General features: G+C 45.8%; 8 protein-coding genes, 1 long non-coding RNA gene and 1 other non-coding gene across 30 annotated transcripts; 4 read left to right on the top strand and 6 right to left on the bottom strand.

Moving 5' to 3' along the window:
- Nucleotides 1-17,740: 17,740 nt before the first annotated feature.
- On the bottom strand, nucleotides 17,741-21,186 carry hbegfa (heparin-binding EGF-like growth factor a). 2 transcript variants are annotated; one of them, XM_003970447.3, is made up of 6 exons: nucleotides 20,922-21,186; nucleotides 20,041-20,283; nucleotides 19,752-19,950; nucleotides 19,505-19,660; nucleotides 19,297-19,383; nucleotides 17,741-18,832 (listed from the first exon to the last, which is right to left on the bottom strand). In XM_003970447.3, exons 1-5 carry the CDS (start codon nucleotides 20,962-20,964, stop codon nucleotides 19,311-19,313), a joined length of 714 nt encoding a protein of 237 aa, XP_003970496.1. In that variant the 5' UTR covers nucleotides 20,965-21,186; the 3' UTR covers nucleotides 17,741-18,832; nucleotides 19,297-19,310. The 2 variants fall into 2 exon arrangements, with proteins under 2 accessions (XP_003970496.1, XP_029703450.1); XM_029847590.1 differs by lacking the exon at nucleotides 19,297-19,383.
- A 707-nt stretch (nucleotides 21,187-21,893) lies between these two features.
- rufy1 (RUN and FYVE domain containing 1) lies at nucleotides 21,894-25,983 on the top strand. The gene is made up of 17 exons (XM_003970467.3): nucleotides 21,894-22,247; nucleotides 22,470-22,649; nucleotides 22,743-22,860; nucleotides 22,936-23,037; nucleotides 23,111-23,234; nucleotides 23,310-23,371; nucleotides 23,442-23,577; nucleotides 23,687-23,788; nucleotides 23,881-23,997; nucleotides 24,135-24,302; nucleotides 24,377-24,474; nucleotides 24,552-24,671; nucleotides 24,797-24,926; nucleotides 25,013-25,107; nucleotides 25,184-25,232; nucleotides 25,304-25,381; nucleotides 25,454-25,983. Exons 1-17 carry the CDS (start codon nucleotides 21,920-21,922, stop codon nucleotides 25,595-25,597), a joined length of 2,151 nt encoding a protein of 716 aa, XP_003970516.2. The 5' UTR covers nucleotides 21,894-21,919; the 3' UTR covers nucleotides 25,598-25,983.
- LOC101072936 (heterogeneous nuclear ribonucleoprotein H1) lies at nucleotides 25,984-32,057 on the bottom strand. 3 transcript variants are annotated; one of them, XM_029846956.1, is made up of 11 exons: nucleotides 30,680-30,889; nucleotides 29,903-29,998; nucleotides 29,638-29,793; nucleotides 29,415-29,558; nucleotides 28,481-28,619; nucleotides 27,612-27,790; nucleotides 27,386-27,489; nucleotides 27,176-27,311; nucleotides 27,006-27,089; nucleotides 26,813-26,905; nucleotides 25,984-26,624 (listed from the first exon to the last, which is right to left on the bottom strand). In XM_029846956.1, the coding sequence occupies exons 2-11, from the start codon at nucleotides 29,982-29,984 to the stop codon at nucleotides 26,617-26,619; spliced, it is 1,125 nt and encodes a 374-aa protein (XP_029702816.1). In that variant the 5' UTR covers nucleotides 29,985-29,998; nucleotides 30,680-30,889; the 3' UTR covers nucleotides 25,984-26,616. The 3 variants fall into 3 exon arrangements, with proteins under 3 accessions (XP_029702816.1, XP_011609050.1, XP_011609051.1); XM_011610748.2 differs by having other exon boundaries at nucleotides 25,984-26,620; XM_011610749.2 differs by lacking the exon at nucleotides 30,680-30,889 and adding an exon at nucleotides 31,777-32,057 and having other exon boundaries at nucleotides 26,526-26,620.
- Nucleotides 32,058-32,208: 151 nt separating this feature from the next.
- ankhd1 (ankyrin repeat and KH domain containing 1) lies at nucleotides 32,209-53,343 on the top strand. Its single transcript, XM_029846949.1, has 39 exons — nucleotides 32,209-32,667; nucleotides 35,572-35,725; nucleotides 38,954-39,110; nucleotides 39,255-39,417; nucleotides 39,877-40,024; nucleotides 40,175-40,408; nucleotides 40,523-40,617; nucleotides 40,942-41,103; nucleotides 41,519-41,600; nucleotides 41,688-41,879; nucleotides 42,049-42,158; nucleotides 42,344-42,431; nucleotides 42,653-42,780; nucleotides 42,863-43,006; nucleotides 43,114-43,216; nucleotides 43,347-43,609; nucleotides 43,721-44,005; nucleotides 44,086-44,494; nucleotides 44,580-44,719; nucleotides 44,816-44,927; nucleotides 45,039-45,184; nucleotides 45,271-45,413; nucleotides 45,599-45,812; nucleotides 45,895-46,070; nucleotides 46,142-46,304; nucleotides 46,393-46,488; nucleotides 46,603-46,719; nucleotides 46,945-47,113; nucleotides 47,207-47,406; nucleotides 47,490-47,842; nucleotides 48,028-48,180; nucleotides 48,981-49,130; nucleotides 49,447-50,971; nucleotides 51,068-51,257; nucleotides 51,348-51,473; nucleotides 51,835-52,086; nucleotides 52,171-52,355; nucleotides 52,452-52,619; nucleotides 52,727-53,343. The coding sequence occupies exons 1-39, from the start codon at nucleotides 32,389-32,391 to the stop codon at nucleotides 52,784-52,786; spliced, it is 8,034 nt and encodes a 2,677-aa protein (XP_029702809.1). The 5' UTR covers nucleotides 32,209-32,388; the 3' UTR covers nucleotides 52,787-53,343.
- Nucleotides 37,615-39,365, bottom strand: LOC115252302 (uncharacterized). The gene is made up of 3 exons (XR_003890711.1): nucleotides 39,228-39,365; nucleotides 38,894-39,076; nucleotides 37,615-37,852 (listed from the first exon to the last, which is right to left on the bottom strand). It is a non-coding gene; the product is annotated as an uncharacterized lncRNA (long non-coding RNA).
- Nucleotides 53,344-53,880: 537 nt separating the features above from the next.
- higd2a (HIG1 hypoxia inducible domain family, member 2A) lies at nucleotides 53,881-54,718 on the top strand. Its single transcript, XM_003970449.3, has 2 exons — nucleotides 53,881-54,116; nucleotides 54,290-54,718. Exons 1-2 carry the CDS (start codon nucleotides 53,930-53,932, stop codon nucleotides 54,454-54,456), a joined length of 354 nt encoding a protein of 117 aa, XP_003970498.3. The 5' UTR covers nucleotides 53,881-53,929; the 3' UTR covers nucleotides 54,457-54,718.
- Nucleotides 54,719-54,870: 152 nt separating this feature from the next.
- On the bottom strand, nucleotides 54,871-59,276 carry cltb (clathrin, light chain B). Of its 13 annotated transcripts, none has more exons than XM_029846957.1 (7): nucleotides 58,626-59,276; nucleotides 58,013-58,059; nucleotides 57,700-57,832; nucleotides 57,335-57,446; nucleotides 56,683-56,703; nucleotides 56,310-56,363; nucleotides 54,871-56,089 (listed from the first exon to the last, which is right to left on the bottom strand). In XM_029846957.1, exons 1-7 carry the CDS (start codon nucleotides 58,774-58,776, stop codon nucleotides 55,915-55,917), a joined length of 693 nt encoding a protein of 230 aa, XP_029702817.1. In that variant the 5' UTR covers nucleotides 58,777-59,276; the 3' UTR covers nucleotides 54,871-55,914. The 13 variants fall into 13 exon arrangements, with proteins under 13 accessions (XP_029702817.1, XP_029702818.1, XP_029702819.1 ...); XM_029846958.1 differs by having other exon boundaries at nucleotides 54,871-56,086; XM_029846959.1 differs by having other exon boundaries at nucleotides 57,715-57,832.
- Nucleotides 59,277-59,444: 168 nt separating this feature from the next.
- pdlim7 (PDZ and LIM domain 7) lies at nucleotides 59,445-81,976 on the top strand. 2 transcript variants are annotated; one of them, XM_029846955.1, is made up of 11 exons: nucleotides 59,445-59,597; nucleotides 61,574-61,672; nucleotides 66,722-66,873; nucleotides 69,599-69,626; nucleotides 70,414-70,610; nucleotides 77,345-77,397; nucleotides 77,610-77,853; nucleotides 78,029-78,209; nucleotides 78,322-78,442; nucleotides 80,032-80,147; nucleotides 80,401-81,974. In XM_029846955.1, the coding sequence occupies exons 2-11, from the start codon at nucleotides 61,577-61,579 to the stop codon at nucleotides 80,485-80,487; spliced, it is 1,275 nt and encodes a 424-aa protein (XP_029702815.1). In that variant the 5' UTR covers nucleotides 59,445-59,597; nucleotides 61,574-61,576; the 3' UTR covers nucleotides 80,488-81,974. The 2 variants fall into 2 exon arrangements, with proteins under 2 accessions (XP_029702815.1, XP_029702814.1); XM_029846954.1 differs by lacking the exon at nucleotides 59,445-59,597 and adding an exon at nucleotides 60,720-60,877 and having other exon boundaries at nucleotides 80,401-81,976.
- A 331-nt stretch (nucleotides 81,977-82,307) lies between these two features.
- Nucleotides 82,308-191,367, bottom strand: unc5a (unc-5 netrin receptor A). Of its 5 annotated transcripts, none has more exons than XM_029846950.1 (16): nucleotides 190,775-191,367; nucleotides 140,438-140,653; nucleotides 124,202-124,345; nucleotides 122,375-122,478; nucleotides 121,267-121,447; nucleotides 118,938-119,105; nucleotides 112,924-113,088; nucleotides 107,960-108,190; nucleotides 106,933-107,232; nucleotides 104,809-104,896; nucleotides 104,261-104,429; nucleotides 102,253-102,486; nucleotides 89,328-89,477; nucleotides 87,502-87,666; nucleotides 87,213-87,391; nucleotides 82,308-85,551 (listed from the first exon to the last, which is right to left on the bottom strand). In XM_029846950.1, exons 1-16 carry the CDS (start codon nucleotides 190,863-190,865, stop codon nucleotides 85,386-85,388), a joined length of 2,751 nt encoding a protein of 916 aa, XP_029702810.1. In that variant the 5' UTR covers nucleotides 190,866-191,367; the 3' UTR covers nucleotides 82,308-85,385. The 5 variants fall into 5 exon arrangements, with proteins under 5 accessions (XP_029702810.1, XP_011609054.1, XP_011609055.1 ...); XM_011610752.2 differs by having other exon boundaries at nucleotides 108,002-108,190; XM_011610753.2 differs by lacking the exon at nucleotides 190,775-191,367 and adding an exon at nucleotides 174,147-174,393.
- A 16,854-nt stretch (nucleotides 191,368-208,221) lies between these two features.
- trnal-uag (transfer RNA leucine (anticodon UAG)) lies at nucleotides 208,222-208,304 on the bottom strand. The gene has a single exon. It is a non-coding gene; the product is annotated as a tRNA-Leu (tRNA).
- Between the last annotated feature and the right edge of the window lie 5,950 nt (nucleotides 208,305-214,254).

Raw genomic sequence — 214,254 nt, 5'->3', positions numbered from 1 at the left:
CAGACCAAGGGTGGGGAGAATGCTGGTTATGCACACCAAATATACTATACACTATATTTGTGTCTCCCAACATCACCTTTTCTCAGTGCACCTTTTTAGAATGCGTGGGCATTCCTCCCTGTGCTGCCGGTGCACTCACAAAAAGTTCAATCGAGCATAATGAACGGAAACTTTTGTGCGTGCTATTATTTAAGCCAGAGGCTCCAAAAAATAACAACCCTGCGAAGATAAAGAAAAGAATGTGTTTATGCCATTGGGCAACGCAACGCGTTGTTGTGGATCTTGCAGTGTTTTGGAAAAGCACCAGTGACAGAGACTCTTTGAAGACAGGGGGGGAAACCTCTGCCGCATTCCTGAGCCGTGAGAGGAGAAATGGCTCAGTGTGACGTTGCGGCAGGTTCAGAGGTTGTGCTCACATACATGCCCAGGCACAGCCCCGGATGTCAACGCCTCACCGCACACCTTCTCTAAACAGGAACCTTATCATTTTGTCTGAGATTTTTGGTATCAGTGGTGGCAAACTAGAGAAGATTATATATATATATGATGTTGGCCTGATAAATGGACTGATGAGGTTTGTTGTGCGATGGTGTTCTCCTGAAGAGGATCGTTGACCTCATGAAAATAGGAACAAAAAGTTCCTGCATTTTAAATTTCAGAAATGCTTGTTTGGATGTGGCAAGAGTTGATAAAGCGGCCAGAAATGACAGGAGATCTTTGAAAAAAGGCTTGTTCAGCCTTGCAGGGTGACAAGAAGACCAGGGGGAATCCGTCACATACGTAAATTAATTGCGGTGTGATAGCAGGTGTCTGGTAACACACCCCGACTGACAGTGACGTAGCGATCTAATCAGATCCTCCATGAGCTCAACTGAGATTATTAACAAAAAACAAACCGCGTGTAATAAAGATCAAATGTGAAACAGTGTTCGTCAACATGATTCCCTTCGTCCTGGTGAGATCTGACTGGTCTGCCTCTACCAGTCCACTGGGAGGGTTAACTAAACAAAAGGTGCAGTGACACCGAACGAACCCTCACAGGTGCAGCAGAAGCCATTCTGCACCAACATTCCTGACAATAACAACACTCAGAAACACCGGAAGAACGATTTAAGGCTACGGTCTCCAAGACAACGAGTATTTCTGCACATTTTGAATTTGCATCAAAAAAGCAGTAACGATGCAGACGTCTGCAGCCAGAGAGTTAGCATGCAGATGCTGTTAGCACAGCTTCAGGCCCTTTGTATATACTGTAGAGAGCAGTTTGCATGGGCGTAGCATCTTGTCTAAACCAGCCTGTTTGTTGGGTATATTTAGGTGTTTAAAGTGAGCAAATGTTGTGTAAATGTGATGTTGTGGCTCTGATGGGTGCAGACTATTTATAATGGCACCGTGACAGGTCTACTCTGTGACACTGTACGCTGTATAAAATCCAAGCGCTGTCACAAATCCAAAATGTCAGAGCATGAACGCTGACAGACAAGAGGGACCGCGGACGTGTTGTGTGTTGTGGGAAATTCTGTCTTCCCTGCTTCATCACTGTAGACAGCTCCTCTGTGTCACCAGACTCTCTGTCTGCTTGAATTGGTTTTCTTCCAGTATCGTTCAAGTCATGTCACACACACACACACACACACACACACACACACACACACACATGATTTACAAGCTGAGACCACCAGTATATTCCCTCCCTTCAGGGTGTGAGTGTGGTCCATGATAGAAAAATATAATAAACTAAACCAGCCTTTTCATCCTGGGAGGCATCCCTCAGGACTGACTCTCAGGAGGAGAGACCCGTCTTAGTCACCCCCGACCTGACTTTCTCTCCCTGCATGTCTCCAAATTGACCTGTCTGTTTCGATGCATCAGTTCACGCTGCTTCACCCTACGGTAAAAGAAACACACTGTTCCAATAAGAGGCTGCAGGGCGTAGAGACGGTGCCGATGAGGACAAATTAAAACGCTCGGTGGCCAAAAACACTGTGCTCTCAGGGATTCCCCCTCTCCCACCACACACGTGCACGTGCACGCGCGCCCATACATGCGTACACACCAACTGTGCAGAGACATTTAGTCATTCAAAAGCAGCATTGTGTGAAGGTCAAAGAATTGATCTCTGCCACTGAGCTTCTCTCAGTTAAACTTTGAGTTCCGTTCCGGTCCGTCTCAGCAGTGTGTTGTCACCGTACAGCAGGCCAGCGCTGCTTCACTCCTCAAAGAGACAACAGTTTATTTTGTACCAAAAAATCCAATATAATATTTTAAACACCTGTGCCTGCAGTCATCCTGGTTGCGCAATAGCACAAGTGGGGGCCCAGGTGTGGCCATTTGTGCTTCCTGTAGGTTTTCCCATTCAGAGGACATGTGATTCAGGTCTGTCCAGCCCAACCCAACGTTCAACTGTCGACCGACGCCGTGAGTGACAATGTTCTCAGCAACCGACTCGCCCAGCAGGGCCCGGGATAGTTTATGATGCTGTGACACTGCTGCACGAGCACCTTAACCTCCATTCACTGATAAGAAATCTACTTTCAACTGGGATTCACCATTGGAGTGTTTCCAGCAGGTTACAACACTGAAACTGGAGCATATTAAAATAGAATTAAATTAAAATACAATGGAAATACAGGCGTTCAATAGTATCCCCATTTTTAAATGGGTCATTATGGAAGTTTGTATTTTTAGGCATTTTTATGAAGAGTGAGTAATTTAATCAATTATAGCAATGGTATGTATCTATTGTCCATTATTTGAACATATTGTATGATCAGGTTTATGTACAGTATGGATTTGGATCTATAATAGATAAAACTGCCAAGTATTGATTAGGAATACCAGCCTTTCAACAGTGTTGTCACTGAAAAGTACAGTAGGTGAAAGTGTACAGCTGGGAGTGGAGCTATTCATAGCCGCTCGATAGCTCCATTTATTGCACCTTATCACTTGATCGGTAATATGCTCTTATATCTCGCATCTGTACCCTGTGTGTCACAGCAGTTGCATCACTTCAGGATGTGACACAACGGCCCAGAGCCAGCGGCTGACCCAGGAACAGCAGGCTTCCCTGTGATTTCGCTGTGTAAATACCTCACATGCGTTTACGAGATCTGAGGCTACAGGTTACGGTAACAATGTCAAAAATCCGAAGATTGTTTTGCCATCAGCCTCAAACTTCTTTCATCAGATTCTGATCTTTGCTACACCATTACTTACGTAAATGTAAAGTGGATGTTACCCATACAAATACTACATAACACTGGTACAAATATGATGTTTGTATCTGAGGCTATAAGAAAAACTTTCCACATTGGTCCATTTTGTGTTGTTTTGCCTCATTTCCATCTTAACATTCCAAGTCTTCAGGAAAATTCCGGTCTGAATACAATGGCATAGATCTTGCCCTCACTTAGGAGCTGAATTAAACCAAATAAGGGTTTTCCTGACTTAATTAAACACCAGCTCTGATTGTTCACACCAAGAATGTGCTCAAGTGTTCTGAAACAATTTTTTTTTTCATTCTCCAGGTGGTCCAAACCTCCAGGTAGCCTTAAATGGTGGCGACATGCTTCTCTCCATGTGTTGGCCGCCTTGGACAGTCAGGACACACGGAGGAGCATTAAAGGGATCAAAGCAACTGATGCTCATTCCCTTTCATGTAAATGCCATCAAACACAAGCCTTGAATGAGAGCAGTGCCAGCGGAACATTCCAGGGAAGGAAACCTGATCAGCTTGAAAAGAAGATTTGAGGTCACCTGAGTTCCTCTGCCTGGTTCCACCTTTACTCACGTTACTTCGGCTGGTTCTGCACAAAGGCAGCAAGAACACCTGAAGTGGTGTCAATCAAGAACACCTCTGTGACTCAGTTTACTTCACCGGCCCCGGGACACACTCAGCACACTTGACTGATGGCCCCTGTGCCTCATGCCTCATTTGCCTGACATCAGGGCTTCCTTTGAAAACTTGCGTTTGAACAGGAACAAAAAAAGCCACACGTCTGTCACAATCCACCCAGGTGGAGGCATTTAAAGTCGGAAACACTTTCTGTTGAATGACAGCTGAGGTATATGATGAGATACCGAAACGTTCGGGTGACGATGCCGTTGACACATCTGAAGTGTCAAAGCTCAGGCTGCATAACCTGTTGTTTTATTGCTCCTGTCTGGTTTTCTTGGCTTTTACCATCAATTCAGTGGGTCAAGCTGTTTGATGTGGTAGATCATGTCTGACCAGATGTGTCTATTCCCAAGTTTTTAAGAATCCTTCTAAAAATGAGGGGATCACAGCCTCTTCTGCAGCCTGCCACCAGGGGGCGGTGAATGTACGTTGTCCTCACGGGCCATTCGTCTTTACATAATCCCATTTGCATGTTTTTTCTAAGGATTGATGTCCCCGTTCTGGAGCTCATAAAAATTCTACAAACTCATGTTAAATTAAACCATCTTTCCCTTTCTAGTTTCAGTCTTAGATCATTTTAATTTGGGATGCATGGGATGTCATGGATGTTGACTTATTCGGTAGGCAAAAACACGTCATCAGCGAAACCCTGATGACGTGTTGTAGGTGGTAAAGGTCAGCCATAAAAAGTCACATAAAGCAATAACTCACACTAACTCAAGAAAATCAGCTTTCTCCCTGCCGGTAGCTCCTAACTGTTTAATTGCTTGGATTGCTTTTTTCCCTACCACATTCCTTCCATAGATCTGACCTCAGAGTGTGCCAGTCATGTATAATATATCCAGGTTTAAAAGCCGCGGTGCCCAGCTGTCTCCTAATGTAACAACAATTCATAGCGATGTTGCTTAGCAATGCTTGGCATGCCAGCGGTGAACTATATAAGCGTGCTTCGGACTATAGCCAGGCCCTCATGGGAATTTTAACACATATTCCAGTGAAACAAAGCTGAAGCTCATAAAGAAAGCTCTCTCTAACGGGGAGCTCTTAAACCTTTACAAATGAACGCGTCTTACTTTGGAGACAGGGAACAACCAGGAAGTGTTGTCTGACTGCTTTGTGCGTGCGTGGGTTTTCAAATGGTAGTGGTTTTTTATTCCATCGACTCATTCTAAGGTCAAGAGTTCAAAATAAAAAACCTCCAAACAATTTCTTCCGTGGAGCCTAGGGGAGCAAAGGTGATGTTTGCCCCGCGTTCTCCCTTATTCCCTTCAACAATTTGACTTCCTCACTTCAAACGCTGGGCTGTTTCAGCTTCTCTGTCTTTGCCCCGCTGCATAATGAGGCCGAGTCTTTGGATTTGACTGCTAGCTTGTTCTCAGCTCGTGCTGCGAAGGCTCGTGGGCTCGCACCACGTACCCATGTGGAGCCACCAGTGTTTCCATTGCCTCGCAGCAGTAGTCAGCTTACACTGCCACCCTCTCCTGACGTCTTTCTGTTTGTAATTGCTGCCATATTTCGGCCGCGTGCTCTTTTTTCTTCCGCCTTGTCAGTGCTCATCTGAGCCAGGAATTGGTCTGGGAGGAATGTGGTTGCACAGCGGTGCGATGACAGAGGTTGAGTACACCCACACGGATACAGCAGCTCAAAGGAGAAGGTGGGGGCAGAGTCAGAAAAGGTTGTGAGGGGACACGCGTGCATGCCACCAGGATGTTGGGACCGTCTCTCAAGGACGGACATTATTAGATTTTAAGGGAAAACACACGGTTGCAGTGGGTGCAGCCATTCATTGTGTGACAGTAGTGAAGGCTGTGGTTCAAATAAAATAAGGAAGCGGTTTGTGTGTGTTGCCTCCCACATCTCCAGATGTCATTTTTGTGAAGAACACAAAATTTGTGACATGTGAAGGCTTGTACGGTTTACAACTCGGGGTCCTGTTTGTGCTTTGAGGTTTCACGATTGCCCAAGATGGGAAAACTCTTATATGAGATGATGATGAAGAAGAATTGGTTTTTAATAACTTCCTACAGATTAGAGTTACTAACCCAGTGATCAAAGCTAAAGAGCACCGTTGAAGGTACATGGCCTGGTAATGCAGGTAAAGCAAAGGCCTCCAGCCACTTATATGAATATAGTCCACCCTTTGCAAAGCTTAAGGGTGGGGGCCGAGAATTCCAGAGAAGAGCAACCTGAAATGTTCAAGCTATACGTTCTACACACGGGAATGCCCAGATCTTAGCAACAGAGCTGATAAACATGAGCAAAGGTCAGCCAAGCGACCTGCATTGAAAGCGTTGTTTTTAAGGCCAAGATCGACCCAATAACTGATTTGAGGGTATAAATGTGCTCTTATAGTTTCAGCAAGGATGAAGAAAACAAAGGAAACATCCCATAATTTGGCCCTGTGATGGTGTATGTTGGTGTTATGACAGTGTTACTTATGAGTTAATATAAATAAAAAGTGAGTACAGAACTCAGAGGTCACATTTCCAGTGGACAATTTAGTTTAATGGGTCTTTAAAGAAAGAAACTGATTAACTAGAAATGTTTCTTTTTATGCCTGCAGCCCTAATCTGCAAAGTTGTGGAACTGGCACACAGCAACAGCCGGAAAACAACATTTCTCTGTCTCCAGCTATAAAAACTGACCTTCCGTGATAGAAACTGGTGTCTGGAGCACAACCACAATAAAGATATGAAGCAAAACACAGTCACAGGTTTTGGGACGGTGTTAAGGTCCGTGCGCATATTTTCATTTTCTATTGGACCACCCTGAAGAGACAGAAGCAGGTGGCCCTTTAGGGCAAAGCCATTTGTGGAGCTAGTGGACACATTTGCTAATCAAGTTGACAAGCTCACAGTTAAGAACTGTTCGCTGCAGAAAGTTAAAACCTGAGAAAAAAGATGTGGGAAAACAAAAGATGAAAGTACGTTTGAAGAGAAGACTTAAAAGACTCATCTGACCTGATTTCCTCAGGCAGATCACCCCAGAGCCTCCAGGCACGAACTACAAAGTCTCAGCACTGCTAATCAGCAAGCTGCCGTCGCTTTTACTATAAGACTATAAAATGTTTTGACAGACTCAGAAGTTAAAAAGAAATGGGGATAAATAAAACATGCTTGCACATACAGCAGGGTTATTTGGATCTCTGTCAATTTTGGGGGGGGGGGGGGATTTCTTGCTGTGGTATTTGATAAATATTTTAAATTGTTCATTCCACATTTACAAATGTGTCACTGAGCAGAGCTAGGGAAAAAAAGACGTCATTCTCATCCAGAGATGATTAATAAATTGTGACAGAAAAATAGGGTTATCTTTAAGACAGATAATCCACTGAGCATGCATTCGGATTCTTCAAAACTAGTTTCATTTCCACTTATATCCTCCCTGTTCTCTCTTTGGTGTATTTATAGCTTCGTATATTTAGTAATCATGGAATTACTTTCAGATACTAACGCCCTTATCCAAAGAAAGATGCTCAAAATAAGACAGAAAACAGACAGACGGACTGAAAATAGGGCGAAGCTGGTGAAAACCCGAGAGTGGAAAGAAAACGAAAAGCAAAGAACAATGTTTGTGTTGATGCAAAACGGCCCCGTTCTTGGGTGTGTAAGGTCAACGGCGCGTCGCCAGAGTGAGTGTGTGTTTGGGTGGATGTGCGCCTGCATGGGTTTCTGTTGGCGGTGCTGCGTAGTAATCAGCCAAAAAGGAAGAGTCTGTCCATGTGCAGACAGCGTATCCGCCTGCTGAGCATCCACCCGGCTTCTCACGTGGTGCAGAAACGCATGTCCAAGGAGGCCTGTTTGACACCTCAACGATAACGCTGAGCTTTAAATATCACCAGTGTTTTGGTTTTTTTTCTTCTCAAAGTTCCAGGAAGAAATGAAAATCGTCGGTAACCAGGCAAGATAGACAAGAGTGCAGCTCTGTTTACTATAGCATAAATAGACACAATGGTCCTGACAGAAGGGTTATTTTTACCAGCTTCGAAACAAACGCCATATCGAGATAAGAGAGTGGAAAACTGCGTTGGGAGGACAAACTGGAGAAATGTCACGGGTGATTGTTAGGGAGGGGTGAGATAAATGTCAAAGAAGCAAAATAAAAGCCCTGCCGCTGAAGGATAGGGGCCGAAAATAATCCCTATATATGGCAGAGCAAGATCCAAAATGTTACTTTGGTCTGCGCTGCTCAACAAGTCTTATTAGAGCCTTGTTCAAGGTTTTCAGTGGGAGGGCAGGGCCAAATCCACAGACCATCATTATGTTTCCTTCTTCCACAAGTGTGTGTGAGGTGTCCCATGACAATGATGTCATCATCGCAGTTACACTGTATTTACACTGCAATATCACCACCAGATCCCTTCTGTTTTCCAATGATATCTGACCCAAATCCAGTGGTCTTCTGCTTGTGGTGTCACTCTGGAGTGAATGCACGTGACCCATCGGGGGAAGAAAACCCACTCGATGGGTCACGTGCGTTCACAAGTCGGGTAATACATTTATTAAAAGTATCCTTTGATGTCCTGAGGATTAGTGCGGAGCGTATTTCTGTTGCATCGCCTCTCCTGGTTCATGCGACCACCCGCCTCTGCACAGGCGCTTCCACACAACACCATCGATTACACGCCTGACACCTGTTCTCATTATCATGTGCTCAAGGATTTTGTGACCTCCATGGCAACGGCTTAGACATGAGACCCTACACTCCAGCTCTGTCACTATGCACATAGCAGAGAAGCGTCATCAATTATTTAAGTCTTTTGCCGCTCCGGCATTGCCGTCAGGATCTAAGGATCATTGGAGATCAGTTGCATGTCACAATAGATTGGATTTGATTCTCAAATGGCATCGGGCTGTTGTATTGAGAGACGTGTGACTCAGTTAGCATTATCAGCTAGCCTTGTCTTATATCTGTCGCGTTTGTTGGTCTTTTGCCCCCTCCTTGACATTAAGCCATATATGCAATATGATATCGGCGCTCACGACCACGGTGAATTGAAAACGTAGAATTTAGCATCAAGGGTTAATTTGTCTGCACATGTGTGAAATGTATCCTCTGAAGATCCCACTTACGGTGGCATAAACACCACCGTTAACCCTCTGCGGTGTCTGCAGCTGCCACTGGAGTGCTGACGCTGCAGTGTGGCCCGAGACCGCCTGGTGAAAGTGACCGCCCGTAAAGTTTCCACTGATATAGACGCTGTGATAACGACCAAAGAAAACACCTGACATAAAAGCAACGCAAACAACATTTTATCTCCCGGATTGCAAAGGAATGGGGAGGGGGGGGCGATAAGAGGAAATATGAAGTTGTAAGAAGTTCCTAAAAGTAAATGACTAATCCTGACAAAAAAAGATTCGGTAACCTCACCCAAACTGTCTACTGTAAGTCTACTGTGACACACATGCACACATCTGCATTCAATTACTCCCACCCTCCCAGCTATAGCTTCCAATAATGACTGTACAACACAGCAGATTTGCCTTTACAGTGTTGTTTTCACGCCTGGGTGTTGCTTTCAGTAACTATAGCGATGGAGGGCAAAGGCTAGCGCTGCACAGAATGGTGCATGATCCAGTGATTAAACACACCCTCTATCATTATTTTCACTGTATTCTCTCTATATAAGGTTCTATTATCTACCACATGCACACTCACACACAAGAATGTCAGTCCTGGACAGTAGCCAGTATCTACTGACTCTGAAACCACTGGGCCCGGCTGGGAGGGATGTGAACCCACAATGAACCAAAACCGCTCAAACAAAGGCCTGTGGTGCAGCGATACAGCTTCCTGTAAGGCTGCAACCCCGTTTGAAGTGGGGTCTCTGATGGTAAATGAGGGGGCGGGGGGGATACGAGGGTGGATGGATGTAGGGTGGAAGACAGGAAGGAGGGCAGTTAATGAGCGCAGAGGCCAGTAGGATGTTGTGGATGTTGTGGTCAGTGGCAGCGTGGCTGCTCGGGTTCTGCAGCGCTGCTGTGTAGCCGGGTCGTCAGGATCAAATCCGCAGATGGGGAGGGAGCGTCGGAGGAGGGACGACTGTAAAGATGTCAGGGAAGAGTCTGTAATTACAGCGAGGGAACTCCCAGAGTTGCAAACACACCTGCAATCTGGAACAATCATTCCAGTGTGTTAGGGAGAACAGATGAGTGAAAGAGATAAAGATAAAGCCACAAGGTTGAATCCCAGTTCAGGAATTTTTATTATTTTGTTCTTTGTAAAGCATTAACAAGAAACATATTCCATGTGGGTTTAAAAGGGCAGCCTGCTTTATTGTTCTATATAAATTACTTTAACATTAAAAGGCTAGCTCTGACTGGTACCGGTTGAGTTTGACGTCACAGATTAGATTTGATTTAAGTAAAAGGGGTCGTTGAAACATTTTTTGGGTTCAATCTAATAGAAACTCCAGATCCAAGCTGCACAAAAACATTTGGGATGGTTCTCCATCAGCCTTGTGTATGTGTAAGGATTGAATGGAGAAGATGTTCCCATTTACTGGTGCCTGTGACATACTCTAAGTCCATACTGTGCACATCCCAAAAAAGCCACATGTAGAACACCATAATTGGGCTGATCCTGGGGGCCGCTCTCACTTATTTTGCTGACTTCGCTGTCATTAATGGCAACAGAAGCTCTTTTCTAGACCTTATTTGAGGTTTGTTGTTGGTCCCTTCTCTTTTCGGCACCTCCTACTCAATTATTTTAAACACAGATAACTAATACGGGGGCTATGTCCATACTTGGACCACTGACAAACACAAATGGATGGCTCACACGTTCATGGAATTGTAACCAAGTGAAGTCAGCGAACTCCAGGATGGAGGCATTGGTGATGTCATTTCTGCACAGTTATGACCTGGAAGTTAAACTGCTGTATCAGGTTCCAGTCAGACCAATCCGACAGCAAGCTGAGCTCAGCCGTCAAGTTTCAACATAATTTCTGCATGGCGTCAAACAAGCTAATTAAAAAACAAGCCAAAAAAAATCCGCAAATTATAGTGACAGAGATGATGAGAAATGTTTAAAACTGCTGGAATTAGCTTGTTCCATTACTTCAGCCCAGCGCAAGAGGGAGCTCATCATGTGGGCCAGTATATACGCAACAAACTGGGCTCATGGATCAACGGATTCTAGCCCAGTGGAAAAAAAATGGTTCTCCCATTTGGCAGTCGAGGTACGGGCGGCGATGCAAATGTGAACGATGGAAATGTAAAGATTCAGCTGCGGCTGCGGCCTGTGGCCACGACGGTGTGGGCTGAGTCCTGAGAGTAACTCCAACTCAACCGACTCAGAGGCAGAGAATTAGAGGATGTTTGAAAACTGCTCCCACAGGGATGTGTCACATTCAAAATGGAGGCCCCATTGTCCGCCGACAAAGCTTTGGTGCTCTCTGACATTCCCGAAATCCAGGGCGGGGAAGGGGGCTCGGGGAAGGAGTGATGTATCTCACACCGGCGCACAAAAGCCACAGAGCGTCGGCCTCCGTGACTCACGCAGGCAGAGAAGAGGCTGAGTAATCATAATAATACCCGCCATCGTCCTGTCGTCGCCAGGTTCTGCCTCTGAAGGGACTCTTTGGCCAGTCATTCCAAATCCGATCAGTCCTTGAGATGAAGCAATCTAACGGTTTCATCAGCTGTGTCAGAGCATTTGTCTGCTGAGTATGCTGCCTGCACTCTGTCACTAATCACTCCCATCGAGGCAGTAACGAGGCAGACTCTAGCAGGGAAATCCACGCGGCTGAGTCCACTAAAGTGGCCCCCTGTGGCCCCACATTACTGTCCTGAGTTGTTATAACAAAGGGTTTGCAGTGGTTCTGTGGACGGACATGATGCTATTTTGTGTGTAGAGGGGGGTCGGGGCGCGTCTCGAAGCTCAGCTCGCTCTGAGAGAGGCTATCCATCCATGACCTCATCCGAGGGAAAAATCCCCCCGTCCTGCCTTCTCTCTCCTCCCTGTTCTCCTCCGGCGGCTGAGCTCGGAGCGCTGCCTGTGCATTCCTCCCCTTAGAACAGCTCCCACTCTGTCTCCGGGCTGCAGCAGGAGACAGGCAGCACACAGTGACGGTGGGTGGACATGCAGACAGAGAGCAGCAGAAGGGAAAGTTTCGCTGAGGTCACAGACCCCGCTTAATGGCCTGTGGGCTTCTGAGGCAGACTCACGATGGAGATGTAAATTTGTTTGGGGGCACCAGCGATGGAGGCAGATGAATGAAGAAATTGAAAAGTCGGAAAATCATGGCTCGGTTTACTTTATATTTTCCTGTCGCTGGTCATGGGCGTTCAATCACACATTGAGCCAGGGGCAGGGTAACCCCCTCGCCACCTCGCCAGCCTGTCTAAGGACTACACATAAAAACACATTCAGATGCAAGCTGGGTCACTCAGCCCGTTGGACCTCTGGTCTGTTCCGAATAGGTGACGCTAGAAATTCCCCCTAATTTTTATGTTGCCAGCGGTTCTATAGAGCTTAAAGTGTGACAGTGAAACTTGACATTGAGAGTTAAAATGGGACAGAATTTACAGGCGTTTTTACATGTTAGAGTTCAAGAACATAACATAATAACATAAAAATCATAACAAATCATACATAATAATCAGGATTAATCTAAAGTCATTCTCATGTATCCAGGGGATACAGAAGAAAATGTCTTGGTGTGACAGTAATTATAATAATAATAAAATTTAACATCAATCAATAGGTATAATCGATGATTCGGATACATTTATGAACTCAGTGGGTTTGATTGATGGTCTTTCCGTGCGTATGAAAGTGTCCTGTGTGCATCCTCCCACCATCAGAAAGTGTTCTTGTTCGGGACTGCGACAGGAAATCAGAAGGAAGGAAGAAGGCATCGCCGAGAAGCACGAACATCCTGCGCTGTTATTTTAAGCTCTTTTACATTAGAAGCTGAGGCTCAACAGGAAATTACTTATTCATTTTTTAAAAAAGCGTGCCATTAAAGGGCCACTTTCACTCCCGAACACCAAATCTCCGTGCACTCACGCCTCCGCTGACATCTACATATGCACATGCGTGCGCTCCTCCTGATCCGCTCCTACTTAAAATACACATACAGTATCTGAGTGCACATGTTTATTTCAAAAGACATAACTTTCCCTCCATTTACACTCACTGCCCACTTCTTAAGAATCCTGAAACCGGAAAAAACTGCTGACCCAGTTTTACTTTGAGAAGTGTTGGGTTGCATTTAAGGTGATTGTAGCCAATTATACAGCAGGTGCTCATTGAATTGGAGCACACACATGCACCTGATGACTTGGTAAAGATGAACAGAGCATCAGAAAAAGCTTTCTGTTTTTAGAAGATGGAATGAACAACACAAAACCATAAACGCATCAAACCCATGATATATCTTGGACCTTTTATTAACATTGTACATACATTAGGAGCCTTTCAAAAGCAGTTACAGCTATTTAGATGTCAAAGTCTCCATGATGATGGCTACATCCAGCAGGATAATCTGTCAAAAGACGTGTGACTTGAGCAGATATGGATCAGATTTCACTCCAACAGAGAGTTTTCTTTATGGATCTGCCATAATGATTCATCAATTGCATCCATCACGTCAGTTTATTCCTTAAAGATATGAATACTTTCCAACGGACCACCGCTTTTTTTTCTGTGCACTGGTTTCAGTGCACCACACCGTTAGCAAGCCCCTGGATGCCATTTCATACACCAACTTTATCTTCCGTTGATAATTGTAAATCACCTGTAGTTTACGCTTGTTTTAAAATTCTGCCATCATTATGCTATACCGCCAATTCAATGTGTGATTGAGCCACGTGTGTGTGTGTGTGTGTGTGCATCATTATTATGGAAAATTCTGGCTAGCCCGTTGCTATATCCGGTATTTCGCTCCGCACAGGTCTGGATGAAGATTGTCTCTCCCTCTGAAATGAAACCACATGAGCGGGAATGTTGCTTTGGGCCCATTTTAGTATTTCTCCATAAAGGAAATCCCTACATTGTTTCCCAACAATGCTTTCAGGATCAAACTGGAAGATTGCTCAACTTGTTTGCTCTGGTAGGTGAGTGGCGTCGCTATGAGGGAAATTAGGTGTTTCTTTAGGGTTCGAACAACCACCAGCCACGGAGGAAATGCAGTAGGAAAGCCCGCAGCCCCCTCCTCATTGTGGTGACCGCGAACGTCGGCCTGCTGCCACCTGCTCCGACATCCGTGCCCCATCCGTGTCATAACCTGCGGCGTCAGCGAGCTCAACGGACCAGCACGTGTTGGACTGATCTTCTGAAACCACCAGTGGGTTCCTGCTCCCGCAATCACTCACCATAGCAGCGGAAATGAGCGGGGCTTTATTGTATTTCAGAGAACTACAGGGAATACAGACAGGGGTAAAGAAAACAGATGAGTCAAGCGTGCACTCATCCGGCCTTCCTGTCTGTTTGCCGCCATGCTGTTGTTTGTTATTATGTGTTAGAAGTGTGTGCATGTGTGTGCGCCTGTGTGTTACATCAAGCCGAGACCGTCTTGCTCTGCCTCTATCTTCCCCTCTTACCCGGTAGGTAACCTGATACCACATGAGTCTCCTCCAGGCCTAAATAGACCCCAGTGAGAATTTAATAGTGTGACCATGATACATGCACAAGTGTGTGTCCAGCAGGGTGACATCAGCAGAGGGGAATCTGCTGGTATCCCTGCCCATCTCTTACAGCCACGGGGAGCCGCTGGGCTGAGCCGAGCCGCTTTTTCAACCCCGCCAACGCGCAAAGCCACCATGTCAGCGATGACTCCATTTAGGGGGAGTGAGGCTCCCTGTTTTTCTGATCAAACCCAGTCGGTTAATAATCATTCTTAAATTACATCAAAGAGAATTTTGGATGGGGACGCAGCAAACTTCAAGCACATTCATGAAGATTTTATTACAGGCAGCTTTTACAGCCTTTTCAGCGTAACAGGGATTATGGATTCTATTGATGTAGGAATATATATCACATTTACATATAAAGCATAAAGAATGAATAGAGAAGATCATATGACAGATTAAAGACAGATGGAATCATTGAAGCTAAGCTTAGAGGATTCCTCTTAAAAGGGAAAAGTTAATGGTTAAAAACATGTAATAAAAAAGACAAGATCACATAAAGGGAAGACTGAGAAAAAGATCAACAGCAAAATATTATCTATAATTCATCATTATACTCCAAAAGGCTGTGGGCATCTCAGAAAACTAGATTTTCACATAAAAGCAACCTACCCCCCCCCCCCTTCAAGATTTCCTTGACCTCACACCATCACTGTGCACGTGTGTCAATTCTATGGGTAAAAATGGAGAGGAAGAAAAAGGAGACAGGAACAGGATGGGGAAGTGCACGGAGGAGGGGAGAGGGATGTCAGGAAGACAGGAATTAGGAAGGTAAGTCATAGGAGCGGGACTTAAAGGAGCAGCGAAAGGAGAGAGTGGGAGACAGTTACACAACCCCTCAGCTCCATCTTCTTTTTCAAGCTGCCAGAGACACATCAGCAGCAAGATCTCACCTCCACCCGTCCGTCTTCACCTCCCCTCCTCGTGACTTCGCCTCGCACGGCCTTATTTCTTCCTCCTCTTTAGCCGTCATCGCCACGTGAAGGGAGGGACGCGGTGATCGGATCCACCCCATCAGTCAGAGCAGCTGGGCAGCTACATCACACCCACATCCTCCACGTTTTCAACCGTATCAGCTCAGCAGAGTCATTAATATCCAATAATAATATGCTCCTGCTGATTATATCCGTTCACATGGTGATGATGTTTCCAAATGTTGGTGTAAGTGCTTTTATATTAGAGTGGAAATCACCCATTGTTGCTCCCCAGCGGCACAGGAAGCAGCTTTCACAACAGAGCGTCACCGTTCTGACAGAATAGCCGTGACCACACCGTCCCGTCAACGCGCCGGTTTACTAATCAGCTCTAAGGTCGAAGTGGCGAAATAGGTCAGTCTGTTGTCGGGGCCTCCAGCCCGTGCAAACAACCTTTCGCTATGTGGGACGTTCACCTTCTTTTCCTAAAAATCCTAAAAGCAGCAGTTCTGCCCCTTAGGTGGCCATCATTCCCGGGAATAGCAGCTATGCGAGTGTGACTGCATGCCACTATTTTTGTCCACGCCGCTACTTGACATTGAGAGGCCGGGATTAGGTGGCCCCACTACTGTAGATGACTATTACCCCCTGTCACAGACAAACACGCGTAAGCACGCACATATCAGCAGAAATAACTGCGCTTCTGCTGACTGCGCAGACGACTCACCTTTAGAGGGAAATGACTTAAAATGATTTCCCTGCTCTTCTTTATCCTGGTTCACACAAGGCCGCCGCGGCGTCCTGAGCGTCCTTCAGCGGTGTCCTCTGCTGGAGCGCGAGAATACTGTCCCGAGCGCTCCAGCTGCATCACCTCAGCCGAGATGCGACCAATGAAAATTTCATCTGTCCCACGGAAGAACCGCGAGGAAGACGCAGCGGAGCGTGCGCTGGATCTGTAATGCAGTACAGCGATGCATTTGACCCTGTGAACGCAGATGCTGTGTACGTGCGTCTTCAGAGGAGTGATCCTGTCGTGTACTGGGGTGTGCACGTGATACTAGCTGGTGCTTTCTACCCAGGGGAGGCCGCTTCATAATGGACGATGACACAGCGCCTTCACACCAGTGGATTTTTTTTATTACCCTCATCAGCAAAACCCCAAAATATCACAGTTCTGATGCATAATTCATCCCTCCATCCATCTGGAGCCTCATAATCCTCATTTGATAAATAAGCTGAGTCATTTAAGTAATGGCAGCAAGCTCAGCTCTGAGACTTAGCGAGCACGTGTGCGGGGATGTAATTTTATTTTATTTTTTCTTCTTTAGTTGCTCAGCAAATGGCATTAGCAGTTACTGAATCAGGTACCGCACCCACGCCTTTCAGCTGAACATCTGTCTTTAACTAACCGTCCTCCCGGCCAGAACGTGAGAGAGCGAACAGTCCTCCGTGGAGAAAGTATCCCAATCGGAACCACAGCCGGCAACGAATGTGAGCTAATTGCCAACACGTAAACAACAAGGGCTGATTTTTGCTTACCAATGCTGGGTTAATTCATACTTGTGGGGTTTATTCACAGATGCACACACACTCATAGTGTAACAACATCCGTGTAGGAGGCGACTTCAAGGGTTGACTAACACTTGGCTGGGCCTCAGCCTGCCTTTGAGTCCAGCTGGGTCCTTTGACTTTCTGCAGCCCCATTAAAGCGGCGTGCTGCGCACATACATGACACCATTGTTGCATCCTGCTAGTGTTTGCTGCATGTGGGCTCTCTGAACTCTGCGGCAACGGGGGCCGTTTGAGGTGTCAGATGTTCGACTCGGTGGCTTGTTTTTTTGGGGGTTTTTTTGAACGAGACATCTGGCGGTTGTGTGAGTAATGGCGTGCGGTGCTGTGGCGTGGCGGAGGCCTGCTTACTGTGCAGCAGCTCCGCTCATTAAGACTGATCTGTCAGTACATACTGATGTAAGGCCGACGAGGTTCCTGCTTCGGGTCGATCTCCCGTTCATTAAAATAACCACCAGTTTAACTTTAAGGCCAGAGATTTCTCTTTATGTGTGAGATCGGCCCGGATACAGGTGCCTCACACGTCGGAAACACAGGAAATCTAAATGTTATGATCACTTTAATGAAGGGAAACTTCACAGTGGGATTGAAACAGTAAGGAAGTGAACAGAAGTGGGAAAATAAACACGCTCCAAGTGATCCGTCAGCGCGTCCGAGAGGTTTTAAACGAGCCGAATTCATGGCTCTTTGAGACGAGGAAGCAAAAGCAGCCAGAAACAAATCGGATGAGCTTTTTTTCCATTTTATTTTGCGCTTAATATAAATTCACAATGATCATCACTTCAAAATTGCATTTGAAAGGGTGAAATGCTTTAATTCACATTTTTAACCTGCTTGACAGCTGAACATGGATCTGAAGGGAGTTTCTCCGATCGGGATGGGTGGACAACAAGACCTTACAGGTCGTCAACGCCGCGTCACTTTGTCGTGACGCTGTGCACCGATGACGACGGACCTGTCAGGAAAACCTGGGACGGGACTTCAATTTGGCCTCGAGGGTCTCCAAACCTTGAATATTGGGGTTCAAAAGCAACGCGCGCCACCTCCCTCATTGCCGTTCCCGACGTGCCTCCTCAACATCTGCAGTTGGAGCTGCTTAATGGTCTACTGGTCTAACTGGTTCTACTGGGCAGGTTCCACTGGTGCTGCAGCAATTAATGCGGCATCTTTTCAGATCAGTTTATGGATCCCAGTGCCGTTGATTATGGGTTGGACTCGGAGCTTCTGCGTTATTTGCTTTGACTCGTATCATAAATAAATATTTTATCTAATAAGACGTAAAAAAAACCTGTAACATTATTTTAAAATCGGTCAACGTTGGTTAAAATCTCTATAAATACAGTTAGCTTAAATAAATAAATTAAACTTATAAATATAGCGTTTACTATACACAAAATGAAAAAAAAAAAAGATGGTTTTGTGCAGGCAAATAAAAAAATGCTGTCTGTTGGAAAACACAACAACAAAGATTCCAGGTTGAGCTGTCTGAGGATCAATTTTGTCGAGCTCAGTCCCAAATGACCACTTTTCACACAGTCAGGAAGCAGCTCAGAGTCCAGACACATTCCTCTTCCTCCTCCTCTGCGTCCCACCGTGCTTGTCCATCGCCTGGGCCGTTAGTATTCCAGTTTCAGGCGCGCCCTCCTCGTTTGAGGCCTGCAGGAATATGTTCAGCTGCCCGTTTCCACCCGAACATCGAGCAGAGGGCGAGGAAGACCTCGGTTCCCTTCTTCATGTACGATCCTCGTTCCCCCAGGACCTCCTCTCGTGGTTCACGTCTCTTTTTCTATTTTGAGGTAGAATTTCTGCATCTGTGTCTAAAGATAAAATAAAAAACAACGCGACATGAGTAAAAGTTCAACCGGGTGAGGAGGGGGAAATGGTACTGGTTTGATGGTGGATGCGTTGCTATGACGCTCAGGTATCTGTTTGGTGCCTGAAATCAAATTTTAGATCTCTGTTTTAACAAGAGAAAACTAATTGGAGGTATATTACTTATATATTATAGATTTATGTCGTCCTCTAAACTTCTAAACATCAGTATTTACTCATTTCTTTGCTCTTCCCTGACAGTGAATGCAAACTTCTGGGTGGGGGAGGTCATGATTTGACAGCTAAGCAATTAATCAAGATTCTAATCTATTGATTATGCTAAAATGTGATAATAGACACTATGTTTGTGGTGATTTCTTCATTCAAAAATTATACTGAACAACTCAGCTGTGGTCTGAAAAGCCTCATTGTGTGCTGGTAGTTGATATTCCTGCTCCTCTCTACTCACCTCTCTTTACTCCTTCAGTGGTTGGACACTAAGCCTAGTTTGACCTTCTCTTCATTCTCTACATCATATGCTCCCCGTTTGTGAAACCTGGAATGAACACAAGATTTAGTTTAAGCTGGTATATTAGCTGAACCTCCATTTAAGCCCTTCATCTGTGCGTGTATGTGTGTGTGTGGTTGTGGGTGCAGTCTCCGAGTCCTTTCCTTACCTTAGCAATAGCAAAAGGCCGATGATGATGAGGCACACGGACGACAGCACCACGGCCACCACGGCCAGAGCTGTGGTGCGGTTGTAGCCGCCCTGAGGCTTCTCCACAGGTAGCGTGAAAAACTGACACCTGTCGCCAGAGTAATCCGGAAGGCACCTGCACAGACAGGCAGACGGCGGGAGGTTAGTATTACAGCTGACCTGGGGGGTGCCGGAGGGCGCGCAGGAGCGACAGAGCTTGTACTCACACGCAGGATGGTGCACGGACGTTCCTCAGGTACTGGCAGGTGCCGTGGATGCAGAAATCCTTGTATTTCTTCAGACATGGATTCCTCTTCCTCCCATTGCCTTTTCCTCTAGACCTCCCCTTCCCCTTCCTTCTCTTTCCTTCAGTTCTTTCAGCCTCCAGGGTGACAGACGGGTCTTTGGGTTTGCTTGACATAGCAACTGAGAGCCAGAGAAAACACAGAGAGATGTTTTTAAGCAGCTAAAAACGGAATTCGGACCAAACAAAATCGGCACATGCGTCCGCCGTACCTTGTGGAAGCTCCATCTCATAGTCTCCAGACAGGCTGTCTTCATACTCTTCATAATAGTCATCATCGTACTCCTCATCTTTGCCGTCCTGGCTGTACTCCACCGTGGTGGCACTCACGCTCCCGCTCTCCTCCTCTGCCCTCCTGTCTTTGGACGTGTCCAGGAACTTGAAGACAGCGCTGTGCCTCTGCCTGTCATTCTCGTGTCTGTCGACCGCAGCGCCGCAGACCATTCTGGACACCACTGAAACACAAAACAGGAAGAATTCCAATGTTAGCAGTCGCGAGTGGCTTTGGATTCACTTCACCGTAAAAAACAAGACCAAAAAGTCTATCTGTGGGGAAACGTCGGTGCTTGCGGGTTAGTGTGCCAAGGTGGGCCGAACCTCTGAGGACAAGTTGGAACATGTTGTGCGCGAAGAGGCTCCAGGTTGGCTTTTTTGGCTTTAGGTGGAATTTTACTGAACCTTGTTAGGAAACGCGCATCTATCACACACGCAGCGTGGTCGGTAGGTGTTCTTAGGTATGTTCCTTAACCTTTTTAGCCTGGAGGGACGTAACAACGCAGCGCAGAAAGTCCCGATATACCTCCTGCGTGCTAAACGCGCACTCAAAACGCATGGACAGACAGTAAGCTAATGTCGGGCAAGAATATGAGTTAAAAATAAATGTATCTAGTTACATAAAGCATGCTCTAAAATAGAGAGATGACCCCATTAGCTCACGAATAGCCTGACATCTTGAAAACACTTGAAAGTTTGGGGAAGTTTCTGATCTGACCGCGCAAGAGTGCGCGCAATGAATGGAGTCGCTGACCGGACGAACAGAAGAAAGCAAACATTACAAATTCGCTATTTTTATCTGACAGGTGGGAAAACTCACCCAAGGCGTGAAGCAGCAGGAGCACAACACTGAAAATCCTCATGATGCCAAACGATTCCAAAAGGGATTTGAGAAAAAAATAAAGAAGGCGAAAATTTCAGAATAAATAAATAATTCCTTTCACCAGCTCCGGATCTAAATAGTCCTTGGTTTCTTTTGTCGGTGTTGATGTGCTGGTGAATTAATTCCACTGGTTTGTGGCTCCTGGGGGCCTCTGGATGTGGTGCAGTGAGAGGATCGGAGGGAGAGAACGTCTGGACAGAGACGCAGCCGCATTTAAAGTGTTGAGCGCTTCACCACGCCCACAGATCTGCTGGATAGGCGCGCTCCACAATAACACTCTTTATTACACACGACCACTTGCTTTTCCATTGAGTTATTCTAATGGTCACTATGGTGAGGCTTTCCAAGGTTCATTTCATCCACAAATACGTAGTTTATTCTATAAAAAAAGACCCCATGTAAGAATAGCCTAGTATTTTGTTTTTATTTTTCTTATTTTGATTGTCATTTGTTAAAATCCATTTTGACTTTGTTTTCAATTGATTGGTTGATAGAAGCCAACATATCTTACACAGCTAAGTGCGCCATCGCGTGGTAAAGTGTGGACGCGCATTTATAGTCTTGGTATGTAGCGTTATAGTGTTGAAATTTAGCCAATATAATCGATTTTATAACGTGCGACTTTAAGTGAATGGTAATAGGGGTAGGATTTAAAGTAATCCATATTCAAACCAATCATTATGGTATGTTCAAAAATAGTGAAACAGTTTCTAATGGCGGCGTGTAACAATTGAGCATTTTAAAGGTATTTAAATTGCTTAATTTAAAACAAAATGCATAGCTGGGGATTAATATTTATACACCGTTAAATGTGTAGTTCAATCTTCACTTCGCCAGAGTTTCCGCCACCAGTAGAGGGCGCTGTGAGAGACGTGATCTAATCCAAAGTAATCCCGTGGTCACGTGACCGTTAAGGGTTGGCGGAGGGAGCAAACATGGCTGACGAAGCAGAGGAAGTAAACACACCAGCGGAGGATGGCAACACGGGACAGCAGCTACAGGGGACAGAAGTTTCCGAAGCCGAGAAAAACAGCCAATTCTGCAGCAGCGACAGGCCGGACCCCGGCGAGAAGCCGTCTCCGGCCTCCACAGAGCACAGCTGGTCGGCTCCTCTTCTGTCTTTCGCTCGTAAGGCCACCGAGACGATTAGCAGCGGAGTGAGTTATGCTGCCACCCCGAGGAATCCCGCACAGGGAGCAGCCGCCAGCTCCCCAACCAACTCGCTCCCCGAAAATGATATTAACTACACTTCACACCAACCAGGTGGGTTTTTCATGAAAGATCTGTCAAACTTGGAGCTACAAAAGCACCTTTGCTACTTCCTGTTTGACCTTCTGGATTTCAGCTGTCACATCACATGACTTTAAGTGTAAAGTCTTAATTTTACACTTTGACGGCGCTGTAGAGGCTCGTGATATTCATGGGGTTAACCCTGTATGTAATCCGCATTTTGTGTCACTTTTATTATTATTTTTCTCTTTACAGTTGTGCCGTTCAAGGACCACATGTCAATAGAGAGATCCAACCTGCTCAGCATGATGAAGCTCAGCATCAAAGTGCTGATCCAGTCTTCGCTGAGTCTGGGCCGGACGCTGGACTCGGAATACCCGCCCCTGCAGCAGTTCTTTGTGGTCCTGGAACATTGCCTCAAACATGGATTGAAAGGTGGGATGGTAGATTTAACAAGTGCTTCCACTGATCCAAATGTTTAATGTCCCAGTCCCGGCATGCACATTTATTTTACTAATGCATTTTTAGCCAAGAAATCATTTATTGGCCAGAACAAGTCCATTTGGGGACCACTAGAACTAGTTGAGAGACTGTGCCCTGAGTCTGCCAACATTGCCACAAGTGCCAGAGATCTCCCCGGAATCAGGTACACGTTCATATATTCTAATTAGCTTCAGTCAAAGGGACCCAACTTCTAGACTTGTTTTGCTTCGACTCTCAGGACGGGCCTGGGGAGAGGAAGAGCTTGGCTCCATTTAGCACTCATGCAAAAAAAAGTTGCAGATTATATGAAAGCTTTGCTGGACCGCAAAGATCTGCTGAGGTGAGTGACGCAGAGTATCACGCAGGGTGTTTTGCATCGGCACAGATCATGATAGTCTCCGTTTGTCTCCCAGTGAATTTTATGAGCCCGGGGCGCTGATGATGGAAGAGGAGGGAGTGGTGATGGGGGGCCTGTTGGTGGGCCTTAATGTGATTGATGCTAACCTGTGCATTAAGGGGGAGGATCTTGATTCCCAGGTGAGCCCAGGTGGGACGGGCTGGCCTACACATCGGTCAGAGCTCTGACTAAACCGCTGCTCTTCTCACCTTTAGGTGGGAGTCATCGATTTCTCCCTCTATCTGAAAGACCCAGCCAGCAGCGAGACTCCCAGAGAGTGAGTGGCCACATCCCAGGGATTCGGGAAGATACGCCGGACCTCTCAACTGTCACTGTGTATTTTTCAGTGACTCAAAGATGACCGCCATATTGGATCAGAAGCACTACATCGAGGAGTTGAACCGGCACCTCAGCGGCACCGTGACTGACCTTCAGGCAAAGATGGACTCACTGGAGAAGACCAACAGCAAACTTGTAGAGGAGGTCAGACGCTTCGCGTGAGCTGATGAGTGACTGTTGCTCCTCTGTGTGTGTGTGTGTGTGTGTGTGTGTGTGTTTGTGCCGGCTGAATGGCTTCTCCCCTCTTCCTCAGCTGACGGCAGCAACCGATCGGATTAACTCTCTGCGAGAAGAACGGGAGAAGCTGCAACAGGAGAATGACTCCATCCTGCAGTCCAGCCAAAAAAAGGAAGAGGTCACCGATGATCGCCATGCAGCTGCGACTTAACCCCAAAATAGATTAAGGAAGGAATCACTGAACTCTGGTTTTGTATTCTTTTTACCCAGGCAGCCCTTCAGGACAGCCAGGTGGAACTGGAGACATACAAACAGACCCGTCAGGGGCTGGATGAGATGTACAATGTGGTTTGGAAGCAGTATAAAGAAGAAAAGCGCATTCGGCAGGTCGGCTATCACCCGGGGATCGTTGTTGTAATGATGTTGTTATACAGCTGACTGTTGCTGCAGTGCTCAGATGAACATGTAGGTTGTGTTTGTCTCAGAGCAGCGCGTTGACTTGGTGATTTATTGGATGATTTCAGGACCTGGAACGTGAGCTGGAGCTCCAGGTGGGCCTGAAGCAGGAGATGGAGGTGGCCATGAAGCTGCTGGAGAAGGACACACACGAGAAACAGGACACACTGGCAGCCCTGAGACTCCAGCTGGACCAAGTCAAGACTCTGAACCTGCAGATGTTCCAGAAAGCTCAGGTAAACCCACCTCAACTCATACTTAACCCCATTAAGAGAGGACACACCAGCCAACAGCCTGTGCAACTCCACAGGACTCGGAACAAGAGGCAGAGAGGAAACATGCGAAGGCTGTGCAGCTGGAGCAGAGGATGAACGACATGGAGAAGGTCATTATGGAGCTCGAGCAGAGGTATGGATGGGGGGGAATCCCATGTGTTGAACTTCCTGTGACCCATCGACATCTTTTTAATTGTTTGTGCACGACAGACTAGAGAACTCAGAGCAAGAGCACAAAGAAAGTGACCAGTCAGACAAAGACATGAAGATGGAGCTGGAGGGGAAGGTGGACGCTCTGCAGAAACAACTGACTGACCTGGACACGCTCAGGTTGCCGTTAAATAGATGATCAGATAGGAAAATGCTAGTCAGTGTTTAAACATTGTAAGGCATGTGCGTGAGCGGTTCAAGATATTGTAACAATTGCCGTGTGATGTGGCTGCATCTGCTCTCAGGCTCGGTTTGGAGAACGATTTGCGCGCTGAGAGGGAGCAGAGGCAGAGCCTGCAGAAATCTCTGCAACGGGAGCAGGACAACAGCGGCGAGCTGCGCACGCAACTGCAGCAACTCCAGGGCCTGCACGAGGTCAGTGGGGAAGTACGGAGGGAGTCTGGACGCGCTGACAAACGCAAAGCTCTGTCCGACGTGTTCACTGTGGTCTGATGGAACAGGAGCTGCGGAGTCTGAAGGAGGAGAAGCAGCAGCTGCAGCAGAAGTGTGAGCTGCAGGAACAGACCCTGCAGGAGATGGGACTGCACCTGAGCCAGTCAGTGCTGCTGCCACTTCCTGTCACCAATTCACGTCCAGTTCTGTTATTTATGGTCCTCTCATTTTTATTAAAGGTCCAAACTAAAGATGGAGGACTTTAAGGAAGTCAACAAGGCACTGAAGGTACAATCACTGACACGTTTGGGGCATTCTACTAAACTGTGAGTGATTATTTTGCGTTTTGCTGGTGTTAGGGCCACGCCTGGCTTAAAGATGACGAAGCTACTCACTGCAAGCAATGCCAAAAGGAGTTTTCCATCGCACGCAGGAAGGTGAGCCCCACCTTTCAAATGTTACCTGTCCCTCGTAGGCATCACTGGGAACTGTCCGTGTTTGTGTTGCAGCACCACTGCAGGAACTGTGGAGACATTTATTGCAGCAGTTGTTCCAGCAACGAGCTGGCGTTGCCCTCCTACCCTCGGCCAGTGCGGGTGTGCGATGTGTGTCACACCTTTCTGCTACAGCGGAGCTCTTTTGGTTCTTCCTGATGAAACATGAGAGCTTCTGCTCTTGGTTTGAGATCTCAGCCGTCACCCCCAACGGGAGGAGCTTGTTTAGTTCATACTAATACTTTAAGAGGGTGAGGTTTGGTCAGGCTAACCACTATATTTTGGATTTATTACCTGCGAGCTGCTCTTGAGGATTATTTCTCTGGCTAGTTGATGACACATGTATTTTGCTCTAATTGTCATCTGCTCTGAAATGTGCAAATTTTCAGTGTAAATGACTGTAGAATGTTTAAATTTAGAATGTAATATAACAAGACTTTTGTGAAGCGCGTCAACTTCTTGAAATGATTACTACAAGGTTTTGGTTTTTTTTACGTCATTCTTTGATAAATGAATAAATTCCTTATTTGTAATGGTCGTTTCAATTTGATGTTCAAGACATGTTTATTCACTTTGTGCACAGAAAATACAAATAGCATTTGAAGCAGTAGAAACCTTCAAGTCGGCCCATTTCACACTCGCTTGCCTTAGGCACAGCGCTCACTCCGAGACGCTGTTCTATCAACGGTCACACCTTAAGAAAACAAAACATGTCCTGATGTGAACACCCATTTCCGAGTCACTGAAATTAAAAACTAAATTTGATATGCCTGAGTCTTCCAACTTGATATACTCAGACATGATTGTGAACACTGAGGAACAGCCAGGTGCTTCGAGATGAATTAACAAAAACATAAAAATTTAAAGCATCATTAAAATGGGTGAAATCAGGCAGAAAGGACAACAGTGATTTTGACAAATTGTGACAATGATATCGCTTCTGTCCAAAGTAATCCACTTTACAAAAACTACAAACCCAACCCCTCTATCTTGAAATACCCTTCCCTGTGTTTACTGTGAGACCTTCCAATCCTTTCAGCAAAATGCTGTTAAAACAAAATATTTAATTTTAATGAAAAAATAATAATTACATTCCCCATCCCCCTCCCAGTCCATTCATCGACCCTCTGCTTCCTCCTCCTCCACCGCCATAGTAACTGCTTCCCATTCCGCCCTGGTTACCTAACAAGAGAAAGAATACACACTATAGGACCACAGAGTTCTTATATGAAATACAGAAAGGATCAGTTCTGCCATTTAGGAAAGACATTTGAATTGTCTGAAAGGCTCCAGCTGAACAGAACTGTAGTGCGCAATAGTATCAGTGTTAATACTGTAGTAATGTAGATTTCTTAAATGAGAATTAACACTCACTATAGTCATTGTAGCCACCCATGTTGCCTTGGCTGCTATATCCTCCAGAATAACCCGAGCTCAGCTGCCCACCGCTGTAGGATGACTGGTTACCTGTTCAGAAGATAAAACCCACCAAATTGGAATCTTTAACCACTGAGTCTGTTTTGGGCAGGTTGCAAAATACAGGATACACATTCCATCCTGTACTTACCCATGCCGCCCATCATTTGACTGCCATATGAGCCGTTACTGCCACCTGCTGTTGAGTTCAGGAACAGCTCTACATAGCGGTGCTCTGAAGGGATAAGTGACAACTCGGTAAACAGCAATAATCCAAGTGCAAATGGAACAAGTATGATTCAGCACATTGTAGAAACTCACGCATGTTGGCTTTGTCTTTAGACATGGCTGCCACAGCATCTTCATGTGTTGCAAATTCGACGTCTGCCTCCCCCGTCACCCTGCCATCTGGGCCAACTTCAATGTGGACCCGTACTGGATTCAGCGGCGAGAAAAACTAAAATAGACAAATCAAGGTGTTTGTTTAAGATATGCAGCTAGTCATATTTTGTAGTTTGTCCTCTGACATACATTGTAGATGTCTGTCTCTGTTGCTCTGTATGGCAGGCCTCTCATATGGACACAGTGGCCTGTTGTACTCTGGAAAGAAGAGCCGCCGTCGCCATACCGCCCATCTGAATATTAAAGAGATTAGCAAAATTATAGGAGCCAAGGAATTACTTTCAACTCTTATTTATTCTACTCTTTGCATAAAGGCTCTCAAATACTGCCACAGATGACCATATCTGGCACCCACCTCCACCATATCCTCCGCGACGCATTCTGTCATAGGATCCCCCTCGGCCCATCATGTTGTAGCCTCGGCCACCAGATGGTCGGTCGTAAGGGCCAGGTCTCTGCATGCCCATGGGCTTCCGCTGTGGTTCATAATGGGTCCGCACTTCAGCACGGCTACTCTTGAAGATCTCAATGTACCTGAGAGCATATGCACGCTGCAGTGAGCACACTGGGGCGCGGAAGAGATGAGCCTGAATTGTCTAAATACTGAAACTGAGCTATGGTGACGCGGTCATAGTGTAATCCAGAGTAAAATCTGCACTTACTGATAATTATTTATAGAATAAGTTAAGAACCTACTGAGGCGACACATGAAGACCAAATTGAGAAGGGTCTTCGGAATATTTACGCTCGTCTTACGGCTACCTACTGAGAGGTTCACGAGGTGCCCTGTATCGTTACCGTGATAGCCACTGTACTGGTTTTAAAGGGACAAAATGGGCTCCAGCCATTTTCAATCCTCTAAGCATTACCTGAAATATTGGGCTCCGAAACCATGAGTACAGTGGCCCTCTTGTTTTTCCACCTGGAGATTTCTTACCATTTATCAAACTGGAATGGCAATTAATGCCGAGACACCAATTCTGCTCAAACTGTGTAATTACATAGTTATTCATCATATGTTTCAATGGTGTCCAAGCATTAATCTTCTTTAAAAAATGTGAGTGGTGTTTTTTTAAACTTTACTGCAGTTTACTTACATTTTTGGGTCAATCTCTTTAATTAGTTGATATTAGCACAGTATTGGAATTTGCATTCAGATTAAATATTGAGGGTGCACACCATGAGAAAATCAACTTATCCAGCCAACCAACCAACCATCCCCACCTGTGCCCTATTCTTTCCTTGTGTTTCTTTAGAGCCTTTTCAGCTATATCCTGTGAAGCAAACTGCACGAAGGCCTCCCCCGTACTCCTCCCCTGGATGTCCACCGGCAATGTTATCCCATTTGGCACGATTTCCAACCCTTCAACCCAAGGACAGATAACCCCAGCAGGGGACATATTAAATCACATACCCAATCACAGAGAAAAGTTTCTCTAAAGAGAGAGAGAAAAACTTATGGAAAACTCTACACATCATCAAACATACCAGCTCTGTTTCGTCCAGTGACTGGTCATTTACTAACATTTGTTCTAGTGGGGATAAAATAGAAATGAGAGGAAAGAGGAAGAATATGGACACTGTTTTGGACATCAGGATAGTATTGGTGTGTTGATGAAGAGAAGAGGTCTTAGTGATGACATGCTTGCCCATTAGGAACTAATCACTTGGCAGAATATGTATATAAGAAAAGGATATGTAAAGACAAGGGTTTAAGGAAAAGATTAAAGGACACCGCTACTGGAACAGGACTTGTGTGGTGAAGTGGGAACAAGTCCATCACTGTATCCTTACCACTACGCAAAGACAACTTATCCAGAGTAGTTTTCAAGTGGCTTTTCTTGTGAACCATATCAAGGAATGGTGTGAAAATGGGCTTCAGATGGATATGATGGGCAAAAATAGGAAAGGCATTTGAATGGCAAATTAAAAGGTCTTTGAGGAGTAGCACAAATCAAAGTTACAACCAGCGGTTTTTTCAGGTGCCAAACAATAACCACACATAACTAGCTGTAACCAAATACAAATTTGCATTGTTTTGCCCAGACACGAGCTGTTGAATAATTAAAGAAGAAAAGAAAGACGGAAAAAATAATTTTCAATAAGTAAGACTACATTATGGAGGGTCGAAATGTAACTCTGCAACATTTGCATTTACCTGAAAAAAACTGTACTATCTCCTCCTTGCTGCAGCCAAAAGGAAGGCCTCGAAGCCGGATGAGCCCATCTCCAGCAGTTCCCGGGCAGTTTGGACCGGTGTGCTTCATGACCCAGTCCATTTCAACGTTGTTGGACTTAAAAACTACAATCCAAGACAAAGAGCAACGAGCTATTATTGAGACCATCCAAAGCAGCACTTGTGTGCCAGCGGGCATACGCACCCTCGACATATCGGTGGCCCATGGTCTCTCTGTCCTTCTTCACTGCCACTTTGAGGTCTTCCTCTGATTCCATCTCCACAAATGCCTCGCCGCTGGGGCGCCCCTCTCGTGTGTAAGTAAAGTGGATAGCACCTCCATTGTTTATAATTTTGCAACCTGTATTAAAGATGTGGAAATGCTTTGTTTAAATGGGGGGGGGGGGGGGGGGGGGGGGGGGGGGTTTAAAATCTTATATAGATAGGTAGTATAGAATACGAGTGCTTACCTGAAAAAAATCTCTGTACTTCATCCACTGAGCAGGACCAAGGTAGACCCCTGATACGAACCACATACCCTTCATCAGCCATAACTGGTCACGGTCCTGAGAAAAGAGTAGCGACAGACCATCAGCTTGTATAACAATTTTAGTAGCTCTCAGCTCTAGAGGAATGATGAACGTTTAATAGTTTGGGTGTAACGGTGCAGTTAGTGCCATCTTGAGTATCCGTTACCGGGAAGTTGCATATAATTACAAAACCGAAATCTAGATTTTTTTCCCCCTGAAACTCTATCGTACAGTCGCCCATAGTTTCGTTTCAGAGTATTGCCGCTGAAATATCAGAACTAACCTTGCAGAGCATCGTCGCACAAAAAGAAACGGAACCTAAAGGTAGCAGCTAACGTGGCTAGCGGTACAATGTGCGCTCAGTACAGGAGATTTCCAGCGTTAAAAGAGCGTCCCTATAACGTTAACGGGTGACCAAATAAGCATTTTGCAATTATAAGTTATTCGTGAGAACATCTTATTTTCGGCTGGTTGAGATGGTGGCTGGGTTACACACATTCAATCACGTTACCGCACCCAGACACAAGAACAAAAGCGGCCCTTTCATTCGGCGCCATGTTATTAGCTTTAGCGTTTAGCTAGCCCACAGACTAGCATTCGCTTTCTGTATTAAAACTGAGCCTCGTCTAACTGATAGGCGCATTACATCTCAGTGGAGAAAATGGCATAGCAGTTTCAGGGTCAATATCTAAAAGATATGGGGTTTAAACCTTTTACCTGAATCAAGCGTAGAGAAAACACGCCGGAATGTGTGACCACTGGACCCTCCAGTACGTAAGAACACTACTGAAAGCGGGCAATTGGTTGCCAGAAAATCCTAACCTTCTGATTTAATAAATTTTAAAGCACTTTTAAAGAAGTCGCTGCTAATGCATGGTCGACCACAATAGACGTATTTAGCGTTTTAAAGTGAACCTTAAATCATTGCGAGTGAAGCTATATACACGGATTTTGCGCCAAATGTTTTTTGGACGTGTTAGCACAACTGGCAACCCCTGATAATTGACCAATAGGCATCAAGCGGCCCTCGGCCACGCCCAGATGCGATGACGCGCCCGCCAGGCCCTGGCTGGCCGTCTGTACCTCTTGGCTGGCCTAAACTCCAGCGTAACCCTATTTGCTATGGGCAATGACTAACTTGTAATGGGTAATCATATTTGTAAGGCGTTTACTATGATCGAGGCACCGGGACAAAAATATAGTGGCTCAATTTGGCGACGGAGGATCCAAATGAAGAGATCCTGTGTGCTCTTACTTAATGCCATTCTTCTTGTGATTTGGCTTCTACGACCATAAAGCTTTTACAAGATGGCTCGGCCAGGGCCAAAACATAATATTGAGCCCGTTTGTTATCATGCATGTCACTTTCGTATATCATTTGTATCTATATTTAACCTCTTTTGACATGTTGCTACTTTCTAACAATGGCCAAACTGTTGACACGGACTCTATCACGGGTAGTGACTCAGGTCCAGTGCATATTGGTAATTTGGATTAGGGCAAATTGGATTAGGGCAAAATATGCAGAGAAAAGGCATCTGTAAAATTTTAGAAAAGTTTTTCATATTGCAGTTTGATCTTGATGATTAAGCATCATTAAATACCTATAATTTTGCCATTTGTTATCTCTTTTTAGAAGTGACATGTAAAACTTGGTGCATTATATATAATTTTAATGTGCTTTTTTGAACCCCTGACAGATAATCGAAATTCATGTTAAAATAAAATACACGAGTTGAATGTCTAGTATATATTTACAGCAAAAATGCTACTGCACATTAAGTTTTGTTTTTTAAGAACCGTGATGAGTTTACCTGTCTTTTCTCTTGCCAGTGACTGCAGGTTGTCTTCAGTACTTATTTGAATTCTACCGTTTGCTCAAGTTTAATCAACAAACAAGCTTATTTACTATGTGGGTTTCTAGCAAATTGATGTCTTCGTACAAAACTCTTGAAGTAAGTGGCAAAAATTCAAAACAGATGCCCCTAAATTCACTCGGTCATCTATTTCTGGACTCCCAAACAGAGTTTACATGAACTAGTTTAGCTAGCTCCCAGTTAAGTTAGCCTACCATGTCATGTCTTGACGTTCGTCTACAGCCTCGTGATATCGGTAAACCTAACGTGACGTTGCGCTATATCACGTGAAAGACACTTACGCTAGCCAATTAAAAGCAGAGCCCGTCCCCGCTGGACCAATGAGCTTCCAGGGATTTCCTGTAGAGGCAGTCCTTCTGAGAAACAGTGCGTATCGGGTTAGGTTGTTAGAAAGTTAATGGCTGGGGGAAAGAGATCCTCCTCAACCGTCGCTTCGGGAGAGTTTGTGGATTCCCTGAAGTAAAACAAGCCAAATTCCCTAAAGGAAGAGCCTGGAAGGACGTTTAAGTCAACAGCTAGCTCGATAACACACGTATAGTGAACATAAGTATGCAGGATGCAGTAGCCGGGACGGCAATGCTGACGGACGGCTTCGAGGACGAGATTGACTCGGTGACTCCTCGCTCCCCAGTGGCAGGGATGGGGGTAGGAGCGACACCAGGAGGAGTCGGACTAGGGGGCATTGGGATTGGTGTTGGCGGAAAGAAAGTGCGTTTATACGGCGAACCAAGTGGACCTGCTGCAGAAAGACTGGATTTCAAACTGGCTGCCGCGGCCGTCCTCTCCTCTGGTCCGGGATCCGGCAGCGACGAAGACGAGGTTTCAGAGGTAGCTAAGCTACGCTAGTTAGCTAAGCCTTAGCAAATAGCTAGGCAACATTCCTCTTCCTCTTCTAGCACAGGCTGGCTGAGCTAGCGTTAGAGTTAGCTCGCAGTTGGCAACCACCCCAAGGCCGCTAAAAATTTGTAAATTTAACCCACATTTCGTGGGAGTAGCTGTTATTGACAGGTTAGGTGCTTACGGGGCGTTGTGATGTATGTCATTTATGATGAGACACAATCACTTGTCAACGCTGAGAAGCGCAAATGTTTTATTTATGCAGCGTAGGCTGCGACCACGGCCTAGTTCGGGTGGAAGCGTAGACGGCCTCGTTTGGTGATGTCGTCTCGTAACACCCATCGCAAGTTTGCAGCTCTTTCAACAGCTTTCCAGCTCACGAAGGATGCTTATAAGTCTACGGAGATGTACAACCATCCCCGTCGCTACGAGTTTATACATGTGGGACAATTACGTCACATTTTCAAAAAGCGTAAATAAACTGCGATCGCTCCCTAACTTTTGGATACGTTTCGATCAAGTTCACCCCGTCTGGCGGATCGCCACTCATCGTCCTTAGGTGTTGACTAATAAACCCGTTTTTGTTTCCTGTCTGTAATCAGCACAACGATCTGTTTGCTTCAGCTGCATTGCCACAGTTTAGAGTAACGATTTCGGCGTGCATGCGGTGGAAGCTGCTCATGGCCAGCTGATGACAACTACACCTGAACGCACTTGGGCCATTTTAGATTACACAGAACTTTTTATTTTCCCACAACACCTGTTTGACACGTCTCCAGGTATATTTTGTTCTCGGAGGCCGGTGTGATCGAGCGAGATCTGGACATTACACTTGGCAGATTCCTCGCCGTAGCATGTGATCACATCTAGCAGTGGGGAGTCCTCATATTAAATTGCTGTAGGGTAATTAAGGATTTCTGGCCGTTGTGGTCTAATTAAGTTTAGCTTATAGAACAATCTCAGCCGACTGGAGAGTGAAACCCATCACACTTTGTTGCTCGCTAAAAGGATTTGCACAAAACTGTTAAAGTTATTAGTCTAATAACACTTTCATGGTATGTTATGTACTTTATCACACCCCCCTCCCCCCAAAAAAGTTGATGTAGCAATTTACTGCCAAAAGCACTGTAATCGTGAAGTCATGGGTGTGGAGAGAAGTTGCTCTGCAGAGCAGGACACATTACCTCCTGAGCTGAGCTCAACTAATGCTTTACTCAGGACCACATGTCTGGCACTATAAACATGACAATTTAACATGTCAAAATGTCAAACGACATTAGTTTTGTACAGTTGCAGAAATATTGCAGTTCCAATAAAGTGGAAACAATGATTTGTGCTAATATAATCAAGTAATTGTGGAGAATTGCTGTCGTTGCTCTTCAGTTGTTGAGTTGTGCGCTGGTTTGGACATGCAACACATGGTTTATGGTTTAAGCTAAACTTATGTTCATTGTGCATGAATCAAAATATTGCCATTAAGTAGACATGACCTTGTTTTGCCCATCACCAGACCAGTATCCTTTCTTTTGCATGCCATGTATTTATGTGAGCAGACGCTGTAAAATCACCTGCTGGGCATAAGCAAGCACAATCATACAATTAGAGGAGGTTGCTGTGCCCACAGATGCACCAGTTCTGATTTAAACACTGGCTATTTCAATTAGTTTGTTAATGTCTGACCTTAGTGTCATTTCCATTATCACACAGACAATTAAAATGTAAAAGGGTATTTTTCCCCTGCGTTTTCCTCCAGCTGAAAACTCGCTGCTCCAGGCAGCAACTAAAATCAGAGCCCCTGGATTAAGCAAATGCCATTCTAGGCCTTTCCACTTCTCTGGATACCAACACTCGGGCAACTGTAGTTCATTAATGGTGAAGACTGATGCCCATTGTTGATTACAAAGGCCCCGGTAGAACTACGTTTCCCATGAGCAGCTTTGTGCTGCGTTCCTTTCGTACAGTTGAATTCCGCTGCGATGTTGAATGCTGACTGTCAACACATGTAGCCTGAGCTGCTGCTGCCTGCATATGCAGACATGTGGAACTGTCAGAGGCTGTTTTCAACATCCATTACCGACAGTTCTCTCAATATCTTTTAAAATAGGGCATTTTAGTACGTCAACAACTGCTGTGCTCTGTAGGGCCGAGGACGTTCATCGGGAATAATATATTTCCTTTTTTCTGCCCACATCGTCTGGGTGAACCCGATTTAAAAACTGCCAGGGTTAATTTAAATCACAATTTTCTAATGGCATTATTGCAGCATTGCCAGCCATGAGGTTCTGGAGCACAGCTGTATTTGATGCTTCCAGCTCACAGATTCTTTGTGATTGTCCTCCTTGATTGAGGAGAAAATTTAAAAGAGCTTCTATAAATGATAATTAAAGAACATTTTCAATCTTTCAGTAGTAAATGGTGGTGCTACATCATCTGAACAAACCAGATGGGGAGTGCTTGTTTCTCCTGGACTCTCACGCTCACAACTTATACTGTATCTTGATGCTGAGCGGATCTCTACAGGAAGCCCAAAACTCTTCTAAAAACTGATAGTTTACACTGTTTCTAATGGCAATCTTTACATCCAGTGGGAGGTGTTTGCTCCGTTTAGTCACTAGTTTCTCCTATGGGCGTTGACAACCCGGTAAGGCAGAATCAAACGGTCTGAGTCGACTTATGTGTAGAGGTGGGTAGATGTCAGTGGGCTTTAGTTTTTACTCCTGTTTCATCCAGTTACCTCTCAGCTGTTTTCTCACGTGCTTGGATTTTCTAGGGCTTTTTTTTTGTTAAAGGACTCCATAAATAAACAAGTGTGCTCCAAAGCTTCTTTTAGTCAATGCCTTACGAGTGGACACCGTTTTCTGACTGTTATCTGAATATTTTCCTTAATTCTTGCAGGTGGAGTCATTCATTTTGGACCATGAGGACCTGGATAACCCCATCATGAAATCGGCGTCAGAATTGCTTTTGTCCAGCGCCACAGATGGTGTCGATTTAAGGACTGTTGATCCAGAGACGCAGGCCCGACTTGAAGCTCTACTGGAAGCTGCAGGTACGACTACTTCATCTGACCTTTATAGAGACTTGGTTGACATTTGAGACTTACCTGATATTCATTTGTAGTTGTTGACACACCCTTTTTGGGATAGACTGCAGTGTGTCTCTCGCCCTCTGTTCAGCCATTGAGGGTGACGACACACGCGCTGCCTAAATCCTCATGAAGCCGGACTCCCCTGTAGTTTGTGTAATGGGGGCCCTGTGTGGGCCAGTGGTGGGTTTGCGGCTGTAGATAAGATTCATTGATGGAGTCCGGGGGCTTTAGGAATTTCACGGGAATAAAGTGTGCACGCCTGACCTGTCTTCCCAGAAAGTGTAAATTTAACGCAAAGCTGTGTAGGTTTCTAAGCAATGTCGGAGCCTCCCTCTGCCTATATCACATTGAGTTTGGATTGTACTGCGCTCTAAAATGGTGTTGACAGAGGCGAGTCTGGATTAACACAGATGACAGATTGAGTTTGATAACGGGTCCTTACACAGCTAGAACACATTTAAACCCTGCTAGCTTTGCGTGGTTTACGTCTGCACAAAATGTTAACAATAGTCAGGAAAATGTAGTGTGATTTAAAGTTCGGTTAACACTTTCAGCGACGGTGTTAGGCAGTCCATTTTGATCAGTCGATCGGGGCTGAGTGTCCCGGCCTTGTTAGGGCTTACAATTATTGCCAAGCAGATTATCGCCGCCACACACTTCAGCCTCTGCACTGTTAAAACATCCTGTGGTAAACAGCTAATGACCAACCTTCTATTGCCTTTCCTTCCCTGTTGGTTGAAGGTTGCCGGGTTATTTCACCTGGTTACTGTGAAGGAGAACAGTAATGTTGTGGCAGGAAGATTTAGTCGAAATAGTTTCAAATGAACCCCAGTAATACTACTACTAATGAAAACACTGATGAATGCAAGGTGAGGCTAATATTGTCCGGAGAGCAGTGTGTATGTGGCATCTGTACGTGTGCGTGGCTGTCTGCAGTCAGCAACGGTGTGAAAGTGTGTGGAGGGCGAGTTGCTGCCGAACACTGAGCGGGATATGCAGAGATCATTTGTGAGTGTGTCCCAGCGTGCACCGCCTGTAATCATTGATGCAGCTGTTGGACCAGTTCCAACACGGCACATTCGCTACGACTAAGCGAATGCTGAATAATGCGATGCAACATGCTGAACACACCACGGTGACGCGTCTGCTTGTAAACATAGTTTATTTTAGGCCAGCAGGTTTGCACTCGGCACGTTTTTTGTGGCATTTCCATTGGGTTTGGAAAAACGGTGTAAGCCGAAGCCGTCTCAAACTGTGTGTAATGCACTGTGATAGTAATGAATTAGTTGAACAGTGTTAGGAAGATGGTGTTAAAGAATGTTAAAAGCATCCACGGGTATGAAAGAGAGGGGAGGATGAATCCTTTGCATTTGCTGAGTCAGGAAAGCATGACCACTATCTCAGAGGAGCGACCAGTGAAGCAGTTTTTATCACTATTTTGCCTTTTTTGTTTTGTGTTTTGGAGAATAAATTGTATATTAAAATGAGCCAGCATGTTGCAGAAACTGTGGATTTAGAGTTGGTATTTTTAATTATTGGAGTGAAAACTTATTTTTCCTAAAATTCCTGTTTTCTGTGGTGGAAGAGGTCGGATTTAAACCCACGTGTGTCGAGTTCATTAAAAAACATCACCTTTATCTCCTAATGGAGCAGATAAAAGTGCACAATTAGCATGGTGAAGCAAATTAACTACTAACCCCTAAAGAGGATCATTAATCAAGTGGATCAAGTAATTATTAAAATTTGTTTGCAGCAAAATGATATGTTCAGGTGCTGGGACACACAGTTTATAGTTACAATCCATCTTCCTTTTTTATTTTTTAAGAAATTATTTTATGGCTGTATATTCCATTTCTAAAACATGTGATCTTGAAATTAGAACAAAGAACTGTCTTTGAAACTTTCTATGGCAGGTTTAGCTCCATATGTGCAGCAAAGAGCAATCGTCTGGCTTACACGGTGTAAACGGCTTCCTTCGACTCCTTTTTGTGTGACGTTTTTGGCTGGAAAAGGTTGCAAATCACAACGGTAGACATATTTGTGCTGAAAATCTGGTGGGCCATCCATAGGAGAGCTTAAGATTTTATTCTGTGAGAAAGAAAACACTGGTGTCAGCATCTGCCCTCCTTTATTTGTGTGTTGTCATGTAGGTCAGATATGAATGACAACCTGTTAGGTTAACTACCAGTGTGTGAGGGAAAACACATCTTATAAAATAATATGCATACATTTAATAGTAGCTAGAATTTATATGTAATTTTTGGGCTATAACTTCTGCTTCCTCCATGAAGTCTTAATAAAAGTAGGTTTCTATTGCTGGCAGTCTCAGCTTTGATCCACACATTTGTGTCTTCCCATATCAACTACAAAGTGATGTACAGTCCCCACTATTATCATGCATAATTGATCTGTAATCAAGGTGGAATACCCACTGAAGTTTTACACAGTAAATTGTCCTCAGTGTTTACAGTTGAGAAAGTGTTAATGTTAATTTGCCTTTTAAATCTTCAGATCATTATACATTGTTAGAATTTTAATTTTTTGGAACAAAACCAATTGAGAATCAGACTTTCTCACTGTTTTCTAAGTTCGACCATGTCTCTCCACTTTAAAGAACACAACATTCTGTTGGTTTTGGCCACAACTGGGCCATCAGGGTCATCTGCCTGTATAGCGCATGAACACATATGGTTTATATACAGTAAAACATGAATGATTTACCCAACCTCCTGTTTCCTTCTACTTTGAGCTCCATTGTGAAATGGTTGTCTGAAATGGTTCTATGTTTAGCTCAAGTCACGGGCTCACTGATGGAAAACTGGGAAGCCCTCAAGGACCAGTGGTAACTTATTTTGGGCCAGTAAATTTATTGAGGCCGAAGCCAAGATGTCAAGAGCCACCACGTTATTTGTTTTTTCTTGCCTACTTTTTACGTGATTCCCCCAAAAGCTGACAAACTTTAAGAGTTTAAGAACTTGCTATTCTGTGATGCACATATATGAATAGATGACATTTTGATTTTGTGTGGTTGTTTTTTTTCCTCTGGAGTCATGAAAAGAATGTATATTCACAAATGCGTTTGCATTTTCTCTGTTTCTCCTCCTTCTTTTTGGGTGCGCTCTTACTCACCTGCGTTCTACAATGGATCTTCTGGCGTGCTTCGCTGTCATTTGCCATCAAACGCGGCAGGCATCGGTAAACTCTCCACCGCCGATGGTAAAGCCTTTGCAGACCCCGAGGTGCTCCGGCGCCTGACGTCCTCTGTGAGCTGTGCCCTGGATGAAGCTGCAGCCGCCCTGACTCGTATGAGAGCTGAAAATACATTGAACGCCGGTCAAGCTGACAAGTATGTATCTTGCCTATACTGACACTCGCATTAGCTGTTTATCCTGCATGTACTTATATCGGTGTCGATCCAGTTGTTTGCGATTCATTGCTTAATGTGAGACAAAACTGTTCTCACCTGCCACAGTGGCGGTAATTGTAGCAGTCTGGTTATTTTCAGCCGTAGTTTAGCAGAAGCGTGCTCGGATGGGGACGTCAATGCCGTACGCAAGCTGCTGGATGAGGGACGTAGCGTCAACGAACACACAGAAGAAGGAGAGAGTCTGTTGTGCCTCGCCTGCTCAGCTGGTTACTATGAACTTGCACAGGTGTGTAATGTTTTTGCTTTTAATTATCGGTTCACCTGCAACCAGCTTTTGTTTTTTTCAAAGGATCGCTAATGATTATTCAAGCTATGGGTCAGCATCATCTATGATGAAAGTTAAAGGGCTTTAATCTTAAATGTTGCCGACTGCTTATATAAAATATATACTATAATATTAGTACTAGTTAACTTATAGAGTTCAACAGTTGAACAACGTATAGGAAGACGGCTCGAATCTCTCCAAGTGTCTTTCTTCTCTAATCCGAATCAGTCTTTTATCTGCCACCTCAATCAGCAATCCTTGCACAGAGGCTAACCCTTGAAACCCTTGAATTAGGGTATTTATTTTGAGTGTAAGTCACAATGTGTTTCTAGTTTAATAATGTTGTCGCGTGTTTATAGTTTTGTAAATGAGTCTAAACATGTTTGTCTTTATTCTAATGAGTTTGGATTTTATTCTTAGGTTTTGTTGGCCATGCATGCCAACGTCGAGGACCGGGGCATAAAAGGGGACATAACACCACTAATGGCTGCTGCCAGTGGGGGTTACGTGGACATTGTGAAGCTGCTTCTGGTCCATGGGGCTGATGTCAATGCACAGTCCTCCACAGGTAGAAATAAATATGTTGGAACTTTCTGTCCAGGTTTGCGGATGCACAATAGGAAATTACATTTTGTTGCACATAGACAACTGTCTATAAATAAACAGTATATCTTTGCATATCAATTTGGGCTGTACACAAATGTTTCACTCTGTACAGGAAACACGGCTCTAACGTACGCATGCGCTGGTGGTTTCATCGACGTGGTGAAAGTACTGCTGAAAGAGGGTGCTAACATTGAGGACCACAATGAGAATGGACACACACCTCTCATGGAGGCAGCCAGTGCTGGGCACGTAGAAGTAGCCAGGGTACTTCTAGAGTATGGTGCTGGAATCAACACACACTCTAATGAGTTCAAAGAGAGTGCGCTCACACTTGCCTGCTATAAAGGTCAGAGCTCTGGTTCTGCTGTGCTATTAGCAAATTATTCTAAAATTACATTGGGACCACCTTTTAAAAGGAAATAATTTGATGATTTCTGTTTTTTGACTTGGTCGTGTGCAGGTCATTTGGATATGGTGCGTTTTCTGTTGGAGGCTGGAGCAGACCAGGAACACAAAACAGATGAGATGCACACAGCGCTGATGGAGGCCTGCATGGTGAGCATCTGACCCAAACCATTCCACCTCAAACTTTTACTGACATTTTCCAGTCAATTCTTATTCCAAGTCAAACTTATTTTGTTGTTTGCAATGCTTCATGCATTCCTTTGGGCAGCAACTTAGTGTTTTATCTGTTAACAGTTGTGAGAAAGGCTCTCGAATGAATTCAGTGTTCAGTCACATCTGTAATCAGTGATGATTCGGTGCTGTGTTTACCAATGTCAACAATACCTTTACTTGGAAAAAATCAGCAAATTTGTAGGATTTTCATGTCTTGTCCTAACGTTATTGAGGTGCTTATTTCTACATTCTGTCTCGCTGTCCCAGGATGGCCATGTTGAGGTGGCAAGGCTGTTGTTGGACAGTGGCGCGCAGGTCAACATGCCAGCTGATTCCTTTGAGTCCCCCCTTACCCTTGCAGCATGTGGAGGGCACGTGGAGCTGGCAGCCTTGCTCATAGAAAGAGGAGCCAACTTGGAGGAGGTGGGTGATGAAATGGATGCCCAAATGCCAAAACAAGTTTCATCCCGCAGTGTCTGTTTGTTTTTGCTGTAATGAATATCCTTGAACTTTTTGATAGTTAACTGTCCTGCTCTTACTGAAATTAATTGCATTGAATGTCACACAGTTAAGTCTTAGGATGGCACAGTTTGAAACGGGTGCTAGGTTTCAATTTGCCTTGGGAATTTAAAGCACAATTAAGTAGTTAAACAATTTAGAATCTGGGAGAGTGAAATAATGGAAAATGTATAAATGTCTTTGTTAGTTTCTAAAATGCCAAAGTTTTCTCAGTTAGGAGTGGAGGAAAAAAGCAGACACAGGCCAATCGTGAGGTTTGCATGCAGAAAGTTATGCTTTTCTCCTGGTTTTTTTAACCATTGTCACTGTTGATGTTTAGGTCAATGATGAGGGCTACACCCCCCTGATGGAGGCAGCTAGAGAGGGGCACGAAGAGATGGTAGCACTGCTGCTTGCTCAAGGTAGACGTGTATGCATGTAAAGGTGCACACTAAATTTTGTGACATGACAACAAAGACCTAACCAAGGGTTTGTGTGCATTGTTACAGGTGCTAACATTAATGCCCAGACAGAAGAGACCCAGGAGACAGCTTTGACTCTAGCATGTTGTGGAGGTTTCTTGGAAGTTGCCGATTTCCTCATCAAGGCGGGGGCTGACATCGAGCTGGGCTGCTCTACGCCTTTGATGGAAGCTGCACAGGAAGGTCATCTGGAACTGGTCAAATACCTCCTAGCTGCAGGTGAGCAGAGAGGAGGGAAAGTGTTACCATGGGATAATGAAGGGTCACAACTGGAATTATTTACTGGTGTCTAAAACACGTGCACAGATACGTAACAGACCCTCTATAAATAAAAATTGATTGATTGATGTATGCTTGTAATCCTAATCTTTAAAATGTTGGTTTTCAGGGGCAAATGTCCATGCCACCACAGCAACTGGTGACACAGCATTGACATATGCCTGCGAGAATGGACACACTGATGTGGCAGATGTGTTGTTGCAAGCTGGAGCCAACTTGGTATGTCATGAATCCTCATTGGACCACAGACCTATTGTTGATGGTATTTTATTGTTTCTGTCACAGTAGAAATCTGAGAAATAGGATTTTTATTTTTTTTATTTTTTTAGAAATATGTTCACATTTTGATTTAGTTATCTCCTGTTAATATCATTATATATATTTGTATTTAATTTGCTTTTTAGGAGCATGAGTCTGAAGGTGGGCGAACACCCTTGATGAAGGCAGCAAGAGCAGGACATCTCTGTACAGTGCAGTTCCTTATCAGTAAAGGTGAGTCAATGTTTTGACTGAAAGATATAAAACACTATTGGCCTCTGTTTATTTCAGTAATTTAATTTAATTTTAATTGAATAATTTAATTTCCATTTGTCTGTAAAGCAATTTTAACTCCACGTACTTTTCATTTATTTCACTTTAATGGGGTTTAACAAAATTTTAATTAAACCAGAAGCAAATAAAGGTTAAATATTTATGTGTAATTTCTTGGCCAGGTGCTAACGTGAACAGAGCCACTGCCAACAATGATCACACGGTCGTGTCTCTGGCCTGTGCCGGAGGACATCTGGCCGTGGTGGAGCTGCTGCTGGCGCATGGGGCGGATCCTACACACAGACTCAAAGTACATAGCTGACCATCTGAAAAGAGTGTATATGCGTTGCTTTGTTCAACAATCTAAATTCCTGTTTGTTTCACCCGTGCAGGATGGCTCAACAATGTTGATAGAAGCTGCTAAGGGTGGCCACACAAATGTGGTTTCCTATTTGTTGGATTATCCCAACAACATTCTCTCTGTCCCAGCCCCTGATCTTTCCCAGCTAACTCCACCTTCACAAGATGCCTCTCAGGTGAATACATGGGTTGGAAAAAATCAACTATGTCCCAATTATGTCATTTGTAAGAGTGTGACAAATGTAGAGATCTGACTGCATAAACCTATTGTTTCTTTTGTCAGGTTCCTCGTGTCCCATTCCAAGCTCTAGCTATGGTTGTGCCCCCTCAAGAGCCCGACCGAGCACCATCAAACATCAGCACACCCCAACCTGTCTCCAGCAAAGGTAATCGCATAAGGTTTTGGGCTTAGTGAGTCTTGTTAATCTCTTTAAACTAACCCGATCTGCAATGATTTGATGTTGTGCTGTTAAGTGAGCATAATGATTGACTAGTATGTCTTTCATTCATTTTAAGGCATTTCTAAACAGAGACAGGCAGCCCTTCAGCCTGGCGTCCCCGGTTCTGTTGTCCGGGGGCCAGACGCCGAACCCCTGCCACCTTTCCACTTGTGCCAGCCATTAGAGTGCATTGTGGAGGAAACGGAGGGGAAGCTAAATGAGCTAGGTCAGAGGATCAGTGCCATTGAAAAGGCCCAGCTTCAGTCACTAGAGCTCATTCAGGGGGAGCCCCTCACCAAAGACAAAATTGAGGAGCTGAAGAAGAGCAGGGAGGAGCAGGTATGATTTAGGACCTGTGTATTTGATTTTTATGTAATATTTTAATGAAAGTATATCTTTACAATCAACTCCACTGTTGACAAAGTAAGGGTGATGTCTTCCCCTACATAGGTGCAGAAGAAGAAGAAAATCTTGAAGGAGCTGCAGAAGGTAGAGCGTCAACTGCAGTTAAAAACACAGCAACAGTTCACCAAAGAATACATGGAGGCGAAGGGTTTAAAGGAGGAGCAGGAAGCTGGACACAGCCAAGGCCCAGGGCCGGGACCTGGAAGTACATCTGCGACAGGGCATCTTCCCCCCACGCCAGGTTCTCTCGTCCACACCAGCTCTGACACTGATGAAGAGTTGAACAAGGAGGGGGAGAATGAGGACCAGCCACAAGATGACGGGGAGGAGGTGAAACTCTCAGTAACTTAGTTTCTTAATCACGATATGTCTGATACTCTTCTAAACTGCCTTTTTAAATACATTGTCAGGAAGAGGAGGATGATGATGAAGATGACGATGATGATGAGGGTTCAGAGGATGAAGCTATCGGAGAAGAGGAAAATTATCCCAAACTTCCTCAGGTGGGCACAATCCTGTATAGGGATGGGCCACAGCCACCGCAGCAGCCTCCTCTACCCCCTTCGTCACAGGCCCAGCCACAGCCTCCTCCCCCGCCTCTACAGGCTGCCTTCGTTCCTATTCAACCCCTACCAGACTACAACCCCACAGACTACCCAGGAAGTCCCAGCCCAGAGTTGCAGAGGGTACTGGTGGGGCAACAGGGGCAACAGTTGGCTGCGTTGGGTCCAGGAATGATACCTCAGCAAGCTCCAGATGGGCTTATGGTAGCTACACCTGCACAGACGCTCACAGACACTCTGGATGACATCATGGCAGGTAAGTGCATTTCTTGTACTATAACTGGGATTATTATAATTTCTCATTAACCTATACTTGACCTATATTTTGTTTTCTCTTGTAGCTGTGAGCAGTCGGGTGCCCATGCTAAACGCTACAACTTCCCCCACGCCCCTCTCTCAGCCACCCACGCAGATGCCCGCAAACATTGCCTCACCCCCTTCAGTCCTACCCCTCTATCCTTCTGTTGACATCGATGCACATGTAAGATTCAGTACCAGATTTACCAAAAAGCATACATGAACTTAAGAACATGAGCTAGTAAATGTAGACCCATTCATTTATTTTTTTCGCCCCCAGACGGAGAGCAACCATGACACAGCGCTGACGCTAGCGTGCGCAGGAGGACATGAGGAACTCGTATCTGTTCTCATTGCACGGGGGGCCAATATTGAACATCGGGACAAAAAAGGTAGACATCAAAAACCTTTCAGGATTTTACAAAGAACAGAGGAGTCTAAAATGGATAATTTTATATGATTTTAAACGGTTAAAAATAAAACCAACTTCATTTTCCCCCCAGGTTTTACCCCTCTGATCTTGGCTGCTACCGCTGGGCATGTAGGAGTGGTAGAAGTGCTGCTGGACAAAGGAGGTGATATTGAGGCTCAATCAGAGAGAACCAAAGACACACCTCTGTCCTTGGCCTGTTCTGGGGGACGCCAGGAGGTGAGTGTGACTTCCAGTTCACCTTTTACCATTAAAATAATGTCTCTGTGGCATAGGAAACTCAGTCACCCTCCTGTTTTGGTCAGGTGGTTGAGCTATTGCTGCTCCGGGGAGCCAATAAGGAACACCGCAATGTTTCTGACTACACTCCTCTCAGCCTTGCTGCATCTGGGGGTTATGTAAACATCATCAAGATTCTGCTCAATGCTGGAGCTGAAATTAATTCCAGGTAAGCCAAAAATAACAATGTTACCTAAATTGTGTAAGACAAACATCTTTTCCATACAATTTTTCTAATCTGTACAATATAATCATGAAAGGCTTTACTCTGTTGAGGTAGTCACTTCTCGGAGATTAAAAGATTTCCATGAACAAAATGAAGCTAAATGATCCAATGATTCTTGTCCTTACCAGGACCGGCAGCAAGTTGGGAATCTCTCCTCTCATGCTAGCAGCTATGAATGGTCATGTGCCAGCAGTGAAGCTGCTGTTGGACATGGGTTCAGACATCAATGCTCAGATTGAGACCAACAGAAACACGGCTTTGACCTTGGCATGCTTCCAGGGGCGGGCTGAGGTTGTCAGCCTGCTTTTGGACCGTAAAGCAAACGTGGAGCATCGTGCAAAAGTGAGGGTTCTGGGATACGTTGACCACTTAATGTTGATTTATGTTTTTAGGCCTAATGTATGGGTTTTTCTTTTTAATGTAGACTGGGCTTACACCTCTGATGGAGGCCGCCTCGGGCGGCTATGCAGAGGTGGGTCGAGTGCTGCTAGACAAAGGAGCAGATGTCAATGCCCCACCTGTTCCGTCATCCAGAGACACTGCCCTAACCATTGCTGCTGATAAAGGCCACTACAAGTTCTGTGAGCTTCTTATCAACAGGTAAATGCTGTGAACCACAGTAGAATTACAGGCACACTTGAGCCTATTATAATTTCTTGCTTTTTCCGCAGGGGGGCACACATTGATGTACGAAACAAGAAAGGAAACACTCCTCTCTGGTTAGCTGCAAATGGTGGTCATTTTGACGTGGTCCAGCTTTTGGTACATGCAAGTGCTGACGTGGATGCAGCAGACAACCGGAAGATTACTCCACTCATGGCTGCTTTTCGAAAGGTGCAAACTACGACCAAGTAGAATCTTTGCATGACATGCTTCACATAATTCCCAAACTCTGCTCACTCAGTTATGCCTAAATTTTCAGGGTCACGTAAAGGTGGTGCAGTATATTGTGAAAGAAGTGAACCAGTTCCCATCAGATATTGAGTGCATGAGATATATTGCCACCATTGCTGATAAGGTAAGTAAATGAATTTCATTTTCTTCATTGATTTGTTGCTGATACATGCCGTGTCTGGACTGATAGAACTGGTTAAGATATTTGCAGGAATGTAACAACTTGTTACTGTTGCAGGAGCTGTTAAAGAAGTGCCATCAGTGTATGGAGACAATTGTCAAAGCTAAAGACCAGCAGGCAGCTGAGGCTAACAAAAATGCTAGCATCCTCTTAAAGGAGCTAGACATGGAGAAGGTAATTTTTAATCTATAAAACTGTTCTCGAGACACAGACAATACACTGAAAATTAAGATTTACATATTTATCAATTCATTTATTCATTAAGGTCTAGTAGAGAGTGTCCACTGGACTGTGAAGAGTGCAATTCAGTTGACTCTGCTACACCTTAATGGATTACTGTGACCTGGAAAATGAGAACCTACCTGGTCTCGCTTATTTAGTCAACTTTTTCTCTGACAGTCTCGGGAGGAGAGCAAGAAACAAGCCCTGGCTGCTAAACGTGAGAAGCGTAAAGAAAAACGCAAGAAGAAGAAGGAGGAACAGAAAAGGAAGCAGGAGGAAGAGGAGGGGCAGAAAACTAAGGAGGACTTGGCTGAGATGCAGGAGCAGAAGGAAGACTCCGCTGATGGTATTTTTTTTAAAAACATTTGCTATAAAACACAAAATTACCAGTTTAAAGTAAATGGCCATAACCAATTCTGTATGACTGGACACCCACCAGAAGCAGAAGTTCCTATCGAGCCTCCCAGTGCAACCACCACCACCACCATCGGTATATCCGCCACCTCCGCCACTTTCACTACAGCTTTCGGTAAGAAACGAGCGAGCGTGGCCACTACCCCTGGCACCAATCGGAAGAACAAAAAGAACAAAACCAAGGACTCTTCGCCCAGTGAACCCATCATATTACAAGATCCGCAGGTAAGCTTTGTGTTTCTTTGTATCATCATGAGCTTTGTGGAGCTAATCACTAAAAGTCTAAAGTACCTGTGTGTGCTCTGAAGGTTGCGTTAGCACAACACAAGGCTGACAAGAACAAGATCCATGGGGAGCCACGGGGTGGTGGCGGGGGTGTAACGGGTGGAAACAGCGATTCGGACCCCTTGGACAGCACCGACTGTGCCAGTGAGAGCAGCAGCAGTGGGAGCAAGAGTCAGGAGCTCAACTACCTCCCTGACCTCATCTCCTCTGCCTCCTCCTCTTCGTCCTCGTCATCCTCTTCCTCAGTCCCATCCTCAGGAGCAACCCAATCTCATATTCTTTTGCGTGGCCCAGAGAAGAGACACTGTCCTCAACTGCAGACTGAGATCAAGATGGACAACAAGGTCACAGTTTCCATCTCAAAACCAACACAAAAGTGAGTCCTTGTTGGAAAACTGGTTGCAGATTTTTTTTGTAATGTTTGTGAAGTTACGGTAGGTTGAAAGAGTTGAAACATTTCATATTCATTGTAAGTGTTTGTAATTAGATTTGCCTTTGTGTAGCTGTTGTGAACTGATGGTGTGAACAAATCTAACCTGAAGTTCATTCACTTCTTCACAGAACCCCAGATGTGGTCGACTCCACCTCCAACTCCTTACCCTCACCGTTCAAGTCTATGGCTCTTCCTGTCTCCTCACCCAACAGTAAACTCAGTCTCACGAGCCCCAAGAGAGGCCAGAAGAGAGAAGACGGTTGGAAAGAAGTAGTCAGAAGGTCGGTGCTCTTTTTCGAAAGCCATTTATATTGAATGCTTTAAATGTTTGTTTGCAAGATTTATTATACACATATTTTAATTAGATGATAACCTGCATACACAGCAGTGTTGGCTGCATTTTAATTTCATTTTAGCTGTTCATATTTTTTCATTCAGTCATGGGATTCTTTATGCCATTAGTACCGTATTTTCCGGACTATAAGTCACACTTTTTTTCATAGTTTGTCAGGGGGTGCGACTTGTACTCCGGAGCGACTTATATGTTAAATAAATAAATTATTACAGAATTTCACATGCTCGTTATTTTCACACTGACAACCACAAGAGGGCGCTCTAAGCGTGTGTACTGAGGAACGAGTTCCTTTAGCGACGCAGAAGAAGCGGTGCTTCGTCTATGGAGTTAGACTTGATTTATTGGTAAACTTGCTCAAATGTTCTTTATGCTATAGTTATCTGAATAACTGTTAATATGTTACGTTATGTAACAAAGCAGACACGTACTCATTTCGTTGTGGGTCATGTAGCTAAATTTGTTACGTTAGCATACCGTAACCCTATTGCTAATCCATGCTAATGGATTGCTAATTGCCTTTCAAGATGAAATGATGTTCTTGGTCTCGGATTTTATCAAATAAATTTTCCCCCAAAATGCGACTTATAGTCCAGTGCGACTTATATATCTATTTTTCTTCTTTATTATGCATTTTTTGGCTAATGCGACTTAAATTCCGGAGCGACGTATAGTCTAGAAAATACGGTATGTGCATTAATAACGATAGTCATGTTTTATTTTTTGAAGATCAAAGAAGCTCTCTGTGCCAGCATCCGTGGTCTCTCGGATCATGGGGAGAGGAGGCTGCAACATCACAGCCATCCAGGATGTGACAGGAGCTCACATTGATGTAGACAAACAGAAAGACAAAAACGGGGAGAGGATGATCACCATAAGGTAAGCCCTCTGGTGGATTATAAACGCCATTGCAGCTGTAGATGTTACTACCTTTTTGGCACTTAGTTTGAGGCCAGTTGCTTCAATCTTTTAGTCCAAGACTAGATATTATTCAGCATATGCAGGTGGCCTCATTATTATTAAATCAGTATTAAATGCTGATCAGATCAGCTGAATTTCAGTAATGAAAGTGATGGGTCATTAATTACGAGAGAAGCAGGTCCAACATTTATTGAAAAACAAAAATGCACAGAGGGGTGTGTGAGTTGCTCGATTGAGAATCTCTAATCCAAGTATTTCTTTTTTTAAATTTCAGAGGTGGAACGGAGTCTACACGATATGCAGTCCAGTTGATCAATGCCCTCATTCAAGACCCAGCCAAAGAGCTTGAAGATCTAATCCCCAGAAATCACATTAGAGCCCCAGGCTCCAAGACCACCTCTGCTTCCTTTACCAGTACAACTGGGTCCACGAGTGCTTCATCCACTGGCCCTAAGGCATTAAACTCATTGGTCACCCCCACAGGTGTCTCCTTCCAAACGTCTTCATCCTCGTCTTCATCCTCCTCCCAGGCTGGAGGAAAGATTGGAAAGGGGCTATCATCAAATGTCAGACAGCCTTTCCCTGTCTCTCTTCCCTTAGCATATGCCCACCCTCAGCTTGCTCTTCTTGCTGCACAGACCATGCACCAGATTAGACATCCTCGCCTGCCTATGGCCCAGTTTGGGGGCACCTTCTCTCCTGCTGCGAGCACCTGGGGACCCTTCCCGGTACGTCCCGTGAGTCCCGGCAGTGCAAACAGCTCCCCCAAACATATTGGAGGAACCAACAGCAGCGCGGCAGCAGCAAGATCTAATCCAACCCATACTGATCATAGCAGTACGACCAGCTCCGCCACGTCGGTACCACCCACCAATGCTGCCGCCAACATTGCTGCTAACACATCCACAGCCACAGGGTCACCACATACCCCTAATCCTACCCCATATAACCCCCAGCCGGCCATCCCCACACCATCTTCTGTTAGAAAACAGCTGTTTACTGACTCCAAGCCAACAGGGGTCATCACATCTTCAGTTGTTGCTGCATCTTCTAACGGGAGCAATGCAGTACGAGGTACAGGGTCACCGGCACATCAGAACTCCTCAACGACAGCGATTGCCCCTCAGCAACCAGTCGGAACCATCTCACAACCCCCCATCCAGCCATGTAAAACGGAATCTAGTGCTGCGCCCCCACCTGGAAAAGACAAGCCCCCTCTTCCTGCAGAGAACCAGTCTGTATCTGCCACAGAGAGCATAAGTTCAGTGGGCTTCTCTGCTCCAGCTATGACCATGTCTGCAAAGGTGGAGCCTCTGCAGCAGTTACCACCACCACCTGCTTCACTGCCATCCTCTGAGGCTCCACCCGCTCTGCTCAATCCACAGCTAAGCTCACACCTCCCTACGGCTCCTCCCCCTGTCCTCTCTCATAGTGTTGCACACCCCAACAACACTGTACCCCATATCTCAGCCCCTGCACCAAGAGTCTCCCATCGTATGCAGCCAACAGGGCCTTACTATTCCCTCTCTGAGCAGCAACAGCAGCAGTCTGTGTTTGTGCCCTTCAGTCCTCAGCAGGAACCCACAAAACAGACCCAAATCCAGACATCCCAGCCCACCACTTTGCCTCCTCAAGCACAGACTCAGTCTCAAGGCTCCCTTCAAGTCTCTGCTAACCTTGGGATGATGAACGGATCACAGATGCATGTGGCCAGCACGGGCAAACCTCAGCAGATACCAGCAAACTTTGGTCCTGCGGGTCTCTTCAACTTCAGCAGCATCTTTGATAATAATAACCAGGTTGGTTGAGGAATGTTTGCTTATCAGACGGTGCACTGCTGTTGCATTTACGTATCCTAGTGTTCTTACTTGTGCTCATCTCTTGCTATCGCCCAGGTTGGAAACAATCATGTGTGGGGTGCTCTACCTCTGCCTGCTCGGTCACCTCCGGAACAGTCATATTCTGCGCCTCCAGCATATATGAGCGTGAGTCAAATGGAGAGTATGATGCCCCCGCCTCCTCCAGACAACTCCAAAGCCCCCGGCTGCCGCTCTGCCTCTCAGCGGATGGTCAACAGCCCAATCGGTGAGATAGTTTAATTTTACTTTTGACACTGTGATTATATGTATATTCTCTGGTGCTTAATAATGAACTGCTGCTTGTCTTCCATCACAGCTTTGACCAGCTTTGCCACCAGTATCTCTGGCAGCCCTGTGTATTTGCACGGTCATACAGGAGTTGGAACACCCTCGTTTAACAGACAGCACTTTTCCCCTCATCCTTGGAGTGCATCCACACAAGGTTTATTATTTTTTATTCTGCTCTTTGTATTTGTTAAAAGTAACATTTTTCTTATCTCGATTATTTCCAGCTAAGAATAATCAGGTATTAAATACAGCTGCTGGAATATAGAGACGACGCCCTCTGTTATTTATGGATTTGTAGAATTGCATTGACAAATGGCTTCAGATAAATACCCCAGTTTTTTTCAAAAACGTGGGAGACTGAAATATGTCAAATTGATCATTTTAAGGCTTAACTGATATGAGAAAACACAATGTGCATTGCAAGACACACAATTGGTGCAATGATTTGTATGGCATATGCAAAAGAAGCTCTCAGCTGTCCTGACAGTTACTCTTCATTATTTCTCTATGAGCAGGTGAATCACCGGTCCCACCTCCCTCTACAGTGTCTTCCTCTTCCCTTTCCACATCAGCTGTTGCCCCTCCTCCCCAACAAAAGCCTGGCAGCTCCTTGCACCAGGACAGGAAGGTACCACCACCCATTGGCACGGAGCGGCTGGCCAGAATAAGGCAGACCGGTTCAGTCAATCCACCTCTGCTCACCACCAGCTACACAGCATCTGTTGGACAGGGAGGAATTTGGTCTTTTGGCGTGGGCAGTGCCTCTGGTGAGGGTGAATTCGGTCGGTGTATTTGTCGTACAAGAAGGAAAGCACTTTTCTGATCTGACTAAATTGTGCATTTGTCTGCAGAGGCCATGTCTGGTTGGTCCCAACCCCTGATAAACAGCCACATGATGCACCCTCAGCTCCAGGCGGAGCAGTCGGCCTTCTCTCAGCACCAGCCAATGGAACAGGATGACACGGGCATTGCAAACCCCGCTAACAGCTACCATCAGCCTCAGCATTTGCCCAACAGCTACATGGACTTCCCCAAGGTACCCTGACTCATCTGTAGATGAGAACCTTTTATTTCTGTTAATGGATAATTAACAATTTTGCCTTTTTTTTTTTTTTTTTTTCTAAATGTTCAGGGGATGCCCATGTCAGTGTATGGCGGAACCATGTTGCCTCCTCATCCTCCCATGGCTGAGGGGCCAGGGGGGCCCATGTACAATGGTTTGCACACTGCTGACCCTGCATGGAGTCCCATTATCAAAGTGGTCCCAAACAATGCAGACAACTCTGACCCACAACAGCAGGTACGCTTCTTTCATGTTGAATCAAAAGCTGAAAATTGAGCTCTGGTCTCATATTTTTATATGGATAGTGCAAAGAATTCTAACGTGTTGGCCCTCACTTCCCTCAGGTGTGGCCTGGTACCTGGGCTCCTCATGTGGGCAACGTGCACCTGAACCATGTCAACTAGAATTGCGTCCACAGCAATCAAATGCACACAGCATGACGCACGGTGCAAACATGGACAACCATCAGAGGAACACGACCGAATACGACAAATAGTAAAAGAAAAGCGTACAACATGTTAATGTCAGACATGAGAGTGCAGAGCAGAGATTGAAGAATTGGAAGTTCTTTTGACCCCATTCTTTGACGTGTCTATCTCAAACATGGAAAGTGGAAATTGTACGAGAGCTTTCAGCAGCTTCTCGCCGATGCACGCATGCATCTGTTCAACAGAATCAGTTCTCTGCGTAGTGTAGTGATTTTGACTTAAACCCACATTCACCATTCTTGGGCTACAGGGGGCTCAACATGAAGTAGCTATTTAAACTCGGCCCAGAAATAGTTGATTACCTAAAGAGAAATCAAAACCTTTTAGAGTGGTAAATACATGTATAATTGTTTACATACTAAAAAGGGTTAAAATGAGAGTAAATTTCATGTCGTATAGTGGCTCTACTTTATGTAGCCTGTATTAATGTGAAATATTTACCTTAATATTCAATAAAAAGATTGAAAAGTAAAGTATGTTTCATTAAACATTTCTTACATTTCATGACATGACCATGTTTACTTTAGTTTATGACATGATCTGTATTTTATACATAGAGAATCCTTTAAGGTTTTAGAAAATTACTATTTTGTTATCACTGGAAATCAGCCGTTTTGTCAGGATAGAATTAAAGTAATGATTCTCTACAGACCGTGAAGAGTGTCTCGAGCCATGAATAATAGACGGAAAAGCTCACAATAACAAAATAAATCTTTATTCCACGACAACCACAGTAGATTTGATACATCTACATCTTTTTCGGAGGGGAATCAATTGGCTAGTTAGCGAAGGTAGCATTTTATTTTGATAACGGTTGTATTTTCAAAACCTGAGTATTTATAAGTTTAATTAAGGTTTTACAGATTTGTGTTTATCCGCTTTTTCGTTTAAGTGTAAAGTCATGCGAGTGGTTTAAAAAAAAGTCCAACTAATGTTAAATTCTTGAAGATTTTTTAGTTAAAATTCTTGGTTCTTGCGCACATGCATCATTCACATCCGGAGTATACTTTTATTGTGAAGGTTGGGGTCGTAGTTTATCCGGAAGTGCGTAAATCCACTATGGCGGCTTCCTCGGTCCCAACTACGCCCGACCAAAACGTTGAAACTTCGCTCTCTAACTCGGTGCCTTTTGACTTTGACCGGCCCCCGATTATCGAAGGCTTCAGCCCGCTGCCGAGAGTCAAGGACGAGACTTTCAAGGAGAAATTCACCAGAAAATCCAAGGAGAACCCTTTCGTCCCGATAGGTCAGTTACACAAGCTGCGCAACACAGTGAAGTTCTCGCCGAGTCTGAAATGATCCACTCGGCGGTGACAGCAGCTGCTCACAACTGGAGAAGCTGGTCCTTTTCTCCAGTTGTGAGCAGCTGTTGTCTAACCCTAACCCCGCATCGTTTGACCCCTCTGCCGGTTCCTCCAGGTTGCCTGGGAACAGCAGGAGCTCTCATATACGGGCTCCGTGCCTTCCATCAGGGGAAAACCAGACAGTCCCAGCTGCTGATGAGAGGACGCATCTTTGCTCAGGGCTTCACTGTGGTCGCCATTGTCGTCGGTGTGTTTGCCACAGCGATGAAGCCCAAACAGTGAGGACAGCCCTGCACCCGGGCCACCCCCGGCACCCGGGCCACCCCCGGCACCATGCCGCTCTCGCCTGACCTTTCAAACACTTTGCATCCTTTATCGGACACCTGGTTATCTTAAACGCTATTTATTGCTTTTATTGGTGGTCTTTTGCCAAAAAAAGCAAGGATTATGTTCATCCCTCGTTTCGTTTGGAGGGAAAAAGCGGATAAATGTGATGCCTGAACTGTTGTAACCTTGTGCCGTGACTAAAATGACCTGTATGACACCCGAGTCTGTCTTCTTTCAACGTTTGTATGAAGGTTATACAACACGTGACCTCTGGTACCCAGAACACATGGCATTTGAGCTCAACTGGGGTGACGCCAGTGGTTGTCACGGTAACACAGACTCCAGGAATAAAGCTCCGTGCATTTCCGGTTCCTTTTTTAAAATTCACTTTTATTTCCAGGATTCATCTTGTCCAAATAGGCAACATGTGAAAGTGTGTACATGGCAGCTGAGACTGGCGCCTCCCACTGCTGTTGTGTGAAAGGAGGAATTTTAGTGCTTCCAACCAGCGGACCAAGTGGAGAAATTGCACAAACGCTCAATAGTGGGGAAATTTAGCTCTTTGGTTGTCATGTTTCCATCCGTGGAGGCTCGACCAATTGGAAATCCCCAATAAAATACAGCCGAGTCCAAAATAAAGGCCACGAGTTTTCTTTTGGTGGATTCAGCTCCAGGAGGTGATGAAAACAAAATAACCCCCAATATACCTTGTTTCTTTCAAATTTAACAAGTCCCATCATTGATGACATTGTCATTAACCCAAAAGCTGATCTCTGAACATCTATCTTTAATAAGCAGCCGAGCCGTTTATGAAGAACGCTGCTCTGAGTCCAGTCAAAGTTAGCGCCGCCCGCTCTCTTACTCCCTGTAGACAATATAAAATATACAGAATAAATGCATCATTTAAACAAGAATGGAACCTGGAGCGTTTCTAATAAATACAGCTGATTATTGATTCTCCTGCTGTCTGCAGACGCCAATGCTAACGCCACTTCCTGTCTGAATGACCCGGCTCGTTGTGGGCGTTAAAAAAAAATATCTGTCACCTCTGAAACGAGTGCTAGCTACATTAGACGTATTTAGGAGTAAGGAAATGTGAAAACTACACTAGTAAGAGGCATTTGTGGTTACAATCTAATATTAAAAACCGAGCTAAATGTTTGAAACTGAGCAGAAATGCAGGTTTGCAAATGCAAAAATAACCAAAATATTGGCAACGCCATGCAACTAAAGTGACCTAAAGTAACACAACAGGAAGTGGGAGGAGCAAATTTACAGTAACAATATTTCCTCGTGTTATGTCTCATAAGAGAGTGTGTTATTATATAAAGTTATGGTGGTGGGGGGGCAGCAGGGCCTGGCGTGAGGTTGACGTTAAAAGGCAAACTTTCTCGAGGACGCCGCCGCCCGTCTCTAGCGGACCAGAGGCGTCTGTTTGAGGGAGATGAGGACGGATCGCATCCGGGAAACGTCCTTCGCCTGTTTGCTGGTTTTGGGGTTGAAGTCGCACAGGCGGGCCACCCTCTCCCACTCCGAGCCGGGGCAGCTGTCGTCCGTCTCGGCCAGGAACGCCTCCTCCGATGATCTGCTGGGACGGACGGGAGACGGTGAGCGAGCCCCCGAGTTTGGAGGAACGTCCCAGCACGCGTGCACTTCATGCATCCCTCTACCAACCGTTCACTTCTACGAGCCGGTCGAAAGAAAACTGTCTTTAGAGTTAAGGCATGCAAGAACACTCCTACTTTACAGCCATACGTCACTCATACTTTAATGTCACGATTATAAAAAGCTGGGAATTCTAAACCTACACCAAGCCTATCACATCAGAGCTGGGCTGTTTGTAGAAAGCCTTGTCAGCGATCCTAGCACAGGCAAGGCCGAGACAGCAGGAAAGAGGAGAGAGGAGAACACAGTCAGACGAGCACAGTCAGGGTTAGATTCTGCATTGAAGGGACGAGCTGAGGCGCCGAGACACTGTTCAGATGAGATGCTGATTGAAGCTTTACGGCTAAAGGAAAGGAGGCCGGAAGGAGAAGCTGGCTACAGGAGTCCACTTCCTGTCTCAACCCTCCCCGAGCAGATGTGGGCTGATATCATCTCATCGCAACACTGTCTCAGCGCTCTCACAGACACAGAGGAAGCGATTAGGCCCAAACTAGAGCTGCAGAGGAGGAGCGATACCGTGCCAGACTTGGACAGAGTCTGTTGGGGAGTGTGAGAGAAGAACAGGTTAGCGGGGTCAGGAGGAGGACAGGCTGCAGTGGTGAAACTGCCAGCAAAAAGGAGGATATTGTTCAACAGATGTGCAAGAGGTAAACGCTTCCTGTTTATCTCCTCTGCCAGTGTGGCAGAGGTCAAAGGTCGTCCCTTTCGGGGACGAGATCAAGTGATTTGCAAAGGAAATCCCGCGTCCCGGGTGGATGAAATGACACTGTGGCATTAAACATAATATGGCCAACAAGCAGCTAATGGGAGTTTGCGTCCACCCGCTAGCAGCAGCAGAAACCACCCTCGCCCGGGGCAAATATAACAACGCAGCAGATGGCAGCGTGAGCTCACGCCTCTTTTGTCACTGTGGAATGGCGGGTATCCATCTGCCCTGACCCTGGGGTGATGTTATGACACCATGCTAATCTGTGTCAACACAGAAGGAAGCTCACAGAGGCAGCATTGTTGCCGCGGCGCCTGTGTGTGAGGGGGGGGGGGGGCAGCTACCACATAGTTTGAGTGATTTCGACTCAAGACAACCAGAATCTGCCGATGCAGGACCGATCCAAGAAGCCGAACAGAATCTCCCTTCAATCACGGCGACTGTTAGCGCGCTGCTGCTAACCTGTTGTTAGCCTTGTTCTTCTCCATCTGCTCGCTCTGGTGTACGTGCCAGTCCTCCAGCTCCTTTTTGGCCTTCTCCCTCCACTCCTCCTCTTTTGCCTTGGAAGCCAGGTCTGAGCAGAAGACAACAACAAATTATTAACACGGACAAATGTGGCCGCGAGACGTTGCATCGCGCACACCACGAAAGGAAAATGTGGCGGGAAGCGTATTCCAGGGAGGACTCAGAATTCTGCTCTACAACCACCAATTTATTCATGCATCACTAAATAGATCTAATAATGTAAAACATAACCAGAGCGTCATGATGGGAATTGGACGTGATCACCCAGGAAGCACCTGCAGTCTGATTCAATCCCCACTGACCAGTTCTTGGCTCACCCAATTCTTCTAGGCGTTGTTTCTGCTCCTCCCTCCACTTTCGCAAACTCTCCGGCTCTTGTCTCTGAACATCCGCCTGGGCGATGGCCGCGTAGCCGTCCGTCGGCCCGTTCGACTCCTTTTGGCGGGACACGAGACAAGTCAGGACATTTCAACGTCTCACTGCGTCCATCAGCAGATCCACCCAGCCACGGCGGATGAGCAGGACGGTGCACAGATTCATATTCGATCATTTTGGTACTGCTTTAAAACAGACATACGCTTGTATTAAAAGGGGTAAAAGTTCAACTCATCTCACCTGAAACAAGTCTCCATTCATCGTGGCTGGCTCCTCTCCGAAGGGGTCTAGCATTGTGAAGAGTAAGGTTAGACCTGATCACGCTTCCGGTCTCCTCACCCTGACACAATGAATGTTTTACCTGGCGACAATAATTCATCTTTGCAGCCGCAGAAAAATGCAGCAGCACCTGTTTTGGATGCACTCGCGTCCGTTTACGGAACAGGTTTTTCTGGTCGTGACCCACCTGTCATCGTTGGCGGACCGATACAATCTGGACCCGTCGTTCAGCGCCACGTTTATTGCTTTTATTGCAATAAAGGCATCGGCAGACAGTAATTTAGCTGCGCTGAGCGACATCCTCACTGAACATTAGCATTCATTGTGTGTACACAAACGCAACTGCTAAGCTATGAAGCTAACATTACGCGAGCTTAATTGTGGTTAAGCAGGTTAAAAGGTAAACTCGCATCAGTGAACACTGCCTGAAATTATCTCCCCTAGTCAGACAGTGACTATCATTTGCAGATGGCGTTTTATTATTTATTACTGTCTGTTTGCAAACCAGGAGCTAGCTGGAGCTAACTCCGAGTTCGCTGTTGCTAATAGTCTGACGTTAGCCGCGACAACTTACCATAGTTGGCCGACTGGGGCTGGCCGTCCGCTCCATCTAGCGCATCAAATCCCTCGCCATCGTTCTCGATCCCGGCGATCTCACTCTCCTGTTGAGCCAGAAAGGCAGCGGCCGGGTCCTCTTCGGCTACGTGTGCTCCGTTGTCAGCCATCTTTCACAAAAGTGTTGACCAAGTTCAGCTAAATGACCTTACGCGGTTTAACCAGCCGGCTAACTAAAGAGTCAGTCAGTAAACCTGCAGTGGTAATAAAATTAAGTTAAAAAAAAAAAGCCAATTAGATGACTACAGGGGGGGACTTGAACGATTTTCTTGCCCTCTATGAGCAACCTAAGCTTTCTCTGATGATTCATACAACAATGATGGAGCAAAGCGGCGCCACGTACAGACTTTAATGGCGCGTTGTCTCCATCTGCTGGACATTTTTAGTCAATGCCTTAAATAAAACCTTATCTGTCATTGTCTTTATCTTTAATCCGCGATAACAGCTCAATAATTGCTGTCAACGCATACAGTAAAACCCAGTGTCTGTACTCACAAAAAAGCGAAAACTATAGCTAAAGATGAGGTTAAAACCTGAATAGTTTATTGTACAAAGGATGTACTGTTTCTACCACTTCCCTTGTTTAACAAACGGGTTTTCTATAGATCATTTAAATCAAACTACGACTAAAACCACACAAGATAACTGTTTTAATGCTGTCAGCGGTCACTAAATTGGCCCAGCTGTGAAGCTCTTATTTACTCCCGCTGGTCGGTAATTAAAGGCATCAGCCAACCACGTGACCTGTGACGTCTGGGCCGGGTCGCTCGCGCCGTGCCGACTCGGGTGATCCCACAGCTCGGATCCGCGGAGGCTTCCCGACGTCCCCCTCACGGAAGTCCCCGAGATTCTCTCCTCGTCCGCTGACCTCCATCTCCAGCGCTGCCTGGCGGCGTCTCTCCCACAGGACCGACAAGAGGCCGCCGAACCTGTGAGTTTCCCTGACTTTGTTCCAAACTTCCTGCCGCTGCCGCTCTTAGCTAGCTCGGCTGCACCGTCCCGCGGCGCTGGGAGCGCACTGACGGGGGTTGTTCCCCAGTCTGCGGTCGGCCTTTCGGATGGGTCATTTTAGCTGCGCAAGACTTTGTTTCACACACTAAAGTGGGAGGAAAAAACTCCCAAGATCCCGCAAGACTCTTACGCGGACGCAGGTTTTATGTAGCCATTCTTTTTGCAAGGAAAACGGCGCTTTTTGTGGAAGAGCTTCGCAGGCAGGATGTTAACGACATATCTCAATATAAATGAAGTTATCTCAGGCTCCCGGACACGCTGTTTTTTCCGCTGTCTCAGTGAAAAACGGCTGATAATATGAAGCTTCATGTCATTCAAGCCTTTGACTTGTCGCTGCCGCAGGTCTCCATTTATTTTCTCATGCTCAATATGGATGCCCTGACTTCTCTGTGGGCTGTTAACGCATTAGGGCAAATGACACCAAAATGAGCCATGTTTTTCCCCTTGCTTGAGCTTTTGCCATTTTAACATATAATGTTGTGAGTTGTGCATCCGCTGCAGTGCTGATTGTCATGCAGATTCATCAGAAGAGTCGAGGAGAGACCATCTAGGCCTCGGCAACATTCCAAAACAAAGACCCCTCCAGTCCTGGTGGCTGGAGAAACTCGGGGCCGCAAGAGTTTGACATTTCCCCGATGCCTGGATGGCTTCCCTGCGCCTCAGACGCGAACTGGGATGATTAGTTACTGGATCAGTGGTGGATAAACCTGGTGTCTCTATTCACGAGCGCTGTGTTCTGGATTTCCACAGTACAGGATCTGTTGCTTCAGGGACCCTGATGTTGGGCTGGAACGGTCAGGTCGGCTGAACCCTTCCTCCCGGCCTCCTGGAGAAAAGCAGGACGGCTGTACTTCAGCTGCGGTTGCCTCTCAAGTACATGCTAAAAAAAATAGTTGACTTTTAACCATTATACCTCTGCCAGAATATAGGGGTAGATGACGTTACCTCGCTCCATCTGCCCCCTCCCTCCCGCCCTGCCCTCCCTCCTGCCTGACTCATGTGGGTGTTGGGCTGAAATAGTTTGGTGTAGTTTTACATTCCTTATATAGCCTCTGAGGAGCGAGCAGAGGCTGCGGCTCGCCTGTGTCCCAGTGTCGAGGCGGCGGGTTTGCCAGCGTGCACAGAGGTTCTGCTCGCCCAAACTTCAGATTCCCCAGCTTTCTCCCTGCTTTGGGCTGTCGGCTGGCCCCTGAGGATAAGGTGGGTTTGCACGACGGCCACTTCGGCGGCCCGCCGCGCCTCGAGCCAGAGGGGAGGGGGGTCTGTGTTCGGATATACTAACACCTTCAAATATGATATAAGCCGGAGTGAATGACTGAGCTCTTCCTCTCAAGTTGCATTTGCTTTTTTAAAACCCGACCTATTTGGGGAGGTTTCTGCATGAACCCGTCTTTAAGCTTTGCTCCGAGAATGTAAATATTGTACAGGACTGAAGGGTTTCCATGTCCTTTCCTTAAACTTCGAATTGGCTCTCCAAATAACCCTTTCTCTTATCACGCAAGGTGCGTCAGCCTATTAAAGTTGACGCGGAGTGTCATGTAACGTGTGTCCCGGCTGGTAGCTCCAGTATCTCATCGGCTTGTTGGGGTACCGAAATAGCTCGTCGGTGGTTTGATGTCGGGCTCCTCGCAGGCTACGTGTCCAGGTGTACTCGAGCAGAATCCCCTGAACTGCTGCATCATCAGAGTATGAATGCGTGAGGGTGGTTCTTGGTCCCTGACACCAGTTTATAAGTGTGACCACCAGTGTGTCGATGCAGCTGATGAGTCCAGGTTCTACTCTGTCGGTATCATGTCGTGTTATTATTGTAGAAGAGAGTCAGGAAAATGTGTATCCTCAACTTTTCAATGTTTCCAGACTTAATAACACTGTTTTTTTTTTTTTCTTTCTGTCAAGGCTATGAACGTTTACTCGGTAACCCTCAGCGGCCCATCACCTTGGGGCTTCAGGCTGCAGGGTGGAAAGGACTTCAGCATGCCCCTCACCGTGTCAAGGGTAAGAAACACCAGGCACTGCTTGGGCAGTTGTTTGCATCTTTAGCAAGTGTTCTCAGAGGCGACCGGTACATCGTCAACGGAAATCTTTGCTCAGTAGCCGAATTATTACTGTACACAGCAGCCGCCACAGTAACTGTAACTGCTCACTAGGCCTCACTAAAACTTCTCACTCTCCTTCTTAGGTCATGGCCTCTTCCCAGAATTAATTTTCAGAAGTTCTATAAACTGATGTCACTGTTGAAAAGAGTCGTAACCACTCTCCGGGCCTTATAAGTGCAGCGTGCGGTTGCTTTGCCTGGCAAACGCGCAGACTTTCAGATGTAGCCGCGTGCACACGCAATATAAAACCTTTACAGCATCGGGGCCGTTTCAACAGTTGGAATGACGACATGTCTTCCTTCTAGGCAGCCGCGCTCTCTCTGCACGTGTTGGATTATCAGGCCTGTTCCACTCCGGAGATAAACGGTTATCGACATCAGCCTGTAGCTGAACGGGCTGCTCCGGAACCGTCCGAGCCGCACAGCCGGCGGTGTCTGCAGAGTGTTGTGAGGAATTTGGAGGTTTTTGTTCTAAGCCGACGTGATCCTGTGGCGACAGCAGCATTTATCAGCAGCCGTGTCCGTACACGTTCTGAGTTCGCTCTGTTCGTTGGCTGCCGTCAGAAACGCAACGTTCCAGATCGGTTCCTGGCGAGAAACCGTTTCTTTAACCTTTTGATGACCAAACGGATGCGAGGGGGTTGCTTAATACACGGAAACGGGGGGAATTACTGGGCCGTTGGTGTCATTTGATGGTTTTTGCCTGTCTGCAGTCCAGTCGGGGGCAGTTTCTCACCAGTCCAGGTCTTTTTCAGACGCCAGCTCCCAGAAGTGTGTCCTGAATTTTCCTCCATGATAAGAATGGAACATTTACGACTGGCCACTGGTCGGCTAATATCTTAATTGCGTTGTGCCAGCAGCAGTCGGCCAGGCCCCGGGGTGCTGGAGTCGTAAAGATGTGGCGGTTTCTCTGTTTATCTCTTTGGACCTCTGCATTTGTCGAAACAAAGCAGAGAGTGAATCACTGATGATGAAAGAAACCCAACGAGGGGCACGTAAACCTCTGTGAAACACAATATTCCTCAGCAAGAGCAGGAGGAACACATGAATTCAGGGGGTGCTTTATCTTGACTGGCTTATCTCGGAACGACCAGTCGGTGAAAAGCAATTACACAGAAAAGCTGAAGAAGAAAGACGGGAATAAATGCTTAGTCAGATGCCGGTGATAACCCCTGGACCATCCGTCTGTGTCGCTGCTTGGGGCTTTAGTTAATTTTACTCTAACAAATCATGTAAACATACAGTTTCTTCTCTAATGATGCCTGTATTATGACCTTATTACAAAGTGTCCGAGGTTGTTTCCTCCACCCACTTTATAATATTTAGACGTTGCTTCAGAGGGAAACGACTGCAGAGGCACCATTTTGTTGTCTTCTGTGTTTGTGTGGCTCCTTTTTGGCTCCTTTTTGTCTCATTTGCTCACCGTGCAGGTAAAGCCTCTGTCTGCAGGCTAATGGCTGTTGTTCCAGATGTGCAAATATTTGTACTGCTGAAAATCTAAATGTGCTTCCGTGCCTGGTTTCAAACCTCCCTCCACATTTCCAGCTATAAATGGTCAAATTTTAAATCTGTTTGCGTGTATTGCTTATCGTATGTTTAATTCAGTGTTGGATATCAGATGTACTCAATTTTAATGCTGTAGTGACATAAACAACCTAAAATGGTTTCTACCCAGAAAAATTGTGATGCCTTTGTGTCTGTAGGTAAAACTGTGTTTTGGTCTGAATGCTCTTATTTCCTTCCTTCCTTCCTCCGGAGGAATCCTTGGCATTCCTGACATTTTTCCTGCATCCAGCCTGTCGTTGGGAGCAGACAGTCTCTCGCCTCTTTTCCGCCTCTGACGAGTCTCCTAAAGTCTTTATTTCTGATCAGCGATATAAGAGTCACAGACGATGAGAACGTGTGCCAGGACAGTCAGTCCCTGAAGGGAGAAACGACATTACAACAAGGTTATTATGTGTTTCATCATTTGTGTTGGAGAGATCAAATGTAAACTATGCAGACAGACCTACAGAAAGGTGGGTGAAGTTATGGGATGGCTGCCTTTATTCCTGGATTAGGTGGACACGGTGGGACTGTCAAACATGTGTGTCAGCAGACTTTGACCCTTCTTTCAAACTGTGATGGACGGATTGTTTCTCAACATTTTATATAGTTTTTAGAGGGTTGTTCTTTTTTACATATAGTGAAAGTCAGGATTTCTGTTCCAGCTCCCGTCTGACCTCTTTAATGAAGAAGTCCAACATGAGTGAAGCTTCTTAATTTCTCCTATGAAACCTGACCTTCAAGAAAAAATCCTGAGACAGTTTGTCTCCAAGTTTTGACGCTATAAAGTGTCATTAACCCGACTAACTCTGTTACCTTGCAGATAGAAATAAGATGTTTATCGTCAGTCTCTTGTAATACGTTGCTAATTTAATGAGCCCATCCTTCCAGTCCCATATCTCACGCTACCAGACACACGGGAACCTCATGACACCATAAGAAGGCTTGCTGAGAACCAGATGGTTTGTAATGACAGACACATGTAACATAAAATCGAGCATTTGGAGGAAACGGCGGATGATGTCAAGTCAGCTGGGAGATTTGTGGACGTCTCTCCATGAGTGCAGCTGGATGTGTTGTTTCTTTATCTCTGTTTCCGTTCGTGTTTGTCTGAACCCTCGGCCATCTGTTGATTTATCAGTTCATCTCTGTCTCTCTCACACACTCACACCCAGGGGAACGAGGCCTTGTTATGGGCTGGATTAATAATTCAGTGTGTGCTGATATGATTACCCTCAGGGGACCGTCTTCTGTGGCCTGATGGAGGTAAGGTTATGCTGTGTTTTGAGGCGCGTTTGTGGTCCAGTTTGTTGCTTTATGAGGGAATGGTGAGCTTGCCTGTTAGGTCTTCCATTTCTCAGAGATATTTATGGTGTGGCCTCGGCGGTGCCATGTGAATGACGTAACAGCAGACCGCTTCTCTCCGTGCAAAAAGGGCCAAAATGAGTCGAGGGGTGAAGCGTTTCACCCCGGTTGCACTCGCAGCCACTTGGAATATTGGTGAAACTGAAAAGCCTGGAAAATGCCTCGCGACTCGGTGGCCTGCTGATATAAACGATTGGCCAATACTTTGAAATTTGAGAACATACCAAAGCAGGTTTGCTGCTGTCAAGCACCCCCGCGTGCCAAAACCCCCTAAAACGTTAGGAAAGCGCCGCACAAACACAGCGGGGTTGAAAGGAGAATCTTATAGATGTGGTGTTTTTAGAAATAAAAGTCCACAGACGGTTGTTTTTGTCATATTGCTGCCAACTTGTTGTGGTACGGCGGGCTGCGATGTGCTCGGGAGCGTATTTTCTGCTGTCCTACATATTTACAATCTGCAGGAGGGGATATTGAGTTTCCATCAGCCCCCTCCCGCCCAAAACGTCTGAGCGCAGCAACTTTTAGCTTCTGGCTTCTCAAGTGAGGCAGCAGCTGCTCCATGAACCTGATTCAGGCCCACAGGTGCCCGTGTCCATCAGTGGCCAGACACACAAACAGTCCTCATTCTGCGAGGAGTAGCTTCATTTTAGGCCCCTTTAATGGCCAACAGTGTAGCCGCAGTGTTGGAGAACGATAATTGGTACCATTTTTATCTGGACACGACTACAAACCAACTCTCCCCAACAGCTGAACTTTCTGAAATGTCCTCATAATGCACATTAGTAGGTGCTCCCCGTTAATTCCTGTGTAACTCATTTCTGTGTTTGGATTATTTGACCTTTTCCCTGTTGAAGCACTCGGAGCGATTTTGTTTGATGCTTTAACAGAAACAAGATCTTTTGTCTGCCCCCCCCCCCCTTCCCAAATGTCAGAATATGCTGAGACGTTACTGTGGCATATAATCCATGAAAGGAGCTACTGCGAACAGTCAGACCCATTTCCACAGTATGTCATGCGTGTCCATGTGCTCCGTGCGGGTTTTTATTTTATTATTCTTTTTTTATTTCTTACCCTTTGCCACGACTTTTAAGATCTCTCCAAACCGGAGAGCTTGTTTGTGCCCTAAAACCTCTAATTGCTTCCACTGAGTGCAAATCAAAGGCAATTAAAATAATGCCTGAACTTGGCTGTAAAGTAAGCGTCTTGGATTTGCCCCCAAGGAAAGCATCTCTGCCTATTTTTAGCCTTGCTGGGATTTTTTTTTTTTTTTTTTTTTTAATGCTCAATCCTTTAACTTTGTTGTCTTGAAGCCGTCATGACTTCACAGAGAATATTACATGCGTGCTTGTGCGAGCGTTTTTGTGTACTGCGCGGATAGTTTCGCTGAAGACGACACAACCATTGACTGAACTTCTAAGTCAAGCTCCTGATGACATTTTCATGTTTCTATGACATCAGAGTAATCTGAATAATGACTACATTATTCATTTTGTGTCCACTCTTGCAACTTGTTTAAGCTCAAGCCCGGTTATCTATAATCAAGATATAAAAGAAGCTGATATCTTCTGAAATAAGTCAAATAAACACACAGACTTGATCTTTTGTTTGACTCATGCTGCCTTGTCTACTGAAAGGATGATGTCATGCTTTTGCCAGTGTGGCCTGATGGTTACTCACCTGTTGAGGGGGGTCGTTCCTGTAACCGGCGGAACATTGGTAACATCTGGTTTCTGTTTGTAGCTTTCAGGAGTGTCTTTCATAGTCTCTGCTCCCATCTGCAATAAATCATCGGAGCGATGACATCATGATGACCCATAATGCCTGTTCCTGATTGTGTTGAGTGAAATATCTGGACTAGCTTGTCAGACCCAGACATTCAGACTCCTCGCGCGCCGATATTACCACAGTTGCGCTCTCTGATTTCCTGGAACTGCGGCTGAAGTTGATACAAAAATGTAGAAAATAATAGAGCCACATCACACAGATCCTTATCTCCTCGTATCACCATGTGCATCTAATTTCTGTCTTCTCTCGCCCAGCTGACCCCAGGTGGAAAGGCAGCTCAGGCTGGTGTGGGTGTGGGAGACTGGGTGGTGTCCATTAACGACGCCAACGCAGAAGATATGACCCACGTGGAGGCACAGAACACCATCAGAGCAGCAGAAGACAGCCTCACCCTGACCCTCACAAAGTAAGTTTTTCCACAGCGCGTCACAAAAACCCCACCAGTATATCTTCAGTCTCGACTGCATAAATCACCCCATAATTCACGCCGCTCTCTTCTCTTGTTCTGAAGAACGATAACACGCATCGGTGTCCTTGAAATTTACCCCCAATATCTTACTCATCGGTACAGGGAGGATGGATAACAGACTTCTGTGAATTGTTCAGTCCAGATTCCACTATTTGATCCCGGCAGCATTAAAATATGCTCATTTATCCCCAAGAGTCTGTCTTTTTCTTAGTAATGAACCATTTCAGACATTTAATTTTTCCAGCTGTAAATGAAGCCGAATAAATTAATCTGATTTAGTTTGAATTGTTTTAATTAGCAGCTTTCTACAGACAGCACTCGCAGCTGCTCCTGCCAGAAATGGGCCGATAAGAATCTCTGCCGGGGATCAGCAGCACGTTCCACCAGCAGCCGTATTCCGAAAGGTGGAAGTAATCAGTTAAAAGCCGGATCTCTCTAAACACTCAGCTGTAATAATATATAAAAAACCAGAAAATTAGCTGGTGGAGCGGAACATTAATCAGGGCTGGGAGCCTGCAGAGCCTCAGAGGTTTTCATTAGAGTCATTTAAGTAGAGGTTGACTGTCAATGATCCATGTTTTGACGCTCCTAGCTAAAGTTTGTGATTGCAGCTATATTCACAGGTTATAACGGCGTCGCCTGCCAGCAGCCGCGGCCTTCAGGTTCCCCAAAGCCACTCTTGTTCGTTGTGTTCATTGAAAGTCCGAACATCTGCAAGTCATTTATAACCTTCCAGAAAAGCAAACGGCTAGAATATAAACTAATGCTATCAGATTTCCAGATCGTGCTGGATATCTAGTGCCGCGTGAAGAATGGAGTAAAATTAAATTTGCAGCAAACGCTGGAGATTTGTCTTTGGCCTCACCTACAAAAGTGTGGGCACAAACGCGCCCCAGCCAGATAAAACGGCAACATCTTTCAGGACTGGAATCAGCCGGTGCATTCATAAACACGAGGCGCAGCTTCCAGCTCATATTTAATATCCTTTACACTTGTCAGCAAGTTTAAAAAAAAACAAAAAAACATCTTCCCCTTGTTCTGTAGGTTGTTGCTGAGTGGAGACGCAGCTCGCAGTGAGAGACCTCATGCATTGCTATTTTTGAGTCGTGTAGATCCAAGCCGCCTTCATAGTATTGGATATTTTGTTGGCGCATTTCAACTTCATAAATCATAAATGTCTCTGCACATACCAATAAACCCAGTAGGGCCAGTGGGAAGAGATTATTCTAAGCTTTGACCTAGAAAATGCCTTTTAATCAAGTCTGTGTGTGTGTGTGTGGACTGATGTTGCAATTTTCTGAGGAATAAGTAAAAATAAATTGAAACCATCATTCATTCTGAGTGGATGAAGTCATGAGAAGTGACATCATGCAGAGCAGAGTAATGGATGGCGGTTCGTGAGGTGTCATTTGTGACCTCGGTGAACCTTCTGTCCCCCTACACTTTCTTTATCTCCAATTGAACTCAGTGGCACTCGGTGAACTCCGTATTTCTTTACAGCTGGACCGTCTTTATTTCCCCCCACTCCTGTTTATCGTCTCCATGTGGTTTCCAGATCTAAATATTTCACATCCTCTCCCCTGTTTCTTTTATCCTTAAATCTCTGAGACAGTGTTACTCATATCAGCTGTTCGTGTAAGGAATTAATCTGAAAGGTTTTCATAATTAACTTGGGGGAGCCTGATTTCAGTTTAATTGGATGTTTTTCCTGAGATTATATCAAACGGCCTGAAAGCCAAACATGCATCAGTAGAAATAACCCACCTGCGAAACGAAGCAGGAAATGACTTCCGACCAGCCGAATTTACAGTTTAGAAAATGGTTGCCCGACCATCCAGGTATTTCCAGGACGACCGTGACGCACAGCTGCCATACTTGCCGTATAATCCAGGTTTTTACGTATGACTGATCCAGCTGGAGATTAGTAGATACATTCCCACGAATGTCTGCTCCAAAGTGTGACAAGCGCAGTCATGTCTTCCTCCCCTTCACTGTCCTGTTGGTGTCTATGCAGCTGCGTTGGGACAAATGCTCATTCTTGTCACAGGAAGTGCTCTTCATAGCTACACGTGCGAGTGCAACCTGAAACAATTAGGCTGGCTGGAGAGCTGGATTAATGTAGGATGAAAACACCGGGGTTGTTGTTTTATGTAGAAAGTTTAAATGGCGTCCTGCTGCTTGGCTTCAGCCGGAGTAGGAACCGCAGTAATGTGAATCCTGGGATTACAGTTAAGACGTAGACGGTTCTGAGGCACTCGCAGTATTTTTAGTCGGCTGGAGGAATCTGCAGGCCGTCCAAAATCACAGGGAGGGTTCTCACAGGACCGCTGAGGCGGCCTTTAGCCTTGTTAAACCTGCTCCGTCTGCCTCATATTTGAGATTATGAGGGCTGTTCTGGAGCCTGTGTTCCAGTCAGGTTAAGAGGGCCAGTTTAAAACCATGTACAAAAAACCATCTTGAGGTGTCGAAATTGCCATGATATAACGGAAATACAGGAAAAAAATCCAGATAGTGTGAAAACCAGAAGTTCTCGCTGTTATTTATTGCATTTTTTTTAAACAGGACCTTTCTTCAAATTAAATCCCGTCCTATATCATACCTGTGCTTTTTGATGTGACGTAAACTAAGCTGCACTTGTATCTCTTGTCTTTTCTTTTCCCAGAGCTTTCAAAAGTGGCGATGAGCAGAAGGTATGGACCTCTTCACCTGTTCACGAACACATGAGCATGGTCTGCCGTTGGCTTTGTGTGGTTTGAAGTTAAAGCCTTTAATTGATGCACCACTCTGTTTGTCTCAGACATTTCATGTCCTGTGCATTAGCAACGCATCAGCGAGTCACTAAATGAGCTGTTTTCCTGGACGGACTCTTGCGAATTTTGCTTCTGGAAACATTCCAGTGCATTTTTTTAATGCCTTGCACAATCCCTGACAGCCAAGGAACGCTGAAGTGTTCAGGTTACCGTCTAGTCCTTCGAGAGCCACTCGTCCACAGTTTAATCAGTTTGAATGGCACAGCGGTGTCACGAGGGGCTCTCTGCTACTACTTTATTTCCTTTTTTTATCCGGCAACAACAGCGTAATAAATTTTTCCTTCGGTGCTGTTGCTCTGTTCATACTGCCCAACTGGAAATCTTTTTGGTGAGGCATTTCAGTCAGATTTGACGGTTTCTTCACTCACGTTTTTTCAGTTTTGGTAGATTACCGCGGCCAGTCAATGGCCGGCTGCCAGCACAAATGAAACGGCCGTGTTCGCACTGCTTAAGCACTTCAACTGAGCGGAGAAAAGCCGACAGACTTAAACAGAGCCGTCCCTACAGCCTCGAGTAATATTATTTCATGAGAAAAATATGGGGCCGCCCAGAGGCTCTCAGAGTTTTGGGATTGTGCAACAGCAGACGGAACTTTCGCTGTCTCAGAAATGTCTAACAGCATGTGCTGCAGTGTGCCGTGTGTTCTCCTTCTCCCACATTCTTCCAGGGCTCGTTTGTTCCAGCTTCTGTTCAGCCAAAGTACTCCTTTGCTCCCAGCACAACAATTAACAAGATGGCAAAGCCTTTTACTGCAGGAGACAGTAGTGCCAACGCAGGATTCCCTATTAAACCTGTGGCCTACTCACCTAAACTTAACACGCCGCACTCGCAGGTCCATGCCAGCATGAGGCAACCACAGAATGGGTAGGTGGTTAATCTGCATTACCTCTGAATTATAAAGTGACTAATGTGGTTGTGAGGTTCATTTTGTGGTTTTATTTCTCAGTGTCTGTAGCTCCTGCAGGACTTCCAGCCCTTCCTGCTTTGCGTTAAAGTGTGATTCGGTGTGACGGGTGTGTTTGTTCACACTGCTTGGATCAAAAGGAGTGTTCCTTCCAAAGGTTTAGCTAAGGGACATACAAGTTATGATCGTTACACACTCCAGAAATAACAATGTGCGCTTATAGTTTGTCATGAGGTTCTGGCCGCTAAATAACAGGGGAAAGCGATGGAGGTTGTCAGCTTTATGTCAAAACAGAATAAATTTATCTTGTCAGCCTTTTATATGGATGAAACCGAACACTCGGTTAGCGCGGCAGCATATATTTAGAGGGGAGTTCAAACTGACCTCCTCCAGCTAAATATTTCTTGGGGAAAATGCAGATGGATGTTTCCATCAGACGCAGTTTGTGGTCATTTGATTTCTGTTCCATTGCAGAATCTTTCTGTGGTTACGCCTGTGGGTTTGGCTAGTTTAGACGTTTAGGTTTATTTTTTTTCAAATGGCCCTTTTAGGTTGACATCATATGTTAATGTGAGTAGAATATATTATACAACAGGCAGCCACATTTACAGCAACAAGGTGGCGCCTCATGGCAGCAAATAGATGTGTGCAGCCTTTCAGGGGTTTAATAAATCTTCACTTTCTCTTTGAAAGCGTTATTAATCATTATCCTCCTGATCATTGCTGCGTCTTGACTGAAATGTTGGGGCCAGACAGCGTCCATTCATGAGTGTTCAGGGAATTTTTCAAGTTAAATGACTCTGAAAGGAGCAGTTTGATGTGAAATGGTACATGCGATGTGAGCAGAAAGTGTAAGGCGGTCCCATTCCTATAATTTGTGTCATGCTTGTGGCCTGGCAGCAGCCGCCAATGAGACATGTTCTGCTCCTGGATTTAGCCTGCTCGCTCTGCTCGTCCAGCCCAGTCCTGGATTGCTTGAGTAACCTTTTCTACCTTTTTTTTAAAGAGGGCTTTCACACGGTTCTCACAGATGGAAAAGCATTTCAGTGGACAGGTTTGAAAAGATTAGAGCTCCATTCTGAGCTTGGCCAACATTTAATAGAGCCATGCAGGATTTCTGCAGACAAACTCTGCTGCCAGCAGCATATGCCTAATGTGTGTATAGAGGCCTTTGTGTTGGCGTGAGGGAAGTTGTTGCTGTGACATCCTCATGTGTCACTGTAATGGCATTTATTGCTCTTTATGCTGATAAATGACACCAAATGACGATATACTGGTAACTAAGCTGCGATGAGACCTTGGACATTTGCATTTCCATAAATCTGAAAACATTTGCGTTATGTCTGACAAAAGGGCATGTGCCAGACGGACAGAGCCATTCTGGGTCAGGGCAACAACGGGTGATTTGACAGGCAACAAGACGGCCTTTCTCTGCATTTTGACAAAAGCGGCATGCGTTGTGTCATCTCTTGCATGTTTCCTGCATCCTGCTGTCCTTGTATCACTCTGAAGTGTACAACCTGTGTCAAGCTGACATGTTCAGTTTTGCTTTTCCTGTTAACCTGACCTGACTCACCTTTGTCTTTTTCTTCATATGCTGCAGATGGAAACTCTTAACAAGTTAGTATATCTTCTTTTTTATTTTCTATTCCCCTAAAGTGTGTTTTTACACACTGAAAATGGGTATTCATTGAAGTTAAATTCATTTTGTAATGCTAGTGGTGGGAAAAATTTAAACATACACGTGAGATAAAGTTCAAGGTTTCCCAGAAAGATGACCACTTCTGTCATATAATGAAAGATTTTTTGTTTTTTTAACATCGTTCTCAGACCGTGATCATTATCCTCACTACTTCAATTTGTTGGCTTGTTGAGCAAATCTTGACCATGTTTATTAACTAGCAATTGTTCTGAATAGGATTTAATTTGTACACTTAACACAAAGTGCTGCGTTTCTGTGAAGAGAACCTAAAAGGATTTTAGTTTAGATTTATTTCGATGGCCTTTATTTGATCTTTGCCTCTTCTACAGGGGTGAAGCGGCATTTTATGACGATCTGTACCAACAGTCCAAGTAAGAGGCAGCTGCATGCAGGCTGGCTTGTCTGCTACTTAGGTCAGGTTGAGAGAGGCTCCTGGTTTCAGACAGACATGCTTAATTTGTGGTAAATTCCCGCTAAAGCTGATCAACAGCAGCTCATGCTGGAAGCATATTTTATTTTTGTTTGTTTCTTTTAGTCAAATTAAAAGCTTCAATATGCTGTAAATTGTTGCCAGTTCCTGTAAGGACGGTGATGAATATGATCTCTAATGAGGTAATGTCCATTTATGAGTCTATAAAGCACCCACGAGGAATCCTCATAATGGCTATCCATTAGCTCGGTGATGCTCGGCATTAAGCGGTGCATGTTCTGTTCAGCATGTCCTCTATTTCAAGGACGTTGGATTGGCTGGAGTTTGCCTCAGAGACTCTGTCGGGGGGGTTGTGTTAACTCACACCTGCCGTATGCTGCTCTTCGGTGTGTGTGCAGACACGGCCTTAGGATGGAGAACTTTCCGTGCTTCATCCCCAATGACCATAGCAAGAAAAGGCTGATCCAGGACACTGAGGACTGGCAGCCGCGCACCGGTACCACCCAGTCCCGCTCTTTCCGCATCCTGGCCCAGCTCACAGGCACCGACTACAGTAAGACCTGGCATGCTGGGTGCAGTGAGACAGAAGCGAGCCGTGGCGGTTAGACTGCTACGCAATAGTCAATCTGTGTGTGTGTGATAATCTCTCGTGCAGGCTTGATATGAAACGTATCTGTAAGGCGCGCTGATGTATTTGTCCTGGTCTCTCAGTGCAGGATCCCGATGATGAAACCATGAAGAGGGCCAGGTAAAGCCCGTGTGCCTCCTGGCCTTGTGCGTTTGAGAGTGGGAGGTTTGGTGTCGATGACTGAACATTTAGCCACGTGTTGATGTAAACATCCAACTTGGCTGTGAAATTTGGGACTGTTTTCTTTTTGTATAATCACAACAGAAGTCCGCATGGAACGAGCAAATCACTAATACGCTAACAGCCAGTTAGGGTGCGAGCAGCTTGTTAGAGGAATGTCCACTTACATTTGGTTGCTATGAGTTACAGAGAACATGGTTGCTTCTTAACTACTCCTAAGTCAGAGTGCTGCTGTAATAGGTTACAGATCTAATACTCGATAAAAAGGTTACTAATCTTCCAAGAACGTCAGACTTCTCTCCTGGTTTAATATTTGCTTCGCCGTCTTGACTCCTTGCCCTACAATCTGTTTCTTTCTTGTCTATCTCTGTCTCTCATCTTTCTCTGGCTGTCAGGGAAAAGTTCCTGACTGAGATTCAAAGTCCCCGCTACGCTCGTCTGCGGGATTGGCACCACGACAGGTCTGCTCGTGCCCTCAATATCAAATCCTGAGCAGCAGCCTAGATGCAGTGGGGGTCCCGAGACCAGCCGGAGCTTGGTAGAAATAGGCACGTACATGCGCTACATGAGAAAGACGACAAAGACGGCCAACCGACCAACCACGCTTACAAATTCACCTTTCAGGAAAAAGGATGAGGTGAAGAAGTTTAAGGGGCAATAAATGAAAAGCTAACCAAACAGAATCAAATAAAGTAACTTAACATAGATGACAATGCCAGTTGTGGAACCTTGCGTACTGAGCCTACGAGTTAGTGCGTCCTCTGGATTTCTGATGCTATGAGTGTTGACAACACCGTGGACCACTGTGCCTGTCACCCTGTTCTCCGTTCACACTGTGGTTCTGGGAGTAAACATTCAGGGGGAGGGGGTCTCCTCAGTGGGAAGCGGTTATTCTCAGACCCCCATTTGTCTCTGTCTCCTTTTCTCTGTGTTTGTTTCCATTTAAGTTCTTCATCTCATTAGTTTTCGTTTCTGATCCCCACATCTCCTGCCATTAAGGAAGAAAAGAAAGATCTGTACTCTTGTTGTTTTTTTTTCTGCTGTCATCAAAAATATAAAACATCTTCCAAAAAAAGCAAACTCTTTCTTCTGTCCTTTCTTCTGTGCTCTTCTTTGTTATATAAAGCTTCGGGGAATTCAGTGTTCTTTAGAGTTTTTCTTTTTCTGGCTGAGGTTTGCTGTATGATGTTAGTTCTTAGACCAGGGTTCAGGAAGACTTCGGATGCCTTGAACAGAAAACCTGACTTCAATTAAGCATTAAAACATGGTAGTTGGCACTGTCACCTCGCCTCCTGAAGGTCCTGGGTTTGAATCCTCTGTGCCCACTGGCTTATCTGTGCACAGTTTGCATGTTCTCTCCGTGCCTGTGTCTATTCTCTGTGGGTACTCCCGCCTCCTCCCATATTCCAAAAATGGGTAGATTAGCAACACTAAATTGACCTCGGTTGTGAATGTAAGTCTGAATGTTTGTATGTAGAGTATAATAACATAAGAGAAGTGGGATTTATAGAAAATAACGGCTGGAAGAGGGAAAAGTTGATCTTTTGCCGTTCAACAAGAAAATGTGTTTAGCATCATGTACGTGGTATTTATCAGTTTAATAGGAAAAAATTACCAAGGGAGGTAGAATAAGAAGGATTTGCCTATTAGAATAATTAGATTACCTGCAGTCATAATATTGTTGAGGGGGGAAAAAGGTTCAAACTGTACAGACATGATGGGAAATTACTCTGGTAAAAGTCACTGTGCAATCTAGGAAGGGTTACATGGCAATTTCAAAACAATCTAAAGCCCATTACTCTGCAGATAGAAAGGTTATTCAAACGTAGGGGGGGGAAAAAAACAAAACATTGTTTTCAATTTTCTCAGGAGAAAACATCCCCACACATTCACCCTGAGGTGAGAACATGCACTGCCCCGACTGCACATGCATCAGTTATCACTTAAAAGTTAAATCATGAAGTCCAATTCCACTGGAGTGGGCAAGTCTTTATAACTCTTGATACTGTGCCTCAACACATGCTGCCAGTAGGCGGTCACTTCTCACCTAATGGCTATTTAAATCGTAGCTACAAGTGGGAAAGGTCCATCCCTTTGTTTGTTTCTAATATTAATATTCATTTGTGCAATATGAACAAAGTTTCTCTCTGAATCGTGACATTATAGGTGATGCCACTGTGTTGCCAATTTAAAAGGAATTTAAAAAACATTAGCTCCCCTCTGAGTGCCTCCACAAGCGTCACAGTCGAGTCCTTGCAGAGCGGCAGCTGTTTTTAGCTCCCATCACTGTGACATGTGTCAGGGACCTTTGCCAACAAACTTTTACATTAGCTGCAGGACACACACACACACACACACACACACACACACACACACACACACACAAATAATATATAGGAAAAAAACCCAGTTAAAAGAAGATGTCAGTCAGACAACAGGAAATGTGTGCCTCCATTGCACTCTGCAGATGGGGGAAGGATGGGGGGGCTAGAAATGTCAAACAAACATGATCCAGGCTGCTTCAGGTGGGAATGAGCGGCTGCAGAGGTTGCTCTCTCATATTTGCACTGGCAACCTTTCCCAGAATGAAGAGCAGCCAAACAAACCTCAGAGGCGGGCGAGGAGTCACTGCCATTTGTCTGTTGTTGTGTAGAGCACAAGTCAAGGGAGCAGATTCCGGATCGCTGTTGTTTACCTGGATAATTCTGGTGAATAGTTGGAGAGGGGTCCCCGAAGGCAGGCTTGTCAGTGTGGGGGTGAAGGACGGCCCACCTAACGTCTGGGTGTCAAACAGACTGAAAAAGGTTCCTTTTGTCCTTTCTGTTCCTCACCCTGGTGTGCTGGCATTTGATAAAATCACTTGCTTCTGTGGGTTACACAGAAACTGAACTTTTCCCACACACGCTGAAAAACAGTGTCTTTCATCACCACTTTTCTGTCATAATTAGTTTCATTCGGTATTTTGTTGCTGGGCAACAAAAAGGTGTAGACTTGATGGCCGACTTTAACTGATACGGGCAATAACACGGAGTCTTTCTGGTTCAGGGTAATTAGTGCTGCGTCTTTTTTGCAAAAGGAAAAGATTTCATCACTTTTCATTAGTGTATCGTAAAGCGTGTCTCGGTTGATGATGTAAACACAATACGTTCCCAAAGCGCGCGGAGTGTTTTTCCCTGAGATAAGGCATCTCAAGAGCTCACTGTTTTAGCTCTGAGCTTGTTTTTCCATCTCAGTTATGGTTTGAAGATCCTCTGAATATTGTGGCTCTTGCTGCGGGTAATGCAACTTTGAAGTGTAGAAACAGCTCTTTATTTCAACACTTCTGCGTCGGCAGGCTCGGAGCAAAACTCCACCGCACCCAAATCGGAGCGTCTATCATCTTTTCGGGTTTCTCCAAGTTCGGCTGTGACTGACAGCTATTAGTCACATCGGGCACTGTTATTGCTGCCATTAGAGACGCGCTTCTTGAATCGTGTCTTGTAAAAGTTGCACAAAATCAATCGTTGCTTCTTTCTCTGTGCACCAGAGTCTCTGTTCTGTCAGCATCTTCTCGTTCTGTAACGGACGAGAGAATCGTGTCCTATTAATGAGGATGATGATGCCACGTATGATCATTCATGGAGGGTAATGTGTGGAACAAGGTAACAGAGGCAGCCTGGATTCTATTCTCCAGATATGGCATTTACTGCGGAGTAACCATAGTTACTGAGCTCTGTGGGTACCTCTCTTCTAATTAGTCGGTTTCTCCCCACAGCCTTGAGCCAACTCAGTCACCTGCCGTGGCCCAGGCAGCAGATAAACCAGACGGTGAGTTTACGCTCCTGCTGACACGTAAAGAGAAGCCCAGCAGCATTTGTGCTAACAGATTTTTATTAAGTGTCAAGACAAGAGCAACACCATGACCTGCACGACTGCCCCAGCAAAAGTGCAGCGCTCACATCTGTGTGTGGTGGACAGAGATAGATAAATAATAATAATAATAAATCAAATTAAAATGGTCCTGTCTGCTTTTGGTTTAGGCTCCATGACGGCGGTTGCGACGGGAGGTCATTCAGGTCCTTCCTCTCGGCCGCCGTGGGTAACCGACCCCAGTTTCGCCAATCGCTTTCGCCCAGACAAGACCAGCACCGTGATGACCCAGCACCAGCAGCCGGCCCAGCCGACCCCCATGGAGAACCGCAGCTCCATCCTTCAGGCAGCCCAGCAGGCACCCGAGGACACTGGGAGGACGCCAGTTTGTGGCGCCTGCAACAAAATCATCAGGTGAGGCTGCACGACCACGTCTATAGCTGGACAGAGTTGGAATAAATCCATCTGCTTATTCTGGAGTTCTTTAAATCTCCTTTACACATTTTACTGATTAAACAGGAAATTTGCTATTTTACTTTTAGAAAATATTGAAAATTACATCAAAGTAAAGGCGTTTGTGTGATTCCAGGGGTCGCTACCTGGTGGCGCTGGGGCGCTCCTGGCACCCAGAGGAGTTTACCTGCTCGCAGTGTAAGAAGGTTCTGGACGAGGGGGGCTTCTTCGAGGAGAGAGGGTCCGTCTATTGTACCAAGTGCTACGATAATCGATACGCTCCAAACTGTGCCAAGTGCAAAAAGAAGATCACAGGGGTGAGAGCTCTTGTGTGGCACAAAATGTCTGAATAGACTTGAGCCGCTGGACGTGGGTGGGCTGCTTCTTGTTTGTCTCCAGCATCGGTCAAGCTTCTTCTCACTTTGTCAGGAAATCATGCACGCCCTGAAGATGACCTACCATGTTCAGTGCTTCAAGTGTGCCGCCTGCAAGACCGCCATCAGGAACCAAGCCTTTTACATGGAGGAAGGAGAGCCGTACTGTGAGAGAGGCGAGTGGCTCAGCTGAGATAATCCCACTGCAATTATTACAATTTAAAATGATTGCAGGTAAAGTTTTTTTAGCTTCACGTTTTTTTCATCAGCACCTGCCTCTTTTTTTATTTATACCGCAAATAGCAGCAATACACGTTTGTGTAAAATAGATTTATTTATTTTTTGGCATCGACTCCCATTTTCTGTATTAAACCATCCCTTTCTTTCATTCTTACTAATTCAACTTCTTTTGCTCACATGAGACATGAAGGTGTGTCTGGAGATGTGCTGGAACCCATTCATTGGTTGAAGAGAGTGACGCCCACAGAAACCTACGGTGTGATGAGTTGCAGACATCGCAACCATCTGTCATTTGTTTAATGTAAAATTTTACGTAAAGTATCGCTGCACACCCTCCTACTTGTGCATCACTGGCAGATAAGTGGGGCGCTAATTAAAATACACCCGCAGGATGATAATTAGCCTTAAAATCCAGCGTTCACAGGTGGTTTACAGAGTCCCAGAGCAGCTGAGCTCATGTCAGGCCCTCTGTAACTTTACACACAGGTCAAGTCCTTCATGTGCATCATAAATCTCCACGCTGCGGCATGAACGGACGCGGGAACTGCCAACATGATGGAGCTCGTGTTATAAAGGATGTCAAATATTCATACTTTTAATGGATGCCATAGCTGAGGCTGCATATGAGAAGCGGCGGTGCAGAAATAAAAGTGCAGCCGCTGGGGTGATTCAGAGGTCTCGCTGAGAGGATTTCACGCAGTGCGTCTCATCTGCAGTCATCTTTTTAAATCAAACGCTACATTGTTTTATGATCGCTGTAAGGTTTGACACAGGCCTGACACACGCACCAGTCAATCATCCTCTGGGTTTTTTGTTTTTTTATCCCCTGTAATCCATTTAGCTGCAGTTTATTTCAAACATTTCTCTGTTGCTATTTTGTATGAATAGCATGTGTTCCTCTATTGTACTGTAAATGATTTAGCCGAGCGCTGAGGCTGACATAGAATTCTGCTTTATCAGAAGCCCGAGCCAGAACCTGAGCAGCCATTCGCTGAATAATGCCTTCAGCCCTGATAAACATTGTGCTGCCTCAGCAACTTTCAGGGGATTGTGCAGCCTTCTCCCACTCGCTCTTGAGGAGTGGCGTTATAACCTGACACATTTCCCCAGAGTCCTTGTGATGAAAGAGTCTGGCAAATCCAGTTAAATATCTGGAGTGTTTTCCTGTTATCCTAATCCCTCCCTCACGCCCCGGAAAGGCGCAGAATAACAGGAACGGCAAAGTGTGGAGCGTGAGCGTATACCGTTAAAACGGCTTCATTTATCTCCGCTACCCTCGCTCCCTCCGTCAAACGTACGCACTCGGATGCTATTAAAGTTAAAAAAAAAAAAAAATTCTTGCAGTGCTCTAAAGATGAAAGCAGCTCAACCCTATTTCACACCGGGTGCTCGGAACGTCTCGTCAAGGTGAAGCGATGTTTACATGTCGAGGTCACGGCAGATGAGTGGCCCCGCGTCGAGGACGATCAAAGCGAGCTCTTGTGATGCTTATCTCGCCCGCCTCGTGTCACCTTTGTCTCCGCAGACTATGAGAAGATGTTCGGCACCAAATGCCACGGCTGTGACTTTAAGATTGATGCCGGCGATCGGTTCCTGGAGGCCCTGGGCTACAGCTGGCACGACACGTGCTTCGTCTGTGCTGTAAGTCAATTTGATTGATACACCCTCCCCTGGAGCCTCTCTCTCCTCTCCCTCTCTTTGCACCCCCCACCACCACCACCACCATGCTCTCTGTTTACCCCGTTAGATTCAGCCAGTCACTGGGATGAAACCCCAAATTAAATGAATCAAGTATCGAAGTAGACACCTGTTGCGGCTCACATAGAGATGCTGAGGTGTGACATCTCCTCTGCCCTGGTTTCAGCAATCTGTCTGTCTCCTTTCATCTTTCAAGCTCTGCCAAATCAACCTGGAGGGGAAGACGTTCTACTCCAAGAAGGATAAGCCGCTGTGCAAAAGCCATGCCTTCGCTCCAGTCTGAGAGTACGAGCATCGTCACTCCGGAGGATGCAAGGACGCTCTTCCCGACACACTTCCACATCCCAGCTATGACCACCACACGCCTCCTTTTCTCTCTCCTGCCCATTCTGTGCTTGCAGTCCAGGTCAGCGCCCGCAGCAGGCAGGAAACAACGCCTCCTCAAATGAAATTAGGTTCTTTTTGACTCGCATACAGTATTTTAATTCAGCCTTCCTGCGGCCTCAGGGCAGCGCATCATAAGTGGGAGGTGTCACGTGTACGTCTCACGCCCACAAATGGACCGAATGAAAATTTGACCAGAGATGGTAATATGTTCACCTTTATGATGCTACAGATCAAGATACCAGCCAGGACTTGTTTCCTTGATCGATTTAAAGGGTAGCGGGTTCTTAAGATTCAGCCTTGCTGAGGTCTGAGAGGTTCTGGGTTTTTATTCTGCAGGAAAAACAACTAAAGTACTCCTCAAGAATTTTAGTTTTCACTCCTCTATAAATAATTCTGCTAAGTGTGTTTGCGGCCTGATGGTGTGTTCTATTAGAACTGAGGTTGGTGTTTTTGTGGATGTGGAGCTCAGAAGAGGCTTTTCTGGGGATTCTCATCCCATTATACCAACTGGCACACGACTCTGGAATTGACATGATTCCCAACTCCATAATTCATAATAACTGCTGTGGCAAACGGAATGTACCAACTGGCACTCGGGTTTTCTTTTGTTTGGCTTTAATTTAGTGTCATTAACTGTTTTACGTTAGAGTTAAGTTTGTTTTGCTGCCTGTAAAACCAAATGCTGTGCTCCATAACTGGAAGTGGCCACAGTTTGTTTTTTATACCATCAGGCAACCTTTGTTTGAACTTTTTGACTGGGAGAGAAATCTGAGGAAGTTCCTGTGAGCAAATCATTTAATGATCCCCTTCATACGTCACTTTAACACTCCTGTGTCGCAGTAATGATTTGCTACTGTTCCTGCGCCTCCATGGAAAGAGCGGTGGCCCCAATTAGGCCCATTTCCCAATGCTAACTGCAGCGCCAATTAACATAATGGGGTCCAGTCGAGCAAATGAAAGGGCGGCATCCCATTTCTCTATTACAGCAGCATCGTCACAGTTTAACCCCGTTGGAACTGTTGAGCGATGCCGTTTTAGCCGTTCAAAGGAACAGTTGTCTTTTGAAATGATTTGCTGAGGCTTTATTGTGGACATGGTTGATTCATATTCAGTTTTAGAGCTGGAGGTTTTCAATGAAGCCCAAAAGTAATAAATAAGTAAAGGCACACGCCTGGGGGGGGGGGGCAGAAGTAGTTTCAGTAAAAAGGTTAAATAAAACATTGTAAGATGCTGAATCCAATCTTGCTTCCTCCCAAATTTCTCGATGCAAAGATGCCTTATTTTATACAAGACTAGTGTTTAACCATGAAAGTGACCTAAACTAAACCCAGAATTGTTTTATGATGAATGCTAACCTCATTAAAGACGTACTTCCCACTCTGATATATGATCTGTTTGCTGAATTATTGACAACATTTGATAAATTGGCTGTAAAGGTGGAGGCCCGAGGCTGAAGGAGGTGAAAGGCTGAATATCCTGAAAGCCGCAGTTATTAAAGACTCAGTCATCCCAAAAACACACCAGAGCGGCGTGTGTGCAAACAGGAAATAAATCACTCGCCGCTATAAACACTGAAAAAAGCTCTTTTGCACGGTGACCATTTAAGTGCAGCGACAACGCTGCCGCAATTAACTATCGTGATTATTTTATTTTCTAGTTTACCCGTTTAAGACAAAGTCGGGCCGAGCGGTTGATCAAATAAAACCTTTCAGTCAATTTAACAATATATAATTTATTTACAACAGTTCAGGTTGAATTCCTATACATACTTTTCTGAAATGTCATAGATAATTATATACATAAGGCCAAGTAAATACTTGAAAGCACTTAGAAACGAATTTCCAAAATTCTACCCACAAATCCATATCATTGTCGAAAAGAGTACAGAAAAGCTCCTGAAGCAGAAGTTTTCCTATCGCCACAAAAGGTCTGACAACAATTTACATCGACGAGGAACACAAAAGGTCCAAAGGAAAGTACAGAAATGAGGGTTATACAATTGCATAAGCGCTGTGGCATGTAGTAAATACAGCATTTTTGACTCGCAGAAAGGCAAGGAACTAAATAGAAAACCCATTCACAAGCACTGGAGTCTATTGTTCTTTGTTCACAAAGAAAAACAGCTCAGTCAGAGCGACAGGGAGGACCACACACACACACACACACTCGACACCGAATACTAATGAGAGTTAAAGTACAGTTCAGATGTAGCCATTTCCCATCCACAACCCTGTTAAAAACTTATAAATCCTCAGGAAAAAAAGCACTGATGTTACTAGGATGAGTCTTACGACTGTCAGGCCCGGATTTCATCACGAAAGGAGATTCTCCATCGCTCAAACACACACACACACACACAGTAATCGCAGTTTTTTTTTTCCTTTTTTTAAAAGATTAGATAGACGTGAAGATAGATGCTGAACATCCAGGCGGCTGGTGAATTACATTACTGAAATGTGCTTAGACGACACATCCGAGACAATGACGGGGGTGATGAAGTTTCACACACAGTCCGACTGTACATCCGCCACGGCTCATTGAACACACTGCGGCGTCGCCCTCCTCCTCCTTTCTCTTTCTCCCCTCTGGCGATTCACTAAGCATCAGTAACCTTCTCCACCTTGCCTTTAAATGCTTACGGTTTCCAGAAATAATCGGACAGGGCGCGGTACAGGATGGACAACAAATGTATAGAAACCGTCTGGAAAACAGTCTTTAAACCCATAACACTGCAAAAAGTCACTGCTAGATTGCCGGAGAACAGCATATAGGCAAACACGTCACGGTTTAGACTTGACAAATGCTGCGCCAGTTAAATGTCTTTTTTTACCTTGTTTTTCTTTTTTTGGCTTCGTATTAAAATATAATTTACATTTCTTTACAAAGTGGTCAAATAAAGCAACACGTTACTGCCCGAACAAACAGCGTTAACTTACCACGAAGATAGAAGTGAGGGGGGGGGACACGAATGGGAGCGCAGTTCAGAAGAGACGACATCTGTGACCTCTACACTAGTAAAATATCCCGCGGGTACAATGTGAGGATGTGGTGGCCCTAAAATCACCCCGAAACTTTGGTTACCAGTTCTGCTGATATACACGCACACGGCTGCTTTAGAAAAGTATTTACATGTTTCACTTCAACATGAAAATATTGAGCTCGGCGTCGCCTACGAGGATCCCAGGCTCCCTAAACAAACCAAAAAAGAGGGGGACAGAGCTGATTTGCATCTCTGAATAGATTGAATTGAGGGGTTGGACAGACTGCTTGGTTGATGGGGGGTGGGGGTGGGGGGGGACCTGCCGAGACGCCACCTGAAGATCTTTTTTTTTTCTTTAGAAAAATAGCAGGACGCACTTTCCCCCTCTCGCGCAAATGTACATTCCAAATATCCGACAATCATAAAAGAGGCTCCGCTTGGTGATGGAGGACTGGGGGAAGGACCGGGTGGGACGTGGGGGGGGGGGGGCCTCCTCTCTTTACAACTTGGACAGCTTGACATGCAACCCTGAGGCAGACGGAGAGGGAGCTATGGCTAGATTGGGATCATTTGAGAAAAACTTTTCGCCCCCTGCGTGGAAAAGATGCGGTGCGAAGGAGCCGAGAGGGGACGAGTCCCTCGGGAGAGGACGAGTCCCTCGGGAGGGGACGAGTCCGTCAGGCTTAAAAGCACCTGCTGCTACTCGGGTCAACTCTGTCTGCGGACGGACGCTCGCCTCAGGCGCCAATGCTGCTTTGCCTCCCAGCAAGTAGAGTTGGTTATAAAAACGGAGCCAGATTCTGGGTGGGGGTGAAGGGACGTGTTGTGGGACGTCCTACAGGGGAGCGCTCAAGACTATACCTGGACCCACTCAGCTTTTTGGCCATACTCCCGTGGTTCTGGTTGGATTTGGTGGCAGCCGAGGCCAAGTGATGCCAAAAGCGACTGGAGCCGAGAGTAGAGACTGGACTCCAGCGGAGATGCTGCCTCCTCCCAAGTCAAGTTCTGAGAGCCTAAAAACCACACGTTTATCGATTCAGAGGCAAAGAAAAGTCTCGCTGAATCAAGATGTCAAGTTGATACATTCACTGTAGCGATGCAGGCTGGACTTAAAAAAAAGGCAAAACGCACACACACGAGATAAGACAGGTTTTTTTGGGGGGGCTCTGACATACAATCTATTTTAAACCTGCAAGTGCAGGGTGTGCTACAGGCTGTGAGTGTGTGTGTGTGTGTGTGTGTTGTGTTTGAAGAAACATAATGGCGCACAGGACACGTGCAGCTGTGGAGTGTGACGGTGTTTGGGGGCCGCCGATGCTCGCAGGCCGTCCTGATCTTGCTAAAAATGTGCTCAGTGTCTGAGATAAAGGTCGTCTGGCAAACAACTGCATACGTCGCCTGTCCTCCTCGTCCCGGAACGGCCGGCGCCTTTCGTCCCTTTTCGACCCACCAGCTTATCGTCTCTATTTGGTTAGAAATATATCATTTAATCAGATGGCGAGAGCAGCCGTCTCCGTTAGCGTCACGTTTGCATATTGCTCCTCGGTTGCCGTTTGTACAAAAGGCTTGAAGTTGCTTTATTCGACTAAAATCTTTGATGGGGAAATAAAGGGTTTGTTTTTATTTATTTAGCTCTCCCCGCACACTTCCTTCCCTTTGATTTTGGTCTTTGAACGGATTTTTCGCCCCACTAGCCTAAACCCTTGAGTCTCCTGGTAGAGACGCTCTGATCTGATTCCCGCCGCTGTTGCTGTCGGTTGTGTATTGTGGTGCTCTTCCTCTGCGCCGGTCTCGTCTCTTCCCTGCCTCTGGGGTTAGCACTCGCCGTCGGAGACCAGGAATATCATGGCTTCCTGTTTGCCGATGTCGGCCATGACCGCAGCCAGCTGGTTGATGTTGCCGCTGTGGAAATGTTGCGCCTCCCACAGGTCCAGGATCACAGAGGTCGGGCTCGCTTTGGATGCAAAGAAACTCATGTGTCTGTGGAGAGAGGAGCACAAAAATAGCAGTCGCTGGGGTTTTTTTTTTTGGGGGGGGGGGGTTTCCCCCTCCTGAATCCACACGTGAGCCTGTCTCCCGTTTGCTTCCCGGGGAAAGCTCCCAGCCCCGTGTTTTACAGCGCTCCCGTCTCCTGTAACTCTGTCACTGTCACGTTTTATGGCAGTACCTCAGATATACTGTACTCCAGCACCTAACTAAGAAGATAAAAGCTATAAGGACGCAGTGCAGATCTACAAATCCTCAATCTGGCTTTCTTTTTTATTTGGAGCTTAACAGTGTGAGCTCTTTATTTGATGTCGAATTTGCCTCTAAATCCCTATACAGTAAATCCTATATGGACTTTCACTGGGAAGTCGGAAGTGACCTTTTCTGTTTCAGCCGCGGAACCTTTTACGATCAAACCCAATCAATGACAACAAAGCGGCGGCCCCGGCCGGCTGTGTGCTTGAAGTTGAGTGGCAGCGGATCCCCGCGGTAACCGAAGACGCCTGTTTGAATTAATGGCCTTTTCCTGTTCTCCAAATGTCTGGGGGTCCCCACTGTTGTGTGGAGCGCACGTGGCGTTAGAGGAGAGAACGGCGTCACCTCCTGCGCACAGGGCAGCGCGCGGCGAAAGAGGCGGTCAGGCGCGTCCTTTTGACCTTGAAACGGGCCGCCGCCATCGCTTCGCACAAGTGGCGGAGGCTCCCATGGCCGGCCCGGAGCACGGCATCGCTCTACCGCGACGCCACAAAGCAAACGGCTGGTGGAAGAAAGGAGTCCGGGAACAAAGCCCTGTGCCATTATTCCGATAAAAGGAAGAGAGGACTGAGCTGGAGCATCCGACGAGTCAGCCCTACTTATTCACCCCGCCGTGTGAGACACAGGCTTATCTTGTAAAGCTCAGACACAGTCGTTTGCAACGTCTTAGGAGACAAAGATCAAGAAAAAAAGGTTCTTGGCATTTTAAGTTTTATTGATCCGTCCTCTTCCACTTGGTGCGAAGGTTTCCCGGAGAAACAAACAGGGAAGGAGAAGAAAACGCAGGAGGCGGCCGAGCGCTCGTTCTTCCTCGGTCCTAAACGATAACCGATTGTGTCGACTGAAACAATGCTACTTAAATCTGGAGCGGCATCAATTTGTCATTAATGGAGACGAGTAAAGTGGATTGGACAAATTGCACGCGCCCATTTGATTTTATTACAGGCTGGAAATTAATGAGGAGGATCGGGGAGCGCAGACATCTGCGATGTACAACAGGACTCCTATACGGCTCGTTATGACCGGTTACTTTTTTGGTGAACTTGCAGCCTTTCCAATTAGGAATGTTAAGCAGAATGTAGCAGGTCCAAGTTTAGCCGCAGCCTCTAAGCTGCTTACCTGTTCCCGATGTACGAAAACTCAAACCAGCTGAAGAAGTGATAGCTGTATCCGTGGCGTCCACATTAATCCCATCACCTTAAGTGTGTCAAATAAGGGATTAAGTTGCCAAAGCCGAACCCTGTTTACCCGAACGTGTAGGGGGACCCGGAGCAGCGGAGCACAGGCGGTACGACTTTACACGTTCGCCTCCACGTGAAAATCCACCGCTGCTGCGCGTCAGTCAAATCAAGCTGCGTTCAACGCCGCGAACGCTGCTGCTGTTAAAGGTGGACGCTTACCTCTCCAGTTTGAGTCTTTGTGCCAGCATTCTCCAGTCCGCTCCGTTGGGACAGGGCGCGTCCAGGCTGCTGCAGATCTTCTGTCTGATGAGGTAAGGGATCTGAAAGGCGCTGGGTCCCGCCAGAGCCGAGGCGCTACTGTCCATTAACATAAACTCGGCGTCGATGGCGCGGGTGTCCTGGTGGAAATGCCACAAAATCACATCAAACAATTTCCCTGCACACCCCCCTGCCGCCGCTAATGAAAATGCTAAACGCCGTGGCTCGAGGCGAGCGCTCGGGCTGTTACCTTGGCGATGTTGAAGTCGAGGCTGAAGCTCTGCCCCTCCCCCTCCACCTGCCACACGCACAGCTGGCAGGTGAGCTCGCAGGTGCTGAGGCTGAGGCGCTCCAGAGTGAACGTGCAGTGCAGGTACCTCTGGGAACCGTTCCAGATGTGGTAGAAGGGGATCTCCTGCAGGAGGGAGAACAGGCAGCGCAGTCAGAGGCTGCGTGTTGGAACAAGAGCGCCTGCCTGGAATACACGCATCATCATTAACCAGACTAATGTAAGCCGTCGTCATGCGACACGTAAATAGATCCGAGGAGGCAGAAAGACAACACCCAGGTAAACTCAAGTTGGATGATGCGACGGGAGTGGGGGGGGGGGGGGGGGGGGGGGGGGGGGGGTCTTCTTTAGAGGTTTTTCTGACTGTCACTGCTGATTAAACTAGCAAATAAATATACTGTAAAGAGCTAGCACCTGACACAAAATATATTTATGTATCTGTCCACTTGTCACCTGAGCTTCATGTGATCCTAAAACATCACAGCTGTAATTTCAACCTAACTGCATGTGACACGCAGATGCTTTTAGCCTCTCTCTTTTTTTTTTTTCTCGGTGCACCATCTTCAGCCTGACAAACATGGCACGGAGGATGTTTGGTGGGTTTGATTCAAGGCTGACTTCTCTTCCTCTGCCTCTTTTGCATATCCCGGGAGAGGCAGGGAGGTAACTCCTCGATTTAGGCTGGGTTCAACGGCTGACAGGAGCTTGATGAGTGGGGCTGTAGTGCGCCTCGTTGGCCAAACGGGGGCACTGTTACCCAGGCTGATGGATGACAGAGCCAGGTGAATCACAAAGGTCTCACGGGAGACTAAAGGCCTTTTTTGACTGCAGTGCTGAGGGGGGAAATAACGCTTCCAAATGAACAGGCACAGTCCAGAGGAAAAGCCTCTGTTCTGGGTGCAGGGCCGCTGCCGCCGCCACTTGCTTGGCACATCCTGCACAGTTCCCTTCGGGGGTCTCAGGTCTTAGATAGCAGCAGCCAGAACATTTTCCTGTCCTCTTTGAGCAACCAATCAATGTGATTGTTGCCGGGCTGCAGTGTGCTGGGCCGCGCAGGTGTAAGGAGTGCGGCACCGCTGGAAACGTTCCAAGAAGTCGCCGACATTTCCATACGGCTCTATATTTGTTCTGTTCCGCTGAGAGAGCGGCAGCTACTGTAGTATAATCAGCCAGGTTGTTTGCTCTGCTGTGGGGTGCACCACCCATGTTCCAATGTGCACATGTGCAAACTTCTGCAGAGACACAAGTTGGACAAACGTGTGCACAGTTGGAGGAGCAGAAATGGCTCCTAAACAGCAGGGGTTATAATAGGATGCAGGATGATTTGATACTCGTCTCAGTAAAAGCAGTTAACCTCATACAAATGTCCTTTTTTGATATCGGAGTGATACAAAAAATGGTGAAAAAAGCAGATGGACTGACACCAAACCAACACATGATTAATTAAATCTCTGCGCCAACGAAAATTAAAACAACTTTCCTTGGAGACAAGCTGGACTGCAAACCCTAATTAACAATAAAAGTGTGGAACTTTTTGATTACTTAATAACGTGGCTTGTGCTGACATGGCCAGGATTCTGCGGCTTTTATTTCTCTGGATGGCTAATTTAAAACAACCCGAGACGACGCGCTTTTAAATGAAACCCGTAAACAAACGTACGTGTGACAGATTCGCACGGACCTCTGCATTACTTCTCATTCCCTCCGATTTGGGACGAATTCAAGCTAACAGCAGCCCCTTTTGCACACACACACACACACACACACACCAGGGACGAGCGACACACCTGGTAGCCAGCTAGCAGCTTGCTCCTCCAGTGGGCCTGGGGCATGTCGTGGATGGACAGGCGCAGGTTGTGGTAGCTGTCTTTGAAGAGCAGGATGTGCGGCTCGTCAATCAGACGACCCCCGAGCTGCCGCTCCATCTGCATCACCTCCTGCAGAGAGAGGGAGAGGGAGAGAGAGAGAGAGAGAGGGAGAGAGAGAGGAGAGAGAGAAGGAGAGAGGGGAGAGAGAGAGAGGGAGAGGAGAGAGAGTGAGAGAGAGAGAGGGATGGAGAGAGAGAGAGGGGAGAGAGAGAGAGAGGGAGGAGAGGGAGAGAGAGAGAGGAGGGAGAGAGGAGAGGAGGGAGAGAGAGAGAGGGAGAGGATAGAGAGAGGGAGGGAGGGAGAGAGAGAGAGAGGGAGAGAGGAGAGAGAGGGAGAGGAGGGAGAGAGAGAGAGGGAGGGAGAGAGAGAAGAGGAGGCGAGAGAGAGGAGAGGAGGGGGAGAGAGAGGAGAGAGGGAGAGAGGAGAGAGGAGAGAGGAGGGAGAGAGAGAGAGAGAGAGAGAGAGAGAGGGAGGGAGAGAGAGAGAGGGAGAGAGACTTTTAAAGTGTACTTTATTTACAAGTGCTCTGTTCACATAAAAACAGTTAAAACCCTAACCTGTCCCTCAGAGCAGCCATGCTGCAGCCTTCATCTCCCCCTGCTCTGTTACCTTCACTAAAACCTCGTCATGTCCCCACTGCTGTTTAAAGGCTTCCAGGTTCTCAGTGGCTTTGTAGAAGCAGAACTCCAGATTCAGGCGCACCCTCACGTTCTGCTTCCACAAAGCCACCGCGTCACATGCCGCCTCCATTTTTTAATCTTGTCCCTCCTGGTCAAATAGATGGCAAGTTTAGCCTCACTTATTAAGAAATTTAAAATCTGGCATTTCCCCTTTTCTGCCCTCTTGTGTCTTGTGCCACAAATAAAAACAGCAGTGGTGAACATGACATTAAAAAGCCTAAAAACATCAGTTAAAACCCTAAAAAGACCCACCAGCCTACTGCACCCGGTAAAAACATGGAAGACACTCTCGTTAAAATCACAGAAAGGGCAGTTGCTTAAAGTGTTCGGATTTAAAATTGACAGGAAGGCACTGGTGGCGATGGCTCCATGCAATATTCTCCATTGGAGGTCACCAGTCCTCTTCTTGATAGGGGGCTTGTAGAGAGTCCTCCACTGAGGACTCTGTCCCCCCAGCCTGTCCTTCCAAACTGTCACCTCTCTGTTTTTCAGTTTGTCTTTGTTGAGTGTCTTCACAATGTTGGCGTATAAAATCCTCCTGTCCATGCTGTGGAGGGATCCTGAGCCACAGCCATCCAGGAGAGGACCCCGAGGTCCAGGAGGTCCGGGTGCAGGTGGAGTTCAGGGAAATCGTCTGTGGGGTCAGTCTCAGCCTCTCCTCTCCCGTGAAGGAGGAGGAGACCCTTCTCTTTTGTTGATAGTCTCTGTTTCCAGAGGCCCAAGCTCCTCTGGATCAGACGGACCGACCGGACCCCCAGCGCTGAGCTCACAGCCTGGGCATCGGTGAGCTCTGGTCCCGCTGCCGCCACCAGCTGCTCCAGTGTCACCATCCTCCTTCTGATCAGGGCCTCCTTCAGCCCAGGGGTGGCACTGTTGCAGACGTCCAGTCTGCCACCACAGACTAACGGCTCCTTTAAAAGCCAGTGCAGAGAGTCGGTCTGAACAAAGCTCCATCTAAAGAGAGCACAGGATTTTAAAACACCCTGATAAAATAGAGGTAGCCCCCGTAACGATAAAAAGTTTAATTTAGTTAAAAACAGAGCAGCATCCAGCCCTAGGTTGTTCACACGTTTGAGTACACAGCTGGCCACACTCCTCCACACTAAATCAGGAGGCCCTCCGAGGAACCTCTGGACAAACTGGAGTCTAAAAGTGGCCACTCTACTGGCCAGGTGGATGAGGCCCTGGCCCCCCTCCTCCCGAGGTAAAAACAATACTGACTGTGGCACCCAATGTAGACGGTCCCAAAAGAAATCCACCATCTTTGACTGGACCTGGGCCAGCAGGCCCGACGGTGGATCCAGGCAGGCCAGCCGGTGCCACAGCAGCGAAGCAACAAGGTTATTTAAACCAAAACCCTCCCTCTAAAAGACATGTGGGGCTTGATCCAGCTCCATTTATGCAATTTGCTGTCCACCTTTTCCACAATGTCATCCCAGTTCTTGGCTTCCATCTCCTTGGATCCGAGGTACACCCCCAGATAGCGAAGTCCATTCCTCTTCCAGGTCAAGCCTCCTGGGAGAACCGGGAGACCCCCACCCCAGTTGCCGACAGCAAGGGCTTCACTCTTTCCCCAGTTTACCCTTGCCGCCGACACTATGGAAAACTTGTTCGTTATGCGGTTTAAAATGTTGATGTCCTGCTGATCTCTAGTAAAAACAATGACATCGTCAGCATAAGCAGATAAAACCAAGTTTCCAGTAAAACCCGATAAAACCAAACCCTGAACATTTTCACGTATTTTGATCAGGAGGGGTTCCAGGGAGAGCGCATAGAGCATCCCCGACAGGGCGCAGCCCTGACGGACACCTCTATGCACCCTAAAAGGAGCACACAAGCCACCGTTGAACTTCAGGACACTCTCAATGTCACGATACAAGACCTTGATCATGGCTATCAGACCAGCGTTGAACCCAAACCTCTCCATGGTTCTCCACAGAAAGCTGTGTTCAACACGGTCAAAAGCCTTTTCTTGGTCTAAAGAAAGGAGACCAACCTGTGTTCCCAATGAACTGGAGACTTCCAAAACGTCCCGAATGAGGTGGATGTTATCCACCATTGACCTGCCGGGCACGCAGTACGTCTGGTCCCGGTGGATGACGTGTTCCATGGCCTCCCTCAGCCGGTTGGCCAAGGCCTTGGAGAGGATTTTGTAGTCCGAGCAGAGCAGGGAAACGGGGCGCCAGTTCTTGATGTCCTGCAGGTTCCCCTTCTTTGGTAGGAGGGCAATTACTGCCCTCCTGCAGGACAGTGGCAGGGAGCCAGAGTGAAGACTTTCATTGAGGACGTCCAGGAGGTCTTGCCCAACGATGGTCCAGAAAGCCTTGTAGAAGTCCACCCCCAGTCCGTCGATGCCCGGAGCCTTCAGGCTCTGCATGCTCTGAAGAGCAGCATACAGTTCTGGGACAGACAGGGGGCGATCCAGCTGACCATTGGCCTCTTCTGGTACCTGGGGCAGTCCAGAGCAGTATTCCTCAAACCGTTCATTGTTTTCTTCATACTCACTCCTGAACAATGAGGAGTAAAAGTCCACCGCCCTCCTTCGGATCTGCTCCGGCTCTGTCAGCTCCCGTCCTTCCTCCGATAGTAGGGAGTGGATGACCCTGCTCTGCCCACGCTTCCTCTCCAGGCCAAAGAAGAAGGTCGAGGGGGTATCCATCTCTGCGATGTCCTGGATCCGGGACCGCACCAGCGCGCCCTGTACCTTAGTGTCCAGCAGGTTGGCCAAGGCCGTCTTTTTTGTCTTGAGGGCCTCCAAACACCCTCGATCTCCTCTGGACTCACAAAACTGCTCCAGTTCCACAATCTCGGTCTCCAGAGCTTCGATTGATCTGGTGATGTAGCGGGTGACATTGAGAGTGTGCTGCTGACACAACAACCTGATCTGAACTTTGCCATGGTCCCACCACTGTCTTAGACAGGTAAAATCCTTCTTCCTCTGCCTAAAACCAGCCCAAAAGTAACTAAAAACCTCCTTAAAACCTCTGTCGGCAGTCAGAGTTGAATTAAAATGCCAGTAGGCGCTTTTGGGGCGAATGTCCCTAACTAGCACACAGCCTAAAACCAAACAATGATCTGTAAAACCTACTGGTAAAATATCACACTTTTTAAAAGTACTAAAATGGTGTTTACAACAGTAAAAGCGGTCGAGGCGAGCCAAAGAGATGGTGTCGTCTCTGATGTGGGACCATGTGAATTGTCTGTGGCTTGCATGCATCCTTCTCCACACGTCCACCAGACCATGGGAGCGGACCAGCTGCCTCAGAACCTGCTGGGAAACTGGATGCGGTTCTATGTGATTTCGATCTAAAACGTGATCTTCTGTACAATTAAAATCCCCCCCTAAAATCAACAAATCAGACGAGCTAAGATTATTTAAAACGTCGTTGATTTTCTCTAAAAAGAGCTTCCTCTCTGCACCGTTGTTGGGAGCATAAATATTAATAAAAACAACCGTGAGGTGACTAAAAGCAGCTTTAACTAAAAGGCAGCGTCCCTGAACGACGTGCTCCACTGTGACAGCGACTGGGTTAAATGACCTGGAGAAGAGGATGCCCACCCCTGCACTGACCGCAGTGCTGTGGCTTAAAAACACCCCCCCCTCCCACTCTCTCCTCCAGTCGGTCTCATTGCTGTCACTGCTGTGGGTCTCTTGTAAAAATAAAACATCTATTCTTTTGTTCTTAGCCGTTTCATATGCTTTGGCCCTCTTTCTTGCTTCTCTAGCCCCGTTAATGTTTAAACTTCCCACCTTAAAATTATTCATTAAAAAAGTGAGGGGTCTAAAACTACGATCTAGGATGGCTATTAAACCACTAAAAAAGGCACCACACTGAACAAAACCTCAATTGCACAACTCTCTTTTAACTTTTAAAATCAGTTTTCTTAATCTAAAAACTTCTTGGTCAGTAAAATCTGACTCCAGTTTATTTCTAAGATGATGTTTGGCCGATGTGTAAAATAACTGTTTCTCAGGGAAGTGATTTTCAATTTTAATCCCTTTTGCGTTTTTTGTGTTCGCAAGGAAACTCTTAATCATTTTTGCTGTGTATGGGCTCTCATCGAAGGTTCCGGGTTTCTGCGTGTGTGAGAGCTCGCTCTCATCAGACACACATTCTCCTCCATCACTGCTCTCAGCGAGCTCAGGTTTCCAGAAAGCTCTTTTCCCAGGCAACCGACTGGCCTTCGCGCCCACCTCCGCCAGTTCATCTTTCCTTTTCGGGCGTTTTTGTGGAACAGGAGTCCACGCAGCCTCCTGTTCCATCAACTCAACACCGTCACGCATCTGTCCCTCACCACCATCACCCACCTGCCCCTCACCACCATCACCCACCTGCCCCTCACTACCTTCACCCACCTGCCCCTCACCACCATCACCCACCTGCCCCTCACTACCTTCACCCACCTGTCCCTCACCGCCTCCACCCATCTGTCCCTCACTACCTTCACCCACCTGTCCCTCACCACCTTCACCCACCTGTCCCTCACCACCTTCACCCACCTGTCCCTCACCACCTTCACCCACCTGTCCCTCACCACCTCCACCTACCTGTCCCTCACCACCTTCACCCACCTGTCCCTCACCACCTTCACCCACCTGTCCCTCACCACCTTCACCCACCTGTCCCTCACCACCTTCACCTACCTGTCCCTCACCACCTTCACCCACCTGTCTCTCACCACCTTCACTCACCTGTCCCTCCCCACCTTCACTTACCTGAGACACCACGCCCACCAGTGTACCATCAGGCTCACTCACCACCTTCTCACCTGCCTCATCCTGTCCACCTCTCCCGATACTCTCCTCTGGTCCTGCCGCAGTGGCCCCCGCGGGCCCGCCCGGACTCCCGGCACCAGGCCGGTCCGGGGTGGGGCCTCGCCCCCCGGGACCGACCGGGACCGAGCCGGTCCCGGCACCGTGCCGGTCCGGGGCGGTCTCCCGCCCTTCGGAACCGACCGGCACCGAGCCGGCCCGGCCCGGACAGGCTCTAACTAAATGACCCTCCTCACCACAGCCGAAGCACTTCATGACGGAGGAGGACGCGTACAACATATAATCAAATTCCTCCACCTTGACGTGGAAGCGCACGTTCAGCTCCTCCGCCCGGTTATTTAATATCATATAAAACTGTCTCCTATGAGACACGACGTGCTTTAGCAACGGGGACTTGCACCCCGACAGAACCTTTTTAATGGGCGAGACGATCTTCCCGAACCTGGCGAGTTCCCTGGCCAGGAACTCGTCGCTGATGAAGGGGGGTACGTTGGACAGGGTGATCCGGGTGGAGGGCTGCGTCAGCGGCAGCACCGCCTCGAATCTCCCGCCAACGCTGATCCCCGTCTCCACCAGCCGGTTCGCCTGCTCCACCTTGTCTACAAACAACACCACCGCCCCGTGCATTCGGGCGGCCGACTTCACGGACCCATGTCCGATTTTCTCCCCCACAGCGAGGGCCACCTCCTCCACGGTATACAGAGACCCGGTCCCCACCTTAACGCCATGTCTCCGCGTTAACCGGGAGAGGTCCCCGCTCCCACCACCAAACACCATGGCGTCAGACGCCAACCAGCCAGACAAACCTGGCTGATTCCACCCGACACAAACCTCAACCCCCCCAACAAAACCCACAAAAAAACACCACCAACAACTAACCAACCCAATAAACCAACAACTAACCGTACACTATAGGCCGAAACCTCGCAAAAGTTTGAAAAATTCTCAGAACGAGAACGCTCTCAGCTCCACGCGCTCCACTCACAGAGAGGGAGAGAGAGGGAGGGAGAGAGAGAGAGGAGAGAGGGAGAGAGGGAGAGAGAGAGAGAGAGAGAGGAGGGAGGGAGAGAGAGAGAGGGAGAGAGGAGAGAGAGGAGAGGGAGAGAGAGAGAGAGAGGGAGAGGAGAGAGAGAGAGGGGAGAGAGGAGGGAGAGAGAGAGGAGGAGAGAGAGAGAGAGAGGGAGGAGGAGGAGAGAGAGAGAGGGAGAGAGAGAGGGAGGGGAGAGAGAGGGGAGTCATCACTCACTGTGTCAGTCCCACAGGTAAATCCAAAAAAGAAAAAACTAAATAAATCACTCATACGCGTGTGCGTTTCCCGGCCTTATGTCAGTAGTTTGGAACAATTTCCTCGACAGGCACGCGCGGCACAAGCGCGAGATGGGAAGAGAGGGACCCCGCAAACGCATCGACTCATCTCCGCAGCGTTTCTAACGTCACCATAGGTTGGTCCTCTGCCTCGGCGTGTGCCCGTGCCCCTTCCAGCAACGGCATTAGCATGCAAATAGCGCCGCCATCCTGCTCCAGCAGCTACCTGGGCCGTGATGAAGTCAGCTGATGAGCCATTAGTCAAGTGCTCATTGTCCTCGCATGGCGAATCGCCCTAATTTCATTTTTGTTTTGGTGCCAGGAGAAATTTGTAAAGGCATGCTTAATATTTTAATCTCTGCGGGACCTGCTCGCTGGACCATTTGTCGCCATCCAAATGACCATCTGGAGTGAGACGATAATATCTGCCGCACTTTTGATCTATCAATTGGTCGAGAGAGGGACGCTCCGCGTCGAAGCCATCGTTGGAGGGAAAACAGATCGTCGACATTATTCCGAAAACAGGCCCCAGGTAGGAGATTTGTTGTGTTTAATCTGTCAGACAGAAGCAAGATGGCAGCAGAGGGGGCGGGGGAACAAAAGCAGCCGGAAAACATTTCGGAATCTCGGAGACATCTCAAAGACAGCAGCTCCAACTGGGAGATGTGTGCATGGACGCCATATGTTGGGCTCTGCGTTCACACTGGTTCGAGCAAAGACGTCTGATTAAAGTCGGGGATGCTGTCATCCCTCGCCACGCCGCGCCGGCGCCATTTTCTGCCCTCTCTGCCAGACACGGGCCGCGCTGGTTCCGGTTCTAAAGGGAATGAGCGTTATGAATGCCTGTTCTAACGCCTCTCTACTTGAGTGACGGAGGAATCTACTGTCATTTCCATTAAATAGCTGATTCTTCTGTTCTCTACTGCTCGTCTGGTTGTTGACGTGAGCATTTCCTGATTGTCTGCTTTGATCCCCCCCCCCCCCCCTTTAAGGTGACCCGGACACAGGACAATAAAGACAAAGTGGGCACTGATCAGAACGTATGTGACTGACTGTGATGTTTTTGCTGCCAAGCTGGCACCCACAGGATGCTAGTCAGCCCTCTCACTCGGAGTGGAAGGTCACACAATGGCTCTGAATCAAAGCATTGAGGCCTAATGAGTTAATAACAGGGGCAACGCACTCCACAGAATTAAAAAGCCCTCTCTTATTATGTCTCTTACACAGACACAAAGTCACATTATGAGGGCCTCCGCAGAGGTTTATTCAACACAGTTCTTAAGTGCAATTATTTATTGAGAGCCATTAGCATTGCAAATTGAGGCTGGTGGACTGTGATCGGGTATTTGACCTATAACAGTAAATCTATAGGCCTGCAAGCACGAGACGGAGCGCAGAATGCCAATTATCTTGTTATCAACATGAAGATAGTCGAATGAATACTAACGGCGCGTTGCCGGGTTCCTGGCTGACACGGATTACCATGGGCTAGGACACAAAACGTCCCCTAGCTGACTGCTAGGAGAAATAATCAGATGTCAGGAACGAGTACCGATGGCTGTGGACCCGAGTGTCCAACCTAACCTTGACTTCAACACCATTTGTTAACTATATGAAATGATCTGTTAATAATACATATGTGATATTTTAATGATGCACAGCGACATGACCAGGGCGTCCTTAGAAGAAGGGAGTGGAGCCGACGTGGCTGCCACCCCATCACCAGTGGGGGTGGAGACGTTTTAGCCTCATCTTTGCACATTTTTCTCAAATCTGATGTCACACGCGAACCTGTGTGTGTGTGCTTCTCTCGCCAACACCGCTATGTGTGTGTTGTTGTGCAGGGTTCCAACATATGTTGCGGACCGCCAGGATAATGGGCCTCTTTACGCCCCATTATCCTGTTAACAAATGAGCATGTGAGGCCGCTAATGGATGAGAACCCAAAAATTGAACACATTGTTTACTCGTTCTGGAAAACAATGCGAGGTTTTTGAATTTGGTTATCAAATCACATATTAATCACGAGCAGGCAGCCAAATTGTGTTTCCATTTTAGGGCCGACGAGAGGAGCTGGCTCCTCCGCGACACCGTGACCCCCCGGACAACCGCGGAGGCATTAAGATGCATGAGATGGGCCAGAGGTTCAAGTGCTGCAGCAGAAAAGCCCCTTTTGTTCTGACAGAATGCGAGATAGCCCACGGTGTGTGTGAAGACTGCGAATGGAGAGTTGGACTGAGGGAAGACCACCTCCTGACATTCAATGAAGAGAGCGAGACTGAGCGGCAAAGGCTGGGGGGGGGGCAGCTTAACATTCATGTGCCCAGGTCGCCCGAGTGGCCAGCTTTAGCAGGAGAGATAACAGGATTACTGTAATGACGGCCACAGTTTTCTACGGCTTCAACCCTCTTCCCACACTTGTACATCCGCCGCCCGCCGCCCGCCTCCTCGCCCATCCCCGCCGCCGCAGCCTCCTCATCCTCTTGGCTTGGATCGGGCTGAGCTGGACCGGGGACCGGGCTCCGCGGGGGAAACGAGAGACGCTCATAAAAGCTAATCCCTTCAGGCTGCCGCTGACAGAAGGAGGTTATTGGCTGCACCAAACTCTCAGGCGCCAACAACGGCCCCACCAACGGGATGACACGGAGAAAACGCACTCTCGGATTCTTAAACAATCAGCAAAGTCAAGCAACTACATGTGGTCGTCAGCTCGGCGCGCAATAAACTGATTAGCCCGGCTACCTCTGATCGGGATTAGAACCAGCGTTTGATCAGTTAATTAGTTAAGCTACATTCCATCTAAGGCTTGGCGAGATGCCCCGGCTTTAATATCCTCTTAGCAATGTGTTTAAAAATGAGCATTCATAGCAGAGATCCGTTTTCACTCCGGTTCTTTTCAGCATTTGTTTAGAGAGAGGCGGCTGGCTATGTGGGCTCCATAAATCTGTGTATTTGTCAGCGGGATGTGACAGGCTTTTCCTCTCAGACTGAGAGTCTATCAGTCTGGGCTCCAGTGGCCGTGCCTACTACAGTCAACTCTGATTAATACCTACAAATAGTGGGGACTTGTCTGCCCGGTTATAAATCAGGAGTGCGTTTGCTCGAGATGCACAGTCGGCCTGATAAATCGCACACAGGACGGGATAAAACAGCACACGGGCACCTAAATATGATATGGAAACCATCTCTCATCTGGCGATAGAGTCGACTCTCTTTGTTAACTTAATTTCAGCGATTATTTTTTTCCCCCTCCCAGAATTTCTTGTATGTAACAGTGAGCTTCTGACAAAAGGGGCAGAAAATGTTTGCGTTATAATGAGACACGCAGCAGCTAACAGCCCAGGAAACATTTATGGGTCCTTTTTAAAGGCAAAAAAGAATAATTGCTCAAGGTCAAACCCCACACAGAGGCACAACAGCCAGCATTTTACCAGCCAGACCTCAATTTAACACGTTTATCAGTGAAACCTACATTTTTACAATCATTGGACTAAAAGCTGAATGTGGAGGCCTCATTACACATAATATTGATAAAAGCATATAATCCTTGGTCTGACATACAAGAGAGTGCAAAGGTGATTAACTCGTGCAATTCTGAGCGCTTGAGTCCAGTTGGAACATTTGGTGAGTTTTATGGTCTTTAAATGTTAAATAAACTCACTAAAATGGTGATTAAAAGCATCCACAACCGAGCTAACAGCCCCGCGAGGCCACATCACAGCGGTACAGGCTAAATTAGCCAACATACTTATCTTTCACAATGCAATCATGGAGCCGGTGCAACGTTTAGTCTGTAATCAGGGTTTAGCATGCTTCCACGCTGCTGTTGTCACATTAGCTTCCTTGATTTGAAAACATGTTCATCACGTTCGAGGGGAACCACTAGCAGATCTGTGATTGTCCAACAAGCACGTGGATTCAGCTTTAATGGTTGGGTCCTATAAAGGTCATTATACCGTATGACGCTACGCTAGTGAAGTGGCGTGAGCCTCGGTAGATAAATAACAGTTTTCAAAACATCTGACAGAAAGTGGGAGGTTTTTTTTGGTTGTTTTTTAAATCATTCCCCTTCCAAAGCAGGAAAGCGTGGGCGTAGAGGCAGAACATTTAGTTATCAATAAAAACCAGAATATGGCGCGATTGTCCCACTAAACCCACGTGGGTTCCGCTCAGACGAGCACGGCGAACCAAACGCTGACAGGATATTCAGGGATCACAGCCGAGCGTCAAGCAAACAGGAACGAGCTCAACTGGTGCGCCGCTAAAATGACACCTATGCGAGCGACCCGCTGCTTTATTTAGCTGCTGGCGTGACGTTTCAGCGCCGTACCCAGCTGCTGGCTCGGTTCTCCGCAGGTGCTTCCATCAGATGGCAGAACATCAGTGCTCTTTTGCAGGTCTCGCGGTGAAGGAGCCAGCGCGTGCGCGGCGAGGACGCTAACCAAACGCCAACCGTGTCTCCTCTGCTGCTGTGCCAGCCTCGGCTGAGCCCACGAAGAGTGGGACACACATTAAATATTAACTTAATTGGTCTCGGCAGAGCCCTGCTAACATATGCCAAGCATCAGACGGATATGTCACTGTTTCCCCAGAGCCTCTGCGCACTTATGATCAAAGACAATAACACTGGTTCTAATCTGCTGTAATTGGGAGATAAGAGATGGCCTGGTAGAGTGTAACGTGCACATGTAGCATCCGTGGGCGTGTGCGCGCTCGTCAAACTTGCTGACGGAGGCTTGTTGGTGCAGACTGACAGCTCCTGAAGAGACTACAGAGAAAACCTCAGCTTTGTTTCAGCGGCTCCAGTCTGAGCGGCCACCAGGAATATCACCTGCTGTCAAATTAGCAAATGAATGTGTGAAACGTTAACTTCCCTTCAACCCAAACTTTGATTAAATGCCCACTCCAGTGCACCCCCCACCTGCTAGACACCACGATTAAATCCAACAGTGGCCGTTGTGAAGGTCTAATCATAAATGGAACATTTTAAAGTTGGTGATTAGTGATTGGGCCAGGCCTCTCAAGGGAAGTTTAATCTCTGCTCAAAGTGGTTAATGTACTCGCTAAATGAACTGCTCCCTCCATAATGGCACCGAGAGCAACGTGAAGTCGAGATTACCAAACAGCGTGGGCCACATGCTAAATCACTCCTTAAAAACTACAAAACCCTCGAGATCACGCGGCTTACCGCAGAACCGGGTTGTGTGAGAGATGGGAGCTAATGCACTCAAGGGTGCCGAGGGAGCTGCAGAGAGCGGCGGCATGAGTGCTGCAGTCAACAAGCTCAGATGTCCTTTTCTAAGAGAGCGGCGGAACAAGAGCTAGCCAGAGGGAGCGACACAGAGGGGGTTTGTGCACCGGTGGCCTTTCTGTGTCCGACACAGGGCGTACAAGGTCATTTCAGGAGTCACGCTACAGCAAAAACACCACTACGTTCTTGAATTTATGCTTCACGAAAACCACATCGCTCTGATGGCAAGTCAACAAAATGAAAAATGGGACGAGAGCAGAATGTGGAGGAAAAAAAATATCTTCATCTCTGTGCCGGAACAAAGTGTAACAGCCACCGAGAGAAGCAGGTGCACGCATGTGACTGCAGCGTGCCCTCACCTCCACCCTCCTGGAGGCAGCATTTGAGCCTTCCACCGCCTGCGCTAGCTAACCAGCATCCACACAAGGTGGTCAGCCTCTACCCTGGCCATGGACAGGAACTGGAGGAGGCACGTGTGGCTGCTGGCGTAACATGGCGAGGAGGGAGAGCTCGGAGAGGTGCAAAGAGGATCACAAAGAGCACAGAGGGGGTGCCGGTGGGGAAAAGACTCGGCCGGGCTTTCCTTTTAATTTACTAATTAAGCATGCAAATGAAATCTTAACAGGCTACTCAGAGGCATTCCTCAGGGGAGCGTGGAAGGCATTAGTGCCCGATTACACTCTGTCCATGTGAAGAGCAGAAAAAAAGGTGGGAAATGTCCTGTCCTGCGGCCGCCACGCACAACCGCAGATGTCTGTAATTGGCAGTAAGAACCGGACATTCATTCGGGGTTTGATGAGTCCAGGTGATCCATCACCATTTGTGTGCGCCTACCTTGAAGACCTCTTGTGTGTCGTCCATGCAGTAGACTCTGATGTTGTACTCCAGCGTCGAGCAGTACGCGTCAGAGAAGAGCACCAGTCTCAGACGCTTGGCGGCCCCCATGTGCAGCGACTCCCCCACCAGCGCGAAGGTGCCCAGCTGCTCGGAGAAAAGCCGGCACGTCTCGGCCTCGAGCTGGCAGTAATAGGGCTCCGACACCAGCTCTTCCCCCATCAGCAGGACGTCCTGGAGGAGAGGAGGCAGGGAACAAACGAGGTGTGAACGGAAGGTCAAGCACCCAATTTATGTGGAATGGAAGTGGCGCATTAGCCTGATGTCTGGGTGCTTATTTGAGCAAAAATGGACAAAAACACCAGAAGGGGGGGATCATCAGCGAGTTAAAACATGACATAGAAACTTCTGGTTATAAAGCGCCAGCTATAGTGTTACGTAACTATATGAGTAACATTCCAAAAAGGAGAAAAAACACGTTGCTCTGCTTCTATTTCCATCTTGGTCTGTAGTAGCTACACTGACAAAGACGCGCATTCCCTCAAACAAGGGCACTCATCCTATTGAGCACCGGCAATTTGCTTAATAATGCATGGATGAGGTGCTCGATTGACATGAAAGGAGACTCGAATAGATTCCTGGCAAGAAGTGAAGCTTCTGGAGGGGAAGAATGACTGTGGAGCTGCAGCAAATATCGGATTATTGGGTTTTGTTAGGAAAGGTGAGAACCACGTGCCAGCTTCTGTGTGCAAAGCAGTGCTGTTACGTGATGGCTGAGGGGCGCGAAAAAGCCCGACCGGTGTCAAGATTGAATTTTTGCTTTAATTAGCGCGGGACTTAAACCCTGCTGCAGAGCTGTTGTCTCACATCTGCATCTGCTAATAAACGTGACACACTTACATACTGCCAACGTCCGATCGCATCAGCACGTTTATGAGATCATTCCGCCGCTCTCTGGGCTAATCTGGCGGACAAATTGGTCCAAAAATGAAAAGATTCTCTGCGAAATCCTTTCATGCTATTTAACCCCCCCCCCCCCCCCCCCCCCCCCCCCCCCCCCCCCCCCCCCCCCACCTCCCTATTAGCCAAGCGAGTGGAAGTGAGCACTGCGCCTGTCAGATGAACAGAAGTCTGATGCGGATGCCATCAGAATCAATAGAATTAGTATTGACAGGATTAATCTGCTGTGTAACCACAATGGAGATTTTCTTCATCCCGCTATCTCTTGGAGGTGGAGCGGAGAGGCGCCACGGCCTCACCGCCCATGATTAATTTCTCCATCTCCATCCCCTTTTTATCAACTCGTCCATCCTGAGTGGGATTTCCAATCACTTTCTAATCGCTCTTTTAACAGCCGCGGCTTTCAGACTCCCGAGGCCTCATCCTCTCGTCTGTTTTTTTTTTTTAACCGGCCTCGCTTCCAGACCGGGACTCTATATTTGGTCCAGCTGATGATTAAAAGTGCTGGTCTAACCTCAGCCTCAGACAGGCCGATCCATCCCACAGACACCCCACCACCGCCACACAGGGGGCGGCTGAATAATTTATGCACAATATCGAGCATGAAATAAGACCCACTAACACTCCGAAGCAGCACCCTTCCCAATCCAACCGGGCTGTTGCGTTGGTGGTAGCGCCCGTTGTTTGCAGCGGGTGGGGGGTGAAGGCACCTGAGCCCGGCAGTGCTGGTCACTTTCAAGTTTCGTGAGGAGGAAAGTGGGGAGGGAAGCTGCGTAATTGGAAGCAGCGGTCAAAAATTGTCAAGGAGCACTCAGAGGAGCACTCTGAGGATTGGTAATTTGCTTATGGAATTGCAGTTTGAGACGCATGTTGCCTAGCAACTATGGATGCGGACCGAAAAAGCGCTCTACGTTTTTTTTGTTCCAGCCCTGTGAGAAAACACCTGATGACCAATATAATTTGAAGCCCGGGCAGCGGATGAGTGCACGTTCACGTCTGCCCTGCTCTACTCTGAGACCTTTCTGAGTTTTCCACATCACTGTCTTACCTCCCAAACACCCTCATAGTTCTGCTTCTTGAGTCGTAGGGCCCAGTTGTCCAGGCATCCGTCGGAGCAGTGGTCCATGCTGAGAATGACTGGCCGGCTCAGGACCACCCCCGGAGGGCCGCAGCTCACGACTGGGCCCAGTAGGGTCTGACATCCCGCCAGGGGTAACCTACGCCGAGAAAGACAGTTTTATGGGTGAGAGCTCTCTAATCTTGCGAGCTGGGTGTGATCCCGGCACCTCGGAAAACGGTGCCAACTTATGAGAGCCTCCTGCAGTGAGTGACGAGCCCAGACTGAGCACGAAGAGCACCATTATCAGAGAGCTACTGTCCTCTGAGAGTGTACAGATAAACAGTGTTTCCCATACAATTCATTTAAGCTAAACTGTGCACATCGTGCTAAAAGGCTATGTTATTTATTTACATCGCTGCTCCACGGCGCTGGCACACGCTCTTAAGCCTTTCCTAATGGACCAGCGGAGCATCAAAACAAACAGCCTAGTGGCATCGAGGGATGACTGCCAGTTAGGCAGCGTTAAAGAGACCCACCTTAAATCTTCCTTCCGCTGAACAGTGAGATAAATCTCATAGATCTTTCCTCGTGGGATGGCCTCGGGAGGAATGAGCAGACTGATTCCTAATGCAAATAACAACAAAGGTGGGGGGGGGGGAGAGAAGGAGGGGGAGAGGCTCATTTGTTCTGAATGAAAAGTGCTTTTGTCATCTCACAAAAGGGAAGCGGGTCTACTCAACAAAACAATATCGCTGCGGAAAAAGGACGAAAACACAATGGTGAAGGTCAGAGGCAGCCTCCGCCAGGTACTGCAGATGCAAATCTCTGCACCCACAGCCGAGGTGGGACGCGGCCCCACAGTCAACAATTAGCTGAGACAAAAGCGCACGCTGCGCCGCAGTTTAAATGTCGTCCGTCTGGCTCCCAGCAGATAATTGAGCCCGTGGAACAGACTTCTCCGGGAAAATTGCACTTCCCCCGGGAAGAGCGGAGGTGTTTTTCAGTGCACCTTTGAGACTAAACTGAAGTGTTTAAGGGAGCAGGAGTGATGTGGTATTTGTGATCTGATTCACATTCAACTCCCCCCCCACCAAAAAGAATATATCCTATTTAAAATCGGCTACAAACAGTGACAGTGACACAATCACTGCATTGTAAACTAGGTCTGTTCACCATAAAATAAACATCTATCTGAATGAGGCGAAGGTGCCTGAACGCTCGCAGCCGCGTCTGGGTCTATAAAGTTTCTTCTAAGTGACAGCGTCTCCTGTGTTCAGGCACGTAAGCGCTGATTTTTCTGTGTCCCGCCGAGGAAAAGGGTGCCAATGTGTGGCATACTCTACATGGCTTTAAGTTAATTCATGCATAAAAAAGCAGTAAGATGAGCGGAGGAGAGAGATTAAAGAGACGGGAACAGAGGAAGAGAGAGAGAGAGAGAGAGAAAGTGATGGCAAGAACGATGAAAAATAACCCTTTTTTTGGGGGGGGGGTTCTCTTTAACAAACCTTGACGGCTCACAATCAGCCATGTAAAGCATTCTTTATTATATAAGCTATGTGTATTTAACTGGAGGTGTGAGGGAAGCAGGAAATGCTGGAGGGAGCCTCGCAGGGAAGAGACAGGTCTGTTTTGTTGCAGAATAAAGATGAATTCTGGTTTGGCTTCTTTGGCTGCACCGCCATCCTCTCAATTAAACCTCTACCTACAGTCACGTCAACAACTACATTTCTTCCTGGGATGTTTCAGCTCATTAACTGGTACATCCTCACATCCTGTGCCCCAAATCCCTTTTCATAGAGCCGGTAGATCCTGCAATGTGATCACAAAGCGATAGAAAACTCAGAGTAATTATATAATAATTCGGTTTCAGAAAGCGAATGAGATATTTAGGGATAGATAACCGAGACGCCGGACTCACGTCCACCTTAGTTAAATCTGCATGAACTGACAGCAGTTTACGCTACATTTCATCTGTTGACAGGAAACGCTGGCGATGGGTTTTCATAAATGAAGCCCTGATAGCCACTCGATGTACCACTAATAAATCTGTCAATTCAACCCATCTATTAAAAAGCTTTTCAAAAATTAATTCAGTTGAGCACCGTGTGATTTCACCAGTCAAATCAATTAAGGATGCATGGTTAGAGTACTAATTTCAGGAGAGTTATGACTGCTACCAGTATTAGATACACACGCAGACATCTGAGACAATTACTGAAGACGGGTGAATTGTTCTCTAATGTGGTTTTAGCTCCTGACCAACAAAAAAAATCATTTAATCACAACGTATTCACCTGTGATAGATGATTTGATTAGGAGTTGAAGCCAAGCTGAGTTTCCTTGCACATCTAAAGATGCATGTCTTCTTCAAGCATAGTCTCCTTCAATGCTGCTGCTGGGATCAATATTCACTATTGAATGATGATCTGTTTGTCAGACCGATGCATCGCCTACCAAAACACTCCAATGGAAATCGTGCTAGAAAGCACCATAGGTTTGCTATTAAATGCAGCGCGCTGCTGCTGCAATTTGATTTCCCTACATGGGTGCAGGATGCTGCAGGAGGACATCACAAACGCTGTTGAAATGACTTTGACATGACTTTAGGACCATAACTGGACCCCCCCCCCCCCGTTCCACACACACACACACACACCCACCTGTGTTGGGGATTGTCAGCCTCCCTCCCAGGAAGTTGAAGGTCCCGTACGAGGCGTTCGCTACGTCGCGCGGCAGCGTCTTAAAGTAGCTCTGAGTCGACAGCCTGCTCACAAACTCAGGGGGGTCCGGGTTGAGTTTGCCATTATGCAGAGTGTGTGAGCCGTTGGGAAGGGGATCCAGCAGGGTCCCGTTGGTCATGGAAAACTTCCCTGTGGTATCGTGGCGGGAGCGGAGGGTGCCCTGGTAACTGGTGGTGGTGGTGGTTAGATCAGGCTGGATGGTGAGCAAATGGGAATTCTCTGTTGAAACAATAGAAGAGCGGAAGCACTCGCGTGAGCCCTCGGTGAGCGACAGCTGGCGTGGCTCGTACATCAGAAACAGACCTCACACTCACTGAAGCCGGCACACACACACACACACACACGCGCCAATTGCAAAAGCACATGGTGCAGAAAACGGGTGACTCACACGCTGACAGTACACAAAGGCACGTTCTGGTGAAAGCCAGGCTACCTTCCACACACACTCCATCTTTGTCTGTTTAGCCGCCACACAATCAATTCCAAACAGAACTCCGCTGCAGCTTAGCACCAAGAATATTTAATGGCTTTTTTCCCCCTCAGACACTGTGAATCAGACACTGCAGCTCACCCTTCCCATCTCCATCCAGCTCAGACAGTTGTATTTCTATTACGCGCTGGGAAAGCTCTGAGGCTCCACACAGGCAGTAAACAGAGTGGGTACATTTCCTGACAATGAGGTGATGGCAAAACATAATGTGTCAGGCAGGCAAATAAACAGATCCTGTATCTCTGTGTGTGTGTCTCTCTCTTTCTCTCTCTCTCTCTCTCTCTCACACACACACACACACTACATTCTCTTTAGACTACAAACTACTGTCAACACATTCAAACCACCCCCACAAACCAACAATTACTGGTACACGTAAATGAGCGCTGCACGGTCACGGTGGGTTGACGGACAGACCGATGGATGCACGAAGGAGAACAAAGAACAGTGTCCTACTGCTGTGGAGGGGAGGCCTGCGTGGCCGCGGTGCCCACACACCTGGCTTGCTGGGCTTGATGCCCATGGGCTGGAAGCCAGTGGTGAGAATGGACGAATCTGCCACGTCGGCGTCGAGGCCCTCCTTCTTCCGCCGGTAGACCAACACCACAACGATGAGGAGCAGGGTCAGGCACAGGGCCACCGCCACCACCCCCACGTAGAGTGCCACATCCTCCGCGCCGCTAACAGCTGCGACAGACAAAAGGAGAGTTAACCGTGAACCATAACCTGACGATCTCACTCAGCTGAGCTTTAAAAACAGCATCCGCAGGTCAAAGGAGGTTAAGATTAAGATGCAGATGAGAGGCCGTTTGGGGGCGGGGCCAAAAGAAAATTAGATGTCTATTCCTGAAATATTTGTCAAAGTCACTCAATAAACACGGCGTCATCAGCGGATGAGGGTGACTTTAACACCGTGTTGCGACAATCGAAAAGGAGTGAGACAAGTTTTGGGTGTTGCTTTAGTTTCAGCGCTGGATAAATATATCTTCTGCTAGCATGTTCGTTGCCTCTCCAAGTACACAACCCTCCCCAGAGAGGTGGAGGAAAAATGAAGGATTTGCTTATGAAATTCTAGCAGCTCTTATTGAATGCCCCCCTCTCTCGCTCTTCCTCTCTCAAAAGCACTAGAGTGCCTTTCTCCCAAAAGTACAGTATGAGGATGATGTCAAACAAACATCAGGTTGTGTATTTGTGTGTCTGTGTGTGTTTTGCAGGAGAATGGGATTTTCTACGGTTGTCTCTCTGGGCTTGGAGAATTGAGTGGTGGAGGTGGAGGATGCTCCCGGGGCCTTTTGTGGAGGGCCATTGTCCCGGGGAGTCGTGGGGGCGTAGTGCTGTCAACTGAACACAGCAAAGGAGGGGATGTGTAGAGTGGCAAAGCCCCGAGGAGCGGAGAACGGAGGCGAAGGTTAAAGTGCCGCGGGGAGGAGGAAAGCAGTGAATGCATGTGAGAATGGCAGTCTAAAGAAGGGGCAGAAAACCGTGAGCATGTGACAGGGAGCAGCCGCAGAAAGCTCCAGAGAGTTAATGTCAAAACTGTTCTTATTAACACCAGGTACGGCGAATTCCAATTAATATCCCCAGACTGTGTATAGGTCCTCACCACAGTGTATATCACCGCTACACGGAACCCACACTCATCCTGGCAAGCACAGATTTGACAAGTTTTAATTGCTGTTACCAAATCTGTGACTTAAGCATAATTAAATTAGCAGCATGCAGTTCATTTTGGGGAGCAAAGACAAATGGGTCAATAAACGCTGTGTTTCAGCCTCGCACTCGTTGGTATTCATCGCTCCGTCTGCGCCGCCGCCTTGCCACCTCACTCCGCCTCAAAAGAAACCATTCCTTTCCTCCCAAACCACCTGACACGCCCAAGATTTTTAAGGGGAAACGCCAGAATCTATTTCATGGGTGATTATCTCGGTACAATCTGATACCTTGAGTAGAGGGATTATATGCAGCCGAGCGCTATTGCAGGCCATTCTGATGCCAGAGATCTCCTGACATGTAATCAATCGCGACTGACTGGCTGAAGATAAACAGGAGATTGGGTCTTTTACCCCTGCGTGTCTGCGCAGGACATACTTATGGCGTGGAGCATCTCGCTGGAGAGGTACGCCCTTCCTCCACCCTTTATCTCATCCATTTACCCTCCCCTGACTCCCGTGGATGCCCCTCTCCTCAGAAGGTGCTCAACTGTAAGCAGCCCGGCTAAACCTTTCACCTTCCACAATGAGCTCCAAAAAAGTGCGGAGTGTCTGCGGCTGAGCCTCTCATTAAAGTTCCCAAATCCAATTGTCTTTGTGGTTCAAAGGCCAGGCGAGGCTGCAATATTTGGACTCCTAGCGTCAGACAAAAGGGGGGGAAAACCAACCGCCGTCAGCAAGGAGACGGGGCTGCCGGATTGTGCTGATTGGATAAACACCGCTTCAGATTGGCTGGTCACTGTTTACTCTCTGAGGGCAAACCAAAGGCACCGGATCTGCCCTCCGATGCACAGATCCAGTATCTCTGCTCTTCCGCTTCCACGGCACCCTCCATCCTTGCACCCAGACAAAAAAGACAGTCAATCAGACGACTCTCTCTCCCTCTTTTCTGTCTGTAATCTCTGGTGGTTTATCAGGGCATCGCCGACTGAAGTTTTATCTGACCCGCCAGGTGTCACGGGCAAAACGATCCCGCCGCTCGCTACGGTCCTGACCAGCAACAGCTCCCAGCCCCTCCTGGCCCCTGCGCATTGATTTCCATGATGCCAGCCAATAAGTGAAAGGACATCCATCACACTTTAATTGACATAGCTAATCAGGTTTTATAATTGGATGGGATTTAGTTCGGTCCCATCTCTCTCTCACTCTCTCGCTCCACTTTATCTGGACTTTGCTCTCCTCTGCTTGTCGCTCCATCGTTCATTCATGTCGCTGCTGGAAGAGAACTTTTGATTCTCTTTGTGTGTGACCTCTCATCGTGATTGACACCCGCCTGCGGACAATCTGTGGATGTGATGAGCTGCTTTCGCAGCTGACCCTGGGCCAATCTCTGTTTTTCTTTTTTTTTTTCCTCACCTTTTCCTGAAGCTTTCGGTTCAGCTCCTCATACTCGCTCCAGGGATGAGCTCTTGTCAACTTATAATTCACCTACCTCTGAGGCCTCTCCTTCAGTTTTGGACTTTGCTCGCATTTGCAGTCAGCACAAATCCCACACCGGGTAGTCCTCCACCACTTGCTCCTTACTCCCTCCTGCTTTGATAAATAAAAGCTTTGCAGCCTCCTGCTCCTCCCCCCTAGGGCATTTATCAAGAGACCTGAGATGATATTTCATCCCATGGCCAAGTTCTTAAGGTCATGGAAATATGGCTTCTAAAACTCCCAAAGTGAATATGACCATTACTATCACCACAATACAGTCGTCCCATCTGCGGGATAAAATACAGCCGTAAATAAAGGCTTGGCCATTTTTTACACACTGTGACCCCTAAGCTGACTAAAAAATTGCTGCATTATAACAAATTAGCCCCATGAGTCAAAATGAGACTAAAGGCAGATTAATAGCGGCCCTTTCCGTATCATCTGTGACAGAGCTGAAATGGGATGCTGTGGTAAATTGACTTGATTACCTTCATTACGTGCATTAAGACGAATAATTGTTTTAATGCTGCCTAATTCCCTCTGTCTAAATACAAGCAGTGTGATATGTCTCTATTTTTGTGCCCTCCACCACCTGCTGCCATTTTTTTTCCCTCTGGCCTGTTGCCAGCACGTTAATTATTTCCCTGCAGAGATTTAAAACATTTTTGGGTGCTGGGGCTCCACTTGTTTGCTTTATGGAAATGATCCCGGGTCTGACCTGATTATTACACCAAACCTGAAACAATAACCTCAGCTAATGGCTGCCATTTCTGCCACAATGATGGAGATTAGACGTCGGCGAGGTTTTCAGGCGGGCGACGCCTTCTCTGTGGGGTAGCGGCCATGGCTCTCTTTCCACCCGCTCTCTTCAATCACGCCGGAGGAGAGAAAAGTGTCTTTTGTTTCAAGGGGAATTTTTCCATCCTGGTTAATGGCCTACGGACACAGTTGAAGAATGGAAGACGCTGACAAGCCAAAACCACCTTTCTATTTTGCTTATTATAATACTTCACACTGCCTTTGTCTGCGGAAACACATCTGCGGGAGCAGATTGGGGCAGGCGTCTTTCAGATTCCAGCACTCGGCTCTGTGCTGTCCGTGTGGTAAATACTGTAACTCTGTGCTTGTTGGAGGCGCCAACGCTGCCATCTTTACATATAGATCCGTCCTCTCCGGGAAAGAGCTGCTGACCCCAGATGATGGGCCAACAGAAATCCCAGGATCGCAGCTGCAAATCTCTAACTCAAAGCTAATGGCTGACAAACAGACACGCACACATAAATATGGAAAAGCTGCAAACAGCAGCCACGACGGGCCCCCACAGCTTTCCCTCCATGCCTCATCAGTCCACCTGAGTACGAACATAAACATCCAGTTTGTTAATTCGCTGGTCTCCGTTGTCGTTCAAACCGTGTTTACCAGATTGACTAGAAAGCGAACGATTAATAACATTTTCTCACTGAGACGTCAGGCAGAACCTCATCATTTCTGGACTGCAGGCGGCAAGATCTCCAAGCCTTTGATATTTGCAGGTGGCGCCTCTGCTTTCATGTCCATCTGGTCAGCAGTAAGCCCCGCGGTGTCTCAGTCCTCTCAGAGATACTTCTAATCCCCACAGTGCACACGTGTCACATTATTGCCACCATCACGGCGCACATGCACACCTGAGAAACAGCTGAAAGCCCACATGTAAGAGGACATCAGCAGAGACGTGACAGAAAGGCTGTTTCATTTTTTATTTTTTTAATCACATCCGGATTTATTAGATCTGATTGTCCATAAAGGTCAGGCAGAGGGGGTACGTAGTTGTAGGTCACAGAGTCAGACGTGTTCTGTGAGGGGACTTTATGAACCTCTTCGAAGATATATAATATCTTTCTCAGAAGAGGTGTGGAAGGTTTATTTGATCTGATAAAAAGAGGAAGGTTCTCACAGCTGTTGCCAGAAAATGAGGCCAACAGCCGCGCTCTCCTCAAGCTCTTTCAGTGCTAGTGGAGGGACAAGCTAATGCTAATCCTCCACACCTGCGCTCTGCGTATTGTTTGAGATCCGCTCCTCATGTCTGATGAAGGTCTTAGCCTAGATTGTGCTGCTTTTCTATTTTAACAGATGAGTGGTTACAGCTCTCAGGGGTTATGAGCACATTTATTGATTTTTTTTAAATCTCAACTCGCCACTCAGGATTGGTAAAGTGAGCAAATACAGAAGTGGAAGGCACGGCCGTATAGCTGTGAGAGAGCAAGTTGTTGTGAGCCGAGAGTTTTGTTTGCAGCATGTAGGTGGTGCACTCACTCTGTGGGCACTGCTCGCTGGTGCAGTTGAGCGACTGGAGGTCCAGCCCTTGGCAGTCTTTGCCCCCGGTGCCAGGTGAGGGTTGGGTGCACTCCCTGGTCCTCCACATGGAACAGTCAGCACCACAGGCTGACCACTTGCTCCATTCGCTCCAGCCTCCGTCCACTGCAGACACACAAAATGGAATGCAAGATTTAGAACAAGAGCACAAAGGGCAGCGATAAAAAAATGATTATTTCAGTTATAGTTAACTTTAAGGAGAACTTATTGATTGAGCAACAAGCTGCAACTTTCCTTATGTTTGTTTTTATTTACACGCATGGAATTCTTCATGGCTAAGCTCAATTTGAACCCTGGTGGCCTCGATGTACAGTATAAAAAAGGATTCTGGTATTTGCGTGGGAAAATCTGTTAAGAATACTCTTACCACTGTGCAAATCCACACGTTCTAAAATTGAAACCTGCTCGGGAAAGCAACATAAAGACATGCAAATCCACTTGCACACAGTCAAATGGAGCAGATGCACATCAAACCAAAGCATGTAAAACTGCTGAGGAGAGCCACGTTGTCTCCGCTCTGCTTTCGTTGCCTTTTACCGACATGGAAATCAGATGCAACTAAGCTAAACCCTCGTGGTACGAGGCTGCCGAGTCCGGGCAGAGCCAGCTGGCAACCAACTAAACCTGGACGGGGAAAGATTTCACCCATGGGAAACTGTGAGGACAGCGAAAGGCAAACACTTCCCGTTAAAATGTGCTCGTTTGTGACAGGAAACAAATCTAATTCCGTTATCAAATCGAGCCAGCTAGTACGGCAACAGGGGCGATGCTTTGAATGTTGGACACAGCAGAGGTGGTCTGAACATTACTGCATATTACACACGCAGCCTATTTCTGGTGACCATAACTTCAAACACACACACATCAGAGGCAAAGTAAAACAAATGGAAATAGGCCTGTAATAGTTGGTAGAGGATCCTGCTGCAGGAAATATCAGCGGTGTTACCACCTGCAGGGAGGAGAGGCCATTTTATAGTGCTGGAGTAATTTGGCTCCATGGGTGGGGTGGGGCAGTGGCTGGGAATGGTGTCGCCAATGACACAGAGTCTGTCCTGGGGAAGGTTACCATAGGGCTAATGGGAAAAGGAGCAGTAATGAGCTCTCATGGGAGGAAAACACCGCTGTTTCTGTGACACTCTCTCTCCCAACAATGAGGGTGAAGGAGACCAGACAAGAACCACAGCCCCCACACACACAGACACACACACAGACGCGCACACACAGACGCACACACAGACGCACACGTTCACGTGACAGCAGCAGCCCTCCACCCTGACTGACCCGAGGGCATGAAAAGCTTAGTGTTCATTAGTCCCAGCAATAAATAGTGCAAGGAGCGTGACCCACTAGGCCCTGTGCAGGGCGGTGGCTTGGTTTTATAATATAACATACGTGAGCTGTTTCCTGGGGTAAGACCCCCACAGCATTATTGGATACGGCTACAAAATAAAACTGTTGTTTGCCGTACGAATGAATCCCCAAGTGGGAAAGGAGGCACGGTGGGGGTATGAAGCCAGAGGCACAGGTGTGTGAAGTAGACCCCGCTCTAATACTGCATGTTTTTCCACATGTGTCCTCAAATGATTGCGGCAGAATGAGAGCAACGGTTTCACGCAGGATGCTGACACAGCTCGGGCCTCTCCAGTCCGATTTATTTGGCGGGGAGAGATGGGCCAATCAGATAATTGTCCTTGTTTGGCATTGAGTGGACCCATCCGCGGGCCAGTGGGCTGATTATCCAGGCAAGGAGGGAAAATGATTGAATAGAGAATTACATCCTAATGAATATATTATGTCGCCTCTCAGTTTATCCACACCACTGTGAAGCAGAGATGAGATCAACATCTGCCCCGACGAGGTGATGAAATCCTACTTCTCTTTTGCCGGCACAAAGCGAGACTAATGGCCATGCAAATAACATCGCCAAACAAGGAGACTGCAGAGGAGTACAGGGTGCCGCTCATCAGGCGAGAGCGGCATGAACCCGAGGCGAAAGCAAATCAACAAAAGAAGGAGACGCATAAGCAGTCCTGGATTGCCTGTTTGAACACATGTTGCTATAAAAGCTGCTTCACCTGCATTCAGGCTATTCGATGGCTCCGCCGTCAAAAAAAGCCACTGATTTTCAATCCCAACGCGCCACAGGTATCAGGTCAGACCTTTTCCCTCTGGAGGGGAAGAAAGAGAACAGCCCAGTGGCGAGCCCCCATTCAGATCTGCTGTCAAGGGGGGGAAGCAAGAGGAGATGGGCCATTCATTACAGACCGACGCGGGGGGGGGGACTGTTCAAGTTGACAATGGCTGACGAATAAAGCCTGAGATCACCGGACACCTTTGATTTGGTTGCCCTTGAGGGGAACATGAGGCGGTTCAGGAGTACCAGCGGGGCCAGCAGGCCGCCACTCGTCCCCCGATGCCCTGAAGACACAAGAGTGTGCACAATCTCCGCCCACATTACCGCTATTCAAAGGCTGATTTTATTTATATATCTTTTTTAAAAGACAGAGGAAATGAGTGAAGCCCCACAGTCGGATGACATCCACAGACGCGGGTGAGGCATCAGATATTTTTGCCAAAACCACTGCATGTAATTTACACTGTTAAGGCTCATGATACCCAATAATACCTCAGCAGTTAAGCGCACAAAGCTATTCGCTTTTGTTAACCAAAGCAGGAGAACAAACCAATTAGGAGACAGAATGATGTATGAGCGGGTGAGTGGAGGAGGAGGAAAACAGTGCTGATGCAGGCCGATCACCAGATGGCCACCATCTTTACCAACTCGTGTTTCCAGTCACAGTTGTTATCCGTAGCTGTTATTTATTCCGCGGCTAAAATATGAAGTCTGATCAAATCCGCAGACACAGGAACTTACTTGCCAAGCAGAATTAGCTGTTTGCCTACATTTCAGACATATGGGCCCTAACGTGTGCACACATTTAACTGTGTGCGTGCGTGCATGTGTGTGTGCGTGTGTGTGTGCGCGCGTGTGTGCGCGCGTGTGTGTGTGTGTGTAAATACACCAGCCTGGAGTCTGTTTATTTTCCATCTAGTAGAATTCTCATGACTCCTCTGGCAAGCCTGAGGGATCAGTACATTATTTAAATAATTCATAAGAGTTAGACATCTTTTCAGGTTGTTTGCTGCTCTTTAACACATTGCTAACAGCTCCATTCACTTTTGCGGGGCATGGTGTCGCAGCCAAAATGGAGGGACTGTCTATATTTGCCATGGAGACGGGGCTCCTGTGTCTTTCTGGGAAATATTGGTGCGAGCTGACATTTAGCCATAACTGTCGGCTGGGCCCACAAGTCAGCCGGGGGCAGAGGCAATAAAAGGGGTGAGGGATGGACTGCAGATTTACCTGGCTTCTATGGCAAGATGTGATGAGTTGGAGACAAAGGAAAGAAAGAGGAGAAGAAGAATGGAGATAAGATCTTGCATGGTTTGGCTACAGGCTGTCTTGAGTGTTGATCTGCCCTATGCTGAGCCTCAGGCTTTAGCCTCGCCATCCTCCTCCTCCTCCTCGGCTCCCTGTGTCTCTCCCAGCGTGGAGCCCATCTGATCTACCACACAGGCCTCTGCCAACTCTCATTAAACACTTTGGAGTCTCGGACAAAAATACAGATGAGCCCCCGAAGCTTCACACTTTCCCAGCTGAGAGGTGGGAGCCCACATTGAGATGCAAGTCGCTGAGGAGAGACAGTGTTTGGTTCCCTAACAGGCCGTTTGGTAAACAGGGTCAGTCTGTGAGAGCCCGCATGAATAACGTCCATGGAAACGGGCCTCAGCGATTGGAGCAAAAGACTGCTATGAAGGAATCTGCTCTTCGGCAAATGTAGAACAACACATGGCAATCAGCACTTCCTAAAATATGGTTATATATAGCATCCGCAGCGCTTTTAGAAGAGTCACACATAATTCCTCTAAACCATTTCAAAGATCTAACACTGTGAGGTAAATGCACAGGGGAGCTCGAATCTCCGTAGATATTTCAGAAACTCCATAAACAAGATCGGCATTAAAATTATGCATTCTTTTAAAAGGGGAGCTTGAAAAGAAAAAGGCACGGAGGAACAAAGACGCCTCTAAAGGCTACTGGGGGGAGGACGAAAAAAAAAAAAAAGACTGAAACTAAATGTCAGCTTTGTCATATAAGATGATGTCTATCTGCGGCGTTACAGCACCAGTGTAATCCAGCCTGAAGTCTCCACCGTTGGAAATGAGGTTAAATCAGCATCCAGGTTGTTATGCGGCGTGTCTGTTATTCCGGCCTTATTCGGAACTCTTCCCTGAGAGCCTCCATTCATTTATTCAAGCTGCGGAGTCCTACGCTATTGACACGTTCTTGGGGAATTAAAGTACTCAGCTGTATTTTGGCAGGTTGTCTCTCTGCCTGGGCGATGCTGCGCTCTGCGAGTACACCACGGATGCGCCGCTTGTTATTGGAAACAGCAGCCCGTCATTCCCCGGACCTCTGGCGTGGTGACCCCTGGCCTTCAGAGCCACCTGCTCCGGGGTCCGACAGCTGGGGCCGCCGACACCTCAAGCGTTCTCTCCGAGACGGGTAACGAGCCAGAAGGGGCGGCGGGGGTGCTCTCTTTTCCAAACAACAGGACTGATAGAGGTGCGAGCGGGGTCGCGTCGCTCTGCGTCTCCCATCAAGGGAATGAAAAAAAGGAGAGTTTGTGTCTCCAAACTGTGTTCATGGGGCACAATGCAATTTCTACTGCAGCACCCCAGGAGCCTAAATTACAAACTTTCTCCTTGTGGAGCAGAAGAAGGAGGGGTTTGGTCTAACAATAGCAGCCCGGGCTGACATTAATCTCTTTAAGCTCATGGAGGTCAGTGTCCTGCTTTGCTATGGGGGAATGTCAAGTATCCCTGGACACCTCCTCTGATTCTATTACTGCTCGCCGCAGTGCTAATAATTCCAAATCCATCCAGATTGTGTCTTGATGGAGTGTCATGGATGTCTGGCCTTCCTCTGTCCCGCTCCTGCTGCTGTATTCCAGCGGGCCATGTTACTTACACTCGTGCTTGACATCTGCTGATGTCTTTACATGGGACGGCTGTAATGCAACACCCTGATTCACTGATGGCGATAACCTCTGTTTTAAGCAGGGAGAAGCTGCCACTGACAGGGGTGTGGGATTTCACTCTGCTGCTGTGGACCGAGGGGGGTCAGCGTGGCTACAGAGCTCCCAACTGCACACACACACACACACCCAAGTCTCTCACACACACTCGTTCTGGCCTTTGTTTCTGCCTTCCTTAGACTGTATCTGATTCCATCTCTCTACTCGCTTTTACATTAAGCCTCCTACTCGCTTCCCATCCTTCCCTCCCTCCTTCCTCTGCCCCCCCCCTGCCCTAATGTAGGTCTGCAAATGAAGCAGCTTGACTTCCATCTCTGGGTAAAAAGGATCGATATGTGTTGCTCAGTATAAGGCAGGAAACTCTCTGCCTTTGCAATGTGCTCTCACGAGGGAGAACAGGGCAAAGCAAATCAAATGCCCTCAACTTCTCACGCGCACACATGGCAAAACAGCGGCCATAATTCAGCTTTTTATTGCTCGTATTTACTACACAGTTTGAGCAGCAAGCAATAACAAATGCACTGGCCGGTCAGATAAAATGAAATGGCCGGGGATGTCTCTTAAAGCCCAGAGGTCTCCGAAAACACTAGCAGGGTGCGCGCGTGCCGTGCAGAAAGATAAGGAGGTTGTGTGAGAGAACTGTGACCACTGACAGGCTCTGACATTGCTACGTAAGCAGGCTAATTACAAGAAACAACAGAAGCACGGACATCTACGGAAGGGGTGCTGGAACTGGAATAAAAAGCATCCAAAATAAAGATGAATTGATGACTTCTAGATGCAAAAAATAAGCCAAAAAAGGAAGCCACAGGAAGCCAAGCACCACAGGACAAAACAAGGTTGCCTGGGAGTTACCTGGACAGGTGGCCACGCAGACACTTTTCTGGATGTTCTGCCCCTCGCACGACGAGCCTCCGTTCAACGGCGTGGGGTTGGTGCAGCTCCGACTCCTCTTCTGCCAGCCGCGCCCGCACACGGCACTGCAGGATGACCAGGTGGTCCACGTGGACCAGCCGCCGTTGACTGTTAAGGCCGGCGCCGGTGGGGATGGAGGGGGTGGGGGAGGGTTTGGAGGGAGGGAGTAAGGGAAGGATGAAGGGGACAGAGCAGCCAGGATTACCCGACATGCACTAAAGGAGAAGAGGTGTGCTCCACAAGAATAATCATGAGTGCTGTTGCGCTCTTGGTTCAGTGCTGCAAGGCCGACTAATGGAAGATCAGGAGCAAAATAAAGGCGGGTGGGTGGGGGGGCGCTTCCTGATTTACAGTAAACTCTGATAAAAAGGACTTCAGCCATGGAAAAAAACAACTTTCAATCTCTGATCTTATCTGAACAAGACGGAATTTGCTTTAAATGCACGAAGGTGCCAAATTCCACCAAAAAAACCAGACAGAGAAACACAGTCGGAACCGGCTGGATGTGATTACTGTACAGAAATAGCATTTACAGCTCCGCACTCATGGACATGGTTGCATTAACATGAAACAATGGTTACTTCTGGAAAAACAGTGGCTGTTCCACTGCGTGCGTCAGACATCCACTGATTTTGCACCATTACATGTTGTCCTTCAGACTGAAGTGCTTTGAGAATTCTAAAGAACAGCTCCGCATAATTTCTCTCCCGTGTTTAAAAGTAAATTCAGGCAATCAGAAAACTCGTTGACTTCCCGTTAACGCAGCCACTTACTGAAACGGCACCGATATTTTCAACTTTTTTGGTACAAATTGTTTCCCGTGTGGCTTGATCACAGTCGGTGATTACCTAAATCACACTGGTTTAATTCTGATCATCTCCTTCCTGTATCTCCTGTACTGGCCTCAGTCTACCAGATACCTGATTTGTTGACTTGAACAGCGCTGTTTGTCCTCCGTGCACATACTCCCTTCCTAATTTACCCCTAACTCTCTCTTGTGCTTGTCGTGGCTGAATCATTTCCTTGCCTTCTCTATGCGATTGATTGCTCGCCACTGCGAGGTAAATTGCCAGGCAACTCGGCCCCTGATTACCTCTCAGCACAGAGTGCAGTCACACCAGGCAAACCTTGTTGAAATGCATGTCTGCCCACCCCTTCAACTTGCTTGTAGCAGTTATTACTTGCCACCGTTAGCTAGTTCAGCTAGCAACTCTGACACTTGCGGATAAAGGCGAGTTTTTTCCCCCTTTTCTGTACATGCAGTAAATTGTGTTTTAACCTTAATTAAAACAGCTCTGACACACTGTCAGTGTGTCATCAGGATGTTGAGAACATGCAATCACCTCAGCAATTTGTCTACAATTTGTCAAGTCTAAGAATGAAAATTACAGTGAAAAACAAAACAAACAATAGCTGTGTGCACTCACTCGCCTCCGCTGTCAATCGAGGTCTTTCAACAGCAAGCTAATCATTCATAATCAACGGGAAAATTAATTTTGTAAATTTGAAGGAGTCTAAGAAAATGAGTATTTGTGTCAAAATGCCTCAATTATTGCATTTACCAATTAAGCATTATTTCAAAATTTGAATCTACAAAAATTCAAAATACAGAAGCCAGACAACTGAAGTGTTTTGCTGATTTCAAAAGCCTGAATGATTTTTACTGCTCATATCTATTTCATTATCTATTTATTTGTCTTGATTCTTAAACGAGTCCCACTGTTGCTCTCGGGAAAACATTTTAAGTTGTTTGTTACAAATGTAAAGATCATGACCAGGCTAGGCTGAATATGGGAAAAAAAAGTTACAGGTCCAGTTGAACCAATTCATGTAGATCTGTTTATCCAGTGAATCCTTGGTTGTAAGCAGATTAATCATGATCTGATTTCAACGGACCCTCTACAAGTACATTTGTTAGTAAAGTCTGCCGTCTTTCAAGCCCAGATTGATACCACCACAAAGCTAAAATCAACATTAGATGTTACAGGATTTACCTGACCTGTTGGCATGAAACCACATGAAAAAATATTAGTAAAGCAAATGCCCTGCATGATGTCTGTGGCAATCCTTCCTAAAAAAGAAATCGGTCTGCTCACCGAGCCAAAATAGTTATTTCTAATTAAGTCTTCACTTCAGTCTCTATGTCCTGGATCAACTACAGAAGAGGTGGAGGACGGCAGCCATGAGACTCAGCTGATTTCAGTAATAACCAATGTGCCACAGCACAGAGAACCCTCTACGTAGTAAAGGAACGAGAATCATCACCCACCATACACGAGCACCGCCGCCGAGGTGCTTTTGCGGCGAGCGACGATGTTTTTGGCCACGCAGGTGTAGTTGCCCGTGTCTGCCATCCGGGCCTTTCTGATGATGAGGTTGTGGTCGGCCGTGACGAAGAAGTTGGGGTCACTCTCTGGGTTGAGAATGTCTTCGTTCCTCTGCCACTCCACCTGAAAACATGAGTGCATTGAGCGCTGGCTGCATGAAGCCGCTGGTGGTCGACCAACGATGGCGACGGAGGCTTCTGTGGTTTCCCTGCCCCTCTGCACAGACAAGGCCGCCCCATTTTCGATGTCTGCTTGTTTTCTTGCCCTCGCTGCACCCTCCACCCCCCCTGCTGTATGTCAGCTATGTTGCTGCCACTGTAGCTATAACGCCACCTGGAACGCACCACGTAATTGGCCTTTCTTCTTCCTCTCGCCATCACTGTTTTCCCCTTCGGGGATAGCCGCCCTGATGTTCTTTTGCGGTGAACTGTAGTTGACACCACCCTTCCCATTTCCCTGTAAATAGTCCCTGTGCTGGGAAGCTGTGATGGGGTATCCCGCCGCCCCTGATCTCTACAGCATCTGACTGACTGGCCAACCCCTCATTGCATTGTTATTAAAGCAGTTAGTGCTGTTCGGGGACTGGGAGGACACGGCAGATGAGGTGAAACAGCTGGACCCTGTCTGATCCTCTAAACGCCGACACACCGGTGAGAGACATGAAGGTGGGGGCGAGAGTTGCGCTGAGCACGAGCGCACGAGAGACAGAGGACACAGAGAGATGGCAGTCGGATAAAGAATGAGATGGGGAATAAGTGAGGCAAATAGACCCATTAATTATGGATAGGCCTTTAGAGATGCCAAATGGGGAGAGAAGCTTCCTAGATTAACCTGAGTGATGTGACAAGACAATGTGATATACGGCGTCTGAGAGATATGAGAGAGATAATAAATCAATAAAAGGGAATAATTACGGCTGTAATTTATCCAAACGGAGCTGGTTGCTCTGCACAGGAGCTCATCTTGAGCTACTTTTTGCACTTTGTCCTCCCTGTGAGGAAAGGGTAAATGGATCCGCTCCTATAAATATCTCCTGTATCCGCGCCTCACCTCGGGTTGTGGCACTCCCTCGGGGGGATGACAGCGCAGCAGCACCTCCTGGTCCAATGCCACCTCTTTACCCTGGGGTTCCTCTTCAAAGTTCTTTCTCAGGTCTGCAAGTCGAAAAAAAAAAAAGAAAGAAGTTGAAGCACAATTAATTAGGACAGGTTGAGCTGAAGTTTCAATTAAATACTTATAACTAGTCATAAAACTTGGCCTGCTGATTTTTTTTTTTTAACAAATGTCCACCCGTGGCCTCCCCTGAGCCCGGCCACTCAGGGACTGGCCGCAGCAACCAGCTTGCTTATTATAAGCTGCCTGGCTGGTTCAGAGAGGCTTGTCTGGTGCCAGAGGGGGATCAAGCAAAAGCAATTGCATTACCCCCTCACTCCTCCCCTCCCACCCCTCTCAGCATCCGCTAGCCTCCAGCGTCCATCTGTAGGTTGGAGCAGCTACACGTAAACATGGCTGTGAGGCATCTGGACATGAGCTCCCGCAAGCCCGGCCGGCTGCCCGCGGCTTCGCATTACGTCTCATCGGATACTTGTCATAGAGATGTTCATATCTGGACGGACTCAGTTACGTCGCTCATGCGCCGCAGCGATTAAGTCCCATCGCGAAAAACCTACTAAAAGTGCTCAAATTTGTAAGTGATGAGGGTGGCTGCCCTCAGACTGCCTGTACCTCACCGAAGGACAACAGCTGATAACATTACTCACGTTTCTGGGCCTTATCGCCGGGTGTAAAACAGACTTCCTCTAGTTCCGATTACCTCGGTGCATTAGCCCTGCAAATTAGCTCCACCAGTAAGATTTCATTTGTTTTATCTATAAAAAGCAAATGTGCCAAAAAACCAATGCTTATAACAGGTGGCATATTGATGGAAAATTTGATCTGTTCAACCAAAGTTTGAGTCAAAGGAGGACTAATTTTTGCTACACGGTGACTTCAGGCCGCCGGTAAACCTCTTTAAACAGATGTTGAGCCTGTCCAGACCCATCACACAGGGGTAACAATCAGACAAGCAGAGCGTTGTGTGACATTTGATATAACTAAAGCCGAAACAACAAGACTGGAGGTGACTCGAGATGTAACAATCCCAAAAGGCTTAAATATGCGCAAGCGTGCGTGCGCTTGCAGAGAAATTTCTTATTGAAGCGCACTGTATGGGTGTTACAACTTAGTTTGTTGAGCTCTCAAACAAAGCTGGGTAATGAATGTGTGTTTTCAAAATGTCTGGTGGTTTATAGGGAGAGAGAGAGAGAGAGAGAGAGCACGCGCAGGAGCGAGCGCTGCATTTGGCTCCATCTCGAATAATGCATATTTATGCAGGGATGAATAGGCAGAATCCTCTAAAACGCTCAAATGTAAGATGGCTTCTTCTAATAAAGCTTTTGAAGCTGCGGCGGGGGATGTGTCTGTGTTCCCCAGACAGGTTTATAACTGCAGCACAGCAATAAATTTGAAAACTGCTTTTATTCCAGTTACTTTCATAGAGATCATGGCTGATATACTGTATCTCGTGAAAGGCGCGCTCATGAATGCTCCGGTTTGGTGCTCCACTTTTCTCTTTTTTATTTTTTTATTTTTTTCATGGCCACTCTTGGTTGAGTGAGGCGTTTTCTTCTCTGCTGGAAGATGATTTTAATAAACTGTAATTGCAACAATTCTATGCGAGGCGGCAGGTTATAATGGCCCCTGGGCTAATTGTAATTGTATTTTAAGGCCTGTACAAACGGCACGAGAGGAAATAATCATCTTGTCAATATCCTTATAAGCAGGCAGCTTGTTAGGAAACATTGTAAAGACACAGCAAATTGCATTCAATTCACTTACAGGCGATTCTGATGTAGGCCTTCTGGCTCTTCTGGGTCCCAGTGGTGCTCCAGGCGACGCACTGGCACCAGTACTGGTCCAGACCGAAGATCTTCTCCACCTGCTGCCTGGTGATGTCAATTGTCACCTGCATGATCGGCAGCGCTGCAAAGCAAGCACAGGAAGAGCCGTCACGCCGGGGCGAGCACGGGTTCAGCTCTGGTGCGACGGAAGGCGGGGAGCAAAAGAACCGTTGAGATTATTTTTTTAAAAAGGGATCCGAAGGCAGGGAAATGAATCCTCGGATGCATTTTGAGCGCACCTTGAACTAAGCTGGCTAAAGTCATTTGGAAGAGCCGGGAGAGGAAACAAGTGCAGACTGGTAATCATACAGTCTAAAAGGAGAGCGCTTGTTAGCTGAAGAAAATGAGAAGAGTGCCTCGCAGCCATCCTCTGCATTATTTGGACCTTGTTAGAAGAGCAACAGTTTGGAAGCACGGGCTGAATCGACACTTTCCCAAACAAAAATGCGGAGGACGTTTTCTCACACGCAGCCTTAAAATGCAGTTAAAAATAAATCAGAGGAATCACTTGAATCAATTTACACTCTCCATTCAGGCGCCAACAGTCACACGTTCCGCAAACATGGATTAATTGTTTCAGGTAGAAATGAAAATGGGGAGAAGTGAATGTTGATTAGCCTGATGGAGACCAAACACACTCGAGCTGCCAGAGATTCAGACAGAGAAATTTAATTTGCTTTTCTCATCGCAGCAGATCTGAACAGTGAGGTGAGCATCAGCGCTGGGATAATCGCTGTCAGATAAAGATTTGGGAGGGCTATGCAGATTTCCAAGGACACTGGGGTTTACTGGACACAGTGGGACAGAAGAACATCTGTATCCTCTGGATTTGACCCCGATACTGCTGGAACACACACCCTGGTTCAATATGAGCAATGACTCGTCTACTTGGAAACCGTTAAAGAAATTTATAGAGACTTTTTATTCCTTTCTGTCTATGTTTGGTACAAATTGAAAAACATCAGGGGGGTAAAAATCCACACAATAAACTGATGAAATGCCGTGTCGGCCGTTTGAGCACCCAAGTTTCTCTCCGTCTTTCAGTTGAACCTGTTCTAAGCACGGGACATTTTCTCACCGCAGAGGAGGCACAACCGTGTCTTTAAGTCTCGGTGGAGAGCTGCTCCTCAACTTGAATTTACATAAAAGCACTTTGTGAGGCTTTCACTCTCTCCTTAAACACTTGATCTGTCTGTAAGGATCATTTCCAACGGCTGCCTGCCCCACCAGCCAAGTATCAAACCTGCACAACAACACGGAGCACACGCACTTGTACAGATTAGCCTTTCCACCAAAAAATTTGGATTGTTTTTTTTTTTTTTGAACAATTTGTGCAATCTGCGCCGGCATATGCGAGTCTGCACGGTGGATCGTCCATGTGAGCAAAGCTGCTATGCGGTTATAAGCAGGTGAGAGGGTCCACCCCCACCTCGTCCTATGGATTAGTGTTTAAATCCCCCACATTTCTCAACACAAAATCGCAGTTAAAAGTGAGAAAACGTGCAATGAATCCCTCCCTGAGGCACCGCTCTGAGCGTCAACAGAAGCAAACGGTTTCTGCTGCACACTCGTGTTTGACTTGGTAATTCAGCCATTTATCAAAAGGGGACAAATACCAACTACAATAACAATAGCCTTTAACTGTCTATTTCAAGTTACCTTCCTAGCTAACTAACAAACTAAAGGAAATGTTTGGCAATTTATTTCAATATTTATTGATCCGTTTCAGTAGTTTTGTTGCAGTTGGCTTCCTATTTCCTATTTTTCGACTCTAAATCAGCCCACCAGTCAAAGACAGGAGGGCCCAGATCCCTTTAGTAGGAAGAAGCAAAGGCATCTTCATTTACTGCGTGTTAACGATCATTATCTACAGCACATCCACACGAGACTGCACTGGCAACGGAGTTACTGTTTGGAGAACAAAGGCAGTCAAAATCAATTTGAATCCGTGTCCCTGAAACCTGAAAGTTAAATGGGAAACGCAAAGCCTCAAAATCCATTTGATGGCCTGATTGAGACTGAGCTCACTGCAGCCTGCTTGTACAAAATGATTTGACAAAATATATGAATCCATACATTTCAAATTTGGCAACAAGCCGCGCTCGCTGCTTCTCTGCAGTTTCTCTGCACAGTGGAGATTCGTTTGATTAATGCAGACCCGGCTCCCGCTTTGAGCTACAGGCTGAAAAGAATAAAGATTAGTATGGAAATGCAAAGCATGAACAATAGAAACCTGAGGTGAGAAATCCAAAGAGGAGCAATTTGAAGCTCTGCTTGCCAGGGTAATTGCATTCTGTTTCCTTATCTCTTCCTGTCTCCATAATTACCTGCTTTCTGTGTCTGACACCTTCCAGTAACACACTGCAGTGAGTCGGTCTGTCCAATTCCAGTCCAATTAATAAGCGGGACAAAATAATCTAATCACCTTGTGAACAAAATAGCAGTGTAATTTTAAAGCAGTTCATAATGATTGGACAAGCTCTTCGCTGTTGTTCACCTTTTCCCACTGGGACCACATGAAGTAAAGCAAAAGTTTAAGAAAATCACTCAAATTACTGATACAACAACCACACTATTGATTCATAAAGAGCTGCGCACGTCCACGGGGCTCTGACACACTTATGACTCAACTATATCATATCGATTTCTTAAAGTATGCTTGGCTGCCTCCAAGGTGTCGGGAATTAAAAAGAGAGAATTTACACCTCCTTTCCAGCAGGATACAGAGTATGCACTTAACACTCCTCTAAAAGATAATTAAAACATGGCACGATTCCCCCAGTCTTGGGTTTGATGTGCAGCCCATTTATAAATGAGCTCATATCCCAAACCTCAGTTAAATTACTGTGAATCTTAAAGGGTGATTGCATGACTGACACGGTATGAATCCTGGATTCATAGCAGGAACGCCACTGAGTTGACTTAAATTAGAATTTTTTTAAATAAAAATGGCTGAACTTATTGATAATAGTTTAAAAAATGAAACAACTGATGACTTCCATATGAACAAATGTTGTGCATGTTTGGGAAAAAAAGATGCACATTAAGTGTGTTTCCACATCATGGTTGGAATTCTGGTGTTTCAATTATCTATGAGACCGGAATTCTCAGGATGTGGCCATCACTCCCATGTCTGCGCGCCCATTTCCCATCTGTTCAACTTCCTAAATATTTTGAAAAATACAGCGCTGCAGGGATCCCGAAAAAGGTCTGGTCCTGCAGGCTGCCGTTTTTATACTCATGTATTTTGAGTTATTGTATATATCCCACAGCATCAATACATTTTGCTCCCTGTGAACAGGGTCAAGCAAAGCTCTCTGCGCAGCTCCCCAACATGTCCTCCCCCGATTCTGAGTGAAGTTCATCCCGGCCAACTCGCCCGCGTCCCAGTTTCACACAAACATGAAAGCAAGCACCGTGTTTTGCCTCCAGACTTCCCGGGCTTCAACAAAGGGAATGGAAGAAATAAAAAGCAGTGCCGAGTGGCTGAGATCACAAATTCACCAACCTTCCTCAAGTGTGATGGATTCTTCTCTAAAATCTTTGGGCGAGGAAGTACAAATCAAACTAGAAGTTTGGCACTGGCGGCCCCGCACTTCACTCTAATCTGCTGCAAAGGGTAGATTATTTACACATGCATCTTATTCTGGTGCAAGAAGAAAAAAAAAACCCACGTGGAGACGAGAGCGGAGACATTGTCAGCGGAGTGGATGAATTTTCCGGAGACAACGGGGGCTCAACACTCACAGGGTAAACATCATTGGACTCAATCCCGCGTGAGCCGATATTGGCCTTGTGTCTGTGTGGGACTTTATTTTTCTCTTGCCGACTCTTGTTTTCGCAGGCTGTGACCTCAATTCCATAGGGGTCATTTGCTTATCAAAGGCAAAGACTGGAACTTGCAGGTCCTGAGTGTGTGCTCATTGAAACCAAGGAAATTCAATTAGGTGTCATCCCTGCTGTGTGAGAGACTGGGATTCGTCTGTGGGTATGGAGGGAGGGGGATTAGGGTTGGGTGACTCGACATCGGGGGATTGCACCATTTCAGCATGGATTTCACAATGGGTGAGAGGGGGACCTCACAGATGAACGCTTTTAAAGATGCAGTGTCTGCACATCCCGGCTACCAAAGGCGTACTCGAACAGTTTCATTTCCTCCCAGTGGTTCTATTTAGAACTGAAAAGCATGGGGGTAAGCTCGATACCATGAGCGTCCAGAGCTTCTTTTCAAAGCATCCACAATGCACTCTTTCTCAGACCAATTACTCCAACCTTTTATGTTCTGCCAAGCTTTCATAACACAGTCTGAGCTCCCGAGCCAGTTAAAATCTGCTAAATCCTCTACAACATTTCCACAAGTAAATAGCCCAAAGTTGACTCCGGGTCACGGAGCCAAGGTCATTACTGCTTCCTTGTCCTGTCTCCAGACTTTCATTACCATATAAAGCAGGCCGATGATGGGTGGCCCTCGCTGGGTGACACGTAGCACCGAGAATGGCAGGTGGCGCCGTCTCCAAACAAGGATAAGGTGGCCTTCTGAGTGAAGCATGGCTCTATTAAACAGCAAGAGAGAGACGAGAGGAGGGGGAGGGCGAGAAAACCAGAGTTCACAGCAAATTCAACAGCCAGACCTCCCATTCACTGGCTTTCAGGGAAAGGCTGCGACCGGAGTCAGTGGGACAGTGTTCTGGGTCAAGGCTCTGCCTGCGGTTATGGCCCGGCTTTTCAAGAGCTTCTTTTGATTGAGCTGTCCATTTTCCAAAAGAAATGCGGGCTGCAAGGCCCCCGCTGATGCTCTGAATGTCGTTACAGATTATTCATGGCTGACAAACAGGCGAGCAGGTAGTGGTCCAATCAATCCGGCTAGGTTCACTCCAATGCCACTCCAAGGAGATTCAGGTGCAGCGCGGCCGGTGGGAGGAGGGAAATGTGCAGGACAGGAGACGCACTGATGAAAGTCACGGGGTAAAGCGATATGACAACGGGGCCTTCGTTGCTAAGTGACTGAAGCCTCTTTAACCCTTCGTAGGCCATTAGGAAGCCACTGTGTGGAATCATACGACACCACGCTGCATATGTGATGCAGTTTTAATAAAGTGACGTGACCCCCTCACCTCCTCCAAAACACAGGAAAGTGGCCTACAGTCAGCAAGGCTCAGGCAGCCGAAACCGGGTAGTTTTCCTGTCGGTTTGATTTTAAACATAGCAAAGCATCCTGGGAAGGTTTAGAGGGTTGTCATTCAATGAATTAGAGTTAGACATGATTTAATCCTCCCAAAGGCTTTTTAAAAACAAATCGCGCTCCTTTAAAAGAAGGTGAATCATTGGTGTCGCATAATAATTTTATTTCAGTAGTAATAACAAATAAGGATCATCGCACATGCCGTGTCTTGAAGAGTGAGATCTTTGCTCCGCTAGTGATTTCACTGCCATATGTATTCCTGACACAACACTGAGCTGTTCGCGGGATTTCGCAACAATGCAGCACTCGGAACAAACAAGCTCGGATTGTGTTTTTAGATGTGCAGGTGTTCGCAGCTTTGGAACGTGATAATGAATTGATGCGCGAAACTTCAAAATAGCTTTTCCCGCGTATCCGAGGTCTTCACGTGGCAGAAGTTGGAAATATTACTTTTGAAACTGTCTTGTTCATCCTGAAGTGTTGTCAACGGAGACCACACAAAAGAACATCCTTAACATTCCTCCATTTCCACTAATGAGCTTATCCAACGTTTCCAAACACACAGACTGTGACGCTGCCCGCACCAAAGCACAATTGTAGTAATTACCCTTAATCCAATATTTCGACCCTGATGATTGGCAAGAATGTGATGTTCTGTGCACCTCTGTTACCAGACCGGCACCGGCTGCTGCTTTATCTCTCACACACACCTTGTTCCTTGTCGGATGAGACCATGTCGGAGGTGAAGGCTCGCAGCGCTCTGTCCCCGGTTTCCATTAAACTTTGTGGACTGGGAGGATCTGATAGAACGTTGGCCACATGAAAGCCACGATAATTTGCTCAGGCTAACATGTTTCTCTCCCCCTTGTGTGACACGGCCTTGGGCACTGAAATAAACAAGGAAAACCTACTCCGGGTCAATCGCTCTCGTTCCAAACCAGCTGTCTGTTGGTTCTGTTCCATGAAATAGCGAGCAGGGATTTTACATTTTACTTTAGTTGCAGTTTTGTGCATTTTGTTAATTTCTAGACATTGGAAATGTGCGAGAGTAAAAGTAAATATTTCACAAAAACCAAACCGCATTCTGTGAACAGCCTGGGGGAACTACCAAAAAAGTCTACATTCTTCAACGTCTCTCCCCTCCTCCAAGTATTCCACACAGTCAAATTCAAAGTGTGCTCCCGAAATAGCCGCTCCTTTTGGAGATAATGACTCATATATCAGGCTGCCTTCACAGGGACTCAGGCGGACCTCAGACAGTGAACTAGACGTGGATGAGACACGGACAGAAAGGCGGCCAAAGAATCTGCTGTTTGTGACATATTTCCAAACACACGACGAATCCACAGCGGACAACCAACACAATCATCTGAGTTCATTTTTAGTTCCAGTTAATCCCTTAGAGTTATTTCAGCCGAATGTTTCCTGTCTATTCTACTACTCATATAAACAATTCTACAAGAAAGTCACATAAAATATGATATAATCCATAAATTATTGTGAAATTTTAAAGTAAAATGAAGCAAATAAAGATGTCAATGGCCTGTTTAAGCTTTCTTTTAGTTGGATGATATAAACACTCACAAGTTATGAATCCTTGGAAAAGGATTCTTCGGTTTTCCAGGTTTTGGTGAAAGAAAGAAAGAAAATATTAAGTTTATACATTTTAATGAATCACCAGTTTACAAAAGTGTTACAGAACTCCAGAGTGAGTCGCTGGCACCGTCACTAAACCTCTTTTCCCCAGCTGCCAACAACTACTCCAGAGCCAGTTTTTCCTGCTGAGGAAATTATTTTGGTTGTCAAAACGAGACCACCTGGTTCTAGAATAGGTACAAGTGGTGACATATTTCTGTCGGAAAAAACAAGTTTCAGTCCTCCATTCAAGGGAACGCGTAATTGAGGGCAGCTGTGGCTCAGTCAACACTCGCGGAAGAAGATGCTGAAGCCCAAATGGCTCCTGACGGGGCCTCTTCACTGTGTTTGGGCGGTTCTCTCTCCCAACAGGCTGGTGCGAGGGGAGCCAGCCGTCGGTGAGTGAATGGGTGAATGCGGATGTGTGAAGCACTTTGAGAGGTCAAGATGACAAGAGCGGATGTCCCAGGCAACACAGGAACGGAGTGACAGAATATGGTGTGACAGAGCAAGAAAGAAATGAAATCTGAAGGGCAACAAGCTGCGCTGGGATCCGAAGAGAAAACAACTTTAAACACCAAGTTGGAGTTGAATAGTGCCCCACTCTTGACGGGAAAGAAAACACTAAAGTATGTCGGCTTCAAATAAAATGACAGTGCTTGACATTGTGTGATTATTAAATTCCAATAGTGTGAATATTAAAAAAAAGAAGAAAAAGAAAAGAGAAGCAGATAGCAGGCGTCAGTGTTGCACTGCCATTGAAATAAACCCTCGACTTTCTAGAGGACAAATGGTTCTCCACAAGTCCAACCCTTTCTTTCTGTGGCTCACGAGTGGCTCTCCATCAGCTGCAAAGGTGCAGCACTGGAGAACTCTTGCAAAAAAAACAAAAAAAAACAACCCAGAATTATTACAACATCTTTCAAGAGTCATACCGGGGACCCTCATGTGGCTCCAGTGGCCTCTCTGTGGTTCCAGTATGGACGATGGTGTCGAGTCCTGAATCAACTACAATGTGACACGTCAGGGAAAGAAGTGCTGCACATGCGTTGGGCCTTTAAATATTAATTTTCTTTGTTCAAATGTGACTGTATTAATAATTAATGCAGCAGATGCAAGACGGAGCATTGTGGCCTTTATAAATAACCTGGCGTTGAAAACAAAGCCAAGGAAAGAGAGAAAGCACGAGGCAGACCCCTGAGCTGGGTGTGATATCAGCGCTGCAAGATTTGTGAGCTGGAACAGAAATACTGTTGACAATATGGAAGCGGATTTGCAAGGCGACTTGAAAAAAATCGGAATTTCTGGCTAGCTGTGTCTGTAAAATGTCACCGTTTAAAATGTATGTTTCCAATTTCAAGGCCTCCCATGAAGAATTTACTCGCTACAGAGCTAGAATTCAACAGTAACCTCGAGGTATCCAGTCAACTCTTACATAATTTAAAGAGCATCCTTATGAAGCTCTTAATAACTTTAGAGCTAAAAAACGCTCATGCCAAATTCCCCAATTCGTTTTTACGGGCGTTTTTATATAACCGAGTCGTATACGGCCATCTCGCGTCGAGGGTGGAACGGAAAGCTCGTCTCTGCCCTTTGCACTTTGAAATCTCTTAAAGGATAGAAAAGGAAGGGGGGAGTGAACAAAAGGCTTAAAAAACAAAGCCCACAACACTGCCGGTGATTTAATTATTAATCTGAATCACATAAAATCCCCCAGATTGCATCCTGATGGCTCCCAGACCAGGCTGATGCTGTTACACTCAGCACGCCTCATTGAACATCCGCCCTGGTGAAAAGGTTCCGCTCAAGCACATGCGGACCCCCGCGTTCTCTTGTTTGTTCGATGGCTCGGATCCCACGTCACCGAACCCAGAAGCGTTGCATCTGGGCAGGGACCCGCCCGTAATGGACCACTTCTGTTGATGTTTTTCTTTTACCCCTCTTCTCATTCACGAGCCATGACAGATTTGGATTCCTCCATTTTCCACTCTGTCACTCATCTGAAACGAAGTCCGGCAGGTCTCAAACACACACTCCCTCCACTGTTCTCCACTGACAATCAAATTCCAAGGGTACAATGTAGATGCAACATACTTCAACGCCTTTAGATATAAAAATATCGCAGCTGCTCGTCTCAGAATTTGCTGTGTCTTTTACTTTACAGAGAACTTCAAGTGGAGACTGAACCTATGCTTCCTCCCTCTCCACGCTGCACCCAGGACACCCTGCAGCTCCTGGTTTTAAAAAGAAGCAGAGCAGCGAGCTGATGTTTGTTCGAGCTGTGCGTAAAATACAGATACCGAAAGTCTCCTCAGGGCGAGACACACAAAGCATTAACTGTCAGCTACTGAGTTCTTGTGCCTATCACACATCTCCGTGGACTGTTTAGCTGCCAGCTCCCTCGCTGCAACTCCCAACTTCACGATTTTAAGAAGAGTTTGAGCGGAGCAGGTGTTGACTGACAGCCCAAACTCCCGCTCTGACTCCGTTTGTCAGCAAAACACATGAGACCTTCAGTTCCATTGAAGAAGACGGTGGTAAAAAAAAAAAAAGGAATTGAATAATAATGGAAATGACATAAAAGCTCTGGATGCGTTAGTGATGATAGAATCTGCACTAGTTTGGCCTGAGTTTGCAGCAGCAGGACATGCCTGTGTCAAACATGCAAAGCTTTCCAAATTTTGTCTGCCGGAACACCGAGAGGACATATTTTAATGTCGTTCAGATGACAACGCATGGAGCTCCCCACATTTTCCAGGACTTACTCTTAAGGTGAAGTGAATTCTCCATCTCCATTGAAAAATGCTGCTTCACTTATGGCCGATTACTGTGGTCCAATGTCCTCACATGCATTTTGCTTATCGCTCCTACTTCAAAGGTATAAAACGTCAAATTCAGCACGATGGCGCAGGCTTTTTATAAGCTTGAAAGGGACCTATAAACGCTGGCTGGAAGCTCAAATTCTGCACAAAAAACAGTTAAACCAGTTGGGTTTGAACATTACTGGATTCAGCCTGAAAGTGCAACATGGCTGTCAAACACAAAAAAGTAAAGACTTGGAAATGTTTTTGGTGGAAAGACAAAGGCCGCGTGTGAATATGAGAGAAAGAAGCATCACCACAATGGTTTGACGAATGCTAATTATTATTCACTTTTGTTCCCCTAATTGAAGTTAATTATAAAATTCACAATTGTCGATTGTCAAGTCACAGCAGAGGCACAGAGACAATGGATTCCCAAACAAGACTACATAAATACGGACTTGTTCTGATGTTTCTCGATGCCCACTTTGTTCACTTAACATCCGTTAACCCTGCAGAGTTGTTCCATTGCCAATTTAAAGGTAAAACCTTGGTAGTTTAGTAAAAATACTGGAACCTCCCGTTTCAATACATGACAAAAACGTGACTTTTACGGCTGACTGAACAGAAGTTTTAACTCCCTGAACCTTGACTCGGTGGTGTCGATACCGCAATAAAAGTTTGTTGTGAATAGGCCGCTTTTAAAAATAAACCTATTATGTTGATCAATCGGCATAGATGCTTTCTTTGAAAATTCCTTCAGCCTTGCTATTTTCCCCACAGCTGCACACACAACGTGCGCTTGTCTCAAGGCCAGACAAACACACACGATTCAGTGAAATCCACCGTGACTTCTGAGGTGCGTAGCAGCGCTTTGAGCTCAGCACACGTGCGGGCACTGCGCTGCCCCGCCTCAGAAGCCCAACACAACACGCTAGCAGATGTGTCACGGGAACAATTCACCTAACCATCTGTTTTTCAGTGCTTCATTGCCAAATACTCGCCTCTCTGTCCTGCAACCAAGGACAGAATGAAATACAGCTACCATTATGGAGAAGCAGCTAATAATGCATTATCAATTAGTCCCCTTGGCTACTGATCGATGCTTAGCAGGTGGTCCAAGGCCATTTCATTCATTTAGGACTATATTGTCCTTCTCCAACCCCCAACCAACCCTGAATCTCCTATTTCTTTCTGTTCATTAGAACCCCACTCTCAGGCCTATCACGTTTTACTTAAAGTGCAGCAGGACTGTTCATCAATATTCCATTAAAGATCATGCTTAATTACTGTTGCCCAGCCCCAGCACCATTAAGACCATTTTTTTGAGGGGGGGTGGGGGTGGGGGGTGACTTGCTGCGTGTTGTATTCACATTTTATTAAATGTCATTCATGTTATGCACCTTCTTGTAAAGGTAAAAGGTATTTAGCTGCATCCAGGTTGCTGACCTATACCAGAGATGTACAAGGTAGAGGAGGACGTCGGAGTGAGAGAGCTTCTTGGCTGCTTTAATGCTGCGGATAAGTCTTCAGGTATTAAAATAAAGGTTGTAGATCATTCCAGCTAAGCCAGGCTTATCCCTAACCTAACTCCGAAATTAAATATGTCATCACATTACGATCCAGGATCTTGTCAGGAAATACAAATTTTCCACAAATGAATCCTCGCATTAGATTTGGAAAGTGATTTACTGACGTCCGGCCTAGTTCCTGACAGAGTGTCAGGGGCTGATAATAAATCCACGGGAAGACCGAGCAAGAAAATATGTTTTTATGTGAGATTGTTTGTTCAGTGGTGAGTTTGATTCAGCTCTTAACATCCCTTCCCTGACGTGGATGAGCATTGCGGTGGGCCTCATTTTATTTCCTCTCCCCTTTTTTCTGGTTTCACTGTAGAAATCTTGTAAACATCCACTTCAGTCGACAAAGAAAATATGATCTCTCCATCTTTATAAGGCAGTTGCTAAAGGTTTATTGAAATAGAAATGTGGAATGCATGCATTTTCCACCTGAGAGGGTTTGCATTAGCCGCGACAAGGCGGCTTGTCGATCAAAATCGTTTCCATCAATGGTGGCAGATGAAATGCAAACACAATCAAATCAGCCTGGCCGATAGCACAATCCTCCGCTCAAATGCCAATCTCCTCTCTCTTCATTATGTGTCTGATGAGAAATCATAGTGTGGGAGAATCTCCTAATCTTGGCAAACACGCTGTCAGCATTGATTTGCACAGAGAGGATATGTCTTTATTAGGGCTCGCCAGACGTCTCCGTTTCCCCGGTTCCATAAAGGATGACCCGGAGAAGACGCGGAGCTGGATGGAGCTTTGGCAGCAGTCACAGCCATAACAATTGAGATAAGTTACTGAGGACAGGTAATGAGAGCCAATAGACTCACTGATGGATCAATATTGGACACTGATACCAGAAGAGGAAGGACAGGTTGTGACATCTCCTTTTTTTTATATATATATATTTTAGAGATACTTTTGAGACAAGTGGCCATGTGTGTGAGTGTGTGTGTGTGAGTGTGGTTGACAGAACACAAAGTGGTGTCAGTAACTGTAACTGTCAGCACAGTCGGCCAGAGCACCTCTTTTGTCTCGACTGCACTGAATCAGTTTCAACAAACACAGCTGTCTGATGAGGCCAGAGGTCACGTCTTCTGCTGAGCGTTACCCACCTGTCATGTCTCCCAACTCCTCCGAAACATGTTGGCACTTCAGTCCTGACTTGGTTATTAATTTAAAACCTTCCAGTTAGGGTGCAGGTTTGAGTGGGGCACGCTGGGATTCAACACAGATGGTACAAGTGTTGAATTTTGACACCGCTGTGCCGGATGTGCTCGTCTCCATCAGCAGCCTGTTCCTGAGATCACCGCACCTGAGCGCTGGACTGATTCTGCTCCCTTTGACCCGTCTGTACGGCTCACCTGATATATATCAAAGCGATAAGAAGAAGAGGACTTGGGCAACAGTGGCCTGTAGAATTTTTAACAAAAGCGAGACATGTAGCCACATTTGATGGCCTTCACTTTGTAAACAAACGAGCAAAAAACCCATATCAAGAAACACCCTAGCTTTCTTTCATTAATAAAAACACGAATTATTCATGACGCTCCAGTTTCTGGATCCCTTTTCAAACAAGTTTTTTATGGTTGAGGACACTTGTCCATCAAACATTTAAAAAACAAAAACAAACCCTAAAACAATCATGGCTGACTGATCCACAACTGGAGCCGGGTTTGCATTACAAAGCATAAGGGATCCTTGATAAGAATTCCCTCACCAGGATGATCACGGCAGCCAATCAAAGTGAGGCTGAGCTCTCAGGGGTGCTGTTTCTTGGTCACCTGGGTGCGCAGTGTTTATATCACTGAGTGTTAATCAGAGAAACAAGCATAAATTCTGCAAAGCACCGCAAAAATAAACAACCAATGGGAGACGGCGGGTATTTCTGAGAAATCATGAATATTCCCAGTTTGGTTTTTGCACCGATGCGCGTTAAATGGATGATGGCAATCAGTTTTTTTTTTTGGCAACTTGGCTTTGTCTCAAAGTCCTCAGGCCTCTCTCTTCAAGGTGTAATATTGATATTGGCCAGCTTCTGGGGTAACATGGTTGCCTGGCAACAGGTCCGGTTTTAGAGCCCGGTATGACTGTGACGACAGGGGTGTGAGAAGGGACAGACAAGCCTGTCCTACACACATGCACAGACACACACTCAGCCGGCTCTCTGCGTGTGTGCTTCTTTCAGGAAAAGGGGATTAGAGGGAGCCATCAGTAAACTCCTCTGGGCAGCGGTGCCATTAAACTGCACAAGTGTTGGAGGGATCGATACGGGTACCTTGGAGCAGCTCTACCTCTAGACAACCAAGTGTCCTTCATACCTGCACCACATATGACCCATTTACCATCAAAGTGTGAACAGACAGTGGTATGGGAGAGCCTTTGTGCTTCCAAGAGGCTCTCCAAAGCCACGGCTCCCTCAGTCGCTTCAGGGGTCTGCTGCACCCCAGCGGGACGGCGCCATTTCATAGATAAATAAACGCGGACGATTACAGGTAATGACCGTCGTCGTTAAATGATGGCAGAGCACCGGTTTGGTATCCTGACGTTCTCATAAACCCTGTTGCAGTTTACGGAACGTGTCGCGTTCTTGACCAAAATCAGTGTTGTCCAGCGCTGTCACTGCAAGCGGCATAAAACCAGATTCAACAAATAAATTTGGCTTTTTTTTTTTATGCGCTTGTACAACCTGCCTGTAATCTGCGCCTGGTCGTGCTGTGCAATGGTTATTGCTCACAGTCAAACCTCATTAAGATAACCGCCACACAGTTTCAGCGGGTCGGCCTACAAGTTCCCTGCATTTTCTGTCTTTCAATCACATTTAGTTGAGTCTGAACCAAAGGAAATGATGTCATATTCTCTCATTAACACCCAAAGTGACTAATTCCCGCGTGCTGCGAATCACAAACTTCTAAAGCCAGTTTGTGTTTATTTTAAATCAGCTGCCTGCAGGACGGCTCACTTCATCCTGCTGTTCTGCTGTCACGCGTGTCTGCGCTCCTTTATTTATCCACCCATCCTGTCGCCGCTTACTCATAAACCGGCTGAATAGAATCCTTATCTCGGCGTCAAAAAGGTGGAGACATGGGTATTCTCTTCCTACCTGGAGAAAAAAAGGGCCATCTCTGAATCTGTGATATTTGAAATCCTGAGGAAAGAATAACGTGGTGAATGTATAAACACAGTGACTGACGAAAGCGGGAGAGAGAACTAAAACCCTTGTAGCTCCATTTTCAGCAATTATTTATTAATCCTACAAGGGTTGGTGGGATTGGCAGCTTCACCTCCCTCAACAACAGGGAGAAGTGGTAGAGCTTATGAAAGAACACGATAAAGGAGACGCTGAGAGAGACGGAAACTGATCGGATCACTGTCGACTCGCTGACCATCCTTTATTAATAATCCACAAGTGTTCCCCCGTGTTTCGCTTACTTTGTCTCCAAAAATAATTAACATATCAATCGCTCTGCCTGACTCTGTGTCCCGAAAAGACTCCAGCGTTCAAGATGGGGCCTCGTTCAGGAGGCGAGTCAAATCCAAACAATGCAAGAGCGCGTGTGACTGGCAGCAGGGTCGTGATATGACAGGCTTCCCTCACCTAAATCAAGGCTTACTTGACTAACTGGAAGTGCAGGCCCATCAATCAAAGTCAGAGTATGGACGAGTGTCGACACAAGGATACTCACCCCATCACACTGAGGCAAATGTACTGATTCATTCATCAAGTTTAAAATTCAATCTTCTTGACTTTTGCCATTTGTGTTTGACATTCGGTACTCATATAAATAAATAGATATGTACCCCATAAATAATTAACTACTTGGTGAAACCACACTACTATCTATAAATGATTCATTAATGTTGATCCTTTCATTAATTCCAGAGGTCCTAGGACATGAACACACACCTCAGCAGTCACACACGCCACTGGTTTGTACTTTGTCCCCACACACGTGCGCACAGGCATCGAGTTTACGACCCATCAAAGCACGACATGTCAGCCATTACCCACTCTGAGTTGGATGAACTAAAGTTTAGTTCATTGGTTGAACTAAGAGTTTAGAGGTTGAACCACGTTTAGTTACTAAACTCTCAGTTCAACCTCTAAAGGTTTTGTTTTCCTTTGCATGCAAAAATAGTTTGGATATTTAAAAAAAAAAAAAGGCTCGATATGAGGTTGTGAATAATCAGGCTTTGTTTGTTCTGGGTTTTTACATGACTAATTAATCAAAATCAGCCTTATTTTGACAGACAGAGTAAATATTAGTGTAAACAGTGTGTGTGTGTGTGTGTTTGTTTATGTTTATGTGTGTGTGAGAGAGAAACAGGCACTCTTTTTGTTAATGTCAGGGTTTTTCCTCCCACTCAGGAGCGTGGGTTACTGAAGTGTTATTTGAATACATTTTTGATCAAAAATCTGTGTATATAGAAATATTCAGGCAAACATCCTGCGTGAAAGCTTATAGGCCTCTAAAATGATTCGTATCGCTGTCGGATCACCTTTCACAGACGTGCTGCTCACAGTTGGAGGAGCCAAATACCACATGCTGTAAAATAAAATTGTTTCTTTTTGGCCATGAAGATAGAGTGAAACACGCACGGCCACGTGTGCGCCTGATTCAGCCCCTTAAAAAATAAGGGAGGCATCTTTTATTCATTTCAGTGGAAAGAAGAATGGGTGGACTGAATTTGTCAATCACCGCTGCATCACACTGTCATCCATGATTGTGACACTAATGGAGGAGGACTGCAGCATGATGGCAACAAACGGGTCTCCAAGGTGACGGGGAAGATGTGTGAGGCTGAAACCGATGAACTTATTATGAAACTGCCAGGAAAAGTGGGCCTGAAGATGAGCTAATTCCCTGCATGCAAACCTTTAAATGTATACTGTATATGCGGAGTCACGAGTGTCACAACACCGATTAACACGCTGGCTTGCTACCAGCACATTGGGAAATAATGGCACGATTAAATGTGGCGGGTACCTGTTGCCGGGTCGACGGTCCGCTCGATCAGGTGGTCGTCCTGGTGAACCCACTCGCCGTTGCACTTGAAGTAGATCTGCGTGGCTGGAGTGGAGCGGCAGGTCAGCGTCACCGGCTTGTTCTTCACGATGTACTCATCTTCCGGCTCCACCTGGAAGTGAGGCAACAGGTCGGAGAAGGCGGCAGGAAGGGTGGCGGTGGCCGCGTGCTCGGCACCTTTAGGGAGGGAAGAAGAAATCGGGATTTTAGATAAAAAAAACTTGACTGACTGTTTTCAGCAGTGCTAAAATGCAATATCTGATGCGGAGGTTTGCTGAATTATGCAGAAGATGACAAACACTGAGCGATACCGGAGAGATGTGGCAGAGAAATGCCAGTGACAGTGGCCTTGTGAACAGTGCCCCCCCCCCAGCCCTTAGTCACGTCCCTTTCAGATCACTGCCGAAGGAGTGATGGCCATAAATCCCTTTTCAATGGCGAGGCCTCTTCGCACCATGTTCTTTAACCAATACTCTCAACTCTACAGCCACTGAGCAAGGCAGCGCAGCTGGCACAGAGGTTACAGGTGACTGACAGATGCTGTGTGTGTGTGTGTGTGTGTGTGTGTGTGTGTGTGTGTGTGTGTGTGTGTGTGTGTGTGTGTGTGTGTGTGTGTGTGTGTGTGTGTAGACATTGGTTGCAAATGCCTGTATGGATCATGAAAGACAACACACGCTTTCCTAAAAATAAAATGTTTTTTCAGGAATAATAATAATAATGATAATTTTCCTGATTGTCACTTTTTCACTTGTGAAAGCAGCACTGCAGTAGTGCCTGCAGACTGGAGACCATTTCATCTGTGCATGAACCCACAGAAACTTCCTGTTGGTGTAGATTTATTGAACTGTGATTAAAATGTGAGCATTCAGCTTTTACATTGATTTTATACTGTGTATAAAATAAATAAAATGAAGTGCTGCAGTATCGGCCTGTAGTGATTGACTGAGACCAGCAACAGGGACTGAGAACTGGAATTAGAGCTTTGCGGCGGTAAACAATTGTCAATTTTGTAAATCATGAAAACGCCTGGAGTTTGTAAAAATGTCACTGAGCTTGAAAAGAGAAAGGGATTTTAACACGGATGTCATTACATTTTCAGGGAACATGCTGGAAACCGCTCAGCACTGATTGAAAATATCAGATCAACGGTGCGTGCATCCTTCCTCCATGATGTCTCCTTTTACTCCAAACATATTAGACTTGCATGGGAGGAACAGCAAGACGAGAGACAACCAAGCAGGAAGAGGAAAATAACCTCTTTACAGCGCAGACACTCAGGGGAGACCAGTAAAGCCCAAAATAAAACCCCTTTAAAAAGGAGTGCAATATTAATTTACCACCCTCAACCCAATATGGCCGACACACTGCGCATTAACAGTCTCCATCCCTCCCTGTGCGGCGGGAGTCCACATTTCTGGTAATGAAAAGGCAACACTCGCGCCGACCGTCCTCTCCTCTCCTCTCCTCCCCGTCCGTGGCTTTGCTCATCCTTGCATCTTCCCATTTCCTGGGTCAGGGATAATATTGTGCTGCAGCATAAGCACCGACGGTAGGATGAAGACATTATCTGTCAGTGCCCCCCCCCCCCCACACAACACATTAAATTAATGTCTCTCCTTTGTCTGCTGTTTTTCGTTGCCCGTGTGTGCTGACTTGTTAATTCATCAAGACGGAATACAGCGAAGCATGCCGCCGCCGCCACCGCTGAACCCCATTAATGTTTCCTGTACATGTTTAGCTCTTAATGAAAACTAAATGTTCTGTGTCCAATGAACGACATAGATCACTTGCTGACACTTTCCCTTCTTTCCCACCCATTTTCCCGCCATGTTTTCTGATTGCATTAGCAGAGGAGGCAGCGTCATTAATATGGCAGCTCTCCATTCACAACAGCACATCTGATGTTACTGACTATTCGTAGTGCTGCTTCTTCTCCCTCAGCATTTAAGGAAAGGTCAGAGGTCATCATGATGGGAGTACAATTCCTCTAATGGGCGAGTCCAAACTTTGCTAATAAAGAGCAGGGGACCATTAGGTCAGGTGGTTTCAGAGCCTGCTGGATCTAATGAGGAGACCCTTCCTCTAATGGGCCAGCTTCCAGCTTCGTGACTGTAGCCATTAGGCGGCCTAGCCGACCCTCCAGAACAGCTCGGTGAAACAGCGGGCGCGGTTTGCCTCACACCTGCCAGGTTAAGCATCTCATCGTGGACAAATGATGTTTGTAACTGGATCAAGGCAAGTGCGCGTGCGGGGCCGCCAAGTCGGCAGGCTTGATGAGCTCCCTAACGCGCTAACGTGCTGCCGGCGTCCCATTTAGAGGGGTCACATTCAACAGGAACTCTCAACTTTTGATGATGTTTCAATTTGTGTTTGTGTGCATGCGCAGCACCACTGGGACAAGGGGGGTTAGCCTTCCATTTTACTACATGCGCGTTAGGTTAATGAGGTTAAACACGTAATTTCTTTGGAGAAGTAAATCGTCATTTTATGGGAGGGCATTCTAGTCACGCAGCACTTTATATCAAACCCATAATGGAGGGCTGATGCGTAGTAAATTGGCTTAGATTATTGTCATGACACAATGTAGTTCAAAGTCAACGTGCACACGCATGCACGTGCACTCACACACGGGGAGTATCAGACACTTAACAGACTGCTCGCAGGTCAATGCATATATCAAATAGACATACAGCAGCACTATAAGAATTGCATTAGATGCCAGTGAATGTAATCAGCTAAAGCCGCCATTAATTCTCAGACACATCTGAGTCCACGGCCAGATCGTTTAGCACAAGCACACACAAACAGCAAACACAGGACTCTAAATGGCTCCCTGGTTGATCATTCGTCCAATGAAGATGATTTAATTGATGCAACATGCACGCTGAGTTTGCAGTCCCCAGAGGCGGTAAGTGTGTTCCCTCCTGTGCAGTTTCCAAACACTTACACGAGTCCAGAAAATCATTTGGATTCTTCCGGCAACGTGCGAGGGGGAACTACATTGGTTTATTTAGTATTTTTTGCGTGTGCAGCTGCTATTCTCTCTCGAGACCCATCAAGTGACCTAAAGCATAAATATGCGACCACGCAAACGCAGCGAGGGTGCACCAGGTGTCAGCGCGCTGATCCATGATGTCCAAAGCAGATTTCCTCCCGAGCGCTGACCCCGAGTCCCCTCTGCCCAGCTGACCGCGCCAGCTCCCGTGTCTGGGACAGCGAGCGCGTCCACTAGGGGAGGAGATGATGGGGAGGTGCACAAAGGTGCGTTTAAAAATAAAACAGGCAACTTTTTGTTCCTGTAAGCTCTGCAACTCTATATAAAAGACCCCGATGCAGCCGTAGAGGCTTCACAAGTGCTGCAGCTTTGTGCACATCTCGCGTTACCATCTGTCTTCAATACTTCATAATGATTTTTGCTTTCACGACAGATACTGTGTCTTTTCCAGGATTGTTTTCTTTTCTTTTTGCCCCTTTTCCTTCATTATTTTGGAAATTCTCCCAGCCTCTGGCCACGTGGACATGCATGTGTGTTTGTCATCTCGCAGGAAATCGGCAATTTTAAATTCACTCCTCACTATTTAGTTGGTCCACCGGTTTGCTGAATGCGCCACAGTGCGAGGATGTCAGCGGGGAATAAAGGCCGTGGCGAAATAACCCTCCTTTGTGTTGTGCCCTCGTGGCGGTAACACATCGTGTGCCCTTTGGAGCCAATTACATTCTATTTTTTTAACATGTCATGTCCCCAAAGAAAAGCATCATTGAGCAATCACTGGGTATAATTTACATCACAGTGATGAACAGCGGCTATAACAAGTGCTTTATAGCACCATCAGCACCTCACAATGTCCTCTGTAATTAATTCAATTAAAAGTACTCTCTCGAATATTAAAGCATTTTGTGTTTAGCCTTTTGTTTTACGTCAAGCTGCAGATTCTAGAGGGCTTGGGATTGATCTGGTTTGTTGGTTTGTATCATCTCAAATGCTGTTTTTCTGTTTATTCACCAACACAAGGGTCGATGTTGTCAGAAAAGGACCAGAAATAAGATGAGGGAAGGAGAAAATAGGCCTGTCCACCATTATATATAATCCGGAGCTGCTGACTGATGCATGCTTGTCAGCAGATGACAAATATTTACTCTCACATGAGAGAACCACACTCTAAGGAGCACGCCTTCAGCTACACACCACCTGTATAGTATATACACTAAAATGATATGCACACAGTGCGCACGCACACACACACACACTGCAAAAATAGAGGTGTGTAAAGCCTCCACACAGCATTTGATCAATATGAGAAGCAGAATTATTCATGCAATCAAAAGTGCCGGTTTGCATGGAAACGTTAAAGCATCACACTGACAAATTCAACTACTGTTCAATTTTTCTTGTCTTGGTCTGGCAGTGGTAAAGAATTATACAGACATGGAGATGAGAGAAACACGTGCCTCATATGGTGTTATTACAATTTCCTCCATTTACGGTTGAATAGAAATTTGGCAGCTCCGTGCGCGAGTTCAAGGCTAATATCACACGGCCTATACATAGTCCTGATGAGAATGCTTCCTTGATAGTCGCTCTGCAGGAGCTCAAGCCACAGACGCGGCAGGCATCAATCACCTCAGCACTTCCACTGATTAAATGGCGTTAGAGGAAAAAAAGCCGGCAGGGCTGCCGTGGCGCCACACTGCAGCGCGACACCATCAACGAGGCTAACATCTTTGAGCAGGCGCTAACACATCTGCTTTTATTTATTTCCTCCTGTCAGCTATTTGAGACAACAGCTCAGCAGGGGAGCAACTCTGTGCCAACTACCTTTGCAATCCACTTTGCAGCACCATGTTGAAAGGTTCCTTCCTCGGAACCAAAGATACCCTTCCAATGTGCTAATTGACAGAGGATGGATGCCTGTGAATACAATTGTCACCAGATGTTTCTGAAACATCCAACAGCCCAGAGGCGGCAGATCACATATGCCTTCCCCACAAAAATGTACATTTAGAGTTGCCTCAGTGCTGCTACACACAATAATAATCGTTTTGCACGATCCTTTAAATGAAAAAATATATAAAATAGATATGAAAGCTGGGCATAACTCATACCATGTTCACATAAATGAGCAATCATTGACATAAGAGTGATTTTTTTAATATTTCTGCTTCATTTAGAAGACATCACATGACGCGTCATGTGTTTGTTCCGCAAATTATGAAACAACACATTTCTATAGTGAAGAGGAAAAGCGTCTTTCTATTCTTAGAAGTCTCATTATGACTGTGTGGACTGTGAAGAGCCTCCAGATTGTATATTCATCAGTGAAGTGCCACATCCAATGGTTCGTCCTCATTCACCTCTACACAATTTCCAGTTGCAGTTCAGGTTGATGGCTTCAAAATTACAGCCACTTTCCACAGTGCGGATGAATCACTGCTGTGTCCTACATGTTTTACTCAGGTTGCACGTCTGTTGTCCCATTTTAAAACCAATTACGTAGCATTTTCAGATCAAGTAGGAGAGCGTTTAGCCTCTTTCATTAACCACAAACCTTCTGATCATGGCCTCACATTAAGTTGCATCTACTCAGGCGATGAAAAGCTTCATGTAAACTGAAAAGACATAATTCCCATTCATTCTATTCCAAAGATCGTGTTGCATTATTTGTGGGAAATGTGCTCATCTTTGAGCGTCTGTGGCTGAAAAATACCTCCTGGGCCTCAGAAACAGCACATTCCTCATCAGAGAAATCACTAAAACTTGTATGACTTTGCTCCTTCGTCAGGCTAAATTAATTTAATCTGTGGTATCCACTTTTTGTCAGTTCATCTTCCAACGCCCGGCTGGGAAAAACATCTCATGTCTGTAATATAAGTGGCAGCAGTAAAGCCTGCAGAAACACTTCAGCGCGGCGAAGGGTTGAAAAAAAAAAACGTGGATTTAGAAGCTTCACCTGTTTAGCGTTTTGGTGTGTGCTGTTTTTCCAATGAGTCACAGAGATTTAGACACATTTTGGCTTAATAATAACATCCAGTCCTCAAAGGGGCTGAAAGCAGCCTGTCCTGTCAGGAGCGGCAGTCACCATGGCGGTCTTTGCCACCCTAGTCACGCACAAGCTCATGGATTTGTCGTCCCCTAACGCTTAGCCGGAAATGAGGTTATCCAGAGGCAAGTTGATTACAGCAAACAGGCAAGGAAGGAGGGGGGGGGGGGGGGGGGGTAGAGAGAGGAGAGAGAGGAGGAAGAGAGAGGAGGGAGAGAGAGGAGAGAGAGGGAGAGAGAGAGAGGTAAAGGAAGACACTCTTAAATCTTTAAAATGGATGTTAGGAAATAAAGGGAGGAAGGAGGAAGATAAAAAAAAGGACAAGAGACAATTAAGATTACCAAGTTAATCCTTAATTTACCGGAGATCCCTGCAGCCAGAGGTTCTGCACATTGGATGTTTGCAAGTGTGGGACTAGTTTAACTGTGGAGAGTGAGAGAGAGGAGCACCGTGATCAAAAGCTGTGAGCATAAAAATAATGGATTATCAGTGTTTATTGCTGAGGAGGCTGGAAACACTGCAGAAAACACCACAAACTGCAATTCGGAGCTGAAATGAAACTCAGTCTCATATTACAAATGGTGTTACTTTAAGAGCCTTACAATTAGATAAAGCATGTTCTCCATCACCCGGCGGCACAGAAACAATGTACATGGAGAAAATATATGACCAGTTCAGGGACAAGCCAAGTAAACATCCAAAGAGTGACTGGGGAATACATAAGTGCCGATACACATTAAGTCTCCTCAACCTCGCCCAGTCCCTAAAGGCTTTTGACGTTAGAGCGTTGTTAATGTTTTAGCCTGCCAAGTCTTTCCCCTTCCTTCACCACCTCAGATTTGTCTCATACACCCTCCTCCCAGAGAAGATCGCAGAGAACACAATTGGTGATGACACGCTCTGCCTAATTAGTGTGACAAAGCAAGAAGGCTCCTCGGCACCAGGCAGAGGACGAGAGCACAACACGGAGATATGATCCATAACAAGACCGAGACAAAGCTCCACCTGTTCAACTTTAATTGCTGCAACAAATAGCCGACACCAACTTTGAATCTAACAAACCACCAGCCACAAGGTGTCACCAGGCTCAACCGCAGTTTAACGGACGGTTAAGGGAAACAAGATCAGGCGAAACTCATAAAATTCCGACATTAACATCTTATCTGTTAGCCAAAATCAAGGAAAGTAACAATATAATGGACTACAAGCACAAGGCAAAGCTGTAATTATTAGCTACAGCATGTCACTGCTATGAAATGATGCACAATGGTGATTTTTCTGGCTGTTTGCAGGCTGATGCAGAGAAACTGATCTGAAGACAGTCATTTTATTGTCAAGACAAGTGACCCGTTGGAAAGCCGGAAAAATAAATATCATCCAAGATAAAAAGCCACTTATTGCTACATGCAAATGCTTCATGAAATGACATCATGAAAATTGCTGGGCGGAGCACAGTCTTTCAGATATGTATGGTGAAAACAGTCTAGCTTGTTTGATTCTGCTCCTGGTGCCACTTGCAAGAGTTGTCCCTGCATCAAACAGCTAATCAGAGGCAGGAGAGTGTCTGAATGAGTGTCAATCACTCCTCTAAAATGGGCTACAACTTGTCCCCTTTAATCACAGCCTCTATGGGGCGCGTCACACATTGTTGACCTTCACCACTCAACATGCTAACAGTTTGCCACCAGCTAACTCATTTGTCAATTGCGATGTAATCAGTCAACAGGAGGAAAGAGTTCAAATTTATCACGGCTGAAATGAGGCATGTTGCCAAATATCATAGAGGAGCCGGCTTAGTCACCAAAACAAAATCGATTCCTCTCCCGCCTGTGTATTCCAGGACGATGGTCGTACAACAGGCCGGGTTGAGCCATGACAAACTTCACCATGCAAGTATGGGAGGGCGCTCCATACTGGGAGGGGCTTAAGAAACCTCCAGTTTGGGCTGAAAAGATACTTCAGAATTGCAGCTTTAATTAAACCTCCAAATCATGTATGTAAGACAGAATCTGTCTGCTACACGTGGTGAATGTGCTGAGAATGTGTAGCTATAAAAGGGGCGGATCCAGGAGGAATCTCCCAAAGACAAACACATTACCAACCACGCAGCATGCTCACATATGTAAAAGCTCTGACCCACAGGCTGCAGGCCCCAGAGAGCAATAGGAGGAGAAGGAATTGTAGATAAGTGTGAACCTGTCAGGAATCAGAAGACAGAGCTTGTTATCTGCTATGACTCTCCCTCCAAAGAGAAGCAAAGCAAATCTGAACTCCACGTGTATTTGGGGGTATCAGTTGAAGACAGGAGCAGCCAGCAGAGGGGGGAAACTCATCCCAACCCCAACAGCGCTCTCATTATTCGAACCATGTTTTCTCCCTCTTTCTTTTCTTATTTCTTTTTTTTCCCCCTTCCAGCTTGGTCCAGTTCTCTCCACATCACCACCACAGCAAAGACGCATGAATACAGATGAGCTCTGGCAGAAGAAGTCTCAGAATGAAACGCACCTCCACTTTTTCAAGTTTGCTGGGCTGCAACTCCCAAATCGATGGTTTCGCTCTGCTAATTTTCGGCGCTTGGATCGCGCCGTTGGATGCTAACGGGGGTGTGCTAAAGCCAACCGCTGAAGGTGTGACGTCTGCGGTGCTCACGTGGTTGAGCCGATTCCTCACTCGAACAATGACTCATGTTATTTTGTCACATGGCCTTCATCACTATAATGGAATTCATTTCAGCGATGAAGGACGCACGTGGCTTCTCACCTGCTCGTGTACGTTAGGTGTCGTGAAAATCAAACAGGACTGAATGATGTGTGTGCATGTATTTAATGTTACGTAAAATGGGGGAAAAATGCTGACAAATCAAGATTAGCTGAGGAGAGAGCAGGAGAAGAGAAGCAATGTTGGGATGGCAACACTTAGCCCCACCCCTGAGAGGCAGGGGGCGTGGCTAGAGGTGAACTCCAATCATTTCTATAACTGTGTGGTGTTACTAAGATTATTATCACATTATTATTGTAATGTTGGATCTGGAATATCATGTGTGAGCTTTTCCATTCCAGACTTGGCTTCTACTCTCAACAGCCAATCAGAGCGAGCGGTCCAGGACACCTCACTAACCACACAAATGTATTCTCAGCCGGGATTTTACCAATTTTCTTTATTGGTTTTCACAACTGTGACTGGAGTCATACCTTGACTATAATCAGCAGTTGTGTGGTATTATGGTCTGATCGTTTGAGAGATTAATAGTGTTCAACTTAGTTTTAACTCCTCTTATCTGTTGTCTCGGGTTTTGAACCTCGAAGACATGTCAAAAACCAACCCCACAATAGACAAACATCATATGGTGACTGAATACAGTATAGCCATTAGTGTATATACAGTAAATGCTTATAATTAATAGAAATTAAACTTTTTTAAAATATATTTCCTAGCATTCTGGTAAATGTCTGAATCCAAACATGCATGATCTGATGATAAAAAAATCAAAATAAATCCCTCAGCTCTGTGGATTTATATGGCAAAAGAGACATGATCATTTTCTCTGTTTGGGACAAGCTGTGGATTAATCCTGATTTGATAGGTTTTAACGTCATGCACAGTGAGCTGGGGGTTTGAGTTGGCTGGCTCGTGGGCTCTGTTGACATAATAGAGATCTATAACAAAGATTAAGAAGCTGCATTATATGTCAGAATCACTCAGAGGTGTTAAAGCGCTGAATAACAGCAGGCGAGTTGAGCGTTTCCATTGCTTTTAATCGCATGCCACGTTTATGCAACGGTATCTTCACATCTGGATGGAGAGTTGGAGCTTGCAGATAAAAGGGAGAAGGCCCTTCAAATGGTCTGAAAACGCTCAAGCCGCCGTGCCTTTCTCTGAATGGAGCTCTGCACTGTGTCACTACAACAGACTCTTCACCTCAGTTGCACCACAGGCCAAGTCACAGTGGCCTCATCCAGATTGAGGGAAATTTCATTTACACACACAATGACCAGGTTTGCTTCCTCTCCCAACCTCCCATCTCTGGAGGAGTTAGAGCTCAATTTACAATGCACAAATTCTTCTAGCTGTCCTTGACATCTTTCCATTGAAACATGCCTTTCAGTCTGTTGTCTCTATTATGAGAGTAAAAAAAAAACCACTCTTGAGGATAGGTTCAGCGTCTTCACGCTGTTACTGGAGCAGGCAAGTTGAACAGAGTAGACCTTTTACACCTTAAACAATGGCGACAAAAGCTGCTGATGATTCCGCCGTCCATTCAGAGCCTTGATGGCCACCGTCTACGAGGCACAGACAGAAATGGCCTCCACATTCTGCCCGGTAATGTGAGCGAACAATAGCCGAGCATTAGCTGACTGGTAATAAATATAGGAAATAAGGCTCTTTCCTCCAGGATAATAATAATAACTTGGTGCAGAAATCTATCAGAGCTGACGACTGCTGGGCACGAGCATGTGAAATATGGGGGGGAAAGACTTCAACTCCAGAAAGGGTAATTGTGTAAATTAAAAAGACATTTTTATATATTTATAAAATATAGCCGGTACAACAATTTATTCTTCTCACATAGCAAAAAGTCCCTTTCTTGTCAGCCTATTTCCACACGCTAATACGTGGTAACATATAAGATTTAACATCATATTGACCTGACTGGGGAAACGCTTTAAAGAGGCAGGTCAGAGCTCCCAACACATCACGTACAGCCAGTAAAGATGCTAACAAATGTCAGCCCCGTCAATCTAGTTACTCAGGAACGACGGAGACCATGAATGAAAAGTAAACTGTTAAACAGCTGTAATAAGCCTATCTGTTACCGTTACCATGTGATACCACTCTGGTTTTTCTACTGAGAAATAGAAACTGAATTACCTTCAAAGCTCTCATCCCATTAAGGGTTCAAATCTGCGTGCTGTATGTTATGTCTAGTTGTAAAAACTGGCACGGAGACGTTTCATTTCAAAAGTGAAGCAGCCCAAAGGTAACGTTGAAGCTGTCACTTAGTGCTTTGCTGCGTTGCTCTGCCTTCCTCCGATCTCCCAATCACAATCATTCAGTCACAGTTTGGCATCCAGGCTGCTAGTTACCAGTGACCACAAATGGAGCTGGAGCTACTAAACTATATGAATATACATATGAATATGAAGAGACTAACTAGTTAATTCCTAACGAAATAAAAACAGTGACTCTTCATTGCTGTAAATCCTGCTTGACGGTATTTTGAATGTGATTGCAGTATCAGTTTGGGACATAAAAATATATACGGCTTTTTTAAAAACCCAGAACCCATTCGAGGAAAGACTGGCATCGATTCCTACTTCCGTACTCCCATCACTGTCATTCAAAATGGCCCCTTTTCTTACCTTAGTGAAATGCTTTGAACACCTTTTTGCAGGATGAACTTCTTCTCGCACACAGCCACAGTTATGTAACGCTTGTTAAGAAAATTAGAAAAGAATCACGGAACATGTCAAATGTCCCTGTTCTGCCAGACATCCTGCAGCTGCCTTCCACTGATTCATTTTAATGAATTCACACCTTCAAATGCCTTCAACATGAAACAGACTTTCTACTTTTCCACCTATTAACACAAAAGTTCATTTGTGAGCCACAGTATAGATGCCACACAAGACACACTATCATCCCATAATGAGTATAAACTACTGCTCACCAGTCATTGCAGCTGACTGGATCATTAAATCAGACAGTCTTTGGTTTCCTTCTTGAACAAAATGACATTTATATGAATTAAATCCCACTTCTAATACAAGAAAGTGCAAAATGACAGATGTGCTCATCCTATCCATACTATAATTAGCTGAACTATTTGTCATTTTGAAGACTTCAACACTGTAGTTCTAACAATCACTGCAGAGGATGTGTGTGGTGTAATTACACTTTAAAAGACCGACTGACTCGTTTCTGATTTAAAATGTTTTGATATAGTTAATTTGAGATTGGAATAAACCATGGTTGTGGAGAGAGCTGCGTCTTTCTGCTACAGTTTGGAATGGCTAAACGTGCACGCCCAACCATGACTGACCCGTCAGTGAGCCGCCGGGGCGTTCTCCGAGGTAAAATGCCTCGGAATGAATGAATGTCCACCAGTGTGTGAAACAGTCGCCGTGAAAGATCAGAGTTCTTATGTCCAGTGGCAACCCAGCAACGAGCATATCCTACACCTCAGGTAAAAAGACAGATTGCCTGTTTTTCTATCACCTGTGCTGGAACCAGACCGGTGACACCAGCTGGATGAGCCCAGTTTAGGACTCTCCCCATCAGATAACATATAGGTCTACTGATGCGCTTTGACTGGGCCGGACTAATCCACCCGACACACATTAAAGGCCAGCTGCTGCTCCTCGTGTGTGTGTGTGTGTGTGTGTGTGTGTTTGTGTGTTTTCCAATAGCCACAAACAGACAGTGAACACAGGAAACTTGGAACAGAAGACTCCATCCATGCTTCCCAGTCTCAGGCTAAATAGCTGCATAAGTGGTTGTTTTAATTGGAACCAAGAATGTGTCTGAGGGGGAAAAAGTTGATTTACTGCGAACATTGTAATTGCAGTCTTGATTGCACTCGTCTGAGAAGCTAATTTGAAGATTTAAAATTCAGGGAGGACCAGCGGCGCGCGCGACAGGATCGCAGTCCACGGCGCTGACAAAACCACCGCAACACTGCAAATTGCAGTGTTTGACACAGATGATTAAGGTTAAAGAATTCAGTGATTACTGATGATTACAGGAAGTGTGTGAAAACAAACAAAGGGCCCTGATAAGTGCATGTGAAAACCGATCCAGCCTCAACATAGAAACAAGCCAGAACAGGGAGGTGGGGGGGAAGGGGGGGGGCATTTCCCTATTATTCAAGAACTTTACTACATTTATTACCCATTGAGCAAACAGCATCAGAGAGTCGGGGAAACGTTACCTACCCTGTTGAGAAAGACGTGGGAGACGCCCTTTCTGAAGTTTGAGCCCATGAACCCCTGAAAGGTCTGTTCGTGCCCCCGCTGGCATGAATAATCACCCTGCGCTCCCCTGTAATGTACTGCAGATGATATATGGGGCCACATTTATTATTGCTCGGCTTCCACCTTCTAGCAAAGTCCCCCATTAATAAGAAAACCCAGGCCGCCAACAGGATTGCTGCATATCCAACGACTGCAGGCTCACATCCGTCGCTAAGACGTTGTGACCTATTTGGTGAACACGGGAGCCAGGTTCACATTTGCCTGTGACGGGTGATGAAATCCTCCTTTAGTTCGGGCTGTAGGGCTCAAGGTCACCGGCTCTGCTAATCCTCGCCCATAATTATGACAACTGTACTGTAAGACTTCTGTCATCTAGCAAACAAGCTATCAAGCAACATCCAGGCTTTAGCTGTTAGATGAGTGCTGGAAATGATGGTTCCCACTGAAGATTAGTGCTCCGGAACGATAGACGGGAGCCTCCTTTGGAATGGGATTAAAATTGCGAGCGCTTTGCAGCACTTTTACAGCAATAAGGCACCGTTCGCACGTCATCGGTTAGCCGTCAAATTAATTGTATCAATTTGCCCTTTGGAGCACGCGTGTCAGAGTAAAGAGCTGAAAACAAAAGTAATGCTTCTCATGTGCTTGTTACGCTGCCACGCTGTAATAAGATGTTCCAAAGGAGATGAGGATTAGAAACAGGGGGGGAAAACATAAACAGATTCACATCCACTCTTAGAATTCAAGACGGGGCTCTCACTGGACTTTTTTTTTTTAACCTGCAATCAGCTTCAACAACAAAATACACTGGAGGTCCAATTTAGTCACATCTAAAACCCAACATTCACAAGGTTCCGGGAACACTTTAATATAACACAATAATATTTTTTTTTGATCTAGAAAAGTGAGTTCCACCTCTGGTTCAAGGCTTTCATCTGAAGCAGGAGCCTCTTTTTTCCTTGGCTTTATCCACTCTCTAATCCACCAAAGGATGGCTGCTGAGAGCTTGTGACAGCATCAATCCAAATCAGATTTCTTCACAGAAATGAGTCACTCGCCTGATTGATTAAACCCTGTCTATTGTGAAATCACGTCTTGATTGAAATAATTGCGCAAAGAAGAACACCACCAACACCCCAGATGGGCCGCTGCTCCCAGAGTAAACGAATCATTGATTTCTTTGTTTTTTCCCGGCAGATCCAGACGTATCGATGATAAACGAAGGGACAGAAACAGCGAAAAGGCTTTCTCCTACACACCGATTCGTTAAAACAGTCCGTGTGCGGCCAGTTCCAAACTTGCACGTGTTAACGACTGCTTGGAGAAAATGGAAAAGACCACCAAATAACCCATATTGTCCTTTGGTGAGCTCGCCAAAAACATCATGAACACACACACACACTCACACTCACACAGGTTCCATTTCAAAGTTTCAGGATGAAAATAAGCCTCTTAGAAGTTTGATTTATTTACATCTAAAACAATTAATTAACAATTCAAGTCACACGTGATGAGAAAACCTGTTTGAGTCTCTTAAATGCATCGATTCTATATGTGCCTGATGGAATTTTACCTTCAAACATCTTTTTTTCTTCTTAGGTCTTGAAGAATTTGTTTGAAACTTTCGCCAAAGCCTTAAAGCAAGTCCAAGCAGAGCTCTTTTGGAAACTTTTGAAAACACACAAATAATGCTTTAAGCAGCGGAGCACAGTGCTATAAAAACGGAAAGGCTGACATTTCGGATTCGCAGCAGTTTGTCTGACTCATGCCTGCGACAGACGGGCAACGTTTAGTCTGTGCAGCTCAACGGACTGGACTTGCCTAAGGAACCTTGTTAGGGAGCCGTGATGGCCCCGTGCCAGGCAGGTGGAAAGCAAAGTAAATGTCTGGATCGAACGTTCGCACTCTAGTAAGACTCTTCATGTACGTTCTCACAGAAGAGGAAAGTCATCAAGAGGACAAAGAGCCTGCTGTTGCTGCTCTTTTCTGCCTGGTACAACCAAGAAATAGGTCGGCTCGGTGTCACAGTGCGTACACGTGTGTGATGCCGTGCGGCTTAAGTGAGAGTGATAAGCGTGTTTAACTTCTTGCACGCCGCTGCAATGATTGCTGGGAACTCGTCGCCCTAACTGGCAGGCACCAGAGGAGAAGAGGGGAAAGTGTATTTAAAGGATTTTCACAGTCCTTAATGCTATTTATTACATCTCAGCAGCTGCAGCGAGGAGTGGCTACATGTAATTGCAGCCATAGATCTTTTGGCCTGAAGACAACCAATCAAGATGGATTCCTTTTTCCGTCGCGCAGATTGACCGTGAGTGAATCCTGTGACTTAGCGACGGGACATTACCTAACATGGACCCGGAGTGATGTTAAGAAGCATTAGGTTCCGGGATTGTTAAGGCACTTGTCACAGTCCGAAGGCATCCGTCTGCACTACGCTGCTTTCAATCAATAGATAAGTAATCGGCTGCAATGAGAGCCAGCACGCGGTATTACTCACTGACACTGTCCTGGAACAGCCTCGCCACCCAGTGAGCAGAGCGGAGCACAGATTCTCCATAATCCTTCCGCTCGAGCGCAACATCATCGGCAGCCCAGAACCGAACCTGGAGGAATCCAGCTTCAGTCTAACTTCACGTGCACCCTGTGACTCCTCGCTTTCAATGAGTACGGAATTGGTTTCCAACGACAACCAGGAGTAATTAAAAAATAGTACAAAAAGTTCACGTTGACCTTTGCTGCGTGTCGCACCTTGGTGAAAAGGTCAAGTGCCTGTTCCACTAACAGACTGAGGTCAATCAGGAACATGATGACCCCTCGCATTTGGGGGGTTTTTAGGTTGATGACACTCATAAATCTGGTCTAATTTTCCCACTTCATCAGCCAATCCTCTCAGTTTGCTCTGTATGCTGCCTACTCAGGGTGAAAAAACAGCCTTTCAAACTAGAGAAATACTATTTAAAAAGGTCAAATCTTCAAGAACAGAGCAGGGCAACAGGGCAGCAAACACAAACTCCCGAGGGATTCGAACCTAACCTAAATAAATCCACCCTCACAGATAATTGTGGGCTAGGATGTACAGTATAATAACAGTAATTCCTGTCCTCTTTTGTGTAAAGTCGGTGCGACTCTAAGTAATTCAATAGTATCAAATAAAGCTCCTGACTCATTAATGATCCACAGAGAACATGCAATTGGAAATTGTTTCAGCAACAGAATTAGAGGCGAGAAAATGCCATAATATCGCATATTAGGAATAATGAGCGTGTAGGCGAAGGAAAAAACTCTGTTCTTTAAAAGATGGACTCCTCCGCTCTGCTTTGTCTGCATACATCAAAAAACATGAATTTAAAAAAAGAAGAAGCACAAGCTCAAGAACTTTAATGTCAACTTTGATGCAGAGAACTCTTCCAAAACACAGAGAACCCACCCATCCACCTTCTGACCGCTTTATTTAATGAATGCATCTTAGCTGAGTCATTATTTACTGTGTGTATACGTCTCTGAGTGCTGCTTGTGCCCTCCGATTTAACTGTTTGTGAGGGGGAGCATTTGGACAAATGCAACATTTCTTGAGCTGATATCAGAACTAGGCAGCACAAACATGCACAGGTGTCACTTCCTGTGGCGGCCGAAGGAGAAATACAGTACTCTCAACACACACACACACACACACACACACACACACACACACACACACACACACACACACACACACACCTAAATGTGCAACCTTTAAGGCGCTTCATGCAAATTAAAAAATGCTGATGCGGATTAATTTTTAATTGTATAATAAATGGCTTCTTTAAGCTTTTTAATCACCCCCCCCTCCCAACAGTGTATTAGCATACACCTGTGCCATAAATCAAATTAGAACCATGATGGTGATGGGGCCTCCTGCTGTGATTCTCTCTAAGAAAACACGGACAACAACGCAGCTGGGAGCCACTGATTTCCTCTCCGCTCAGCAAATATATGCAGAAGGATCCTTCCAAAACAATTGAATATTTAATTTCTCACACTGGTGGATTACAAAACGGCATGTAAAAATCCCCTCGCTCAGTCATGATAGGGGCACTGCGGCGCGTTTTAGTCAACAACACTTGTTTCCTCCTTACTTGAGAGGATTCTAATAATCATTTAAGATTGAGAGAATGTCAAAGCGGCAGTTTTTGACACCCACTTAACATTTCAGAAATGAAAGATCAATTAACTAAAACTAACAGCTCCACAGGATCCACAAAACGCCGGATTCCTTATATGAACGCACATTAGGAAAGCAGGATTTAGCCATCGTCCATGCATTTGAGCACACGTTCTCAGAATACCCTCCACTGACATCAATAAGTTCTTTTAATGTGGAACACTGGAGTCAAATTGCTATCAAGCCCTGCTCTAGTTGGCATATTCACTGAAGACTGTCATTCTTCTGGTGACAGTAGGTATTGATTTTTGGCGCTGGCCTGCTCTAAATATCGACCTCAAACAATACACCAGACACTATTCTGTGGATAAGAGCGTTTCACTCAATAAGAGCTCAGAGCAACGCTTGAAAAACTTCAAGGAACTTCTGCCGGGAGCTGATGTATTAAAATGTTGGCCATCAGGATATTGAAGCGCGTGATGGAACCGTTTTTGCCGTTCTGGAGGTTCACAGAGGTCGTGACCATAACGGCCTTAAAACACCTCCTTCACCCTCTAATCGCTCCGAGCTTAGCATTTCTTTCCATGAGCTGCAGAGATTTGATTGCTCACCATATTCCGGCTCATTAATGAAGATGCATGCCGCATTCGTAATGAATGTGTCCTAGCTGAAACCCGATCAAGTTCCAGGCCTCGCTGAGTGCTTTTCAGATGATTGCTTTCCCCTCTGTGGTTGGAGTCGCTGCTGCAGAAGGAGGATGCAGAACAAAGAGGGAACTCTAGCACCGGAACCTAATTACGAAAGGATTTTTTTTTTGTTTGTTTTCTGAAATGCCGGGCGGAACTGAACAGAGTCCATTTTAGGATTTACTGATTACAGAAATGTGCTACGCTGCGCGTGCTAATGGCAGATGAGGACGAGCAACAATGTTTTGTGCATCTGCGTTAACAAGCGATTCTCCGATCATACCTGCATGTATCAAACCGCCAACGAGCACCAGCGTGAAATGGATCCAAAGTCTTTCTCAAACAGCTGTAAAGACAAAAGAATCAGCAGCTTTCAGCGACAATCTAGCTGTATTCAGAAGCCGCAGATGTGCACGACGATGCACATCGACGTTATTCACCGAGGCCGGGATATCAAGGCTGAAATCTATTTGCGGGCGCGCTCTCGGCAGCCATCACGCTGCTGTCATTGTCAGCAGCAGCTACAGTAATTACAGCTTTCAGCACTTCTGATTCACAAAAAAATAAAGAGTGAATACCTCACTTGAGTTTTTACAGTTTTTTTCCTCTGGTAAAAAAAACCCCTAAATGTCATATTGTGGCTGTGGTGTTGAATCGAAGCATTTTCAAAGGTTTAATTCAAACGTGTTGGTTTCATGAGGTTTCCTGTTGATATTTCAATTGGAAGACGCTGATGTTTACAGCTGTAGCCAATTTACGGATGAGTTCAGCCCTACAGACTGAAAGCAGGGAAGTGGTAGCTTTTAAGAGTTTTGTCAACATATTTCAGAATCAGGGTTTTTTTATTTTACAAAAAAAGAAAGGAATACTAATCGCCTTGTTTTCACTGGAAACTGCAGCAAACACACAAACCCCCTTTGGAATTTTATGCAACTGCAGCACTGAATGTGGCGTAATACCTTGGGCAGGCTGCATTAATTCCACAGGACTTATCATGGTTCAGCCTGCTTTTTGTCTCTTCTAGGAACGCTCACCTGCGAATTTAACGCTTCTAATGAGCGCTAAAGCTGTGTTCAAATGGAGCAAGATGGCCTTAGCCGCAATGGCTTAAAACAGCTCCCTCATAATAAATACACTAACACCACATAATCAAGCCACATGTACATTAATGTCTGCTTGAAAGCTCTTTATAAGTCCATGTGCAAGTAAAGTTGCATTAAAAATGTATCTAATGTATGCCTGTAGATGTCAAAGACAGTAAAGGTTAGTGGTAATAAAAGCCGCCTTTAAACAATATGCAGCCCCACCCAGCAAAACATACGTAAAGGTGGGACGATACAGTAGGTTCATGATAGGACACAAGATATTTGGTTCATCAGACAAAAAGGATATTTTGAAAAAACTATAACAGGACAAATAGGCATGCATTTATTTGACTTCGACAACAGTGCATGTACATTTTGAATGTTTTGTTGACCTATTTTAAGTAAAGTGAATATTTTAACCCAAGTACAACCTTTTCATGTTCATATAAGAACATACACCAAATAAAAGTTTAATAAAAGTTTTAATAATAAAGTTTTAGTAATAAAAGTTTTCCTTTTTAAAGTGAAAAACTGTAAAGTATCAACCCTGACGTGAAAATCCAATTCATGCCACTCTGAAGCGAGAGCTACACAGCTGTCGTATCTGTCGCTCTATCACCGTCAATATTGACCACTCAATAAAACCTGTTATGTCTCCATGCATAATATTTATATGTGGTGGGGCAACTCATGCCGACTCTCTCGTACCCTCATCTGGTGGGCTAGAGGCAGTAAAGGCATGGTGCTGCCCCCACAGGTCAGCAGAGGAAGTGTATGTGGACCATATGGTCTGTACGGTAGACATGTGGACTTACAAAAAACCCCAAAACATTCTTTTGTTTTAACATCGCGACATCTTGTCCCCAACCACCACCAAAACATGCTTCCTCATCATTCAGTGTGAGCCTGCGGCAGCTGCCTTTTCTCCTTAGGTTTGTGGTGGTCATTCACAGTACCTCACTGACCCTCACCGTTAGTAAATATGTTAAATGCTGCAGTGTCAGAACCTAAAATAATATATTCTGTGGAGTGATATGCCCCCTCTCCAGTTCCCTCACTTCAAGTGAGAAGTAGAGGCCGAGGTGCCAGAGCGAGCCTCTGAAAGAGGTGTTGGCATCCCATCCTGGAAATTTGCAGAGCGGAGAGAATTAACGGCTCCCCACTGGGCCAAACGGATGGGTGCTAGAGAAAATGACCTCTGAGAGGAGAGGAGTGGATGAGTTGGGTGGGTAACGGCGACAGTGGTGTGGGGCCGGTGTCCGCTGGGAGAAGCGCGGGGAGGGGGAATCGAAGCCAGGTCACCTTCTCAAGAGAGAGCAGCTGTGAACACTCGGCCCCAGGGAGGAGGGTCACATCGGAAAGCTCGGTGTCTTATATAAACCCAAGCCCGGATTCTCTCTCGCTGCCTTCACCCTGCACAGGTCTGCAATAACAAAGCCAATTAAGAAGCCCAGGAGAGGAGCTAACGCCGTCTCACAGTCACCTCTCTTTGACTTGGCAACCAGAATTACAGCTCAGGAGAGCACTTCTCAACAAAGAAATAAGAGAATACTGGCAATTACCAGACAATACCCACATTCCATTTTTGCCAATTCGCCGAGCCCCATGTGGTGACTCAAAGAGCCACGTTCATTTCCTCCCAGATTTCAGAGAATGTTAAAACAATGGACGCCAAGACGCAACAACAGGTGTTTAAACAATAACTAGCGAACGCGGCACAGGGTGGACTTTTTTGTAATCATTTGCCCACAGCGGGGCCAACTTATTTACTCTGCAGGGCATTTCAGGTGGCATTTGTTTCATCCAGACGTGACGCGAATTCAGATTCATCAGCGGTTGTGTTGTCAGCTCTGAAGTCCTCCGTTGTCCGGAACCATGCAGCAGCTTGCAGTAACCTTCTTTTAGGCGCTGCACCATCAGAATGATGGGCTGAAAAATCATTTCTGAGCTTTGTTACCGAAGCAGTGATTGATGTCCACGGGTTCAGGTCACAATAACGGCTGCCATTTAATGCGACATCCATTCTGCTCCGGTGATTGCCGTATTGTGGGGCCGAGCGCACCGAAGCAGGCCTGGATTTGTGCCGCGTCTGCGAGGAGCAGATGCAGCCGGGCTCAGATCCCTCTCACGGGTGGCCCAGCTTTGACTCTGCAGTGCTTCCCTGTAACTGTCATCTTGGAGATTTGAAATCCCTCCCCGATCGATTGCACTAAAAGCTCTAATCTGATTGTTAAAAAAGCTGATTTGACAAAGCTGTTATCAAACTGATTTAAGCACCAATCAATATTGCATTATGTGTCTTTTTTTCTCAGGGATGCAACTCTTCCAAGGACAGGTTGAGGAGCGTCTTTCTCCTCTGAAACCGCACGAATCCAGCACGATGCGGCTCACACAGCTGTAATTAAATCAAAACAGGCTCTCTCACAGGGTGCGATATCACGTTCATCAGGGCGGGGGAATAAAATCTATAACAACGTGGAATTTCTCAAGTGTGAAAATGAAAAACATGCCATTTCTTTGCTGATGTTTTAGCATTAATCGCATGTTTATTGAAATACGCTCGGAACCCTCCTCTGTGTTGGTGTGATTGTATTCCTCATGGTAGCCTAATGGCCCATGAAGAGTTGTGTAGTCCTTCTGAAAGGATCATTTGTCACAGAACAGGAACACACAGGGATGGCAAATTCAACCCGCTCGCCGTCGTCCATCTTTCGACGTCTTTCTCCATTCATTCTGCACACGCAGTCAACATTAGAGGGCAAATAAATTGATTGCCGGCAGCTGAAGACACTTATCTCCCAGCCAGTCAGCTTTGCACCGGAGACCCCAATACCAAAACTAGGAAGCGCTTCATTACACTGATGCTGAACAGTAAAAGAATAAAAAGAGAAAGACCACTGCAACAACACCAGCTAACTGTGATTCCAAACGCCACCAAACGGCATCGAACCAGTACAGAGCGACACACAATGATCAAGACCTCCAGGCAAAAGTGTGTTCATTAGTGGCAGCAATGCAGAATGAATAGAGCTACTTACTTATTCCACGGGCATCTTGGTAAAGACCGAGCAGGCAGGAAAAGGGCTAGCCTTAGCCGCATGCTTGCCTGGGTAGTGATGGCCAATTAAGCCCCTCTCTGATGAGCCATGCACAGGCCCAGCAAGCAATTAGGGGGCCGGGAGTCTCTCCTCATTACAGCCACTGACTATTGAACACTTTCCTGTGTAACACGTTTCTGTGGCGGTGAGATTCCGCAGATGCCCGTTAGATGTTGGTTTATATCATTCAAACTGAATAATGAGAGAGATCGTTCTGCAATCGGCATTTTTACGGCGCCGTTACTGCGGCGACGCAAAGCCTTTGAGGAGGGCCGTCCAGAAGCGGTTTGCGAGGGGACCGCTTCTTTGATTTGACGTTCTGTACTGTCTCTTTCAAGCGTGATTTGTCTGTATGATGCCCATAACCAGTGGAATTGAAAAACAGAAATAACAGAAGTGATATTGCCCTCTGCTCCTGCTATCGATTTATCGTAAGGCTGATGCAGTGCGTCAAAATGAAGCTCGGGGAGGGAGGGAATCGCGCCAAAGTGCACAGAACAGGGGTTGCAGAGGATCCCTAAACACAAAGGAAAGAGTACGTTAAATTCTGCTTTGTCCGGGTCAGGTCACACCCAGCTGCTGCTGCTGACTGATTCTCAAAACAAACACCCTGGGGTGCTTTTTTCAAAATTAAATATGCCGTAAAAAAACATTTATGATGCCAAGACACAAACTGACCAGATGCTGTTTGGGTAAAATAATGTGTATTGTGCGAAAACAGAGGCACAAACCAGCAACGTGACTCATTTTTAAGTGCTCTGTGTTTACACAGACTCCAAGAGTATTATAATTGTTTCTCTGAAGTCTGGAGGAAAACAGAGGGAATAAGAGGTGCATTAAAGAATAGTAGCGTCCGGTGGAAATGTGCAAAAAAATCACGCACCCCTGTTAAAGGCCTCGTGACAATGCACGCCTGCGTGATCCATGAGAGGACGCCCATTATGTCCATTAGGCAGCCAATTCTGCCAATCCCACTTTACCTTATACTCCCCATTTTCCCTGGTTAGCAATAGAGGCAGGTGGCGCTGAGCATGGCTGCCGCAGTTAAGAATAACAGTGAGGGATCGGCTCCGGTGGGCACCGAGGTCCACTAATAAGGAGATCATTGATGGATACTTATTACCCCGTTGTGGCCACTGCATGGGTCTGTTTGGAATCTTTATGGACGCTAGTTTATGACCAAGTGAGGTATAAAGGGAATACTGTTGAAATAAGAGAAAACCACAGAAATTTCTGCAACCAAGGCCAGAGATGTGAGCGGAGGCGCAATTTGACAAGGCCAGGAGGGGTAATATGAATTTAGGAGCCATATGTGAATGGAGGTCTGCTCCTCCATACCAGGAGGAGCATTAAAGGCTACAACAACCAAGTGCAGACTTCATCTTATTTTATTTACTGGCCTGCTGTGTGGGAGGTACCGGTTCCAATACTGACCAATGCGTCATTTCTGGATGTGGCTCAGTCTGAGTTATGGGGCTAAGGTGGGAGCTGGAGGGTTTTTGGTTCGAGTTGCAGTCCAACAACAGTGTTCTGGTAAACTTCAGGAGCACTGCCAAGGTGCCTTTGAGAAAGGCACTAATGCTCAAAGTGCTCTGTCAATGATTGCATGTGCAATCTTCTGTGTATGTTCACGTATAATAACATGCACTAAAAGGAATGTAATAACACGACTTTCTCCTCCCTGGAGAATAATAAATGATTTTTTTTCTTCTTCTACTATACTTTACAAAAAAAATGTTTTTAACATTTAAAGATAAGTAGTAAAATAACTTTGTTTTCCTGTTACACCACAAATGAGAGAAAACCTGAAATAATACTAACATGTACATAAAATAACAGCTCAGTGATCAGATAACAGTAATCCATCAAGCTGACAAGCACACCTGCGAAATTGTACACAATAAACAACTGCTGCTTATTTTAATTATTCCAACATGCAGTGCACCAGCTGTGGGAGCGTGCACTTTATCTGTCTGCACTTTAGCTACAGCCATGGGACAGAAGTCACAGCCGGCTGGTGAGGATCCAGTTTAAACTGGTCGAGTGACAGATGACAGTGGATTGACTTAATTTAGAGCGAGTGGGACTGTACTAATTTGCACATTCTGCTGTCATGTGACGAACACAGATTCAGTCGTGAATCATGGAAACAGAAGCAACTTGACAACAGAATTATCCAAATCAACATTTCAGCAGGACATTGGTGTTCTGTGACTTCTGTTAAAACAAACAGCATGACACTGCACTAAAACTGTTGCAAATTATTCAGCGAGTTATTGGAATATTTTGTTGATCTCAGCAAACGTATATATGTGTGAACCCTGTGTTGAATAGTAACAGAACCCTGCTTCGGTCCAACAGGGGCAGGACCGTGTCAGGCGAAACGAGCACAAGATTTATGGCCAGACGCAACTGGGCTCCAAAAATTTCTCTGCTGTTTCTATTTCAGATCCCCCAGAACAGGCTCAGAAGAGCACTGCAGAGCTATGTTTCAGCTGAGCCACCGACTGGAAAAACCTACAGAAATGCCCAAAAGGGTGCTCAAAGTATGGCAACATAAGGAAACAGCTGGTGGAAGTGTGCTAACGTTAATCAAGACACCTTCCCTGAAACCCCCGCTCCACTCATTAAAACAGCAATTAGCCCCAGAGTTAATAAATCTGAGGTCTGTGTTTTCAACAGAGCTCACATAGTTGACTAAATTATTAGTCTGGAGAGCGCACAGTTACATGCAGTGTGATTAGACCAGGAAAAAGGTTCTCATTCTCATTTCAAAAAGAAATGGCGCATGCAGCTTTCATCGAGTTTGCAGCCGTAATGTTTGTATTCATATCGGATTTATTAGACAGAATCTCATTAGGGCTTCAGTTGTGGGGGCCAGTCCTGGAACTGGCCGCCAGATGCACCCTGCCAGTGAGGGAGGGCTCATAAGAGCAGTTCAGAGGTGGGATTGCCCAGACATTTATAATCACATAAAATAAAATGATGACTAAATGACCTAAATGAGCGACTGGAAAGACACAACAGTGTAACAAAAGTCGTGGGTTTTTGCCATCTTAATCAAACTGTCAGTCTTGGGGATGGAATTCATTTGCTTTTTAATCAGAATTGATTATTTTCCATGAATGTGATGTACTCTTTCATTAGAATCCAATCTACATTCTGTTCAAAGCTCCTTTCCTGACAAATACTGGACTCCATTAATAACCCAGCTTTATTATTTATATGACTTTTTTTTTTTAATATAAATGTGAGAACAGAGAGCAGAACACGTCTCGGAGGCTGAAACCGCATCGCATCTGCGTCTGTGGATGCGCCCCTTACCCCCTGGGGAGCTTCTAAATCCAACCATGCTTGATATAAACAGATTTAACAAGGAGGAAACCAACAACGACACAACATTTGAGTATCAAACTGGCAGTAATAGTTATCATTTCCTGCTCTGAATGAAAATCATGATCAATTACTGCTACGTGTGTGTGCACGTGTGTGTGTGTGTGTTTGAGGGCTTACAACCTCTGACCAAATTTTATTTTAGCAAGACTTTTCCTGAAACAGCATCTGTTTCAGTTGATTACAAGTGTCTGTTTTCAGCAACCAGTGTCTCCTATTTTTAGCTGTCATGGATCTGGCTGTCGCGGCGGCCGTTAGGAGGGTAGCCGCTCCTGTTTTTGAGGAGGATTCGTGGTTTTATGCATGCAGGTAAAGTTTCTCTTTAGTGAAGCTGAGGTTTCGATGCATCTCTCATAATGAATCTTCCAGTGCCAGCAGAGCGTAACGATCCTACCTGACAGAAACACCACGCTGTAAAAACTAAAAACAAAAAACCCCCGCACAGTTCTTGCGTGGCTCGTACTAGAAGCTGGTCCCTGCCGCAGATCTTCAGTGCAGACATTTCAGAGAAGACGTTTCAACATCAGAGATGTTTCTATTCCCTCCCTCCCTCCCTCCCTCAGGTTAAACAGATTCTGCTCCGGGGATTCAAAGCGGGCCGGAATATTCAGCAGCAAACTGAAGTATAAAGTCAGATAAGGCCGCGACCTGGTGTGTTTGATACGCTTCACGCCCGCTCGGTTCTCCCGCTCCTATCACTTAAAGGCGGCGTGCCAATGAGGGATAATTACCATTCACCTCAGAGGCAAATAACAAAGCAGAAGGCAACACGTCAAAGCGGCCCGGCTCTCAATGATCCCTGCAACGATCTACACTCCCTTTATTCTCCGCCGCTCGGTTGCAGATGAGCGCTCGCCTTCTCCATTGTCATTGGGGTGTCATCGGACGCCTTACTGCACTTAGCCACTGGCGCAGGGCCGTGACTAAACGTGCGAGGTGACATCCGGATCCTGGTGATTTTTAGATTTACATCCTATTAGACAGCTTGATCGTTTCCACCTGCCCCGTGCACCGGCTCACCCGGCTCCTGCTCCAGCCATCTGCAGGGGCCAGATTGAGGCTCATTGAGTGAAACTAGACGGTGATGAACAAAGTAGACGTGTTCCTGGCGTACGATTCTGGTGGCCCTCTCCCGTCGGACCTCATATCACCCTTTCATTTCCAGCCTCCTCCTCCACCGTGAAGCTCTGCCTTTAATCTGCCGGTGACAGAACTCCACGGGATATTCATAAGGGACAACTTCATAAATAGCTTCTCAAAAGTTTGCTTCCTTTCAAACATCTGAACGTGACCTCAGTATGAAGAGCATTTCTTCGCTGACTAAATGCTGGTCTCCAGAAAACAAAGCTATCTGGAGGAGCTAAACTGAATCATAAATATTCTGATGTGGGCTGTGATGTAAATTAAATAAACAACAGGATCAGATAAAAGCACGATTTGTAGCCGTGCTCTCCATCTTATGATCCAACAGTTCAATACACTTGATTTAAACACCAAATGCCTCCTGCACTGGCAGGTTTGGGCCGTAATTTGCATGCTTCTGTGAATAATCTTGCCAGAGCGGAAGCACAGCTTGCACCGAAATCTTCAAGGCAGATTAAAACAGAAACAATTTTCTCCTCAACACCTCCAGAAGCTGGTGTACTCTGAGCAGTCAGTGGTGAAACACACTGTTCTGCTCCCTGTTTTACAGATGTTAACCGAGTAGAGGGTTTTTTCTTCCCCTGGTAAGTGGGGTTGTTTTCAGCTGCTCTTTTCTTGAATTTTCTGTGCATGAAAAAACTTCAAAAGACTTTTTTTGATCAAGAAATACTTTAAAATGCTCCGTTCCTTTTATTCCTCCAAGGTCAGGTGTAATTATATCACTTTACTTTTAAAATTAAGGGGAAAAAAGTTGATAATTCGCACAGATTGACCATTTTAAGTAAGGAACCTCTGGTCCGTTTCATCTTTTTTGGCATATTATGAGGTTTTGAAAAAGAAACTACAAATAATTATTCAGGGAAAAAAAAGATTAATTAGAGTCGCCTCATTTCTGGCTAAGGTCAACGCACGTTTCCTGATCCCTGCTCACGTCGAGTGAGCTAATGTCAGGCGATCAGTGCTGCCCCCACTCCTGGATGAAAGAGGGTCTTCGTAGGTGGGTGGCCTGGACGTTATGTGTGTGGGGGGTATGATGATTGATGGCTGATGCCAAACATCCTAGAACCCCTGGCCAGGCGTATCCCCCACGACTTGAGCTGTTTTTACAACCCATGAGGAGCCAGTCAGTCATCTGCTGTACCAACAGTCAATTTAAAAGGAAGGAATGTAGAGTTTAATTACTGGAGTGGTCAGGCTGCAGGTTGCTTTATAAATAAAGTTGAAGGGACTTTAAATACCACCAAGGCCACCATTTTCCCACGAGCAGACGTGAACCATCTCCACATCTAGGGGGCATTGGGAAAGTGTCTCTCATTGGGAAAGTGTCTCTCATTGGGAAAGTGTCTCTCATTGAATGCTACATCAGAAGGTGAAGATGAGATAACACATATAAAAACGGGCTTCCTCTGTCAACACGCTGATGCTCATGTTATCAAATGCACGCTCTTAACCTGATGCTCCGCTGCTGAAATGTGCCCCCTTCCACTCTGCAGTGAGCACCTTCATTAGGAGGTTAATTAAAAAACATGACTTTATTCTGAGGCAATTAACTATACTTCTGTTTCATGCCATTCACTCTCTCCAACCGAGTGAACACAGTTTGTCTAATTACATCAAACCGTTACAGCGAATGGTAAACATGAGGTCAGCAAAGTACAGTTTTGCTTTTAAAAAAAAAAGGAAAAAAGAAACCACTTGACATTGTTAGGCCAGAGTTTTGATATAATCCACTCCTGACTCTTCCTGTTCGATGTCATTCCGCTCTCAGCGTTTCAGAGTTTACTGGACGGCCGCGGCCGTTTTCAATAAACGCACACTTGAAATAATTCCAGCAGCTCAGTGGGTTCTATTCCCAGGTCTCTGTGCAGGAGCATCATGGTTCACAAGATCTGTGTAAATGTTTGTGCACAGAGGCTGAGCTGGACCATTTTCATAACTGTGATTTACGATGCTGAATTTACTACCTATTGAGTCCAATTACGTTCAGCGCCAGGAGTGCACAAACAAACCCTCAGAAAGCAGCAATGTTGTGCTCTGGATAATATGAACGTGTGGCAATAAAGTGAGTCAGATGAGCTGTATATGGATACTATAAATGTTGGAATAAGCGTCGTTTTCTGTGATCGCCCAGTCCTCTGTTAAATAAACTTCTCAAGCGCCTGCAAGAAATGCACACAATCAGGTACATCTGCGCATTAGTATAATGCATGCAGCATTCTTCCTGGTGGATGTAGCTCAGCACCATTGATCAGCACTGACTCTAATGCAGTGGAAAAGCAACCATGGCAGATTTTTTAAAGCAATTTCAGCGAAAGGTTGAATTACAGATTCTTTCGGAGATGACAGGGGAGGGAATCTGACAACGTGGCTTATTAGAGCTGTGAAACATTTAATTATCAATGTCTGTGCTCTCTACACCTGAGCCTATTGCTCCCGCTGTTGTGTAGAAGCTACAGGCCATCTGTTTCTAATTTTAGCAGCATCGTTAAGATCAGGGTATGAGTTTAAACACATTCAAAAAAAAATTAGACTTGCATTGAAAAGAAAAGCCTCCAAAATGTCTTAATCCTGCAAGAATCCAGAAAAGGGATCAATTCAACTTTACTGGAGCAAAATTCATTAATGGAAGGGAAGAAAGTCACCAAAGAAAGTGAAGTGAAATCACTGAAGTACTTAATGAAGAAAAAAGGTTAATCACTGTTGTGTTGACAATAATGCACTTTAGCAAAAATAGGTTATTCTCTCTTTTCCCATCCAGACAATTGTAAACCCCTTATTGGCGTGTTAATAAATAAGGATACAGGTCTAAACTAACATTAAAAAACAAGAGAGAAATGTAATCTTCATAAATGCGCAGGACTGAGGCAATGCTGGCAGATTCCATGCAGCTGCCCAAGCAGAAGTGAGAGATTTATGCTAAACATGCGCTGACTGACAAAGAAACGTCTTCGCGGGACTCTGCAGGAGCTCGGCCTAAATCCTTCTCATAAATTTTATATTAATGCCAGAGGTAACCAAGGTTGTTTTTCCTAGTATTTCTCCAGCTCTATTAAACACACCTAAGAGATTTCATCATTCTCCCATTTCTTCATCTAACTATCACTGCTGAATTGCAGCAACTTGTAGATACGAGTATTTTTAGTCCTTGTCGAGAGATGTGATGGCGGCACTTTACCATTATGCTCGACTGGTTTAAAGATTTAAAAAAGAAGAAGAAGAAAGAGAAAGGTAACAGACTAACCTTCCTCTGCACCTGTAGGCGACATAACCTTGCCATTTTCTGGAGATAATAAGGGGAAGCTGTCTGAGTTGGGAGGGGGAGAAGCAATCATTTTCAGATCTCACATACCACTCGGATAGTTTATTCCTCAGGAACCACGATTCAACTGATAACGAGTGCGGAAACCTTCTTTTCTCAGGGAAATGTGAGCGTTCCTGCCGATGTGTTTGCTGGACAGAAAGAAAGAAATAAAATGCAGGTTTGCAGTTTATTAGCGAGCAGGTGAAACCAGACTCGCTCTATAGCTTTCTGCATGGCTGGCCTATTTTAAGATGTAGAGATCCTTCAAATACCAGTTGAACCCAGTAAAACCCAAAGCAACAGAGTGCAGACACTGCCATCTCATATTGTGGCTACCATGGAAACCAAGCCTTATTTTCAGTATCAATATATTGCAAAATTAGCCGAGCGGAAGCAGTGAAATAGTCAGCTAAATATATTCTTGCCGCGCTTATTAGCGTCACGCGAGTCCATGTTTACAGATTAATTCTGCTTCCTTTGGCGGAGGGATACCGTTTCCATTATTGTTCTGGCAAACAACAGCAAGTCACTTTGTAGGAGAAACATTTCTCTCGGCCTGAGGTGCACGCACCCAAAAAATACACCAAGAAGAAGAAGAAAAAAAAAAAAAAAGCTCCAGTTTCGAAGTGCGAGAAACCTCCTCAGTCAAAATGGTGGCGCTTGTTTTGCACACAAACGAGAAGACGGCGTCAGACAGGAGCTACGGCGGCGGTTTGATCCCCGTTTGAGCTCCACTTTCCAATCGCTCGTCACCGTGATGTAAGAGCAAGTCTGGCGTTTAACAGCCAAGACGAGCAGTTGTGGAGGAAGCTGAGGAGAAGGAGACAGTCACTCCATTCTGGATGGTCCCCGCTTCGCCAAAAACATGTCAACAGTACAAAAACACAATTAAAAAGAAAGCGAAGGCTCTGGAGAGCGCCGTCTGGTTGTTTATCTGCATCCTGGTGTAAAGAATTAAAATCCTTAGCTGATAAGACATCAGTCCTCCTCAGTGGGCTGCGTAAATAAATCTGATTAGGGGCAGAACCGTTTCCTCTTTAGAATTGCCTTATCTGCTCATCACATCCCTTAGCACCAGATAACCGGCAAAGTGTTTGGTGCAAGGTGGGGGCCCATCCTGCACCCCTCTTAGATTGACAAACAAACTGACTTTTTATGTCATCAGTCACTCCTCCAGTATCAAAATACCAAACCTGATTAAAATATCTACACAACCTTAAATCTCTCTAGTCTGTGTTTGGTCACCTTTTGCCTGGAGTTTTGTCTGAACAAAAGACAGGAAACTATTGAATGTGTGTGATTCAAGGCTACGCTTGATAGTGATGCATGATAAGACTGTTTGAGCTCACGGGGATAATCTGCTCTTGATGGTCCAGACCGATAAGTTTAGCGATAATGTTTTATTCTTAAGACCAAATTCCTGCCCTCACAATATGAAGCAATTAACACGATCGCAGCGACCCGTTAAGCTAACGATGCAGCAGGACCATCGCGCCACCCAACTAAAATACGTAGTAGATGGCTAAACGCCTAAATGTGTACATATAAACATATGTGCCACTTTTTCTATTCCTTCAACGTTGGATGATGATAAACTGGGATTTATTGGGCCCATTTTTTGATTGTGATTAATTGTGACAAATTCATTGCTGCCCTGTGATTAATCGGCTTAACAATCTTTGATGTCTCTAATTAAAACTTGGGATATCATGGCCAATGTATGCCCCCCCCCCGGCATCTTTGCTAAATGTTGAATGTCACAGCGCCACCTAGAGCACAATTATTAGACATGTTTACGCCTTAAATGAATTCACAAGAAGTGTTCCAGTCTGAATGAAACGGATCACAAAACTGATAATCAGACATGGCGACGTCAAAACGCCTTTTGATGATGCGCATAATTGCTAGGAATTTCCCCATTTGTGTATCTAAGAGAATTCCAATGATATGTGTTCATTCCTACTGAGTATAATTTCAATACATCCAGAGCTTCTGAATATTTCATGCAGCCAGGAAGAGAAAACAGGCTCCGCACAGATTTGGATAAATGAGATAATGTGATGCCGAGCTGCGCGAGGCTTTTTCCACAACATAGTTTTCATTCATACTCAACAAATCCTACCGTTTGTTTTCCCATTGTAATGTCTCACAATCCCTTTTGACCAAAACAGATTTGCAGTTCCTTAGATCTGCTTATGCATTAAAGAGATTTCAAACGCAGTGCTGGGTTCACTTGGTGCAACCTCAGTCAGTCCTGGCAGACACCAAACCGAACGCACATGGCAGAAGCCGCGTTGGGCGCGCCCGTGGCAGCGGAGGCACGGCAACACAGCGCCGCCTTAAAACACGCCAGATAAAAGACTCATTCGGGCCCATTCTGCTCGGGGAACGCTTATCTCTCATTCCTACGGTCAAAAGAGGCGCAGAGTCCGATAAGATAGCAGGAGGTGGGGGGGAGGAGGAAAACACAGCCTGTACAGCCCCTCTGAAAATGAGTTGTGGTCTGGATCCTTGAAGATGGGGTCACATCTCTCGCCGCCATTTGCCTATAGCGGGGAGAACATTCACGGCCACGGCGCGGGTAAGTAAAGGGGGGAATTAAAGCAATGAAAAGGCAGAAGTCAGGCTTATCTGGGAACAAACAGCTCCTATTTCACACAAGAAAACCTGCGATAAAATACCGACACATCAGCAGGGACGATAAAAGCGAATCAGCGCGGATGTACGAAACGTTAAAATGCTGCGCTAATCTGCTTAGAAATGTTTGCTGACAGAGGAACAGAAAAAAAAGGGTTTTTTTCTGGCATTACTATAAATAAAAGGAACAAAAATGGCACTTGTGTTTTGAACGATGATAGGACTGTGGGTTATGTGGAGGTACAGATTTAGTCACGCGGTGAGATCACAATCGCCTAATGAACGACATCAAAACAATCAAAGAGATTAAAGACGGAGGCCTCTAATATGGATCCTACTGAAAATGGGCTGAAATCAATAAACATCAATGGCGAGTTTTCAGAGGGACACAGAGCTTAATTCTGTGCTTTTCAAGTCACTTTCTTGATCTTAATGAAAGAAGACGGCGGAGTTGTTTATAGATTTTAGAACGACAGAGACAACAATCCCTCCATCTATGATCAGAGGTGAATTTGCTGAGTGGATCCCAACTTAGACATACGCTGAAGCGGAGTTTCATAATCAGTTAAAACACAATCAGTGCTTATTTCTCATAAACTGTGACACTCGAATGTTTTCTCTTGGAATATTGAATCATTTATCCTGCTCCCTCTCTCTCTTTATGTAGTTTGGTTTACATCTGCCCTGGAGTATGTTCTGAGTTTTGGGCGCCCGCGTATCTCTGGAAACACGTACAGTATATTTGAGATGAAGCCCAACTGCAGATGCCGACGACGCGCTGCTGACGCTCCCGCCCCTATACACCTCGTTTCAAGTTTGCTTGAGGTCAAACGCAAGATTTGTGCCAATAACATGAAATGGCGAGCATTAAAATATAGCTGAGTCAATCTGCTGCTACAGTGCTATAGAATGTGGGAGGGAGCCTACACCCAATCCGCCTGTGATACATGTCAAACAGTATGTACTAAATGTACATGTGAAGGTGAATTTAATGGATGCATTAGTGGGCTACATGGAGGTTGGAAAAAAATGAGGATGGACAAATCAGACATTTAGAACAGGTCCAAAAGGGCATATTATATATAGTAAGTATTTTCCTATGCTCTATATATATATATATATATATATATATATATATATATATATATATATATATATTCAGTATATACATTACCTTTAAAAGTGACTCCTATCATCTGTCTTCCTGTTTAAAGGTGTGACTTTTCCCAGAGAACCGTCACACATCACCCTCCAGGAATAGCCTTTAGTTGGCCTTGATGACGAGCAGTTTTGAACTCACGGAGTTCTGGTTGCCACCCTGTTGACAGCAGAACTTTTGCCTAGCATATAGTTAAACATATGCGCTGGTTAGCGCCATTGCCAAATAGCAGGAAAGCTGCCTCCAGGTGATCCAGTCTTCCAAAATGGAGCAGTTAGTCTGATTGGAAGCTGGAAATTGCCGCCAGGTGTGTGAGTCAGTTGTGGGTGTATTTCTTCTTCTCACCCAGTGACTGCTGAAATAGGGTCCAGTACTTCTTCTCTTTGGACAATATCTGCATGGCGGGCCATAAAGTGAGATGTGAGATGGCGAATTTGACGTGTCTTGAGATGTGTATACATAACACCGAGCCACATATTAGCGCTGCCACGCCACACGTGATAAATGGCACTAATGTAAATGACTGTGCTGAGAAAGTGAATCGGTTGCACCTGTGAGCCCGCAGTTATTTGTTCTGTGATAGCTGTAGGCATAATAAATAATAGCTACCCTGCGTAAGGAGAGCCGATTTGTTTTGCCCTTGTGTTGCATTATCAGGCCGACCTGTCAAAGCTGAATCACAGGGAGGTTTATTGGATTCAAAGTCCCAGTTTTCCGCCTCCACCTGCTGTCTTTGACCAGCATTTCCTGTCTGGGAGCGACCACGCTTTCCTCTCCAGTGTCTCGTGCTCATAAAAACCATTGCTGTGATGGACAAGATGCAAATAAAATGTGACAATCTTTAATGTAATAAAAATCTTTTTCGTGGAGCCAACACATCAAAGTGGCCCATGAATTTGCGCCACTCTGCCAAAGCCTACATTAGAAGTTTTACCTCTGTCCTCAGGGTTGGTGAAAATGCACAAAACTGTAATTTATAACACTGAAGTCATTCACCCAGACATGTGTGAAGTAGACAAATTTCTAAGAGATGATTGAGAGTGAAGAGAATTATTATATCTTGTTAGCATCTTTTATCTTGTTAGCATGTGTTATACTATATGTTTTTGTTTTCTGTTACAGTTAGTTTAGAAGTTAGGGATAGAATATAATCTTTAGTAGAAATAAACATAAGCAAGTCAGTTGACCCTTCCTTGACATGAATGTTGTTTGGACGGTTGGGGCCAGGAGGAGACAGTCAGACGGAAAGTGGTAGACGCCCATCGTAAAATGTGACAGAATAGTTTACTGGTGTTGATAAGTTCCTCGGCAGGAAAATGACCTCAGACCTGGACATCTGGGAAGATAATGGAGAAGAAGGACCGCACCAACACCAAAGGAGGCTGGAAGAAGAAGATGGGGTCATCCAAGAAGAAGGACTGGATTGGACTGAATTAGCATCAATAATTTACATATGTTTTTCTATAAAAGACTGGGTCAAGGGATAGTTAGGTTGTCAGACTTCATGCCCTGACAATTGATTCTGTTGTTGCTAGGGTTATGAACTGGCCCAGAGCTCTGTATATTTGTATCTTGAATTGATTCTATTTGCTAAATACATTTTGAAATTGGCATTTGTTTATTTGAAGTCTTCATTTAAAGAACACGCGGATTGGCAGTGACACACGAGAGGTATTGCGATCCAACAAGAGTAAAGTTTTTCAGTCAGTGCACCAGAATGCTGAGCTTTTCTTTTGCATCTTAATTAATGTTAATCATATGCCCACAAGCTGTCAGGGATTGGTTGCTACGTAACTGGACGTCATTTTTCCTGGCGTTTTGACCTCCCTATCTACGATTCTTATTGGCAGATTGCAGGAATAAGGCAGAAAACCTCCGCCGTGTTGTTTTACCACACATTTCATCATGTGTCAAAATAAATAAAAACACCATATGGGGATGCTAAGAGGGTCACAACAAGGTCTCCATTTCAACTTCGCAACACCATTGGTGCTCAGTCAAGATAGCACATAAGCAAACAAAGGGAATAAAAGATTCCATTTCCCGTCCTCCATTGGATGGTCTCCAATGGAGATGACGTGGAATCTCTTTTTCCACTCGGACAGTGTCAAAGAACAAGGTTAGTGTCCTCAACTGGAACCAGAGGGCTCCAGTCAAAGAAACAAGAAGTATTCAGACAGCATTGTATGCACGCTGCTGCCCAGATCGCCCATGGCAACAACGGGAATATGAATACTTTAACGGCAGAAGGGCAGTAAGATTCTTTCCTCGGCGATGGAGGCTGCGGTGACATATCACAGGTAAGCTGCTTAACTCCACCTCTGGAAAGTTGGACTAGAGAGTGAGGGATAATTCAATAAAGTGCAGCTGTTGGAAAGATCAGGCCTTCTGGTGCTGCTCCCCACCCCCCAACGCAAAGCCGTGACACCGTCTGAAATCTACAATGACAAAACTGACAGCTGTTGACTGGGGACGTGGCATTGAGGAGAATCAGGTCCCGGCGCACATACTCATCCCAGCGCTCCCGTATCATCGCAGTGACAGGACTCGGGAGCCAAGGACTGACACGGGGACGGCGAGGGGTGGGGGGCACTAATGTATCATTCAGCAGAGCTAAGCACCCTGCCTCCACTGCAGTATGAAAACATAACTGTAATGAAAAAGCTATTGATCGCCGTTGCTTTCCCTTTAGACAAATTGCACTGTTTTCTCTGCCATCCAGTTGTTTGGACAGCGAGGATGAAACCCCCTGGAGACATCATCGTTGGTGTTCCATCACGATGGGCAGACCCTGTGTCAACTTTTGCTGAACACAGATCAAAAAAAAAAAAAAAGATTTAAACTGACAGATAAAAAAATATTAAACTCAAACACCTCCGCTGTAGCTAAAGACCAAAGCTAATCAGAATAACAAAGCTAACTGTAATCTGAAAGACATGATAAGATAATGAGCACAGTCTGAACTGTGCCGCGCCATTTCAAACCCTGTCTCGTCAGGTTCGTCCAGAATCTTGGAAAATCCACCCAAATCATTATGGGGGGGGATTGACGTTAGTGAGAGAAGCCATTTTTCCTTTGATCTAGCAGCAGCCCTGCACCAGTGTCCTTGAAGACGCAGCTGTGGGGGAGCTGCTACTGGCTGCACCCCCTGCGCGTTTGGCGCTTCGCTGAAATGCAAACATTCGGCTCGCTGAGGAAAAAAACGATTTAGGAAGAGACACGCACCGAATCCTGGTTACAGCAGCAGGATTCGACCCCTGCTTGGTCCACCCTCCGGGTCTCAGAAGCCCCCGGGAGCTCCAAGATGACAACATTCAGAAATTATCTCTGATATCACCGTTATCAGCAGGCATTAGGGAACTGACAGACAAATAAAAACTATTTGGAACTACTGCGGCATGGTCGGATGTGTGGTCCCAAAGGAGGCTTTTGCAGAGCCAACATGCATGAAGTGACAAGACAGACAGCGGGAGCAGATAACCATCGCAGCCCTGTGCAGTCCTCCCGCATTGCCAAATTAAAGATGGGGAGATAGCACAGATGCAATCTCTGCATGGGATCTCATCCCCGAGTGAAGCGGAGGAACTCGGAGGAAATAGATCAGGAAGCGCAGGGGTCAAGGGGTTTGTTTGATGAAGTCATAAGTGGCGCTGCTTTTTTTGGTGCCGCTCTCAGGTGGCTGAAACCCACATGAGCAGATCGTGGACTGTTTATTGCTGTAATGTGGCTCACCAGCACCCTGAGGCATTAAGAAAGTCTGGATCATGTGCTGTTGATGGCCATATGGAGGTTCAACATGTCCAAGTGTGAAAAAACAAAACTAATTAGAATAAAGAAACGTGACACCAGATGCACCAATAAACACTGAAGATATGACCAGCAATTATTGGTGCATATACTGTCCTTCTTCTGTACTAATTTTGCACCACCAACATGAGTGATAGCAACACTGAACATGCAACAGTTGCTGTTTAACAGCCCCCCCCCCCCCCCCCCCCCCCAAAAAAGGCAAAACTCTGCCAACTGGGGTGAAAACTTACAGCAGAAACCTCAAGTTCTACCGCTGTGCAACCAACTGTTCATGGTGAATAACAAAATCTGTGGGTGGCAACTGTGTGAACAACCCTGTTGCTATAAAAATACCATGAACACGACTTTGAACTGACTGAGGAGGAGCTTAAAACTTTTCCCTGTGCGGAGGCATTTAGATCTTTACATGAAGGAGCACTAAGGTGTGATGGAGAAATAGACACCCTTACACAACGCGCGCTGTGAAAAGAAACACAGAAAAACACAACACCAGCTTATATTTTCTCTGTTAAATGTCGTGACCGTGGACAAATAAAGCTGAAATTCATGTGTATTTATGCGAGCTGATGGGCGGAGCCTTCACAGAGATGAACTGTAGTGCTTCGTCTAAGTATGAAGTCTTGGTAATACCACCATCCAAATGCGAGGACGAATTGGCACTGGGCTTTGTTGGTAATAATGGATATTCCGGGTGGAATTAAGTAGGGTATTAGAGCTAAACCTGCAGAGGGAAACGCAGACACATGGGTTGGCATGCTGTGAACCAGGAAACAGCATGGGAGGGATAATGCTCTGCCTCTGATGCAAAAGAATAATAAAAAAATGACGCACAGGTCAAATTCTTGAGAGTTCTTCGCTTTTGTCATTTTTATCTAATTAATTAACTTAATTCAGACAGGACTATTTGCGTGTCCAGCCTGGAAAAGAGGCCGTTTCTCCACGCTGGGCGGGCTCGTTCCTGCAGCGCACGTGTTTTGACTCCGAGTGTCATGGAGACGGAGATTTAGTGTGACAACGCTGATGCCAAGTGTTGCACTCCTGCAAGGCTCTGCAGAAACATGGCATATTTGCTTTTGTACGCGGTCTCTGGGATCAATTTTGGAGAAACAGCCGTGGAGATAAAACAGGAGGAAATGACTTAAGCGGAACATTAGTTGACCTTGGAGGGAAACAATGCTTAAGTGAAGAGCTGAGGCTGAGTGCGATCTTGGGAGGTACATTTTTTCTTGTTGGTTTAAAGCAGTTTACCAGCCCAATCATGAGTAACAGCAATTAAATTCAACTAGTTCTAGATCCCAGCTATAATCATTGACAATGTTTACCAGTAGGTTTGGGAGAGAAGCAACGTGGAAGCCCAATTTTCTGACACTGTGACTGTCCCTGAACGTAGCTTCAGCCCATCTGTAAAACAGACAGGTCACATTTGCCTAACAACGGCTCTGCAACGTCAGGACTGTATCACATCGAGCCACTCGTCCTGCTGCTTTACTCATTTCACCCACGGGAAGACGAGAAGAAAGCATCATTAGACTGATTACTGGAAGGATACAGCGAATTTGCACAAAATCAAAATTAATGCAGAAGCCAGAGATTATCAGCAGAAATATTGAGCCATGCTAATTTCTATTCCACAGCCCAAGGAAAATTAGAGATGACTACTTTTGTTGTAATTCTGAACGAGGGCTTTGTTTTGCTAACATGCTCACCTTTCAAAATTTAACCTTGTGAATAAACCAACGCACCAAAGGGAAAGCATCAAGCATTAATGTTTGATGTCTTGCCCTTTTAGTTGCTCAATTTTGAGAGTTTTTCAAGCGCAGCTAATGTGCACGTGTATGTGTGTGTGAGGCTAAGCATGTGTCTTCAGCGCAATTCATATGACACTTTTCTCCTGCTCTGGTTGAAGAAACTGCCAGCTTAGCTTGGAGCACATCGCCCTATAATTGTTCCTTGGTTCATATCTGTCATGACACTTCTATAGGTCTACAACCGCTGTCACAATCCACAGCCTACAGCCCAAATGGGGTCGCTCTATTCCTCCCTCAGTATCTCACACGACCAGCCTTTGTTCCTTATAGCACAATCTGGAGATGCCATTAGTGGGAAGGAGACAGTGATGTTCAGTGACAGCCAACGACTCTTCTGGTCAGAACGCGCCCTAGAGTCATCAAAGTGTCACACGCGCCCCCGCCCTGACCGAGCGCAGGCTCGGCTCCCCAAGTTCACCTTTGTTCTAGCTAACAGAGAAGCGGCAAGCTAATTGTGTGACAGAGGTCGGGGTGGGCAGCACCCATGACAGTCCGTGTGCAGCGTGTCCGTGCACGCGCTGTACAGCAGCCCGGCCTTCTTGTCAAAACACGCAGCTGGAGAATCTGGAACAACAAAAAAAATTAGGCGGGAGTGGGAGGCTGGCATTTTGCTGTAAGTGGCAGTTTTTGTCTCGACGTTCGTGACTATTGTCATCACATTTAAGGCTGCGTTCAAAAAACATGCAGAAACTGTGCAAGCGGCTGGGATTGGATGATAACAGGGACGCTACACGGCCTGTTCAGAGCTGATAACTTAGACTCGTGTAAATCAAACACTTTCCATCCTTTAAAATCATTTGAGCAGTTGGGCATCATATGCTGAGAGGAGAGAAGAAGAATCCGGAGCAGAGAAGTATCATGCCTTCGTGTCCAAAAAGGAAATGCTGCAGATTTGTCAAAAATCTTTCATGTGCGATGATTTCGCTGCGACTCAGCACAATCATGTTTATGCTCCAAATTAAAGGCAACCACAGACTTGCCAACTCTTCCCATCCATCAAAGACGTTACAGCCATTTTCCTGCTTCAGTTTCGGCAGAATAAAGTAATAAAGGGGACACCAGCTTGTGGTCCATTTGTGGAGACAACAGCACAAATCCTTCTATAGACACTAAAAGGGTTGGTTGGCAGCTTCGGACTTGTGGGACCGCGGGCGATTTGCACCCGGCTGTGGAGGCTCTATACATCAGAGCTGGCTTAACGCAAAATGGCAGTGTGTTACAGAGGCACGGATAATACTCCAGATTGGTTTTGGTGATTTTTTTGCAGGAATAAAGATATTACTTGTGGAAATGTTAATAATTCACTATGGGAGGTGTGGCTTCATGTTTCCATCTGTAGAGAACAAAGGTACCGATAAAAAAGAAAAAACAAACGGAACCTTCATATTTCACAATTTTATCTTCATGAGTGGAGAGACACTCACTTCAGCAGACATCAGAGCAAGTCTAACAATTAAAACTCAGACTTGAAGACTTCTGCTGGGGGGATGGGGGGGTTGTACAAAGATTAAAGAGTGTGTAACAAATGATGCTCTTAAAAACTCTCACGTGGGGGAAACAAACATAATGCATCTAATTTAGCAGTGGCATTTTCAGCAACGATTCCCTCCCCATCCCAGACGATTATTTAATTGCCGCCTTTGTGAAAATGTCACAACGGAACCATTGGACGTGCATGCCGCAAAGCAAGAAATTAGAAAGCAAGCCAAACTGCTTTTGGCTTAGGAACGAGCCTCCCTTAAAACAATCTGTCCAAGTTCTAAATCAGGCAATTTACACACCAGAAATATCCTTTTAAGCTGCCAACTCTGGCCTGCAATATTTTGTGGTTTGGCACTTCCGTCACACATTAAGGGAGAGATAAAGGAACACAGTCTGTATTCCTGACAGGAGAAGAAATACGATTATTCACGCAGCAGAAGTCAAACAGCTGCGGCGATATCAGAGGTTAATCAACCGGGCTCGGGACATCAATTCTGCTGTTTTAAAGGTGGAGGAGTAAAGGAACCCCTCTACTGCAGGGAAGAACTTCTGGTGCGCTTCCATGACAACAGTCCAATTGACTGGCCAAACAGCAGAAACATGCAGTGGCAAACACAAAGGGTTCAAAAAGAGGAGCCAAATCCTCCTTCATGGTCAAACACGCCACCGAGACAGAGACACGGGCCTGGCTACAGCTAAAAACCAGAGTGGGCCTTGAGTTCATGAACAAGACAGAGTTTAACCCGGTCTGGATGGAGTTTCTGTCAGCTTCATCTGCTCCTGCCACTATATTTGTTTGCTCCTCTTCCATTTGTTAAGTCAGCTGTTGTCATGGAAGCGTACCAAGGTCCCCATCTCCCACTCAATGCCTGACGCCCAGTCCCGTTCTATTGTGTAATCTCCCATCTGGCACCTGATGAAGTGACAAGGTAAACAACAGTTTGCTCAACTACGGTGGTTTGCGTTCTTCCTCACTTGTGAAGCCCCACCACTCACCGCCCAAGTGCTCCAATTCATAATACGCAAACTTCCAAGTGCCCAGATGTGTGCTTGCTAGTTCATCAAGTATCTATCACACGTGAATTGTGTGGACTCGGGAATTCTAGATATCCCACAATGTCATGGCCAGTGAGAGCAGCAGCAATGGTGGAAAGTACTTTAGAAGTTCACAAGTATTGACTTACTATTGAGAAACTTCTTTAGAGCTGCTGTAGAAGGTGCACTTCAAAACATCCTGCAGATAAATCCAGCAACACAGTGGCTGTCTGACACCTGCACAACTATTAACAGGGATGGAAGATGGCATCTTAATGGGTTTATTGTCTGTCACACCCCACACACAGCCAGGGTTTAATAGAGAGGAAAAACTCCAGCCCTTCCATAGCAACCGGTTTTTGCAACTCGGGATATTTTCCTCTCAAACGATGACGAAGAGTCAGTGTTTGTGTGCGTGAAAGTATTTCTGGTGGTGGTGAGGCCCCGACTTGGGTAAATGAAGGCACATTTGGGCGGAGCCGGAATATTCTCAGGTTGACCGAAAACGGATTGAGCAAAATAACAAATATCCAGATGCTCCACTCCTCTTCCATTATTCATTCCATTCCCTCCTTTTTATTCATTGCACAGAACAGAAGAAAAGAGGTGAATTTGCCTTCATCTGCCCAACAAGAAGGTGCTTTTCTGATCCCTTACTTCCTTTTTATTACACTTTGGCTTAAGATGGAATGCTGGAATCTAAACGCTGCCATGTTTATTGTCATACAATTACTTTTACAACACTTGACAGGCACTTTTCTCGCAGCGCTGTTCAGTGCTACCATGTTAGTTGAAACACAGACAGACATCTGAAAACATCCTGGGCAGAATCTCTTGGCCGCTGTCATAACCAGAACCTTTTCTTCAGGCTAACGCTGTGGGTCTTCATACCTAGCGAGCGATTTTTCACGTCATGCCGCATACTCTGCGACTGATTTCCCAGCCGCAATTAGCAGAAATAATGGTGATGAATAATCCTCTGCAGTGTCATTGGCGCATGACTGATGGGATGTTCTGAATTGGGAAGAAAAATTTGCCACAGCGGTTCGGAAATAAAGGATGGATGAAGTCATTAGAACAGCTGTTAACAATACTGTGTGATCCGAGCTCTGTCAGAGGCCAGCGTCCATTCAATCACTGCTTGAAATTGGACTCCTGCTCGCTCTCATTAAATGACAGCCACATCACAGCAACAGACCCTCCTATCCTCGTTTCCTGGTCACCATATGCGCGCCTGCATGTTGGACAAATTAATTAAAATGGCCAAACTGAACGGAGCTTCTGCGTTTTCAACCCAAAGGACACAGCAGCAAAATTTCAATCAATATTCTCCAATCTGAACTCTGATATCTAATATATCCTCTATTCATGCAAAGTATCTCCTGATGATACCCAAGAAGTCTGGATTTGGCACAATCAGACAGGAAACTAAACCGTTTTGTCAAAGAATTGAGAGTGTAAACTGTCCAGGCAAAACCCGGACCTGCTGGCTCTGACGGCCAAGACCAGGGTTTTATCTTCATGTGTGACATTAATTCTTAACATCGTCACATCTGCTTACCTAAATAATACTCCAGATTTCCATACAGGCTAAAATATTATCACGATTGGATCCGGCTTCTCCCATGAACTTGAAAAAAACCTCATTTTGCTACATTTGGTGTTTATGAGATCCTGCATCAGTGGGAACGCACTGAAAACTGGGCATGAAACCAACTCACAGCTCAGTAATTAATATCAGCTTCTTCTTTTTTTTACCTACCTCTTAAATTTGAACACTCACTTCCCAGCTGGCTCCCATCAGCTGAATTAAAACTTCTCTCACATCTAATATGCGCAGTCAAGACAACAGGCAATAGTCTGAATTATTGTGCAATTATAGCTGTGATTTTGAATATACATACTTTTGAAAGAAGTGAAGTGTCTTTGGACACTAACCATTCCATCTTCGTTCACCTCTTTGATTGGACCTGTTTTAAAGATTGAGTAATTAACAAAAACACAATGAAAGCAGAGCGGCTCTGTCCTCTAAAAGTCGATTGATAGACAAGAAAACTGGAGGTGTGAAAGCACATTTTGATTAGAAAAGATTGCAAAATGAGTGGACATTTTCCAAGCACAGAGGCCATAATCAAGCGAGGAGCGTGTGTTGTACAAAACAGGGAGCGTCTCGCCTCAGTGGGAGCTAGATTTGTCATTGTTAATTCTATTAAAGCGAGGACCTGAATGTGTTTTCCGCGAGCTTGGTGTTTTTGATGGCCTTGCCAAGAAAATGTGCTGCTTAGTTTTACGGCACGAATCGGTAATGTTGAGCCCTCGTTTCACAGCGGGAAATGGTTTGTTTGGGAAAAACAATAACACGGGGACCTACTTAGATCGGAGAGGCTGTTTTCTTGTTGCTACACAGTCAGAGGAGCTGATAAATGCTTCATGTTTTCTGAAAATCGAGCCATGCGATGTTGATATCGAAGGAGGAGGAAGTTAGCAAAAAAAGAGCGAGAATCTGGTCTTTAAACTTCTTTTTATCATGTAAGCAGTAAGACTGGGACAAATTACGCCAGGAACACTGAAGAATAGATGCTAACACCAGCATATTCCAACCTTACATCCCATGCACGCTGCCTAGACTCATGTGTGTTCCCAGAGTTGCAGCACTGTTGACTCAGTTGAATTGCTTGCCTAAGGCCTCGGTGCCTGGACATACATGCAATTAGGAAAAAGGTCACTGTGCCTCCTGCCTTGTCAACAAAATCCCTTCAAGATGACAAATTCTGGCCCTGTCTGAGCCCAACCTGTCTCAGCTACCTTTACCAATCAAGAGCCAGCAGGGCAGATTCGGTAGCCCAGCCTAAGGTGAATTCTAATGACATCCTTTACCTGTTACACTGAAGGGGGTTGGCAAAACAACAAGCGTATAAAGGCGTCAATTCTAACCGATAACAATCCTTCAAATTTGAGAAGGGGTATTCTGAAAGCCAACACTGGAGGTGACTTCAAGTTACTGGAAAATATGGGATTAATTGATGTAAAGGTAAGAAGGAAGAATCCGATCAGTTATTGCCTTTTGTGCTATGATTCCAGACGTGGCTCACAAAACATTGCACCATTTCTGGGCTGTGCAGCAGTGAAAGTTCTCAATTTAACTTGATGCTGGATTCATAACGTGGTACAATTCAGAAGTTGGGATGATGGTGACCTCATAGATGCCGGATGTGGTAATCTATCAAGGAATTATATTTTCATTTATCTGGGCGCAGCAACGCTATCAACATTTTCCACAATGTGTTGGAGTTCCTGTTAACAAACACACTGATTAATATATGAGCCCATCTTACTTTGGGATTTATTTTTTTATATACAGTCTTTTCATTTATATGGAGCGTATACTTATCCACGCCGAACCCATCAAAAACACTCGACACAAATCGAAATTCCGAGTTAGGACGAGGTCAGACGTTGGAAATGCGCAGTTAGAATTGACAGCAGGCAACAGCGAATCGCAGAAATTAGCTTATTAACTGTGGAATTGATGTACATCTGCTATAGAATGACTGCGCCGACCTTGAGTGCGTACTTACACCGAGGCTGACTGCTATTGGCTGAAAGGAATAAACATCAATTTGTAGGATTTCTGCCATGTATGGATGGATGGATGCTAATGATTTTACGCAATGGCATTCTATCAGGCAAGTTTCCATTTTCTGTCAAATGACCTTCATGCGGTTTTCTTCAAAAACAACTTATTGTGCAGTCTTCTTGCAGTTGTGCTACATTATGGAATATAGTGGAAGTGGCTTTCACATAGGTCCCCAGCGGTCTTACTAAGGAACTATTAATCTGTGGCTCTCCATATTGCATTCAGATCCACTTTCCCCTGGCTATTGCCTGGTCTAATGTAAAGGCCAGAAGAGGACCCAGAGGACTGGACACTCTCTTATTATGAGCTGCACTAGGACACCTCTGGGTTTCTAAGCGCTCCCACCGACAGTGACTGATGGCCAATTAACCATTTGGAGGGGAGTATTGATCACCTGGAGAACAGGAAGGATCTGGAAGCATCTCCTAACTCACCACTATTGTACAAATTGAGCAGCAGGAAGGCACATCAGGTACAATAAAAACACGCATCACGCAAAAGAAAACCACTTCCACATCCGGGAGGAGGACGTTCTGGTGACAGTCAAAAGATTCCCGCTTAGCTAAAACTAAACAGTTCTGGAGTATTGAGATTAAATAAGTGAACGAAACAGCAAACTGGTTGCTGTCACCGTTCTTAACTTCCATTGGGTCAATTTCAACCCTCCCAGGTGAAAGAGAGAGAGGTGGAAACAGAACATCTGATCAGAGCGAGCGCTAGAAAAGGCTGAGTCCTCTGCTCAACAAGCTCATCCACACTTTTCATCGCTGGCCCTTGAACACATGACGCCGAGAGCAGCAACAGGAGCGCAGCAGCAATCACCAACCTGCTGACACCGTGTCAGCTCCGGGGCCTTCTCTAGATTTTAGTCCGGGGATGAGAGACGGGGATAATCTCAGCCTGCATTACAGGTGAAAGATGTTTGGATGGCCTAGATAGAACAGCGGATGGCAGCCATGTTGTAACGCGGCTCAGATCCCTCTCAAATAAGGTGAGCCTGCATCAGCCAGTTGGCACGGGGGGGTTAATTGGTCTAAAAAGTGCAGCGCCTGACAGAGACGCAGTGCCTCTGCGGGGGCCTCTGCGCAGGCTGCAGAAAATAACACCAAAGTCGCATCCTTACGCAAGGTTCATCCGCCACGCGGCCTTGACAACGCCCGTGTCCTTCCGCTCGCTCTTCAGGACTGCCGCTTCCAAATGATAAGCGTCCAGCCTTCTGAAAGATAAGGCGCCTGGTTATTCGTCACCAAACGGAGCGTGCTCGTCCATCGTTTAACGCTGACCTGCGCCGACGAGCGCTGTTTACCTTTTACTCATTTATGCTGAACTATTATCTCAGCCTCCATTAATCACAGTAACTCAGGGTGAAGGGATTACATTCAGCCCGACTTGGACGAGAGAAGCTTCGTTTGGTTTGTTTGTTTTATTTATTTTTTAGACAAATTAACACCAAGGAATGGGAATTTTAAAACCTACATTAATCAAGCTTTTTTCCCAGCCAATAAATCAGTCCAATGTGCTTTTTCATTTTGATGCTGCCCAATTTAAATTCCGTTAGCGGCAGGACGGTTGAAAGCATTTGTGTTTCTAAGAAAGACCAAAAGAAGGAACTGGATTTTGCTTTTCTTTTGGATTTTTCATTTGCCAAATCTAGTATGTTTTAGCATCCAAAAACATAAATTATTTTCTATATTTCTTCCCCATGGTGCACAGCAACTCCCATCATCAGTGGCAACTGAATTCATCTTCCAAGACTGGAGGGAAGGAAGTCTCTTTCTGCTACTAAACTACATTATTGCCCGTGGAAGGCTTCACCCATCCAAGTACATGCCGATCATTTCAGACAGAAATTAAGCAGTTTTAAATTTCTCTGACCAGAAGGCAATTCCCTCCAATAAAATATGCTAATTCAGCTTTTCACTTTTCTTATCACATCCTTAGTAAGTTAATGAAGGGAGACAAAAGTGGCCCAAAGAAAAGCAGCTAAGATGATTTACATTAGAAGGAGCAGCGATGTGGGGTGGTGGTGGTGGTGGGGGGGGGGGGGTGACGAAAACAAAAGCCCTTGTTAATTACTGCATTATGCAACAGATTTCTGCTTCTTGTCATTAAATGGCCATCTCCTTGCATCATCACGAGGTTTACACCCTGTGGAAACTCCTCGAAGGTGACTGTTCGCCTATGAAGGTGCCAGTTACCAAATCCCATGATCCCTCGCTGAACCAGACAACAATTGCCTGGCAACGCTCTTGTTTGGCATAACAGGGAAAAAGAAAGGAAAAAGAAAAGTGCTGAATTCTTTCTCTGTGCTTGAATGACTGAGCTTCTGACAGGCTGTTCATGAGGGTATAATGAGGGCCTGACAACATGTACCGTGCCAGTGCCAGAATATAAGTCATTTATTATTTTTAATACCTAAAAAACAGCAACAATCCTGAAGTTGGTTGTTTTCACCAAAATCGTATTATTTGTATTTGTACAGCAGTCTTAAGGAAGTGGAAATAGTCATCGTAAACATACAAAATTGCACTTATCTCTCTTATGTTCACATCAGACACGCACACTTCTTTGTTCCTGAGGCTAAAATAATCCCGCCGCTACGCTACCTCCCATCTGATCAGTCACATCACTCACAACACGGTGAAGGTAAAACTGCTCAACCAGCTCAAATTCAGATTGACAGGTCCACCTTTGTTACTCACTGAATTATGTTTCTCTGCAAAAAAAAAAGGAGAGGGATACAAGTCTTCTTTTGATAGAGGAGAACGCCGAGTCAGCGCCTTGACTCCCCGGAGAGGAGGGCTGCACTGATCTCTGAGGCTGTACCGGCCCTCCCGGAGTCAGAACTGGACTCCAAATTACCTTTTTGATCCATTTATGAGAGTCACTCTTCTATTAAAGTAGCCTTGGAGCGGCGGAGACGCTGGCGCTGTCCTCGTTGGTGATCCAGACTGACAGGACGAGGGCTCTACTTCCAAATACAGTAAAACACAGGGGAATAAAAGATGATTTTACCTACCGTGTGTTCCTGTATTCATCTACTTCATGAAACAGCTCATTGTCATTCAGGGTCAGACAAGGGCTGGGAGCCTATCCCAGCATGCATTGAGTGAAAGCCAGTGAAATACCCTGGACAGGGTGCTTGTCTATCACCGTGCGCACGAAGACAGAGTCAAACAGCAGTGCACCGTGGGGACTTTTACAGTCTTAAATCTGACATAATGACAGGAACGACATGCACTTCCTGCTGTGAGGCGACAGCACCTAGACCCACTGAGGCACCCATACATCAGCAACCCAAACCAAACACAGCAACGTGCTTGAAAAACGACTTGAAAATATCGCTGCTACTTACTGTAGTTAGCGCGGTACATGACGTCCCCGGAGCATGGCTGTTTATCTAATCCTAATATATTCATAATTACAAACTCATTAATGCAAAAGAAAAGCCCTCTTAATTCATCGTCTCCATGTCCTTAAGCAAGAGACACAATTACACCAACTTTAACATGTTTGCCTGGTGTCTGAAGCAGGGTTAACAGTTCGGAAACAAGCAAAAGGCAAATGATGTGTAAAATTCAGCCGCATCTCTGCAAGGCTGATAGTTGCTGTCAGACAGAATCATTTACAACACATTTACTTCAAAAAAATTGAAATAAAGAGCATTAAATTATGCTCATATTTGAATAGTTTAACTCCATGTTTGCGTCCACGGTGCCGCCGCATGTTCATGACATGATTTTTATTCATTCATGGTTTTTATTCATTTGGGTTTATGGGGGGCTTTTAGATTCAAGTCTGCACTATTTCCTCAAACTTTATTATATTAAAGGATGACAGAGTATGAACCCTGCTGTATCCTGCATCATATCCCATTAAGTTATTACAATAAAAACGACACATTATGGCCATTAAGGAAATTGATTGCATTGAACAAATCAGATTTCCCTGGCTTGGTTGTGCTCAATAGCACCCTGTAATCTTGATGGTCGTTGGACAGAGGTTCGATTGTTTGCCAAATTAAAATGTCACTCACACAACTATTACTGCTCACCGATGAATGATGTCTTTAAGATGTAACAAAACTACAATCTAGCTTCAGATTAAACAATAGCACAGGCGATTGGGTTTCTCTTTTTTTCGTTCCGCCCAAGAAACTTGTTTCCAGTCAGTCCATCATCAGCACGTATGAATCGCGGTGTCCCAGGAGCTTCATCATAAAATAATAATTAATCAGTGCGAGAAAAAAAAAGCTGTCGGTGTTCTGCAAATGCAGCAGGAATGTGTCCTGCTCGGAGAGAAATGTCGAGCTGAATGATGGAGTTGGCAGGCAGCAGGGCACGCCGCGGTCAGGCGGATGAACGGCCGCTCTGCCCAGAGAAATAACTCCAGAATTTAATAACAGAATGATCAACGAGCCGATAGTGCGCTCACGCTGGCACTCGCAAAGAGCCAATGACGCCTGTTTATGGGGGGGGTGAGATGAGATAAATGGCACTGAACGCAATGTTTTATTGTTGAGGGGCCCCGTTAAAGTGCAGCTTTGCGCTCTCTGCTTCCAAGCAGGTGCAGCCGCAACTTCCCGTCCTGTAACACACCCGTCGGAGGGTCCGTGTGCGCGCCACGGCAGCATCTGTCTCCGACTTTAACCTTGGTGGTCGACCTGAAAGGCTGACTGTTAAGTTGTCTTGCTGGCAAATCGCACGAACAGCGACCGTAGAACGGCGCGGCTGCGAGAAACGCCAGCAACTTGACACGTGTGCACGCGTCCTTGCGTGTTTTTATTCATTAATTTAATTTTTTTTTTTAATCTAAAACCCCTAACAAACACAGCTAATTCACGAACTCTAACCGGCTCAAATGTAACTCACCAGCGCGGGAGAAGCCAGCGAAGACGGTCCAGAGAACCAGGAGCGCAGCGCTGAACCCGCAGCGGGAAACGGGGCCCAGAAGTGCGGGCATCGTCCTCTTGGTTTGTTTTAAATCACTTAACTTTCAAAAGGCAGGGAGCGGAAAAGACACACTGACGCACGGGGCTTGTTTGGAGTGTCTTCTTTAGCACTTTTTTCTCACTGCGCCTTCGCTTCCTCAGCACATACCCTCTCGCCGTACCGCGGCCATCCGTATCCCGTCCGTGCGTCCTCGTCGCTCAGAACAACGCATCACAGGTGTGGTAGGCTCGGAAAACTACCTCCTCTCTCACGGATGCGGGGTTGGCTGGACTGTATTTATCCCCTCGGAAAAAAAATAAACCAAAACCTCTCACAAACTGTATCGCAGCGGTGCAGTTCACAGTTCACTTTGCAGCCGTCCCCGAACAAAGAATACCTGCTCCGCAGCGTGCAAACCGCGAGAGAAAGAACATCTGCTTGCACAGCAAAGCTGAAGGAGTGTTTGGAGTCGAGGAAGCTGTGGACACCGCGATGCGCGGAGCAGCAAAACCAGGAGCGGATCCTGCGTGCGGGCTGGGAACGGAGCGTCCTCACGCCTTCTCCTGTTCTACCCCCTCCTCTCCCTCACCAAGCAATTACATACCTTGAATAAACATAACTAGCCTCATATTGTCGGAGTGCGACAGAATGGGAATGATTTCATCCCGCACCCTTTGCAAGTGCGCTTTTCATATCTGCTGCCTCACATGAAAATGATGGATATGCCATTCAAGTCCTGTGTGATAGGAATCACGTCGGTGCTTTGCATACAGATTTACACAGATCGCATCTGCCCGTCATTGAGTTTCAGTTAAATGTGCCTCGGCATTGTGTCCGCGCTTCTGTGCGTCTGCTGCAGTGCATCACCGTGGACACACAGATGAAGGAGCATGAGGATTAGCGCTCCCATGAGAGAGGGCACTGTACACCTGTCAGCGAATACTCAGACCAGGCTGGCACTGATGTCGCAGCTAGCTTCTCCTCAGTTTCCGTGATTTTTGTCACGCATTTTAATCCCTCCCAGAGTCAAGAGGGGATTATTAATAGACTTCAGAGTTGTTGTTTTTATTCTTTGTTGGGCTGTTTCCCCATTCCCACCCAGTAGTCAGCAGAATAATAAGTGAAAGCACAGAACTGGACCATTGTTTTACCAGCTAATTATGGGGCTCATGTAGATGAATTATTCCTCAGATAGAGCTCAGCTATTATACAAACTCATTAAGCCTCCTCCCCATCTAGCATCCCCTTCCTAAAGGTCAAAGTCACGCTCGCAATGACAGCGCCAAGACATGGACGCGCGCACGCCTTTACGCACACAAGCTCGCAATCATGTGGTTTACGATCGCATCCTAATGGCCTCCGCTCATGTAAAGTGGCGAACAAAAGCAGACACTGCAGCTAAATGTGAGAGAATGACTCAGCCCTGGTCAGTGGGCTTGTAATGACCATTCTCATTCCGCTAATCTGCCCTGAGTGCTTTCAGCCAATGAGAAGCAGACCCATCCAGACATATGGTGTGTGAGTGTTTGTGTACATGTACATGTACAGTAAGCTGTTATCCTCTCATATAGATTTTGTTTAGCTTCAGCTGTTTCTAAATGAATTATTAGTTTTCTTAGTGCGGCGAGGCAAAGCAGGGCGCAGCCCCGTCTTCCGCAGCGTCCTGTGGGTACCACATCCTGCTCCCCTTCTGCTCCCTCAATCAGACTGCAGCGAACAATCACAGCTCTTTGGGGAGTTGACACATTCAGCTGTTCATCGATTTGTATGGTGTTGTAATTAATTTTCTCTCCGTCACTGGCTTGAGTCACAATATCCTGAGATCTGAAGCAACGCGCTCCCCCACAATCAATCACGAAACCAAGAGAGAGAACCGGGCCATTTCTCTGGTATCATCTTGAATTATTCACGGCGCCTCGGACCCAGAGAGACAGGCCGCAGTGACAGATAAGTATTAGGAAGACATGCGGCTAATTTGTGTGTTGCTCTTTGTTGCAGTGTTTGTGTTGGTAGGCCATTCTGAGCAATTACCCTCATGTCACGAGCAACCTATGAGGACAGCTGATTCACCAGGTCGATACCCATCGATCCAACAAAGGTGTCCGGCATGAAATTAATATTATTTATTGTTTTCAATCAACATCAGGTCCCGTGAGAAGGATGCAGCGCAGCCTGCGACTGTCTCGTCTCCAGTGGAGAGACGGAGGAGCTGTATCAGCTTCCATCGGGGCTACAGCCTTCCAGCCTTTTGTTTTGTTTAGATCAAATTAAACTGCAATGCTACTCCAGAGAGATATAATTGACCACAGTCTCAGATTAAATGACTGTAAAGATCTTAATAAGCCATCAGCGCATTGCATATTAAATTGCAAACCACTTATGAGGAAGCAGTCCGATGAGAATGAAATTGAGGTTCACATTTGCACGCCACAGCATTTTAGCCAATAATTAACATGCAAAATTCCAGTCTGACAATCAATACTGCATCAATTTAATTACATATTATTGATATGAGGTTGGCAAAATTAATTGAGAGCTTAAGAAACTGTAATTATGAGAGAGTAGGTATCTAGTATCTAGTAGCTTCTGCCTGAGTGGGTTCCCCAGTGGGTTCTATCTATCTATCTATCTATCTATCTATCTATCTATCTATCTATCTATCTATCTATCTATCTATCTATCTATCTATCTATCTATCTATCTATCTATCTAATATTTGTTACTGCCCCCTGGTGGTCACCCATGTCAAAGATAAGCCCCGCCTCTTCTGCTCTCATAATCTTAACTACGATTTAGGCCAAAATAAAACCTGAACTTCTCCTCCTGTCCCTTAGCTCGCATATTTGTCTGTTAGTCCTGTTATTTCAGTTTTGCGAGAGGTCCATGTCTACTGCTTGACCTGGGGGGGCACATAAGGTCACGGGTGGAAACTTGACATCAAAGTTCCACTTGTCAATCAGAACCATGCAGATAACATCAGCGGGGGAAGTCAGCTGTGCCCATAAACCGGATATTTTGGCTTCATTTTTGCACAATAGCAGGAAGTGGCGTGGGCCGTCCATCTTTGTTTCTTGTCAATGGTGTGTACAGTACCCATCATCTATCAGTTAACACTGCTGAAGTCATTGTTTCCACCATCATCACTGAAGTTATTTTCACAAAGAAGACGCCATCCACGGCTGCGTTTCGCTAAATGACATCACGTACTGGAAATGAAGTAGCCGCGGCGTTATCTCCCCACGCCGTCGAGTGAAACCGAGGGTGAGAGATTCAAAAAGCAGAGATAAAGAAAGTTAAGAGGAGGGTGGGTGGAGACGCCTGATGAAGGTCTCTCATTTCTGGCGCACAGACTGCTGATGAAGCTGAACTTCCAATATCTCAACACTTCAGCTCTGATGATTTTTCAATTTTACAGATATGGACTTAGAATGTGAGCTGATGAAAATGTAAAATGGAATAACCGCAAAATCCCATGAAATGGGGGCCTCCCTTTTATTACATCACTATAAATCAAACACAGAACAAAGTTCGAGAAGGATCCTGTGGGTTTGATTTGAGGGAACCGCAGGATTGTGGTTGCCATCTTGTAATCTGAAATAATCTATCAGGCAGATACTTGACACTCGCTGCGCAGGCAGAGTTCAAGTTTAGAGCTGCAAGGCTGGTTTCAAAGGGGAATTCCAACAATTTATTCATGGAATATGTTTCCATCCCAAACAGATGCCCCTAATCTGAAACATAGCGCAAGTGCTTGGTAATATGTGATGATTTCATTTTCTCCCAGTCTCACGGTTATAAATAAATTTGCATTCTGAGAGCAGAATGGACTAAATTACTGGTAATTCATCAAACTTGCTTAGTGGTGAGAAAAGTTCCACCCGGATAAGAAGCTGCCTCACACGCAGCAGAACCAGCTTCATTAATGACCGCCTGTCGCATCAAAGAGGGAAAAGTTGTGCAAAATATCCACAGGACATCCTGTTTAAGTGTTTATTGACATTTAAAAACTCAGAAAAGATTCTAAACCATGAGATGCCTTTTTTATATCTATAAGTGACACTAACTGAGATGTTAATGTTTGATGCACCTCGTCATGGGACAATGGAAAACTATGATTGCCATTTTCCCCACAATTCCCCATTTTATTATCCTCAGCTACATTAAAAAAAAGGCTCTTCCTGAGATCTACTTCCTGGCCCGGCAGGCTCTTGTTGTTCTGAATGTCACATTGTCTAAGAGAGCACGGGAGAGGGGACTCTGAATGATGCTGAATGTTTTATGACTGCCTGCTTTTGTGTCGCACCTTCCCAGCGCTGCTCTGAGCCTCTGATGGGGAACCTGGTCTACCACTGCCGGATCTGACAGCCGAGGAGTTAACACACACACACAAGCACGCACGCACGCACGCACGCACGTATGCACGCACGGACACGCACGCACATCCGCTCTTAACATTTGAGGGGCTTCGTTTCAAAATGCCACATATCCGCTCCGGGAAAATGTTAAAAGAGGGGATCGATTCAGAAATTAAATAAATAAAAAGAAAAGACACAAGAACACAATCCTTGCATATGCTTCCTCTGCTGTGCACCTTTTGCATCAAAATGTGAAATGCACAGTTACTTGCCATTGGCAGTGTGCTACTGCAGCTTCACCGCTGCTACAGTTTCCTCTCAAGCTGCTGATAGATACACAACAGAGAACATCGTGGTATTAGCAGGAACAGTTTTGTGTCCAAAGCTTCTGATGAAACAAACAACACGAATCCCACTTGTTCATATGTATCTTTGTGTTTTTTACTTTTTAAAAAATAAAAAGTTTATAGCTTGATTTATACTCCTCTAATTTCCATGTCAGTTTCTTCTGTTATGGACTTTCCATCTAGCGGTCGGAAAAGAAACTGCATCTTGTTTTTGGTCATTTCTGGTGCTTTCCCTCGGGGGCCATCAGTCACTCTTCTTATACAGTATACCGACCTATATGTCGTCTGCACACACACAAAACCGTAACACACCAATTCACAAAAGGTCAGTTTATTGTCAGATCCATTTTTAATTAACACCAGACATGAGCAGACACGCACAAAATATCAAGGGACAAGTGTGATATATTCCTTTCGGAGCCACTGTTCTCGCACTCATATAGACGGAGGACAAGGGAAAAAATAGAAATTTATCATCTAGGCCCAAACACAGGTTTGCCAACATTTATGACACAATTTAGCACATTGGGTGGGGTTCAACTGTCTGACAGGAGTAATCGACATTCAAGCTGTAAATCAGTCATACACAGTAACACGGCCTCTTGTTTAGCTGACTGTTCACCCCCCCCCCCCACCTCTCCTCCCCCATTTCCCACTAACACTTTTAAATCTCAGAGCTTTGATGAAGAACCTACTCGGGCAATTCCGCCTAAGACCATTTAATGTTTAAACTCCACAATAAAATGAACACTTAAATAAGGTTTTGTACTATAACCTCTTTGGCCTCTGACAGCTGTGTAAAACCCTTCTTTTAAATGCAAATGTTTCTGCATAGAACCTCAACGTTTCATCAAGAACCCTTTGTGAGAGCTATTTTTTCAGTCTGGAATCTCAGCTTGGTTGAGACCCTGACCTTTAGGTTACAGCAGCAGCACACTGTATTTGACAGACACTCCATGTTGGAGAGAGCATCCTGCTCTTTTAAGGGAATAAATGCTCTTTTGGTCACACATGACAGTATAATGATCAGTCAGTACATTATACTGCCATTAAAAATATTCCAGACATCCTGACATGCCCATAATAGCACCTTTTTGAACCCCATCATTGCATTGACCCGGGGAAGGGGGGGTTTAAAATAAACACGGACCGACGGAGGAGCCTGGTGTGTGTTCAAATCTGTATTTTACCTTTCAGCGTCTGTCGGTGAGACAGCCAATCTATTTGTCTGAACACATTCTTGGAGGGATGTCAGAACTGTATTGACAGAGATGGGGAGAATTGGGTGACGAGTGCACATATTGTTCAGTCTGCACACATCCTGCTCATTCAATTCTGGGAAATTGCTCTGCCTCAAAAAAGAAAAAAAAAAAAGCTGTCATTATTTTGTCACTCAGCGTCCCAGGTGACATTTAGAGCAAATAAGCTCAGTGGCTGAAAAAAGGGACAGAAAAAAACGGAGCCATAGGTTTATAGAAGGGAGAGGGATGGAGAAACAAACAAAACAATAAAAAGACTCAGAAAAACCCGAATGAGTCAATAGCAGCATGTTTGAATTTTACCTGAGGAAATTTTAAATGCTAGAGAGAAAAAAAAGAGCAAAATCCAATGTGTATGAAGAGAGAATTCAATTTCCAGGCCTTCCCTTTTATGCTTGGTTCAAATTCATTTGCTTCATTTAATAAAATACTCACTCTGCCATCTTTTAATATAACTTAGTTATTCGCAGGTCAATGCAGAACAGGATGTGCACAAAGCACGCCGAGCACTGGAAATCCTCCCTTTCATAAAAAAAAGCAAAGCCACGCAAGTCTTTAGAATTCCGACAACTCCTGCACCGTTTGTGCCAAAGGAACAGATGGATGCAGCCACAAAGACATGGAGACGTAAAAACCGCTCGGCCAAAATGTCCCGTTAGATAGATAGATAGATAGATAGATAGATAGATAGATAGATAGATAGATAGATAGATAGATAGATAGAGAGATAGATAGATAGATAGATAGATAGATAGATAGATGATAGATAGATAGATAGATAGATAGATAGATAGATAGATAGATAGATAGATAGATAGATAGATAGATAGAGAGATAGATAGATAGACAGATAGATAGATAGATAGATAGATAGATAGATAGATAGATAGATAGATAGATAGATAGATAGATAGATAGATAGATAGATAGATAGATAGATAGATAGATAGATGCTTGTATCAGCTGTAGCCCACCATTGGGGCTCAGGTTGATAAATGATGCTGCTTGAAAGGCTTGTTTAGGGCTCAGCGAGATGAACTGTCCTGAATAGATTCAGGAGATCACATGTCAGCAGGATACAGAGATATTCTTCCTGGACCAAGGTTGTGTGTGTCAGAGAAATCTTATCCAGTCTCCTGATGGAGTTCATTTTTCTCCCTTGCGCCACTGACCTGCAACCCCTTTATAGGTCTGGAGAATTTATGAGAGGATGATGTCAGAGCAGAAGTTGCAGTTGCCCCCACCCCCCCCGGACGCAAAACCGGACGTTTGTTTATGTGCGTTAGCATGAGCTTGTGTCACATCACAACTCAATTTTAAGAAAAAAGAAATGCAGCCCTCTGCTGAACTCTAACTCTCCTCTAATCCTGAACATTTTCTCACCCACTGACAATTAACGCCGCCGGACACAAGCCCACTAGACCGCCGACATGGCTGCTGATCTAAGGACGTCAAACTGCTGTCAATCTCTTTTGGTGGGAGCGGCAGACACCTCAGGGTCTGGCAGTAGACAGCTAACGTCATGAGGCTAGCACACGACCCTGACGCACACTCCAAAGAACAGGACCACTGACGCGCACTGACCACTTTTATTTAACGTCTGCAGGCAGGCCTGAAGGGACGCCCGGTGCCAGCGTAAGTCGAGGTCATGAATCGTGCCTATTCCTCTTGGAATCTCAGTAGTACATAGCAACCGTGCTCCTCAGGTGACGCACATGAATGGATGTACTGCTGCTGTGTGCTCCATTTCCAGCATCACACTCCACCACGGCTCAACCCCGGCGTCGTCTGAAGGAGAATCCGATTGTTTGGCTCTTTCAGAGCTTTAAAGAGTCAAGGACCACCTAAGATATCCTGTGAGGAGGAGCGCTTCCCTCGCAGCTCAGTGCAATGTCTAACAGGGAGTCGTGGGAAGGGATGAGCCCCATGGTGTCACATCCATTCCTGTGTCTGGCCATGAAAACGAGGTTGTTCCTTCGTTTGTTAAATAACAGCCGAAGCTGTACACCTGCGCACCTGCTGAGGGTGCAGGGAGCCAGAGAGTAGCCGAACATTTGCAAGCCATATCCTGGACGGCGAAACATGGAAATATCCCGCCATTTGCAAAACAAAATGTTGGCGGAGGTGTCACCAAGGTCGCGGGTCCGGCTCCAAAGGTAGATTCACAGGTGCAAGGCCACTAAGTTGATGCTTCTTCACAGAGAACATTTCAGCCATTTGCTTGTTTGCTTGTGTGGTCAGAGTACTGTTGATTCAGCGGTTAATCAGGATGGATGGCAGGGGTTCTGGTTCCCCCCCAGATTCCGTCCCCACATGCTGTAAAACTCCCATATTCATGCGTGCTCATCTACAGGGACCGACTACATTCAGGCTTCTGTGGACCAGGTTGTGTGGAGGAAAACAACTCCTGTAAAGTTCTTCCAGCACAGCAATGGAAAAAGATAAACAATCCCAGCCCATCATTAACATTCCAGTCCCGAGTCCGTATAAAATTATCAGAAGATGCCAAACAGCAAATCTCCCACTCCCACTGACATGGGCTGTTTGGTGGAATGGCTGCAGCTCAGAGTTGCAGGTGTTACTGTAGCATCAAAAGGAGCCTCAGCAAATGTTTGAGGAGATTCAGGAGATTAGAGGTGTGAGATATTTATGCAGACGCCACCGTGATCTCATGTTTTTTAGTATAATGGCGGAGAAATTAGATTAACAATAACAAAACACAAACATTTTGTCCTTTTTGTGTCCTTTTTTATCTACCATCTACCAAATTAAATCACTTCTAGGAGGTGTTTTCAAATTTGAAACCAGAATAATACCTTTGACCTTCGGTTGTTCCGTAAATAAATCATAAATAAGTCAGAAGGTAATGCGCGTTCAGTCTGGCAGTCTGGCAATAGGTACACAACACAGTGATACTGACGTCAACAGTGTCTAAAACACACCTGTAGCAACCAGCTAACCAACTTAAACGGCATTAGATTTATTGTGGCTTAAAGTATCATACTTGAACCAACATTTTCAATAGAAACAGGTCTGGAATTGTTTAGATAATAATCCTTTCATTGCACCATAAACCTAAATACTCATAACCCAACATACTAATACATACACAATGCTGTATGTCGTGTCCTAGCAACATAGCTAATTCTTAACTGCGCACCGCTACAGAGGCAATGAAGGAGAAGCCGTACTAACGCATCAGCAATTTCTACAGTAGCCACATCTGCTGCACATCATTAAAGTTAATGAAATGCAACCTGAACCTGAAAACAGGCTTTTAAATGACAAAGGTTGTGTATGTCTGCGTTTGGTTTATAGGGAATAAGAACCTAGGCAGTATTTTGGTATCCCTCCACTGACTTTGAATGCATGACCGGACAAAATATGCATCTGAAATTAAGATGCCAGTGGCTGTCAGGACAAGACAGCAGTACATGTTGCCCCCCATCCCCCCAAAAAGTCAGTTAAATGTAACACCTGAAAGTCACGTGACATTTGGGGGGGGGGGGGGGGGGGGGGGTGCTTGGATTCTGGCCTTTTTTAAGGCTTCCTTGTTACTGCACGGTAATCTTCAGTACCTTCTGCCCCGTTACTCAAAGGTTTTCGCGCTGTTCATTCAGCAGGTAATACAGCATGAGGAGCAGTACGGTAGCAAACACCCCCCAAGCGTCAGCAACGCTAATTACATTCATTGATTTGGAATATTGACAAGTTACAAAAGTTTGCCTCTGAACGTGATTATGAATCATCCGGAGAGCCGGTGTTAAAGCAAACCCAAAAAATAAGTGCTGCTTTCCGCCAGGCCCAAATGAAGTCCTAACAGTTTGACCTACTTCATACCCAGCGGGGCTGATATTTCCCACCTCTTATATTTGCTGATGAGGCCAAAGAAGAAAGTCCCCTTAAGTAGGCTAATCCTGCAAAACAAATATATGAAAAAGTGGATGAACAGAGCTGAGCGCAAATTAGTTAGAAGGCAGCTGCACACAAAAGCCACCTGAAATATCCCTCTGACCTTGACTTAATTGGCTTCAAGTGATTAGCCAACATCTTCTACTTGTCTCATTAAATGCTCTTTAAATACTATAATGGTGAATCACTGTATCATGCATTATGCAGCGGCGGCGGCGTCCCTGATGTTTGTGCATAGTCGACGGCGTCTGTGTGTCACTGCAAACATTCCCTGAACCAGCAAGCTCAGAAACTTCACCAGTTAGCTATGGTGAGGCTAATCTATTTTTCATGGGAGAGAGCACAACAGGGGTTTAGCTTTTATTTGAGAAAAGAGCCCAGGTTTGGCTTAGCATGAAAAAGCCATGTTGACATACGTTGACAGTTCAGTCATGCATTGTTTGCTGCCACCCACACCAGCGCCACACTTAGCCTCATTAAACCTCAACCTAAATCACTAACCATGTTATCTCCGTGAAGACAATGCTGGCCGAATATACCCTACAGTTGGTTCCACAAATATGGCAGAAAATTGCACACATACACATGGGAAAGTAAACAACATTTATGAAAAAACAAACACCACCACAGGCCCAGAGAGGAAATTGCGGCTCAGAAGTAAATTCTTGGATGTGGCTGTGCGTTCCCTAAAGGGAGCCTGTTCTGCTGGAACCTATCCCCATGGAGGATTTCTCAGGAGCTGCATGCACACACACACACACACACACACACACACATACACACATGCATATGTATGGATCCATCAGAGCGTGGGGCCGGTTAGCATTTTAAGGCCATCATTTATCAGTTGTTCTTACACACCTCGCTGAGCCTTTTCCAGAGGTAAACAGCTATTTTAGGAGTGATGTCTCACATTAAAGGATTTGTTTTACCCACACTATCACCACATGCGCGCCCAAGTGGAACCTCAACTGTAAATACCCTAAATGAGCTCAGGTGTCAGGTGTCGGGTCTGCAGACGTACATGTTTATGTAATTTGTCCTAAAATGGGATCCCAGGGCATTTTTACAACTTCAGATCATCCTGATTGCAATGTTCTAACATCCCAAATGATTTCCTGCAGAGGAGTTCAGTATGGATGCCAACAGGATATTGCGTAATCCTTCAGTAAGCTCACGATACTGGTGACAACTTCAAATCTGCATTTGTGACCACTGCAAACCAGCAAACCAGCCGCGGCTGCCTCTGTTACCTGCTCTGCTGGTGCCTGAATGGTGCTCCCACTCCTGAGTGTTTTCCACCGGGCTGTTGTTCATTTGTCTGCGTTGGCGTTGAGGCAGTGTCACATTCTGTTGTCTCATCAATAACAACAACAAATAAGTTGCCACAGCCTGCAAACATGGCGGACTGTTCATTCATATTCGCCAGTGCGGATTTATGACTGTGCTCCCCGCTTCTGCATTTTAATAATTAATGACACAACCAGCATTAATGTGAACACATTTATTCAAAATGTAGAGGAGTTAAACTCCAGTAACTTTTAAAGGACGACTTAAACCACCGGCGAGAGCTGCAGCTGCACGCACGATGCAGTATTGACTCACGTACCTGTTAAAATGCTCCACAAAAGTTTTTAAGCAGTGATTAAAAATTATTTTGTATTGATTCTTACCTATAAATGGTGCATTTCATACCTCGGTGACTCTGCCGGAGAGCCTGATCGTGCATGCAGGATACCTTTCAAAGATAGATTTCCCATAAGTATGATTGACAACTGACAAATCCATGATGGGAAAAAAGCTCGCAGGCGTCTCAGACTGGCTAATTTTATGTCTGAGGCTTATACAGCTCATTCAGCCTTTGTTAATCTAAAATCTGGCTAAAAGAAATGTGATGTTATTTAACTTTTATTGTTATTATAAAGTCATGGCTTTATAGCTCCCTTGGTTCGGAGCCAATCATATTAACAGAAATTATCTAATAAAATCCAAAGTTCTGTGCTAAACTAAAGAAAGACATCATCCCTCCCACATCCTGTTTGACTGGTTTTGGATTTTAATGCTGGAGCTTCACTGGAGGCATTTCTGCCTGACAATTATCCAGGGATGATCCGGCCAGCTGGACCTTCCAGAAGATTCCAGAACCTGCTGTGGTCTGTTCCCTGCTGCCTGGCTAATCTGAACAAACAGATAATGGGGCGGTCACTGAGCCCGCGCCTCTACTGGCGTGTGTGAGTGACCCGCAGGTCCAGTTTTATCATAATGGAAACACATTCCCATCGTAAACAGCTCAGCTATCGACAAGCGTTCCTTTCCCATTTCTTTATCTCCTCCATCTTCTCTTCTTGCTATTAGAGGTGGGGAGATGGGGGGGGGGGTCACCGGGTCTAAATCTAAAGCAGCCAATTTTTATTTTCTGTCTATAGTTGATCACAATCTCGGCCAAAAGGTGTGTGTGTGTGGGAGGCGGGGAATCCAGAGCCTGGCTGGGAAAATCCAAATCCAGCTCATTTTCTAAGCTCAGATACGTTTGAAACGCTACATGTTCAGTCGTGGCGCAGAAGCCAAGCGAGTCAGTGACCTGATGCTCACACGCTGCAGATAAATGCCGATGCTGCATACGTGAGTGTGCCGAAGTTCAGGCCGGGTTAGTGTTGATGTGAGAGCAAAAAGGAAAAAAACAACAAACCCCCACCAACAAGCATTTTAAATGTGCGGCTTAAAAGTGGGAGATCCAGCCAGCGCTCAACGCAGCGGTGATGCGTTTCAGCGCGTCACATCATCACAGACGTCAGCTCGTCTGACTACAAACACATAAATAAATGATCCCACAACACAGATCCACCGCTGCTCCACCATCTCCACCGGAGCGCTGAGGAATCAATTGGAAAAGAGAGACAAGCCGAACCCCGACCCTCCGTCAGGACCCCGGCGCTGAAATAAGACCTGCAAATTAGGCCCACGTTCAGAGATGAATGAAGCCATATAAAGAATAGTGGGGAACCTCCTAGATTCTATTATCTGCTTATACTGGGAAGATTGGTGATAGTCACATTGGCACGGGCGCGTTGTGCTTCTAAGGGCTATGTTGATGTTTTTTCGGGTCGATTTTTTTCTTTTTCCAGCCTTGAGTTGTTATGATGAACAATGGCAATAAATCTGCTTCTGATTCTGATTCTATTGTTAACATTACTGGTTGATTCTGGCCTGGTGAAGGTGAGTGAGGGCTTGAATTATATTTACTCTTGTATTTTGTTGTAATCCTTTGTGTGTAGTGGCCCTCCGTCCGGCGCTCACCTGCAGTTTCTGGATCAACTCTCTTGCCTGATGACCTCTATCAGCAGCATTCTTGTCTGTGTTTGAGGCAGTGATGGAGGGAAGGTTCTCCTGTTTTCCATCTCAGGATGTGCTGCAAGATGAAACCGTGCTGAGGATCAGTAACTTTTCATCGAACACAAACAGCACAGATCATTGACATTGACTTCCCTTCCAAAGATGGAGCAGTGGATGGAAATCAGCTGGACTTTTAAAATTCTCTAGAGCAGGATTTTTTCTTTATTTGAATATTCTGGGGTTGTTGTTTTTTTTAAACTTTAATTCCTCCTTTAGTTCCTCCATGAACATTCAGCGGCTCTGTTTCAATGAGAGATGTGCTGCACAAATATTGATGGAGCAGGAGGGAGCAAGCGTTGAAATCTAACGATAAGAATAACAAAACACTGTATTTAATTAGTAAGTCATGAATTATTCTTCACACACACAAACGAACATTAGCATGCACAGATTCTGATTTGAGAGCTCTTATTTCAAATTCTACATGTTCCCACTGGTCAGGTGCTGCTTTTTGAAGATGGTGATCACTTTTTGATGTTTTTAATAATTATCGAGGCTGTTCCTGTATGAAGGCTGGCTACATGAAGGAGAACCGCTCCAGCACTGCAGTTGGGATTTCAGCTTCCACAGTGACGATATGAAAAATTCATCACCGAGCATCAAAAGTCTGTTAACTAAACACTTTTAAAATATGTCATTGTGCGGCGCCCCAGGGTCTCCTCACGCTCCACTAATTGATGATTTCGGAGAGAGAAAAACGCTCCTCTGTTTTCCATATCAAGCAAAATTGGTATTTGCAAAAACAAAGATAAGAAGAAGCCAGTTTAAGATCCAGTAGGTTCACACTGGTGCCACTGAGGGGGTTTATTGAGAACATTGTATCTGGAGAACGAGTGAAATCCTTTCTGAAGCCCCAAACACAAACAAGCTTCAACACATCTTGGGTTTAATGTGTTGCATGATGAAAGATTTTCAAACCAGGCTGGTTAATCGAGCCTCCAACTAAGTGCAACAGTTTTAAGCCAATGCTGCTGATAAATAAAATTCTTACTTTAATTTTTTTCTCCTGCACCAGAAGCTGCAGAATTCAATTAAAAGTGACGACTCTGAATCAATACATTGACACAAAGTGTCGAAATGATCAAATGTAGTTCAAAAACATTACATTTATTAGGATTAACGAGTGAACATGTCAAAGGTTAATGAAATACAATAAAGCGCGAGGCGCCAGTAGAAATTAAGATAAGGGTATTGACAGAGGAATCCAGCAAATACAAATATGCATGTTCAAAAAAGCTGCAAAAGCTCAAAAGGCTGCAGAGAATGCTGCTCTCTGTTCTTTTAAAAGAAAGCAGACGGATGGCTCTGATGGCACCCTGATCGTAGCTGGGATCAGGTCCTGCCGATGATGAAGAGGAGGCTCACGTGGCTGCTTGAGGTATGAGTACAGGCTCTATCCGCTATGCTATAGTTGACAATGCTAACTGCTGTAGAACATGCCAGTCAGGCGGTGAGACCGTGGAAGCTGGTCATTTCTGGACATTTCGGTCATTCGGCCATTTGTGGAAATTTTGTTCAGAATTAAGGCGGAACAGGCCGCACTTGAACACGTGTAGCGCCATTAAATCCTTCTGAAAAACTCCGCTGTACCTTCAGACGAGTGCATACAGAGACGAGCTGCAGTTCGCACATGAGTCATTTCAGGACGAGTCTGTCCAGCTCAGGAGACCCCAGCGGACGCACGTGTGACAGCGTGTGTTTCTCCTCCCCGGCTCGCTGTTGCAGCTTGTTATTGGCTTTCCTGCCCGTTCTGGCATTAAAGATAAATTCCGCATTGGTGTGCAGCGACTCTGGTTCTCACTCTTATCTGTGCTGCTCTGACTCCAGTACGTATTAAAATTCACCGCCGTGTCCCTCTACATCATCTTACACATATCTAACTGAGGTTTATTCAGATTTTCTCAGGTCCAGTAATTAGCCATATTCTACATTCAGCTGTGAACAGCAGAGCCGGTTCAGAGGATTATAGGGCCCCTCGGCCCTCCGTACGGGACATCTTCTGGGTGTACCGTATATGCCGAAGCCCTTCTCGCCCTGAACATAAAACTGTTTCGCCGCCATGAATGACAAGTACCGGTAAACGACTTGACTTGACCTTGCCTCATCCTTCCTCCTCCTTTGCATTTTGTGGTAGTCGTTAGCGCTTTATGGGATTTTCCCTCTGCCCAGTATTTGGCAACAAACTTCTGTCCTTCTCTGATAGTAGCTGTGTTCAGAGAGGACCCAGACATATCTGAATTTCAGGCACAGCTGCCCACAGCAGGGAATTCAATTCTCACAAGATGTGCGCTTGTGTGTGTGTGTGTGTGTGTGTGTGTGCGTGCGTGTGTGTGTGTGTGTGTGTTTTTCCAAATTCAGATGAATTCTTCCTCTTGAAATGTGGTAGCAGGGGAGGTGCAATGTTTTCACCAAAACACGGGTTCATGGAAAGTCATGGTCATCTGGGGAATTACTAATATGAAGGTGAAATGATTGTCCTCAACCAAAGCACAGCTGGGCCTTGAGACTGGGTGTTCATTAAAAATATGTCTCTTCAGGGAATTGTCATCTGAATTTGATATTGTTGTCGACTGCGGCTTACAGCCACTGGAATATCTGGGTAGGAGGCTTCATCTATAAAACCGATCTTTGATCATTTTGATTTTAAGCACGACTAAAGTAGGAAAACCACCTGTTCTTTATTAAACCTTGATCTCTAAGGAGGGTCACACCTCAATGAAATGACTTTTACTCACAGTCACATAGGAACACTCCACTGTTGCCATGCCTGGGGTGAGATTTTCATGGATTTTACAAGTGATGTGATGAAAATGACCAGATATGGGTTTAATTTTGAAAGATTTTTCCACCATTCATCACTGAGCAAAGGCTGTGCTGATAATAATTCCTGATACACTCGAAAAGTTTTAAAGGGAATTTCATATGCACAGCATGTGAGATCTGCTGATGTTCCTGAATTGCTGTTTGTCCAACAGAATTTTATTGCTTGGTAATGAATTTTTGATAGCTTAATGCTAACTGTGAAGGTTAGCTTCCCTATACATTTAACTGGCACATTAGGAATGGCACTGAACCTTGGGAATGAATGTGGATCCAGAATGTGTGAAACATCCCGACACAGCTATATTATTTGATAGATTGCAAGCAAAGGAGATGGAGCATCGTGAGGTTGCAGTGGGATGGGAGATAATCAACCTCATATAGAAGAACAGTTGCAGTGCATCTGTCACAGGTGCAGTTGAGAATAAAATAAACCGCCACGGCCTAAAAACAAAGTTGTGCATTCGTTTAGAGTAGGAGGACAAAATGGCTTCATGTTCATTGTCTGTGTGAAGTGCTCATCACAGGGCCTATGTGAGCATTTTATGGGTTCAGGACATTGCTCAAAGGCTCCTTGGCAATGCTCTGAAGGTGTTCTGGCACCTACTACCAGAACATCCACCCATGTTTTGTCTTCCCTGGGGCTTGAACCAGGAACCCTTGACTTCTCATCCCTAGGTCCCAACAGACTGAGCTACCACAGCCCTAAACATCAGTCATATATCCTAATTTGTTGTGGTTAGCGTGTCCTCATCCCTACAAAGGCATGATTGAGTCCTCTCATGTTAGCTACTATTCTGTCCTGCACCATTGTTGAAAGATTGGCAAGTGTAAACGGCAGAATGTAGCCTCATATGCTTGTTATGTTTTCATTGAGAGAAGGCTTCCAGAATTTACTGATCCACTCCCAATGAATGTTTAATTGTCAGATAATTTATTTTAAAACCAGCTATTCTGCCCCACTTCATTCACCGCAGGAGGTAGAAACTGATTCCAAATTGCTCTGTTGGGTATTGTTACTACACTAATAATTCATAATATCTACAGTGAACGGACCATTGTGCTGTAAGTGAGGTGAGAAAACAATTCTGGGAGATCAATAAACGGCTGGTTTGATGAAGAGCTGAGATTAACCCTCAACATGCCTGGCCTCTGGTAGAAGAGCTGAGCCTGATGGAAGCACAAGAGTGCCTGGAGAAAAAAGCATAGAGATTTGTGTCTTTCTCGAGGACACCCGTCTGACTATAATCCCACTTTCTGGGCCATTATGCTCTCTAACTGACCCTCCCAAAAGTTCAGGATGTCAGAAGTGGGATTCGAACCCACGCCTCCAAAGGAGACTGCGACCTAAACACAGCGCCTTCGACCGCTCGGCCATCCTGACACACACAGAGTGCAAACACCGCAAAAAACCACACGGAGATCAGGTCACAGTGACCAGCCCCTCATGGAAGTGACCTTTAACCAAGGAGCTCCAGCTGAACCCTCCTGAGTGTGATCTGAGTGTGGTGGCAGGATGTTTCACCACTGACAAAGGCTGTAATGTTTCTGCACTTCAGGCGTTGACTGAGCGCGGCCATCAGACCAGGCCATCAGAGACGCCGAGAGCTCACAACAACAAACAGACATGGATCCATGTGCTGTGGAGGTTGTATTTGGGATTTGTTGCAGCCAACCACCTGTTCATTTGTTAATTTGCCAGGCAATTCAGGGATGGAATAATCTTTATGGAGAACAGGAGTCGTACCACTCCAGACAAGTGTGGAATACGCCTGCTGAAATCAATTTGCAGCCCGATTATTGCAGTGAAGACTCAGAGAAAACAAACAAATACTTATTTCCATAATTAATCAAGTGCACATGAAAGTGCTTCACCTTTTCCTCATAGACAAAGATGGGTTGGGTTGTTGTTGCACAGTTAAAATTTTGGTATCTATCTTCCAGTTCAGTGAAAACAGCATATCTGATTCAACTGATGTCATCTGGATGTTTTTCGTCTTAAGAAGTGGCGTCAAAAAGATACAAAAACTATAACCTGTGTGAGATTTTAAGAAGTCAGGAAGAATCCCCACGTCATCTGTCGAGCATGTCAGGTGAACTCGGCCCTTTCAGACTCACTGCTGACCCCTTCTTTCAGTCTAATCTTTCTTTTTATTGCCATTGAGGATTAATTGCAGAGTCCAAAACAAACCTGGAGCCAAAAGTATAACTGAGAGTTTTGGTCCAGTAAAACAGGTAAATTCTAATTTTATTGAACTGAACTAATGAGCATGTTTTGGCTCCCTTCCCCACTTTAATATTGGCAAATGTGCACTAAAGATTGCCGGTCTAGTACCAAACAACCAAAAAAGCAAACCTACACAAAAGCAACGAACTTGCAGCTGTAGCGAGAGGAGGTAAGCTCCAGCTGCTGGAGAGGGGCGGAGTTTTGGAGAGAAAAACGGGAAGGGGTGCGATTGTGGGTGATAGCTATATTACTGCATATTACGTTGCGATGACATCAGGCTCTGACATGTTTGTCAGCTACTCTCTGTAACACCTGAACATGCAGCCGCATTAGCATCACTCATGCATTCATCCTCGCTGCGTCGCTCTGCTTGTCCTGATTCTTTCATCATCTGTTTTGAAGCTGAAGCTCCTTGACAGAATAGATTGTTAAATGGCCACGCCCCCCCAACCCCCCGCACGGTAACTAAGGCAACATCGATCTGCAGTTGGGTTTCTCTAAAGAATCATTATTCTCATCACTCCGCTGCCATTACAGCACCGCTGTGGGTCTCCTGCTGTAATCATTCGGGGCCGTTTACATTGTTCCTTAATGCACACGATGGGTTCGGATGGTGGGCTTCATAACGGAACTCAGGCCGAAGCAAACCAGGAGGAGATGAGAGCCGAGTGGGAACGGAGGCTCTCACCCTCACCACTGTGGACGGTGGAACGGAGAAAGTCTCTCCGAGCAAAAACTCTCCACATCCTTGACTTATATTTGGACTCAGGCAATCAATGGGAGCGGAATTATGAGGCAGTGGAGCGAGTGATTTTAATCTGCAACTAAATATCCAGAAGTGGATTAGTTTCAGACAATTTCATACCTTCAGAGCTCTTCATGAAATATGGATAAGGAAGAAGGGAGAGAGAGATGGAGATGGAGAGAGAGAGAGAGGGAGGGAAATTGGGCACTTTCCCAAACCTCCTCAGATGGAGACCTGATGAAAAGTATTGCAGATGGGCAACTGGAGACTTTCTGACCTCTCTGGATAGCAGATGTCTCCCACAGCCTCAGACTGGGCACCAGATTAATTAGAACCCCCCCCGGTAAGACACCTTTCAACAGTGACAGTGGAGTTCCCAAACATGCCCAGATTTCCTCTCGCTGCGGGAATTCTCTTCATCGGGGCCGCAGACGAGCGCCGGGTGATCCAAACAAAGAGACGGGAACCAAGGATGGGGAAGAGGTCACGCTGGTGCTGAGTTCACCGAGGCTCCGGGGGTGTGATTGTGAGGCATGAGGTGTGCTGCGCGCGTCTGCAGTCAATCGGGTGAACAAACGCACGTCTAAAAATAAACAGCACATCACAAAAGGGAGGCTGCTTTTACAGAAGAGACGTCCATGCTGATCTAACAACCGGCGCTGCCACAAAGTGTAACTCAGAACACGGTGATGGGCCACTCGCCATTTCAGCTTTCAGCTTTTAATTTTAATAGCAAAAGAAGTAAAACCCAATATTTTGACAACAGCTATAAATAGATGAAAACACAAAGATATGAAAAACATTACTTTTTTCAGGCGCAGGCTGATAGAATTCTTCTGAATTAGTGATATCTTTATTTTTTTCTTAAAACACATTTAAGGTTAAATTGAAAGGGAATTTCATTAAGCTGGATTTGTTTTTCTGTCACTCACTTTTATTTATGCTCTTTTTTCCCCCGATCTTCTTCCATCTCCGGTTGCCTGCCTTCACCCCTGGACTTGTTTTCTGTATTAGTATGTTCGACTTTGTGCTGTATTTTGTGTATTCCGAACTGGTTCTTGGATTTTTGACCCTTGCCTGCTTCAGTTTGGCGAATCTGCCCTGGTCCAATAAATCATTTGAACCGCGTTACCTCTGCCTGCTGCGTCTGCGTTTGGGTCCGGTGCCAGTTTCTGCCACACTGGACAGTCTAATACAGTCCAAAAGAGTTGCTCAATTAAAGTTGCTTACGGACTCAGCGCGACAGATTTTAGATCTGCAGATGTTCGCCATAGGATGTGGGCACATCTGTGCGAAGGCCATCGTCCGCACGCCTCTCTGTAGGCGCTGTTGAGTGCTGAGTCGCAGATTTAAAATGAGCCTTTTGACTTCACATGAAAAGATGAGCGGGGAGGGGCCAGCACTAACTTAATAAACAGATCACTTGGTCTACAAGTGGTTGCAGCTCCTCTGATTATAAATGATCTTGCACTTATTCCGAAAAGAAGTGGAGGAAATTGGGATTAGAGCCCAGCAAAAGAAGGAGGTGTGGAGGTCAGGGTTCAGTGGCGGGTCGCACGCAGAAGTTCCAGGGGGACGCGATTTCACCTCAAAACAGCTGCTGATGTTTTGTTGAATCCGAAGTAGCTTTTGTGTCCAACATAAGTGCAGTTTCATGTTTAGTGGGTGTTAGAAAGCTTTGGGGCAGGACTCCCGTGCCGCTACCCCCCCCCCCCCCCCCCACCACCACCACCACAGCTCTGAGCAGCTTGTCACGGGAGAGGGGCAGCACATTTCCTGGCACACTTGAGTAGGAATAGGCTGGTGTTTACAACTCAGAGATGGGTTACATAATAAATGGTAATATTGTCCACAACACGTGAGGCGTTAATGTCGTCAGCACCTTTTCCCTGTGTAGTTGTGCTTCTCTCCATCTCTCGCTGTCACTCTCTTTATCTATCTACAGGTATTGGTGACCCCATAGCTGATGTGGAGAGGAGAAGGAAAGAGGAGAAGGAAAGAGGAGAAGGAAAGAGGAGAAGGAAAGAGGAGAAGGATAGAAACCCCTTCCTCCTCCTTTTCTCTGACGGCCATCAGCACTAAGGTCCCCCTATATGAGTCTGGTCCTGCTCAAGGTTTCTTCCTTTGAAAAGGGAGCTTTTCTTTGCTGTTCTTGCCTGTTCAAGGGTCAGGCTCTGGGTTTCTGTCAATCACGCAGAGATTTCTGGGCTGAAATCACGAGTCTTTGTTCAGGTAGCACGTGATCTATCACGGTGTCACAGCAGTTGGCACGATCAGTCTTTAAACTGCAGGACAAAGTACACACAAGCAAGTTGAAAATCAAAACTTTTAACGAGTATGCTCAATAAATTAATAAGTCAAATTCAGTTTGCAAGCAGCTGCAGAAGCTGTGCAACCTTTTTACTCACATGAAACGGCACGGAGCAGCACACACTGACCACCAGCGGTGAACAAATGACACGCTGACCTGCTGGCTAACAGCTCATAGCTGTTTTTGTTTTGATAGTTCAGAACTCACTGCAGTATTTTTAGCATCTATCAGCTGTCAGGAAGGCTGTTTTCATGTTCCGCTTGCCTCATTAATCTCAAGCGTCGGGAGTTTCGCGGAGTTTTATTAAATTGCACGGCATTGTGGCCGGGAAGGGAAAGGTTGCACTTTAACGTTGTGGGAGAATAATGAAACTTGTTGGGTGCAACTTCTTTTTCCATATAAGTGTGACAGAACATGTTTAAATCAAGTGGGAGTGGAAAACAGGCTTCTGGAGCGGCTGTGGAGGGTGCGTCTTTATTCTGAGGCTCTTTATCATGATAAGTGCTATCTGACTCAGCTCAGAGATGATTGATCCAATCACTCGGCCTCACAGTACAGGCGTCTGCGCCTGGTTTTGGGTCCCTGTAAACCCTCAAACCGAAGCTTTCTGGTACAACGCTCTCAGTCTATACAGCCAATAAAACCCAATGATTAAAGAAGCTGAGTAACTGTGTAAAGCCTCAGCGACGTCCCTCTTTAGTGCTTTCACAGCTGTTTATGTTGTTTGGGGGTTTTTTAAGCCGAGATTACAGTTTATTTCGGGTTTACCTGTGGGTGGCCCTCCACCCATCTCACTTTGAACAGCTGGGTCCATGTAGGAGGATTTTGAGCCCTGTCAGGTCGCTGCCGTTAATGTGCCAGCTCATAAACCTTCTGATACACATACAGCTCGTGCACATACAGCGTTGCCAGTGCAACACTGCTACACGGTTCCACGTGGTTTGATAGCGCAACCCAAAATACACACCTTAAACTTTAGAGAAAGAAAAGAGAGGATTAGGAGTTTGGAATTAGTCGATCAATCCATCCATCCACCCGTCGACGAATTAGTTCCGGCTGAGAGCCTTGCAGCATCACACACGACTGTGTCAAAGTGAATCCCGCTGTGTTTCCCCAGGAAAATGCTAAAAATAAAAACATGAATGACATTTAAAGGATTAGTGGAGACACTGATCGTAACGGTTGATTTAAAAACAGTCTGGAAGTGGAAAAAAACCTCCAGATCTTCATCTGGCTTTGCTTCTCTGAGCGCAGGATTAGACAGCAACAGGGCCTTGATTGGGAACATGAAAATAAGTTTCCCAGATAGAGATCAACCGGAAAGCTGGGAGATAACAAAATTATATCTGTGATAATCATAATCAGTCTGTTCAGATGACAAGAGCAGGTGATCCGTCACGCAAACGCACCAGGTTGCTTTTTTTCCTCTCCTGGTTTTGATGTGCTCGTCTGTGACACAGAACGGAGCGGAGACAAATAAAACACTACAAAAGCTTTTGACTTTTATGTTTGACATGAATATCAGAAGACACCATGAACCTAGAACGCCGCGCCCTTTGACGGTGACAATCAGCTAGCCTGAAACTGTCCAAAGGCAACAAAACCACTTAACCAGCATCTTATTCCTTTCATGCCATGAAGAAGAAGAAAAAAAAACACAACCTGTAAGCTGTGAAGACAGCAATTCATCAGAGTTAAGTGCTTGATTATTTTAGAACTAAACTATGATAATGGAATACTGGCCCCAGCTCCATTTTTAACCACCTCAGAGTGGTATTGATCTTCCCATCGCTCACCATGGAAGCAAACAAGTGCCTTCTCTGAAATGTCAAGGGTTCTTTTTTAAGACCACTGTACGTCAGTGTTCGCTGACATAAATAAAAATAGGCATAAACTACTTTAGCTGTATCCACCTTGCGCAGCTCGGACGTCCTGGATCCATTTGCAGCACAACAAATGGGACGCGTTTTTCTCTAACTTTAATATGAACCTGCACTATTGTTTTACATGCAAATTAAGCCCCAGATATACTGTGCGTTTGCTTGCACGCA

This window comes from Takifugu rubripes, chromosome 14 (genome assembly GCF_901000725.2).
Source record: "Takifugu rubripes chromosome 14, fTakRub1.2, whole genome shotgun sequence".
Classification (NCBI taxonomy): domain Eukaryota; kingdom Metazoa; phylum Chordata; class Actinopteri; order Tetraodontiformes; family Tetraodontidae; genus Takifugu; species Takifugu rubripes.
Note: the sequence above shows the minus strand (reverse complement) of the source record. Positions and strands in the feature narration are given on the sequence as shown.

Coding starts and splice junctions, on each gene's coding strand:
- rufy1 (XM_003970467.3), top strand. CDS start 21,920: ATGGCTGACGAAGCAGAGGAAGTAAACACACCAGCGGAGGATGGCAAC. Junction 23,235..23,309: donor GGGAGGATCTTGATTCCCAG/GTGAGCCCAGGT, acceptor TCTCACCTTTAG/GTGGGAGTCATCGATTTCTC. Junction 25,233..25,303: donor AAGTCAACAAGGCACTGAAG/GTACAATCACTG, acceptor TGCTGGTGTTAG/GGCCACGCCTGGCTTAAAGA.
- higd2a (XM_003970449.3), top strand. CDS start 53,930: ATGGCGGCTTCCTCGGTCCCAACTACGCCCGACCAAAACGTTGAAACT. Junction 54,117..54,289: donor GAACCCTTTCGTCCCGATAG/GTCAGTTACACA, acceptor CGGTTCCTCCAG/GTTGCCTGGGAACAGCAGGA.
- hbegfa (XM_003970447.3), bottom strand. CDS start 20,964: ATGAGGATTTTCAGTGTTGTGCTCCTGCTGCTTCACGCCTTGG. Junction 20,284..20,921: donor CCTGCTGCTTCACGCCTTGG/GTGAGTTTTCCC, acceptor TTTGTGTTTCAG/TGGTGTCCAGAATGGTCTGC. Junction 19,661..19,751: donor GTCCGTGCACCATCCTGCGT/GTGAGTACAAGC, acceptor CTGTCTGTGCAG/GTGCCTTCCGGATTACTCTG.
- cltb (XM_029846957.1), bottom strand. CDS start 58,776: ATGGCTGACAACGGAGCACACGTAGCCGAAGAGGACCCGGCCGCTGCC. Junction 57,833..58,012: donor TGAATGGAGACTTGTTTCAG/GTGAGATGAGTT, acceptor TCCCGCCAAAAG/GAGTCGAACGGGCCGACGGA. Junction 57,447..57,699: donor ATTGGGTGAGCCAAGAACTG/GTCAGTGGGGAT, acceptor TCTTCTGCTCAG/ACCTGGCTTCCAAGGCAAAA.
- pdlim7 (XM_029846954.1), top strand. CDS start 61,577: ATGAACGTTTACTCGGTAACCCTCAGCGGCCCATCACCTTGGGGCTTC. Junction 70,611..77,344: donor ATGAGGCAACCACAGAATGG/GTAGGTGGTTAA, acceptor TTCTCCCCACAG/CCTTGAGCCAACTCAGTCAC. Junction 77,854..78,028: donor GCCTGCAACAAAATCATCAG/GTGAGGCTGCAC, acceptor GTGTGATTCCAG/GGGTCGCTACCTGGTGGCGC.
- unc5a (XM_029846950.1), bottom strand. CDS start 190,865: ATGCCCGCACTTCTGGGCCCCGTTTCCCGCTGCGGGTTCAGCGCTGCG. Junction 140,654..190,774: donor CGCTGGCTTCTCCCGCGCTG/GTGAGTTACATT, acceptor CCCTCCCTAAAG/GTGCCGAGCACGCGGCCACC. Junction 113,089..118,937: donor CTGCGTGGCCACCTGTCCAG/GTAACTCCCAGG, acceptor GTGTGTCTGCAG/TGGACGGAGGCTGGAGCGAA.
- ankhd1 (XM_029846949.1), top strand. CDS start 32,389: ATGCAGGATGCAGTAGCCGGGACGGCAATGCTGACGGACGGCTTCGAG. Junction 41,601..41,687: donor AGCACTGCTGCTTGCTCAAG/GTAGACGTGTAT, acceptor GCATTGTTACAG/GTGCTAACATTAATGCCCAG. Junction 43,610..43,720: donor AGAAGAGCAGGGAGGAGCAG/GTATGATTTAGG, acceptor TCCCCTACATAG/GTGCAGAAGAAGAAGAAAAT.
- LOC101072936 (XM_011610749.2), bottom strand. CDS start 29,984: ATGGCTGATGAAGGGTATGTGGTTCGTATCAGGGGTCTACCTTGGTCC. Junction 29,794..29,902: donor AGTACAGAGATTTTTTTCAG/GTAAGCACTCGT, acceptor TCTTTAATACAG/GTTGCAAAATTATAAACAAT. Junction 26,906..27,005: donor TCAAATGATGGGCGGCATGG/GTAAGTACAGGA, acceptor TCTTCTGAACAG/GTAACCAGTCATCCTACAGC.